We start from the raw sequence: 284,670 nt of genomic DNA, 5'->3' as shown, positions 1-284,670 counted from the left end.
TAGCATTTGTTTTATGGTGAACTTTGGTATGCTTAACCAAATAAGAGAACTGATCTAGAAAAACTCAGTGTCAACAGCCTTTACTTCACATGCAGCAAAAGGCAAGGTGCAGAGGTGACATTTTAAGGCTACAATTTGGCATTTGGTAAAATGTCAGTAGTTTTAAGTGAAAGTGCCACGTGGGGAACAGTTTCAACTGGGGGAGAAGGGAGGTGCACGCAGGAGGTCATCTCCTGTCGCCCGTCTTCTCAGGCACCGTGTGGGCTTTGCCGATCGGCATCGGCAGTGATGTTCAGTTTGGCCAAAGCTTCCAAACTTCAGATGCAACACCGAGGAGGCGGCAGAAATACAGTGACGATGGCAGACCAGTCTCTCCCAGTGGGTATGTGCTCGGAACCTCTGGAATGGAGCCGAATGGTGGTGATCGTTACAACGGGCGTCACAGCTGGCCCCGGGGCACACCGGCTTCCCTGTGTCCTGAGTGACAGCAGCAGCAGCAGCAGCGACTCCCAAGCACCACATGAGATGTCTCTGATGGGCTGGCAGAACAAGCGAACAGACAATGCCCCAGCAGGACGCAGCCTCCCGAGGGCAAGGCCGTGCCTGTGGTGTCACCGGCGTCCTCAGCACCTGTGACCCTTCCTAGCACACAGGGGCAACCAACAAATACTAGCTGAATGAATGAAATGAAAAAGAAATAATTTTCACAATAACCTGGCAGAGAAGGCATTATTTTATCATTTCACAGATGAGAAAATGAGAAAACTTTCATTTCTAGAAATGAAAAAAATGTGCTAGAGTCATACTGCTAGCAATTGAGCTGGAATTTGAACCCAGGTTTGCCCCAAACCCATGCTCAGCTGCGTCTGGGGTTCTGTCAAACAGCGCCAGAGGTTTCCTGAAACCATTTTTTAAGAATACGAGGGAAAACGAGAGAACAGGGTAAGAGCCACATGGACGAGACAGTCGTTAGCGCTGGGCTCACACTGACTGACGCACTTGGCCTGGTCTGCAGCCCCGAGGGCAGCATGGGCCCCGGCCCTGTGTGGAACGGGGGGGCTCTGCGAGGGGCTCGGATGGCCTTGGCGCACCGAGATGTCCCTCTCCTGCATCCGCACGGCCCCAGGGGCCCCTTCCTTCCCCACGAGAGCTTCTGTTTGCTTCTCCACTCCTCTGTCAGCGCCTCCCTGTCTCCCCTCACGAGCACTGTCTTCCCCAGCACTTTTGATTCTTGCCCCTGCAACTCGATTTTCCACAGGGTTTTGTCATCTTTCGTATCAGGATTGATTTAGTATGTCTGTCGTCTGCTCACACCCTCTGGCCTCCAGCCTCCACACGGGTAGAGGTTGTGATGCATTCAGCACAGGCATCTCGAACAGCCCGGCACACAAGAAGTGCTCAATAAACATCTGTTGAATGAATCAATGAATCAATGAATGAACGAACAAATAGACAGATGGACGGGGAGTGGGAGAAAATGGGGTTGGAGAGTGGGGCAGGGGCCAGAACACCAGGAGCCCTGGACACTAGGCCAGCAGTAGAGAAGGTGGCTGGCCCACGAGGCTCTCCGGCTGCTAGGCAGAAGAGTGGAAGGGAGAGGGCGGCCAAAGACAGCGGAGGCGAGCAGGATGAGACGGGCAGCGGACAGCAAGGCCCCGGAGGCAGACCCCACAGGCCTTGGTGAGCCGCTAGAAAAGGCAGGGCTCCCATCTCAGTGGCCAGGAGAACTGAGCCAGATTTGGCATAAAAGGACGAAATCACTGTGGCTTTTCTCTTGAGAGGCCCGAAGGGAAGCTGAATGGAGGGGAGGCTTGAGGACCGCGAGCACGTGGGTGGGAGCTGAAGGGGGCTCAGAACAGGAGGAGGAGCACCCCAGCTGCAGGGAGAGAGGAAGGGGAGTAAGCCTCCAGGTGGCAGATGCAACAGACAGGAGAGGGAGCCGAACACAGGAGGGCCATGCAAGCCAGGAGGAAGGCAGAGTGAGTCGGGCAGTGTGGGTAGAGTGGAGACGCCCAGCAGGTGCCCTCCCTGCCTGCTATTTGACCCTGGTGGCCCATTTAGCTGTGGGTCGTGATTCCTTAGGAGGTCGCAAAGCACTTTAAAGGATCAAACTGAATAAAATAAAAACACCCCGATGAGGTCCTAATAGTCTTGCTTGCTTTTGTTTCCTTTGCCCCTGTCAGCCTATCTAGTAACAAGTTGCTGTGGCTGAGGTCAAAGAGGTTGCTGCCTGTGTTCTCCTCTAGGACTGTGATAAGTTTATGGTCTTTCATGCATTTTGGGTTTGAGTTTATTTTTGTGTGTCTGGTGTGAGAAAATGGTCCAGGTTCATTCTTCTGCATCTCACTGTCCAGTTTTCCCAAACCATTTGCTGAAGAGACTGTCTTTTTTCCATTGGATATTCTCTCCTGCTTTGTCAAAGATTAGTTGGCCATATGTTGATGGGTTCATTTCTGAGTTTTCTATTATGTTCCCTTGATCTATGTGTCTGTTTTTGTGCCAGTACCATACTGCCTTGATGATACAGCTTTGTAATACAGCTTGAAGTCTGGAATCATGATACGTCCAGTTTTGTATTTCTTTTTGAGAACTGCTTTCTCTATTTGGGGTCTTTTGTGGTTCCATACAAATTTTAGGGTTGTTTGTTCTGCATAGTGAAGGAAACAATCAACAAAAGTTAAAGGCAGCGTAGCAATAGGAGAAGATTTTTGCAAATGACATTTCTGATAAAGGGATAGATTCCAAAATCTGTAAAGAACTCATCAAACTCAACACCCCCCAAAACCAAATAAACCAGTTAAGAAATGGGCGGAAGACATGAATTGACACTTTTCCAAAGAAGACATCCAGATGGTTAACAGACACATGAAAATATGCTCAACATCACTCAGAATCAGGGAAATACAAATTAGAACCACAATGAGATACCACCTCACACCTGTCAGAATGGCTAAAATGAACAGCCCAGGAAACAACAGATGTTGGTGAGGATGTGGAGAAAGGGGAACCCTCGTGCACAATTGGTGGAAATGTAAACTGGTGCAGCCACTCTGGAGAACAGTGTGGAGGGTCCTCAAAAAGTTAAAAACAGAGCTACCCTAAGATCTAGTAATCGCAATTGCACTATTGGATATTTACCCAAAGGATACAAAAATACAGATTTGAAGGGGCCCGTGCACTCTGATGGCTATGGCAGTGCTATCAGCAACAGCCAAACTATGGAAAGAGCCCAAATGTCCATCAACTGAGGTATGGATAAAGAAGGTGTGGTATATGTATACAATGGAATATTACTCAGCCAACAAAAAGAAGAAAATCTTGCCCTTTGCAGGGATGTAGATGGAGATAGAGGGTATCATGCTAAGTGAAGGAGGTTAATCAGAGAAAGACAAATACCACGACTTCACTCATCTGTGGAATTTAAGAAAGAAAACAGATGAACATACGGGAAGGGGGAAAACAAAGAGGAGAGAGGGAAACAGACCACAGGAGATTCTTTCTATCTTAGAGAAAAAGAGAGAGACTGTGCGAGCAGGGGAGGGGCAGAAGGAGAGAGACAGAATCTTTTTTTTTCAACGTTTATTTTTTTTTTATTTTTGGGACAGAGAGAGACAGAGCATGAACGGGGAAGGGGCAGAGAGAGAGGGAGACACAGAATCGGAAACAGGCTCCAGGCTCTGAGCTGTCTGCACAGAGCCCGACGCGGGGCTCGAACTCGCGGACCGCGAGATCGTGACCTGGCTGAAGTCGGACGCTTAACCGACTGCGCCACCCAGGTGCCCCGGAGAGAGACAGAATCTTAAGCAGGCTCCATGCTCAGCACAGAGAGCCTGACATGGGGCTCAGTCCCACAACCCTGGGATCATGACCTGACCTGAAATCAAGAGTCGAATGCTCAACCGACTGAGCCACCCAGACGCCCCAGAGACTCTTAATGATAGAGAACAAACTGAGGGTTGATGGAGGGAAGATGGGTGGGAGTGGGCTAGATGGGTGATGGGTACTAAGGAGGGCACTTGTATGAGCACCTGGTGTTGTATGTAACTGATAAGTCACTAAATTCTATTCCTGAAACCAATATTGCACTGCATATTAACTAATTGAAACTTAACTAAAAAGTGAAAAAAAAAAGGCGGGGGGTGGGGGGGAGGTGCTTGGGTGGCTCAGTTGGTGAAGTGTCTGACTCTTGACTTCGGTTCAGGTCACGATCTCATGGTTGGTGGGTTTGAGCCCTGCATTGGGCTCTTGTGCTGACAGCATGGAGCCTGGTTGGGATTCTCTCTCCTTCTCTCTCTGCCCCTCCCCTGCTTGCTCTCTCTCTCTCCAAAAAAACAAAACAAAACAAAACAAAACAGTAAAAAAAGAAGTGTCATGTTTTGCATACAGTGGTACCTGCCCTTAGTTTACTCTAATTGCTGATGTCCCAAAAAAAGGAGCTGCACAGAAAGTACCAGAATGCTCCATTTCCCACCGTGCAGTGATCCACGGAGAATGAGGGGACTGCTCCTTTTACGTCAATAGAAATGGGGAAATATTTAATCCCTAAAACAACAAACTATAGACATAAAAAAATTCTCATTTGGGTTTCAAAAAGTGTGCAGAGTTAGCAATAATTATGTGACTTATGAAAATCTTGCTAATAAATATTTTGATAGTTAAATGATATTATGTGGGAGAGATATTCATCAGGAGAGCAGAAAAATCACATGCCAACAGTATGAAGACCTTGAATAGAATTATTTCAAATTAGCTACTTTAATATTTATGTAGGTAATGATGAAACAGGGCTTAAATGTTGTATCGGGAAAGCAGTACTTTTTTTTAATGTTTATTTTTGACACAGAGAGAGAGAGAGAGAGAGAGAGAGAGAGCACATGCAAGTGAGCAGGGGAGGGGCAGACAGAAAGGGAGACAGAGAACCAAAGCAGGCTCCAGGCTCCAGGCTCTGAGCTGTCAGCACAGAGACAGATACAGGGCTCAAACTCACGAACCTTGAGATCATGACCTGAGCTGAAGTCAGATGCTTAACCAACTGAGCCACCCAGGTGCCCCGGGAAAGCAAGACTTTTCATTGGGTGGTGCAGTCTGAGCCGGACGACAGATTTCCTAAGAGTCTTTACCAAGTAACAACCTAAGAATGGCCAGTACGCTGGAAGACAGAATAGAACATTTCCTGTCAGAACAAAAAGATAAGAAATAAACAGTCCTTACCTTTTTGTTAGCTCATGCAAAGGGACATTGGTTAAAATAAACTTATCTCATGTGGTAGGTTTAAAATCTGTAATTGTTATTTGTGCTGATAGCTAAAAACAAACAAACAAACAAACAAACAAACACCCATAATCTTGTCACTTGTGGAGATACTGGCTATTTGGGCCACGAGTATTCTCTTTTCTTTTTCCTTAGAAAATGACACTCAGATTCTCATTAAGGCCCCCTCCTTTTAAGCCAGCCAACAGAGGCCATCTTGTGGCCACCGTGACTAGTTTAATTAGGATGGCTTGGGCTTCAGTGAGACGCAAGGAGATGCTTGCTAAGGGGATCTGTGAAAGATGCTTCCTCCTGCTTTCAATGGAGAGACACTGGTCATCCCCACTGGGGAGAAACGAAGCAGGTATCACCAAGACCTGCTGGGATGCTGAGGAAGAGAAGTTGGGACATGGGGGACAGAAGCTGGACCTGCCTGTGTAACTTAGGCTGACAGATCAAAACTTGCCTGAAGCTAGCGAGCCCTTCCTTGGACTTCAAGTCAGGTAAGCTGAGAAATACCCTGATAGTTTAGATCAGTTTGAGTTTGATTTTCTGTTGTTTGCCACTGCACATATTTGAATGAATACTTGGATTAGCGATATTTTAATCATCCAGTGTAGACACTTGGGGAAAAGCACTCAGTAAGCACTGTCCCTCTGTTCCTGCCCCTCCTTCTACAAGGTGGCACAGGAGGGGAGTAGCCTGCCTTCTCCAGCCAACAGACAGGAAGGGGATCGCCCAGCAAGACAGAATTTTTTTTTTTTTTTGAGAGACAGTGAGAGAGTGTGTGAGTACGAGCAGGAGGGGCAGAGGGAGAAGGAGAGAGACTCTTAAGCAGGGCAGGGGCCCAGCACAGAGTCAGACACAGGGCTCCATCTCACAACCGTGAGATCACGACCTGAGCCGAAATCAAGAGTCTGACGCTTAACCGACTGAGCCACCCAGGCGCCCTGACAGAAAACTTTTAGATAATATCCATGCTACTCCAGTCAAATACCACAGAAAAACACTGTGGCTGAGTTTAGCAAGTAACTTAGCGTGACTCCTCCCACCCTTCATACCTGGCCAAGTTCCTCTTAGTATTTTTTTACCCACTGACCCCATCCACATCCCCACTGGCTGTAAATCCCCAGGTGCTCTTGCTCTATTTGGAGTTGAGTTCAAGCTCCCTCCCCTATTGCAATAATCTTTTTTTTTAAACATTTATTTATCATCAAGAGACAGAGACAGACAAAGCATGAGCATGGGATGGGCAGAGAGAGGGGAGACAGAATCCGAAGCAGGCTCCAGGCTCTGAGCTATCAGCACAGAGCCCGACACGGGGCTTGAACTCACAAACCGCGAGATCATGACCTGAGCCGAAGTTGGACGCTTTACAGCTGAGACACCCAGGCACCGCCACCCCCCCCCCCACCATTGCAATAATAAGCTCTTCCTTGCCTGTTTAACTCTGCTGAGTTTTTCTTTGACAAAATACAACATATCAAAATTTGTGGGATACAGTTAGAACAGTGGGGGAGAGGGAAATTTTATAGCACAAAAGATGTACACATGAGAAAAAAGATAAAGTCTTAAAGCAGTAATCTAAAATTACATCTCAAGAGCCTAGCAAAAGAAAAGCAAAATAAACCCAAATTAAGCAGAAGAAAGGAAAGAATAAAGAACAGAGATCAATAAAACTGAAAACAGAGAAAAGCCAATGAAACAAATAGCTGGTTCACTGAAAATATCAATAACGCTCACAAAGCTCTATCTAGACCAAAAAGGGGCCACTACTGCAGACATTTAAAGGATAAGGGAATGCTATAAGCAAATGTATGCATGAGCAATTAAAAAAAATACAACCAACTAAAATTTACCCAGTATGAAACAAGATAATATCAATAACCCTATAAATATTGGGAAAATTGAACTCATAATTTTAACTCTCCAAAAGAAAACTCCAGACCCAAGTGATTTTATTAGCAAATTCTACCAAATATTTAGAGAATAATTTTTCTTTAGATTTTGTTCAAAATATTTTGTTTCTTTAGATTTTGAACTCCACTCCCAATGTGGAGTTCAAACTTCAACCCTGAAATCAAAAATCACATGCTCTACTGAGCCACAGCCACACATCCGTATTTGAAGAAGAATTAACACAAATTCCACATAATATCTTCCAGAAAATGCAAGAAGACGGAACATTTCCTACTTCATGAAACTAGTATTATTCTGATATCCAAACCACATAAAAACAGATCTGTATTTCTCATGAATATACACATAAAAATCCTTTAAAAATATTAGCACATATTGGCATTACACACAGACCAACAGGAAAGAACAGAAAGCCCAGAAATAAACCCATGATTATATGGTCAATTAATTTACAACAAAAGAGGCAAGAATATCCTATGGGGAGAAGACAGTCTCTTCAACAAATGGTGTTAGGAAAGATACATGCAAAAGAATGAATCTAGACCACTATCTTACATTGTGCAAAAAAATTAACTCAAAATGGATTAAAGACTTGAATGTAAGACCCAAAAACCATAAAACTCCTCAAAGAAAAGACAGGCAGTAAGCTCCTTGACATCAGTCTTAACATTGATCTGACTCCAAAAGCAAAAATAAATAAGTGGGAACACATCAAACTAAAAAGCTTCTGCACGGAAAAAAAAAAAAGGCAACCTACTGAATGGGAAAAAAAATTATAAATCATATATCCTATGAGGGGTTAATATCCAAAATAAATAAAGAACTCAAACAACTCAATATAAAACACCAAACAATCTGATTAAAAACGGGCAGAAGCCCTGAATAGACATTTTCCCAAAGAAGACACACAGGTGGCCAACAGACCCATGAAAAGATGCTCAACACCCCTGTCATCAGGGAAATGCAAATCAGAACCACAATGAGTCATCACCTCACCTGTCAGAATGTCTAAAATAAAAAAAAAAAGACAAGAAATAAGGTGTGTGGGCAAGGGTGTGGAGGAAAAAGGAACCCTTGTGCACTGCTGGTGGGAATGCAAACTGGTGCAGCCACTCAGGAAAGCAGTATGGAGGTTCCTCAAAAAGGTAGAAATAGAACCACCCTACGACCCAGCGATTGCACTACTGGGTGTTTGCTTGAAGAAAACAAAATCATGAATCTGAAAAGACACACACAGCCCTATGTTCCCTGCAGCATTATTTACAGCAGCCAAGATACGGAAGCAGCCTAAGTGTCCACTGATGGATGAGTGGATAAAGATGTGGTGTGTGCACACAGTGAAGCATTACTGAGCCACAAAGAGAAGGAAATCCTGCCATTTGTGACCACATGGATGGACCCTGAGGGTATTATGGTAAGTGAAATAAGTCAGGGGAAGACAAATACTGCATGATTTCACTTCTATGTGGAATCTAAAAAACAAAACAAATGAGCAAACAAACCAAAACAAAATAAAACTCACAGATACAGAGAACAGACTGGTGATTATCAGTGGGGAGGAGGCCGGGGAGGGGATAAAGTGGGTAAAGGGGGTCAAGCATATGGTGACGGGATGTGATCAGACTCCCTCCGTGGATCACTTCGTAGGGCGTACAAAAACCGAATTATTATGTCGTACACCTGAAACTGATAGAACGTTGTATGACGCTTTTACCTCAATAAAAAACATATTAGCACTCAGAATTCAGCCATTGCATTCCTAGGCACTTATCCCAGAGAAAGGGAGACTTCAGCTCACACAAAAATCTATACATTAATGTTTATGGCAGCTCTATTTATAATAGCCCCAAACTGGAAACAACCCAGATGTCCTTCAAACTTGAGTTGCCACTCACATCTAGGAGCTTCAGGTGGTGATAAATTGCCCACAGGGAACTTAGTATCTTTTTTCAAAATATCAGATATTTTAAATATATTCTTTTGAAAAAATAATAGTTTTCAAAAAATTATAAAAAGGATCTCCTATAAAATATATAGTTACTATTAAAAATATTCTTTTTTCAATAAACATGTTTTAATGTTTATTTATTTTGAGAGAGAGAGCATGCACGAGCAGGGGAGGGGCAGAAAGAGAGAGAGAATCCCAAGCAGGCTCCACACTGTCAGTGCAGAGCTTGACTCGGGGCTCAAACCCACAAACCGTGAGATCGTGACATGAGCCGAAATCAAGTCAGATGCTCAACCGGCCTAGCCACCCAGGCGTGCCTATATTCACTATTAAAAATATTCTTAAGAAGACTCTCTTGACTAGAAGAATTCATTTATTATATTCATCAAAATTCTACAGTATTATGAAAATTACTAGTTTATCAAACACAACCTCCACGTAATTAATATTTACATAATATATAAAGTATTGGAGATTCGTTTACCTAATGAATACAAGTTGTAAGAACTAATGCTACATATTTTTACTTAAAATGTTCTTCCCCCAATAACACATGGGCTATATTTAGCGCTCAATGACTAAGATTTCAGTGGCGAATCTTACTCATTACTTCAAAGACATTTAGTGACCACCCATCATCTGGTGGACACTGAGCTCAATTCTGGGATAAAATGTTGAAACATCTCAAAGAGCACACAGTAGAAGGAAGTCAATCACCATAGCAAGAGAATGAGTGATACTACAGCTTAAGCTGAGAATATCTGGGAACGCACATCTCTAATGAAACTACCTTCAATTAAGACGTGAGAATAGACAAACAGACCAAGGGCACAGAACTGAGAGCCCAGAAGCAGATCCACACATCTGTCAAAATTCCTGTATGAAAAAGGCACTGCAAATTACCAAAAGTTATTCCAACAGTTTATAGTAACAACAGTTGTAACCAGCAGTTTCCCAGATGGAGAGTAATCGATCTCTACCTAACACCAACATAACCACAAGATTCCAGGGGTGTTGCAGACCCAACATGAAAAAGCAAAACCCTAACACTATTCAGAGAATTAGAGTATCGTTAGGATCTCCATGTAGAAAAAGTTTCCTTAAACAAGACACAAAGCGTAAAATGATAAAGAAGAGACTACAAAGTTAATGACACTAACACAGAAAATACCTGTGAATCAAATTCGTTGACTACAACATAAAACACCAAACACACACTGAGAGAAGATACTTATGTAAGTGAACAAAGCACCAGTATCTGTAATATATATAGAAAATTTACAAATTAGTAAGAAAAGACAAACCACTCCACTGAAAATGGGCAAAAGAGGTAAGCAGGCAAGTCACTGAAGAAACCAAAAAGAAACGCAAATATTAAACCATAATCAGATACCAATTCACACACATCAGCCTGGTGGAGAGTAAGATGTGTGGGAGCCCCAGGAGCAGTGGGCACCGTGGAGCAGCGAGCACTCTCCCAGGCTGCAGGTGAGGGTGTGGGCTCGCCCCCCGCCCCACCCGAGAGGACTTGGTGATGTCAGGAGAGCGGCAGCCAGCACCCCTGCGGCCAGGCAACAGGACTGAGGTGCGGGAGAAATCTTTGCACGTGTTCAGAACATGCATCACAGCACTGCTTTTTTTTTTTTTTTTTTTTTTTTTTTTTTTTTTTTTTTAGCATTGTTTCTAACTGCAGAAAAGTGATCCAGTACACTTATATGAGAAATACTATATAGTAGCCAAGGTAAATGGACAGGTGCTACTTCTGCCAATGTGGATAGATCTCAAAAATGTGTTGAATGGAAACAGCAAGCTATGTAAGTATAACACGATCGCATTTATATAAAGCTTATATTATTTAAGGATACTTACACACAGACACATACATGTACGTATACATACACGTATTATTTAAGTGTGTGTGTATGCGTGTGTGTGCCGTGCAGACGTTACACTGGACGGAAAAAACACTAACTTAGGGGTAGAAAAGGAAATGGACTTGAGAAAAGGGCAGGCAGGAGCTTTAAACGTTCCCAGTAACATTTAAGCTCTTAGGCTGAACAACGGACACACAAGATGTTCCTTATATTGGCTCCACACCTTTTTCATAGGGACAGGGGCATCTAACTGAGCTTCGGGAGTGGGAGGGTGTCAAAGAAGGCTTCGTGATGACATGTCCCCTGAGTTGCAGCCAGAGGGGCAGGCAGTGACCAGGCAAAGAAGGTCGGGCTGGAGGCAGACGTGTTCAGGGACCGAGGGGCAGAAAAGGGGTCTCAACAGAGGTAAAAGTAGCCTGAAGGCAAGGGAAAGCAAGAGGGGTCAAGGAGTCACAAATTATTTAAAGCATTAACCATAACACAACAAAAGCTTAATCTGTCTCCAACTCGGTTCCATACGGAAAAGCTAGCACAAGCATGCTAACACAGTATCGGGCACACAGTGAGAAAAATAAAGAAACTAAGGGGGAGAGACTGACAAAGGGACCCGAGCTAAATGATACCTGGTTCTAACATTTCCAAACAAGACATTTTAAAACCATAAATTCAAACAACTTTTAACAGCTGACCTGGAAGAAGACGGAGGACTCAGGGTACAAAAGAATTCACAAAAATACAACGTATGAGGTCAGATAGTTTGAATTACAAAAGGCTGATAAATTCTGAGCCAGTACACGGGTGGCACAGCAGTGAACTGAGGACGCTGACAAAAACTGGCCTTGTGGGCACAGAAATGTTAGAAGGGACGTCCGAAGCCACGACTGATAGGAGGTCTGGGAAGATGGAGAAATGCTAAGATGTGGCTCCTGACAAGTGCAGCAAGAACAAAGGTCCTCAGCACCTTCCCAGGAGGAGGCCTTTGTAAAAAACACGATAGGTCCGAGAGAGACACACAAAACCCTAGAGCAGCGGAGGCAAAGGAAGGCGAGAATTAAGACAAAATGCCGCCTGACCGGCCCACGGCCAGGGCGGAGAGCACAGCAGCGCAGTGTGGGGAAGAGGCCGGCCTACCCTGTTAGCACGTGGCAATCCTGATGATGATCCCGACACACATAACTGTAGACGCTGGGAGACAGCTCAAGACTGGGTCACACCCCCAGTGGTTCACTCAGCAAGTACTTGGTATCCACCACATTCCAGGTACGGAGCCAGGCGTGGGGCATGGCAGCAAAAGAGGCAGAAAAAGCTCCTGTTGCCATGGAACCTACCGTCTAACGGGTAAACCGTCTAACGGGGTAAACAGAAGCACCGAAATCCCCTAATGAGCATGACGACAAGTGCAAGGACTGTCCGGGAGAACACGAGACTGAGCTTCCGGTAAAGCAAGGCCTGAGGAGCGAACTGCTCAGTGCCAAGAGAGCACAAGAATGAGGGTTTGAGGTGGATGAAAGTTACCAGATGGGGCTTGTCCTTCCACTAAGGATGCACACAGTTGTAAGGAAAGTGCTCCCACCTAACAAGAAAGCTGAGAAACATAATCCATAAGTCATGCCTTTCCTGACCCAGGAGAGAGCTGAATATTCAGCAGAGAACTGATCACTGTGTACATGTGACGAAACTACCAAAGGCTAGGAAATGTCATGCAGGGGGAGTAGACAACAGCACAGGGCCAGAATAGCTGCTGCCTCCACCAGCCTTTCTCAGAAAACTCAGAATTCATGGGCAAATAGGTAGGATGCTCAGGAATGTCCTTCCTCAGGAGTGGGGAATAATTAGCTGCTAGATGCCTAACAAATCATAAAAGCAAGACCAGAAAGGATCAAACTTTTTGCAGGTAGCTTAACTTGTCCACAACAAAGCTCAGGAATATTTACAAGAATACAAAAAGGTCCATCACCCAACAATGAAAAATCTAGGCAAAGATTACCAGGCATACAAAAAAAGCAGAAAAAAATGAACTCACAATGAGAATAATCATCTATTGAAACTAACATCTAATGGACACAGATGTTGAAATTACAGACAAGGACATTAAAAATATATAAAATATAAAAAATATATTTTCCAATATATTGAAAAAACCAAGCAGAGATATGGATGGCATAAAAAATATCCAAACTGAATTTCTAGAAATGAAAACTATGATGTTTAGTATAAAAAATATACTCATTGAGATTAACAACATATTCGGCATGACAAAAGAAAAGATTAGTGAATTACAGGACACAGTAAAAGAAACTTCCCAAATTTAAACAGGAAAAAAATTTAAAAAAAAGAAGAAGAAAAATGAGTTTCAGTGAGCTGTGGGGCAAATTCAAGTGATCTAAGATATGTAATTACATCTGGAGTTTCAAAAAAAGAAGAGAAGGGACATAAAAAGTATGTGAGTATGTAATACCAATGATATTCCAATTTGATTTAAAAAAACACTATAGGGGCGCCTGGGTGGTTCAGTTGGTTAAGCACTCAACTTCCACTCAGGTCATGATCTCACGGTTCATGGGTTCGAGCCCCGCGTTGGGCTCTGTGCTGACAGCTCAAAGCCTGGAGCCTGCTTCTGATTCTGTGTTTCCCTCTCTCTCTGCCCCTTCCTTGCTCACACTCTGTCTTTCTCTTTCAAAAATAAATAAACATTAAAAAAATTAAAAAAAAAAACACTATAAATCCACAGATCCAAGAAACTCAACTGAATCCCAGAGAAACATGAAACAATTACACCAAGGTACACCATAATTAAATTTCTCAAAACTAGTGATTAAGAGAAAAAGCTAAACACAACCACAAAACAAGGCACATTATGTGTAGAGAAACAAAGACAGTGATGACACACATTTCTTAGAAACAACGTGAGAAGAGAGTAAAGGAACATCTTCAAAACACTGAAAGAAACTATTTTCAACTGAGAACTTTATACCCCCCACACACATACCTTCAAAAACAAAGGTGAAGTAAAGGCATTTTCAGACCTACAAGTGCTGAAAGGGTTCATCAACAGCTGACCCAACTATAAGAAATGCAAATACATTTCTTATTCACATGACACAATGAGTCATATATCTAAATGTGAAACCAGAAACTAAAACTTCTAGAAGGAAATGGGGTAAAATCTTGATCTTGGTTTAGGCAAAGATTTATGAGATGCAACGGTGAACACATGATCCATACAAAAATACACTGAAAAATCAGAGTTTGTTAAAATGTAAAACTTCTGTTCTTCAAAAGACAGTGTCCAAAGAATGAAAAGACAAAGCACAGACTGAAAATAATTTGCAAAGTATGTATCGGAGAATGGCTTCATATCTGGAATATATAAAGAACCTTCAAAACTCAATGATAAGAAAGTCACAATCCCTAAAAGACATGCAGAGGATTTCACTAGATGCTTCTCGAACAAGAAAAATAAATGCCAAATAAACACATGGGAGACTGGTTAACATCCAGTCATTAGGGCCAGGTGATTAAAATCACATTGACACACCACCATTTGAGAATGGCTGAAATCAAGCAGACTGACCGTGCCGAGTCCTGGAGGGACATGAAGGAAACAGAACTCTCACATGGCTGGCAGGAACGGGAAATGGTGCCACCACTTTGGAAAGCATTCTGGCAGGCAATTTATTACAAAGTAAATCAGACACCTACCATATGACCCAGCTGTTCCACCCCTCTAAGAGAAAAGAAACTCTATGTCCACACAAGGACTATACACGACTGTGCATAGTAATAACCCAAACTAGATAAGAACTTAAAACTGGAAACAGCTCGAATCTCGATCAACAGGTGAATGTACAAACTAGTGCTCAGATTCGATGAACTACTACTTGGCAAGAAAAAGGGATGAGCTATTGAAATACAGAATAACATGGCTGATCTCAAAATAACGCAGAGTCAAAGAAGCCACCAGACGAAAAAGAATATAGACCGTGTGACTCCACTTATATAAATGTCTAGAAAATGCAAACTAATCTATAGTAACAAAAAGCAAGCCAGCAGTTGCCTGAGGACATGGGTGAAGGTCGGGATGGGAGGAGGGGAAATTACAAAGGGACAAGAGGGTACTTTTGGGGGTCATGGATATGGTCATTGGATGTGTTGATCGTGATGGTGCTTTCACGGTCATATACATGCATCAAAACTTATCAAATTGTTTGCAATATGTGAAATTTGTTGTACGCCAACTACACCTAAGTAAACCTGTTAAAAGATGGAGGTCTATTCCTGGTAAGATACCGTAAGCACACTGTTACTGAATACAGCTGCAGAGCTTGGACAGGATGCATAGGGCAGCAATTTGAAGGTTTGATAAATTAATAGCTGCAGGCAGACTGGAGAAGCAGATCAGAATTTGAAGCCCTACCCAATAGGCAATAAAGTCATCATTTCTTCTTCTTGGTCTCAGTCATAGGGCCAGTGGCATGAAGTGAGCAGCAGAATAAGATTATAACAGCCTCCGGTTTTGGCTGAAGGGAGTGCCAAAGAACCAGAAATTAACTAGGGAGACCATGGAGAAGGAGGACTGTGGGAAAAGGACACCACAGCATTACTTATAAACCACTGGGTTCAGCCTCAAGCTGCACACGTGTAGATATCATCCTCAACAGTATATCAAAGACTTTGAGAACTGAACCAACAGATAAACCATGGCTTGATCCCCAGGCTGGCCCCTGCATGGCCGTTATCGGGACTATGTGAATAGCACTGCAAAGGTCTTGGAAACTGAACACACACTGATATCACAGCTCATGGAAAGCAGGTCACAACTCTCAGCCTGAACCTAGCCAGGGTGAATGCCTGCGAAACAAAAATATGAACCTTTCAGTGGGATTTCTAAACAAGACCAAGACTCATCAGACAGCCTTCAAAATGTCTGGGATACAACCAAAAATTACCGGACATGAAGAAGCAGGAAAATCTCAGATCACGTGTGAAAGGACCATCAAAACACACCAATAACAAGATGATGCAGATGTTGGCATTACCTGACAAGGACTTCAAAGCAGCTATTACAAAAAAGTTCTAACATATTTATCATATATATTACTGATACTGAAGGCAATCAATTCAATCAACCCTTCTCAAACAGTTCTTAAATAAACCATAACCTATAATGCTTCACGAAACGTTAAGGCGTGGGAAAGACAAAAACATTTTACGTTCTCCTATTATCAGAAAGAACATGAAGCAGAACACAAAATGGGTTGAGGCATTTCAGCGGGCAGTTGGTAACAAGGACTCTCTCACAGGAGCTGTGTGTGGTGAGAAACTCACTCTCTGGAAATGGTAAAAAATAGTTATAATCTGATTTATTACTCTTTTTTCCCCCCAAGATTTTACCTTTACGTAATCTCTATACCCAACATGGGGTTCAAACTCACATCCCTGAGATCAAGAGTCACATGCTCCACCGACTGAGCCAGCTGGGCACCCGAATCTGATTTGTAAAAAATATTAAGTGTACTCTGTGCACTTTAAACCAAAGAATGTAATTCAAGCTCTCGCCATTTTGGGGCACCATCATGTAGGTTACGTGGTGTCTGGTTAAATAATACACAGCTGGGTTCAGATCTATACGTGGAAAAAAGGAAAGCACAGAGGTTCCATAAGAAAACAGGTGAGTCTTTCAATAACCGTGCAGCTGACGAAAGCCCTTCTAAGAGGACCCTTCAGTACAGAGAAGAGTCACCACAGAAGATCCTGGTTGGGATTCTCTGTCTCCCTCTCTCTGCCTCTTCCCCCTGCTTCTCTGTCTGTCTCTCTCTCAAAATAAATGAACCAACACTAAAAAAAATAAAAACGTAATATCCTTTGACCCAGTAATTCTATACCCGATGATCTACCCCACAAGAATACAAGTAGCAACACACCAGGACATGTGTGCCCAATGCTAACTGCAGCTTTACTTCTAGAAGGCGAGAATGGGACGCGAGGCGCATGTCCACCAGCACAGCAGCGGCAGGACGCATACTAGCCACAGCGAAGCAGGAATTTGTCAGATGACCTGCTGGGCTTCCACCAGCTACTGGTGGGAGAAAATCAAGAGGTAGCAAAAAGGGAATTCTAATTCTGTAAAATAAGCAATGACAGAGTCACTGCACGCGTCTGCACATACGTGTATAGCTACACATGAGTCTGTATGAGATTTTACTAGAAGTCTAGGGGGAAATAAGGATGTGCACCAGCTAGGTTGCTAGCACAGGCTACTACGGGCATAGGGATGAAGGCAGTGCTGGGCTTGGGTGTGGCGAGGGAGTGTCTATGACAAACACAGCCAGACGGTGTAATCTGAGGTAACCCCGTATGTGTAAGTATGTGTGCCTGTGGGCATGAAGACACAAATACCAAACGCCGATGGTGGCTGGCGGGGCTGTGGAGCTTCGGGTGACGTTTACTTCATTATTCGTGTTTTCATTTGTTTGAATTCTTTAGAATTATCAATGTGTTGTTTGCACACTAAAAAGCCATTTTAAGTATGGCAAACAGTATATATTTAAGAAGAAATAAAGGGCAAAAGAAAATGGAGAAAAATAACTCAGCATTTTAAAAAGGTTTGATTTTTATTCTATAAAGAAAGTTTCTATACCTCTGGGAAAATATACAACCTCCAGACACATGGGCAAATGGTGTGAGCAGACAATTCAGAGAAGAATAATCACTTTAGATCATGAGCCTCACTTACATGTTAAAGGACTAGGAATCCAAAAATCAAGTCAGGAAGTAGTAACCATAATGAAACTCCTTGTGTTGGCAAGGATGTAGGAGACCAAGCATTTCGCCTGTTGTTTGATGGGAACGTAAAACAACTTTTTCCAGAGGACAACTTAGCAAAGTAAAGCCCTAAAAACGAGCACGTACTTGGACTCAGGGGTTCCACCTCTAGGAGTGTATGCGATGGAAAATCATCAGAAAAATGTGCCCAAAACACAGACGCAAGTGTGCTCGTGGCATCTCTGTATGAAGTAATTACAACTGAAAACAATCTGAACCGGCCCCGGGGACAGCCAGGAAGGGGAGCGCCAGGCGGCTGCTACAATGGCAATGTGGATTCCAGTTAAAGGTAGGGGCCTAATGCACACGTTATGTTGATAGCTTCTCTTTCCAAAAATTCAGCTGAAATAGCGGAAAGCAAATAGGTAAAACAGGAGCGTCACGGAAAGCCTGGGTGGAGTGCTGCCCACAAACCAGAGACACCGGAGATTTCTGGAAGACAATGGAGCACCGAAACGGATTAATCTGCAGATGCAATAGAAAATCGGAACTTACAAGCTTGTGCAGGCAAAGCCAACGCCCCCCGCAGGCAGCGCGCTTTCCTCCATCACTCTTGGATCAGCAGCGGCAGCGAAGAGAAAGGGTGCGGCGGGCGCCTGCTCTCAGAGGAGACTCTAGTGCCGGCCGGGCGAAGACCACAGCAGAGGTCTCTAAAGTGGAGGGTCCAGGGGCGCCTGGGTGGCGCAGTCGGTTGGGCGTCCGACTTCAGCCGGGTCACGATCTCGCGGTCCGGGAGTTCGAGCCCCGCGTCGGGCTCCGGGCTGACGGCTCGGAGCCCGGAGCCCGCTTCCGGTTCTGCGTCTCCCTCTCTCTCTGCCCCTCCCCCGTTCGTGCTCCGTCTCTCTCTGTCCCCCCCAAAAATAAATAAACGTTAGGGGCGCCTGGGTGGCGCAGTCGGTTGGGCGTCCGACTTCAGCCGGGTCACGATCTCGCGGTCCGGGAGTTCGAGCCCCACGTCGGGCTCCGGGCTGACGGCTCGGAGCCTGGAGCCCGTTTCCGATTCTGTGTCTCCCTCTCTCTCTGCCCCTCCCCCGTTTGTGCTCTGTCTCCCTCTGTCCCCCCCAAAAATAAATAAACGTTGGGGCGCCTGGGTGGCGCAGTCGGTTGGGCGTCCGACTTCAGCCGGGTCACGATCTCGCGGTCCGGGAGTTCGAGCCCCGCGTCGGGCTCCGGGCTGACGGCTCGGAGCCCGGAGCCCGCTTCCGGTTCTGCGTCTCCCTCTCTCTCTGCCCCTCCCCCGTTCGTGCTCCGTCTCTCTCTGACTCAAAAATAAATAAACGTTAGGGGCGCCTGGGTGGCGCAGTCGGTTGGGCGTCCGACTTCAGCCGGGTCACGATCTCGCGGTCCGGGAGTTCGAGCCCCGCGTCGGGCTCCGGGCTGACGGCTCGGAGCCCGGAGCCCGCTTCCGGTTCTGCGTCTCCCTCTCTCTCTGCCCCTCCCCCGTTCGTGCTCCGTCTCTCTCTGTCTCAAAAATAAATAAACGTTAGGGGCGCCTGGGTGGCGCAGTCGGTTGGGCGTCCGACTTCAGCCGGGTCACGATCTCGCGGTCCGGGAGTTCGAGCCCCGCGTCGGGCTCCGGGCTGACGGCTCGGAGCCCGGAGCCCGCTTCCGGTTCTGCGTCTCCCTCTCTCTCTGCCCCTCCCCCGTTCGTGCTCCGTCTCTCTCTGTCTCAAAAATAAATAAACGTTAGGGGCGCCTGGGTGGCGCAGTCGGTTGGGCGTCCGACTTCAGCCGGGTCACGATCTCGCGGTCCGGGAGTTCGAGCCCCGCGTCGGGCTCCGGGCTGACGGCTCGGAGCCTGGAGCCCGCTTCCGGTTCTGCGTCTCCCTCTCTCTCTGCCCCTCCCCCGTTCGTGCTCCGTCTCTCTCTGTCTCAAAAATAAATAAACGTTAGGGGCGCCTGGGTGGCGCAGTCGGTTGGGCGTCCGACTTCAGCCGGGTCACGATCTCGCGGTCCGGGAGTTCGAGCCCCGCGTCGGGCTCCGGGCTGACGGCTCGGAGCCCGGAGCCCGCTTCCGGTTCTGCGTCTCCCTCTCTCTCTGCCCCTCCCCCGTTCGTGCTCCGTCTCTCTCTGACTCAAAAATAAATAAACGTTAGGGGCGCCTGGGTGGCGCAGTCGGTTGGGCGTCCGACTTCAGCCGGGTCACGATCTCGCGGTCCGGGAGTTCGAGCCCCGCGTCGGGCTCCGGGCTGACGGCTCGGAGCCCGGAGCCTGTTTCCGGTTCTGCGTCTCCCTCTCTCTCTGCCCCTCCCCCGTTCGTGCTCCGTCTCTCTCTGTCCCAAAAATAAATAAACGTTAGGGGCGCCTGGGTGGCGCAGTCGGTTGAGCGTCCGACTTCAGCCGGGTCACGATCTCGCGGTCCGGGAGTTCGAGCCCCGCGTCGGGCTCCGGGCTGACGGCTCGGAGCCCGGAGCCCGCTTCCGGTTCTGTGTCTCCCTCTCTCTCTGCCCCTCCCCCGTTCGTGCTCTGTCTCTCTCTGTCCCAAAAATAAATAAAAAACGTTGAAAAAAAAAAATTAAAAAAAAAAAATAAAATAAAGTGGAGGGTCCAAAGAAAGACCCTCCTAGGTGGGTGTGAAGCCCAGCGAGCAGAGGGTCCCGAGCCGGGCCTCAGCTCCTCTGGGGTGTGAGCCCGCCCAGCCCCGCATGGCCACCCGCCGCGAGCGCTGCATGCATGTCATGAGGGGAAAGGGAAGTGCTGAGATGTCCACACTGTTTGAATGCCTTTATCACGGACATACATTTAGATGTATATATATTTCATAATGCCCATTTAAATAATTAATGTATTTAATTCGTATATCTAAATAATTCAGGTGTTTAAATCTAAATATAGATTCAGGTCAGTGTTAGTGTATGATACCAAGACATCGTAAATAAAATTAAAAAGTATAAAAGAACAGTGCGGTTTTATTTCGGTAGAAAAAGAGTATTTTATAAACATGTCTATTTAGCAAAAAGTCAGTAAGGATAGACACCAAAATGTTAAGCACCATTCATTCTGTATGGTGGAGTAATAGGTGACTTTAGTTTTTTGTTTTTGTTTTTTACACTTCTGTACTTTAGGAACTGTTCTGCAATGACAAATTAGTAATAAATCATCTTTAATTCAAAAATGTAAAGCCATTTAAAAAGCTAACTGCTTTGAGTGTTATTAAAGCTCCGTCATAAATTCAAGGGCATTTATAGCTTTTTCATCAGAGACAGTCTTCAACAACAACAAAGAAATGGAGGAGGCCATCAGAGCATCAGATCTTTCAACACACTTCTGGACATGAGAAGCCACCATCCCATATAAATCCGAAAACAAGGAAGGGGGCGGTGGGAACCAGGTGTCCTTTTGCCCTCAGCACCCACACGCATGGCTCTCTGGATGGAAAGGACTCCTCACCGACTCAACACTTCGTGACAGTGGGGACCATGTGTTCCCAAAACATAGTAGGTGCTAAGTATCAGCCGAGTGAATAAAGAGAGTAACACACACCTATCGACACCAGATCCCCTGTTAGAAAGGGAAAGTACACAGGCAAACACTCGTATAGGCACAAACTCAGCTCCGAGGTCCGAGGCACGGAGACTGGTGTCTAAGAAGGAAAGCTCACTTACCGAGCGCCTCGCTGAAAGTCTTCCAGTCACAGTTCCTGTCTGATTCCACGTACAGGAAATGGAGCCCTTTATCAGTCAAGAAGAATCAGTTTCAGCTCTGACAATACCACGTGAAGTCAAGAACACACTGACCCTTCAGTCTGTCTGCCTACAGCACACAACACTCACTGCTCTCCTCCAGGAGTCCACAGGCCACTGGCCCCAAACCTCCAACTCGGAACGGGCCCTTGATGTCAGCAAACTGTGGACAAACAGGAGGTTCCCCCTAACCCTTGCAGAAACTGCACCAGGGCATGTGGGTCTCTGTGTCCCTGAAAGCTCTGTGCACGGGGAGAGGAGGGCCATGTACCACGGGGACTCAGCGTGGATCAAGGAGGGCCGTGCGGCCCAGACGGGGGCTGACACTTGCTGAGCAGCCTTGGACCGTCACAGAGCGCCTCCGCCCGCGGGCTGCTCAGGGTGAACGAGAACAACGGTGTCTCCCCGAAGTGAGCCCAGGACAGAGGTGCAGTGTCCGGTGGGAACATGGTGGTCAGCCCTACAGCTTCCGCATAAATGCGGCTCGTGAGCTGAAGGCATGTCAACTTGGGCGATAAAGAGACCTGAGTGATAACAAAACCATGGTTCACAGTTCAAGAATATTTGGTTATTTATTGCTAACTAAAATTTCAAGGAGTCTGTGTGTGTCCGAACCCATGCGGAAACCGTATTCCTAATCACAGTATCCCTTTCGGCTTCAGTTACCTTTTTCATGCGAGCTGGTAATCCATCCACGAAGGCTGACTTGGTCTTGTGAACCTGGGTCACAAAAGACAAAAGTAATCATGTTCTCGCTGAAGTACCCGAATAGGACCGAGCATCAGAGCAGTGTTTCCCAGGGTGCTGCGCATGTGCCGCTCGTGTGTCGGCACTCGTGACTCCGGGAGACCCTGCAGAGGCCTGATGTGGTGCCAGAATTAAAGGACAGTGACCCACAGAGAAAGACGACACCCTACTCCTTTTCCGGAATCATTCTTTTCACAGAAATGTCGCAGACATAAGTGGAGCGTTCTGAGTACCCACCCTCCCGCGTCCCTTATGGTACCCTTAGTTCTCTTCCAATAGTTCCTTCCCTCTGGTGCTGTGACCAAATGAATGACAGACTGCGGTGGCCAAAGTTACGGATGTGGGTCACGCACACTACAGAATACAGGGCAGGGGACGTGCAGGCAGCTGAGGAGGAAGGGGGCGCATCAGTGAACAAGGCGGCCAAGGTGCTCAGACTGCTGTGAACCGCGCCAGGCCCTGGAGAGAGCCTCCCGCACCCCACACTGGCAGAGTCCAGTCCACCAGGAAACCCCCTGAGGACAACACACGTCCCCTTCCTGTCCGCACGCTCTTCTTCCAGCAGGCTGGCCGTGGGCTCGACCAGGCCTGTGCGGGCACAGTCGGGCTCAAACAAGCCCTGTTCCTTGCAGAGCTCTGCCAGGGCCACTTCTGTGACTTTGGGTTTCTCTTATCAGACACAGGGCCCTCTGTCCCCTCCATCACCAACTCACTTCCGTAGAAAGGTAACTTACCCGCCTATATTCCAAAATTATCTTGGGTAACAGATGAAGATCTTGCAGGGCATTTAACTGAAAAAGGAGAAGAAATGTCACCAATGTAATTCCCTCATTTAATTTCAACATCTTGAACACATTTTCAGCTGGAGAAAGTCCTAATAATAAAGGGTCTGCATTGACTATATTTTCCAAAATGAAGATTCATAATAAACTCAGTTTTATCAAATGTCTAAATCTAAATCCCTTACAAAATCATTGTTGTCCATATGGGAGCTGAAGGCACTTCACACAAGCTTGGAAATAAGATTTCTCCTGAGATTTAAATTCACGAAATCTAAATCTAGGGTATGTAAAATACCACATAGGAAAGTAAATTAAGAAAATGCCTACAAACTTGTAACTCAATAGTTTAGGAGCACCCAACATTTCCATCACAGTTATCTGGGCATAATGTCAGGGAGGTAACACCAGAAGAGGATTATGGATTTTAAAACTAATTTTAAAAGGTCAAAATATTACACACAGGACAATACAAGATCATAAGAATATGGTTTGTTCAGTTTCACAAAGCGAACACACTTGGGTGCTACTACCCAGATGAAACACTCGAGATTCACCCCAGGCTCCTGCCCCTCCCCCACAGGTAACCAGCATCCTGACCTCCATGATCAAGGCCACTTTTCCCAGTTTTTGAACATCATATCAATGGAATAGAATGGGCACTCTTTGTGTGTGGCTTTTGTTTTAAGGTTCATCTATACATTGTCTGAAGCAGCATTTCATTTACTTATACTCCTGTATTCAATTGTTTTGAGTGGAGGACAATCATATTTTATCCTTGATGGACATCAGCGGGTTGTTCATGGGCTATGACGAACAGTGCTGCTGTGAACATTCTGGTGATGGGTTTTGGTTACCACATGTCCACAGCTGTGTTGCATATAAACACAGAGAGGAATGGAATTGAAGGGCCAACTGTAGCAGAGGGAACACCAGCCGGTTCTCCAAAGTCAAGGCACCAATTTTTACCTCATCAGCAACATGTAAACATTCCAACTGCTCCACATCTTTGCCAACACATGTTGCCCTAGGCCTTAATTTTGGCCATTCTGGTAAATGTGAAGTGATATCACACAGTAGTTCTAATGTATATTTCCCCAATGACTAATAAAGCTGGACAGTATTCACATATTTATTGACTAATTATGTATCTTCTTTCATTAAACCCCTGTTCATGTCTTTTGCCCATTTAAAAAATCGGTTTGTGTGTCCTTTTTTTTTTTTTTTTTTTTTTTTTTAGGAATTTGTTATTCTGGATAGGGTTTTCTTTAGCCAGTTATATTTATTGGAAATATCTTCTATCCCTCTGCGACTTGCTTTTTTTTTTACTTGTTTAATGACATCTCTTCATAAACAGAGGTTTACTATTGTGCAATTTATCAATCTTTTCCTTTATGGTTGATACATTTTGTGTCCTGTTTAAGAACATTTACCAGGGCGCCTGGGTGGCGCAGTCGGTTAAGCGTCCGACTTCAGCCAGGTCACGATCTCGCGGTCCGTGAGTTCGAGCCCCGCGTCGGGCTCTGGGCTGATGGCTCAGAGCCTGGAGCCTGTTTCCCATTCTGTGTCTCCCTCTCTCTCTGCCCCTCCCCCGTTCATGCTCTGTCTCTCTCTGTCCCAAAAATAAATAAATAAATAAATAAAAAAAAAAAAAAAAAGAACATTTACCTACCTCAAGGTCTGAGGATATTCCCTTATGGTATCTTCTATAGTGTTGATTGTCTTGCTTTTTATATTTATATATACAATTCACTTGGAATTTATTTTTGTGGGATGTAGTGAGCTGTCCTTACTCATTGCTTTGCAGAGCCATCCTCTCGGACACTGTGTGTTTCATACCCACGTCTGGTCTCCCCCCATCCTGGGTCCATTGGTCTATTTGTTTATGTTCGAATCAACAGGACACTGTCCTACTTAGACCCCAGTAATCCCTATTGATTTAGGATTAATCTTTTATTATTTTTTTAAATGTTTATTTTTGAGAGAGAGACAGAGAGAGAGGGAGACAGAATCCAAAGTAGTGTCCAGGCTCTGAGCTGTCAGCACAGAGAGTCCGACGCTGGGCTTAAACTCATGAACCATGAGATGATGACCTTAGTCAAAGCTAGATGCTTAACTGACTGAGCCATCCAGGCACCCCGATTTAGGATTAGTCTTGATGTCCAACAAACTTAAGATCCTCCAGATCTTCTCAAGATCACATTGGCTCTTAGTGTTTTGCATTTCCATGTAAATTTGGGAATCAGTTTGCCAGTTTCTACAAAAAAACTCTTGGTAGCGTTTTAATTAAGGTTGTTCTGAATCTATAAATCAGGTGTGCGGGGGAACTGATGATATAACTCTAACGTAATAGTCTAAGGCACAGAGTTGCATCACTGTCTGTTTGAATAAAGACTAAGGACACAGGAGCCTTGGTTAACCACAGAATCAGAAACTGGAGAGCCAGCACTGGGGTTGTGGGAGTAGGCACTGCCCAGGCGGAGGCACCCTACCTCAGTATAATCCAGAATTATTGTTTTCTTAGAAAAGCTATCCCTTGGGGGATGAAAGTATTATGAAAACACTTAGCCAAGAAAATTGCTTAAGATCAACTGACTCTCCTTATCCTGATACCTTACCCACAAAATATCTTTCTAACCACAGTCTCCCTGTATATCTCTACTTGAGCTGTCTGAGAACACTTGAAAAGAATTAAGTATTTGATCTCCTAAAACTTTGGACAAAGCGCCACCAGCGTTGGTTGGAGATCAGAGGCAGTGCCGCAGCCACCCGCCACCCCGGGAGCTTTATCACACACTCCCTGTGTTGGCTCCTGACAGCACATTCTTCTCAGCTCCCTTCTCTCTGCAGCCACCCCGTAGCCTCTTGTTGGCACCTCCTCTTTCCCTGACCTCTAAACATCAGTTCCCAGCGTTCGGTTCTGTGGTTATCAATGTTGGCTGGCTCTTGAGAATCAGTCAGGGGGCTTCAAAGACATGGCTGGCCCTGGGCCGTCCAGCCCACGACAAGATTCTGTGGGTCAGTCATCAACCTGGGCATGACGGTTTTTCCAAAGCTCCGACCAGGGCAGGGGACCACCATCCCAGGGTAACTTCAATAAATATCAGCTGAGCACTTCCAAGTATGCATCTCCAGCATGAGACTACACCCACCCAACTGCTCACATGGTATCTCTGTCTCAAGTGTCTTGTGAACAACTCTGTCTTAACACATCAGAGGGTGAATGCTGGACTCCCCCAGTAAGCTGTTCCTCTCCCGGTTTTCTCCGAGTAGTGGCCATCTCTATCTGCTCATGGGCACAACTAAGGAAACCAGGAGCTACGCCCACAGTCTTCTGTTGACACTCACATGAATGCACATCACAGAGTTCCTTTCTGCTCTAAAAAAGCTCGGAAAATTCGTCTGCTTTGCTCCATCTTCACAGATGTCACTTAGACCGCCGAGACTTCAGTCCCCGCCACATCCCACAGTGACAGCCTATTAATGAGATTCTTCCCTTCTCCAACCAGCTAGGAGAGTAGACTTTTTAGAACATAGCTAAGACCTGTTAGAATGGACAGACTCCAAAGCACTGACCCCACCACACGCTGGTGAGGAAGCAGGAACCGCTGTTCACGGCGGTGGGAACGCAAAATGGTGCAGCCACCTTGGAAGACAGTTTGGCAGTTTCTTACAAAACAATATACTCTCACCATATGATCCAGCAATCACGCTTAGCGTTAAGCCAAAGGAGCTGAAAATTTACGTCCACACGAAAACCTGTACGTAGATGTTTATAGCAGCTCATCGCCAAAACTAAGAAGCAACCAAGATGTCCTTCAGTAGGTGAATGAGTAATAAACTGTGGTCCATCTAGATGGCGGAATATCATTCAGCACTAAAAAGAAACAAGCCATCAAGCCAGGAAGAGACCTGGAGGAAGTGTGGACCCACATGACTGAGGGCAAGAAGCCAGTCTGAAAAGGCTGCACACCGTGTGATCATCTATGGGGCATTCTGGAAAAGGCAAAACTATGAAGATAGTGAAAATATTGGGATGAAAGGAGGAAAGGGAGGGAGGTACAGGAGGAGCACAGAAGATTTTCTAGGGCAGTGAAACCATTCTGCATGAGACCATAATAATGGACACCTGTCATTACACATTTGTCCAAACCCACGGAATGTACACCACCAAGGGTGACCGCTGAGATCAACCGTGGACTCTGGGTGACAATAATGTGTCAATGAAGGCTCGCTGATTATAACAAACGGTCCCACTGGTAGGGGCGCTGACAGTGGGGGAGGTGGTGCGCATGGGAGGCAGGTGGTATATGAAACTCCTCTGTACCTTCTTTCACAGTAAGATTGTGAAATAAAATATTAAGTCTAATAAAACCATATCTAAGATCACAGTTGTGCCCTTCCTTGAACTGTTCTGGGCTATACTTTTTACCTGAAGTCCACATCTCTTTCCACAAGGAGGGGAACAGGGTGAAGGAAAGCAGAGATTTGTCTTAATTTTGAATTCAGAACTGTCTACATGTGCTCTCTAGTTCAGGTTAGTTTTTTTTTTAATGCACAGAATAGTAAGACTTGCTCAGTTAAATAAGAGAGTAAGGCTAACAATATGATTTACATGGATCATGTCTTTGTGAAAAGTCATACGGGTTGTGGTGTTAATTCCGTCAACAGGAAGTCCATCCGCACCAGAAGAGAGTTCCGTCTCCGTTCTCGTCGTCGCGTCGCTGGTTGTCTGGAAGCTCCCGGGAGCCACAGAGGGAAGGGCAGCACTGCCAGCTGGTGTCAGGACAGAGAGTAGATCCGCCTGGGACCCTCGGCTCTACACAAGGGGAAGGGTGTGGCTTTTCCAGGTTCCGCCACTGCTCCAACTTGAGGGCACGGTGCCCCCTTCTGCCCTGCGGGGGTGAAGTCCATGCTGGGGCCTCTCCCATAGGATGGGTCCGACCCTTGCTGTGCCGGGTCCCCGTGAACAAACGACAGATATTTGGTGCGGCCCCACCAGGTGCCGCTTCTGGCCACTCGGCTCTGGGGACGTGAACAAGTCAATGCAGAGCTGTCACTTGTGCAGCCTACATCCTAGAATGATAAGCAAACCAGTAACTAAGACAAGTTGAGGTGCAGAGAAGAATCTGGGTGAAGACACTGTTGCGCCGGGGGCCTTACTGCTGTCTGTGTGGCCAGGGGAGGCCTCTCTGAAAGCAATACTTAGGCCAACAATCAGAAGCCACTGTGCAAAATCCAGAAGAGTCTCTAGACCAAGAAAGAGCCTGGGCAGAAACCTGTGAAGAGCGAGGGTGCTCACGGGGTGCAGGGGGTCAGGGTAGGGGGCGTAGGAGGCCAGACAAGGGGCAGGGCCAGATCCGTGGGCCTGGGGACACACCAGAGGGCTTGAATTTTAATCTAAGTGTCACGGGAAGCCCCTGGAATCACGTGATTTTTCTAATGCTGCAAAAGATTGCTCTGCCTGGACGTGAGGGCTAACTCACCAGCAGAGTAAGAGCAGAAGCCCTTGGGGGCTGTGCAAGAGCATCAGTGGGAGAGGACCAGGCGGTGAGAGTGAAGATGAGGGAAGCAGACAGACTCAAGACCTATGTTTGCGGGTAGAGATTGTAAGGCTCGCTGTGGGGAAGAAGGTCAAAGAAGGCTCGTAGGTTTCTGGATGAAGTAGCTAAGAATTACAGGCAGTACTTGTTAGCTTTTGAGAGCTCATGTGTCAGGCATGGTCCTAAATACTGTTTTACCTTGAACGCCCACAAGATCGTTGTAGGGAAAGGACTATTACTGTCCTTTTACACATCAGGAAACTGAGGCACAGAGTGGTCAAGTGATCTGCCCCAGCTGTGCGGGTCGGTGTGGTGGCTGCCTGCACTGGCCCCGCCCCACCCACCGCTGGCTCACAAGGACACGGGGAGGGCAGGCGTCCGCCAAGGTGGAAGAGGGCAGGTTCCGGTCACCGCAGGCGGCCGTGATTCCCTCGAGCACTGCCGCCTGAGCTACTGAGGGCCGCAGGTGGGGATGCTCTAAAGGTGCAGAACGTGCAGTGCTGGGGTGGTAGCGTGCATGGGCGGGGGGGTGGCGCACAGGAAGCATAAACAGCCCCCACGGCTGTCCTCACCACAGCAACACGAGTCCACCTCCTATGGACCCGACAGCACTAACCGGACGCTGAGCATCCACTTACACTCGGCGCTCTGATAAAGCAGAATGTCACTCTTCCCTGTCCTTTGACAAACAGGCTCCTGGGGGTGAGGGGGCGGGCAGGGGACGGCGGCTCAAACTTTCTAAAATAAATCTAGGGAAGAAGACCGATGACCTTTCCGTTTCTAGCTTCTGGCAGGGCCGTGAAACAAAGAGGCTGCGACTGGATTGTCAACAATTTGTTTTTAGAACAAAACTCCACCAAATTGTCCTTTGCAGAAAATGAAGCCACTTCATAGCTTCTGGAAAACCATACCATCTGCCTCTTTCTCCGCGGCTCGTATGAGGAGGGCAGCCTTGTGGGGGGCACCTCGTGGGGGTCACTGCCGCTTGGCCCGCTGCAGGGGGCGCAGGAGGCCCGAGGGTGATTCACGCGCGGTGTAGCACGCTATCGTTTCCGAAAGAAAGGGGACAATTTTGGAACCTCACCACGGCCTCTGAGGTGGACGGGAGCCCCCGCGGCCCTGTTCTGGGAAGAGGGTCCCTGGGACTCAGCAGGTCTTTAACAAAAGCAGGGACACGTGGTGAGCGAGCGGGTCTCGGATGTGGGAGAAAGAACATGGCTGCCACAGCCCGGAAGACACACGCGCGCGAATGCCACAGGCCTCCAGTCTGCCCTCCTGCTTTCCTTGAATTTACAGGAGTTTGAAGGAATGCATCTCAGCGTGAGAAAACACAGACAGCTCACCTACTGTCCAGATAATCAACATAAAATAGTCGTCTCCCTTTAACTCCTAAGAAGTATATTTTATTAAAAAAAATTAGCTTTACCTCTCGAAGCTGATTATTACTCGTTTTAAGAAACCGTTCTCCTGCCACAAAATGAGCTTCCTGCTCCGATTCCTTGAGACGAGACTGTGAATGTGATAAACAATCTCATTAATATTTTCACAATTTAAGATTTATTTTGTTCATCAAGCAATTCCCAACAAAAGCTCTTATAAAAATAAAAACTAACCTACAACTTACCAAAATGGACATTAAAAGTACATATTTTGACTCATGGTGGAAACTCAGGCTCTCAGAATCATTCTCTCCCAAAGCTCAGGAAGCAAAGTGAAAGAAACACAATAGGAAACAAGACACCAAAGTAGGGGCGGGGAAGACTGCGTTCTCCAGGAGTGTTACTACCGGAAGAGGGATCTAGCATCGTACCGTAAACTTCGGAACATCCAAAATATCCCAAGGCAGAAGAGGCAGGACCAAACTGCCTGGTGACCAGAGTGAGGACATGATAGGGCCCTCTCTCCTGGCAGGGCAGCCACAAGGACACCACTGAGCTCCTCGGAACAACCACACCCAGCCATGCGGGACACAGCCCGGCTTGAGGGGCAGGAGGCATGGGCCGTCCAAGCGAAGAAAGTCTAACCATGTCCTACGACACGGTGATACAGTGCTGAGTGCTGAGATTATAAACGGCTTGCCCCCTTCCCATCCCATTTTGGTCAGAAGAAAAGTAGAAGGCAGCCAGGACTTCAACATTTTTTTTTTTTTTTCAATGTTTATTTATTTTTGGGACAGAGAGAGACAGAGCATGAATGGGGGAGGGGCAGAGAGAGGGAGACACAGAATCAGAAACAGGCTCCAGGCCCTGAGCCATCAGCCCAAAGCCTGACGCGGGGCTCGAACTCACGGACCGCGAGATCGTGACCTGGCTGAAGTCGGACGCTTAACCGACTGCGCCACCCAGGCGCCCCAACATTTTTAATTATTAAAAAAACAGAGGGCACCTGGGTAGCTCAGTGGGTTAAGCATCTGACTCTTGGCTTCAGGTCAGCTCAAAATCCCAGGGTCATGGGATCGGGCCCTGCATCATGCTCTGTGCTGAACATGGAGCCTGATTAAGATTCTCTCCCTCTCCCTCTGCCCCTCACCCTCACTGAGAGGTCTCTCTCTCAAAAATAAATAAATAAATAAAATTGGCAATCCTTAAAAAAAAGAGAGAGAAAAGAAAGCAAAGAGTGGAGGCTAAACCAACCAGTCCCGGTGAAATGTTGTCTGCATTCTACTCTTTATCGACAAGGGTGGGCTGTAGACTGGAATTCTGAAAGGAGCTCACAAACAGGGTCCAGAGAAGTTAGGAGTAGGACATGCATATACAAAACAACAGTATCTAAGCAAAAAGAAGCCACAGGCACTTGTTTCAGTTAAAGTATGCCCAAACTCAGTGGTCAAAGAAACAAATGATAAAAAGAAAAACCAGGAGCAGAGCATTAAAAGACAGATAATTGATCCCTTTAGGAATAAGCCACACCTTAGGAAAGAAAAACTCCAGTAACAAATTGTTTGATCTCGAGAATTAAGAGCCACCAGGAGCTTCCAGTTAAACCAGCACAGATAACCGGCACGTCGGTGCACTCCTTGTTCAGTTAGGCACACTCTTGTTCAGTTAGGCACAAGAAGTAACGAATAGACATGAACGGAGAAAAACAGACAGACAGCTTCTTAAAAGAAACAAAACCAAACGTACACATTTCTTCGGAGCAGAAATAGATAAACTACAAAGCGGCAGGCAGAACTGAGCCCAGAGCCCAGCTGGGCTCTGGGCAGGCAAAACAGCAGCTGAAAGTGCCCGGTTCGTGAGAGGAAGCTGGGCCAGCTCGGATCAGTCACCTGCTGCCACAGAACAAACCACCCCAAAGCAAACGTGCTCTGTCCACCACTTCTGTGGGCGGAGCTCAGCTAGACACCTGTGCTGGCTGCGTGGCCTTGGGGGTAGGGGTGCACACATCTTTCATTATTTCAAATTTTAGCCCATTTAAAAATGATGTCACCTGGCTTTTTCTCATTGATAGGAGTTCTCTGTTAGAGTCTGCGTATGAGTCCTTTGTCATACGCGTGAGAATACAATCAAAATCCCAGCAGGGTGTTTATTTTTTTTTTTATTTTTAATTTTTTTTTTTTCAACGTTTATTTATTTTTGGGACAGAGAGAGACAGAGCATGAACGGGGGAGGGGCAGAGAGAGAGGGAGACACAGAATCGGAAACAGGCTCCAGGCTCCGAGCCATCAGCCCAGAGCCTGATGCGGGGCTCGAACTCACGGACCGCGAGATCGTGACCTGGCTGAAGTCAGACGCTCAACCGACTGCGCCACCCAGGCGCCCCCCCAGCAGGGTGTTTAAAAAGGCAGATGATAGAATTTTATATGGCAAGACAGACCGGATATCAAAGCTAAAGTAACTAAGGCAGGGGAGTATTCGCACAAGGATAGACAAATAAACCTGTGGAACAGAACAGAGTCCAGAAAAAGATCCACGTTACACAGTGCTAAAATCAAATACAAGTGGAGACCAGACCTGAAAATTCCCTGAGCAGACAAAACCAGTTTAGTCATACAGGCAAAGCTTAATTTAATTGATTTTGCAAGATGAGTAAGGCCAACTTGATCTGCGATGCTTCTTGCTTGTGCCTCTGGAAATCATAAGCGAATCTCAAATTGGGCCCCCAAATTGATATGAAGTAACTACTAATGAATTCCCTTTCACTTAAGAAATTCTGACGCTGTAATCAATGAGTGTGAAGAATAAGCAGTCACGGCCTCCACGCCATATAATCTGTTTTATGACAATTTGCATCTACGCCTCATTCCACTTCTCAGTTTGAGTGATCCTGGTTTGTAAACTGTCTCTTTGGTGTGTGCACAATACAGTTTTATTAATTACTACTTCAGCATTCCGTTGGTTTTACTTTTGTTTTTTTCTGAACTTTTGACAACAGTGATCTGATTTATGACACAGACATTACTGTAATTCAGTAAGGAAACAATGGCACTTTTAATAAGTTATGCTGAAGTAAATGGAAATCAACTTGGGAAGAAATCTTTTTTTTTTTTTAATTTTTTTTATGTTTATTTTTGAGAGAGACAGAGAGAGAGCGTGAGTGGGGGAGGGGCAGAGAGAGAGGGAGACACAGAATCCAAAGCAGGCTCCAGGTTCTGTCAGCACAGAGCCCGATGCGGGGCTCAAACTCATGAGCCATGAGATCATGACCTGAGCCGAGGTCAGACACTCAACCGACTGAGCCACCCAGGCGCCCCTAACTTGGGAAGAAATCTTAACCGTGCTTAATATCAGATAGAAAAATTAACATGAAATGAATGGTAGCTTAAAATAATACAGCCTACAGGGCGCCTGGGTGGCTCAGTCAGTTAAGCATCCGACTTTGGCTCTGGTCATCATCTCGCAGTTCATGAGTTTGAGCCCTGCTTCATGTTCTTGGCTCTTGGTTGTCAGCATGGAGCCTGCTTGCGATCCTCTGCCCTGCCCTCTTGCTGCCCCTCCTCCACTTGTGCACATGTTCTCTCTCTCAAAAATAAATAAACATTAAAAAATAATAATACAGCTTATATCAGAAAACACAGAAGAATATCTTTCTTTACGAGAAGGCAGACAAAAGATACTAGCACATAAAAATTCTTAAACATTTAAAAAAAAAAAGGTTCACTGGACTTCACTAAAATAAAGAGATTCTGTTTACCAAAAGATGCCACTATTAAGAGTGAAAACAAAACAAAAACCAAAAACCAAAAACAAAAAAGAGTGAAAAGACAAGCCATGGACACAGACTGGGCTGGGAAGTATTTTAGATTCTTTGGGCCACATATGGCCTCTGTCACATATCCTCCTTCATTTTTGTTTAGGTGTCTTTTTTTCAAAGAGAGAGACTGCACCCATGCAAGCAGGGGAAGGGCAAAGAGAGAGAGGGAGAGAGAGAATCTCAAGCAGGTTCCACACTGTCAGTGCAGTGCAGGGCTCAGTCTCACAACCCTGGGATCACGACCTGAGCCGAAATCAAGAGTCTGACGCTTAACCAACTAAGCCACCCAGACGCCCCTAGGTGTTTGTCTTTTAAAACCTGGAACAACCACTCTTAACTTGTAGGCCATATGAAAGTGGGCCACAGGATGGATTTGGCCCACAGAGTATTGTTTGCCAAACCCAGGATGGGAAGAAAGAATTTTCAATATATATTACAAAGGACTTGCGTACAGAATTTATTACAAAGGACTCACATGCAAAATATATAAAGAATTCCTACAAATCAACATGAAAAGGTCGATTAGCATAAATTTTTAAAAATTTATTCATTTTATTTTGAGAAATGAGAGAGAGAGAGAGAGAGAGAGAGAGGACACGAACAAGTGGGGGAGGGGTGGGGGTGGGGGAGAGAATCCCAAGCAAGATCCACACTCAGTGAGGAGCCCATTGTAGGACTCAATCCCATGACTGTGAAATCATGACCTGAGCTGACACAAAGAGTCAGATGCTTAACCAACTGAGCCACCCAGGTGCCCCTAGCATAAATTTTACAACGGGTGAATTCTTGGCAAAATTGGATCACTAGAGTATATCCAAAATGCCATCGAGCACATGATAAGGTCCTCAATATGATTAATCATCAGGGAAATGCAAACTAAATCCACAGTGATACACAACCTCAGAGCCACCGGAATGGCTGATGTGAGAAAGACTGGCAGCACCACACTAGTGAGCACCATGTAGCACATGGGACCAGACAAGGTCACAACCAAGTCCAGGAGCTACTTGGGGGCACCTACTACCCTCATGTACACCCTGTGACCCAGCAGTTTCACTTTTTAGACATAAAACCAAGAGGCAGGAGCACTGACATCCACCACAGTTTACGCACAGGAATAATCACAGCCGCTGTGATCACAGCAAGTTGTCCTGGAAGCCACTTCTGCTAAACTCAACCAAACAAGCAAGTCCCATAGGTGGATTGTGAGCCAAAAAAAAGCCAGAACCAAAGAGCCAATGCTGTGCGGTTCCATCTACATGAAGCTCAAAATCACTGAATGCAGAGTCAGATTAATGGCTGTCTCTAGGGGTACAGACTAGGAGGGGACAGAAAGGAGCCTTCTTGGTGCTGGAAATATTCCATGTCTTGTTCTGGCTGGAGTCACACGGGTGTGTACATACAGAAAAATGCGTCAGGCTGTGCACTTATGATTTACATCAAGGAGATTCTGGGAAGGTGGCAGAGTAGGAAGCACCTGTAAGTGAGAACCTGTCTCCCCCTTGGACAGAAGTTGCAGGGGCAGAAGCTGTCTGGTGCAACAACCATTTTGGACTCAGGAGTCTGCTGGCAGCTCGCCACTTCCAGGGGGAGGTTTGGATGGTAAACCGTGGCTACTTTTGGTCAATGTTGGCTCTTAGCGCAGTAGCAGCTACCCATCCCCCATCTCCCACCGCAGCCACATGGCAGGCAATCCTCTGGTTCTGGAGCAGTGTGCAGCAGCCAGGGTGGGCAAAAGGACCCTGTCCTCCAAATATCAGGAATCTGTACTCTGATTACTGATTGCCGCTTCTGATAACAGAGGTGCAGACATATAGGCGGGCAGCCAGCCACTGTTGTTGCCCATCCTGGACTGTTGTAAGACCCTCTCCCTCCAGCTGAACAGACTTCCAGGGGATTTAAAGGGCCAGCACCCTTCTATATCCCCCTTCATTTTTCACTTTTCCTCCTTTTGGGAGCCAGGTATCAAAGACAGGGGTATTTGAAAACTACTACTGAAAAGTACACTAACTGAAATAGCAAATTCCTTACGGGGCTTGAAGGTCAGATTTGAGCAGGCCGAAGAAATAATCAGTGAACTTGAAGACAGGACAATGGAACTTACCGACACAGAAGAACAAGACAGAAAACAAATTGAGGAAAGGTGAACAGAGCCCAAGGGACTTGTGGCACACCATCAAGCAGACCAACATGTACACTGTGGGTGTCTCAGAAGGAGGAGAGAGGGAAAAGGGCAGCAAAAATATTTGAAAAAACAATGGCTAAAACTTCTCCAACTTGATGAAATACATGAATATAACATCCAAGAAGTTCCACAAACCTCATGTAAGAGGAACTCAAAGAGATTAACACCAAGGCACATTATAATCAAAGTTACAAAAAACAAAAACAAAGAATCTTGAAATTAGCAAGAGACAGAAGTATCACAAACAAGTATCCTCAATAAGATTAATGAGAAGATTTCTCATCAGAAACTGGAGGCCAGAGGACAGTGGGCCAATATTTTCAAAGTACTAAAAGAAACACCTGTCAACCAAGAATCCTGCATCTGGAAAAACTGTCCTTGAAGCATGAGGGAGAGATGAAGACCTCCCCAGACAAAGAAAGGCCGAAGGAGATGTGATCACCTCACCTGCCCAGGAAGAAATGCTAAAGGGATCCTCCAGGTGAGACAAAAGGACACTAGACAGTGTCTCAAAGCCACATGGAAAAATAAAGATCTCGAGAAAGGTAAACATGTGGGCAATTATATAAGCTAGTACTATATAACAATTTGTCACTGTGCTTTTCATATTTGTCGCTGTGCTTTTCGTTTTCTCCATACTTAAAAAATAAACAGTTATAAGTATAAAAGCTAGTATTACTGTAACTTCAGTTTATAACTCCAGATCTTGTTTTCCATATAATTTAAGAGACTAATGCACTTTAAAAAAACTATTGGCTTATGTTTGGGGCACACAATGTATCAAGATGTAATTATGTGGCGTCAACAACTGAAAGAGGTGGGGACAGAGCTGTAAAGGAGCAGAGTTTTTGCATGTTATTCAAGTTAAGCTGTTATAAACTCAAATTATACTGTTATAATGTTAGGATGTTAAATGTCATCCCCATGGAAACCACAAAGAAAATAGCTATAGAATATACACAAAAGAAAATGAGAAAGGAATTTAAAATGTTCACTACAAAAAAATCAACCAAACACAAAGAACACAGTAATGCAGGAGAGACAAAAAAAAATCTGTAACACACACAGAAAACAGCACAATGACAGAAGTAAGTCCCTTCTTATCAGTATTTACTTAAATGTAAATGGATTAAACTCTCCAAAAGACAGAGACTGGCAGAATAGACAAAAACGTATGAACCAACTACACACTGTCCACAAGAGACAAACTTTAAAATCAAAGATACAGACAGGTTGAAAGTACAAGGATAGAAAGATGCATGCAAATAGTGACCAAATAGTGACCAAAGTAGAGCTGGGGTGGTAATATTAATATCAGAAAAAATAGACTTTAAATAAAAAATGGTTACAAGAGACAAAGGATGACATATATCTGATACACCAAGATGATATAACAATTATAAACATTTACATGCCCCATGACAGACCATCAAAATATATGAAGAAAAAACTGACAGAATTGAAGGCAGAAGTAGACAATTCTACAACAATAGTTGGTATACTTGATTACTCCATTCATAATAACGAGTAGAACAACCATAGAGGATAAGGAAACAGAGGACTTAATACAATAAACCAGCTCGATGCAACAGACATACAGGGCACCCGCCCAGCAACAGCCGCACACACCTTCTCCTCACACACACACAGGACACTATTTAGGACAATATGTCAGGCCACAAATTAAGGCACAAGAGATTAAAAGAAAATAGATATCATACAAAGCATCTTCTCTGACCACAACTGGATGAAGTTAGAAATCAGTAACAAAAAGAAAACTGGAAGACCCACAAAATTGTGGAAATATAAACAAATCTTTTTTTTTTGTTTTGTTTTAAAGAGAGTGCAAGTGGTGGAGAAGGGCAGAAGGAGAGGGAGAGAGAGAGAGAGAGAAAGAGAGAACCTTTAAGCAGGCTCCACATTCAGCGCAGAGCCCAATGCAGGGCTTAATCCCATGACCCTGGGATCATGACCTGAGCCAAAATCAAGAGTCAGATGCTCAACTAACTGAGCTACCCAGGTACTCCTAAACAAATCATTTTTAAACAACCAAAGGATCAAAGAATAAATCAAAAAGGAATTTAGAAATTACTTAGAAATGGATGAAAATGAAAACACAAATGTACCAAAATTTACAGAATGCAGCAAAAGCAGTGATAACGGGAAATGTATAGCTATAAATATTAAGAAACAAGAAATATATAAAATCAATAACCTAACTTTACAACTTAACAAACTAGAAAAAGAACAGACTAAACCCAAAGCTAGCAAAGGAAGGAGACAATACATATATATCAGCGTAGAGATAAATGAATAATAGGGAAACAACAGAGAAAGCCAATGAAACCAAAAGTTCATCAAAAAAAAATTTAACAAATCTTCGCTAGATGGACTAAGAAAATAAGAAAACTCAAATTACTAAAATCAGAAATGAAAGTGGGGACATTACTATCAATTCTACAAAAACAAAAAGTACTATGAATGACTGTACACCAACAAATTGGATAACCTAGATGAAATGAATAAATTGCTAAAGTCACAAAACCTACCAAGACTAAATCACCAAGAAATAGAAAAACTGAATTGTCCTACAACTATTAAGGAAGTTGAATCAATAATCAATCTCCCAAAAAAGAAAAGCACCACATCATTAGCTACACAGGTGAAGTCTACCAAACATTTAAAGAAGAACCAATACCAATCCTTCCCGAACTTTTCCAAAATAATGGAGAGGAGGGAAGACTACTTCCTCACTCATTCTATGAGGCCAGCATCACCCTGATACCAAAGCCAGACAGAGACACAAGAAAACTATAGACCAACATCCCTTATGAATATTGATGCAAAAATCCTCAACAAAACACTAGCAATATATTCAGCAATATATTAAAAGGATTATACACCAGGAAAAAGTGGGATTTGTTCCTAGAATGCAGGTATGAGTCAATACATGCATGAATGTAACAACATAAATGTAATACACCAATGTAACATGCCATATCAACAGAATGGGGAGGAGAAAAAACACAAGATCATCTGAATCGATGTACAAAAATCATTTGATAATATTTAACACCCGGTCTTTGCAAAAACACTCAACAAACTAGAACAGAAGGGAACTAACTCCACATTCTAAAGACCATATATGAAAAACCCACAGGAACCATCATACTCAACGGTAAAAGACTGAAAGCATATCCTCTAAGATGAGGAACAAGGCAAGGTTGTTTGGTTTTGTCACTTCTATTCAACATGTAGTGGAAATTCTGATTAGAGCAATTAGGCAGGGAAAATAAATAAAAGGTATCCAAATTGAGATGGAAGAAATAAAATTATCTGTGTTTGTAGATGATATTATTTTATGTGTACAAAACTCTAAAGAGTCCACACCAAAAAACAAAATAAAACAAAACAAACAAAAACAAAAACAACCAAACAAAATCAAAACAAAAAGCAAAAAAAAACATTAGAAATTTGGAATTCAGCAAAGTAGCAGGATGCAACATCAACACACAAAAATCACTTGTTGCATTTCTACATATGAACTACCTGAAAAAGTAATTACAAAAACAATTCCATTCACAGTAACACCAAAAAGAGTAAAATACTTAGGAATTAACAAGCATGCCAAGAACATTCAATGGAGAAAGTACAATCTATTCAACAAATGGTGCTGGGAAAACTGGACATTCACATGCAGAACTGGACCCCTACCTCACACCATATACAAACATTTACTCAAAATGCACCAAGGACCTAAACCTAAGACCTGAAACAAAACACTTAGGAGGAAACACAGTACAAAAGCTTCACAACACTAGATTTGGCAGTGATTTCTTGGATATGACAATGGCATAGGTAACAAAAGAAAAAAAATTATTTTTTAAGAAAAAAATGTTTAAATTGGACTTTATGAAAATTTTTAAAACTGTGCATCAAAATACACTATCAACAGAGTAAAAAGGCATCCCACAAAATGGGAAAAAACATTTAAAAATCACTTATATGATAAACTATTACTATCCAGAATATATAGAGAACTCCTAAAACTCAACAAGAAAATTCCTAAAACTCAACAAGAAAACTCCTAACACTCAGCAAGAGAAAAAACAAACAACCCGATTCAAAACTGGGCAAAGGACTTGAATAGACATTTTTCCAAAAAAAGATACACAGATGGCCAATAAGCACATGAAAAGATAAATCAGTATTACTAATCAATAGGGGAATGCAAATCAAAAGTACAATGAGATACCACCTCACACACATTGAATGGCTATTTTAAAAACAAAACAAAACAGAAAACAAGAGGTGTTGGTGAGGATGTGGAGAAAGTGCACTTGTGAGCTATTAGTGGGAGCGGAGAATGGTACAGCCACTGTGGAAAAAGGATAGTGGTTCCTCAAAACATTAAAAATTACCATAAGATCTAGCAATTCACTCTGAGGTATGTACTCAAAAGAATTAAAAGCAGGGTCTCAAAGAGATATTTATTTTTACACCCATTTTTATAGCAGCATTATTCACAATGGCCAAAAAATAGAAGTGACCCAAGCTGCTTACATCCATTGACAGAAGAATGGTAAACAAAATGTGGTATATACATATAATGGAGTAGTATTCAGCCTCGAAAAGGAAGAAAATTCTGACACCTGCTACAACAGGGATGAATGTTGAGGACATCATGCCAAGTGGAATAAGGCAGTGACAAAACGACAGGTTCTGTATGATTCCACTTACATGAAGTACTTGGAGTAGTCAAATCATAGACAGGAAGTATAACCGTGCCTGCCAAGAGCTGGGGGAGGGCAGAATGGGAAGTTACTGCTTAAGGGATACAATTTCAGTCTTACAGGTACGGAGTAGATGGTGATGATGGTTGTACAATCATGTGGATGTATTTACTACCCCTATACTCTCTAACTAGAAATGGTTAAGATGGTAAGTTTTATGTTAAATGCATTTTATCACAATAATTAAAAACAGTTAGACCACTCACTGTATGCAATTTCTTTCTCAATTAAAAAGTACATGAAAAGAAGGGCGCCTGGGTGGCGCAGTCGGTTAAGCGTCCGACTTCAGCCAGGTCACGATCTCACGGTCCGTGAGTTCGAGCCCCGCGTCGGGCTCTGGGCTGATGGCTCAGAGCCTTGGAGCCTGTTTCCGATTCTGTGTCTCCCTCTCTCTCTGCCCCTCCCCTGTTCATGCTCTGTCTCTCTCTGTCCCAAAAAAAAAAAAAAAAAAAGTACATGAAAAGAAAAAAACCAGTTCCAGGTGGATTATAAACCTAAATGCAAAGGCTAATGAAGGCAGCTTTTATTTTTATTTTTATTTATTTATTTTTATTAATGTTTATTTATTTTTGAGACAGACAAAGTGTGAGTGGGGGAGGGGCACGGAGCGAGGGGGACAGAGAATCCGAAGCAGGCTCCAGGCTCTGAGCTGTCAGCACAGACACCGACACGGGACTCGAACTCACGAACTGTGAGATCATGACCTGAGCCAAAGTCAGACACCCAACCGACCGAGCCACCCAGGCGCCCCTAATGAAGACAGCTTTTAAATACAATACACGAGAATACTTCATGAGCCTGACATAGGGAATGCTTTCCTGAACAGCATACAAAAGGCACTAACCATACAGACAAAGATTGGTAAATTACATTAAAAATTAAGAACTTCTGGGGTGCCCGGGTGGCTCAGTGGGTTAAGCATCCACCTTAGGCTCAGGTCATGATCTCGTGGTTTGTGAGATAGAGCCTCACATCAGCTCTGTGTTCCAAGTGTGGAGCCTGCTTGGAATTCTCTTTCTCCTCTCTCTCTGCCCCTCCTCTGCTCATGCGCTCTTTTTCTCAAAATAAATAATCTTTTTTTTTTTTTTTTTTTACTGTTTATTTTTTTATTTTTGAGACAGAGACAGAGCACGAACAGGGGAGGGACAGAGAGAGAGAGGGAGACGCAGAATCTGAAACAGGCTCCAGGCTCTGAGCCGTCAGAACAGAGCCCGATGTGGGGCTCGAACCCACAAACTGTGAGATCATGACCTGAGCCAAAGTAGGACGCTTAACCGACTGAGCCACCCAGGCGCCCCAAAATAAATAACCTTTTAAAAAATAAGTAAATAAAAATAAAAATAATTAGGAACTTCTGTTCATCAAAAGACACCATTAGGAGGGTAAAAAGGTACGACAGAATGACAGAAGGTATATGTAACGGGCTTGTAACCAGATTATGTCAAGATGTTCTATAAATTAGCAAGAAAAACATAAAACCCGCCATATAAAAATGGGTAAAAAACTTGAACAGATCTTTTACCAAAGAGAAACTCCTAATAGCCAATGATGATATGAAAAGCTATTCAATCTCATGAGCAATCAGGAAAATAGAAACCCAAATCATAATGAGATACCATTATGTCCTCATCAGAATGACTCCTACTGAACGTCTGTTGTCCCCCATGCAGATAAGGATGGGTAATGGCAGGACCGTGTGCACTTCTGGAGGTGTCACTTCAGAAAGCAATTCGGTGTTACTTAATAAAGCTGAGCGGGCCCATCCTGGGGCCCCAGCAGCCCACCTGCCTTGTGCCCCAGGGAGACACGTTTAAGGGTGCAGTGTGGCTTGTAAAGGCTGCAAGCTGGCAACAACCCAGATGCCTATCAACAGTGGGACGGAAGGTATGATGGAAGACCAAGCAGGCACCAAGTGACAGAGGACATCAGTGAAGCTGGGACACGGAGGCCGAGGGACAGACGTCAGCCACCACCATGAACGTACAGTTCCAAAGAAAAGCTCAACTATAGTTTAGGCATTGAGGTGGAAAAGTGCTAAGAAAAGCAACGACGTAATGACCCCCAAAGTCAGGATAGAGCAGCAGGAAGGGGCTCTGACAGGGAGGGGCACACGGGGCTTCTGGGAACTCTACACTCCGACCTAGGTAATGGTTATACCAGAGTTTCCTATAAAATAACTTCAGTAAAATATTTTAATGCATCTGTATGCATCTCTCTGTATTTTTTATTTTTGACAGAAAGTTTTGTTCTTGCTTTTTAATTTTTTTTTAACGTTTATTTTTGAGACAGAGAGAGACAGAGCATGGACGGGGGAGGGGCAGAGAGAGAAGGAGACACAGAACCGGAAACAGGCTCCAGGCTCTGAGCCGTCAGCCCAGAGCCCGACGCGGGGCTCGAACTCACGGACCGCGAGATCGTGACCCGGCTGAAGTCGGACACTTAACCGACTGCGCCACCCAGGCGCCCCTGTTCTTGCTTTTCTTAAAGAATCCAAGAAACCCGGGGCGCCTGGGTGGCGCAGTCGGTTAAGCGTCCGACTTCAGCCGGGTCACGATCTCGCGGTCCGTGAGTTCGAGCCCCGCGTCGGGCTCTGGGCTGATGGCTCGGAGCCTGGAGCCTGTTTCCGATTCTGTGTCTCCCTCTCTCTCTGCCCCTCCCCCGTTCATGCTCTGTCTCTCTCTGTCCCAAAAATAAATAAATGTTGAAAAAAAAATTTAAAAAAAAAAAAAAAAAAAAGAATCCAAGAAACCCATGAATTCCCCTCACCACACTACAGGGGGATGTCCTTGTGAGAAGAACTTGACTTTTGAGAAGGCCAGAAGGTCCACGAAACCACACACACACCCCATGGGGGAGCACCCAGCTGTCCGGCTTGTCTGAACCCCTTCGGTGGGCGATGCTCCCCTGCAGGGGTCAGAGACAGGAGGCATCCACAGTGCTGCCTGAATGAGGAAGGGAGGAAGGGGGAGGAAGGGAGGAAGGGGGAGGAAGGGAGGAAGCGGGAGGAAGGACTCACGGGCAGAATAAGGCGGAAGGCACCAGGGCTCTGAAATAACAGACCCCAAGAAGTGCTGAAGTCCTCTCCATTTCTTCTCCGTTCACCCGAATACTGTGGCTTTCCATCACTGTGATTCAAAAACCAGAGCAGATAAAATTTGCCCTGTATCTATCAATCAGCCAATCATCTCTGTGAAAGACTCAAGAATGAGGAGCAAGCCTCACTCCCTGACGGGGACACAACGGCAGCACCTGCCACGTCCGACCTTGACAAACTGTCCACTGGGGCCAGTGTTCGAGCCCAGGACTGGAGCCAGTAGGTATGGGGACGCACACTGGCTGGCCACACTGAACGGAGCCGCCACTGGCCAGGCCAGCTGCAGAGTGCTGGGTGGGGCTCGGCTCTCCTAGTGCCCAGAAGGACCTGGGTGCCCAGAGGGCTACAAGGCAAAGGCAGAGGAGAGCCCCGCAGCCCTTCTAGGGGCTCTCTCCAAGGGGTGGGCCCAAACACCCGCAGTCTTGCGGAACAGGCTGAAGGCCGCCTCCCACACTGCTGCTCTCAAGAGCACACACTGCCCCTCGCCCAGGCACTCAGCAAAGCCAGACAGCACGAAAGGAATCCCCTGTGACTGAAATGTCAGAACCTTCTAGATCAAGAGGTGATGCAGTCCAACCCCTCTCGTTACAGAAAGGGAAAATAAAGGGCTTGTTCCCTCTCAGCGCCCACACGACACCCTGCCCACCCCTAAATAAGACAGAAAGAGTTGCTCTCAAACAAGGTAAAGAACTCTCTAGAAAGATGACTGGCCATCATGTTTATGGTACCTTACCTGCCAAAACCGGTATCAGAGGAAGCTCCAAAGTACAAAATAGTTGCCACAAACCGTAAACCTGTTGCACAGGAAGAAATTATCATCAATTTAACTTTTAAATTACTGGCACCTGCATTCTGCTCAACAGCCTACTTGATCTCATGGAGGCGGAATTCCGGCACCTCTCGAGTGAACACGGGCCCCTACCCAACAACCGCCCTCCCCCCGCTTCCTAGTAAAACTCCTATTTCCTGCAAGTACCCTATTTTATTACCAAGACCTCGTAGAGATATTTAGAAATATCAGGTAGGACAAACCTCACTCCCAATTTTCTTTAATCCTTCTCATTTTTAAGTGTGATTTAGGTATTTTTAGACTTTTAGCCTTCCATTTTCATTTCCGAATAGGTTTACTGAATTCACAAAAGCGTAACTAGAATTTTCATTGGATTTTGCATCGGCTTTGTAGATTAACGTGGACAGAGGTGAAATCTTTGTATTAGGTCACGACGTCCTCCAAGAGTATGAAACATCTCTGCATTTGTTCAGACCACCTTCATGCCCCCATCAGAGCTTCTGCCTTGTTCATCCCTTCCTGCTGCTATCTGAGAGGCCCCGGCCTTGTCCGCCCCTCTGCCGCCTGTACCTCCAGGCCCAGCGCTCTGTGCTTTGCCCTCGAGGAGCGGCTGATGTCCTCCGGGCCAGCAACTGGCTCCTCCTTGGCTCTCGGGCTGGTTCTGCCCATCTGGGGCGGCAGGGGAGAGAGGTGGGCTTCTTCTCTCCCACTGGACCCGACCCACCAGCCCACAGTCCTTGGCCTGCAGCCACAGCTTCTGGGGCCTGGCTCCCCCACCGGCAGCCCCTGCAAGGCCACTGCCCTCCCAGGGTCCCGTTGGCAGCTCACCCTCCAAGCCCGGGGGTGGAAATGCTTCCAGCCAGTGCCTGCCCCGGAGGCTTCTGTGTCTCTTGCTGGTCCCCTCACCCCTGGCCTTGCCTCAGTACACAGTCCCTTCCTTCAACTCTTCTAGATCATTCCCTCGAATGCCCTCTGCTTCCCAATGAGACCTTGAGTAGAGCGGTCTCCATCTCACTATTAACTAAAATAAACTCTCAGCTTTGATGTTAACTGCAGCACCAGAAATGTTCCAATTGAATTGGTGGCTTTTAAAACTCCTACAATTGTTAACCCACAGAAAACATTTTGAAAACTTCAGGTCTAGGGTCACCTGGGTGGCTCAGTCAGTTGAGCGTCTGACTTCAGTTCAGGTCATGATCTCACTGTTCATGAGTTCGAGCCCCACGTTGGGCCCTGCACTGTCAGCACAGAGCCTGCTTTGGATCCTCTGTCCCCTTCTCTCTGCCCCTCCCCCACTTGCGCTCTCTCAAAAATAAATAAACGTTTTAAAAAAACCACTTCAGGGGCGCCTGGGTGGCGCAGTCGGTTAAGCGTCCGACTGCGGCCAGGTCACGATCTCGCGGTCCGTGAGTTCGAGCCCCGCGTCCGGCTCTGGGCTGATGGCTCGGAGCCTGGAGCCTGTTTCCGATTCTGTGTCTCCCTCTCTCTCTGCCCCTCCCCCGTTCATGCTCTGTCTCTCTCTGTCCCAAAAATAAATAAACGTTGAAAAAAAAAATTAAAAAAAAAAACAAAAAACAAACCACTACTTCAGGTCTTATCATCTGACTATCCTTCTATGAATGAGGTGCAGCTTAACTTGGCCTTAGAGCTCAATGTCCCATTTCTTACGCACTCGAAGATGCTGTGAGTGTGGATGGGAATGAATGATGCTGTTGGGGGACAGTGAGCAAGAGTGGCCCGCCGACCCCAAGTTATGATAAAATGCCTTGCCTTCAACTGAGAACAAAGGCCCATCGTGAGTCTGTAGAGTATCTTCAGGTTCACACGTACATTCTGGTTATTTTTTTTTTTTATTTTTTAAATTATTTATTTATTTATTTATTTTTGAGACAGAGAGAGACAGAGCATGAGCAGAGGAGGGGCAGAGAGAGAGGGAGACACCGAATCATAAGCAGGTTCCAGGCTCTGAGCTGCCAGCACAGAGCCCGACGTGGGGCTCGAACTCACAGACCGGGAGATCATGACCTGAGCTGAAGTCAGACGGTTAGCCGACTGAGCCACCCAGGCACCCCCATTCTGGTTCTTTAAAAGATCACGAGAATTGAAGATGAGGCAAACTCGGCAGCAATGTTCGCCGCGATCCAGAAAGTGACAAAATAGACGCAAGTGGGTCCTGGCCGGTAGCGTGAGTCTTTCCACGGCAGACGTGACACCGTGGCATCACCAACACCTCAAGCACATGAGCTCCCATGCAAATGCAAGACGCTACCTGGAGCCTCACACCTTCTCCCTTACCCGGTGTTTCCTCATTTTACAGGAACCGTGGAGAAGCTAAGTGCCCGAGGGGCACAGATCATAGGGGGGGGGGGGGAGACAGGAGCGTGCCCTCCACACGGCCGCCTCACCACCCGTCCTGGCCCGGACGACACCCACAGACACCCTGGGAGGGGACAGATGGGGCGGGGGACAAGCTGCAGCCCCCCCCCCCCCCCCGCACTCAGTCTGACTCTCCTCCTGAACACCTCATTCTGCCAGACGACTCCCCACACTCTGCGCTGGGCTCAAGGCCCCAAGCCGGAGAAAACTCAGGACCATGAGCTGACAGTAGGTCGCTGTAGGCTGGCATTTGCTGTCCAGTCATCCCGGGCCTTGGTGCTCCTGCAGCCTGACCAAGGGCACCAGGCACCGTGAGCAGACTGTCCACTCCTGCCCGAAGAGCCTTCCACAGGATAGAGCTGACCCCGCAGCCTCCACTTTGAGCGGTTCTCCAGTTGGGCCTCCTCAGGACAAGGCTGAGCTCTGTACTTTCCTGACAGAGCCCCTGACACAGCTCGCCCTCTTCCACACCTTCTGCCTCATTCTCCCGGTCCCCTCCTGCACCCCTGCTGCTTCCTCCCTCTGCTCCAACTCCCCCTGCATTCTGACAGCTCACAGCACCTCCTCAGTCAGCTTGCTCCTCCCTCCACACTGCAAAGGACACATTTAGCCAAGGAGGCTGCTGCTTTTCTTCCTGGAGCGTGACGAGGGCCTGGGGGTGAAGCTCCCCGTGCCCACCCCTCACCCGGCTGAGCCCACAGCCCCCTGGGTAGCCGCTCCAGCCCGGGTGCAACGCCCTCTGCAGCCGGTCCTTTGTTCCCTGCAGCCGCTCCCATCCCAGATGCACACTGGGAAGAAATTAGACTTCAGAGTCAGAAAGCACCCTTTGAACCACAGCCTCAGCTTAACTTTGGGCAAGGTGCCTGCACACTGGCCTCTCTGACCTTGGTCTTCTCATCTGTAAAGTGGGGCTGGTAATACCGAGGTGAGCACATCCCTGTTTCAGTGACAGTGTCTCAGCTTCTGCTTGGGAAAGCTTCCTCTTCGTCCTCGTAGGACGGACCAGTAGAACTCACCTCCGTGCCGTGTCCCCGCCAAGGGGCACACGTGGGGCACAGTGAGGGAAACGAGGCACTCCTAGTGCTGAAACTGAGTCTTGGACAAAAGCGACATGTGGATGCGAAGTCACGGCTCCCTGCCGGCCCCCGGGCCTCAGGGCCTTCCCTTCCCAAGGCCTGGTCCTGCTGTTCCTCTGATCTGGGGGCGCCCCCGTATCCCTCTGGCAGATCTCTTTTCAAATTAAGGGCAAGTGAGTTTCTGCATTGTTAACCCCAAGTCCCTACCTGACTGTCTCCCTCCCTCCCTAGAGCGCCCAGGACGAGGTGCAAACCCCAGCAAACCCCACCCCCAGCCTCAGCGCCGGCACATCGCCAGCCTCATGGCCCCAAAGGTTCCCAGCCGAGGCCAGCGTCGTGCTCCCTGAGCACCCTGCACGCTCTCCCAGCTGTGTTTCCAGCAGGAAGCCTGAACAGAGTGGCCCTCCCGTGGCACTGCCTCCTGTGGGGCCTGCTGTGGGGCCGTGGGAGGCTCTGGGCCAGGCTCCAGGGCCATGAGCACCATGGCTCCCACAGACGCGGTTCCTAACACCTGGGTGCCTCCCCAGGAAGGGCTGGGACGCTCCTGAGCACACAGGCGGAGGTGAGGCCACAGCCTCTGCCACAGAGGCTGGGTCAGCAGCACAAGGAGTTTATGAATTAGCAGCCCTCGGGTCACAGCAGGTGGCTGTCCGACACCAGAGGGGCCGTTTGGAAGAATCGCGCTGTGAAGAGGGCCTCCCGGGAACAGTTTCCCGAAAGAATCAAGTCGCCCGTCCCTACTCGGTATCTTCCACCAAAAATGTCAGGGTAGAAAGCATTTGTGCAAAATAAGTGAAAACGAATGTCAGCAATGTTCTTTCTGCTACTAGATTGTCTGTGAAGTGGAAAAAGTTTCTAGGAAAAAATTCGGGGAAAGCCTTATCTTTTTTTTTTTTTTTTTTTTTAATTTTTTTTTTCAACGTTTATTTATTTTTGGGACAGAGAGAGACAGAGCACGAACGGGGGAGGGGCAGAGAGAGAGGGAGACGCAGAACCGGAAGCGGGCTCCAGGCTCCGAGCCGTCAGCCCAGAGCCCGACGCGGGGCTCGAACTCACGGACCGCGAGATCGTGACCTGGCTGAAGTCGGACGCTTAACCGACTGCGCCACCCAGGCGCCCCGGGTAAAGCCTTATCTTAACGCAACTCACCACCACATTTCTTTTTTTAAAAAAATTTTTTTTTTTCAACGTTTATTTATTTTTGGGACAGAGAGAGACAGAGCACGAACGGGGGAGGGGCAGAGAGAGAGGGAGACGCAGAATCGGAAGCGGGCTCCAGGCTCCGAGCCGTCAGCCCGGAGCCCGACGCGGGGCTCGAACTCACGGACCGCGAGATCGTGACCTGTGCTGAAGTCGGACGCTTAACCGACTGCGCCACCCAGGCGCCCCGGGTAAAGCCTTATCTTAACGCAACTCACCACCACATTTCTTGAGGAATTCCCGTACGTGCTGCTCACGGGGACAGATACGGCGCTTTCGAGGTATTTTGCCACTAAATCTTCAAAAGAAGGTGTGGCATCCTCAGGATCTATGAGCCGTGCGGCAATTCTGGGGTCCAGCCCTACGAAATGCACAACTACAGAGAAAAAGGGCATTTAGTACTGTACGGAAAAGAAGGGCTGTCCTTGCCCTGCCCTTACGAGGTCCTCAAGGCTCGAATCAATACCAGCACCGCCATCCCCTCAAGTCCCAGCGGTGAGAGCCAAGGGATGCTCCGCCACTCCTAGGGAAGTCTGAACCTTTGGGAAGAGTGGCCTCCACAGCCCAGGTCCCGCACAGGCAATCTCCGTGGGGGACAGACCCTGGGCAGCTGCAACACTCTGAATAAACGTGGAACAGGAAGCTCTCAAAAATGTTGAGAGACACGGCGGTGAGGATCCTCGGGCACTCTTCCTGCCCCTCTGCCCCTGCTCCCCAGCTTTCTGACACACGCCCTCACCGGGCTGCCTTCCCAGGCATCCCTGACCCCGCTTCAAGGTGTCCAGGAACCCAAGCGTCTTGAGTAGAAGGAAAAGCGTACACGGCTCATCGCCGAGTTCTGGGTGGGGGTGGATGGGCAGTGCATGTGAGGGCGCGGACGCCTGGCATTCAGGGTCCCCCGACATGCGGAAAACTCCTAGAGACCCACAGACCTCTGCTGCACGGGATGTGTAAGAAGAACCGGGCGCTAGGCCACCCCTGGCAGTCAATGCCCCCACCTTGTGGCTTTCTCATCTGGAGACCCTGGAAAGAGGTTCCTGTGAGCATCTGTGAGACGTGTGGGAAGATGTTTTGTGAAAAATAAAAATGGCATTTGCTAAATAAGTTTCAGTACCAGAGTATTTTAGACACGGACAGGGGAGCCATAAAGGTTGGGGGGTGCTGATCAACAGAGATAAATCTGAGTCCTAAGTGATTGCTTTTCAAGTTACTTTAACACTTTGAATAACGTTACACAAAAATAAGTTTGCTTTCAAGCAAATCTGTGGTCTTAGATCACAATACACTAAATATTATTTTTCTGGCATCTTTAAATTATGCCAGTCTAGGAGAGTCACGTTTGCCAACGCACCAAGTATCATGACTTTTTTGTTTCATGTCTTTGTCTCACCTGGCACCTTGGACGGAGAACGGTGGCAGGCGCTCTGGACGCCTGCACCTGCCGCGGCCATACGTGGCCCCGCCCCACACTGCCCGGCAATGCTAACTGACCCCATTGGGCTAGTTGACTCTACGTGCCTTTTCAAGGCTCAGCCAACATATATTTTTGAAAGCTCTTGGGGAAGATGTGACAGCACCGAAGGGTCGCGGGGGCTGGTTGCTGTAAGCTCACAACCAACACATCAAAGCCCACCGGGCAAACCCCACGATGGGGAGAAAACGCCAGTAGTGGACAAAGAAAGGCCAGCGAAACAGATTTGAAACGAGCTAAGAAAAGTTGAGAAAAATGATAAAAGTTATGAAAAATAACTAAATTAGAATTAGAAATACTTAGAAAAATAAAAATTGAACAAAGAAAGGAAGGGGTTTGGGAAAGGGAAATAAAACAAACAACTGTTTCAGAAACAAAACGGAACCTGCAGTACACAAAAGCCAGGACACAAGGCTGCACACGAAAAAGACGATGAAAGAGAGGAATTTCCTTAATAAAAGGCAACTGAGATGGAAAATAGATTCTAGATAAACACGCATCAATGTACACAATAAGAGTTCAAACATCGCAGAGAAGATAAAAAACCAGGCATCATGTACCTCCTGACAGGAGGACACGCCTAGGGTCAGGGGTCAGGGTCAGGGTCAGGACATAGTCTTGCCTTCCCCAAATCAGGCCTGAAATCGGACCAAGCCTCCAGATCTAAGTGTCAATTTACAGAATAGAAGAGCGAGAAGAACACCCTAAGTGGCAAGAAGGGGGCACGTTCCCAAAAATCTAGACTCTGGGCCATCGTACGTGACAACCTGGTTCTATCCACAAGGACGAAGTAATTTCAGGAAGACAAAACAAGGAGAGAGAATATACAGATGAAAAGAAAGGAAACTTAAGAAAAATATCACACCTATCCCAGCTTCGGGATAACCTAACCCTTGTTTGGATCTCAAGTCATGCAAAGTGTAAACACCCAAACCAAGCAAACAAAATATTTAAAGACAACTGGGGCAGTGCAGACATGGACTGGATATCTAATAACACTGAAAGATCACTACGAATTTTGGGGGGAGATGATGAGCATCATCTTAAAATGAAACTCTCGTGTCTCATCATGTAACTGAAATATTTACAGATTAATCACATGATGCTTGGAATTTGCTACAAAATAATGGGGGGGGGGGGCGGTTTGGAAATGTGAGGCGTGACAGAGGAGAGAAGATTGGACAGGGTGATGGGTACTGTGTTGTGTTCTCCAATACCACCTCCGACAACCGGTGTGTGGGTCTGTCCCCCCCACAGCTGTCAGCTCTCTGCACCCGCTGCGCTTAGCGCAGATGCCAGAGGCTGAGGGCTCCGCCTCACGAGACCCCCCCCTCCTCAGATGCCTCCTACGCCTCCTACCGACCAGCTGCAAATCGGGGTTCCCGTTACCCCCTCCCCGGGCCCCGTGGTCGGCCAGCGTGGCTCGCGGGACTCGGGAAAGCACCTCTCTTACTAATACCTGTTTATTAGGAACGACACAACTCAGGATCATCCAGAAGGAAGAGACACGCAGGGCAAGGGACAGGGCAGGGGGAGCGCCAGCACCCAGATGTGCTCACCAACCTGGGAGCTCTCCGGATCCCCCCCCCCCAACCCCGTGCAGGGCATCTATGGAGGTCCCATTGCACAGGTGTGACTGATGAGATCGCCAGCCCCCGAGACTGACTGCCTCCCCATCCCCTCTCCCTCCCTGGAGTGGGGGTGGTGGCGGGGCGGGGCGGGGGTGGGGTTTGCAGTCCCACCCACCGAGCAGGGCGTGTTTGTGGTTTTCGTGGTCCCAGCTAGAAGCGGATGGGGGCCTCAGCTCTGAATACTCTCATTAGCACACAAAAGACAGACTTAGCACTCTGAGGATTGCAAGGGTCTTAGGAACTATGTGCCAGGAAACAGGGTCAAAGACTAAATACATAGTTCTTACTGTATAACAGGTACTTTTGTACATGTTGGAAATTTCTGTACAATCAAAAGTTTTTTTCCAACATCGTATTACGAATATTTTCAAACATGCAGACAATTTAAAAAGAATTATACAGTGAACATTCATACATCTACTACCTAGATCCTATGATGTGCATGCCTATTCATCTAGTGAAAAAACTTAACAATATTTTTACTATATTAAATGAAAGATAAAAACGTGTTCTGTATTGTTTTGATGTTAATTACTCTGGACTTCATTATTTTTAATCTAATTTAGTCTAATTTTCATTCCAGTTAGTGAACACACATTTAATTAATGTCAGGTGCACAACACAGTGGTTCAACAGCTGCATAGAATGGCCAGTGCTCGTCACCACAAGTGCCCTCCTTAGTCCCCGTCGCCTATTTCCGCCAGCCCCAGCTCCCCTCTGGTAGCCAGCAGTGTGTTCTCTGTAGTTAGGAGTCCGTTTCTTGATTTGCTCTGTTTTCTCCTTTGCTCATCTGTTTCTGAAATTGCACGTATGAGTGAAATCGTATGGTATCTGTCTTCCTCTGACTGACTTATTTCACTTGGCAAAATGCTCCATCCACATCACTGCAAACGGCAAGATTTCACGGTTTCCGATGGCCGAGTGACATTCCATTGTACACACACAGCACACCTCCTTTACCCATTCCTCGGCCGACGGACACAAGGCTGCCTCCGTAGCTTGGCTATTGTTCTGCTGCTATGAATACTGGGGTGCGTGCGTCCCTTTGAACTAGTGTTGCTGTATTCTGTGGGTAAATACCCCGTAGTATGATTACCGGAACGTAGGGCAATTCTATTTTTCATTTTGGGGGAACCTCCATACTGTTCTCCAGAGCAGCTGCACCAGTTTGCATTCCCACGAGCAGGGCACGAAGGTTCCCCTTTCTCCATGTCCTTGCCGACACTTGTTATTTCTTCTGATTTTGATTTCAGCCACCCTGACAGGTGTGAGGTGCCATGTTACTGTGGTTTTGATCTGTATTTCCCTCATACTGAGCGATGTTGAGCATCTTCTCATGTGTCTGGACTTTAGTTTAATTCTCAGGGAGTTTAAAGCTATTTGTGGTAACAACAAATGCCATCTGAACACACTGCATAACTCGCTTTTCTTATTTTAAACTACAGAAGGAATATACACACTTGCAAAAAAACAAAAAACAAAAACAAAAACGAACAATCTAAAGCACGGAGGGAAGGTGTCCCCTCACCCTTGGGACACACGGCCCAGCTGCCTGGTGCTGCCTCCCGCTGTCAGGAGGGGTCACTGCTGGAGACTCAGATTTCAGAGATCGTGAAAACGAAAACTTACCGTGCTTTCAACCGCCATCATTACCAAAAAACTGCAGCACTGTCCTCACAAAATCCTTGGCATTAAAACAAATGACAGGACATTTACATTTCACAGTATGAAACAGCACTTTCCTGGGAGATGAAAACCAATTTACTGATTTTCTGACTTCTGACCTTGGAAAAAACGCTCCTATTGTATAGCCACCGCTTACATAGTACTATGTGCAGACGTTCTTACGCTAAGAGCTGTACACGGATTAATCCAAACCCTGCAAGGTGGGTGTCACTCACCTGCACTTTATGGTGATGACGACGAGGCACAGAGAGGCTGGGAGGTGAACCCAAGGCCCCACGGCATCAATCGGGAGCTAACCCCCGAGGGAGGGCCCATTCCCAGCAGACTAAGACGCGCCTTTCTGACCAGAGCACACGCTCTGGGCCCCTCACGGGCTCCCCGCACCACGCTCCAGCCTGTTCTCCCAGTCCCAGCACGTGCTCCAGACACTGCCCTCTGCTCACACAGAGCTCTCTCGCTGGCACCACCGTATGGTGTCACGTCCTCTCGCACTCTGGGGCCACAGCACGTGTGCATTTGGTCTACAGATCTCCCCCCGCCGTGATTTCTGCAAACTGCCCACCTGTTGTTTTCAGGAGGGTTGGCCCCTTTCCCCAGGCAGGGAGTTGCCCCTCCTATACTCTTGTCCACGCACAGGCTGCAGCAGGACCACATCTGCTGTGCTGTCATTCACCTTGAAAGTCTGCTTGCCCCCTTGCATCATGAGCTCTTGGGCACGGGACTGATAAGAGTTGGCATTTCCTGAACACTTCCCATGAGCAGACGTTATGCTAAACACCTCAAAGGACTGTTACACCGAAATCTCACCACAACCCTGTTGGGCAGGCACCAGATCCACCTTACAGATATGGAAACTGAGGCTCAGGGTGGCTAACCAATTTTCCCAGCATGCCCCAACTGGCGAGTGGCAAAGCGAAGGTCTGAGACCCTATCTGCTGCATCCAGGGCCCACACTGTAAGTCTCCCTTTATAGTAACTGTCTCTCCATACATGAATGAGGGTCTGTCTTGCAGAGGCTGAGGGAGAAAGAAATCAGGGGTCCACTCAGCTCTGCGCACATCAACAGTCAGATTTCGCTCAGCTTGCTCCATAAACAGATGTTTTCAGTCCTGTCACGTCTTCCTGCGTGATTTCGCCTAGGATTCCCTTGAAGGGGGGCCAGGAAGGGAGGGAGCACAGAGCGCCAGTAGCACAGCCTCCCGGCTTGGCACTGCGGACTCGGGAGGGTGCACAGAGGAGAGCAGGGGGGAGGGGCTGGGGCTCACACAGGAGAAGAGCTGGGCTTCCTCTCTGATGCTCCCACTTGCCGAGACCCGAAGTCTCCACTAAGGCCATCTAAGAACGGCAGGGTCTCCTACTAGTGAGAGATGCAGGTGTGGGTTTCCATCTTCAGATAAGACAACAGAAAGAGCATCTTGTAAGACAAAGTGGCTGAAACACAATGTGTACTCTAAGTCAGTTATATAAGCCCATCGTGTCACATTTGCAAACAAAAAGGCAGCTAGAATATAAAAGAGCGAGACTTGAGTCTAAAAAGAGGAGGCCTGAGTTGAAATCTCAAGACTGACTTACGATTATTTCTCTGAGCCTGTTTCCTCATCTATAAAATGGAAAATAATAAGACCAAACACGTAGAGTTAATGTGAAGATGGAGAAGGAGCAGGTAAGAAGAACTCGCACCCTTGCACAGGTGTCTAATAAACGCTATTCAGTATGCCTTGTGCAAGAAAGTTACTTATGTGTGCTTTAATTGAAATGTGATTTATTCAGGGGTGCCTGGGTGGCTCAGTTGGTAAGTGTCTGACTTCAGCTCAGGTCATGATCTCTCAGTTCACGAGTTTGAGCCCCGCGTCGGGCTCTGTGCCAACAGCTCGGAGCCTGGAGCCCGCTTCGGGTTCTGTGTCTCCCTCTCTCTGCCCCTCCCCCACTCACACACTCTCTCTCTCAAAAATAAATAAACATTAAAAAAAAATTTAGGGGTACCTGGGTGGCGGCTCAGTCGGTTGAGCGTCTGACTTCGGCTCAGGTCATGATCTTGTGGTTTGTGAGTTCGAGCCCCGCGTTGGGCTCTGTGCTGATGGCTCAGAGCCTGGAGCCTGCTTTGGATTCTGTGTCTCCCTCTCTCTCTGCCCCCCCTAACCCACTCGCATTCTGTCTCTGTCTCTCTCCAAAATAAATAAACATTTAAAAAAAATTTTTAATGTGATTTATTCAAATTCATTTTATTTTTATTTTTAAAAAAAAATTTTTTTTTCTTTTCAACATTTATTTATTTTTGGGACAGAGAGAGACAGAGCCTGAACGGGGAAGGGGCAGAGAGAGAGGGAGACACAGAATCGGAAACAGGCTCCAGGCTCTGAGCCATCAGCCCAGAGCCCGACGCGGGGCTCGAACTCACGGACCGCGAGATCGTGACCTGGCTGAAGTCGGACGCTTAACCGACTGCGCCACCCAGGCGCCCCTCAAATTCATTTTAAATCTCAAACAGGGATGCCTGGGTGCCTCAGTCAGTTAAGTGTGCGACTTTGGCTCAGGTCACGATCTCACGGCTCATGAGTTCTAGCTCTGTGTGGGGCTCTGCGCTGACAGCCTGGAGCCTGGAGCTGCTTCAGATTCTGTGTCTCCCTCTCTCTCTGTTCCTCCCCTGCTGGTGCTCTGTCTCTCTCACTCTCTCTCTCTCTCTCTCTCTCAAAAATAAATAGACATTTAAAACAAGTTTAAATCTCAAACATACTATCATAGAATTGGATTATTACTTCCACATTTTTTGGTATGTGAAGCTATGTCTTCATAGAATTGTCTTGGAACTTACAAAATTAAACCTCGATATTCACTTATTCAAGACTAATTCTGAACAAACACTTGCTCAGCACAAGCTCTGTCACACTGTCCGTGGCCTGTGGAGATACAGGAATGAACAAAACACAAAAATGCTGCTTCAGAGAGCTTGGGGGCAGATCCAAAGGGAACAAAGGGGTCAGACGCACACAGAGGGGGCGGTGTCCTACACGCCGTGCAGCTGCACTTGGGGGTGTGCGCGGGGGTGTGGGTACTGCTGCATATGGTGGGTAGGAAGCCGCCCAACCCCCGCTGACCCTGCTGTAACACCTCAGGGACCTGAGGGATCGAGCGAACAAAACACCCAGTTGAAGACGGAAAGTTCTCTACGGAAAATCTTACCCAACACACGTGGAAGGAACGATAGACACAGAAAAATCACCATTTTCCAGACATAACTAAAAAGTGATTCCGGTGACCCTCGCTGGCACATGAAGCCACTAAGGGGACAAGAGGGGGGCTGTGCTGATGTCACCTAACCCCCGGTTCCAGCTGAGCATCATGGATGCGAGGAAATGTAGCTGCATCACAGACGGTGGCCGGAGGGAACACAGACTACGGAGCTAGACTCGAAATTCAGGAAAAGTGGATAATTTGTGTCTGAGAAAATATACATGATTTTTAGAGATGTATGTGCCTTGCAACATATGGGACATAGGTTATACTAAAAAATTATTTATCTGGAATTCAAACTTAGCATCCTGCATTTTTATTTGCTAAATCCGACCAGCCAACTGCAGCACGGATGGGGTGTGAGGCAGCACCACCCAGGGAGGTGCTCTCGTGAAACAAGCGGGAGCTGGAAAACGGACTTGTAGAGCCAAGCTCCGGTTTTCAGAAAGCACGGAGGAAAGGGGAACGAGTTGAAGGACCCCACGGTGACAAAACAGGTGAGTCCAGGACATGGGACCTTTTGCAAGACGGGGTCAGGGGTCGGAGGATGAGCTTATTAGAAGAGGCAGAAGAGACAAGAAATGTCACGGATGACCTTGCCCGTCCTGATCCCAATAGATCAAGTGTAGAAGGACGTTTAAAAACAATCAGGTAACTAATTTGGACTGAGTATTAAATCTGCCAGGTTTGGGAATGGCATTGCAGCCACGTGAAGAAAAGCCCAGGTGTTTTAGACCTGCATCCTGAGCCCTGTGAGCTAAGATGGCATGTCTGGATTTTCCTTAATCCCTGCTCCCTACCCCTCCCCTCATAAAGGGGCAGATGAAGGAAGGACAGAAAAACCTTGGTAACTGTTTGGTCTGGGTGGGTGTGTATATGGGGCTCATTATACTCTCATCTTTTCATGATTTGCTGCGCGCGCGCGCGCGCGTGTGTGTGTGTGTGGTTTACAGGAATGGGGCAGCAAGTCACGCCGACAGCTGGGAGCACACTGCAGGAGAGGGAAGAACCAAGACCCTCACGCAGAGCAGGAGGCGGCGGTGCAGTGAGAGCAGGGAGAGAGGAGACGAGCTCCTGCCCAGTGAGGGGCAGGTGCAGACCTGCAGGCATGTGGGGAGCTGCTGGAGGGTTCGGGACAGGGAGTGTGTAGGACCTCTCTGGGAGCCGTGCAGAGAGCAGGTGGAGGGGCCGGTGGAGGCAGGAGGCCACCGAGGAAGCTCGTGCCCAGTTCTGTCAGGAGGTAAAGGCTGAAACAAATGGCAGCAGCAGAGAGGAAGAAAGTCAGTTTCTAGCTGTATTTTGAAGGCAGGGCCAATAGGATTTGCTAAGAGCTTGAACGTAGTATATGCAAAGAAGAGGGAAGTTAAAGATGACCTAAGACTCACGGAGAGCAAGTGCGGACACTGGCTAGGACAACACAGACCCCAGGAGGCAGGTCTCAGGCAGGGCAGGGGCTCAGTTTGACACATGTTAAGGCTGAAGTGACTACCACGTGTCCAAGTAAACAGCACTGAGTAGGATATATAAACCCAGAATTCAGCAAAGGCTGTCCAAGTATTAGGGCTCTGCTCTCAAACGGGCCTTCCACGCAACAGACCTGCCGAACTGTTCTTTCCGAAGACAATTATGTAAAAATAGGGCTCTGGGTTTCTTGTGAGCAGAGCGCTATGTTTGTCAAAAGTTGTCCCGTTTGCACCAAAAATTACTGTGGTGCAAGTGTGGGCATCGGGCTTTTGATTGCCGAGGCAACCACTTCGAAAGAACATCCATGTCGCCAGCTGTACGACAAGCTGCTAGCAAAACAACCAGAAAAGGAACAAGGCCGCCCCCACCCGTGAAGGTCCCTCCAGAAAAGCCAGGGTGACCTGGATAACTGACCTGTGAGTGAGCCTGCTTTTCCCTTCCTGCACCCTAATTCCCACCTTTATGACTTATATTAGCCAATAAGGAGTGAGCCCTTGAAACCCCAAGCCCCACATCCTTAGACCCTCATAAAGGCAGAGCCTCAGACCTGCTCCCCCTCTTGCTCTACATGCGACTTTGCTGTGCACCCCAGTGTGCTGCATACCCTCCGGGACCTGTGAGGAATAAATCTCGTCCCTCAGAGCTCCCCAGTGGTTTTGCTGAACAGTGTCCTGTCATCATAAAAGTGAACACTGGCCCCCGGCACTCCTCGCCGAGACAACACAGACACAACTGCCTATAAGTCCCCCACAGCCCAGTGAGACTGGATGAGGCTGAAAGGGCCAGGCCCAAGTGCCACCTTCTCACTGCCCCCCACCCCACCCTGTGAGCCCCTCTTCAGGACCGGACAGCCCCTTCTAGGAGCTCCTGCCAGGCAGCTAGGGGGCTGGAACTCCAAGGGCAGGGAGGATAGGAAGTGGATGTCCCCACCCAAGGCACCAGCAGCTGTGGCGAGGCACAGGCTAGAGCCCACAGCAGGACTTTTCAGGACCGGGACAAGCATCCCTGCTCGTTCTAAGTTGTAAGACTCTCAAAGGGCAGGTCCAAGTGGGCTACGTCTTATAACTATTCTCACAGAGTGAAGCTTTGAAATTAGGATGAAATTAGGTGGTACTGAGGACAATTTAGTCTTTGAATAGAGGGATAACTTAATTTTCTAACGCTGTGAGTGAGTGAATGAATGCATGTGATGAGGAAAATAGTCTGGGAGTCTGGCCATGGCTGGATTTTCAGGCCTTGGAACCATGCTTTCCTCCCCAACTTCTCACTGAGCTCTCAGTTCAAGTCCTAGAGGGGCTCCCATGGAAGGATGGAACCCCCATTCCAGAAACTCTCTGGGGAAAAGCAGGCTGGTGTTTGCAGAGGTTTCTGTCATTTAGATCTTTTTCTTTTCACATTTATTTTCACATGCCCAAACAAAACTTCTAAAAGTTTAAATAATTAAAACTGGAGCTTGGGAGACTTTACAATGGACTGAAGCAGGCATGTAAGTAGGATTTAAGGCAGTGAATGGAGATGTCTGACCTGGAAAACTGATTATATGCCTCATGCTCTTGGCCCCCATCGGAGGAGGCTCCATTTCTATGTAGTTACACTGTGCACTGGGTGTGGAGACTTCCCCCGGGGGCGCCGTCAGAAGCTGGGATGTCCAGGGGACCACTGCCAACTGCACGGCTCTGCAGTGACACCACGATGCCTTTAACAGGGGAAATAAGAGCCTGTGAACACAAATAAAGTCTCAAAATTAAACATAAACAATGCATGTATTCAAGACAGATAGGTTTTATAATTAAGCAGAAAGAAAAGGCCTAAAATTAATTTGTAAATAAAGAGCTCTTTCAGCCAAAAGCTAACCCCATGATCATACTCTCCGAATCTGGTCTCCTCTCTATTCAACATCACAGCAGAAATCTTAGCCAGTGTAATACAACAGGAAAAAGAAATAAAAGTCATATAAATCAGAAAGGAAGAATACGGTCCCTATTTATAGATGACACAAGTGTCTGTGTAGCAAACCCGAAGGAATTTACAAAAGGGTCTCCTGGGTGGCTCAGTCGGTTGAGCGTCTGACTTCGGCTCAGGTCATGATCTTGCGATTTGTGAGTTCAAGCCCCGCGTCAGGCTCTGTGCTGACAGTTCAGAGCTTGGAGCCTGCTTCGGATTCTGTGTCTCCCTCTCTCTCTGCCCGTCCCCTGCTCATGCTCTGTCTCTCTCTCTCTCCCTCTCAATAATAAATAAACATTTAAAAAAAACCAAAAAACTTCCCGGAACTAACGTGTCAGGATAGCAAGGCTGCAGGATACAAGATCAAAACACAAAATCACCTGTATTTCTATGCACTCTCAACGAACATGTAAAAATGATCTTTTTAAAAAAAATGTATTACTATTTATAATAACCATTCCAAAAAATGAAATACTTAAATGGAAATCAACAAAACATGCACAGGATCTGCATGGTGAAACTATGAAATACTGGTGAAAGAAATCAAAGAACACCTCACAGACAGAGAAACACCATGCTTCAGGGCCACAAAACTCCCAATGGGAATGAGAGTTCTCCCCCATTTAACCTGTAGAACCAAGATCTACAAGCCCCAAGTATGACAAACATGAAAACACCACACTGGGCCACATTATCATCACACTGCTTAAAACCAAGGATGAATAAAAACCTTAAAAGAGGCAGGGTAGGGGCGGGCAGGTGGGGTAGGGGTGTCACCTGGATAGAACTAAAGAGAAGCGTGACAGCCGGTCTCCTGTGGGAAACAAAGCAAGCTATAAGACAGTGGGGTCACATCTCTAAACTGGTGAAAGGAAAAAAAATGATCAACTTACGATTCTTTTGCTGGCAAAACTCTTTCAAAAATGACAGGTGGAGCAAGATTTGGACACGAAACGCACTGCTGGAAGAGACTGAAGGCTTAAATGCATGAAAGGTCACCCCTGTTCATGGATCAGAAAATTCAATACTGTCAAGACAGCAAAACTCCCAAAATTCCTTCATAGACTCAACACAATTTATACCAAAATCTCAGCTGGGCGCCTGAAGGAACTGACAAGCTGATCCTAAGATTTATATGGAGATGCAAAAGAACCAGAATACCCAAGGCACTCTGGAAAAAGACAAAGTTGGAAGACACAATTCTTACTTTCAAAACTTACCACAAAGCTGAAGTACCCTAGACAGTGTGGTAATGGCATTAGGACAGACATATAGATCCGGTGGAAAGAACTGAATGTCTAGAAATAAACCCTTATATTTATAGTCAATTGAGTTCCAATAAAGGTGCCAAAAAAATTCAACAGGGAAAGAAGAGTCTTATCAGCAGTTCTGGGGAAGCTGGATATCAACATGCAGGCAGCCAGGTGGGTCTGTGCCCTTATGTCACATTAGACATGAAAATTAACTCGAAATCAGACACAGATTCAAATGTAAGACCTAAAATCATAAATTCATATATATATATATATATATGCAATATATATACATACACACACACATATATATATATATATATGTTATTTATTCTGAGAGAGAGAGAGAGTGAGCGAGCACACAGGAGGGGCAGAGGGAGAGAGAGAATCCCAAGCAGGCTCCACACTGGCAACACAGAGCCTGATGCAGGGCTCAAACTCAAGAACCAGGAGATCATGACCTGAGCCAAAATGGAGTCAAACACTTAACCAACTGAGCCACCCAGGTGGCCCTAAAACCATAAATTCTTAGAAGAAAATAGAAGTAAACCTTCAAGACCTGGGATAGGCAAAGCATTCTTGAATATGACAACAAAAGTGTAAGTAATAAAAGAAAATAATTGATAAACTGGAGTTCATCGGATTAAAAAATGTTGTGCTTCAAAAGACACCAGCAAGAAACTGAAGACAAATAAACCACAGCTGTGGAGAACTGCCAAGTATAGATCCGACAAGGGACTTGTATCAGAATACAGAAAGAATGCTTACAGATGCAAAATCAGGCACAAGTAACCTCATTAAAAAAGGAGCAAAAGATCTGAGCAGACGTTTCCCCCGAGAAGATACACAAACGGCGATAAGCACAGAGAAGATGCTCCATGCAATTAGTTAGGAGGGATACGCAGTTTCAAGCCGCAGCGAGACCCCGCTTCACACCCCGGGAACGGCTGACAGCAGGAGACGGTACCGGCAAGGAGGCTGAGGGTCTGCCCTCCCCGTCCAGTGCTGCTGGAGCACAGAGCAGTGTGCCTGCTCTGGAAAACACTGGCGGTTTCTTGAACACCTGATGAGTGTACGTTCTCAGTCACTCACCACTGGGGGCGGGGGGAGGGGGGGCCTCAAATCTTCTCCCCGGCTCTCCTACCCAAATCAGACACTAAGAGAAGGGGGGTTGCAGTGGCAGAGAAACAGAACTGACCAGCAGACCCGACGCTGCTGACTCACCTGGGCCACTCTCAGCTGGGTCCAGCCATCCTCATACATCGGCGTCACCACCAGGGCCTCAGCCTCTTGGAGCATTTCAATCACTTGGCTTTTTGCTCCAAATCATCCAAATACCTACTATCACAAAAACGGTTTTCGCATCATGCTCTGGGGTTCCCACAATTTAGGTAGGCTTTGACCTCAGCAGCGTCTTCTTCCGATGCCACGCGTTTGCTTGTTCTCCCTGAAAAATCACGTGGGCTATGTTTTCCTTTAAGATTCATGCTTTCTCTTTTTTCGTTACCTATATCTTCCTTTAGGAATTGTTTTCTTTTCCATCCCATTTTCTGCAGAACCGAAGCCTCCTGCTTCCACGGTGGAGGTAGACACCTGGGAGGCAGCGGTGAGCTGCTGCTCTTCCGTCTGGGCCAGCAGACGGCTGGTCCGTGAGTCTGACACCGGAGGGCGGAAGACAGAGCTTGATGGAACCTCATGACGTCTGGCTTGTAAAAGAATTTAGGTTCTGTAGAAAAACATTAAGTATTTCACTAGAATATGGATTCCTAAGACAGATCTATAAAGCAAACTGATTCCTGGTAAAACTCGTCCAAGGTAAAGTGGGGACACAGCATCACATTATCTGTGAGCAAACTTTCTGATGAAACCATATGGTATCTTCCAGGGCCGTGACTCTTCACCCAGGCAGGAGCGCGTATCTGCATCACGGGCTGGAACAGGCAGGACTTGAGTCTCCGACCGCTGCCTGTGAGCGTGACGAGAGGCGCCGTGGACAGGAGGCCCCTGCAGACGTGCGTAAGACTGAAGATTCATAATTTACGGCTTCCAGGGAAAGGCCAATTAACAGAAAGTAAAATCACCACAATGATTTGAGAACATGTTCATCTAGCTACTAAGTTTTGTTTGAACACAGCTCAGCAGCAACCCCCTTCTTGTCTCTGTCTAGCACCGCATCACCTGCATTCACAAATTCACAGACTGAGGGGAAAAAAGAATCTCTACCTATCTCAGTACCAGACTCATTCAGAATAACATTTATTTTTCGTGTTTATTTTTCACATTTTGTGATATATTTATGTTGTTTTGAACATATATTAATAGTACTTTAAAAATAATTTTGAAGGAAAATGTTTCAATATTTGGTATATGGTCACAGAAAATGTAAAGTTGAAGTTTATACTCACATGTTTATTGCAGAGAAATATCACATGGTTTTAAGAAAAGACTTCCAAGCATGAAATTATATTACATTAACAATTTTGCAGAGGAGTATACAAGAAAAGGAATCTGAGGGGTGCCTGGGTGGCTCAGTCTGTTAAGTGGCCGATTCTTGATCTTGGCTCAGGTCATAATCTCATGGTTTGTGAATTCGAGCCCTGTGTCAGGGTCTGTGTTGACAGCAAAGAGTATGTTTGGGATCTTCTCTCTCTCTGCCTCTCCCTCTCTCTCAAAATAAATAAACATTAACAAATTAAAGAAAAAAGAAAAGGCATTTGAGGAGCAAAGGGGAAATACAAAAATTCATTTTGCTGAAGAATATCTTTCTCATGTCACTTTTAAAGCAATACTTATGGGGGCTCCTGGGTGGCTCAGTCAGTTGAGTGTTTGACTTTGACTCAGGTCATGATCTTGTGGTTTGTGGGCTCGAGCCCCGTGTCAGGCTCTGTGCTGACAGCTCAGAGCCTGGAGACTGCTTCGGATTCTGTGTCTCCCTCTCTCTCTGCCCCTCCCCAACTCGCACTCTATCTCTCTTTTTCTCAAAAATAAACAAACAGTTAAAAAAAAAAAAAAAAGCGATACTTGTGGATATTAAGTTACCAGAGTACAGTACTTAGATTTTAGTAGATATATTTTAAGCAATGATGTAATCTTTTTTAAAATGTCAATATTATCAATACGCTAGAAATCGTGTCCTATGAAACATTTTAAACTCATTATGGATGTTTTTTTTAAATTTTTTTTTTTCAACGTTTATTTATTTTTGGGACAGAGAGAGACAGAGCATGAACGGGGGAGGGGCAGAGAGAGAGGGAGACACAGAATCGGAAACAGGTTCCAGGCTCCGAGCCATCAGCCCAAAGCCTGACGCGGGGCTCGAACTCACGGACCGCGAGATCGTGACCTGGCTGAAGTCGGACGCTTAACCGACTGCGCCACCCAGGCGCCCCTCATTATGGATGTTTTAAATGTTAACTTAAAAACACATCATCAGGTATATGGCTTTTCAAAATTCTTCTGCAAGAAAAGAAGCAAAATTGTTAAGGGTAAGCTGGCTTTCTATCTGAGGGACAGGAGGGGCACCAGGAAGCAGGGCTGAGAGGGAACCTCCGAATCTCCAAAGGCAGGGCTGCCGCCCCCCCCACCCCATCAGAAGTCAGCAGGCTCTCCCTCCACCTGAAGGACGACAATGAGCCTGACAACCCCTGGGCAGGTCCCACTGTCCCCATTGTACTACAGGGAGTCTAAGTTAGACGGAGTTAGGCTGGGCCTTGAACACAGGGAGTTTGCCCCCGGGTCTATTCTCCCGGCCACTGTGTCTCCTGTCCCAGGTCTTGGTGATAGGATCTCTTGTTACCCCCGCCCTGGGTCCCACACCACACAGAGCACCCCTGAGACAGGGGTTCCCCCTGCTTCCAGAACCCCCCTGTATTCCAGCTGCCCCGGAGCCCCAGCTCCTTCCCTAACCTAAACACTTTGGCCAAGTCCTCCCCCAATCTCCAAAGATGGGGCTCCAGACCGACCGGCTCCTAACCACCCTCTAGATGTCAACTCAGGCATAATTCTCACACTTCAGACTACTTTCCCCACCACCCAGAAAAAAACTAAACAAGATAGGGCAGAAATGGGCCAGCTGTCCCTCCTGCTGTTCTCGGGACTGTCTCTCCTACCATGGCACCTGACACACGTCTCTGTCTTCCCGTCCCCCATCCCCCACCAAGCAGGCTCAACTATAAGCTCCTGGAGAACAAGCACTCAGTTCTTTATTCTCTGAAGTGTGGAAACTGCAGGGTCTAGCACACAGCAGACACTTGAAAAGCCTGTGTTGGACAAGTGAAAGTTATCTATTTAGAATTAATCACATTTGCAATGATTTACCCTTTTTTCCAGTGATTGATTCTTCCCATCTTCAAGAAGTACTGAACACTTAATACAGGATTTATTCACCACTTCTACAGCTTTTAAAAACACAAACAGGAAACATGAAAGCAGCATTGAAATCTAAGTCCTCTGATTAGCTAAACACAGATGGCCTCGTGACAGGAGCATGCTACTTACTATTTACTTATGTAAAACAATGTAATCAAACTGATGCCCAAAATGCATACTATCACAATAAACATTTATGTAATATATCTTCAAATTCATTGCAGACAGATCCACGTAACCACGCAATGTTTATTAGAAATTATTATTTGGCATTTCCACTGAATACTTGAGCCTGAAAACCCAAGTTCAACATTTTGCAGAAACCTTTAAAGTATTAAATGTTTGAGGAATTTTTTTCTTTTTTGAGAGAGAGAGAGAGAGAGAGAGAGAGAGAGAGAGAGAGAGCATGTGGGAGAAGTGGAGGGACAGAAGAAGAGGGAGAGAGAATCTTAAGCAGGCTTTGCACTAAGCAGGAGCCCGACACGGTGCTCGATCTCACGACTGACCGTGAGATCATGACCTGAGCTGAAATCAAGATCAAAGGCTTAACCGACTGAGCCACCCAGGCGCCCTGAGGAAATTCTTATAACAAATAATATTGCAATGGAACAATTAGAGGTTCAGCAAAACATCGTGAATACAAACTTGTTTTAAATTTTGTTTTAATTTTAATAAGCCTGGGCTGAACGGTAAGTGAAGGAGCCCACACTGAACCCGAGGCAACATGACTCAGGTGTTCGTGCTCATAACCACTGTGGTTTATGACCCTCCACAGCAACAGCGACAACCAAGAAATGCAAACAGGGGAAATCTTTACAAAAGAAAGAACTCGGGATAAATTTAACAAAAAGGCATGATGCATTCAATGGTGAAAACTTAAAATCTTATAAAATGGCACAAAAGAAGATTTATACAAGTGGAAAGACACGGCATCCAGATATGCACAAAATATTCAATTCTTCCAAAAATAAAGGCACCGCATTTCCAATTAGAGAGCCTACCGAGCTCTTTTAATTGAAAAAATAACATCAAAGTGTAGATGAAATACTAAAGATCTGAAAGCAGACAAAAGGTAAGTGAAAAAATAAAATAAAGGCTCGCCGTGCTACATTATCAGAACATGCTAGAAAGCCACTGCAATCAACTCCACATGGCATTTGAATAGGAATGGTCAAAAAGATTTCTGGAACAGAATGGACATTCCAGAAACTGACCCCAGGATTTATGAGCCTTTACTACAGAACAAAGATGGCATCTCAGTTCAGTAGGAAAAAACAGATCGATAGGGAGAAGCAGCACCACTTCTGAAAGAATACATTGGGAAAACCATTCGGAACAAAAATCATAAAGGGTTAATATCCGTGTTATACAACGGTTCTTATATACTGCAAAAAAAAGACAATTCAATTTAAAAAATGAGGGGGCGCCTGGGTGGCTCAGTTGGTTAAGCGTCTGACTTCAGATCAGGTCATGATCTCACGGTTCATGGGCTTGAGCCCCGCGTCGGGCTCTGTGCTGACAGCTCACAGCCTGGAGCCTGCTTCAGATTCTGTGTCTCCCTCTCTCTCTACCCCTCCCCTGCTCACTCTTGTCTCTCTCAAAAATAAACATAAAAATTTTTTAGTAGAAAAAATAAAAAATGAGGAAAAGATAGGAAGAAGCAATGCACAAATGAGCAAATCCAAAGAGCAAATAAACATGATATAATACCCAAACTCACTCGTAGTCAGGGAAATTTAAACAAATATAACTGGAAATGGAAGAGGTAGTTTCAGGCATCAGTGGTAAAAATGTGAATAGTTAGCATCTTGTTGGAAAACAAGCTGTCAATACCTACGGAAATTAAAAATACATGCATCACCCTTGAGAGTTGGGAAGAAAAGGACAGGCCCACAGGTAGCAAAGATGGTCCTCCGGGGTGTTACCGATGTTCTGTTTCTTGATCTGGGTGAAGGCTACAGGGGTGTTAAACTTGTGGAATGTTGAGTTATAAATTAGGAATATGGTTTGTGTGTAGGACGTGTGTGTGTGCGCGTGAGTGTATACCCTCAATAAAAACAGAGGGTTTATATATATAAACATTTTATATATAAAATGTATGAACCATCTAACTAAACCACCTCACTATTGGCTGTTTCATAGAAACGTATGCAACAGTAAATAGGTTTAAACCAAAACATCTATGGCAAAAGACTGAAAACAAAGTGGATACCAATCAAGAGGGAAATCAATGAATAAATTAAGTACCATCCATACCAGGAAGCACACACCCCCTTTGAAAAGAATGACTTAGGGCTTTATTAGTGGCCTTGAAGATGCATACAGGAATCTGTGAAAATATGATCCCATTTTTGAAACCAGTGACCAAACCTCCTCATTTATGTGCACAAGTGTGTTATAGACACCCACTGGCACAGGTCTGGTCCCTGGGAGCCGACTCAGAGATGAAGGTTTGCATTTGGAAAGGTTACTGGGGAGTGCCCTCAGGTTCAACACGTACGGAAGCATGACTGGAGGAGAACCCAGATGCAGTCACTACAAAGGCCTGCTTGGGACCTGGATGGCTATAGAGTTATCCCCCATTGGGTTAAGGGAGCTGGGCCTTTAAATCCCAGCACCAACCAGTCATTGGACTGGTCCGTCCTGGGAAAGGGGTGTGCAGCTGAGGCGGCCACCAGGAGAGGCTGTGTCGTAAGTAGCCAGTCGGCAGCACTCCCAGCAGCTGGGGCGATGACTGGCTTAGTGCTGGGGTAGGGGTCTGGGCACCTGCAGGGCTCACGGCGGTCCTACACTGCCAGGCGCTCCTGTGCACTGGTCACAGCCACTCGCTGCAGATGCACTCTGAAAGCAGCTCCATCAAGGTTCCAGTGCGCCTCTTCCTGGAGAATCTTTTATTGTTAATTTTAGTTTTTTATTGTTTAAAAAATGTTCTTATTTGAGAGAGAGAGAGAGAGAGCGCGCGCGCATGTGCATACAAGCAGGGAGGGCAGAAAGAGAGGGAGAGAGAGAATCCCAAGCTGGGCTCAAACCCACGAACCCAGAGATCATGACCTGAGCCGAAACTGAGTCAGATGCGCAACCGAGTGAAACACCCAGGCGCCCCTTTTTTAAAACTTTTTTAAAAGTTTGTTTGTTTATTGAGAGAGAGAGAGGGAGAGAAGGAGAGAGAGAGAGCAAACTGGGGAGGGGCAGAAAGAGAGAAAGAGACAGAATCCCAAGCAGGCCCTGCACCATCAACACAGAGCCCATTTTAGAGCTCGAACTCACGAACAAGGAGATCATGACCTGAGCTGAGATCAAGAGTCGAATCGGACACTTAACCGACTACATCACCCAGGAGCCCCCTTGGGGGAAACTTTTTTATTTTATTTTATTTTATTTTTTTAGTTTATTAATTTTGAGAGAGAAAGAGAGCGAGCACAGCAGGGAGGGGCAGAGAGGAGAGACAGAATCCCAAGCAGGCTCTGCGCTGTCAGCACAGAGCCCGATGTGGGGCTTGAACTCAAGAACCTTGAGATCATGACCTGAGCTGAGATCAAGAGTCGAGTCGGACACTTAACTAACTACATCACCCAGGAGTCCCCTTGGGGGGAACTTTTTTATTTTTTTTTAGTTTATTTATTAATTTTGAGAGAGAAAGAGAGCGAGCACAGCAGGGAGGGGCAGTGAGGAGAGACAGAATCCCAAGCAGGCTCTGCGCTGTCAGCACAGAGCCCGATGTGGGGCTTGAACTCACGAACCTTAAGATCGTGACCTGAGCTGAGATCAAGAGCTGGACGCTTAACCAAATGAGCCACCTAAGCACCCCTGGGGGGAAACTTCCAAAAGGAAGGTTAATGGGATGGACCGCCTCCCTTGGTCAATGCGGCTGGTCTCAAAGCCGCAAATATTTGTGTCCCTCCTCTCGTACACACTCTAGAGTCCCCTCACCCTGGCTTAGCACCTCTGCCGGTGTACGTAGACTACCCAATAGAGTTTCCTAAACCCTCATCCCTGAGAGGTATAAGCCCCTGGTGACCATACCCTCCTCAGGCCATGGTCACTGAATCGGATTTAGAAAGGAGACAGAGAGGTGACTAGAGCTATCACCGGGGTACCAAGGGTAAGCTTCCCTGCCCCATCAGGTAACGGCAGCCCTGACTTCTGATGACCACGGAGCACCGAGGCGGGTGCAAATTCCATTCCTTGCCTGCCAGTCTCTTGGCATGAGGATACTGAAGTGACCGGGCAGCAGCTGTAGCTGCAAATTGAATGGCATTCTTGTGCACCCTAGTGGGCTCCCTCTCTGACCGTCAAGACTGAATCTGCAGGAGCCAGAGGTGCTGAGGGCCAGACACAAATTTACTGACTAGAGCACTGGAAATGATGGTAAGGAGGACCACTCCCACGTCTACCTTTTGGTTTGGAGACCCCCGAATTATACGTACTGGGGACACTGCCCCTGGAACGCTCACTGCGGTACAGCGTGCACTTAACTGTACACACCAGGGACACTGCGCCCTGGAGCTTGCTGCTCCGTGCCGGGGCCCAAGCTGTGCCTGTCACTGGCCATCCCACCCTCTGTCGGGGTGGTGTTTCTGGGTGTGTGGCTGCGGGGACACGTGGGTCCCACAGCCACGTGCCCACGGCAGCTCCCTGACTGCACGGCGGGTCTCCACGTCCAGCGAGATGCTTGCGGGACTATCAGTGGATCAAACGCTCCGAGCCGTGGGTAGCGGAGCTCACTGAGGCCCTACGCGACAGTAAAGGGAAACCCGTGCCTGGAACGCGTCGATAAATCACTGCACCTTTGGGGGCACAAAGGGTTCAGTGTTGTCAACCCGGCACCAAGCGACCGTTCCCTCAAAGGATGGTATTACTGGGGACTCAGCAGAGCCAGTACCTGGACCAGCCGCAGCGAGTGGGAGCACAGGCACCTGGGTCCACGCACGACCTCCACCCCAGCCTGCAGCCACGCCACTAAAGGGCCCCAGGTGCTTGTGCTGGGACAGCGGGTGGCAGGCCAGCGTGTGTCAGCTGGTCAAGTCATTCCACCCCTTTCTCCAACACTCAGTCTCAGGGGGCTGCTCCGCGTCTGCCTTGACTGGGTCCTTTACAGGGCTTTACTCCTCAGTAGCCAATCCCATTACTAGTTAACATGCTGCGTCTTTCCCTGGCCACACTACCCACTGGTTGTCTCATCTGACCACCTGGCTGGCGCAGGTCTTATACACTCGCCCAACAGGTCCAGTGCCTCTTGGCTAGGTTGTTGACTTAATGGTCAAGGGGGAGGCAGGCAGCAGCTCCTCAGGGAGCACGTATTTTCCCAGATGCATCCTGCATTGTCTTCAGCAATGGCGGGGTGACGGGACACTAGCCTTTAACAGAGGAGCAGCCATTTCTGCAGTTCCCGGAAGCATCTGGGACTCAATCCGGATGTCCCCGTCCCGTACCTCAGGGCCTGGTCCCTCTTCCTCATCAAGGCCCTGACCTTGAGGTGGCACACCTCCCTGGGCAGAGAATCCAGCCTTTTCTAGAGCTCTACAAGTGCTAGGACTAAGCAATGGTCTCGTGGCTGTGAGTGATCTTTTTTAGACTACCGGGGAAGCCCTCTGCTTACCACGGTTAGCCTCCAACTGCTGAATTAATCACCCTCAGCCTCCGTGTTTTTCCAAAGGATGTGTTATTCCTAGCCACAGCCACCACTTCCATTGTCTGCCGCTGCCTCGTACCGCAGCGTCCGGCCCTCACTGCCATCACCCCTCGTCCAGCTACAACTCGATGGGAGTCACCGGTGCCGATCTGAGGATGATCGAAGTCCTAAATGCCAGGTCTGCTTTCTCAGACCATTCCTAGCACCGACTGCAGCAGGTCAGGGTCCCAGGAACCACACTGAGCTTTGCCCACAGGGAGCTTATGGGGGGAGGGAAGGACTGAGAGGAGGGGGGCAAAAGCGATACACGGGCAAGCAAGGCCTCAGGCGATCCCGTTGGAAGAAGCGGGGAGAGGGCCCGCACAGCACAGCACAGCACAGCACAGCCACACACGCAAGCTGCAATTAAAATCACAGAAAGAGACGGGCACGGATATAAAAGGGATATACGAAGTTATCAGCATGGGTTAGCAACGAAAGGAGAGCCACAAACAAAAACCTGAACTAAGAAAACAATGTACAGATGTATGCCACATGCCTGTGTGTATAAGCATGTAAAAAAATTTTTTTAATGTGGAATTACAGACTTTGTTTTGGTTTTGTTTTTAAAAAATTTCCTAGGGGCACCTGGGCGGCTCAGTCGGTTAAGCATCTGACTTCAGCACGGGTCATGATCTCACGGTTCGTAACTTCGAGCCCTACATCGGGCTCTGTGCTGACAGTTCAGAGCCTGGAGCCTGCTTCGGATTCTGTGTCTCCCCCTCTCTCTGCCCCTCCCCTGCTCATGCTCTGTCTCTCTCTGTCTCAAAAATAAATAAAAACATTAAAAAAATTATTTTTTAATTTCCTAGAGTACTACAAACAAGAGACCTCCCAAAAATATTGAGGAAAACATTTACAACATATATAACAGAAGAGTCCTCCACATACACATATTGTCTGTAGAAAGCTCTTCCAAATCACTGAGAGATGAATTCACAGCTGAGCCCCCTGGGGGGCAGCATTCGGAGGCGAGGACACCTTGCTCTGTCTCAAAGAGCAAAAAGCACCCTACGGATAAGCCAGGAACCTCACAGTATGTTCTCTCAGCCGAGCTGTGAAGGACTGCAAGGCAGCTTACTTCTAAAAAGAATTTTTTTTTAATGTTTAGTTTTTGAGAGCGAGAGACAGAGATGAGCAGGGGAAGGGCAGAGAGAGAGAGGGAGACACAGAATCCGAAGCAGGCTCCAATCTCCGAGCTGTCAGCACATAGCCAGATGTGGGGCTTGAACTTACAAGCTGTGAGATCATGACCTGAGCCACAGTCAGACACTTCACTGACTGAGCCACCCAGGTGCCCCAAGGCAGCTTACTTCTAAGAAGGCTTCCTGGGAGCAGAAGTATTTGGGGCAGAACTCGTAAAATGCTTTCACCAGTTGAATGAAGGAGAGAAAAGGGTTAAGTAGAGTATGGTGTTGGAAAATGTCACCTTTGGAAGTTACAGTCCCATCTGAGTGGGGGGGGGGGTAAAGTGAGAGGGACGGTGGTGGGACACAAGACTACAAAGGGCCACTACAAAGGGACGGCAGGGGCCCCTATGGCACATGGCGTATTTCCACAGAGGAGCTCTGCAGAGGGTGAGGACAAGGGCTGAGCTAGTTCGAGCAAAGGCATGAAGGCAAGTCCAGGGTGGCAGTAAAGAAGGCCAACAGCAAGTAGGACACCACTGCATATGTCCCCAGTGAGGAGCAGTGGAGGCTGGCATGGGGGCGGTGGGGACGGAAATCCCACACCTGGCAGGGCTTGCTAAGTGACTGGATATAAGGATTTTATGTTTATTTAATAGAAATAAAATACAAAATGTTTATCCATTATACTCTTGACCAGAATGAATACAATCAAAATAGATCTATTTGGTCATTTAGTTTTATGTTATCTGTCCTTGAAATCACAGACATTTCTACAGATGGGAGCAATACAGACACAGTTCAAATTAATGAACTGGATTTTCACAAATATTTACCTTTTGAGTCTCAAATTGTAATTAATTTAGAATGTCTGTCAAAGTTTTTGTTTTTTTTTTTTTTTTACTGGAAGATACCACATTCACATCTAAGCTGTTAGAATGAAAAATAATTTGGACAAATGTGTACTAGAACGTGTATCTGATTTCTATAGGTCCTTAGACAAAAGAGAGATATCTTCTAATAAACATGCTTAATCATATGCATAACCCTACACATAGCAGCAGCAGGTCAGCCGCCAGCCCTGAAATCACCCTGCAAACTCTTCCCCCAGTATTTACCAAAGACTTTCAACGGCATTATTGAACCACCAAATGACTGTGAAAATTTAAGTCAGATGAACCCAATTTTCAATCTAGTTTAAATGCATATGGGTTGGGGCACCTGGGTGGCTGTCAGTTGAACGTCTGACTCTTGATTTCGGCTCAGGTCATTATCTCAGGGTCATGGAATTGAGCTCTGCATCGGGCTCCGTGCTAAGCATGGAGCCGCTTAAGATATTTCTCTCTCTCTCTCTCTCTCTCTCTGCCCTCCTCCCCCACTTGTGCACTCTCTGGGGAAAAAAAAAAGGTATATGAGTTAAGGTACAAAGCTAAGCTACAGTCACAAAAGACTCAACAATACAATGGCTTAAAGAATAAAGTTTATTTCCCTTTCATGTTCTGAGTGAGTGTACTCAGCTGGTTACACATCTTTTGTGAAGTCCCTCCAGGACTGCAGTTTCCAACATGTTCCACAATCCTCTAGGACACCGTTAGCATTTGCAGAGTTTGAAAGGAGTCGTTTGGGGTTCCTACTGGGTGGAAGGAAAGAGGCCAGCTGGGAAGCAAGCTGAATGTCTTTGGGCCTACCCTGGAAATGGCACACACCACCTGGGCACACGTCCCACAGACAGGAACCCGGGTCACACCTGACTGCAAGGAGACTGAGCCATGCAGCCTGCTCCTGCTCCCCAGGACACACTGGTGTTGCGTACACATAATCTCTGCCAAAAAAGCCTCTGGAGAAAATGCCCATCATCAGGAAGTGGAGGTGACTGCCAGTCAGGATGATGGTTACCTCTGAGCAGGAGACAGTTTTAATTGAGAAGGAAATGTTGAGGTTTTGAAGATGCAATTACAAGGATGTCCTCTTCATATTAATTCATTAGACTGTAGTTTAAGTTTTTGCGTATTTTGTTTCTCACAGCAAAGGGTTTTTAAATAATGATCAATCTTGCAGCAAGAAGATATATGTAACCGAACCCTTACTGCATGTGTATCGCGAGATCCCTCAGTGTAGCGCATCAGAAATGCAGACCCTGAAGTGACGTGTAATGGTAATGCTGTTCGGTGTTACTTGTTTGTAGTAACAAATATTTGTAGTTATTCTCACCGATTTATGAGTTCAATTTTTATACTTATTTGGTATGAAATGGGTTTTAGAAATGGGACACCGAATACAGTATTTTACTTGTAAGAGGTAAGGGTCAGATGCAGTAACAACTCAGCATGTGACAAGGGTCCAGGAATTAACTAGGTCTTAGGTCCAGCATCATTCATCAATAACCCACCAGCAACCAATTTAATCCAATCCATACGAAATAAGAAACTGGTGAGACTCTGTGGCAGACAAACTCCAGGGTGGTCCCAAGACCCCTCCTTCCTAGTACTCACACCCTTGAGTGTGGGTGGGACTTACTGGCTCACTTCTAACCCACAGAGTACAGCAACGGTGACAAGATGTTCCCAATTACTCTGCCGACAACTATGACGACACTCTAGTTAGGGAAAAAGCAAGCTGCTATCACGTAAAGCTAGGCCTAAAGAGAACCACGTGAAAAGGAACTGAAGGTGTCTTAGAGCCAACAGCCAACCGAAGCCCTCAGTCCAAAAGCCTACAAGGAACTGAATCTGCCAACAACCATGTGCACTGGAAGCAAATGCTTCCCCATTCGGGCCTCAGATGAGACCGTAGCCCCGGCTCACACCTCTGCACTGTAGCCCAGCAGAGGATGAAGCTAAATTGTGCCCCAGCTCCTGACCCACAGACACTGGGAGATAACAAATGTGGGTTGTTTTAAGTTGCTAAGTTGGTAGCAAGGGTGTTATGTAGCAACAGACAATACAGAATCCATATGAAAATTCCACTATTTTTCCAAATCTAGTAACATTTGACAGAAAAATACCTTTATCTTTTCCTACTACCTCTCAATAAATGTATGAAAACTAGAATTTTATAGGGTATAAGAACATGACAAGAGTTCACAAGATCGACTGATGGCCATAAATCTTTCTCAACAGACTCACACTGAAGCTACCAGAGACATTTTACTATTTCTATCATTTTTTATTCCTATCGTTTTTTTTTTTTTTTTTTAACGTTTATTTACTTTTGAGACAGAGAGAGACAGAGCATGAACGGGGGGGGGGGGGGTCAGAGAGAGGGAGACACAGAATCTGAAGCAGGCTCCAGGCTCTGAGCTGTCAGCACAGAGCCCGACGCGGGGCTCGAACTCGTGAACCACGAGATCATGACCTGAGCCGAAGTCGGACACTTAACCAACTGAGCCACCCAGGCGCCCCGATTCCTATCGGTTTTTAAAGGGAAGTACATTTCTACCTGTCAAGTACACACTGCTTTTTTATTTTAGAAACTATACAGGAGAAAGAAGAAAGCTCTTTGATATTTAAGTATTTATCTTCCTTACTATATGCCCCCCCACCACTCCCCAAAACACTATCAAAATTTCTAGGTAGGTAGTCCATACCCAAAAATTCTTACCAGTTCATTTATTAATGACTTCTACTCTAACGAGGCTCATGAGCAACAGAGGCCTGAATATGAACAAATCTAAATGTTAAGTGCTACCTATATCTTCGAGAAACTGCACATATATAGCTTTTGCATAATTTTTCAATACTCTCAATTATTTCATCACAATTACTCAATTATATCTCATTCACATATAACTTACTCTGTGGAAAAGAAACAACAAATTGGCCGACTTAAATATTAAAAAACAAGACAACTTTGCTAGTAAAAAAAATAACTGGTGCTCCAAATATTTCAGTCATACTTGTGAGCGTATGTCACTGCTGTTATATATGATGCCATAAATGCATATACACGTATCTGTCGATCTTTGCCACCTAGGAATTTATTCATTTCTCTGGCAGCATAATACACACACTGTCAAAAACACCTCTCTGGTCTGCCACACATAGTAAGCAAATATTATGTCAATGTACGTTCAATGACCCAAGAGCTAAGGCTGAAGCCAGGGGCACCGTGAAACAGCCCATCTCTTCTGAGGTCACTTACACAGCCAGTGCAGATTCTCAGGAAATGTTTGGCATAAATGCCTGGAACAAGGAAGAGAGTGCTACATTTTAAAGCATTAAGGGCTGGAGCGCCTGGTGGCTCAGTCAGTTAAGCGTCTGACTTGATCTCAGGTCACGATCTCATGGTTCGTGAGTTTGAGCCCTGCATCAGTCTCTGTGCTGACAGCTCAGAGCCTGAAGCCTGCTTTGGATTCTGTGTCTGCGCCTCCCCTGCTCATGCTCTGTCTCTCTCTCTCAAAAATAAATTTTGAAAAGAAATTTTAAAGGGTTCAGGGTTAAGAGAATGTGAAGTCTAGCGAGCAGCAGGTCAGTTATCACTGAATGAGAGGAAACCAAGGGGAGCAGGACTCCATTTGTTTGTAGCAAAGCTTCTCTACACAATATAAAGTTCCTTAGAATAATTCTGCTGGCTCATTTTCAAACCTTAGTTAAGGTAACTAAAGACAGATTCATAAAAATTACTCACTCTTTTCACCCCTCTCCAATGCTTAGACTCCACTAAGTCACCTGAGTACACAGCAGACATAATCTTCTGAGCAACACTGGAAAGCGGTATCTTACAGGGATCAAAGCCTACAAATGCCTCATAATTTTCCATTTTCATAAATCCTAAATGTAAGATAAACATAATATCCATATATTAATTGTACTTCAAAATAAGAAGTTATTTGAAAAATGTTACATACAGAGACATTCATAAAAATCACTCTCTGTAATGACCACGTAAAATAGGAATCAATTATCTCCATAGTTACCGATACAATAGAATAGCAAGAAGGAGGCAAAATGGTTAGAGACTCAACTGGAATATTATGGTAAACAGGTAACAAAGCATACAATTTCTAGTTAACCAATTTTGAAGCAAGCAATCTATTCATATACTTCCTGAGGTTTGAAACAAATGGCTGTTATAATCTTCAACTGTACAAATCTAGTAACATAAACATTTTTAATGGACTTGGGTAATTATGATAGACACACAACCTGACATCATTCCATGCACACCTCTCAGCTGTACTCGCCCCTGGGCTGAGTGGGCGAAGGTGTGGAAGGGACAGTACAAATCATCAAGTAGCTGGTCATACACCTAACACACATGGCACTAATCTAAACAGAATGTGCTGTTCCATGAGCCAGGAAACTGGGTGACATATTTTCGCACATTACTGGAGAAAAGAAAAATTTTAAGTAAATTCTCTATTCCACTGTAGAATAGAGAAAGAAAAAAAAGGAATAAAAGTCACCCATGAGGAGCTAAGAGAAAAATCTTAGACAAGATTGTTAGAAATTTCAAGCATATTTAGATCTACTTAATAAATATACATTTTTAAATAATGTACAAATATAATAACTGGCAAAATAATTTTGTTCAACAGATTATAAAAATTATGAGGGCTTATCTGTCACCTAAGCATACCCATTTTCTGATGGTTATAGCTAAAAAATTCCACAAAAGTGTAGTTTTTAGACTAGCATTCCATATTAAAAAGTAATATATTCTGGAGCAGGAATATTCTTGAATAAGGAATATTCCTTGAATATCTAGATCCTCCTTTTCCTCTGCAGAGCTTACATAGTACGTAACAGGCCACTTATAAATCAAGCACTCAAGAAACACTTGATGTCATGACTGATAAATAAGCTATTTCAAATTATTTTATCCCACTCAAAATAATTTCTAATGGTCCAAATAATACACTTGTACCCCAACTGATACAATCTAACTTTTAAGTATTCTCCCTCCAGAAAAACAGGTAAAATAGACTATACATCCTTTGAGCAGCCACTTCTATGGCATTTTCAAATTTCATTTAAAAATCATTCATAATGTGTCATACTGAAGTCAAAGCACTAAGATGTCTTGCAGAAATTCTAAGTCCCCAGGACCCAGATGCTAAAATGAACAATGGCCAATGGATACCCAACATTCTTTGTGGAACAAATAGGAACATTCAGAGTCTCAAAGTCTACAGCAGGGAATTACGGGGGGATACAGTTTGAGTATTTTACTTTATAGAATTTTACTGTATAGTCAAATACGAGGGTACTTGGCTATTCCATATTAAGGTGTTTAACACCTTAGGGTTTAACAATGCTGATTCAAAGTTCTACAAAGGTTTAAAATGTTTCACAGTAGAAATTTTCTATTTCTAAAAAAAAAAAAAAAAGTAAAAGCGACTGAACTAATTCTATTAAGAAATATTTGCATTACGTAATAATGCTTTTTCCCTGTAAGTAAAAAGTTATCAGAACTAGGTCCCACCAAGCAAATGTTCAAGTCATAGAAAGCACTGGTACTTTGAATAAATATACTATATGAGGGAAAAAACCAAACCGATACAATACTTGAATTAATTAAATGAAATGTTCCATTGACCTCAAATTTAAAATTTTAGTAGTGTTTATTAGCTATGTTTTCCCCCTAATATAGAAAACATTAAAACATAGCATATGTAGTAAAGATTTCGTTTTTAATAATCTTCAATCTTCCAGACCAACAACTTTAATCTTTGATTGGTTTTCTAAGTTCTCCACAATATCTTTCAGATAATCTTCGTCTTTTAAAAAATATACATATAATTCTCTTTCCATTCGATGCAGTTTATTAGATGCCAAAATTTTTCTTTTTGTCTTCACATCAGCAAGAACATCAGTAAGAAGATGATTCAACTTATTCAGCTGGGATTCAACTTGATGAAACTGCTCTGTTAACTCCTAAATGAAAAATAAAAATGCTTTTAATACAAAAGCTCTATTTGTAATAGCAATTATAAAAACTTAAAATGTAATTTACATGGAAAGAATCCGATATAGTTATTCACACGATTTTAATGACAAACCTCAATTAAAAATCCATAGTAGGTTTAATACAAATTCTATGTTAGACTCAACTGCAACAACTTTGGACAGATAACTAAGAGATTCAGAACAAACTGTTACTCCCTGAAGAGTACTTGACATGTAAACTGTTATGCATATTCATACACTCAACAAATATTACTAAATGCCTACTACATGCCAAGTACTGTTTTAGAGACTACAGGTATAAGAATGAACATCACCTCTTTCATGAAGTTAACAATCCACTTAACTGATCAAACCTTTTTTAGCCTAATCTCAGTCTATGCTAAAGAAAAGAGGTACTGAGAAAGCCTTGAAATGAAGCAATTACCAATAAAAAAGAATCATCTCAACAAAACCTCCATTTTTCTCTTTTCACATTGTTAAAGACAGAATTACATGTAACATTCAACAGTCCAGATTTACCATGTAGTTCTCCTGCTCAAGAACCTAGACATGCCAGACCCTTCACATTTAATACACTGAAATGCCTCACCTCCTAAATTAAAAACTATTTATTAACAAGTTTCCATGGCTTTCTAATCAAGTATTCTACCTCTAGAAATTTCCAGCCAGTATCCCCAAAGAGAAAATCCACAGCTCTGTCTCAATCTTCTGCACCTTCTCAACATGGTCCATGAGCATGGTAATCACCTGGGGTGCCTGTGACAAATACAGATTCCTACACCTCACTCCACACTGCATTACTCAAACTCTAACAGGCTCCCCGGTGATTCTTATAAACAAGTTCAAGAATGACTGCTTAATACATGTCATAAATGCCAGTTCCAGAGAGCAGTACTTTTTCAATTACATTTTAACAAAATCAAGTAATATCTACATTACATGGTCTCCCTTTGAGGAAAAACTTGGTAAACTTGAAGGAGAAACTATAATCTCACCTTTAATTTCAATATGAAAGATCTTAACAATTACTAAAATAATATTCCTACAACACTGAAAAATATCCACCTTGATTAACAACAAAAATGCAAGTTAAAATTTGTATGCGTGGCATTTTTAGATTTCACTGGGTTAAGGAAAAACATTAAATGACAGTAAGATTATAGTGAAGTGAAATCATCATACTTTCGTGATTCTAGAATGAAACCTTTCACATTTTAAGATATCTGACATCCGGGGCGCCTGGGTGGCTTGGTCGGTTGGGCATCTGACTTTGGCTCAGGTCATGATCTCTCAGTCCGTGAGTTCGAGCCCCGCGTCGGGCTTTGTGCGGACAGCTCAGAGCCTGGAGCCTGTTTCAGATTCTGTGTCTCCCTCTCTCTCTGCCCCTCCCCTGTTCATGCTCTGTCTCTCTCTGTCTCAAAAATAAATAAACGTTAAAAAAAATTAAAATAAATAAAAATAAAAATAAAAAAAGATATCTGACATCCGTATCATTTTAAAATTCAGAGCATCTTGTGATTACTATTAACCACTCATAAGAAACACTCTATCACCAACATTCAGGAAAAAAAGTTTTTTACTGTGATGAGAACACTTAACATGAGATCTCCCCTCTTCACAGATTTTTAAGAGTATAATGCAGTATTGTTAACTCAGGCACAATGCTGCACAGCATTATCTCCAAAACTTATATATCTTACTTAACTGAAACTTTTTATCTGCTGATTAATAATTCATTTACCCTCTCCAATTCCTGGTAACCACCATTCTACTCCCTGCCTCTATGAGTTTGACTATTTTAGATATCTTTGTGAGTGGAATCATACATTACTTGTCCTTGTGACTGGTTTATTTCACTTAGCATAATTTCCTCCAAGTTCATCCATGTTGTTACATATTACGGGATTTCTATGTATTTATTTTTCAAAAAAAATTAATGTTTTTGAGACAGAGACAGAATGCGAGTGGGTTAGGGCCAGAGAGAGAGGGAGACACAGAATCCAAAGCAGGCTCCAGGCTCTGAGCCGTCAGCACAGAGCCCGACGTGGGGTTCGAACCCACAAGCTGTGAAATCATGACCTGAGCCGAAGTTGGACACTCAACGTCAGGCGCCCCACGGGATTTCTTTTTCTTAAGGCTAAATAATACCTTGTACGTACATACCACATTCTCTTTATCCATTCCTCCACAGATAGACATTTAAGTTGTTTCCATACCTGGCTATTATGAATAGTGCTACAATGAATGTGTAAGTGCTTCTTCCAGATCCCGATTTCAATTCTGTTTCAATACTCAGAAGTGGAATTACTGGATCATATGGATCATTAAGTTTTTGAGGAACCTCCATAGTGTTTTCCACAGCAGCTGCCCCAGTTTGCACTCCTAGTAACAGTGTACAAGGGTTCCAATTTCTCAGCATTCGCCAACACTTTTTGATACTAGTCATTCTAACAGGTGTAAGGTAATCGTTCATTGTGGGTTTTTTTTTTTAATGTTTATTTTTGAGAGAGAGAGAGAGCGAGTGCACACACGAACGGGGAGAGGCAGAGAGGGAGGGAGACACAGAATCCAAAGCAGGCTCCAGGCTCTGAGCTGTCAACACAGAGCCTGATATGGGGTGGGGCTCGAACCCATGAACCTATGAACATCGTGAGATCATGACCTGAGCCGAAGTTGGACACTTAACCGACTGAGCCACCCAGGCACTCCCGTTCATTGTGGTTTTGATCTGCATTTCCCTGATGATGAGTGACACTGAGCACTATCCACATACCTGCTGGCCCTTTGTACATCTTCTTCGGAGAAATCTCTATTCAAGTCTTCAGCCCATTTTTTAATTGGGTTATTAAGGTTTTTTGCCATCACCAACATTCTTAATGTATAGTGTAGAAAAATAAAGACAACAACTTTGAGCCAAAAAATAACATAGAAAGGGCACTTAGTCGGTTAAGCGTCTGACTTTGGCTAAGGTCATGATTTCACAGTTCATGAGTTTGAGCCCCGCATCAGTCTCTACATGGACAGTGGGAAGCCTGCTTGGGATTCTTTGTCTTCCTCTCTCTCTCTGCCCCTCCCTGCTCTCTCTCTAATAAATAAGTTGAAAAAACAAAAATAACATAGAAGAACTGCACGTCAAGTGTAAAGCTTTGAAATACCCTAAACATTTTAATTGGCTTATTTTTTCCTTCTAACATGTATATTCAAGAGTGATATGACATTAAAAAGAAAAAAGTGATATAAAAATCCATGTCTACCTGCACCGAGAAGATATCTTCTAGAAAGTATTCAATAAAAATTCAAAATAAAAAAGTATTGTGTCAGTTAACAGAAAGTTTTTCTTTTTCAGCAATTCATAAAATGATGGTGTACCTTATGATCAATGGTGTCTAGCAGACATTTAAATAGTGCTGGTGGCATGAAAAACAGGTGCGACTCCTCAGAAAAGCAATATGGCGGCATCAAAGGTCCCCCCCTCCCCCGCAAAAAAATGTATATACCTAAGAAAGCCAATAATCCTATTTCCAAGAATTCATCCAAATGAAGAGTATCCAACAACAAAAAACTATATACACAAGATATACATGATGTCATTCAAGAGCAAACAAAATTAAAAAAATGAAGACTACCAAAAAAATATTCAACAACAGTGGATTGATTGCAGAAATTACTGTAACATTAAAAATTAAGAAAATTATTCAGAGTGAAAATGTTTATTTCATAATGCTAGGTAAAAAGGAATAAAAAGATGTGTAAAGAAAGGTGAAAAGTATATATTTTGAAAATACTAACCAAAAGAAAGATGGCATAGAAAAATTAATATCAAACCAAAAAAAAAAAAATGTTAAGTCAGGAAGCACATAAGAATAGAGAAAGTAATTATGTAAATACTAAATGGTTCAATTCACTGCAATTCAAATCCACCATGATAATAATTCATCACAATTTTAAACTTGGCAATACAGTTGACCCTTGAATATTGCAGGGGGGTTTAGGCACGGACTCCCCGTACAGTCAAAAATTCGCATATAAATCTGGATTCCCCCAAAACTTAACTACTGAGAGCCTACTGTTGACATACAGCTGATTAACATATATTTTGTACATTATGTGTATTATATACTATAATCTTACAATACAGTAAGCTAGAAAAAAATGTGATTAAGAAAATCATGAAAAAATACATTTACAGTACTACACTATATTTATTTATTGAAGAAAATCTGAATATAAGTGGACCCATGCAGTTCAAACCCATGTTGGTCAAGGGTCAAATGTAACTTATAAAATAGACTCAAATATAAAGAAAACACTGCGAGAACTACAACAAATTTTCAAATCTACCATCATAGGAGGTTTTTACTAAATTAATACAACTAAAAGACAAAATCAGTAATAATCACAGTTATCACTTCACGCATATTAGGATGACTATTATATACATTTTTAAAATTTTTTTTTTATTTGAGGGAGGACACAGTATGAGCAGGGGAGGGGTAGAGACAGAGAGAAGAGAGAGAGGAAAGAGAGGAGAGAGAGAACCCCAGGCAGGCTCCACGCTGCCAGCACAGAGCCCAACGTGGGGCTCAAACTCATGCAACCATGAGATTATGACCTGAACCAAGATCAAGAGCCAGGCACTCAACCGACTGAGTCACCCAGGCACCCCTATATATTTTTTAAAAAAGGAAAATAAGTGTAGGTGAGGACGCGGAGAAACTGGAACCCTGTGCACTGCTGGTGAGAATATAAAATGGTACAGTTACTAAATCAACAAGGAAACAATGGCTTTGAATGACACACTGGACCGGATGGACTTAACAGATATATTCAGAACATTTCATCCTAAAGCAGCAGAATACACATTCTTCTCCAGTGCACGTGGAATGTTCTCCAGAACAGATCACATACTGGGACACAAATCATCACTCAACAAGTACAAAAAGATCAAGATCATACTGTGCATATTTTCAAACCACAAAGCTATGAAACTCGAAATGAACCACAAGAAAAAATGTGGAAAGATAATAAATACTTGGAGACTAAAGACCATCCTACTAAAGAATGAATGGGATAACCAAGAAATTAAAGAGGAAATTAAAAAGTACATGGAAGCCAATAAAAATGATAACACCACAGCCCAAAACCTCTGGGATGAAGCAAAGGTGGTCGTAAGAAGAAAGTATATAGAAAGTATATAGCAATCCAGGCCTTCCTAAAGAAGGAAGAAAGATCTCAGATACACAACCTAACCTTACATCTTAATGAGCTGTAAAACGAACAGCAAATAAAACCCAAAACAAGCAGAAGACAAGAAATAATAAAGATTAGAGCAGAAATCAATGCTATCGAAACCAAAAAAAACAGTAGAACAGATCAATGAAACCAGAAGCTGGTTCTTTGAAAGAATTAACAACATTGATAAAGCCCTAGCCAGTTTGATCAAAAAGAAAAAGGAAAGGACCCAAATAAATAAAATCAAGAATGAAAGAGAAGAGATCACAACGAACACAACAGAAATACAAACAATAATAAGAGAATATTATGAGCAATTATACACCAATAAAATGGGCAATCTGGAAGAAATGGACAAATTCCTAGAAACATAAACTACCAAAACTGAAACAGGAAAAAATAGAAAACTTGAACAGTAAAGAAATCAAATTAGTAATCAAAAATCTCCCAAAAAACAAGAGTCCAGGGCCAGATGGCTTTCCAGAAGAATTCTACCAAATATTTAAAGGAGAGTTAACACTTATTGTCTTGAAGCTCTTCCAAAAACCAGAAATGGAAGGAAAACTTCCAAACTCTTTCTATGAAGCCGGCATTACCTTGATTCCAAAACCAGACAAAGACCCCACTAAAAAGGAGAACTATAGACCAATTTCCCTGATGAACATGGATGCAAAAATCCTCAACAAAATACTAGCCAACCAGATCCAACAACACATTAAAAAAATTACTCACCACGACCAAGTGGGATTTATACCTGGGATGCAGGGCTGGTTCAACATTCGCAAAACAATCAATGTGATACATCACATCAATAAAAGAAAGGACAAGAACCACATGATCTTCTCAATAGATGCAGAGAAAGCATTTGACAAAATACAGCATCCTTTCTTGATAAAAACCCTCAAGAAAGTAGAGACAGAAGGATCATACCTTGAGATCATAAAAGCCATATATGAAAGACCCAATGCTAACATCATCCTCAATGGGGAAAAACTGAGAGCTTTCCCCCTAAGGTCAGGAACAGGACAGGGATGTCTACTCTCGCCACTGTTATTCAACATAATATTTGAAGTCTTAGCCTCAGCAATCAATCAACACAAAGAAATAAAAAGCATCCAAAGCGGCCAGGAGGAGGTCAAACTTTCACTCTTCACAGATGACATGATACTCTATATGGAAAACCCAAAACGTTCCACCAAAAAATTGCTAGAACTGATCTGTGAATTCAGCAAAGTCGCAGGATATAAAATCAATGCACAGAAATCGGTTGCATTCCTATACACCAATAATGAAGCAACAGAAAGAGAAATCAAGGAATTGATCCCATCTACAATTAATTGCACCAAAAACCATAAAATACCTAGGAATAAATCTAACCAAAGAGGTAAAAAAAAATCGAAAACTATAGAAAGCTTATGAAAGAAATTGGAGACACAAAGAAATGGAAAAATATTTCATGCTGTTGGATAGGAAGAACAAAATTGCTAAAATGACAATACTACCCAAAGCAATCCACATATTCAATGTAATACCTATCAAAATAACACCAGCATTCTTCACAAAGCTAAAACGAACAATCCTAAAATTTGTATGGAACCAGAAAAGACTCTGAATAGTCAAAGCCATCTTGAAGAAGAAAACCAAAGCTGGAGGCATCACAATCCTGGACTTCAAGCTGTATTACAAAGCTGTAATCATCAAGACAGTATGGTACTGACACAAAGACAGACAGATTAATGGAACAGAATAGAGAACCCAGAAATGGACCCACAAACGTATGGCCAACTAATCCCTGACAAAGCAGGAAAGAACATCCAATAGGATAAAGACAGTCTCTTCAGTAAATGGTGTTAGGAAAACTGGACAGCGACATGCAGAAAAATGGACTTGGACCACTTTCTTACACCATACGCAAAAATAAACTCAAAATGGATGAAAGACCTAAATGTAAGACAAGAAGCCATCAAAATCCTCAAGGAGAAAGCAGGCAAAAACCTCTCTGACCTCGGCCGCAGCAACTTCTAAAATTTTTTTTTTTCAACATTTATTTATTTTTGGGACAGAGAGAGACAGAGCATGCACGGGGGAGGGGCAGAGAGAGAGGGAGACACAGAATCGGAAGCAGGCTCCAGGCTCTGAGCCATCAGCCCAGAGCCTGACGCGGGGCTCGAACTCACAGACCGCGAGATCGTGACCTGGCTGTAGTCGGACGCTTAACCGACTGCGCCACCCAGGCGCCCATCAACTTCTTACTCAACACATCTCACATCTCCAAAGAAGGGAAACAAAAGCAAACATGAACTGTTGGGACCTCATCAAGATAAAAAGCTTCTGCACAGCGAAGGAAACAATCAGCAAAACTAAAAAGCAACCAACAGAATGTGAGAAGATATTTGCAAACGACGTACCAGATAAAGGGTTAGTATCCAAAATCTATAAACAACTTATGAAACACAACACCCAAAAAACAAATAACCCAGTGAAGAAATGGGCCAAAGACATGAACAGACACTTCTCCAAAGAAGACATCCAGATGGCCAACAGACACATGAAAAGATGCTCAACATCACCCATCACCAGGGAACTACAAATCAAAGCCACAATGAGATACGACCTGTCAGAATGGCTAACATTCACAACTCAGGCAACAACAGATGTTGGCAAGGATGCGGAGAAAGAGGATCTCTTTTGCACTGCCGGTGGGAATGCAAACTGGTGCAGCTACTCTGGAAAACAGTATGGAGGTTCCTCAAAAAATTAAAAATAGAACTACCCTACGACCCAGCAATTGCACTGCTAGGTATTTATCCATGGGATACAGGTATGCCGTTTCGAAGGGACACATGCACTCCAACGTTTATAGCAGCGCTACTGACAATAGGCAAAGTATGGAAAGATCCCAAATGTCCGTCAATGGATGAATGGATAAAGAAGATGTGGCATATATATACAATCGAGTATTACTCGACAATCAAAAAGAATGAAATCTTGCCATTTGCAACTACGTGGATGGAACTAGAAGGTATTATGCTAACCGAAATTGGTCAGAGAAAGACAAACATCACATGACTTCACTCATATGAGGAATTTAAGATACAAAACCGATAAACATAAGGGAAGGGAAGTAAAAATAATGTAAAAACAGGGAGGCGGACAAAACATAAGAGACTCTTAAATACAGAGAACAAAGGGTTGCTGGAGGGGCTCCAGGGGTTGCTGGAGGGGGGATGGGCTAAATGGGGAAGGGGCGTTAAGGAATCTACTCCTGAAATCATCATTGCACTATATGCTAACTAACTTGGATGTAAATTAAAAAATAGTAATAAATGATTTTAAAAACTGGTACAGTTACTATGCAAAAGTTAGGCGGTTCTTCACAAAGTTAAACACAAAACTGCTACATGATCCAGCAATCCAACTTCTAGGCATACACCCCAAAGAAACGAAAGCAGGGACTCAGATATCTATACACAATGTTCACAGCAGCAAGATTCACAACAGCCAAAGGGCGGAAGCAACCCACGTGACCATCGACAGATAAACAGAATGTACTATATACATCCAATGGGATATTACTCAGCCATGAAAAGTAGTAAAATTCTAACATATGCTGCAATACGGACAAAACAGTAATAAATAAGTAAATAAATAATAAAATAAAATAAATAATGAATAAAATAAAATAAATTAAAAATAATAAATAAAACAGTCATCATACAAATTATTTCACATGAAATCATACATATGATTTCACTTATATCAGGTAACAGAGTAGGCAAATTCATGGAGACAGAAAGTGGAACAGAAGTTACCACAGGCTAAGGAAGAAGGGGCTAAAGTTACTGTTTAACGGGTACATAGTTTCTATTTGAGATGATGAAAAAGTTCTGGAAATGTATAGTGGTCATGGTTGCACAATATGTGAATGTATTTTTGTCCTTAATGTTGCTGAATTGTACACTTAAAAATGGTTAAAACTGTAAATTTTACATTTTGTATATTTCACAATAAAAAAATTATTAAAAAAAATAATCACAAGCATTCCTGTTCAAGGAAAGGTAGGTTATTCAAATCAATCCTCCCATAAGAAAAAAATGTAAAAGGCTAAACGAAATATTTTTAAAAGTCAAGCAAAACAAAAACTTCCTAAAAGCAATGAAGAGATAACAAGACGTTAAAAGGAACTAGAAGTCCATAAAACACCCCAGACTGGTAAGACGGCCCAGCGGCAGCTTTACCTAGGACAACCGCCAATCTTAGAAAACTAGAACCTATGATTCTTGAGACTCACAAGATGAGTGAGAGAAAAATTGAAGTCCAAGGTCCACAGAAAGTAGGAAGTCAAATGGGAGACCCTCTTCATGATAAGCCAAGGATCACAGGACACCAATAATCTTTTTTTTTTTAATGTTTATTTTTGAGAGATGGAGAGAGACAGAGCACGAGCAGGGGAGGGGCAGAGAGAGGGAGACACAGAATCCGAAGCAGGCTCCAAGCCCTGACCTGTCAGCACAGAGCCCGACACAGGGCTCAAACTCATGAACTATGAAATGGTGACCCGAGTCAAAGTGAGACACTTAACTGACTGAACTACACAGGTGCCCAGGACACCAACAATCTTAAGATCAGAATGGTCCAGAAGTGGAAGAGCCCCTGGATAGAATTACAGCCCAGACAGAAATCACCTGGATCCTCCAAAGACTCTTAGACTTAACCCAGTTTAAGGTTCAGAACTGGTCGGGCCCACAGTATCTAACAAAAGAAACATGAAGGCAAAAAGCACTTAAGGATCATTTATTTCATAATGATAAGAGGCTCCCTTCACCAGAAAGAGTGATTTTATTTTTATTGTATGCCTCAATATGGTGATGGGACAATTTGTTTATAGAAGAAAAAAAGAACTAATAAAATTAGAACTCTACCTCATAATCATACATAAAAATAAACTCCTGGTGGAGAACTAAAAGTGAGTACTATAAGGTAAAGTAAAAAGGACTATCATTATGATGTTAAGAGCAAACCTTAACAAGATATGAAAAACAAAATATAAAAAATGGCAAACCAAAGAGTAATAAAAATAAAATAAAATAAAAATACATAAAAATTAAAATGCTAAAAAAAAAAAGCAAAAAACAAAGTAAGAAAGACAAGCCACAAATAGGAAGTGAATACATATAACACATGTAACAGAAAAAGGATTGGCACTTGAAATATATAAACTCCTACAAGTGATTTAAAAAAAAAAAAAAAACCCGAAAGGGGCAGCGGGTGGCTCAGTCGGTTGAGCATCTGACTTCGGCTCAGGTCACGATCTCACGGTTTGTGAGTCTGAGCCCCTCTTCGGGCTCACTGCTACCAGCACGGAGCCCGCTTTGGATCTTCTGTCCCCCTCTCTCTCTCCCTTCCTCTACTCATACTCTATTTCAAAAATAAACATTTAAAAAAAATGGACAAAGGAGATGAACACAGAATTCTCAGGAAAAGATGAATAGCCAGTAAATAACTAAAAGAGGCCTCAACCTCCTTAATAATTAGGGAAATGCAAATTACGACCTATATGGGATGCACCGATTAAGAGAATTTACAAATCAGATAGTGCTATGTGAGGAAAAGGATGTGGATCAATATCATCTCTTTGAACCCATGTAATATGGTACAACCACTCTGGAAAACAATTTGACGTACCCTGAATCTGAACCCGTGATACAGCAACTCCACTGCTGAGTGTGCACATGTGTGTACACGCGCACAGCTGTGAGACATATGACCAGACTGTCCACAGCAGTATAACCTACAATAGCAAAAACTGGAAATAACTGAAATGTCTGTCAACGTAACACATAACTGTGGAATTTCATATAATGGAACACTAACTACATGAAAGAGAAAACCTTACATATGTCGACATGGAAGAAGGTCAAAATCTTAATATTAATCAAGAAGTTACTAAAGAGTATACATAACATAATTACACCCCATACGTAAATTTCAAAAACATACAAAACTAAACAATATACTGTCTAGGAATATCTATGTGTAATAGAAGTACACAAAAAAGCAAGCAAATGATAAAATCAAGCGAAGTAGTTCTCCTTGATGAAGAAAGGGAAATGCTACTTGGAGAAGCATGCCATCACAGAGGACTTCAAATATAATAATTCTCTATTTGCTAATAAGACAGGTGAAATAATAACAGGGGTAGTTTTTTTTTCTTTAAATACTTAGTATAAACATTACATATCCTTTTATGGATAAAATATTTTGTAAGTTTTTAAAATTCTATGTACATCAATCAAAACCATCTGAAAAATATTATTTATGTGTGACTAAAGCTAGGATATAAAATGATAAATTTTATATTAGGGCAATAGAATTTGGGGTAATATTTTCCTCATGTTAACTCTTTCTTCAGTATCTTTTACAACAAACAATTTTTACAGCATCTTCAGTTACTATGGCATGTACCCACCTGGTCACTAAGCAAAAGCTGATTTCCTCCTTGATACAAAGTATCACAAAGCTCGTCCACATCATTATTCAGTTTGGACAGAAAGAAAGAATGTTCTCGAGTAGATACTGCCAACTGATCTTGTACTAAAGAAACATCCTGTTTTAATTTCTCAGCCACCTCCTCCAGGTTTCCATGGGTTATAAACAATTCTTTTTTCTTATTCTCTCCTTCTAAAAGTTGATAAAGCCTAAAATGTAAAAATAAAGTTATAAGAAAAATTCTCAATCAGTCTTATATATCACTATATAAAAATTCTCAATACAGTCTTCAAAATTATGATCCACTATATTGAGCATCTTTGGGGATAAGTAACAACTTAAAAATATTAACCTGGAAAAAAAATTAACCTATCTGCTGCTACATCAAGCAACCGAAAACATTCCAGCTAAAATACCATCTTACTACAGAAATACATATTGTAATTACTACATCTGATTCCCATTTTCTCATCTCCCAAGTTTTAAATATAAAATACTTTTTGACTTTTAACTGTCATTAGCCTACTTCAAACAAAGCATGTTTCAGAAATACCTCCCAAGAAAACATCTCTTCCACAGAATACAACTATGATGTAGTGGAAATAACAAGGAACTTGAAACAGAAGACCTAGGTTGGAGTTGTGGCCGTCTTTTCAGACCCAGGTCAAGTCAACCTCTGAGACTTAACTTTCACATCACATACCTATTTTTATAGGATGGTGGTGGGTTTAAAAGCGGAAAGTTAAAAATATAAAATGTAAAATAAAGTGAATAAAGAACTACAGAAATAGTAAACTTGCTACTCCAGTCTTCTACATGTTTAATTGTCGAATTAAATTCCTAATGGACCATGAGGCCATTTAACGCTTCAAACATTAATAGCAGAAAAATCCTTTGGAACAGATGGAAAAATGTGAGGTAGCACTTTCTACACATTTCTGACAAAAAGCGTTTGCTCTTTTTCTTCAAATTAAAAAACACAGATTTTTAAAATTATTTTATTATTTTAGCAAGTTGCAACAGACCTCATAAAACTGGTTCAAGTCCAAGGCTGCCAATTTTTTTCTTGTGGGATGTGACTACACAATTTAAGGGGGGAAGCATTCTTAGCTCATGTCAATGCCACCCTCTGAAACTGCAATGGAGCAGCCCTTTCCATGCCCATCATCTGATTAATAAGAAAACAAAAGGATTAGATCACTTTCCCCTAGTCCTAGAGAAAAATTAGGAGTAGGATCCAGACTTTTGAGGCCCTTAACTACTTTAGCCCTCCAATTTTAGTATCCCTATATCATCAATTGCCTAGACATCCAAAAAAGGTTGGGAGCTAGCATTCCTTTTTGCCGATTCACCTGACTAGACACGGAAATGAAGTCAGTCTTCTCTCTCTACTGACACCTCCAAATGCAATCAATTCTCTACCTAGCAAAACTTACTACACCCCAAGCTGTACTCAAACTCCCTGTAGTTAAACTCTGCCCCAACCTCAAATAAGGCATCTAAACAATGGTGCTTAAAGGTGCATATGACCTTGTATACATTCACTCCTCCAGCCCACCCACCCCAGCTCTAACACAGCTGCTTCCAGATTGAACGAGAATGGAAAAGGGAGCAAAATATTCAAAAGGAAAAGAGTCACATACAAGAATGAAGGAAGAGAACAGAGAGCCAGAACAGAAAGAAAAAATGTTTTAAACTTCCACAGCTTAGTTAAAACTCTCTATGGTATTTTACAACAAAAAGAATTACTGAAGAAATACAGAAGCATACCTATGAGTAGAGTAGTCCTTGGTATCAATGGTATTCCTTGGATTTATCTGCTGACATACTGACGGGTCTGTCAGCATTTCTAATCGCTGGCGGAGCATCGCATTACTTTGACTAAGTTCTTGAACCAAATTTTCAAGTTGACGATGTATGTCCCAATGCTTTCTCAATTCAATTTCATATGATAACTGTAGAAGTTCAAATGATGCCTTTTGCTTTATCAACTGATTTAAAACTAACTCTTGTCTTGCTGTATAATAGTCTTGTTTAGCAATCTGTAGATCAAAATCTCCCTTTACAACTGGCATATTCAATAACTGGGCATTCTCTTTTACCACAGCAGGCAAGCTTTTATCTTTTATATAAGTGATTTGTTCTTCAAGTTTCAGAATCTCACTGTTCAAGCTAGAAATTTTAGCGTCCAAATTATCTTTGCCAAGAGCCTACACAGAGAAAACAATTGCATTTAAACCAGTCAGTATGAAGTTGAAATCATTTTAAAATTCTTTTTACTTTCCCTTTTAGATTAGCAGATTAACATGCTCACTAATAAAAACTAATTTCATACTAACAAAAGCCAAAATCACAGTTTAAAAAAAGGAAAAGTGTGGACTAAGCCAAAGGTAAATCACTAAATTTTAATGCTATTACTACCACATATGTACAGTAATGGCTACCAAAACAGAGAGCTTTTCATGTTTGTCTTACTTAAAAAAAATCATTAATTACCACACTACTCACTGAAAGCAAATGTACGCTATTTAGGTTTTCCTTAAAACTAAAATAATCCCAGTAGCTATTCTTCTAGTCTGTCACCTGATTTTAACCCTTGCAAAGAGTGACAGAACTCCAGATGTTATTCCGAAGTTTATGGCAGTTACAGAAAGTAACTTGGTACTGGTATTCAGTTTCAGTCCTGTTTTCACGCAATTATCTAGTGGTTACATTACCCAGAAAGCAAGCTTTCCAAGAGTACAGATATGTGCACTACACCTGTACATTCTCAACAAAAAGTCAGCGTTTCAGTCCACTGAACTGCATCCCTGACTTCATTAGCACCAAACAAGGAGCAGACAAGGCAGAACACCCAGACAGAAAAATAAAAAGGAATTTCAGTGTTCTCTGAATCCGAACCCACACAAATTTCAAATTCAGAAAAAGTACTTTTGCTGAAAATTAGTTAATGTGATTGCATTATAATCTGTTCCTGCCTTTTACTAATGTGAAGATCTACTTGTATGAAATGCTGACACATTGGGACACCTGGGTGGCTTAGTCGGTTAAGCCTCTCTGACTTTGACTCAGGTCATGATCTCATGATTTGGGAGTTGAAGCCCCATGTTGGGCTACCTGCTGTCAGCACAGAGCCTGCTTCCGATCCTCTGTACCCCTCTCTCTCTCTGCCCCTCCCCTGGTCACATTTTCTCTCTCAAAAATAAATAAACGTTAAAAAAAAAAAAAAGAAAAGAAACAATGACACATCAAACTAAGCACTGAACAAACAGAAAATTAAAAAATGTATTTATTTTATCTCCCTTTCTAAAATACTAACATACCCTCCATTACTAACAATTACAATATGACACTAGTCTCATTTCTCATGTTTACCTTGCTAGTGAGGCTATGAAGATTCTCCTCTGCCCACTGTATACTTGACTTCATGCTCAAATTACTTGCTTTCAAGTGAATTAACTCATGTTGAGCACAAATGTATGCTAGCTGCAGCCTAACCATCTCCAGCCGTCTCTCCTCAAGGATTTCTTGATTATCACAAATAGATGGTGCTTGTATATCTAAAAGTTGAAAATTTTCTTCATTTGAACTTTCAACTACTTCATGTATACCTTGAAAGAACTGTTTTTTGGTATACAAAGTTAATGCTGCTGTGCTTTGCTCTTCTTGGCTTAGATATTTTTCCAAGGAAAACTGAGATAAAAACACCAGTGGATTTGCCCCTTGATCCAAATTAGAATGTCTGAAAAACATCATCAATTTAGCAACGCCATCAGTAAGACCTTGAAGTTCATTATTTATCTTGGTGTTCATCGCATTTAGAATTCCTTGACTCTGCTTCAGCCTTTTAGTGGCTTCTTCTTCTTTAGCACTTAACCTCAGAGATTTGTGGCTTGTTACCGAAGCCATCAACTGGCATTTATTACGTCGCTGAATTTTTAGGTTCTTCAATTTCTGCAGAGCTTGAACTTCAACTTCCAATTTCTCTAGCTCTTTGTCATCCAGGGTAGAGGTTTTCAAATCAGAAGTTTTACAGGTTTTAAGAACTTCATCCAGTGCTGCTCCTTCTAGGATGGGCTTGCCTGATTTTTGAAGAATGCTAAAAGCTTCCAATTCTTCTTTGGACAATACATTCTGTTCATTCACATTCCCACAAAACCACTTCAAAAATGCTTCATCTTCAACAGTCTCAAACAACCAGTCAAAATCTTCCCCATTAAGACTATCAGCTTTGGGATAATCAATTTTTTTTAATGTTTCCACAAACTCTTTTCCACAACTCATGGTTTAACTGCACAACTTTTTTGTAACTGATATGGGTTTATGGTGTGGATATTTAGAAGATAAACCCAAATACAAACAAACTAAATTTATGTTAAGTTCAGAAGAAGGACAAAATTTTTTTAGAATCTGTGACTTCTCCTGGGGGGGGAAAAACAAACATTAGACCACAAATAAGACAACTAATAAGACAACTCTATTTGTAAAAGAACAATATAGATAAATACCACAGATATCTGGGAGGGAAGCATCGAACCTGAGGTAGTTGTAGCTGAAATGTTTGACAGAGATAAAGAGAAAATAAACAACTAGGGTATTACTTAGAACACCGAAAAAATAATGAAAACCTAATTATCAAGAAAATCTTATTTTTTCCAAAGATACATCATATCGCATGAGTTCAGTTTTGAATTCAAAATAAATATATCTAAACAAGTCCAAGCCAGCCTGTGGCTAAGCAGCCTCTTTTCCTGCTTTTTCTAAGCAAACAGAAATAAATACGATAATGTCCTTGAGGAAGAGTCAACAAAATATTTACCTCGACGACTGAATCAGCACCCGCCATTCACACAAGAATCAATGCCCAGTCACGATGAACCTAGTGCAGAGAAAATCAGGCTTAAGATTTAAGAACCATCCTCAAACTGACCTTAAAAGTGCTCATCAACAGAAAAACAAATGTAACTTGGTAGGGTGGCGGGTGGTAAAAGGACTTAATGCGGCAACCATTTCGCAGTGCACAGAAATGTGGTCATCATGGTGCACACCTAAAACTAATACAACATATCCCAATTAGGCTTAAAAAAAAAAAAAACAAAACAACAACACCTACGGCAAAAACCCCACCAAAACCCCAAAACCAAGTGCCCTCAAATTTCAGATCAGAAGCACCAAAGAACTAGGCGGACATGAAGTAAAAATGATTTCGGCATTTGCTACTTTGCCACAAACGCGCCACCGAACCACCCCGCTGACTTCACCAAAAGAATTTCTCGGGGACGGAGACGAGCCGCACGGATTAATGATCTGCGTGACACGTGCGAAAAAGCCTCCGCTTTTGTTTTCTGTGTAATTCAGTCACGACACGGATGCACGTCAATAAAATACACAACCACAAAAGCCACCGAATTGGCGTGAAAGGCAAACTGCACAAACCCCAGACCCGCGCGGCCGGCTGGTGGCGTTCCGGAGCGACCTCCCACGTCCCAACAGTCTTGCACCTGCCAGGGACCATGCTCCCGCCTGAGCCCCGCCCCCTCCCGCCTGAGGCCACGCCCTCCCGCCCTCGGCCCCACCCGCCCTCGCTCTCCCGCCAGAGCCCCGCCCCGGAGCCCCGCCCCCACCCGGAGGCCCCCCCTCACTCTCACCGGCGCCGCACTCTCCACCCACGCCCACTTCCCGCTTCCACTCACGCTCCCCGCCCTCGCCCCTCAGCCCTTGCCCTCGCACCCGCGCCCTGCGGACCGCGACTGCGTCGCGCTGACAGCTACTTGCGCGCCTGAAGAGAATTCCCAGGGGTGCCTGTAAAGAAGAGGCAGCTGTGGGATCGGCGCCGCTCCCACAGCCCCACGCCCCGCGACGCCCAGAACAGTGAGGCCGGGGCCATTCACCTCTGGGAGCTCCGCTCGCGCCCCTCAGAAGCCCGCCGCCGCGCTCCGCGCCCGCACTGCCTCACGGGAGCTCTGCCACGGCGCGCGCGCACACCCGGCAGAAGCCGAACCGGGGGGCGTGACCGTCTGGGCAGGCGTGGCATCGGAAGAGGCGGGCCTGGCTGGGAGGGACTTTGCGGCAGAGCCTAGCGGAGTGCCGGCCCGCCGTCACGGCCTGGCGTCCACCGGTAGGGAGCGAGCTGATTGGCTCTCCGCCTCGGGGGCGGGGCCGGGGAGGCGAGTGGATGGAGTAGAGGAGGGTCTTGGGTGCGGGCCGGCCTGGTCCCGCTGCGCCCGGCTTTCTGCGGTGGTGCGTTTTCACCGCGGCGGACTCCATGGCTGAGGCCACCTTTCGGGTCTATTTTGCCGGACCCCAGCGCCCCATCGTCTATAGAGGCGTTTTCCCGGAAAGCCTGGTTGCGGTCCGGAGCTCGCCGGCGCGGGGCCCGGGCCGCCAGGCCGGGTTCCGGGGCGCGCGCCGCCTGCAGAAGTCGGTCGGGGGAGTGGAGGAGCAGCGTCTGGCGAGTCTTTAGGCTCCGCTGTCCTTACTCGCTTTACGGGCTTTTGCGTTGAACGTTGTTTTGCGAAGCACGCATCCCCCAAGCCCTCACCTGACCACTAAGCAGAAGCAGACTTCCTCCACGATCCCGTTTTCAAAACAGATCTTTTAAAAGGTTGAAAATATCTGCATGGAGTGGATATGTGTCAAAGACGTAGTTAAGTCTAGACGGAACACTTTCCAAGGAGGGTGCGAGACGCAGGACGTGGGTCGTCTCTGAGCGATAGAGCTGGCGGAACACTGCAGGGTCCGCGCACCCCTGCCGATGCGGGCGGACCTGCGGGGTTACTGTTGGGGCCTGGCAGCGTTCACGCGCCTCTCTCTTACTAGTCTTCCACAGATGAACGTCTAAAAGTAGTGACTACGTAGTACTCTCTCCAGCCCCCGCATCAGGTGACCCGAAGGTGGTTGGTTAGAGATGTCCTAGGCTAGTGGGACAGTAGAAGGGCAGAAGTCTTTCTGGATAACTTTTAATATTTTTAAGGGGAGAAAAAAGAATGGTCTAAGACATATCATGAATTAATCTCGGGTTGAAGATACTTTTTTTTTTTTTCAAAAAAAATGTTAATGTTTATTTTTGAGAGACAGAGCATGAGCGGGGGAGGGGCAGAGTTGAAGATACTGCTTATGAATCCTTCATTTGTTTCACTTTTTACTTTTCCTCTTCCAAAAGACAGTAAAGGCTAAAATGATCTCAAAAGCAGATATTACAGGGGAAGAAAGTTCACAGATTGGTACCCCGCCTGAAACAAGGTGATGCTGGACTAGGGAGGAGACAGTCGAGTTGGTGAGTCGGAGGACAGGGTTAGAGACCCTGGACCAGGAGGACTCCCTTTGCCACCGACCCCGGGGGTTGGGGGGGGGGGGGGGCGGGGCGGGGATGGGAACTCATGGAGGGGGCGGGGGAGGGGTCCCCCTGAACAGAAGCTGAGAGGCTTGGAGGGAGGAAGTGGAGGCTGTGCAGACAGGGCCTTCAGGACATTTTGCTGAGGAGGCAAAGATTGAGGGAGGGAGAGGAGCAGACGGACACGAGATGAGGGGGGTGGGAATGTAGGGTAGGGTGGGGGAGGGTTTGGGTTTGTTTTGTTTCAAGATGAGAGGAACTTGGGATGTTTATAGACTGTGAGGAGGAACTCAGAGGAGAAAAGAGGAGAAAAAAGAAAAGGGACTTTTTTTTTTTTTAATGTTTATTTATTTTTGAGAGAGAGACAGACAGACAGAGCACCAGCAGGGGAGGGGCAGAGAGAGAAGGAGAGACAGAATCGGAAGAAGGCTCCAGGCTCAGAGCTGTCAGCACAGAGCCGGATGCGGGGCTCCAACCCACCCACTGTGAGCTGAAGTCGGACACTTAACTGGCTGAGGCACCCAGGCGCCCCAAGGGACTGCGTTTTTGAAAGATGCTCCAAGGGACAGGAGGGTGAGGGACTGGAGATGAGGCCTGTGAAGCTGTTCTAGAAGCCCATTTTTCCTCGTGACTCCTGGGTCAATTCCTGGGCCACAAATTCTCCATATGATTTTGAATTGCCGTCCATAGTTATTTGTTTGAAAGATGTTTATGGGGCCAAAAAAAAAAAAAAGCCGTAAAAATATACAGTAGAAATCACAATGTTATCAGCTCCCAGAATACAAACCACGCACACATCAGGTTTAATTATGCACTCAGGAAGCTTTTAAAAACATGACTTTCTAGGGGCACTTCTGCATTTGAGGCTGCATTTGGGATTCAGGAAAGCAAGTGTATTACACTTATTTCCAAGACAAAGTTTCTTTCCTCCAATAAAACTCATTTGGGGTTTTAGTGGGGCCCTTGCAGAGTCAGAAGATGAAGGGAACCCCTGAAGGAGGCTTCCCCAAGGAAACGGGGGGGGGGGCAGCACAGGGGACTAAGCAGCCTCGACACACAACTGCAAGCAGCAAGGGGGTTCACCGACGGCTGTGTCTCCTTTTCTCCTTCCTGTAGGAATCTTTTTCTCCTGCTGATACTAAAAAGTATTTAAGGGGACGCCCGGGTGGTCCAGTCGGTTGAGCATCAGACTCTTGATTTCCACTCAGGTCGTGATCCCATGAGATGGAGCCCCAAATAGGGTTCCATGCTGACCGAATGGGGCTCCGTGTTGACCGTGGACCCTACCTAAGATCGTCTCTCTCTTTGCCTTTCTCCCACTTGGACACGCATGTGTGCACACACGTGTACTCTCTCTCTCTCTTTCAAAGTTAATAAACTTTAAAAATTTCTTAGGGGAGCCTGGTGACTCAGTCAGTTAAGTGTCCGACTTTGGCTCAGGTCATGATCTCATGGTTCGTGAGTTCGAGCCCCGCGTCAGGCTGTCTGCTGTCAGCATGGAACCTGCCTCAGATTCTCTGTCCCCCACTCTCTCTCTCTGCCCCCCCCCCCCGCTCTCTCAGAAATAAACATTAAAAAAAATTTTTTTTAAGTATTTTAGGTTTTGGACAATATGTTTTTATATATGTTTAAGCTGCAGTCTGATGCTAACGATCATGTGTTCCTAGATGTAGTTTTCAGTAGTAATGGGACTCCATTCTTCAAGCAGTGAGGGGTGGGGGCCAGGCAGGTGAGTGACATTCTCAGACATGTGTTAGAAGTCTGACTCTGCAGTAACAAAAGTGACAAAAAGGTGGCAAAAGACAGATGCAGGGAGCCTCCCGTGCACTGGGGAGAGGAGGAGTAAAGGTTCGGCTGGGTTCATGCAAGGGCAGAACCCTGGGGCCTGAGGGCCAGAGTTTGGATGACCCTCAGTTTCCAGCTGAGCAAGAAGGTGGTACTTCTTTCTGTTCTCCCTATTAATCCTTCCCGCTCAGAAGAAAGCAGAGGAGGAGGGTGGGCGGGAGGAAAGTGGTTTTGTCTTCCATCACGTTGATATCACGTAACGGAGGTAAAAACTCAGTCCTCACACTCAGGAGCAAGTTGGGGCCAGGAGCTCGCCAAGATAGTTCCTTCAACTGGGGATGGGAAGGGTTTGGGTGTAAGAGGGCACAGAGGAAGGGGGCAGTGAGGAGCCTGGGAGGGGGGTTGGGGTCTCATGAAGGGCCTGAAGACAGGCTGAGGAGGCAGAAGGCAATGCGGAGGCAGTTGAGAGCCACTGCGAGCTGAATGGACAAGTGGCATAACATTTACATTCTGGAAAGATCCTTGTGGGGCTAGCCTGCACTAGAGGCCTGACCTGGCTAGGGACTGGGAACAGAGGAAAGGAAACAGCATGCATGGGGCCTTGCCTCCAGACGGGCCCAGATTAGACCAACGCCCAATTTGGGCGGCCACAATCCTGGCCGAAGTGTGCGGGAAGGGGCACAGGAGCAGGTCCCAGAGTGGCGCTGGGGGCTGGGGGCGCTGGTGAGTGCAGACTTCTGGCCAGGGGGAAGCCAGCGTAGGAGTGCCAGGAGCCCATGGGGAGAAGGCAGGCACCTGGGGTTAATTCTGGAGGCTGTGGGAGGAGCAAGACCACCGGGGGTCAAGCTGGCTGCCGAGGAGACTTTGGGAGGGGGGGCTGGGATGGAGGGGGTCGTCTCCCTGGAGGGGCGCTGACGTGGAATCTGGGGGGGGGGGGAGGGGTTCCCCAGAGGACCAGGGTCAGATCCCAGGCCCACCCCGCTCCAGCGGGTGACTTGGGGAAGGTGGGTACCTTCTCTGAGCCTCGGTTTCCTGTGTGAGATGGGCCCAGCGTGAGGACATCAAGCTCTAATTTCTGGGGCCCTCATGCAGTCAGTAAAAGGTGGTAGTGATTTTAAGTCCTGGCAATATTTGGAATGTACATCCGGACCCAAAGCCCCAGCTGCATTCCTAGGAGGGATTCCCTTGTTTTCCAAAGGTGCCCTCAGGCGGACTCACCCAGGTCGAGAGGCCAGAGTGCTGCTGCCTGTTGCAGGAGGGAGGAGGAACCCACATTCCTTCCTGAGGTCCCCGCAGGTCCTCTCCCAGACACCCCCAAACCTGCTGGGGGGTCTCACTGAGCCATCCCCAACGTGTGCGGCTGCATGTCCGCTGCAGGCACCCCAAGCTCTCCGGGAAGTCCTGTTCCGGCTAGCTGGCTACGCAGCTCCCCGCTGCCAGCATTTCATCCCCCAGCTGCCCGTGCTGGGGTCACACCACTTCACACCCTCACCCTGCACAGCAGGTCCTGAGAACAGCAGGCAAGGGCCCCGCCGGAGATATTCTGGGGACAATGAGGGCAGATCCAAGGAAGGTTTATCAAGGTGCATCCCTGGCAGCCGACGGCGGCTGCGTGGAAAGGGCATCTGGATGCGAACACCCGGTATCCACCCTAAGGCTGACCATCCCAAGGTCCCCGCACCAGGGCCGGGAGCAAAACCTGAATGCCAGCAGTAAGAGCACCTGGTTGGCCGATGGTGTGTGTGTGTGTGTGTGTGTGTCCGCTTGGGGGAGGGGAAGGGGGTCCACCTTCATTCAGCTGCAGGTGTGACTGCCCAGGGAGGCAGCTGTGAGGGTGGAGTCTCAGTGGTGGCCAGTTGCAGCGGGGAAGGATCATGGTCTGTCGGGACTCCCTGAAAACAAGCTGTGGGCAGGGCAGCAAAGGCTGCCAAGGTCACCAGTGGGCTTGGGCTCCCTAAGGAGGCCGAGAGGAGGGGAGACAAATATGGTGATGGAAAGAACTGGAAGCCACAGGGGTGAGGTATAAAAATCTGTATTTATATTACAAAGACAGAATGGTACAGCACAGTCCCTCCCGGTGAACAGGCTGGTGGGTGGCCCAATTCTCTCCAGTGAGGATCTTGTAACACGCTATCCTGGCCAGTGCCAGGCCCCCCGGGAAGCCCCAGACTCTGGCACAGAACCTGCCCTAGATGTGGCCCGGGGTCAGAGTTCTGTGTGCCCAGCTATGGGGAGGGGTCCCCAGGTTAGCTGATCCAGAGAGGCAGGGGGTGGGAGAGTGGGGGAAGCCTGCCTCGCTCAGCAGATGGGGATTGTCTGGGGCAGACAGGAGGGCACGGGTCCTCAGGGCCTTCGTTGGGCACACAGCCCCATCAGCCCAAGAGAGCTGGCTCGGGCCCCGGGCCTCCCAGACCCAAAATGCAAAGGTGGACCCAGAGCTCCAAGGAAGAGAAGCCTTCTTGCAGTCTTCCCAGCCAGCTGGGCCCGCACTGGGCAGTAGTGGCCTGGTGTACAGGGGCCACCTCCCAGTGAGGGTGGGGACCCAAACATGAGCCTGGGACTCCAGGATCCTGGCCACCCAGTGCCACAATGGCCCACAGAGGTGTGGGAGGGCACACGGATAGAGAGTGCAGGCACCCCTGCAACCCCGTTCTGGTCCCATCTGCTTCTATAGACTCAACAGTGCTCAGTTATCCGACGCGGCCTCAGCAGGGCCCCCTCTGGGTCTCTGTGGCCACCAGCAACAGCTAACCTGTGCAAAAGGCCAGAGGGAGGAGAGAATGGATGTGTAACTCCTAGCACCACACCCTGGCCCCGAGGACCACCCCCAACGTGTCTGCTGGTGGCAGGGAGGGGCCTCTGGGAGCACAGGCCCCTAGGTGGCCAGGGAGGTCAACTCCCTGGCCCAGGTAGGAACCACAGCCTGAGAAGCCACAGGCTGAGCCGCCAGAAGGTCAGCTGAGGGAGGGCCACAGTTGGTCACCTGGAGATGACCCTGCTGGCTGGGGTACTGGGGGAGCTGGTACTTTATGAATTCTGCACACAGACCGCCCCAGGGGCCTGGACTTGTGCCCCCCACAGCAGGATCTTCAACTCGCGCACTCCTGCCTCGGAGTGCGCCAGATGCTCACAAGAAGCTCTCTGTGGACGTGCTCGGGCAGACGGGAGCCACCCTAGGCACTCTAGACCCCCAGTGACACTGGAAGGAGACAGGATAGAACAGGTTCCCTCGCAACCACCAGCAAGATGTCTGGACAGTCTCCCCAGTCCCTGCGCTGTCTCCCATGAGCCTGCTCTTCACTCGCCATCCTGAGCCTCTGCAGGACAGGTTCTGTGCCAGAGCCGTTTCCAGGAACCCCCTTCTGCCTCAGTAGGCTACTCACCCTGGCGCGTCTACCAGCGTGACCGAAAATAAACACCAGCTTCCCCCCGCCCCCCCCCCAGTCTGGAAATTGGTTACAACGCACCAGAGAGGGAAGCAGACACTGCGGCGGGGCGGCCCCACAGCACGCCACCCAAATATTGCTGTGTGGACAAGGGCTTCGGGAACAAAAGGCCAGGAGAAGCCTCCTAAGGCCCCGGCCTGGCTACCAGGGTGAAGGGCTGTCCTCATCAGCTGCCTATTTCTGAAATCAGGGGCCCTCACCCCAGGCCAGGGGAGCAGGGACGGTTCAAGCTGGGTACAGCTGAGAACCTATTTCTCTGGTTAGCCGGCTCTTCACCAGGCCCCGGGCACAGCGATACTGGGGTGCTGGGTCACCAGGGGGCCAGGTGACAGAAAGCTGCGCACGATCCCCCCCCCTCCCCACCTGGCCCGGCAGGAAGCCAGCCGAGGCTGCTGGGAGGGGCTGCTGCCGGGGGAGGAAGCTAGGAGGGCACGTGCTGGGCAGGCCAGGGGCGCCCCTTGAGCCACAAGGGAGATGCTGGTGGTGGTGGGCGGGGCGGGGCCAGACACGGGACACAAGGCACACTTGGACGAAGGTGACATACAAGACGAGTCCCTGAGACGCTGGGTCACTCCCACCCCTCAGCAAACAAGGACACAGCAACGGCTAGGAAAATAGAGTACAAAAATCTCGTACAGGAAATTGAGGCGGCACACGCTGATGTCACTTGGCGGGGAGTCTTTAGAGCTTTTTTCTCTTTTAAAAATGTTTCTCTTTTGTTTTTGGGAAAAAGCCTTTTTCCTGGGAGCCCTGTTCTGGGCTGCTGGGCAGTGCAGCAATTTTTTTTTTTTTTTTTTTTTTTTTTTGCTTTTTTTCTTTCAAAGGTAGATGAGAAAGCCTCCTGAGGCCTCAGTGGCTTCAGCCTGCCGTCCCCAGCGCACTCCAGCCCCGGCCAGGAGGAGAAGCCCTCTGCCCAGTGCAAACAGGGCCAGTGAGCCAGGGGGGGGAGGGGGAGCCAGGCACAGGCACAGGCACACCAGAGCTTGCCCAGATGACCCTTGAAGGCCTACCTCCCCATGATGTGTATCCTCTGGGTCCAGTGACGATGTGTGTCTGCGTGTGTGTGTGTGTGTGTGTGTGTATGCGCGTGTGGGTGTGTGTGCCTAGGCATGTGCGTGTGTACATCTGAGGGACCTAACAGAGCAGAAGCTTGGAAGGGGGGGGCCTGGCCTGCCCCCAGGAGCCCAGCGCTTGCTCGACACCTGTGGGGTGCAAAGGCCCCTCTCCGCCCACTTGCCCCAGGGTGCTCACCCGAGTCCCGCCCTTCATGGGTCCCTCCATCCAGGCCTCAGGAGCCTACGTGGACTGACACACAGACGGACAGACGGACGGAGAGCCACGCCTTCCTTCCTTCCTCGGTCCACTCCTTCCTTTCTCCTGGGATCCAGGGTCGGGGTCTGAGCTCCCCGCAGTGGTCATTAAGCCCCTCACACGGTGCCCGCCGGGATTTGCAGCAATGATATTTAATACTTCTGGAATGATTAGGAATCTGAGAACAGACCGTGGGCGGCTACGCTGGGCTCCGGGATGTGGGAGCTGGGCCCCGCCTCCCTGCAGGGGTCCCTGCCCAGCTGGGAGGGGTGGGCAGCACAGTGGGCCCTGACCGGCAGGCGGCGGAGGCGGGCAGCCCAGGCGGCAGCTGGAGCTTCCAGAATGGCACAGCAGCGGGCCCGCGGAGAGGCTTTCGAGGACTGGAGGGCTGGCACGCTTGGCCGGGCAGGCAGGCGGGCCAAGGAGCTGAGGGCGCTGGGCCTACGAGAGGCCGGGGCGGCCAGGCCGCCGGCAGGGGGGCCCGTAGCCCCCGTCGCTGCAGCCGCCCCTCTGCAGGCTGTAGTGGCCCTCCACGTCACTGCTGCTGCCAACACTGTCCAGCTCACCAGGGCCAAACTCCATGCCCTCTACGTCCACTTCTGGGGAGAACAGAGACGGCAGGATCAGAAACCGAGGCGCCGGCCGGGGGCCCCCTTCAGAGTTAGGGCCGATCTCCACCCTTCCTGGAGGACGCAGAGGCTCCGGGGGCGGGGCGTGGGGGAGGGATGGGGCTCCCGGCCTCCGTGCCTCTCCCTCCACATGGCACCACTTCCGCTACCACACTCGGAGCGCTCGGACAGCGCCGGGGACACACAGCGGCCATCGTCCCCACCCAGGGGCCGCTCCCACGCCCCCACCTTGCTCCGAGTCGTCGGTGGAGACGGCGGAGCCTGTGCTGTCTGTGCGCACGCGCTCCAGGCTCTGCACCGACAGCTGCTCCAGGCGCCGCTTTAGGAAGCGGTGTTCCCGCTGCAGCTGCTCCTTGATGCTCAGCGCCCGGCGGTCCTGCTCCTCCAGTTTCTGGGGGCGGGGGGGGGGGGGCGAGGGGAGCTGTGAGCTGCGGGGATGGGGGGACCCGGGGACCATCCCCTACCAGGAACTGGGGTGCAGGGGCGGGTTCTCATCCCGCACACCCCCCCCCAACGGCCAGGGGCCACAGGGTGCCCAGTGCCCGTGGGGCCCAAAGTCCCGATGAGCCCCCTCCTCACCCCTCCAGGCCCGTTCTCTGTGTGTGCTGACTGGCCCCAGACGACCCACAGCCACTAGACACCTTGGCCGAGCCAAGTAACGCGTGGGCCCTGGGCTAGCACCACCTCCTGGAGGACAGCCGCCCTCAGCAGTCTTGCCCCCGCTGTCCCCCATACTCCTGACATCCGCTCACCCCCTGCCTGCCCTCTTCCCTCTCCATACCTTCCCTGCTGGAGCTGTTGCTGCTCTGTGAGGCCCCAGGGCACTGACTCTACCTCTCTCAAAGCTCCAGCCCCCCTGCCTGTGCTGGCCTGGGAGCTTTGAGGATCTCTTGAGGACACTGAGACCCACCCTGGTTTGCCCAAGTGTCCCAAGATCCCCCCCCCCCCCCCAAACCAGCAGGTCTGTCTCGAGGCCTTGGGGGCCTACCCCAGGAGACCAACCCCACCTTCTATCCAGAACCTCTCAACCCCTGGGCTGCCGGCTTCCTATCCTGCCCTTCCTGGCCCCACGTCTCCGTCTAGCTGCTGCCCCTTCACAGCCCAGGGCCCCCGAGGACCACACCTCCCCCAGCCTGGCATGGCTACCTCCTACCCACCCCCCACCTCCCAATAAAACCCAGCACGTGCCCGTGACCACCTCAACCTTCAGCATCCCCCGTGGCCAAGCACCGCCCACCTACCACCAGACACCCCCAGGGGTCCCCGATGTGCACCTGCTAGGCGGCTCCCCTCAGGCCCCCTGGTCACTCCCCCAGGGTGCACGGGACGGGATGGGGTCAGACCAGGGGCAGCAGCGGGGGCACCGTCCTACTTACCTTGATGTGCATCTTGGCACGCTTCAGGAGGCTCAGCGTGGTGTGGCGGGTGCTGTCAGGGCCCAGGGGCACCAGCTGCTTGAGCTGCTCCAGATAGAGCCTGAGCTTGGCTCGTCTGAAAGAGGAGACACAGAACCGTCAGGCCAGAGTGGCACAGCCGACGGGGACAATGGCAATGGCAGCAGAGAGGCCTGGGAGGTCTGAGGGCACAAGAGGCAGCCAGCCAGACTCCTGCACGGACCTGCTGAGGGTCCAGGGCTCCCCTCCCAGCCTGGCTGGCAGCTTCCCCGGAGCAGCCAGGCACCTGCCTTCTGGGTGCCCCAACAGAGGAGGAGAGCCTATGGCCAGGGCCCGCGCAGCCAGCCCACCACGGCCCCCAGGGCCTCAGAAAGCCACCGCCAGGCACCGCCTTCAGAGCCCTGGCTCACCCTGCTGCCACTATCCTCCACAGTGGATCCAGGAGGTCAGGGGACGACCGGGGACAGCAGGGTTAGGGTCCTGGTCAGACTGCTCCCAGAGGTCCAAGGGGGCCCGAGACAAGATTGGCATTCCACCTTGCCAAGTTCAGGGTGGTCTCTGGTCACGTCACCACAGAAACACAAGTCTATTGGGGTCATGGAGGGCTGAGGACCAGACCCTCCACCCCAAATTTGGTTTCCCTTAGAAGAAACAGCTTCATTCCAGATTTCGTCCCTGTGTTCGGGCAGACGAAGGCAGAGTTTCACAAAACTGCACTCCTAAGAGCCAGTGGCACTGTTGACGTAGGGGTCTCAGGTTGGGGGCGGGGGCGGGGCGGTTGGCCTGGATCCACCCTTGCAGAGACACGGCCTTCCTGGCTCATCTCATCCGGGGAGGGCAGGCTGGCAGAGACTAAGGTGACCACGGTGCATCCTAAAGGACGCTGTGGCCACCGCGATGGCCTGGGGCCATTGCCCCATCCACGTGACGGCCCCTCCTCAGTACGTGCAAGGCGCCAGAGCCCCAACACGCTGTCCAGCCGCGATGCTCTGCTGGGGCTCCGCTCTGAAAGGAGGACCCTTGAGGGCGAGGGGTAGGAGTTCTTTGTGAGACAGCCTGTCGCCCGAGTGCCCAATCACCACAGCCAGCACATGCCCCTTCCCTCAAAGTGCCAACCGTGGCCGTCTCTTATTTTCACCTCTATCCCCTATGTGCCACAGCCTTGCTTAGCCTTAGAGAGCCCGGGAGGAGAGTGGGCAGCGATGGCCACTTCTGAGGGGCATCCAAGGCCTGGGGAGAGAGGGGGCAGCTGGGTGCAGGGCAGGACCCCCTCTGTAGAACAGCAACTAACAGCCCCGCCCTGTAGGAGGAAGGCTGGCTGTACACGGACCCCCTGGCCCTACGTCTGCCACCCCTGTCCACACAGCACCCCCACTGAGAGGGCACCTCCCCACCCCACACCCCAGCACCTAGGGTGGGCCAGGTGGGCCTGAGTCAGGAAGAACTTCCAGGACACAGGACTGACGCCGTGCTCTGCCACGAGGCCACACGGGGCCAGGACCTGAGCAGCCCAGGCACCAGGGACCTACGTACGGAGCAGCCCATGCTCTGCCTGGAGGCTGGAGGACCTTCAGAGATAAGCGCCCGCCTCCATGCAGACACAGGGCTAGGGAAGGGGGCATGCATGACCCCCTGGAGTCCGGGAACCTCCGCTCCCTCACCTCCAAGTGGGTGGAGCATCCCCTCTGCCCTGCTGAAAACGGGGCCAGGAACACAGGGGCAGGCTGCACACCACACTCTGTGCTCAAGGAGGGGTCGGCAATGAGAGCGTCACCCTCTCCCCCGGGGGCCCTCCTGTCCTGCCGTCCGTGCTAAGTTCACAAGTGGGGTCCCCTTGTCCACCTACTCTAGAGCAAATGTCAATTCTTACAATCTGCTGCTTAATTACGTAAGCAGCACGTGATCTTTGTGCAAAATCAGAAACTGCCGATCAGCAGAAAAGTAGCCCAGATTCCACCACCCAGAGACAACCATACCATCCTCTCAGTGTGCTCTACATTCCTGCGTCACAAACGCTCAGTGACAACATCAGCGTACGGAACCACGTGTGTGACAGGTCACCCAGCATTGTTTAAAAAAATAAAACAGCAGACGCACACAAGAGACTCAACAGGACACAATGAAGAGCAGGAGGCATGCGTCTCCAGGTGATGCGGTTGGCAACGTTTATTTCTTTGGCTTTACGGTTTGTGTCTTTTAGTTATTTGTTTTTATATTTTCCAAGTTTTCTACGCTAAAAAAAAAAACCAAAAAACACCACATATTACTTTTACAATCAGAAAGAGACATTTGTACAAGAAAGAAAAAAACACAGCCGAAAGACGAACAACAGTGGAAAAGTATCTGTGATACACATAAAAGACAAATGGTTAGTATCCGTGACATTTTGAGCTCATACACATCAAAAACAAAGAGAGGAGTATCTTAATGTGGAAAACGGGCAAAGGACGCAAACAGGCAAGTTGCAGAGCACAGACTGCTAAGCTAGCACAAAACCGAGTCGGTCTCCCAGCACTCTAGGAACTGAGGACCAAGCAGGGCGGGCGGGCGGGCGGGCGTCTGGGCCAGACTGGAAAGGACCGGCCGGCTCTCAGGCGGCGCACGGGCCCGTCTGCGCTTTGTTCAGGGAGAGCGAACAGGGACGACAGCGCTGAGGGCCGCCGCGGCGACCCAAACCCTTGACCAGCACCTGCACTTGTAGGATCCGGGTCCCACCGGACTGCCCCCCACGGATGCAAAGGTGCACGTTTACCGACACTCGCTGTGGCCCGGCCTGCGTCAACCAGAGGGCCGCCCCTAACAGTGCAGGCAGCACGCGTGCCCGTGCGGGCGCTGGGACCAGGAGGCGGAGAGGAACGCACGACACAGGTGGACACTCACGTGGTGTCCGGTGAAAGGTCAGGTTAGAAAGAGCAGATGACAAGGTCCCATTCTTATCCAAGTTAGTATCCGTGCGGAGGAGGAGGGAGCAGGTGCGGCCTCCCAGCCGCCTGGGATGGCTGACTCTGAGGGGGGAGCCGGGAGGCCCACGGGCGTCAGCGAGGAACGAACGTGGACGGACTGCTTTAGAAATCCCAAAGCAGAGGCTTCTCAAGAGACAAGGAGAGCCCGCTGGACCACAGCCGTGCAACGTTTACCACTGGACAGCGCGCCCACCCAGCTCCAGAGGAGCGCTGGGCCAGGAGGGCAGCCTCGGCGGGGTGGGAACCAGCGCCGGCTGTGGGGCCCGGGGAAGGAACCCCATGCCCCACCCCTGCGGGGAGCGGGCTGCCCCATGACCTCTCTGCAGCTGGAAGGGGTGCCGGGGCCCTGCAGCCCGCCTCTGGGGCTGCCACAGCGCCGCAGGCCCTCTGCCAGTGCCCCGTGGCTGTCCCCGGCATTCCTGGGAGCTTTGAAAATTCACCACTTCCTGAAGGAACCCTGTGTGGATTCTGGGGCCAGAACCCGCCTCTGGGAATCACTGCAGTCTGTTAAGAGCAGCTCTGTCTCTGGCAGCCGGCCACGGCCTGGCTCTTGACCCAGGCCTTGCCCGCTTCCCACCACAAGACCCTGCTCCTCAGAGGAAGACCCAGGGCTCCCATGCCGCATCCCCCGGCACCCGAGGGGCAGGGGCCCAGCTCCACAGGGCCACGCTCCGGGCCACCCCGGGCCCGGCAGTCCGAGAAGAGGCAGCACGGAGAGGCACCAAACTGTGGCTCCCTCAGCAGGTGTGACGAGAAGCAAGGGTGCCCCATTCTCCCCTCATGTGCTCCCGCACCTTCCAGTTGTGGGGTTTCTAGAGACGGTGAGCCACTGTGTCAGGCAGACGTGGCATGGCAGCCCCTGCAGGGGGCCCCCCACCCCTCCACACACAAAACCTAAATCCTGGAGCTGAGCTGGTGCGGGGGGGGGGGGGGTGGGGGGGGTCATCCTGCCAAGAAACATCTGACTTCCACGACCCCCAGGCCTGGGGTCAGGAGCAGAGCACTAGAGCAGCGTTCCACAAGAGAAGAAGGGACGACGGGGAAGGAACGGGCAGGGCGGGCCTCAGCTTGACCGGGCTGGCTCGGAGAACACGCCGGGGGATGCCCCACAGGCCCGACGCAGGCACGCCTCCAGGGAGGGCAACGTGCGGAGCCGGTGACCCAGCCAGCTGCTCCGTTCCTGCCCGTGGCCAGCGGCCAGGAGCATCCAGCACCGGCACAGGCACAGCTGTGACCCGGGGCCTGACCAGGTCCCAAGCTCCAAGACTGTGGGCCCCTCATGGCCAGCCAGGAGCACACGCCCCGCATCGGGATGGGGGAGTGTACACGGACCTCAGGCCACCTGTCTGTCCTGCTCCGGTGTCTGGAAAGAGCCCCCCGAGGCCCAGCCTAGGGGCACGCTTTGGGAGAAGGTGACTGAGGCCAAGGCCAAGGGGCAGCTGTAGGGGTCAAGGCTAGCAACGTGTCCCCCTCCATAGGCAGCCATGCCCTTGCCACCCATACTCCCTTCGTGTCATCCCCTCTGTCTGAACTGAGGGGCTGTTTTTCCAGACACCACCCCCAGGAAGCCTTTTCTAGAGCGTCCCCACATGCCTGTCCAGGCTCCTGGGTCCCAGTGAGGCTGGCCATGTCTTCCAGCCTGGGAGGAACCCCAGGGCCCCCCCACCTGCCCCACCTCCACGGTCTCTTGGGAACCCCTCAATCACACAGGACCAGTCCAGGAAGTACGGTTCCTCCAAAGAACACAGCGTCCTGTCCCCACCCAGCGCCCACCCAGCCGAGGGCTGGATCCCAGGGGAGAGGAAGCTGGCGCTGCTGTGGGCGTCCCCGGAGGGGGAGGGGGAGGGGGGCACAGAAAACTGGCTATGCTCCAAGCTTTCCCAGGGCAGGCTGGAGTTTTTACCTTGCACACCCCCACTACCGCCCAATACGGACCCAAGAAGGAAGGAAAGAACTGGCCCACTTCACAGATGGGAGCGAGGGTCAGGAAGAAGCTACCACAAGGCATCCCAGGACCCACCCACAGCTGCACCACCCTGCTAAGGCCAGCTGCAAGGCCACCTGTCGGCAGGGCCTAGCCTGCCTGGGTCTCGTCCCTTCGTCAGAGAAGGTGCAGGGTCGTGGAGCCCCCGAGGGCACGACAAGGCCTGTAGCACCCAGGCTAGGGGCACCTGGGAGGGCTCTGGGGCCGACCTGGGCCGGCCCTACTGCCCCTTCCCCACTTCTCACCCCAAGCCCTCCCACTCCTCGGAGAACCCAGAGCAGACCGGGCCCTGCAGCTGGCAGGTGGGTGTCCCGGGATCCAGCCTGGGCCCGGAGCTTTCCCTCAGGCCCACATGGCCAGAGCCCGGCTGCCCTTCCCACTGCCCCCAGATAAGACCAGTGGGAGCTCCTTGGAAGGCACACCCCACAGTGCAAGGGACCCTAAACTAAGGAACCCCAGACTGAGAGGGCTGAACCCTCCTGGCTGGAGACCAGTGTCCTGAGAGCTCAAAAGCTGCTCCCAAAGGCAGCAAATGCCCCGAATTAGATGGATCTTCTCCTCCAGGGAGCTGGCCCTGACTGCCACATAGCACAGGGGGCCCGTCCCTAGCCGCTCACCCCCACCTGAGCTCTCATGAGCAGGGCACAGGCCCCGGTCTCTGCCTGCTGGCACGGCAGTGCCTGAGACCGGAGCCTGACTCCTCCTTCAAGACTGACCCTTCCCAAGCAAGGGCACGGCCTGGCAGTGCAGGTGGCCACACCCAGGGCACAGCAGGTGGATGCGAGTGCGGCCACAGCATCCCTTCAGCAGGAGGATAGGTAGGACACGTCAGGTGGCCAACGTGGGGCCTGGGGGGCAGGGACAGGGGATCACTTACCTGTGCTTTTCTAGTTCATTGTGTGAGGACCTGTTTAGAGAGACAGAAAGACAGAGCTCACTCTGCTGACCACCAAAGCACAAGAATGACAGCTCTACTCAGGGACTCAGGAACCTGCAAGATGGTGGCAGGGAGGGTGTGGGTCCCAGGACGGCTCGGGATGGGGAGTGCTGGGCAGGTGAGCACTGCTGACCAAAGGCTGGGGGAACCTCGCACTGAGTGACAAGGACAGGAGACACAGAAGTGCAGTCATGTCCAGGGGTGTCCAGGACTGCCTGACTTACTTAGTGAGACATGTGGGGACTCTTGCCAGCAGGAAGGTCCAGGACCCCTTCCAGAAGGTTCTAGGACTGACCCACCCTGTGTTCCCAAGGTCTACCAGGCACTAAGCCACCAGCCTTCTCCACCCCACACTCCCGGAGGCCAGCAGTGTCTCTGGAGCCACAGGGACCCAGCTGCAGGTGAGCACAGAGGCCAGGACTTCAGGACGCAGGGTGGTGCTGTCCTGACAACCCCAGCCATACATAGCAACATCCTCACCGTGTTGGGCTCTCCCACCTGCAAGATCACAGCTCACACCAGCGGGGACATCGGGGGACAGAGCAGACCCAGCCCAAGAGCCCTCAGCCCAGGGCTCTGATACCTGGATGCTTCCTGGCCCAGTGGGCAGGAGGGACACTGAGGCTGGCCCTTCTGCTTCCCTCTGGGGCCACGGTCTTGGCCTCCCTGGGAACGGTGGCCCCATCTGCTGCTCAAGCCTTGCCCATCTGGCCCATTCAGACAGGGGTACAGAGTCCTGAGCACTCCAGTGGGCAGTGCCACCACATCTGCCCTGCAGAGCAGCAACGCAGCAGGGCCAATCTCCCCGTTCTAGATCATTCTCCCAGTCCAGGCGGGGACCCCCACGGACAGCCAGGACTCCGAGGCCTGCCAGGCTCCCTCCCATGTGAGCAGAGGGCTCCGGCCACCTCGGGGCACACCCAGATTGGATGCCGTGTCCCCCACCCCTCACTCCTTCCTGGAGCTTCTGCTGACCTCTGCCTGCCCGCCCTCACTCTCCCGCTCCAGGAACTCTGGATTAGGTGTCTCCCGTCCCCACCCCACGAGCCGGAGCGCCTGCCCAGCCTTCGTGCCTCTGCTATCCACCATGGTTCATGGCCCCATCAGAGCCAACTGGGGCCTCCCCTCTGCAGCTTGAGGAGAGCCTCCAGACCTGGGTTCTGGGGGGCTCAAGGGCCTGCTGGTCACAAGGGTTGGGCAAGGAGCTTTGGAACCCCTGTCAGGGCTGGCCAGGACCAGGAGGGAGCAGAGCTGTCAGGCTCCTCGAGGCCTGAACAACAGCCCGCCAGCGTGGGTCTGCCCACGTGTGAAGGATATAAGGGTCAGGGAGTGTCCTTCAGTGTAGAGCAACCGGCCTGGCCACCCCCTCACAGTCTGGGCTGGACCCCATCCTGGAGAGAGAGGAACACTCCTTGGCTAGCCGGGAGTAGGGAGAGAGGCCCAGAGCCCCGCCTGGGACTCCTCCCAGACACCTGTGCTAGCCTCCTGGGGGGTTTGTAACATGGGTCCAGGAATGCCCTGTCTTACGCATGCTTCGTACTGGGGCTAGGGGTGGGGGTGGACCCACGGCTGGAGCTTTACTAAGCACATTCCTGGCATCACCGGTTCACACCCCACATCAACGCCTCCAGGTAGATACTCCTCTACCCATGTCCTTGTAAGACCTGAGCCCCAGCAGGCTGGCTCTAGGCCTCTCTTGCTGAACCATTGTTCCCAAGAGCCCTTCCTGGAGCTCTGGCAATTGTGAGGCCTCCCCACACATGTCACCCTCCTGCCCCACTATTCACGCCTCACCCCGGTCCCAGCCGTGCCCATCCTTTTCCCTCATCTTGGTGGGACACAGAAGCCTTGCAGGCTGGGACTGCCCTGCCAAGTCAGGGTCCCGAACCCTCTGGGCCCTGCTCTGCCTTAGGCCCTGGTCTGGGTTGGCTGAGGCCCAGCTGGGCCAGGACAGCCTGGAGGGACCATCACTGTGAGCCGTAGGGGCCTGAGACACTGGGAGCGGCAGGCTCTGCCCAGAGGAGCAGCAGGGAGGTGCAACGCAGCCCAGTAGACCTCTCATTCCCTTCCCAGTGAGCTCAAGATCTCCATCCTGCAGAATGTAGAAGGCCAGGACCCCACTGCAGAACGGGAGTCCCAGAGACGGGACAGGGGGCCAGGCAAGTAATTCAACTGGTCTATGCCTCAGTTTCCTCAGCCTTAAAATGGGGATAAAAATAACACCTCCTTCCCGGGTTGGGTGAATATTAGCACCTACGTGAACCACTCCGTGCATAAGGGGCCCTCTTCAGAGAATCTTAGAGAGAATTCTGGTGATCGCTTTTGGGTACCCCATGGGAGTCCAAGGTCACGTCACGGAGTTCTCCAGGGGTGCCATGGCACTGGGGGCAATGAGAGCCAACAGCACGGGCCTGGCTAGCTCCCTGAGGAGGCCTGAGGCAGTGGTGCTCCCCCCCCTTCCTTCACGTATCCCTTCCCAAACTGCCCTCAGCAGGGGACCAGGGGCTGGGACTCAGAGGCTCGTCCAGCCAGGGCAGATGGAGACTCCACCGATTCCTTGCCAGGCCCGGGGCGCCAGGACGTCACAGGAGATGGGTCCCTGTGCCAGCCTTTCTGTTTCCCAAGAAGAGGCAGGCCACAGGAATGAGCCGCACCCTCTGCCAAGGGGCCCCGAAGCCCCCTGCAAGAGCAGCTCCCAGCGTGGTGACATGGTCCAGAGCCAAAGTGGGCCCCCAGACAGTGCCAGGTGTGCTGTGGTCCTCATGGCAGCGGGGAGAGGGGAACCCCGTGGGAGCCCTAGCTCAGGGTCCCCATGCCCCTGCAGGGATGTGTACCCCGGCTTTGCGTTCCACAGCCTGGGAACGAGGCCAGGGGAGGGGGTGGGGATCGCTGGCACCCGGAGGGCTGCTGCACGGCGGCCCGCACCTCTTCCAGCTCCCCTTAAAAAAGGCCTCCTGTCCCAAAGAAAGGAACCCTACACTTGTCGCTGCACTTTCACTTGTGTCAGGAGAGGGGCAGGAGCGGTGGGACGGGTGGCGGCCCAGGCAAGGCCTCCGGGCGCCCTCTTTGTCCAGGCCCCTGGGGGTAGGGGTCCTCAGCCCAGCCGCAGGAGAGGTGCGGCCCACCCACCCGCGGCAAGCAGAGGTCAGGGCGAGCGGTCCCACGCTGCTCTGCACCGAGCCTCAGTTTCCCTGGACTCACGGGGGCACCGGCCAGCGCCCAATGACAACTTTTTTCCTGCCCGGAAAAGTCCAGAACAACTTGGGAGCGGGGAGCGGCTGCGGGAGGAGACCCCGAGCGGCTGGCGCTGTACGCGTGGCACTGTTTACGCGAGAGGCCGAGGAGGCGCGGCCCGCGGGAAGATGGCGACGGCGCGGGCGGGGCCGGCCGGGCGGGGCCGCGGCCGCGGCCCCGGCGCGCCTCCTCCTCCAGGCTGGCCGCCGGGGCGCGCGGCCGCGGCCGGGCTGCGGACCGGGGGTCGGGGCCGCGGGAGGGCGCTCGGGGGGGGGGGGGCGACCCCGGGCGCCGGGCCGGGCGGGGGGCGGCCGCGCGGGGGCTGGGGGGGCGGTACCTGTTGTTCGGGGCCTTGCGCACCAGGCCGGCCGCCTTTGTCTTCTTCCTGGCGAAGTCGCCGTCGAAGGGCAGCACCGAGGCGTAGCCGTGCTCGGCCTCTGCGGACAGACGGCGCGGTCAGCGGGCCCCCGCCCCGGCCCCGGCCCCGCCGCCGCCGCCCGCCCGCCCGCGGCCCGACGCACAAAGGGGCGCGGGCGCTACCTCGGTCCCTGCGCTCCAGGTACTCGGCCGCCTCCAGCAGGATCAGCAGGGAATTTAGCTCCATCCTCCTGCCCGCCCGCGCGCTCCGGGACGGCGGCGGCCGCTGCCCGGCCCTCTCCGGCCGGCTCCGCTAGCCGCCCGCCCCGCGCGCCCGGCGGCCCCACTTCCCCGACTCCCGCGGACTCCCAGCGCGCTCGGCCGCCACCCTCCGCCTCGGGCCCTCAAATTGACACATAAGGCGAGCGGCGGCCGACGCAGCCAATGGGGGCCGGCGCTCCGGGTCCGGGGGCGGGCGCTAGGCCGGGCCGGGGCCAATGGGAGCTGGCCGAACGCCTCGGGCCGGGCCGAGAATGTTGACAGATGCGAAGCTCGGTTCCGATAGGCCCGCCGCGGTAGTAACAATTTAGAAGCCCAAGCTTAGCAACAGCACGTGGTGGCCCGGCCCCCGCGCTCGCTGACTGGCGGCCGGCGTGCATGATAAGTAGGCGCCGTGCGCCGATTGGCCCAGAACGGTCTATGTAAAATAGGGACCGCGGACCAATGGCCGGCTGCGGGGCGCGCGGCCAATGAGGGCGCCGCGGCCGGACGCGTTGCCGGGAGGAAGCGGAGCGCGGTGGCACCGCAAGCCACCGGACCGGCGCCCCTGGACTGGTCAGGGTGCGGGAGGTGTCGCGTGCGCCTGGCCTGTCCGCCGGGTCTGCACGTCGTGTGCAGGAACCTGTCGCCCTGGAACAGCCACAGCACTGGCTCCGCGGGAGCACGGGACCTCGTGCTCTCTTCGGGGGTGTCTTATGGGCTGCAAAGCGACACAGAGTGACCCCAGGAAAGACCGGAGCTTGGAGGAGGGACGTAGAGGGTCAGAGCCCAAGAGTCAGATCTTGAGCCACATCTCAACGGGCAGAGACCCAGAGAGGGAGGGCCCCTCAGAGCTGCCCAGTGGACCCCAGGCCTGAAGGAAGGGGCAGAGATCTGCTGCCACGGTCCCGAGGGTTTCCCAAGAGTGGAGGGCTGCGTGCTCGTGTCTGGTCCGAAGAGTGGAGACATTCCAAGACTTTCCAAGGAAGCGCTTTCTAGGGAAGAGAGTTGCCCTCCTTGGGAGAGGAGCGAGCCCCTCATCAAACTCCTTGCACTTGGGTGGCCCTAGTGGCCCCTGACCCTAAACTGATTCCGTAGGAGCAGGGACTGGCAGCCTGGAGGCATCCCCAGACTGGCCTCAGTTCCCTTTGGTCTTCCTTCTCACTGGTTGTTGAGACTCGTGGCCTGGCAACTCCTGAGGAGGGGCCCAGCAGGCTGGAGAGTGTGGGGATAAGGTGGCTGGACCCCTGCCCTGACCCTGCCCAAACCTCTAAAGGGGGCATTGCTACTGCCAACGAAACAGAACAAAAACTATAAAAATCTCTACTTTCCATCCTAGGATCTATTGGATGTTTTATACACCATTTCCTTGTGCATTTCTGAATTCCCGATTTATGGTTAAGGGATCCTGAGGTTTAGGGACTGCCTGGTGTCTCCTGGAAATCCCAGTAGCATTGATATTGGTGCTCCCACAAATGTGACCCAGGCCTGGTGACACAGGAGCAGGAAGACCAAGCCACCTCCTGACCTAACGCTATTTGCTGGGGGTGGGAGCCCAGCTGTGTGATCTGAGAAATGGGGTTAGGGGTGTGTTGTCCTCCCTACAAGACCCCAGCAGAGCTCAGCAGGACCCAGCCAGGCACTCGGAACCTGCCATTAGACAGCCCTGCGTGGGCTGTCTTGATGTTAACCCCAGCCTTTCCTGCTCATGCCCCACAATTACCCCAGAACCAGGGCACAGCCCCTAAGAGCTGTGCAGGATAAAGGAGAGTGCCCAACTCTGGGGAGGGGCAGATGCATTCAGAGTTGGGGGGCCTAGGAGGTAGAACCCCAGGCTTACCACCTGGTGGCTGGTATTTTGCAGAGTCCCTTCATCCCTGCTATGTGCTGGCCCCAGTCCTAAAGCCGGCACCTTGCCTAGGGTGAGTGCTCCTGCTGGATGCCCACCCTACTAACTGCCGTGGGGCACGAGGGCTGCTCTGTTCCACGGCCGGCTGGGCAAAGGGCCAGGTGTGACTGTGGGAACCATGTGCATACGGCATCCCGGTCTGAGAGGAGAGGGGTGGCCCCACCTTGCCGCTGAGCTGTTTCAGGGACCCCTCTCCTAGCAACACCCAGGACCAGGCACTTCCCAGTGGCTCCACACTGCCTGTGATGGTGGGTGGCACCTCAGTGCACATAGGGTGGGGGAGTGAGGGGAGAAGTGGCCCATGAACTAGGGGCAGGAGGGCTAGGACCTGGCATGGGCAGAGGTATCACAATCCAGGCCTAGGGGCCAACCAGCTCACACGCCCTCTGCTCCAGATCTGCAGGCCCCAAGGGCAGGAGAGATCCAGAATGTCTGTGCGCCCATCTTTGCCCAGGTCGGGTGCAGGATCCAGCCCTGAGCTACCCTGAGCGCACAGCAGAACGCACAGCCTTGCCTGCGTGTTTAAGTCTTGGGTGTGACATTAACTTTGAGTGACTGCTCAGTGCTGGAATCTGCCCCTCTCCCAAGTCTCAGAGGCAGGAGAGGCTCTAGAGTTTTGTTGACTCCTGCAAGGAGACCCCAGACTCTGCCCTGAGAATGTGGGGTGGGGGGGGGGGGAGGATGCTGCAGGCTAGGAAGGTTGCCTGGAGGAGGCGGCTTTGGCTCGGCCTCTGAGGAGATTAGTGCCTCCAGGACACTGGGTCATGGGGGTGGCACGGGGCAGGCGCCTTGGGTCCTGCCCACCTTCCCCCAGCTCCCACTGCGGAGTCCAGGGAACAGAAAGAGCCAGGAACGGCTGAGAAGCCGCCCCCCTCCATGGTGCAATCAGCACCCCCCAGCCCCAACCCCGGTGGTTTGAGATGTCCAGCTCTAAGTAGGACGCCTGTTTCCCCATCCCAGACCTAGCTGGGATGTGGTTTGCCTTGCTTGCAGTCCCTGCTGAGCTGGGACCCTCCCTGGCCCCTCCTCACCCCCGCAGGCAGCAATGCGGTCGCCCCCCTGCCCTGGCAGCCCAACCTCACTGGGAGCGCAGGTGGTGGGATGGGTCGCCCTCTGGTGGCCACCGGGGTCTGCAGCAGGGACCCCGGAGGGGGCGCAGTCCTGGGCCCCAGAAGGGGAGCACACCTCCAACCCTACTCCTCCCATTTGGCCTCCTGGGATTATATTGTTCATCACCTTCCCCAGCAGCCGGAACACCAAGGCCACACAGCTGGTGCGGGGGGCTGCCCGCCTGCATGTCCGGGGGAGGAGGGCCAGGCCTGAGGGCAGGCTGGCTGTCCCTGGGCACGTTGCGGGGACGGATGAGCCACAGTGGGGGCAAGCAGCAGGGCACCTCCAGAGGCCAGGGGTGGGTGTAGGGGTGGGAGGTGGGAGCACTGGATGAGCTGAGCCCACTGTGGGAGGGGCAGGACCAGGTGGGGTGCATCCCTCGTCCCCACCCCCGTGCCACCTCCCAGAGTGAGTACAGAGAGCTTTGGGTGCTCCACCCCGGGCCGTCCATCCTCTGCCTTGGTGGCCTGCAGGCTGCAGGCCCTGAGTACCTGTGGGGCCCAGCCAGACCTAGGACCCCCACCTGTTACCAGAAGCATGGGGTGGAGGCGTTGGGGCACACGGAAGGCCTTCTCCCCAGGGCCTGTGCATGGCCAGAGAGGGGGGATGGGCAAGCAGACCCAGGTGCACCAGCTCCCCAGCCTTCCCTGATGGCACACAGGGGTGTGCCGTGGGCGTTCAGATGCCGGTGGAGCCCTGTCTCCACACCTGCCTCAGAAGGGGCTCTCCAGGCAGAGCCAGCTGGGACTGTCACGGCACCCTCTGCTTCCGCCTCTCGTGTGACCCTCCTAAAAGCTAAGAGCGTCCGCCAACTTCTGTAAGCCTCGGTTTCTCCATCTATGACACCGGGATCCTGCCCCCTCGGGGGATTGTCAAGGGGAGTAGAGGGGACAGCGCTCGGAAAACGGTAACAGGAAGGACATGATGATGGTGACACAGGGGAACTGGGGGGCTCAGGAAGGCTAGCCTGCTCCAGGCCCAAGCCCGCTTGCAAGGGCTGCCTCCCAATCTGGAGCTCGTGTCTCTCTCTCTCTACCTGTCCCTGTCCCCAAGGTCTCCCAGTCTTGAGCCCCTACTGTGGGTGGGCAGCAGACTATTCCTTCTAGAACCTTCCTGAGTGGGAAACTCGGTGTTGGACTAATCCACTTCCCATCCCCAGGTCTTGGCTCTGCCCTTGGGGTGTGGATAGCTCTGTCGAAGGGTAGGGTGACCCCACGTCCCCGGTTTGGCACGGAAAGTCTCATGACTCAGGACTCTCATTCCTGAACAAACGGTACAAGTAGTCACTCTTACTGGAGGCTCCCATGGCCCCAGAACCTTCCTCCAGGGCAGCTCAGGGTAGGGATGCACAAGGGCAGGCCAAATCTGGCTTGGCGGGCTTCCTGACTCCAGGCCACACCCAGAGCTCTCCCTGTCTCCCTGGGACCCAGGCCTCTCCCTCAGAAGCGCAGCTCTGTCTGTGCCAAGGGTGGGCAGACCCTCTTTCCTGGGTCTCCATGCCTCCCAGCCTGACCTGGTGGATAAGGAGGGCCACCATGTTTTAGTCTGGAAGGTGACAACTGTGGGCCTGTTGAGGAGAGGAAGAGGGACCCTGCGGTGTCTCCTCAAAGCAGCTTCTCCTGTGAGGGGCTGACCTCCTGGTCTGACAGCAGGGGCTGTCTTCCTTCCCCGGGCAGCTGACCTTCCAGAAGCCTCCACTGTCCAGCCATTGGAGCTGCAGCCACCCACAGGGGTGGGAGGGGCTCTGTCCAGGGCAGGAGGATGAGGCCCAGACTTGGGCAGCCAGAGACACCAGGTCCCCCTGCAAATCCCTTCTCTTCTACTCCTGAAGGACTCAGGAGTGCCCCTAGGGAGTCCCCCAATTCTAAACTCTTTCACCTCTCAGGAAGAAAGTGGGCCTGGTGGCCACCAATTGGGTGGTTTCTCACAACCATCCCTCCATTCTCTGGGGTCCCAGTGTCCACCTCCAAGGGACTAGACACCCAAGTGATCAGCCTCCAAGAGCAGAGGAAGGCCCCATTGCCATGGCAACCCCAGGGTGCAGCCTACTCACCTGCATTCTCTCCAGGGCACTCCAGAAGGCAGCCCCCGGGTGGGTGGGTGGTCCTGACCAGGACCAGGTGGGGAGGGCTCCAAGGGGGAGTGTCCAAGAGTACCCACCCGCCAACACACACACAGGCCAGGATTCTGAGCTGAAGACCATGAGAAAAGGGGCTGGGCAAGTGGGCAGGCAGTAGAGACCCTGGAACCCTCGTAGGGCATGGGATGGGGCTTTCGGGGGGGCGGGCTGGCTACCGCTCTCCTACGGGCTCATGGGAACCCCTCAATTTCCCTAAGAGCGCAGAAGCCCGGAGCTTTCTAGGGAAGAATGCAAGAACACCGCTTCCCAGACGCAGAAAAAGAAGTCCACGTTCACACCAGAAACAAGTGTCTGCAATCCTTAAATAGATTTATGGAAATGGCTTCGAATTACAGCATTTAGAAAATAAAAATAATCTCAATACATAATATTCCCTCCATTATATACTCCCCCTCCCCCAGAAGCCATTTCTGTGCATGTGTACCCACTGTTCAGCAGTAGTTGGATTTTCTTATAAAAGAAGCAGTAGTTAGCGTCTCTCTAAAAATAAAGCTGCAATCCTCACTGCAATGTGAAGCCTGAGATTTAAGCCTGAGGTGTCCGTGCTGGGGCCCCCTGGCGGCCTCCGCCTGGGTGCCGGGCCACTCTGGGGTCTGAGGAGGTGGGCCAGGGTCCCTGGGGGGAGGGGGTCAGAGGGAAGGGGGCAGTGGCAGCAGGTGGGTGACATCTGGTGGTCCTCGGACCCGGGGGCCCTGGCCTAAGAACCTGGGGAACTGGGTCTCAGTGCTGTGCAGACAGCTGCCTGGCCCCCCATCTCGTCAGCAGCCGGGCACACACCGGCAGGGGCACGCCTGCGGCCCAGAGGACCTGGCCGTGTGTCTGAATCTCCCCCTCCGAGAATACACAAGATGCCTGCTGTCTGGCCAAGGGAGGGGCAGCGCTGGAGAATGAGATGGCAGCTGCGGGCTCGGGGCAGGGACAGAGAATGGGCAGCGCATGGGAAAGCCCTGTGGGGACGCCGAGGCCTGCCCTTCTCCTGGACCTGTCCACCATCAGCCCAGGTGCAGTCCCACTCGGCTGGTCAAGAGCCGGCTCTGAGTAGGCCTTCTAGTGTGGCTGAGCAGCTCAGCAGGCCAGGGGCCGGGGGCAGAGGGCAGGGGACAGGGGCCGGGGGGCAGAGGGCAGGGGCAGGGGGCAGGTGGGAGGAAAGCCCACCCCTGCCCAGGCAGCCACCTGGCAGCCCTGGGTATCCCCACTGCCTGAAGCTGACCTCCCGTTGGCCCCTGCAGCTGGCCGGGGGTCCCCACAGGTGGGGAGTCCAGGGTAGGAGGGACGGAGGAGCTGGACGTGCTGGAAGCCTGGGCGGCCCGCAGCCTCCTGCAGTGGTGGCGGCCGCTCAATGAAATGCAGTGGAGACCCTCCTGCAGCCAGCAGCACCGCCCCCGGGAGTCCTCTGGGGCCCTGGCAGGCTTGGGGAGTGCCGGCGCCCTGTCAGATGCCCGCCTTGTCGCTGTAGAAGGGTGTGACGTGGAACATGTAGCAGTGCGTGCACACGCGCACGGGCTTCACCTGCCCGTAGCGGGGCAGCGGGGCCGAGTGCGAGGAGCAGCGGGAGCAGAAGATCTGGAAGTTGAGGGGCGGGCAGGGGACCCAGTGAGCCAGGGTGCCAAACGAGCCACCGCCACCCTCCCCCCCATGCCGTGCCTCATCCCTCCCGACCTCGGCGGTTCCCACATCCCCCCTCCTCCAGCATGCAGGGCACCACAGGCGGGGCTCTGTGGGCAGGGAGGGGACCTTCGGAAAAGCCTGGGGTGGGTCATGGCCTCGGGAGGCCAGGCTCACGAGGAGGGTCCCAGCCCTACTCCAAGGCTGCTGCAGGCCTCCTGTTCAGACCCTCCTTCCCTCCACGTCCCCAGCTCTGAAGCGGCTGGGGGCTGGGCACCACACCATCGGGACCCAGTGGGCAGAGTGCCTGGAGTCCACACACAGTGCCAAGTCAAAGCGGGGCCCAGGGCTCAGGGACAGGGACCCCAAAGGCCTTACCAGTGCCCCGGGGTGTCGGTCCTGACTCCCAGATCCTGCGGACGGGCCCCGGGGATGCCCCTGGCCACAGTCTCTGGGTCTGCGGGCACAACCTCTGGCCACCGTGCCCCTCTTACCTTCCCGCAGCTTCGGCAGTGGTGCTTCCGGCGGATAACAGTGAAGGGTGCTTTGCATGCCGTGCAGAAGCCGCAAGCCTCATCGGGGACCCACTCTGGTGGATCTGGGACGAGAAGGGGGGTACGCGTCAGCCAGAGGGGGCCGCGAAGCGGTGACAGTGGCAGCCGGTGGGCTGGGGTGGGAGGCCGACCCCGGCGGGTGGGTGTACCGGTGCCTTCCGCTGGATGGGCCCCAGCAGCTCCGGCTCTCCTCCCCTCCCATCCTCCCCTGGACTCCAGGTGCTGGTTACGGTCTCGGGAAACTGCTGGCATCCCATGGACAGGACCTTTGCAGCTGTTGTCAGTGCCTGTCTGCCAGGCCACCTGGATTCGGGACGTGGGCAGGGAGTGTTCACCCGGATGACCCTCTCCTGAGCCTCTCTCTGTCAGCACCCAGCCTGGCAGGGCCCTCGGGCAGAGGTGGCAGCTGAGAAGTGAAGAAATCAGCCACCAGCTCGGCACACTCTGTGGGGATCCCCGGGGGCCCCAGCCTTGCCCACCCCTAGCTCCACAGCAGTTATGGGGTCCTCGTGGTCCTGGAAACCCAGGCAGATGTCCGGCCGGCCCCTCCCTGATACAGGTGCAGGCCAGGCTGGGGCCTGGGCCCCCCTTCCAGGTGGGTGTGGGACCCATCCTGTCTCACTTCTAGAGGTGCTTGGAAGCCTCTATGGAGGTTTGCTCTGGGATTCAGAGACTCATCAGTGCAGGGGAGGAGAGAGCTCCCACACAGCAAGACAGGCACTTTCCTCCCATTCAGGCCCCAAGGCCAGAGCCAATAGCCGGGCGGGGTGGGGGAGAACATCTGGCATCCATCCCTCAGACCACAGTGTGCTCAGAGGTGGTCTGTCCAGACTCACACGACCCCCAGTGCTCAGGTGGACACTGGCCTGCACCCCTGGCCCCAACCTCAGCACCTCCAAACGGAACTCGGCAAGGCTGCTGTCCAAGAAGGGCCTGGGGTCTCCTGGCCTCCCTCCTGGCCTGGAGGGTCTGCCCCTCCTCCTGCCTGCACAGACCCAAAACTGCCTCCCGCCCACCTCTCCCACCTTCCCTCTGGGCCCCGTGAGCTCACCTCAGTGCAGGGAGGTCATTTCTCCCACTTGCCACCCCTCCCCTGTGTAAAAATCCCAGGCTGACCCCAGGGAAATCCCAGGTGGCAATGTTAGCCCCTAAGGGCCATGCTAGGCCACAGACACCAGCTCAGACAGAAAAGGCCAAACCCTCTCCTGTGAGGACCGTGAGGGTCCGGGGGACTTCCTGGAACCGCTCCTCTGACCAGCATCCAGGCCCTGTCAGCAGGTGCCACTTCCAGGAGCAAGGCTGGGTCAGCAGTCGGCAGGGAGGGTGCGGCTCCCGCCTGTGCACTGGGCAAGCCGGACCTCACAGCTTTTCACTTCCGCTCCTCCTGAGCAGAGGGGCTCCGAGTTCCTGCTACAGGTGCTTTGTACCATCGTGTATGGTTTTCCAGAAAGAGTCGGGAGATTGTGCCTGCTCCGGACACCCCATCCCCGCAGCCCCCTCTGGACACCCGCATCCCCATCACCCCCAGAGCACTGGAGCGCCAGGGAGGCCCTGAGACGGACACAGGCAGGGCCAGCCCAGCTGGCCAGGCACACCAGGAGTGCCGTGGCCTCTGGCCCATCATGGGGTGAACTTTCAACTCCTTCTCAGCTCCACGCACATCCGACACCTGGTTGGGCCTATCTGCCACCATCCATCTCAGCACCTTTCCCAGGTCCCCAGCCCCTCCCCACAGACACGATGCCAGGGCCCCAACCTACCCTGGATGCTCCCTCCCTGACTGGGACACCAGCAGGCCTGGCCTCCAGGCTAACAGGGTAGCAGGGGCTCGGGGCTCCCACATAAGCAGAGAGTGCAGCCGGCAGCCTCCTGTGGAGAGGGTGCCAGAAGCTGCCATTGAGGCCCTTCCTGTGGGGCAGGTGAACGCAGGTGGGGACAGGTGTGTGCCTGTGCCGAGCCCAGCCGCCTCCAGCCAGGGGCCCGTGTGCCCACCCTGGGGGCCGAAGAGGGGATGCCAGAGTGGGAAGTTGCCTCCCCAGGGGCAGCTACGTGCCCAGAGGGCCTCTGGGGAGGGACCCCCAGTTGGAGAAGCGGTGCCTTCATGGATTCCATATCCAGGGCAGAAAGGGGGACAGTCCAGACAGGGCCTTTGCTCCCTGCCCAGCACGCAGCACCGTGGGCGCTGGCCCAGACTCCACACGTACCTTCCAAGTCCCCATCTCGGGTCTTGGCTGCCAGTTCAGAGGATGACAGGGTCTCTTGGCACAGGGCACAATCCTCTAAGGCTGCACTCCGCAGGCTCTGGGTGACTGGAAGAGAAGGGAGGGGTGGGGTGGGCACAGAAACACCCGTTCCTGGTAGCCCCACCTCTGCATCACTGGCAGGGGTCCCCCAAACCCAGCTGCGGTCCCACGGCCGTGGGGTCACCACAGCCCCAGCAGGCCGGGTGCTGACCCCGGCAGGGGCCTTCAGTGCCCAGAGGCATGCGGCCTCCCTGGGGGCCCCCAGCCCCAGAGCCCCTGCACGGTCTGTGCAGAAAGGTCTCCCTGGGCTGTGATCCCTAAGCCCACCATCCTTGCTTGCAGAAGCGGTCCATGTCACCTGCCTTTTCTGAACCGTGATGTCTCAGGAGGCAATCCCGCCCAGGAACCCCCGGCAAATGGGGGCAGCGCAGCCTGGCACGGTGCTACCAGGAGTCAGAGCTTGGTGGACACACAGAACTAACTCTGCTCCTGCTCCCCACTAGCAAGGAGGGGCTCTGGTGGGCTGGGGCGGGCTGCCCTGTGTGCCCAAATGCCCTGTGATGAGGGGCAGCTGGCCCAGAACAGGTATCTCGGCCCAGCACGGGGGAGAGGGGGTAAGCCAAGGGTCAGGCTCTCTCCCCACCCCAGGCACGTGACAATATGAGAACGTGTGTGTGTGTGTGTGTGTGTGCGCGCGCGCGCACAAGTATGCATGTGGGTGTGAGGGCATGTGTCTACACCCGTGATGTGTTGAGCATGTGTAAGTATGTGAGGCAGGTCCCAGGTGGCCACAGGATATGAACAGCCACTTTCCCCAGGGAGAGATGGGGCCTATGTCCCCTCCTTGACTCTGGGCTGGCCTCGGACTGCTTTGGCAGCCAGAATTTGCTAGAAGTGACTCTGCCACATCTGGGTCTTGTCTTTAGGAGGAAGGGCACTGTCCCTCCCAGCCTGTTAGCCCCAAGAAGTTGGGTGACCTCGCAGGAGCATACGCAGAGGGAGAGTGGGAGGTTCTGCGGGCACAGGCCGGTGCGTGTGAGGTTGTAAGCCAGCTGCAAAGCCAGCGGTGGGGACACTGCCCCAGGCAGGTGGCCTCTCGGGCACTTCTGGGGCCTGTGATGTGTGCCCCTTGGTCCCCTAGCGGAGAGCCTGGCAGTGCTGGGTGCTTCTTGTTTGGAATGTGGCAGGTTGTGCAGAAGCTGGGTGGCCCTACAGGGTGAGGAGATGCTGATCCCCGGGGTGGGGACACGCCCTGAGCGGGACTCACCCTTCTTTAGCTTTTCCTTGTCGTCTGCTTCTGGTTTGGTGGCCATGACCTCAAAAAGGGTCTTGAGAATACTTCTCAGATCGCTGGCATAGTTGGTCTGCAGCTGGTCAGCCACACCTGGGAGGGGAGGAGGGCCGTCAGGCTCCGGGGACTCCAGCCGCTGGCTGTGTCCTCAGGTTGGTGGGGGCAGGAAGAGGCCACCAGCCCCTGGGAGCTGGCTTTGTTGGCAGGCGTGAAAGCTCAGGAGTCCAGGGGAGGCCGGTGGAGGGGTGCCTACACGGCCAGCCCCCCGCTGGCCCCCGCTCACTCTCACTCCCACGGTTTATCCTTGGGGTCGCAGCCACTACTCCTGAGTGGTCCTAGCCTCTCACTGACAGGCGACCCCAGGGCCCTGAACCGTGCCCACTGCCCACAGCAGCGCCTTCACCGACACAGCCACGTGTGTGTCCGGTCGTGCCCTCTTCCCCTGGCAGACGCTGCTGCCCCAAGTCCCCCTGACTGCAGGGCCCCTTCGGGGCGTGTGGCTGGGAGCCAAGGTGGGCCCTGCCCTCTGCCGGACTCCCTGCCATTCCCTGCTTCCCCCATTCTCACCGCAGAGCCCTCCCCCTCCCTGAGTGAGGCTCCCCCTCCCTGCGTGGGGGGGTCCCCCTCCCTGAGGGAGGGCCATTTCTCAGCGAGAATCGGGGCCCGTTAGCTCCTTCCGCGCAGACACCGCTGCTACTTATGGGGAAAGCCTCGGGCGTCCGGCCAGAACGGGAAGCCCAGTGACCCGCCCCAGGGACTGCAGTCAGCGCTTCCGGAGGATTCTTTGTGCACCGCGACGGTACTGAGCGCCTGCCAGACTCCATATCCCTAAACCTCGACCAAAGCTGTGTGGCAGCTGTGTGAAGCCAAGCTCAGGGTCACCGGGGTCCTCCTGGTCCCACCTGGCCTGGCTTGGCAGTGCCTGGGGGGCCCCGGGGCAGTATGGGACACCCCCCATCGTGACCGGGATTCTGCAGGGATCCCGCCCACCCCCCCCCCCCACCCCCCGCCCCAGGCCCCAGGCTGCAGTCCTGCCAAGCAGGCCGGGAGGAGCGGGTAGCGCGGGCTGCGGGGGAAGCCCCGTCAGCAAGCACCCCTAAACCGGGAGGGTGGGGGTGGGAAGGGCACGCAGGAGGCCGGGGAGGGGGCCTTCAGTGCATACTTTTATACTGTTGAATCACATGGATGTGTTAGTAATTTTAACACACGAACCAAAGAGCAGCATTAAAAAGACACCTTTTGGCTCACGGCCCTCTGAATTCCCCGGGGAGACAAAACAGGCGTCTCCCTCCTGTTCCCCCACTCGGGGGAAACAAAACTAGGCAGGATGAACGCCACAATCGGAACCACGAACTGAACAGACCTTCGCTGTGTGGGTGGCCAAGGCCCCCACGGGAGCCGGATGGGTTCCCCAGTCACAGATGGGGGCCCTAGTGAGGAATTAAGCCTTCTTCCCTCCTGGGCTTGGGGATGATGAAATGGCACTGTGGGGGGATCCCCAGATGGCAGGGAGGGGATGCTCCCGTGGCCCGGCACAACCTGCATCCTGCCCAGCAGGGCCCCCTGCGGCCCACCCTCAGCCCTGCCCCGCCCACACTCGAGGCCCCGCCCAACCTGCAGCCCACCCTCTGCCAGGCCCTCCCCACCCTGAGGCCCCACCCACTCCCAACAAGGCCTGTCCCCACCCTGCAGCCCACCGTCAGCTAGGCCCCGCCCACCCCCTGAGGCCCCGCCCCACGCGGGCCCAGCCGGCACCTGAAATGCAGACAAACAGGCGGTGGATCAGGTCGTGGCTGCCGTGGAACCTGGACCGGATCTTCTCTCTTGTGGCCAAGGGGACCGTCTCCAGCCCGGCCTTGTCTGAGGAACCTGAACCGGCCGTGGGGCCACTGCACAGAGAAGGAGATACAGGGTGTGGGGGGCACGGGCACCGCCAGGGGCTCCTGGAGCCTGAAAGCCAGGAGCGAGAACCAAACTCTTTTTGCCCTGGAGGCTCCCACTGCACCACAGCCGAGCTGCCGGGAGGTACTGGTAGCTTCAGAGTGTCATCAAGGTCACAGGCACCACCTAACAAGCCAGCTGGCACAGCAGGGCTCCTGGCCTGGCCCTGCCCTGTCTGCTGTCCTCACTTTGCTGTAGCCACTCTCAACTCCTTTCTCTCTGCTGGTGTAGACCACCTGGTGTGGACTCACATGCTCAGGCCCCCCCCTCCTTCTCCCTCCGACTGACATCATCTACTGACTTCCTCCTAGAACTCGCCCACCTACACCCTGCGCAAACGGGACTAATTTGGATAAAGGGTCTTTGCAGCTGAGATCAAGGTACAGACCCGGAGAGGAGAAAGTCATCTTGGATTATCGGGTGGCCCTAACCCCGTGACAAGTGTCCTTATGAGAGGAGGCGCAGACAGACAGGGCCTCGCAGCTGTGAAGGATGAATTTCTGCTGTTTTAACTCCCTGCGTGTGGGGCTTTGTTACGAACACAGGGTTCTGCCCCCACCATGCACGTCCCTGCTCCTCCCCACGGGGGGGGGGGGGCGTCTGCCCCACTTCAGGTGCCTCCAATTCTTACACGACTCCTCTCCTTTCCTCTCTATCCCTCTGTCCTACAATCTGGCAGTTTCTCCAGTTTCCCTTTCAGCTTTCCCCTTGACGTTTTAATTGATGCTCTCCCTGCGGCTCCATAGACGCAAGCCTTTTAAACGTGGCCAACGGCTGCCTGCACTACCTCCTTCTCCTTTCCGGGAGGTAGTGGCTCTGCTTTCCATGCCAGAGGCCTGGTCCTTGGTTGTCCGTCCCGTTTCAGAGGGAGGCACTGAAGGCCATGTGGTGTAGGTGGAACAAAGGCAGCCTCGCACTGCTGGGGCCACAGCTTCAGAGAGAGAACTTGGCACCAGCTGCCCAAGCTCCCACCCCGGGGGCTGCCACTGGCACGCACGTGGAACTCTGCCCTTGTGGCCTGCAGACGTGGCAGGATCTTCACTGTGGCACTGGTTGCTCAGTGATGGGGCGATCTAGTCTTGCAGGGGCAGAGTCGACAGAGGCAGAGGGGGGCGGGTCACAGACCTTCACACACTGTGTGGGTCCCTCACACGGCGCAGAAACACGCAGGACCGCCCTAGGTCTTGTGTGGGGGTACGTCCAGGGAGGAAAGACCATTAAGAAGTACAAAGATGTGACACGCCTGAGGTTTGGGGCCATTGTCCGCCCCCCCCCCCCCAGCCCCCATCCAGTACAGAGGGAGGCTGGGCTGCACGGGCTCCCTTCCTTTCGTCAAGGGCAGTGTGAGAGTGCACGCGTTACTGGCACACTCTACAATAATGAATATCCACTAAGAGTATTTAATGCTTCCCTGGGCCACGGAGAGGTGAGGGCAGGCTGGCAGTGTGAGGCTGGGTGCACCTGTGCCAAGCTGGCACCCTCGGGCAGGTCTACACCCTCTCCTCCTGAGCCGCGGAGTTTCCCGGACAGGCCCCGGACTTTCAGCCTGAGCGTGGGGGGCCTGGCTGCCCTCCACCTGCTGTCCCCGCCCTGGGAGCTGAGTGAGGAAAGGGGGAGGGGACTTCACTGTTCACAACGTCAGCTACCACTCAGCGTCCCCAGTGTCAGGTGACAGCTTTGCCCAAAAGATTTGGGAGCAGGGGCTCAAATAAATACCACACACCCGTGTTCACAGAAGCTTGCTCTCCAACCCCACCAACAGATAGTGGATAAACAGTGTGGTCCCCACGGTGGGACGTTATTCGACCGTAAAAGGAAGTTCTGCACACACTACAAGGACAAACCTGGAAGACACCAGGCTGACTGAGACAGGCCGGTCACAGAAGGTCCCGTAGGGTGTGATTCCATTTATGCGAAGCATCTAGAAGAGGCAAGCCTACAGACACACAAGGCAGAGGAGGGCTGTGGGGCCAGGGGCGAGAGATGGGGAATGACCGATTGATAACAGGTACAGGGTTTCTTTACGGGGTGGTGAAAATGTTTGCCAAACTGTGAATATAAAATAAAGGAACGTTTTCTTGCAATCATCTAGTGAACTCACATTCGGGAAATAGTTCATAAGTTAAATGTCTGTCATCAGTGGGCCGGCTCAACAAATCATCAGGTCACATCCATACAATTTCCATTTTGTAGAAGGGACAGATGCTAGAAATGTTAAAATATTAAATGAAAAGGCAGCATTTTAAAAATTAGGGACATCGGGGCGCCTGGGTGGCTCAGTCAGTTAAGCGTCCGACTTCGGCTCAGGTCACGATCTCGCGGTCCGTGAGTTCGAGCCCCGCGTCGGGCTCTGTGCTGACCGCTCAGAGCCTGGAGCCTGTTTCAGATTCTGTGTCTCCCTCTCTCTCTGCCCCTCCCCCGTTCATGCTCTCTCTCTCTCTGTCTCAAAAATAAATAAACGTTAAAAAAAAATTAAAAATTAGGGACATCATATGTGCATAATGAGAGACGGGGAAACGCAATAAAAGCAAAGCATTAATATCACGTATATTTGAGCGGTGGGACCATGGATAAACTATGCTTTTCCAAAGTGTCTTCTAGGAGCAAGTATTACCTTTGTGGTCAGAGTGAACGCGATTTCCAGGAGAGAGGAAGCGCCCGTCGGCAGCAGGTGGCACCACAGCCCTGCCTGCGGCGGGAGCTCGTCCCAAGCCGAGACAGAAGCGGCTCGGGGCGCCCCCTGGGGGTCAGCCCTGCAGCCCCAGCCCCGCAGATCCGTGCTCCAGAGGCCCTGGACGATGTGGGGCGGCCAGCACACAGAAACCAGGGGAAGGGCCCTGACCCCACGGAGAGTTGAGGCCCCGAAGGCTCCCCGAGGCTCTGGTTGAGCAGGGTAGGGGGGCCGGTGGAGCGAGAGGGAGAGGGACAAGGACTCCACAAAGACACTGATCCTCGGCAGAAAATCGGCTTCGAGGGGCTCGGGGAACAAAAGACCAGACTGCTGCAGGAAGAACTTGACCTGGGACCTGAGCCCGGGTCTAGTCGGGGCCACAGGGATGGCCACTGTCTGGGCCCAGGGGCAGTTGCTAGACTGCTGGCCAGTGGCAAGCACTGGACCCTTGGTGGACACCACACAGCCTGCAAGCAGGGGGCCACTCGCATCTACAGGACACACCCCGTCTCCGCACACACCCCGTCTGCCAGGGTCTGCCCCTTCCGCTTCACTGCCCAGGCAGCAGGCTGACAAGGACTGGTGGGGCCCCGGTCGGCCGCGGCCTGGACCCAGGACTCCTGCAGAGCCCCCCGCCTCGCTCGGCATGACCACAGGGCCGCCCCCGGCGGACTCACTGAGGGGAATCACCTTAGGCCTCAGAGGAGCCCAGCACCTGCCAGGACTTGCCAGGCAGGAACTCCCCTGACCATGCCAGGGGCCGCCCCAAGGAACTGCAGCTCCTACCAAGATCACGGAAGGCCCAGGACAGTGAATCTTTTCTAGCAAGTCAGAACATGCCTTTCCTCTGCTGAGACCTTCTACCCCTGCCTCTCAATTAGTCCAAGTAAAAGCAAAAAGCCTCATCGGGCGAGGCTTACGGTGCCTGGCCTAGTCTGGACCCCTCCCTGTCACCCTCCCCTCCCACACCCTCCACTCGCTCAAGCTTCTCATACTTGGTCCTTGTTGTCACAGACAAGCCAAACATGCCATGGCCACAGGGCCTTTGCAGATATCAGTGGGCCCAGAATGCTCCTTTTCTGGATACCCCCAGATGCCTCTATTTGGTATGCTCTATTGCAAGGGCCTTCCTTGACCACAAACAGGACCCCCCCACCCCCACCCCAGCTCTCTTCCTGACCTCACCCTGCATTCTGCTCACGGGGACACTCAGCATCCTGACATAGCGCGTGTGTGCCGACTGTGTGTCTTACTCTGGGAGAAGGCAAGGTTGGCTCGGCAGCAACTTCCGTTCACTGCTGTACCCCAGCATCAAAGACAGCCCCCACCCCACACTAGCCTCCCAATCTGTATCTGCTGAACAAAGAATACGAATCCATTAGATATGGAGGAGAGCCGGAAGCGGGTTCCCTGGGAATAAACGCTTTCTCCACAGTTGTAATGCCACATGGGGCTCAGGAAAAAAAACAGCCAGCAGGGCCTCCTCACCCTTCTGGTGTCACAACTCCTCCGGTAAGAATGGGGGAGCCCCCACAAAGATGTGTTCATGTCAAACCTCCAGAACCTGTGACTGGGGCCTTATTTGGAAAAAGGATCTTTGGGGATGTAAGTAAGCAGAGGATCTCGAGAGGAGCTCATCCTGGACTGTCCGGGCAGGCTCTGAATCTGATGACAAGGTCTTTCTAAGAGGAGGAGGGGAGACACCCAGACAGGAGGCTGAGTGTGGACAGAGGGGGACAGAGGACGCGGCCATAAGCCCAGGAGCAGCTGGAGCCCCGGGAGCCAGGACAGGCAGGGAGGACCCTCCCTGGGGGGAGGGGGGGGGGCCTCCCGAGGGAGGGTGGCCCTGGATTTTGGACTCCGGCCTCCAGGACTGTGACAAGGGAGGTCTCTGTCGTCCGAAGCCCCCGATGTGTGGCAGTACGCCTCTGCTGCCCCGGGAAGCCGGTCCGGACACAGCCGGAAACGCGATCCCACCTCCGTCGCTCACCTGCTGGGCCCAGAAACTGCTCCCTTAGGCACAGAATGGGCACTAGGATAGCCACCGATGGGCCCAGCGAGGACAAGCCCGATCACGAGCACGTGTGGCCGCGAGAGGTGGGGCCGTTGTGGCAGGGAGGACACAGCCGGCTCCTACCGATAAGGCCTGCTCGTGCTCGCCAAGCCTTCAAAAGAGGCGGTCTCATTACACACATAATTATGGCTGGAATCGTTTAAGGGACGCTAAGCTCATAATCAGTGTTTAAACCTCTAGGGAAATTGCTTTGCTGGGAGGCGTGTGTTTGCTACGTTCGTTCCACAGATTTGCAGCGGGAGAGGGGGCGCCGAGGAGTGGAGGGAGAAGGGGCTCCGTGAGGGTCCTGCCTAGCACCTGCTGTCCAGGGCGGCGGTGAGGCAGGGCTGGAAGAGATGCGGAAGGCAGAGGGGCGCGGGGCTGCCTGGCACCTTGAGCTTGCGGGTGACGCTTCTGACGCAAGTGCCCGGGCCCAGGGCAGAGTCTCGCTCCCCCTCAGCATCCCGGGGCCGCCCACAGCCCCACCGGCGGGGAGACGGGGGGGGTCCCCAACCATGCTAGGGTGGTGGAGCTGATACACACCTTCCCCACCCACCGGGATGTCCTGGGTGGGTCTGAGTGCACGTGTGTCTACGTACGTGTGAATGCGCGTGACAGCGTGCGTGTGTGAGAACATCAGTGTGTGTGTGTGCGCGCGTACGTGGGATGTGTGTGCACAGTGTGAGTATGCACACTCAGAACGGTGGCACACCCAGGACAGTGGCTGCACAGGGGTGCCAGAGGCTGGCCACTCTCCCAAGTACTGGGCAGGGACAGAGGGACAGGAGAGCGACAGGACCAAGGGTCCACTCTGACTGGCAGCAACCTCACCTGACTCCGCAGCAGTTTTCAAACAAACTCCTTTCCAGAAGATGTCATGTTACAGGCTTGTATTACTTAAAAGACGTAACTCGGGGCGCCTGGGTGGCTCAGTCGGTTAAGCGGCCGACTTCGGCCCAGGTCATGATCTCGCGGTCCGTGAGTTCGAGCCCCGCGTCAGGCTCTGTGCTGGCCGCTCAGAGCCTGGAGCCTGCTTCTGATTCTGCGTCTCCCTCTCTCTCTGACCCTCCCCCTTCATGCTTTGTCTCTCTCTGTCTCAAAAATAAATAAACGTTAAAAAAAAATAAAAGACATAACTCATTTGCCTGTGACCTGTGCATGAATCCTGTCATGTTTTAATTTTAATGGAAAGATTTTAAAAGCGAGATCCTGGGTGTGTACATGTTGAAGAGAGACCATCATTCAGGAGCCGCTATGGTTCACCAGGTGGGAACCAGCTCACTCCCCACATCCTGGCTGCAGCGCACTGGCACCAGGATGGAACTCACGCCCCCAGCCGCACCCTCCCCACCGCCCGCTGTGGCCTCCTGAGCGCCGCCGTCAGTTCTGAGGAGGTGAGAGGCTGCCCTGGGCCTGCACCCCAACTCTACACCACCAGAAGGCGCCTGGGCCTCACTGGCCGGGGATGGGGCCGGGACTCAGAGACGAGCCCTCCAAGGCCAGGGCAGCCCCTAAGAGAGGGGGGGGCCGTCACCGCCGGTGGGAGTGGATGGGGCTGGAGATGGGGTGACACCAGAGTCCACGCGCACGGGCTCCTGTGACCACAAAAACAACAGTGGTCTCTGCGTGCCGCACGCGAGCGTGGGTTCACACCGCCATCCCTCACAGGACGTGGAAGGCTCCCTGTGCACCTGTGTCCAGCCTCGTGACTGTGGGCGAATCGCTCCGTCCCCGAACCTCACTGTTCTCTTCCGTAAACGGCAATAGTTAGCAGGGACAGAGGTGATGCTTTGAGAGGGGGCCACTCCCGCCTCTGATGAAGGCTCCGTAAGCCGCAGGGCCTCCCGGTAGAAGCCCAGACACGAGGCAGTGATTTCCGGTGATGTTTGAACAAACACCACAGTACACAGATCCGTGGGCCGTGGGGGTCCCGCGGGCGCTCCGGGTGCCGCCCACCCCTCTGCCCTCCCGCCCGTGCGGTCTACCCTCGCTGGCTCCCATGGCTGTCGGAGAAGCAGCGGCCTGTTCCCACTCCAGAGTCACAGGACCCCCACGGGACCCTGGGGCCGATCGCTGAGGGACTGTAAAAACTGGCAGTTTGGTCCAAGCAGCAAATGTAAACAATATACTGAAAATTAGCTGATGTCTCCATTTCCTCTGATTAAGGAGCATTACCACTGATGTCCTAAGAGATGAGCAAGCACCTTTACGTCTCTCTCCCTTTCCTACCTCAGTGAGTCCATGGACCCCTGCCCTGCCCAGGCCGGTCAGGCATGGCGGGTCCTGCCCTTGGCTCCCATCTGGGAGGCAGAAGCAAGAAATCAGAATCCCATTGATACCTGTGTCAGTTACGGATAGTCACCATACAGCAGGGAGGGCTTCCTGGAGGAGGCGGCATGGCATGAGAAGAGTCTATGAATCCACGGAGACCCCCAGTCTCCCCATACCTGGGGCCCACAGCACCCTAGGACACCCCCCGACCTCGGGCAGCCCTGCCTGGCCCCTGCTGCCTGCAGAGTTCTGATGTGGTTCTGCTGCTGTGAACTCTGTGGAGACAGGACCTTCTTGGCCTCCCTGTCTCCCCATCTTCCCACCACCTTTCTGCTGCAGCTGCTCCCCAGGTCCACACTTCCCCAGGGCTCAGTATGTCCCTGTGAGGGGCATTTTCTGCCAGACGCTGGCCTCGGGCCCACTGCCCTGGAGAGCTGCCAATGGATCTCCGCATCTGAGAAGGGCCTACCTCTCTCCCACTCCAGCCCTGGTCACTGGGCAGGGGTCTCCACCTCCCAGGAAAACCAGCAGAGAGACTGGTAGGTGGCTCAGCTCTGACAGGATCAGGCCCTAGTCTGAGAAGTCAGGCACGGTTGGAATCGGGGTCATGAGGCCCTGAGCTGGGTCCTAGGGCCACAGTGGACCAGCGGCACCTGCCCTTGAGGGGCTCTGGGGTGGTGACAAGGAGGAGGGGACCCCCGAGGGGACCCTGCACATGGCCACTGCCCCAGGGGGAGGCCTGCCATGGGCAAGAGTCCCAGGGCCGGGCTGGGAGTCCCTGGAAATTAGCACAGGCTGAAGGCTTCTGACATCATCACCTCTGCCATCTGGGCAGAGGAAGGTGATCTCCCGGAGCCTCAGTTTCCTGGTCTGTAAACTGGGAAAACAATGCCACCCGTGCAGGGTCCTCCGAAGAAGGACATCCAGGCACATACGGTGGAGGGTGGGGCTGGGGGTGCGTGTGATTCCCCCCTTTGCTGTGTGGCCCTCGGCCTGTAACACGGGGAGAATGCACAACTTCCCCAAGGGCAAGGGGGCCGTGAGGCTGGGGCCAGGCTCCCACACTACCACCGTTGAGGAGGTCGGCCGTCCGGAGGCTTAGGCAGGGGATGGACATCAAGCAGGGCCCGGCCCAGAGGCGGCCGACGGTCTGCCCCACACTGTTTGTGGGCACATCACCCCCCAGCGGAATCCCACTGTGAAGCAGCAGCCCCGAGACCACCCGGGCCGTGTGCCAGGCTCCCAGACGCCCTGCAAATACCACCTGGTCAGCCTGGTGGGTGATGTTCATCCAGAAGGAACACAGGGGCACAACTGTCCCCCTACAACACTGGGGGACAGCCAGGAAGCCTCAGTGAGCCCCCTTGTCACCAAAGGATGCTCTGCAGGGCCCCCAAAGGCTTAGGAAGTTCTGGGGACCTGTGACTTCCCCGGACAGGGAGGACAGACAGCAGATGTCCTGCCCAGTGCCCACGGTCCTTGCTGAGCCATCCCTGCCTGATAACAGACAGATGGGGTGGCCAGCAGGGCCCGTCAGAGCTCTTCCCCAGACAGGAAGACCACACAGGCCGCTCCCCCTGGAGCCCAGAGGGAAAGCCTGGTGGCTCTCAGGTCCATCTTGCCTCGAGTGACCCCAAGCCTGCTGGTACCCGAGGAGGGTCCACAAAACAGGGGGGACCCCTCCAGGGTTGAGGAGGGCCTGATGCCCTGGTGCCTCCCATGTTGCCATGATGACCCTCCATTCATCCCACAGCTATCCCGACAGGTCCCGTGTGTCCCCAGGCCCTGGCACACCCACCCTGCCCAGCCTTGCCCACTCATGAGACTACAGCCCTGTCACCGACAGCCCCCGGGAGACACTGTCCAGAGCTGGGGCTGCAGAGCCAGGCAGGGCCCCGAAGCAGCCGCTGACGCAGGCAGCTCCTCCCAGCCTGCCTCCCCGCTCCCTCTGGGCTCGCTGCCCGCCCCGGGCACTGCCTGGCCCTTCGCCACCCTGAGGTCAGGTGCACACGCGGCTCCCTCTGCGGAGAGGGGTGGGAGCCGCGGTCCCACTCCTCTGGTGGCATGGCACAGCCCAGCTCTGGAGAAGGTCCCATGGTTGGGTTATGGGAACCTGATCCTCACGCTCTACTCTAGAAAAGCCAGGAAACACAGATGAGGAAAAAGCACACGTCCGTGTGTATTTTATAAACACGTGTGGTTGTCGCATGAGCAGAGGGGACTTGTGTTACCTTCCGCTGTCGTAACTCACACACTCTTCCTGCACTTTTGCTGCTTTCAAAAGCTCTCAGAACATAAGGCACCAGGGCTGATGAACAAAGCAGCGGGTGAACCTGACTGTGGACACCGCCTGGTGTCCCTGTTGGACCACACTCAGCAATTTAAACCTGCTTTCTCTGGTTTCTGCCTCCGTGAAGGTGGGAGGAAGTGTCGTGCAGGGGAGGTGGCCTTGCAGACAGGGATTTACCCGGCCCCATGGGGTGGAGCATGCGACCCCACGACCCTCGAGGGTGCTGCTGGGGCTGCACCCCGTGCCCTCCCCTCCATCCCGCATCCCGAGGAGAAGGGGTCAGTGCTTACCAAGCACACTGCACCCCTGCTCAGAGCCCTCCACCCTGCCCCGTGGAGCCCTGCATACAGAAGGAGTGGGCAGGCCTGGGGCTGCAGGGAGGGCTATGGGAGGGTTGTGCCTGGAGACCCAGAACTGCGGGCCAGTCCCCTTCCCCTGGAGCTGCCCCTGCAGCACGCCCCCCCCCCCCCACCGAAGCCACGAACACCCACACACCGAACACCCTGGCTGGGATGAGGGCACAGACCCTGCCTGGGAAGCAGGGCTGCACTGAGTGGAAGGCCAGCGGCCCAGAAGAGGTCCGCTGCAGGGGCAGGAGTTTGAGGGAAAGATCTCAGGATGTGAGAGACCAGACGTGAGCCCTGAGGTCCCCCTCCAAATCCCAGGGCATCCTCCTGAGGCCAGCTGCCTTCCAACCCTTGGTGGCCCCTCATTTTCACTTGATCTAGGGCAAGGATGTTCCCCCAACCAAGCACCCTAAGTCATACCCTCCAGCCTAAGGGACGTGGCGTGGGGGCTGGCAGGATGGGTGAGAAGACATGAGACTCGAGGCTGGGCTCTGGGGATGGGCCCAGGGGTCCTGCAGGGGCCCCCAAACTGGAGTCAGACAGATTAGAGGGTCTCTGAGGCTCCTGCTTCCAATCTGTGAAGCAGGGACACCAATGAAATGTTGCTATGGGACTCAGTGAGGCCACAGGGGCAAATTTTCTCATGGGTTTCATCAAAGGCACATGGTGACTTGGTATAACAGGGAGGGATGTCATGGCAGAGAGGGAGGGGACAGTGACCCAAGGAGCAAACAAGGACCAGAGGCACAAGAGTGCAGAGAGCACCTGGAAAGCTGACACTAGGAGGGTACAAGGGGGCAGTGGCGGAGCAGTTGCCCAGGGTCCAAGAGACCAGGAGAGTAGGGAGCCCTGGGGACTTCCAAGCAGGGGACCATCACCCAGCTATTTGGTATCAGCCTGTCTGAGGGGATATCAAGAGGACAGGGTAGGGACCGAGGACAATGCAAGTAAACTCCTCCACTCACTGAGGAAGAAACGGGTAACTGAGCAAACCTACATCCAGTAAAAACATTGAAGCCAAAAAACCTTCCCATGAAAACGCTAGGCCCAGACAGCTTCACTGGTGAATTCAAACTAACATCTAACTAGTATCTAATTCAAACTAATATCTAAGGCAGAAAGAATACCCGCTCTACCAAACTCTTCCGGAAGACTGAAGAAGTGAAAGGGCTCCCCAACTCATCCTAGGTCTCAGCTTTGCCCTGATACCCAATTCTGAAAAGGAAATTACGAGAATAGAAAACTATTGCCCAGCATTCCTCACAATCAGATGCAAAATTCTTAATAAAATTTTAGCAAACCAAAACCAACAATACATAAAAAGGATAATACCTAATGGCCAAGTAAAGTTCATCCCAGGAAGGTAAGATTCACTTAACATCTGAAAATCAATCAATGTAATTTATCACATTAATAGACTAAAAAAAATAAATACTATATGATCATCCCAAAAGATACAGAAGAAGCATTTGAGAAAATCCATCTTTTCTTGGTAAAAACTCTCAGCAAGCTGGGGATAAAAGAGAACTTACTGGACCTGATAAAGGGCGCCTATGAAAATCCTGCAGCCAACAACAGACACTAAATGCTTTCCCTCTGAGATCAGGAATACGGCAAAAATATCCTGTGTCAAATCTATTCAACATTGTACTAGAGGTCCTTGCCACGGCAAAAATGCAAGAAACAGAAGTAAACAACATCCGACTGAAAAGGAAATATAAAATTGGCTTTTTTTTTCACAGATGACATCATCATCTACAGGAAACATGATGAATCTTCATAAAAACTATAATGAATAAAGCGAGTTTAGTAAAGTTGTAGGAAATAAGATCAATATATAAAACTCAACTGCACCTCCCATATTAGCAATGAACAATTGGAAATTGAAATCATAAAACAATATAATATCATCAAAAATATAAAATACTTAGGGATAAATCTGGTCTGACAAAAGATGTGCAAGACTTCTACAATAAAAACTATGAAAGTTTGCTGAGAGAATTAAGAGCCTAAGTAAATGGAGAGATATACTATGTTCATGAACTGGAAGACTTGATCTTATTAAGGGGTTAATTCTTCCCAAGTTGATCTACAGATTCAACAAAATTCCAGTCAAAATCCTAGCAGGCATTGTGTTTTGTTTTTGTTTCATATAAATTGACAACTGGTCCTAAAATTCATAGAGGACCCGGGATAACCAAAACAACTTTGAAAAAGAAGGAAGTTGTAGATTTACACTACCTGACGTTAAGCTACATTTTAGGAGCACCTGGTTGGCTCGGTCGGTTAAGAGTCCGGCTTCAGCTCAGGTCATGATCTCGCGGTCCATGAGTTTGAGCCCTGCATTGGGCTCTGTGCTGACAGCTCCGAGCTTGGACCCTGCTTCAGATTCTGTGTCTCCCTCTCTCTCTGCCCCTCCCCCACTCACGCTCTGTCTCTCTCCCTCTCTCTCTTTTTCAAGATAAAACATTAAACAACAAAAAAAAATTTTTTTGAAGGCCAGCTGCCCATACATCACAGTGTGATATTGGTATTAATATAGACAGACCAATGAAACAGACTAGTGAGTCCAGAAACAAACCCACACATATACACTTGACTGATTTTTGATGAAGGTGCAAAGGCAATTCAGTAGAGAAGGGATGGTCTTTTTCAACAAATGGTGCTGGAGTAATTGGTTTTCCTCACGCAAAACAGAGTAAAATTTTGATCCATACCTCACACCATATACTAAGTTAATCCTAAATTGATCATAGACCTAAATATAAAAACCAAAAATATAAAACTTCCAGAACAGAAGAAAAACCTCTGTGACTTTGGGTTATAAAAATAATCCTTAGATCTGATACCAAAACTACAATCCAGGGAAGAAAGAAAGTTGATAAATAGGACTTCACTGAAATAAGAACTTCTACTCTTCAAAAGATACTCAGAATGAGAAGATAAGCCACAGGCTGGGAGAAAATATTTGCAAACTATATTTCTGATAAAGGGCTCCTGAGTGAATGAAGAACTCTCAAAACTCAGTAAGGAAACCACCCAGTTGAAAGAAACAGCAAAAGATTTGAATACAGTAGAGGCTTCCCCCAGTTAGATAGGCTGATGGCACTCGAGTGCGTAAGATGCCGAACGTCAGCAGCCCTTAAGGAAATGCAGGTTGAAACCACCATCACGATACCACTTCAGGCCATCAGAACAGCTCAAGTTACAAAGCCTGACCACACCACGGTTTGGGGATGTGTGGAGGAGCTGTACCCTCACTCAGCATGGCTTACTCTATGCCGGTTACCTTTCACTAAAGCTGGTGAAACCGGTTAGAAATACCAGACTGGGCATCCGCACTGTGCTCACGTGTTACTGCCTCTAATGCTGTGCCTTCCTCTTGGACCAACATTACTGCCCCCCTTGTCTGACTAACCTCGCTGGGCTTTGCCATGCCTGCCCTCCCCTTCTGCTTCCCCCCGCGTCCCCTCTGTCCTTCTGGCACCTTGGCCTTTGTTGGACCTGCTGCCTGGGACACATCTCCTCCCTCCCCACCTTCCATTCAGGTCTCAGAGGATGTCACCACCCCAGGAGGCCCACCCTGATTGCTCTGACTGCTGGAGCTGCCCCAGAGCCCACCCATCACTCTCCACCTTACGCATGGATTTTATCTTCTTCCTGGCACTGGCCGATGGACAGTGGACAGTGTGGGGAGGGCGAGGAAAAGAGGAGAATGGGACCCAGGGGCGCAGCTGACAGTGGTGAAGGCGGCGGGGGCGGCAGGGTGGGAGAACGTGAGATGTCTGGGGTGCAGGGAGGCAGCCAGGCTGCAGGGAGAAGCTGTCTGGAATGAGAGGACCTTTGCGGGCCTGCTGGGTCAGCAGGGGGTGGAGGCCAGGACGGAGCTGTCCCGGGTGCTGATGCAGCGGTCACCATGCAGTCACTGCCTGGAGCACAGCCAGGCTGGATGTGCTCTCTCCAGCTCCACACCCTGCTGTGAGTTTGTAAGACAGACTGCGACAGCAGTGAGGCCCCGCAACGAGAAGGGCATGCCCCTCCCAGGACCCCGAGGTCCCAAGTGCCTCCTGTGTGCAGGCACTCCACCGCCCTCCAGGGGTTCTAGCAGCTTGGGCCTTAGTCACTGTGCATGCTGCAGGTTGCATGGCGGTGCCGGTGAGGGGCTCAGGGGACTCAGGGAGAACCCAGCCCTGACCTGCCCTCTGACCTCATGCCAGTGCTCGGCTCCTGTCCCACCCCGTGTCAGCAGAGCAGCCCCGTCGTGTAACAATTGACTTGATGACAGTCATTACGCCTAATCTGTTTTTTGAGAGTCTAATTAATTCCAAGTCCTTCTCTATTTTTAAACCACTCAATCATTCCTGTTTTTCCTTCCAGGGACAGGACGTGGTGGGAGGCCTCCATGTTCTTTGCACAGTGGTGGGGACACCGGCCGCAGGGACGGATGGCAGTAGCAGCAAGGCCTGCGCCCAGTGTCCAGCCCTAGAATGGCTCTGGCAGAACCAGCAGTGATGTGTGTGTCCCGATGGGGACGAAACAAGGCCTCATGGGGCAGGACCTACTGCCCAGGGTCCCACAGCTGCCAGAGAGAGGTTAGGGTCAGGCCCAGGCTCGCCCTGTCACCCCATTCCAGAGCTGGTGTTCTGCTGAGCCCCGCAGAGAGCCCAGCAATGGGGTGGGTGGGGCCCAGCCAGGAAACATCTCCTCCAAGTCTCCGCTCACTGAGAGGCCAGTCAGCCCAGGCAGTGCACAGTCCTTACTGCCCCCATGCCTTGACTGGCATCCCCTTACCTTTGAAGGTGCTGGCTCAGGACTGGTTCCCGAGAGCACCCCCAACCACCCCGACTACCTGCACCAGAATCCGAGGCTGTTGATATTACACGGGAAAGGGAAGCACGCCCTTCCAAGTCATGCAGGCCGGAAGACAGCAGTAGACCTTGGACACTGATGAGGCCCCACCCAGGGCAAGGGGCTGACCTCAGGCCTGGAACGGCCGACCCGACTCCATCTGCTGGAGGGAAAACTGATTCGGTGATGTGTGCACAAAGCACATCAGAAGAGCCAGTCCCACACCTCTGGGGAAGGTTTCCACATGATGGAGGACTCACCACTCACCACATACCCTGGGGGAGGTTTACCCTGTGCAGCCCCTGGGCTGGGCACTGGGGCAGGACCGAGGTCTGCAGGCATCTCAAACAGTTCCCACTGTATGGGGAAGAGGGTCAGTGGGGCCCTCGGGGGAAGCTGGAGCCGGCCTTCTCTCTGCAGCCACAGGCATCCCCAGGGCCCCGATGCCTCTGAGCCTGCGTCCCGACCCTGGCAAAGGGCAGAGGAGCTCAGGTGGAACCACGACAGGGCCACAGCACAGAGGAAGGCAAGGCGTTCACTGGAAAAGGAGCCAGGCAGGCAAGACTCAGGTTCAGTGAGGAGGTGATGCTGGAGGCCGGCCTCCTCCAGAGTCTGTCAGCACGGGACAGAGTCCCACCGCGGTGCCCGAGATAACCCTGCCCGGTGGTCACACCACCAGTGAAGAGCGGGAATCAGACCCAGAAACAGTGAAATCCAGTGACGTGATGGGGAGGTAAAGTCAAGACTGGAAATAGGAACAGTCAGTAACAATCCTGCACCAAGGCGGTGAGTAACAGTGGGTGAGTCACAGCGTCAGATAACAACAGCGAGTAACGAAGACACGTAACAATGACAAGTAAGACGTGGACTCACATGAAGGAACAACGTTCCGTGGCCTCTCAGCTCCTCCTCCAGATGCCATCTGAGCTGGAGACTATTGTTAGCCCATTTTGCAGATGACAAAACCAAGGCTTGAGGAGGTCAAGGTCAAGCATCCAGCCCACAGGTCCCCCCCCCCCTCCTGGACCCACTCACCCACGGAATTTGCAGGTGCAGGGGAACACATCCTCCAATACTGCCACCCAAACAGGGGAGGAGGTGCCACAGGCGAGGTGTGCCAGCAGCTCCCCTCTGCAAGAAGGAGCACATGGTCCGAGCACATGTCACCTGTTTAGAGCAGGAGCTCAGAAGCCCATGCAAAGGACAGCCTTCCAGATTCTTATCTTTCTACCCAAAATGACAGCCAGGGAGGCCCACTAAGTGCATGATGGAGAGGCGGGGGGCACCACCAGCCAGACTCAAATGTGGCCAAAGAACTGAATGACGCAGAGCGACCCTGCAGGGCGGGGCCGGCGACGATGGGTGCTGAGGTCCCCCTGAGCCAGAGACTGGAGTAGCCCTGCCTGTGTGTCAGGATGGCCCCGGGCCCTGACAGTCACACTCCCTCTGATGGTTAGAGACGGTCTCAGAAGACAGAACAACGGGACTTCTAAGACTGGGGTGCAGAGTTGATGGTGAAAGAGGGGATGACCACAGGACACTAGCAGGAGACGAGGACAGTGCTCCCTGACCTTGCAGGTGAGGGGGGTAGCAGGTGCACAATCAGCCAGAGGAAAAACTAACAACAAACGTGAGAACCAAAAGTTGTCTCTAGAATTTTTGTAAATTTAATAACGCAAAGCAAAATGGACGCCATCAACAAATAAAGTCAAAGGGCGAGTAGCACGTTGGGTAAATCTATCCACAGCAGACACACCAGAAGGAATGTTTTCAAGTCGGTAAAAAAGACACGAAAACCCAATTGGAAAATAAGCAAGACACGTGAACGGCCACTTTGTGCACAGACAGAGGAACCACACAACAGGTAGAAGTATGTGGGGTACCGACCACCAGAGAAAAGCCACCTCCAACAGCACAGAGGGTCCCACTTCTGCTCCTCAAGGTGGGAAAACTGGGCCTGCAGCTGTGTGGGCGGGGGCAGCCCCCCACCCAGGCAGTACATCGCTGGCTTCTGGGAGGTGAACTGATGTAAGTGATGGTAAGGCCTTTATACCTTTGCTGTGCTGACTCTACTAACAGTCGATTCTCAAGAAATAATCCAACTGGGGTGCCTGGGGGGCTCAGTCGGCTAAGCCTCTGACTCCTGATTTTGGCTCAGGTCATGATCTTACGGTTTGTGAGTTTGAGCCCTGTGTCAGGCTCTGTGCTGACAGTGTGGAGCCCACTTGGGATTCTCTCTCTCCCTCTCTCTCAAAATAAATAAACATTAAAAAAACAATCCAAGAGGCAGATGCAGAGCCGTAAGGGAGCATGACCACAAAGCTAATTTAACATAGAAAAAATATATGGAAGTGGGAAAACATAGAATAAATTAGGTATGTTCTTGGGATACAGTAAAGTTCAACAGAAATAGTGTTTTTCAAGAGCTTTACAGAGCAATGATCACAAGATAAGATTTAGTGAGAAAAATAAAACTGCCCATGGGATTTGGGATGATTTTTATTTCCTTCTGTTTCCAAAGTTTCTACAATGAACGGGGCCATGTTTATAATAAGAAAAAAGAGAGCTCGTGTTATTTTTTAAACAAGGCAGCAGGATGGAAACGCTCTAGTCTAATGTCCGCAGAAAGGACAAAAACAGACTTGAAGCAGGATGAGCTTCCATGTTGTAGACAAGTGACTTATTCAGGCTTCCACAGCATGGAAGGTTCTGGAACAGTGAGGTGAGTCTAGACAGGGACCAAGCTTTTAAAAAATGTTAACTTTTCCTTTAAAAAGCTCCTAACTTTTCCTGAAAAGGTAGGAGAGAAGAAGCCAGGAAAAAGAGAAAAGCTGAAGGACCCATGATTCTGGAACATTCTGCCCAGGATTCTGCTGAGGGCCATGTCCCACCATCCTGGCAACAGTGCTGGTGGAACGGGCCGTGGTGCGGCGGGCTGAATGTAGGGCCTGGGGAGCTGCTGCGGGGGCTTCTCCAGCTGAGACCCCAGTGCCCTGCCTTCCACCTGTCTTCTGCTTAAGCACGAAAATCCGCTCCAGGTGTCCTCGGGGCAGGCGGACCCTCCGTCACAACTCCGTGCGCCTGGGCCAACCCTGTGTGGCTCGAAGAGGTGTGAGGCTGCACCTGTGTGACTCCCCCTCAGGACTGGGAGCTCATGAGCACAGTGCCACGCCTGCCGCTCACTCCTCCAGCCACCGGTCACCTGCAGGTCAGGACAGGCAGGAGGCTGCAGGCCACCCACATCTTCCAGGCACTCGGAGCGGAGGCAAACTCCAGCCTGTCCATCTGCAGAATGGGAGGGGTAGTCACCTGCCCCTGCATGCAAGGCCCACAGTCTCCATCGTGAAGCCTCATGAATTTTGGTGAACTTCCTGCCTGCGTGAGGCTGGTCCTTTGTGTCTGTTCATTTTAATTGTACCCTGCTCTGTCACCTCTGTATTAGTGTTTGAGCACGCCCATGAGGTCAGCTTGTGACATGAGCGAAAGGCGCTCCTGATGTGTGCACTGCGGGTGGATTCCCCGCTACAGGGGCTTGGGGCGGGGGGGGGGTGGGGGGGGGGGGGGCGGGGGGGGGGGGGGGGGGGGGGGGGGGGGGCATCGCTGTCCAAGGTCCTGGCCAAGACAGGGGATTCCTGCTGTGGGGGCATGGGGGCGGGGCATCGCTGTCCAAGGTCCAGTCCCACACGCATGTCTGTCCCGATCATCCCACCACCTGCCACATTCTTCCCTCCTCAGACCCTCTGCAGCTTCCCTGCAAGATGGGACTGTCTCTCAAGGCCACCGTGGGGCTTCTCTTCCCTTTCCTCAGCTCAGCCTCAGCGTTTGTGCTATGGTGAGTGAGGCCTTGGGAAGCTGTCTGTGAGGCAAACAAGCCGTGTCCACTGTGGGACACGTCAGGAAACCAGGAGACAGAGCGGGTGTCCGCTGGCTGGACCCAGAAAGGGGGGCAGGTCAAAAGCTGAAAAATTCACGTATCCTGTCAAAGAATTCCTGATGATTTCCTATCATCCTTGCAAAAAAGTTATCCGCTTACCAATCAGCTCTGTGCCGCAGGGTCAGAGGCCCTGATGAAGAAAGCCACCCACCGGGTTGTGACAATAACTCATTCCCTCTGGACACGGCTGAGGAAGCTGGACTTGCACCTCAAAAACAGATGTTTGCACCGTCTGTAACAGCAGGGTCTGGTGCAGCCACACGGGGGGCCACGCGGCTGGAAGGGAAAGTGGGCACATCTCCAGAAATAAATGCAAATGACCATCTCTATGCATCTCACGTTGAATGAAATAAAATAACCTGCCGTGAGTAACACCGGGGGCACAGTCTCAAAGAAAGGAACGGTCTCGGTCTCGAGGGGGTTGGGAGCAGTCCACGCTGTGTGTGCTCCCTAAGGACAAACGCACTGTTGGTAAAAGTCTCAGGTGATAATGAGCGCTGGTGAGGATGTCCAGAAGGTGGGGCCTCACGCACGACCCGGCGGGCACAGAACTGCAGACCCTCTGGAAACCAGTCGACAGCACCTCAAAAAGCTGACCACAGAGTCAGCATATGGTGCAGCGATCCTACTCCTGCATACACACCCAAGAGAAATGAAAACCTCTGACTGTACAAAAACGTGTTCACGAATCTGCAGAGCAGCGAAAAGGATCAACAACGCACATGCACATCGACGGCGACCAACAAAACGGCAGAATACTACTCGGCCACAAAAAGGAAGGCGGCACTGGCATTTGCTACGACGCTGATGAGCCAAAGGAGACACGCTCAGCGAAAGGAGACAGGCTCACGTATTGTGTGATTCTGGTTCTCTGAACTGTCCAGAAGGGGCAGATCCATGGAGACACAAAGTAAATCGGTGGCTGCTTGGGGCTGGGGGAGGGGTGAGGAGTGACTGCAGACCCCACACGGAAAAGCCCACCACCACTGGGCAGACACAGCCAAAGCAGGCAGGGCCCCGGTGGGAGGACCAAGGGTGGTGACGACACAACGGCCACGTGTGAACCCAGCACCTCTCTTCTGATGCTGAGGACGCAGCAGGCACATGGGGGGTGCTGGGGCAATGCTCACTGAATCTGCTTTGTTCCAGATAAGTCCAGGGTGTGGGGAGCAAGGGAGGGGACAGCGGCCTGGAGTCGAAAGAGGTGGGCAGGTGTCAGGGTCCCGCAGACCCCCACCGGGCCTGCCTTTCCTGGTCCCCTGGCTCTACGGGGGAGCCCGGGAGGAGCCCTGGAGGCACGGCCTGAGAATATGCCCAGGGAGTCCCCAGGATCCCACCAGAGCCCCAGGGGCTGCACTTCCAAGGCCAGGACAGTGAGCAAAGAGAGACGGAAAGCATACTCAGAGGCGGCCACGGCCCAGTTCTCCCCAGCGCGGCTCACCCAGGGCCAGGAGGGGCCACGACGACGCAAGGGGGTGGGCTGAGGCAGTCAGGCCCAGGAGGACCTCGTACCATCTGCTTAACTGCCTGCCGTGTTGGTGTCCGACACCGGCCACCTCCCACCTCCCCTGGCACGCCTGAGAAGCTGAGGGAAGCGGGTCAGCACTTAGGGAATGAGCCCTGAGGCAGACAGAGGAACCCGGCTGTGGCCAGAGATGGCTCTTACCTGGAGCCCGACAGGCGCTGAGGCTCCTGCTCGGCCTCCTCTCCCTGCTGACTTTCCAGCCTGGCCGTCGAGGGCTGCCCTGCCTCCTGCGGTCCGGCCTCAGGCTCCCTTTTCGGGCTGGCGGTGGCGCCCGCTCCAGGTGACCTGTCTGCTGCATCGAGCTGAGGACCTGAGGTGTGTGTCAGGCACTTGTTGGAAGTAGGGGCGTCCTCTGGGGGCAGGGGGCACGGGGCGTCCGTGGGCAACGCCTCTGGCGCAGGTCGGGCCTCCTCCTGTCTCTCGGCAGGGCCCTTGGCGCCGGCCTTGGCGGAGCCCATGTAGGAGGCGCTGATGACGCTTCCCGGGCCGCACTTGTCCCGCAGACTCTGGGCAGCGGCGTCCTCCCTGCCGCCCCCACAGCCCCCGCAGCACACGCAGGAGTTCAGGAGGCAGCTGGTGGCCGCAGCACTGAGTTTGTGGGAGCCACCGTCCATCCCCTCGGCCGCAGGCTCCGACGGGGAGACGCCCTCTCCAGAGGCTTCCGGGGCGGTGCCGGCCACGCCCACGGCCGGGGTCGACTTGGGATTGAAGATGACGGTGGCCGAGAGCTTCATGCCCCCTGTCCGGTGGGCGATCATCTCCGCCGTCCCCGCGGCGTCCACCCCCGCCTCCCAGCCCTCCAGGTGTGGCTGGGAGTCCAGGCAGCTGCAGGAGTTGGGGCCCAGCGCCCACAGCTTGTCGTCCTGGACGTTGTTGTTAGTGCTCAGGTCCCCCTCCTCTGCCTCGGCGGGCCTGCTGGCCCCTGCCTCCCCACGCCCCCTGCCCTGTCCTCTCTCCTGGGGGCCAGCACTGGCGCTGCCCGCCCACCCAGCCGGGCTGCCCGGGGCCTCTGCAGCCCCTTCCACGTCATCCATGAAGAACACCCTTCCTTCCTCCTCGTCGCCGCCCGGCCGCAGCCCTGCGCTGCCTGGGGAGGCCTCCCCGCGGGGGCTGCCCTCCGCCCCCGGCCTGTGCGCGGGGGACTGGCAGGCGCTGGGCGGGGAGAGGAGGGACGACATCTCGTCCCCGGCCCTGTGGACCATGCGGTTGAGTTGCTCTAGCTCCTGGTCGTCATACTGCATGGAGCAGGCCAGCTCCCCCTCCTGGCTTTTGGCCTTGGCTGAGAGCATTTCCTCGGCGGGGAGGGGTGAGGGAAAGGCGGGCGCCAGGGCTGGGGGCGCCTGGGCGTCTGCCCGGATGGGAAACTCCACGTCTTGGGAAATGCAGAGATTCCTTTCCAGCGTGTGAAGCTCCTCCTCCGTCAGGGTCTGCAGCAAATCCCTAAAGGGTCAAGATAAGAACCAGGGGTGAGACTCCCAGAGGCCACACCAGCCCGGTGGCCAGGAGTGGACACAGCATCCTCGACGTCTGCATCAGCAGAGAAGCAAGGTGTCAAGGCCTTGCAACGAAATGCGCGTGGCGCACACCTCCCCCGCTACAGGACGAGGCACAGGCGTGCGGGGACCGCTCCGTGCCACGGGTCTGGACAACAGCTGTCCGCATGGATGCCTGGGATGGTTTCTTTCTTGGAAGTGAGACTGGAAACAAGAGGGCCCTGGTTCTTGGGGATGTGATCATCACATTAAGAAAACCTTCTAGGAGTGAAAAAAAAAGTTGGTTTACGCATAGACTTTCATCCAGCACACGTTCTTGACAGTGGTCTCTGTGCTGGGCCCCGGGGAGACGCAGGAAGGCCCAGGCAGGTCCCTGCCCTTGGGGCTGCGCTGGAAGAGCCGGTAAGAGACAGATTTCCACGAACGATGGCTGAGTTACATTAACAGCAACTACGACAAAGGAAAATGCCTGCTCTCTCGAGGGTAACAGCAGGGCACCGGGCTCAGTCTAGGGAGACTTCCTGGGGGAAGGGGCACTGAACCGGAGACCCGAAAGGGGCTAATGTAGTGGCGCTGGGGCGTGTCTAGCATAGGCCTGCGCCTTGCTCTCTGCCAGCAGGTCTGAGTCCAGGTCACACATTCCTGTCGGTCATGGAAACAGGCAGAAAAGTGTACTTCCCAGAACCGCACAGCTGTGGCGCCTCATGCACTGAGCACGCCCGTGCAGACAGCATCAGATCAAACGACGGAACACGAACCAGGCTCCCAGGCCCCCACGTGCCTTTCCAGTCACCCCCTGCCATCGCCAGCAGCCTGACTTCTAAAGACTGACGTGGTCTCGCCTGTTTTCATTCCGCACGTAAGCGGGAATCGCAGCCCACGCTCTTCAGAGGCGGGCTTCGTTTGGCAATACCGTATTTGAGCAGAGCCTCCAGACGACATGCAGGTAAATTTGAATTTCAGATAAACGACAAACACTCCTAGACATGTGAATATTTCTTCGGGTACGTATTCCCAAATGGGGAGCATACGGGACATTGTTGCACTAAGAAAGTGCTCACAGTTTATCTGAAATTCGAATTCAGTTGAGGGTTCTGCTGGTTTTGTCTCGCTGGATCTGGCAACCCCACCTGGTGAGGTTCTGTGTGGCCGATGGTCTCGTCTCGTGGCCTGTAGCCTTTCGGGCTGGAAACCACCACCGTTCACCCGGGGAGCTGTTCCTGGTGGGCTCCACTCCTGGTGGGCTCTGACTGCCCTGACTCACCCTCTTGGCGAGCCTCTCTGGGGCACGCACGTGCGCATCCCTGCAGGTGCACACGACGGGGGGCATGCCTGGAGAACGCACGTGCACATCCCTGCAGGTGCACATGGGGGGGGGGCGCGTGCCCAGGGAACGCACATGCGCATCCCTGCAGGTGCACATGGGGGGGCGCGTGCCCAGGGAACGCATGTACGCATCCCTGCAGGTGCACACGACGGGGGGCATGCCTGGAGAACGCACGTGCACATCCCTGCAGGTGCACATGGGGGGGGCGCGTGCCCAGGGAACGCACGTGCGCATCCCTGCAGGTGCACATGGGGGGGCGCGTGCCCAGGGAACGCATGTACGCATCCCTGCAGGTGCACACGACGGGGGGCATGCCTGGAGAACGCACGTGCACATCCCTGCAGGTGCACATGGGGGGGTGCGTGCCCAGGGAACGCACGTGCGCATCCCTGCAGGTGCACATGGCCGTGGGGGCGGGGAAGCGTGCCCAGGGAATGCACGTGTGTGTCCCGGCAGGTGCAGACGGGGGCGGGGGGGGTGAGCGTGCACACTGGACAGCCCCCATGCCGCTCTCTGGCCTGCTCCCTGGCACTGCCATGCACTCCTGGCAATTTTTCACTTTAAAGTGCTCAGCCTGCTGACGAATGAAGGAAACACCGGGGTACATGCTTGTCAGCCCTTACATATGAATGCTGTGAATGCTTTCAGGCCTTCTGCCCATTTTTACTTGGCTTCGCGGTCTCGTTCTTACTCCTTGACAGGAGTTCTTTACTTGTTTTGGATTTGAGTTCTTTGTTGGATATATTCTCCAACTCTGGGGCCTTCCTTTTCACTCTTAATGGTGCCTCCTGATGAACTACAGTTTTTAATTTCAATAAAGTTCAATAAATCACTTTTTCCTTTATGTTTAGTGCTTTTCTGTCCTGTTTAAGAAATCTGCCTACTCCAAGGTCATAAAGATGTTCCTGCTCTTTTCCTCTGCGATCTTCACTGCTTTCCTTTCCACGTGTGTATCTCCCATCTATCCGGAGTTGATTCTTGTAGATGGTTGTGGTAAGGTTCCAGACACGTTTTTCCTCATATGGATATCTGCTGAGTCAGCCCATGTACTGGAAAAAAGCAAGCATTCCCCACTGTTCGGCAACGTCTCCTCTGTCATAAATCCGGGAAACCTGTCTGTGTTGGTCTGTTTCTAGGCTCCATTCTGTTGATGGGGCCAGAAGCCGCTCCTGGGTCTGCACCTCCGTGAGCTTCACTAGAGCGCCATGCCAGGGAGTGTCCTTTTTTACGAAGCACACTCAGCAGAAATGCACACACATTCACAAGCATGGTCACACCAGCATTACTTGTGGAAACAACCCAAAGCCCAGCAGGAGTAGGATAGATAAATAATGTTCTTTTTCTCCAGGCATCTTCTTCTTTTTAGCTATTCTGGGCACACTGCATTTCTACCTGAATTTTAGAATTAGTTTGTCAATTTTGTGCCAAAAAAGAAGAGACAAACACCTCCGGAGATTTTGATGGAGACTTGCACTGAATTCATCTGAGAATAATGGGATACTTTCTCAATGTTAAGTTTTCCACTCCTTGAACATGGATAGCTCTCTATTTACATCTTTAACATTTTATGTAACATTTCATTAACTTTCAATGGAAGACTTAGACACCTTCAGACTTATGCTTAACTAGCTGATATTTAGTAATGTTATTGTAGGTGATATTTAAATTTTTTTTTTTTAAATTTTTTTTTCAACGTTTATTTTATTTTTGGGACAGAGAGAGACAGAGCATGAACAGGGGAGGGGCAGAGAGAGAGGGAGACACAGAATCGGAAACAGGCTCCAGGCTCTGAGCCATCAGCCCAGAGCCTGACGCGGGGCTCAAACTCACAGACCGCGAGATCGTGACCTGGCTGAAGTCGGACGCTTAACCGACTGCGCCACCCAGGCGCCCCGTAAATTTTTATTGTGATCAAATACATATGACATGACATTTACCATCATAACCATTTTTAAGTGACAATTCAGTGGCATCGAATACATTCACATCATAGTGCAAACATCACTACCATCCACCCCTAGAACTCACTCATCTTGTAAAACTGAAACTCTGTCCCCATGAAACACTAACCACACGCTCTCCTCCCTGGCTCTCACTATCCTACTCTCCATCCCTCTGATTCTGACTAGTTCAGGCCCCTCATATAATTGGAATCATACACGGTCTATCTTTTTGTTACTGGCTTACTTCACCAGGCACGCCTTCAAGGTTCATCTGTGTGGTGGCAGACGTCAGGATTTCCTTCCTTTTAGGGCTGAATGATATTCCATTGTGTGGCTGGACTACATTTCGCTTATCCACTCATCCATCAATGGACACCTAGGTTGCTTCCACTTCTTAGCTATTGTGAATAACGCCTCTGGGAACACAGGCGTATAAATGTGTCTTTGAGACACTACTTTCAATTCTCTTGGGTATATACCAGATGTGGAATTGCTGGATCAGGTGGTAATTCTATTTTTCATTTTTTGAGGAACCTCCACACCGTTTTGCACAGCACCTGCAGCATGTTACACTCCCACCAATAGCATACAGGGTTCTAATTTCTCCGCATCCTCATCCACACGGTTATTTTGTTTTGTTGTTGTTATTTGTTTTGAGGGTAGCCAGCCTAATGGGTAGGATCTTGTTGTGGTTTTGATTTGCACGTGCTCTGACAATGATGTCGAGCATCTATTCATGTGCTTGTTGGCCATTCATAAATCTTCTTTGGAGAAATGTTTAATTAAATCCCTTGCCCTTTTGAATTGGGTTGTTTGGTTTTTGTTGGTGGGTTTTAGGAGTTCTCTATATAATCTGTGTATTGATCCCTTTATATCCCAGATACAAAATAGGAGAGTATTTTCTCCAGCCTGTGGGTTGCCTCTTTATTCTGTTGAGAGCATCTTTTGATGCACAAATTTTTAAACTTTTCAAGTCCAATTTGTTTATTTTTTCTTTGTTGCCTATGTCTTGGTATCCTATCCAAGAAATCATTTCCAAATGCAATGTGGTAGAGCATTTGTCCAGTGTGGTCTTCTAAGAGTTTTATTGTTTCCGGCCTTGCATTTATGTCCTGGATCCATTTTGAGTTCACTTTTGTATATGGTGTTACATAAGGATTCAACTTCATATGGTGTGTATGCATATCTCTCTCTTGTATCAGACTAAGGAAATCCCCATTTATTCCTAATTTGCTAAGAAATGTTTTCATCATAAAATACGTACTGACTTTTTCAAATTCTTATTCTGTAACTTTTGAAATTTTACAAATTAATGTAGCAAAATGCTGATTTTTCAAATGTTGACAATGCTATGTATACTTTGAACTCCACAAGACATTACAATGAGTTTTTTGTATATCCACATTTATTTATATTAATTCACAGAAAGTTCTTCAATCTCTCTTGCATTTCCACATTTCCACCTGAAACTTCTCCTTTGGGGGCGCCTGGGTGGCGCAGTCGGTTAAGCGTCCAACTTCAGCCAGGTCACGATCTCGCGGTCCGGGAGTTCGAGCCCCGCGTCGGGCTCTGGGCTGATGGCTCAGAGCCTGGAGCCTGTTTCCGATTCTGTGTCTCCCTCTCTCTCTGCCCCTCCCCCGTTCATGCTCTGTCTCTCTCTGTCCCAAAATAAATAAACGTTGAAACTTCTCCTTTGCCTAAAGAACTCCAATTAGCATTTCTCTGTGGACAGGCTGCTGATACATTTCTGCAGCACTCTGCTTTTGAATAACACCATTTCACCTTCATTGTGGAAGGATACTTCTGCTGGGTATAAAATCCTGGTTGGCAGCTAGTTTCTTTCAGCACTTTTAATACGTATCATTTCATTGCCTTCAGGTTCCCATTGTTTGTTTGTTTCTTAGGAGACAGCTGTCAATCTTACATTCTTTTCCAAGAAATATGTGCTTTTTCTCTGGCTGTGTTTAACATTTCTTCTTTGTTTTCAGCAATTTTACTATGATACACCTAAGTATGTTTTGTATTTATCTTCCTTGTAGTTTTCTTGAGCCTCCTAAGTGTGTGGGCAGAGATTTCTCTTCAGTTTGGGAAAATTCTTGGCCATTTTTTTCTTTGAATATTGTTTCTGCTCATTTTGCTCTATTCTTTCCTTCTTGTTTTTTTTTTTTTTTTTTTTTTTTTTAGCTTTTATTTTTTTAAGTAATCTCTATACCCAATGTGGGGCTTCAACTTACGACCCTGAGATGAAGAGTCATGTGCTCCCCCGACTGAGCCAGCCAGGCTCCCATGTTCCTTCCTTCTGATTCCAATTATGTGCATTAGAATTTTGAGCATGTTGCACATGTCTCTGATGCTCTGGACATGCCCATACCCGGTGCCTCCCCCCCCCCCATCTCCATGCACTGGCCCTTCCTCCATAAGACCCCCAGTCTGATCTAAGCACTCTACTCTTTCCTTCCCAGCCTCAGCATCATCCACCACCTCGCCTCCTTCTTTGTCTCTTCTCCCAGTCAGACAGCCAGGGAGGGCAGCAGCCGTGCCCTGGGCCAGGGTCACATTCCGCCCAGAGTGCTCAAGACTGGGCTGGGCACAAGGGAAGCAACAGCAGGCCATCTATCAGATGAGCTACAGCCTGGACCAAGCACCCTATCACAGGCTGTGCTTCACCCACCCCCAGGGCCAATGACTCTCCGAGGACCATCCTGCTGGGTCATTCCCCACCGTCCGGATTCACAGCACTTTTGGCTCCTCATGGGGGAAAGGGAAGCTTGGCACCAGTAAAGGAAAGCCAGCCCCAGGCCACCCTGGGCTAAACAGTCCTGCCAGACCCAGGAAGGCTGCTGCAGGAGCCCATAGGGTCATCAGCTCCACCAAAGGCACGGAAGGGGGCCTCCAGGGACTGGAGCCATAAGACTCCAGTAAGAAAGACCTCAGAGTCCAAGACCGCAGGGCTAGGGAGGTGATCAGAGGCCACATGCTCACTGCCATCCCTCAAGGAGGCCACAGCTGGGTGCTTCAGCTCAGAGGGGCCACCCCAGGGAGGGCTCCCCACCCACGTGAAGTTTGGGTTTGAGGGGGTGTCTCCCAAGATGGAGGGGGCTGGCTTGAGGCTTGTTGCTGCTGAAGGCTAAGGGGAGCCCCTTACAGCAGAGAACAGTCACCCACCCCAAGTGCCACCAAGCCCACAGGACAGCACGCATGGGGCCAAGGGCACCAACACCACCTGGGCCTGTTGCCTGGGACCACTGTGCCAGATAAGCCACAGCAGGGGAGGGGCACGGGGTGCTCAAGCGAGCTGGGCCCTTCACCCCTACACTGTGGAAGAAACAAAGGAGAGCCCTCGGACAAGCACCATTCTCCACCTGGGCCCGAGCCTCAGCCTGGAGGCTGGCCTGGGGGACAGCCCTCCCCTGCAGGTTGTGTGGCCCTGGGGGCACCCGCACCACCTCAGTTTCCCCGGGCTCTCCATCTCTCAAGGCCCAGTGCCAGAGCCCCGAGCCAGGGCGGCTGCTGTCATGTTATTGGCATTTTTTACCAAAGGTCATAGTGTTACTGGCCAGGAACAAAGAGCCTGGTTGTGTGGGTAGAGAAAGGTATGGGGTTGTGCGAGGGGACTGTAAACATTATAAACCACCAACTCAAGACAAAGACCAAGGTTCTGGCACCTCTGACTTCGCAGAAGAGGACTTCCATCCCCGAGGAAAGGAGGGCTCAGGGGCAACCATGGACTCCCCTCCCCCACTGCCCCTCCCCCACCCTCCCGAAGCACCTCCCCCCCTCCACCTTATTTTCCGCAGCAACGTGTGGAAGGGCCGGAACAGCTCAGACATGTCTTCTGCCTTGCGGTCCAAGTTCAGGGGTCCGTCCGCGTAGACCACGAGGCCACTGCATTCAAGACAAAAGCCAGCATGGCGTGAGGCCCTGTAGCCCCCTCAGTCAGCCCCCTGGGTGAGCCCAGACCACAGCCAGGGGCTCTGAAACCACACGTTTCTCTTGTGACTGAATCTTCAATAAGTTTAGAAAAAAAGCAATGAAGATTACTCAGACTTTATCATGTTCAGAAACTGATTAGCTGATGTTCACTTGAGGGATCATAAAAGAATCATAGAAACATATCTGTTCACATCACTGCTGCAATCAGACAAATCAGCGTCAAGATTTGTTACTAAAACTACCTCCTTGAAAATGGAAACATTGGATTTGTGTTTATATTGAGCACAAATGCAAGGGTTATGAGAATCACAGATAAACCATCCACCCACAGCCCCGGCCAGAGCAAGCAGACCCCTGAGCCTCAGGGGGGGCCTGTCAGGGGTCCCTGGGGGGCAGGATGCTCATCTCAAGGACCCTTGGCACAAAGGGGGTGAGACATCTCACAAATGTGGCATCCAGGCTGCCCACCCAGCCTCCCACGGGTCTCCCAGACTCTGACCTCACTCTCCCCCATCCATACTCTGAAGTGCAGGAGCGCCCCGACTGAGTCTTTCCAACTCACTGACCACAGCTGTCCGGCCTCCCGGACCCACACCCGCTGGGACAATCCAATCCTGGCCACTACCTGCCCTGCCCGACCCGAACCCTGTGAGCCCCCTCCCCCCACAGTGATCTGTGTGCTTTGTGGCTCCCCCAACTACACCCACGCTGTCCCCAAGCCCACCTTTCCCTTCGAGGTCTGATTCACACTCCATTGCCTGCCAAGACCAGAGACAGCCTCCTGTCACCCCCAGGCAGGACGGACCCTCTCTCCCCGCCACCAGCGGCCCGTTTGCCATCTGACTCTGCACAGATGCCCCTCCAGGTAGCCCCCTTTCCACAGGCGGCACCACACCCATCTCGTCATAGGCTGCACGGCCCTGCCCAGCTCCCAGCGTGCCCTATTGCCCTTGTCCAAGGGCAGACCCGTCTCTGGAGGACCCTCCTCTCGGTGCCTCCTCTCGGGGCTCCCGGGACCAGCCAGCTCAGGCCTCGGCACATGGCGGGTGCCCAGGGAGCGAGCACCCACAACCCCAGCAGCTGCTCCTTGCTTTCTCGTCAGAGCACAGGTGAGGGAGGATTTGTCTGCATAAACAGAGAACTGTCTGCATGTTTCTGCAAATGAACAGAATCTCATCGCTGCATCGGGGTCAGGTCATCAGCACCCAACACAAGGTCCTCATTAGCTCAGGAACGCTTCCAATTCGGTGAGAAAGACTGATGAAACTGAATGGACTATTCTTCCCTTAGAAAGGTTAGACTCCTGTGCAAAAAGAAAGATTCGAAAGTCACAGGAAAACATGGGCTGTGCCTCTCCCTAGGTCAGCAGGAGGGTCAGGGCTGCCAGAAGCGTGAGGGCGGGCGGCAGAGGATGCCCCATCCAGGCTTCTGTTCCTTCCGGTATGTTCTATGGGTCTTAACACGAGCTGACAGTGTTCAGGGGACATCTTCCCCACACAGAACCTTGACTTCATGGGTGAATCGGTGATCTCAGCACAAAGGCAGGAAAGGGGCAGAAAGGGGTGGGTTTGGTGAATCCCCGTCCAGGCTTCCTGGCCACCTGGTCTTTCAGAAAGCAGTGAAAGGGGCCGGGAGGGACTCTGACTCCCCTCCTAGGTTCCAGGGAGGACACTGGCTGCCCCATCAGTCCGTGAGAACCAGGCCCATGGCTGACCACGGTTGGTCTGGAGCCTCAGAAATGAACTCGTTACGTAGGAGGGCTCCAGGTGCCGTGCCATCACAGTCCACGCAGGCCCATGCTGCGCCACCACCTAGGGGCAGGGCAGCCCCCACAGCTGAGCCTGGCAAAGGTGGAGGGGAGGGGCCCGCTGAGCGCCGCGAGGGGCTGAGTCAGTGAGCAGGGGAGGACACCCAGCATAAGAGGAAAGCTGGGCTCTTTCCTTAGGCCACCTTTACCTGTCTTCATAATGTCCTTTGATGCACAAAAGATTTTAGCTTTGATGGAGATCAACTTACTACTTTTTTCATTTGCCACTTCTTTTCATGTCAAATCTAAGATTGGCCAAACCTGGAAATATGAAGATTTACCTCCTGTATTAGAGTTCTCCAGAGAAACAGACACAGTAGGGTGTGTGTGTGTGTGTGTGTGTGTGTGTGTGTACGGAGGGAGAGTTTGGTTAGTTGGCTTTTTTTTTTTTTTTAATTTTTTTTTTCAACGTTTATTTATTTTTGGGACAGAGAGAGACAGAGCATGAACGGGGGAGGGGCAGAGAGAGAGGGAGACACAGAATCGGAAACCAGGCTCCAGGCTCTGAGCCACCAGCCCAGAGCCCGACGCGGGGCTCGAACTCACGGACCGCAAGATCGTGACCTGGCTGAAGTCGGACGCTTAACCGACTGCGCCACCCAGGCGCCCCTTTTTTTTTTTTCTTGAGAGAGTTATTTTAAGTAACTGGTTCACACAATTGTGGATGGTGGCCACATCCAAAATCTGCAGAGTGAGTGCACAGGCTAGAGACCCAGAGACTCAGGGAAGAGTTGATACTGAGGTTTGAATCTGAACACAGTCTGGAGGTAGAATTCCCTCTCACTTGGGGAACTAGGTCTGTTTTCTCTTAAGGCCCTCAACTGACTGGATGAGGCCCACCCACATTATGAAGGGTAAACCCCATTACTCTGGATCCACTGATTTGTTAATCTCATCTTAAAAATACCTTCCAGCAACATCCAAACTGCCACTTGACCAAATATCTGGGTACTGTGGCCTAGGCAAGTTGACACACAAAATTAATCATCACAGGGTCCAACTTTGTTCTTATGTGTGTGGCTATCCAGTTATCCCAGCATCATTTGTTGAAGATACTAACAAATTCCTTCCTCACTGAATGGTCTTGGCACCTTTGTCAAAAACCAGTTGGCTATAGATATTTGGGTTATTTTGTTATCTTGGTTTTATTCCATTGGTCTATCCTTATGACAGTACCACACTTGTGATTAATATGACTTTGTAGTAAGTTCTGAAGTCAAGACATATGAACTCTCCAACTTTGTTTTTTCTTTTTCAATATTGTTTGGACTATTCACGAGCCATTGTGGTTCCATATGAATTTGAGGTTCTTTTCTATGTCCACTAAAAAAAAAAAAAAAAAAAAAAAAAAAAAAAAAAAAGGCCAATGTTGTCTTTATAGGAAATGTATTGAATCTATATACAACTTTGGGGAGCACCGCCATCTTAACCGTAGTAAGTGCTCAATCCATGAACATGGGCTATCTTTTCATTTAATTAGGTCTTTAATTTTTTTCACAAAAAATTGTGTTTTGTAGTTTTCAGTGTACATGTTTTCCACTTCCTTGGTTAAATTTATTCCTGGGTATTTTTCTCTTTTGGATGTTACTGGAAATCTCTCCTTTAAAATACTATTTAATTACATGCGATGAAATATTATTCAGTCTTAAAAAGGCATGAAGTTCCCACCTGCCACACGGATGAACCATGAAAATATTATGCTAAGTAAAATAAGCCAGACACAAAATAAAAAATACTGCATGATTCTATTTATATGAAGTCCTTAGAATAGTCAAATTCACAGAGGAAGAAGGTAGAATAGAGGTTACCAGGGGCTGGGGGAGGGGCTGGGGAGCTAGTGTTTAATGGAAACAGTCTCAGATGAGGAGAAGGAGAGGACAGTGGCAAGACAGTGTGAATGTACTTAATGCCACTGAGGGTTAAAGTGGGGGCACCTGCGGGGCTCAGTCGGTTAGGTGTCTGACTCTTGATTTTGGCTCAGGTCACCATCTCGTGGTTTGTGGGTTCGAGCCCTGTGTTGGGCTCTGTGTTGATGGTAGGAAGCCTGCTTGGGATCCTCTTTCTCTCTGCCCCTCCCCGGCTTGTGCACGTATGCATGTGCTCTCTCTTTCTTAGAATAAATAAATAAACATTAAAACAAAGATTTAAGTGGTAAATCTTATATTATGCATATTTTACCACGATAAAAAAATTAACATTTATTGCTTTGATTTCTGTTTACAAAAGTTATACCTATCATGCTAAGAAATTTTGTTAAGTAGAGACATAATATTTGGTACAATTTTTTTGTACTCAGCACACTGGGGATGTTTTTCCATGGCTTTTGGAATTTTTCACTAACGTTACTTAAGTGGCTGGAGTATAGTTTTTAAACAATCCCTTAATTCTACATACCCACGCACTCGAATTTTCACGATTAAAAATAACCTTCAGTAAAAATCCTTGTAAACACATATTGTGCCCTGTTGGGTCAATGCAACAAAATTCGGAGAAAGTTCTACTGCCACATGCCAAGCACTAGGGACTCTGAGTGGAAAGGCAGTGAGCACTCCTCACGTACAGCTGCCAGGCTGGTGGGGAGGCACAGACCCCATTTACATGAGATACCCCAGATGGGCAAATCTACAGACACAGGAACAGATCTGTGGTTTCCTGGGGCTGGAGGGGGGGTGGGGCGTAGGGGGTGGAGGGGACAGCTAAGGGGTAAGGGGTATGTATCTGTTTGGGGTGATGAATATGTTCTGGAATTAATGGTGACGGTTGCCCAATTCTGTACGTTTACTAAAAACCATTGAATTGTACACTTAAAGTGGGTGAACTGTGTGGTATGTGCATTATATCTAACGTATTTTAAAAATAAGCGATCTAGGGTAAATATGCAACCTTGCCGGAGGCATTGAACACCTGTATGAGGAAGGGCTGCAGGTGAGGCAGGTTGTGTGGAGACTGGGAAGGGGCTGGGTAGGGGGCTGTCACTGGTGGGGAAGCAGGCAGGCAAAGGGACCAAAGGAAGGGAGGCCAGAGCCTCCCAGGGCAGGGGCTTCTGGTGGTAGGACCACAGGATGGAATGTGGGTGGGAGGGGTGGTAAAATGAGAGAGGGGAAGGGATGGGGCTGCCTATAGCTGAGGGGGGGAGGGTGGGGAGGAGGGGAAGGGGAAAGAGGGGAGGGGAGTGGTAGAGAAGAGGGGAAAGGGAGGAGGAAAAAGGGAGGGGAGGGGGAGGGGGAAAAGGAGAGGAGAGTGGAGGGGATAGAAAAGAGGGAAGGGAGGGGGAGAGGGAGAGGGGAAAGGGGAGGGGAGGGGGAAGAGAGGGGGAGAGGGAGAGGGGGAAAAGGGGAAGGGAGGGGGAAGAGGAGAGGGGAGACAGAGGGGAAAAGGGGAGGGGAAGAGGAGGGGGGAGGGAGAGGGGAAAAGGGGAGGGGAGGGGGAAGGGGAGGGGGAGGGGGAAGAGAGAGGGGAAAAGGGGAGGGGAGAGGGAAAAAGGGAAAAGAGGAGGAGAGGGGGAAGAGGAGAGGGGGAGGGAGAGGGGAAAAGGGGAGGGGAGTGGAAGAGGGGAGGGAGGCACAGAACTGGCCCCATTGCAGGAGGGGGAGTGTGAGGCAGGACGGGGAGTGGGTTGCAGGGGTGGAGGCCTGGGCTCTGGGTTCTGGGCAGTTCAGCCTGGGATGCAGCTTCGGGAGAGGGCGGCCCACTCGGAGTGGGGGCAACTGCAGAGGCTGGAGCTGAGGCCAGGCCGGGCCAGCAGCCGAGACCGGGAGGTGAAGCGGGCCTCGCAGGCAGTCCTAGTAAGCAGGTCCGCCCTGATGGGGCCAGTCACCCGGGCACAGAACCTGGAGACTGTTAGTTTCTTTATTCGTGTAAACCAACTCCAACTGTTTTCAGATAAACCGTCAGGAGTGAAACTAGTCTGTCACAGTCAGAACCACGTGGAGACTCACTTTCCCCCGGGACGTGTAGCTGAGTGAGGGAGGACTAGGTCCGGGGTGCCAGGGAAATGGGGGAGCCTGGGCCCAGGGTCCAGGGCTGGTACCCGAACTGGCCGTGGACACCCTCTACCTGGGCCGGACTGGCCTCCTCCTGAACCTCCAGGCCCCCACACAGCCCTCTCTCAGACCTCAGTTTACCGCCCCTGCCTCAGGCACCTGCCCAGCGTTCACAAGGCAGAGGGCCGGGCTGGCTTGGGTTGTGCCTCTGACCTGTGACGGGCCAGAGAGACCACCTCAGAGGATGTGTTGCTCCTGGGAGAGCTCAGAGCAGGGCGTCTTCTCAACCTGGTGGGAAGGGGCTGGACGTAGGGCGAGGGGGACAGAGTGGCAGAGAGGCTACACTCCCAGATCCCCCTCTGTCCTCAGGGGATCCCACCAACCCACATCACAGACGTGACCCTAGAAGGCTGTCATTCCAGGAGTGTTGGCTTTACTGCCAACCAAGTGTCTACGGGTCACCCTTCTCCCTTCAGCCAGAGGTCTTCCTGCCTCTGGCCCTTTGCACATGCTGCCTGCCCGCAGTCCACCACCTGCCAGGCTCCCATCCTGACTCCCGGAGCTCTGCTCCAGAACCCAGGGAGCCTCTCCCCCATGCTACCAGCTCTTGTCCACTCCAGAGGGTCCTGCTCCAAGCCCCCTACCCCACCCCAGCATCCAGAACACTCCACAGCAACTGCTCGTTTCACCTACCCGTGCACTCCCCACGGGCATAATAGTGTCCCTGGGGACAAGCACAGGGTCAGGTACACAGCAGGTGCTCCACACGTGCTTGCTGGGCAAGTACAGACAGAGCAAGGCCCAGGCCCCACCCCGTGCAGCTGTGATGCTGCCTGTCTGGCCCAGAGCAGCCACCAAGGACAGTGAGGAAGGAGAGAGGCAGCATCAGGCACCTGGGGAGGTGACCCTGAAGGGGGCAGCTCTGGGAACAGCTTCCTCCAGGAAGGAAGGAGGATTTCGGCCACGGCCAGGCAGCCTGGCTCTGAGGCTGTAACCCCTGCCTCTGCTCGAGGGCTGGCGATGTTCTGAGGTGGACGGGGGTGGCTGTAGTGAGGCCACCCTCCTGGCCAAGCCGAGCCGAGCCCCTCTGCTCCCCATGCTCTGCGCTTGGGGCCCCTGCATCTGCTCCCACTTCTGACCGGCCTGGCCTGCACCTGCTCTCCGTTCAATCCAACTACAAAGCTGCCTCCCTTCGCTGTGACTTGGAGCCCCCTCATTTCTGGGGACTTCCGAGGGAACTCCACACGGGGCTGCCAGGGGGGACGACAGGGCAAGGGCCCAGCCCACGGGGCCCTCACTCTCCCTCCCAGGACGAGGGACAGAGAAGGAACAGAAGCTCAGATGTGTGCGGGGCAGCCGTGGTCTGCAAACAGGGTGCAGTGATGCCAGTCAGGGAGAGGTGGCCTCAGGTGGCCGCTCAGTGACAATAGAAAGGCCTGAGACCATGGTCCTGTGGTCACCGGGCCTGGGCCAATGCTGATAGGTAGGCTGGTAAAGGGCTGAACAGACCCACTCGGCAGGCTTCAGGGTGAGAACCTGGAAGCCATGCGCTCAGGCTGTCTGATGCCTCACCTTATCCTAAACCGGGGTTTATTTTAAAACCGCCTAAGAGCGTCTGGTGCTCCCATGAGGCTTAGAACAGGCAAGTCCGTCCTGACCCGAGATGCAGGGTGCTGCCCGGCCCCCTGGGTGCTGTGCGGGGCTCCTCCCCGCGGGGCAGCTCGTCAGAGCAGGCCGGTCAGTGCGCACCTGCGCCGGCCTTTGTGCGCTGTGAGGCAGCTCCGAAGGAAAGGCAGCCTGGGAACCCCATCGGGCGGCCACAGACCCCACGAGGGGGCTCCGTGGCGGGGGCACCTGATCCTGAACTTCCAGGCACTCACCAAGGAATTTAGGAAAGAACCAGGGCCAGGCCAGGGGCTGGGCGCTTCCCGCAAAGCGGCGTGTGAACCGCAGAGGAAGGGCAAAGCCGGCTCTCACGGGAAGGGCTGCAGACCCTAGCGCCCCCACCCCATAAACATTAAGGCCCCAGCTCGAAGCAGCGTTTTCTTCTACACGTTTGGCCACAGAGAACCATTGCCTAGAAAGCAAACGATGTAACAAAATCACATGGCCCCGTCCGAGGGGACGCTCCAGGACATGTCAGGCCAGACCACGTGAGTTGTCCCACTGGGGACGTCTGTCCTCTGCCTCCTCCAGCTTCGGGTGGAGGGAGAGTCCCGGAGCCCAGCAATTGAGGCGACTGTGACATGTTGCCCCTCTGGTGTGATGGGACCCACTCCTGTTTTCCCTGATTAGGACACCGTCTCTTGGGGACAAGGAAAACAGAAGGAGGCACCAGGCCCAAGGGGTTCTGGCAAACTGAGACCCCCAGGGAAGCCGGCTCTGAGGACACAGCCAGGCCAGGGAGACTGAGGCCAGGCGGCCGCCCCCTTGCCCCACCCGGGAAAGTGAGGTGTCCAGAGGGCGCTGCTCAGGGTTCCCTGGGGTCCTGGGAAGTGACAGCCGCTCGCCCTGGCCCGTCTCCCAGCCCTTCCTCAGCTGAGCCTCTGCTCATCTCTGGGGTCTCAGGGCAGCGGCAGGTGCTTCTGGGCCAGCCCAGGGCGGGGTCTGCCCGCAGCTCCCACACTTCCGCACGGCACACCGAGTCCCGCCCCCTGTGGGCGAGGGAAGCCCCTGTGGCCCAGAAGCTGGCCCCATCCTGCAGCACCGCCACTGCCCCCGACTGCTCCCGCCACCGCACCCCCATTTCCCAAGGAGAGGATTCTGTGCCTGGACCAGTCCTGGCCTCCGCGTCACCCCACACTCCCCCAGGGCGGCTTTCGCTGACGATCACATCCACAATCGGCATCTGCCCCGAGGACTCCCGTCCTCTCTGCCCAGCCGCACGCCTGCACACCAGCTGCCCACCGGGCCCCTCCCTAACTTCCAGGCCCACAGACACCCCCGTGGCCCATTGCCCTCCTCCTCCCTCTGTGACCGCCCTCCCCCTGCCCCCTCACCTGGCAGGAGAGAAGGGCAGTCCCTGTGTGGGAGTCAGGGTGTGGCTGAACAGCAGTGGACCAAGCCCACAACACCTGGGCTCTGACCTTGGCTCGGGGAAGCTCTGGGCACCCAGCAAGTGATCGGGCACTTCCTGCCTTGGCATACTTAGGGCCCAACCGTGTGCTGCCCGGCGTCTCTGAGCCCACGAGACCCCAAAGGCCCAAGCCTGAGCTCCCCTGCTGTCGCCACTCATCTCCCCCCGCACCCTCCGCCCAGCAGAAAAGGCTCCCGCCCAGGCACGCCCCCCGCCCCGTGGCCAGACCAGCTGCTCCCACCTCCTCTTCACCTGACAGCTTTCATTTCACCTCCACGCCAGCCTTGAATGGTTCAGGTAACCCCGTCACACCCGCCCACGGGAGCCAGGGGCGTCCCACCCTCTCGTTACACGCAGCCTCCCCCCACGGCCCGAGCTGGGCGCTCTGCCTCTGCGTGCACCCCACGTGGCTCCATGCGGCGTGCGGGGTGCTCCTCCCCTGGGCTGTGAGTCCAGCGACTGTCCACGTCACCTGTCCAGCCGGCTGTTGGGTGTCCAGCCATCTCGCACTGTCTAGGGTGGGGGGTCCCCCCTCGGCCTCAGAACACTGGTGAGGGGCGCCAGCAGGCCTGCGTGGTGCTGTGCAGGCGGCTGACAGCCAGCGTTGGGGGTGTCAGTGCCAGAAGGGGCCCGGTCCTCCACAGTCCTGCCCGGCTTCTGCACGGCGGCTGCCCCGGGCCCGGGAGCACTCACCACACGATGGCCAACCTGGGGATGGTGAACATGAGGGCCGGTTCATAGTCGTCAATCATGTCCTGGGTCAGGTACCCGAAGTCCAGGGCCCTGGCCGAGGGGCAGAGAGCAAGAAAGCAAGAAGGGTGAGGCCTGCCCGCCCACACCCACCGCGGCCCAGGCCACCCTCACCTGCGTCTGTGCTCGGCAGACAGCCGGGAAGGTGACACTGGACACCGTGGGCCCTCACACGCACACGGGGCCACTGCTGGCAACCGCTGCACTCCAGAAGGCCCGAGCAGGCCTGGTGCTTCCCTCTCCCCACTTTTCTCCTGCCTGACGCGCCTCCGGGACAGAGGGTGCTGGGAGGGGAAGGGGCGCTTGCTGAGGGGGGCCCACGGGCAGCGACGGCGTCCAGCCAACCAAATGGCTCGAGCGGCAAGAATAAACAGGGAACAAAAACACTGCCCCAGATGACCTGACGCTTCCCCGAGGAAACCGTCCCCCCCGGATTTATCCCCACTCCCCAGGCCAACGCAGCGGCTCTCGCTCTATGCTCAGTGAGCTGGCGCCTGCTGGCACCACGGAGGGAGGCTCCGAGTAAAAGGAACTTTACGCCATCGTGTTTTTCAGCCGCTTGAAGTGTCTTTCACATACATCAACGGCGAATAACGCGTCTTTAATTATGATGTGACATTAGGCAATTTCAAAACTTACCTAATACCACACAGCACTAGCTAAACAGGAGAAACACTCTAGACTAAACTTTAGTCTCAAAGTCTGACTTCAATTACTGCCCAAAGCACGACAAGACTGTTGATGATTCGCTCCACAGAGCCTTGTTTGGGAGCTGCATCCTGGCCTGTGGAGATGAGGAAATGAGAAGGGAAGAGGAGGGAGGGGGCGAGGCCGTGAGGAGGTGAGATGAAGACTGAGCAGGAGAGGAAGGTGAAGAGGTGAGGAGGTGAGGAGGGTAGGGAGGTGAGGGAGGGAGGTGGGGAGTGAGGAGGGTGAGGAGGCTTGGAGGCTGGAGGTGAGGAAGGGAGGAAGGTGAGAAAGGCATGGAGGTGAGGCTGGAGGAGGTGAGGAAGATGGGAAGGTAAGCAGGTGTGGAGGGTAAGGAGATGAGGAAGGTATGGAGGTGAGGAGGTTTAGAGGCATGGAAATGAGGAGATGAGGAAGGCAGAGAGGTGAGGTGGGTATGGAGGTGAGGAAGACGGGGAGGTGAGGAGGTGAGGTGGGGGGAGGTGAGGCAGGGGGGAGAGAGGAGATGAGGCAGGGGAGGGTAAGGAGGTGAGGCAGGGGGAGTGAGGTGAGGCAGGGGTAGGGGTAGTGATGAGGTGGGGGGGAGGGAGTGAGGAGGTGAGGCAGGGGGGAGAGAGGAGGTGAGGCAGGGGAGGGTAAGGAGGTGAGGCAGGGGGGAGTGAGGTGAGGCAGGGGTAGGGGTAGTGATGAGGTGGGGGGAGGGAGTGAGGAGGTGAGAGGTAGGGGAGAGTGAGAAGGTGAGACGGGGGGGGGGGGGGGAGTGAGGAGGTGAGACAGTGGGGAGTGAGGTGAGGCAGGGGGGAGGTGAGGAGGTGAGGCAGGGTGGGGGGAGTGAGGAGCTGAGGTGGGGGAGTGAGGAGGTGAGGCAGGAGGGAGCAAGGAGGTGAGGTGGGGGGGCAGTGAGAAGGTGCGGTGGGGTGGGGGGGAGCGAGGAGGTGAGACAATGGGGAGCAAGGAGGTGAGGTGGGGGGGGGGGTGAGAAGGTGAGGTGGGGTGGGGGGAGTGAGGAGGTGAGACAATGGGGAGCAAGGAGGTGAGGTGGGGGGGAGTGAGAAGGTGAGGTGGGGTGGGGGGAGCGAGGAGGTGAGATGGGTGGGAGGGAGAGAGTGAGGAGGTGAGACAGTGGGGAGTGAGTAGGTGAGGCGGGGTGGGGGGAGTGAGGAGGTGAGGCGGGGTGGGGGGAGTGGGGAGCTGAGGTGGGGGAGTGAGGAGGTGAGGCAGAGAAGAATAAGAAGGTGAGGCAGGGGGGAGTGAGGAGGTGAGACAGTGGGGAGTGAGGAGGTGAGGCGGGTGGGGAGTGAGGAGGTGAGGCGGGGTGGGGGGAGTGAGGAGGTGAGGCGGGGTGGGGGGAGTGAGGAGGTGAGGCGGGTGGGGAGTGAGGAGGTGAGGCGGGGGGCGGGGAGCGAGGAGGTGAGGCAGGAGGGAGCAAGGAGGTGAGGTGGGGGGGAGGTGAGGACCCCAGCTCTCCGTGCTGCCTGCCACAGCTCTGCTCCTCTACGGGGTGGGGGTGGGGGGAACTTCCCTGCAGGATGTGTGCTCTGGGCGCGGAGGAGAGCGGAGGAAAGTGACGGTGGAGCTGAGGAAGGAGGCTCTGGGTCTGCCCGCTGCTTGCTGGGGGAAGGTGACTTGGTGGCAGAAGGGGGCTGGAGCCTTCCCCCCCCCCCCCCCACTGCAGGCGCCCCGTCCCTGCCTTGCCCGGGCTCCCAGCCGGCCTCTTTCCTCTTTCCAGGGAGGAGAGGGGCCCTGTGGCGGCCAGGGGGCGGGGGGTGGCCCTCACCTCTCCACGGTCTCGCAGAACAGCACAATGACCTCCTGCTGCACGTAGTACTCCCTGGGCGACTTCACCGGCACCATGGCAGAGACGTAGCTGCAAACACAGCCGGCGAGTGAGGGCTGCCCGCCGGCCACGCGTCCCCCCGCCGCCTCTCCCAGCAGGGCCGTGTCCATTTTAAAGCAGGGTCAGCCTGGTCCAGTGCCTCCTGGCCCCCCCGGCCCTGCCCCGTCTGGGCCCCGACCGCCCACTTCTGCGACGCCCCTGCCCGGGCACCCACCCTGGTGAGCGCGTGAGAATCAGTGCAAGAATGAACGCGCGTGTGGGTGGGTGAACCACGGGGTGGGGGTGGGGGGTGGGGGCGGCCAGGACTGGGCGGTGTGAGCATGGGGGCCTCACGGGCAAGTGACACTTTGTCCAAATGTCCCCCGGGGTGAGAACGTGTTTCTTTCCTTCTGAGTCAGTAGCTCTAACTTTTCCTCGTTATAAAAGCTTATCTGGAAGAGGACACAGAAAACAACTGTCCGCGCTCCCACCTCCTAGAGAGAACCGCCTTTAACATCCAGGCTGGGTTCCTTCCCTAGGTCATCGGGTCACACGATGGACGGCTTTTACCAACTGGGATCACCGTGGTGTGGATTTGGGGTCCCACTGTTTCTCGCCTACTGCGAGCGTCTCCGCGCGTGTGGGAGCTGGTGGCGTGCCTGACTCCCGGTCCTGCGCTTTTCCAAAGCCCTGCGAGGAGGCCCCCAGGCCCCACCTGTGTCCTCCGAGGAAGGAGCAGGTGACGGCAGCCCATGGGGAGTGGGGGGGGAGGCACTGGCTGGACAGCAGGCAGGAGGGGACGGGTGGAGCTCACGGCAGGTGGTGGTGCTGGGGGAAGGGGGAGAGGGCACCCTGTGATCCTCACAGACCCCCCCTAACCTGGGGAGGTGCCCTCGCCCTCATCCCAGGCAGCTGGAGCCACGGCCACCTCTCCCTTGCTCTGCCGCGCCCCAGATCTGAGAGCATGGAAGTGATGCTCGGGCGTTTGTGGGGTGAGTGGGTGAACAGGTGGGATCAGGGGGCAGCTGGCGACCAACAAGCCCCATACGGTGAGCCCAGTCACCAGGGGAGGCGAGGCAGGAGGTCAGAGGTGAGAGGTCAGAGGCAGGAAGCGAGGCAGGTGGCCAGAGGGGGGAGGTCAGAGTCAGGAAGCGAGGTGGGAAGCAGAGGGTAGAGGTCAGAGGTGGGAAGTGAGGCAGGAGGTCGGAGGTGGGGGGTGGGTCAGAGGCGGAGGCGAGGCAGGAGGCAGAGGGGAGCCGCAGAGCCTTTGGCGGGCGGCACGTCCACTCTGGGTGACGGCTGCTTGCAGGAAGCTCCCGGGTCTTTAGCGCCGGGGTGCATCAGGGAGAGGCAGAGGGGGTGGGCCAGACCCCCGGGAAGGTCACCCAGCCTGACCCCCCAGCGGCCCCGCGTTGGGCCTCCGGGGTTAACTACGCAGACTGATGGCCCTGAACCGCCATCAGTGGGCGTGCGCAGCTTGAATACCGGGACCCGGGACGCGCTGCAGGGCTGGGGCCTCCCCCTCAGGGTCACCTCAGCTCGAACTCAGCAAACAGGACGTCGAAGTGCCTCAGCGCCTCCCTCATCTTCTCCGTGTAGGTGCTGAGGTCCCGCAGCGCCTGATCGCGGAGGGCGCCCCGCACGTCCTCCAGGCTGCGCGTCAGCTCCTTGGCCAGCGGGCGCATGGCCATGCTCTCCAGCTCGCGGTTCATGATGATGGAGCCGGCGGCCAGGCACTGTGAGCAGAGAACGCGGGGCAGGTCACTCAGAGCCTCCTGGAGCCCGACGGCCCGGGGTCCTTCCTCCCCCCGCCCGGCTCTGCGGAGCCCGAGCTCAAGAGCCGCCACGGAGGGCTGTGGTGCCACAGCCGCGGGGACCGTGATGCAGGACAGGAAGCCACAAGAGCGGTGGCTGGGCCCCGCTGTGACCCTCCTCCCCTGGGCCCCGCTCCCAGGAGCACCCTCGCCTCCTACTGTCTCCTCGCTCTGGGGCCAGCAGTCTCTCCTAACCCAGAGTAGCCACGGCCGCGACAACACATACTCCCCCTGTGGCTGATAGGGTCCCCCACACAGACCCAGACGTGGGCAGAAAGGGAAGGCCGACCCACCGAGGCTCTTGGGTCTGGGGGCTCCGTGCAGGGGCCCCGCTCAGGTGACTCCTGCCCCCTCCACGCCCAGCCCACAGACTGGGGGTGGGTGCCTGGGAGTCCCTGACACCACGTTGGGGTGGCACTCGGGGCCTACCGGGCTCCCTGACACCACTGCCCTTTCTAGGCAGTAAAGACGCCCCGCTGCCAGAAATGCTCACAGACCTTCCTCTGAGCCAAGACTCATCAGTGCGGGACGCCCGGCTTCTGGGCGATAAGGAGGGTCCCTCCGTGCCCGCAAGTCTGCCCACACCTGTCCTGGGCTGTGGGAGGCAGGTCACAGGCCTGTGCGGGCTGCGTGCACCTCCCCAGCTTCTTCCACTCGTCCAGTGACCTGGGGTACTCGTCAGACCCGGGTCCCGGCCAAGGGGCGGCCACGCAATCCCCGCGTGGGGCTGTGGTGTTGTGGGACTCCCCTGCCCACCTTGGGCCAGCACCCATCAATGTCTTATCCTGTCAACAGTGACCCAGAGGGGAGCTGGGACTACAAGCACTTTCCCGGGGGGCGGAGTGTGGTGTCGCTGATTTCCCACCCACCCTGGAGGGGAGCGTGGAGCTGGCTGGCACCGGGACCACACGGGAGAGACGGCGCCCAGTGCCACGGGGCCCAGGACCTACATCATGTCATGGCTCCACAGCTCCCTGCCCCTGGGACCCGCTCGACAGCAGTGAGAACTGAGACCAGAGACAGGGCTAGCCTGCCTGGGGCCACCCACACCAACTGGGGCCTTGGCGAGGACACCCTCCCATCAGGCGGCTCGGGCTAGCGGGGTGAGAGGGGTCAGGTGGGGGACACACAGGGCCAGGCCGTGCCCGAGGAAGACAGGGCATTCCCGAGATTCACTGGGAGGGAGGCAGAGACAGGCTGAGAACCCCAGCACGGCCAAGGGAGGGGTCGCAAGGTGCGGGTACGGGAAACAGCTGGCTGGGGCGAGGCTGGTCCGGCCACCACGGGTCAGGCACCCTCCCCTCAGGCTGCAGTCTCCTCGCTGGGAGATGAAGGTCAAGGTCTGAGGGGTGGAGAGGGTGGTGGCTCCACTGAGGCACCCGAACACAGCTCCCAACCCCCTGGGCAAGAATGACCCCTCCTGTCAGAGGGCGAGGGAAACACTGCTCCTAATTTAGGATTGTTGCTGGTAAGAACCACCTGGAGACCCTTCACATCTGGGGGCCTGAGAACCTCACAGAAATTGCACGTGAAGCTTCGTGTCCATATTGGCTTATGTAGATCTGGAGGGAGCAGGTTCATGGCTTTCCCACACCTCCAAAGGGGCGTGCGGCCTGATCAGAACGCGCCGTCCGTCCGTAACCCATGGCGGGTGGGGCTCTTGAAGGGGGAGGGAGACACCAGGTCCCTGCCCCCGCAGGTGCACACAGGTGCGGCCCAACGCCCCACACCGTGACCCTGGACCCAGCTGGCTGCCCGCTACCTCGGCCCCAAACCACAGCTGGCCCGCCAGGCTGTCATGCCGGATCTCCTCGGGGAACTTGACGCAGAAATCCCGTGGGGCTCGGTCCTGGGGGATGCACACATCCATGATCTGGTTAATGATGTTTAACACGTTGTCCTGAATCAGAAACAGAGAAAGGGCGCTAAGACACAGCCCCAGCTGGTGGCCGTCAGGTACTGCTTGAAAAATATGAAAAACACATACAGTGCGTTTTCCTGTTCTTTGAGATCATGAGGGTGATATGGCAACGGATCCCTGCTTGCTCTGCAATTGCTCCAAAAAGTTCGCACGGTCCGGAAGCACCCAGAGTGAAGTCCCGCTCCCCCTTGCCCACGCCCCTTCCTCACACTCATGTAGCCAGAGCGCGGGCAGTGCTGTGCCTATTACTCTGATCTCCTCTGCTCACCGCGGGCCTGGGGGGGGCCTCCCACGTCACCACGTAGATTTTTCCTCGCCCTTTGTACCGGCCGCTGGCCGTATGCCTTTGTCTTCCCCTGCTGACCCACGCCCACTCCCTGCAGCCGAGGCCACGAGGACTGTCCCTGAACACCTCTCTCGCAACACCTGTACATGAATTTCCTACGACAGAGCCGGAGAAATGGCACTGCTAGGTGGACAGGTACACAAAAAGTTCACTTTGAACCGCCACAAGCCTGTGTCATCCTGGGTCTGTTCACAATACAGACAAGCTCTGCTGTCCGGGAGTAAGGCCACCGAGGGACAGTATGTAAAACCAGGCTTCTCAAACCCTCCACAGAGGACTCCAAGGCCTGTCCTGTGTGAGGGCCTCCCCCCGCACCAGTGACCACAGGGGCCGGGGCATCTGGCAGACTCAGCAACCAGGGCCGGGGGCAAAGCCACTGTCCTCTCTGAACCTCAGTTTTGTAGACAGAGCAGGCCGAGCATCCCCTCAGACTCTTCTCGAACCAGCAGATCAATCACGGCAACATGTCAGTCAGCCAGCGTGGAAGAAGTGCCCCCTTCCTTCCAGGAGGTGGAGACCCTGACTCCGCCCCTCACGGCTGTGCAACCTGGGACGGGCCGGGCCGCTTAACTTCTCTGATCGTCCAGGAGGCCTGGAAAAGGAGACCAGCCCTTCAGGAGGGCTGTGTGAGCTGGAGGCTGTAAGACTCTTGGCTCCGTTTGGCCCACAGCAAGTCTTAATACATGGTAACTTTTGTTCTAAAGACTCCTGAGAATTATTTTACTTAATTTCCTCATGTTCAAAACACAAAGGATAAGAAACTGTTTTGAACTCTTTGTACATATAAGGGAAACATGCTCATTTTATTGCTTCTTAAATCACATTCATTCTTTTCTTAAAATCATCCTGTTCTTTACACATTTACCATTCGCTGTCTAGAATTATAGGAACATTGAAAGTTTAGTTTTTTTCTTTAATTTGTTAAAGATAAAATTAAGGCACATTTACCACAGGAAAATTGGAAACAGTGGGAAACACAGAAGCAGGGAAAGTGTCGCCGGAGGAAAGACCACACGTTGGGCACGGTTCCTTTTCAGTCTTGTATTCTGCCGCTGTCACGGTCGCACGCCTGACCGTCTCCACAGGCCCCACCTGTGATGGACAGCTATGTACGGTCCCGGCACACAGGCTGTCCCAGCACTGTCTCTCTCTCTCAAAAATAAATAAACATTTAAAAAAAAGGAAGCAGATATGGAAGATCACTACAGGTGGGAAGCATGACTTTCTAATGCAAAAGTCAATGCATTAAACCCTGAAGGAAATTCTGCCTCACAACACAAAAACTAAAAATGAAATTCAACCAACGTCAAGTGGTACTGCTGGGAGTTCCTTTTTAAAGGCTTTCTGGGTAGGAAAGCCCCTTTCTGGTGATTCAACAAGCTAACGAACAAATAGGGGCAGTCACAATAGTTAGCACTAGGTGTTTGTCTGCTATTGGGGGAGCCAGGGCTCTGACCTCCTGTGAGCTGCTTGGACCCACTCCCCACCCTGCCTGGCCCGCCAGGACATCAGCTGCCCGAGGGTGAGGGCAGGGTCTCCTTCTAGTCTCCTTCTAGTCTCCTTCTAGCTGGGCCCCCAGTGCCCAGAAAGAACCGTGCTGAACACAGAGTGTGTCTCAGCAAGCAGTTGCAGGGCCTCCAATTCCGGCCAATGTGCAAGTGACAGGAACCGAATTTGCCTCCCTCAAGCAACAACAACAGTAACGGGAAAAGCGAGACTATGGTTCCCAAGACACTAGCCACCAGGCAGAAGAGAGATGGGCAGGACAGCCCTGATTGCCTGGCTTGCGGCCCAGAGCAACCGTTCAGGGCCCAGCCCAGAGGGAGGGCCCCCAGGCGGGACCCAGCGGACTCCCCAGTGAAGAGCAGAGCTGAGAGTCCAGAGGACTGGGACAGTAGAAGAAGAGGCCCTGAGCCAGAGGACAGAGAGCTGCCCAGGGAAAACCACGCGGATCCGGGAGGGCCCTGCGAGGACACATGCCCGCGAGACCAGCAAGGAGGCAACGCACGCAGTGGAGGCAGCGGCGGCCAGAGCTCAGTTCTGTTCACGGGGCAGAAGGCAGAGCACCCAGAAGTGTCGCGGCTGTGGTGATGAGGGTGGTTGGCACCAGATTAAACTCAGCTCTGACCCCCCCCCTAACTTTTTTTTTTAATGTTTATTTATTTTTGAGAGAGAGAGAGACAGAGCATGAGCAGGGAAGGAGCAGAGAGAGAGGGAGACACAGAACCCGAAACAGGCTCCAGGCTCTGAGCTGTCAGCACAGAGCCTGATGCGGGGCTCGGACTCACAAACCGCAAGATCATGACCTGAGCCAAAGCCAGACGCTCAACTGACTGAGCCACCCAGGCGCAAGCCCCCCCCCCCCCACTCCGCCAACATCTTTAAAAAATAGGATCCAAAAGGATCAGACGGTTTCTGAGTAACCAAACCGCATTACAAAACAAAGCTCAAAAAGACTGGTAGGAATACAAAATTATTCAGCTCCCAGAAAGGCGAGATTCGTAATGTCAGACGTTTAATAAAAAATCACCAGGCTTGCAAAGGATTAAGAAAAGATGACACATGATAAAAAGAAAACTCAGGGGCGCCTGGGTGGCACAGTCGGTTAAGCATCCGACTTCAGCCAGGTCACGATCTCGCGGTCCGTGAGTTCGAGCCCGCGTCAGGCTCTGGACTGATGGCTCGGAGCCTGGAGCCTGTTTCCGATACTGTGTCTCCCTCTCTCTCTGCCCCTCCCCCATTCATGCTCTGTCTCTCTCTGTCCCAAAAATAAATAAAAAACGTTGAAAAAAAAATTTAAAAAAGAAAACTCAGGCCGACCTGATGCAGGTGGTGCAGTGGCCACCGGGGGACATGGTGGAGGAGGAGCTGAGCCTTACAACAGACTCCCACGTGTCCCAAAAGTTCGCTGAGACCACAAAGAAAAAGGGCCCACGCGGATCTAGGAGGAAAAAGACACTATCTGAGAGGAAAACAAATCCACTGGATGAGGTTAAGCCCAGATGAGACATTTCATTAGAAAAGAACAACAAACTTGAAGACAAAGCAACTCTCCAGTGAGTCTGAGAACAAAACACATAACAAAACACATAACAACTCATCGCTGAGTGTCAGACTTCAACATGTCAAAGAGGGCGCCTGCGGGGCTCAGGTGGTTAAGCGTCAGACTTCGGCTCAGGTCCTGATCTCACAGCTGGTGGTTTCGAGCCCCATATAGGGCTCTGCCCTCTCAGCACGAAGTCTGCTTTGGATCCTCTCTCTCCCTCTCTCTGCCCCTCCCTTGCTTGCTCTCTCTCTCTCTCTCTCAAAAAATAAATAAGTATAAAAAGAAAAGATGTCAAAGGGGCTTATCACTCAAGACCTGAAAGAAGGAAGGGGACAGAAAAAATCTTTGAAGGAATTACGACCAACTTTTGTCCAATTTAATGACCAACAATAAACTCAAGGTCCAAGAAGTTCAATGAACCCAAAGCACAGGGAGCACAAAGAAAGCTGCACCAAATCACAGCATGATAAAACTGATAGAAACCAGTGAAAAGAGAAAACTTCACACGTAGTAAGAGGAAAAGATACTACACACACAGAACAAAGCCTCGGGTGACTCTGGATTCCTCACTGGGAACAGGGCAAGTGAGAAGTCACCAGAACGCTGTCTCCCAGGCACTGAAGAGCCAGGAATCCCAAGATCCCTGTCCCTCCTGCCAGCGGTGCCCATGGGAGGCGGCGATAGCCAGCACCGTGCTCAGTGGCGAAACCGCACGCTTTCCCCAACACTGATGTGCAGATCCAGTGTGGTCCCGTTTGGCCCCTCGGCGGGCGGTTTCGTAGACTTTTATGCGCAGCTGCTCTATTTCACACAGAAACGCGAAGGACCGAGAGCAGCCCCAACGACTTCAAAACAGAAGAACAAAGTTGGAGATCTGACACTACGTGATTTCACACCAAGGATAAATCTGCTGCCCTAATCAGGACAGTGTGGAATTGGCCCAAAGTCGGGCAGACCAAGGGAACAGAACAGACAGCCCAGAACTAGGCCCACACGTATCTGGGTACTGATTGTCAATAAAGGTGTCATTTAGTACAGAAAGTGCGGTCTGTTGAGTGGAGAAAGGACAGTCTTTTCAGCATGATGTGCAGGCACAACTGAAAATTCATTTGCAAAAATAAATAAAAAACGTCGGTGCAGTCCTCACACTGTGTCCTGACGTTATGTCAACATGGATCATAGTTCTGAAACCACAGAACTTCTAGAGGAAAACACGGGGGGCAATCTGATGACCCCGGGTCAGGCCAAGACTTCTTAGAGAGCACGTCAAAGGCACGACCTACAAGGGGGAAAGTGGGTAACTGACCTTTCTCAAAATCTAAAACTTACGTCCTTCACAAAACTGGGCAGAGAATGAGAGAACAAGCCAAGACGGGGAGAAAATAATTGGACTTCATAACGTGATGCAGGCTGCTGTCCAGAGTATGTAAGGAACGCCCAATGGTCAGTACGGAAACGATGCAGTCATTCAAAGGGAGGGTGCTGTGAGGAGCTCCCCAGCCTCGCCGCGGAGCTGGTCAGCCTTGCTGGGACTCCCCCCGCCCCGGTCCTCCCCGGGCACAGCTCCTGTGACAGCAAGTCCAGACATCTGGCCACGCGTGCACCCAGGTGCAGCGCACAGTGGGCAGGAGGCTGGGGTCTGCAGTGAGGGCACTCCAGGGACCCCCCTCTCCCCGAGAACCCACCTCTGCCACGGTGGGCACCAGCACCTTCCGGCACGGGGAGGTTCGGGAGTGCCCCTCGCCAGGTCACGCACGCGGGGGAGACCTCAAACCGTCACACCACAGAGCTACAGCAAGGCTCACGCGCTCCCACCATGACCCATTAACCAGCTACACTTGGGTACTAGGTCTGTTAGCACATTTTGCCATTTAATTTTCTTCACCGAAGCATCCAAAATTATACTCCCTTGACGCCCAAACGTTACGGTGTGACTTAGGGAAAACAGGTCGATGACAGAATCCAGCCCAGAGCAACTTCAAGCCCGTTTGCACCATGGATCCCAACCCAACTGTACTAGTGTCCTGGGGCCACCATAACACAGCCCTGCCGCTGGCGGCCCAGACAACAGACATTTGCTCCTCTCGGTCCTGGAGGCTGGGAGTCTGAGATCCACGCACGGGCAGGTTGGCTTCTGAGGCCTCACTCCTGGGCGTGCAGACGGCTGTCCTCTCCCCGTGTCCTGACACGGTCGTCCCTCTTCTCTTCTTACAAGGACACTGGTCAGACCCACCCATGACGATTTCATGTTCCCTTAATTATGTCTTTAAAGATTGGGGGTTAGGACTTGAACATATGAATGGGGGGGGGGGCCCAACTTGGCCATCGCAACAATCCGGGATTTACTTCATCCTTCGGAGCTATGGTTTTTAATCCTTTATGGTTTCTGAAGCAAGAGAACACACACAAACTGTACACTCACGTGTGCCCCGGTCCATAATTTTCATGAGCTAGAAGGTCATTTCGATGAAAACAAATGACTCAGCCTCCTTCTACAGTCAGAGCCAGCAAGGCGGAGCCACCAATGGGGTCCTGGGCCTTCTCCACCGCACCGGCTCTCAGCCCCCCGCTGACTCACCCCCACGGCCCCCCACGGGCAGCCCATGGAGAGCAGGACTCACCAACACAGCCCATGTGCTTCTCACAGTATCATTCTTGTAAGAAGACGAAAGGAGGCTATTGGGTTTTTTTTTAAGTATTTTTAAAAATATTTTTAACATTTATTGATTTTTGAGAGGGAAACAGAATATAAGCAGGGGAGGGGCAGAGAGCGAGGGAGACTCAGAATCCGAAGCAGGCTCCAGGCTCTGAGGGGTCAGCACAGAGCCTGACGTGGGGCCTGAACTCACAAACCGTGAGATCATGACCTGAGCCCAAGTCGGACCCTCAACCAGCTGAGCCCCCAGGCACCCCGACTGAGCCCCCTGCAGGTGCCCTGAGGCTCCTGGTTTTTGAGCATCTACTCTGCACCTAGCATCTGCCTGGAGACTTTATGTAACAGACGCCATTATGGGGCGGAAAGGTTCAAGATACTACACACCCCAGGGGTAGGGCCTGCAACACAGCTTCATTTAAGAGAAGTCCGCACACCGCGGATGAGTATTGATGGGACTTCCCTGTGTTCTGGGCCCCAGCAAGCCCCCGCCCCCACCAGAGCTGGTTGAGCAAGCAGCACGGGACAGAGGAGGTCGCAGACAAGCACCAGCTGCCCTTCACCTGCCCTTCACCGCCGGTGAGCAGACAGCATGTGCTGTGGCTCTCGTGGACCACCGCAGCCGCCAGGCTCCCACCTGCACTCCCAAGGGCCGACCAGCCGGATGCCAAGCACCTTTCGACGGTCAGCTGAGCAAGCAGATGGTCGTGGAGCACTGGCCCCGGCTCTGGCTGGAATCGGGGTGCATGAAGCCCCCAGGACTCACTGGTGAGAGAAGTCAGACTTCCCAGCAGGCGTTAAATGGCGAGGCCATCACCCAGAGGGCCTCTGTGGGGGCCCTCCCCGCCCTGAGGAAGACTGAGTGTACCCTCTCACTGGAGCCACAGAACTGAATGGTGCCCAGTCAGAGACCCACACGTGGACGCCTCCAGGGGCCCCTGGAGAACTAAGCCAGGCCAGGCTGATGCCACCATGCATGCCCCACACAGATGCCATGCTCAGCAGAGGGCTGTGCTGGGGTTCAGGGGGCCTAGGGGCCCCGAGATGCCCCAGACGGGAAGGCTCGGGGACCCCACCAAGGTCAGGGTCAGACGGCAGGGGGACAAGGAGAGCTCCCATGGCCAGTGCCGAGCCACCAGCCTCAAAGCGGAGAAAGTCACGGCCTCCAGGTGTTTGGCTGTGGTGGCCACATCCTTCCCGGGGCTGACTCATGGGGGCTGAGAATGCCAGGGGCCTGGGGCCCCGGAACCTGGCCTCCAGTGACCTGCATAACATGACAGTGCTCTCAAATCAAGGCCACCAAGCGGCCCTGCAGAGTGGGCTGCAGTCCCATGTTAACTGCGGTTCCCCAGAGTCTGCGTTGCAAAGGCGGGCACATCACCCTGTGCACATGGGTCCTGTACAAGCAGCCCTCCCTGATTGCCGTGACCCGGCAAATGCCTGCCCCCTCTCAGCCTGCCTCCCTTCTGTGATACCGTCCACCCCTCCAACCAGAGGCAGACCCTCTTCCAGTGACTGCTGCTGAATGAATGAGCGAGTGAATGAATGAACGGACAAACGAACAAACCAGCATCATGACAGTCGAGTGGAATGGGAAACAGCAGTCAAATCAGAAAAGACAATGTCCTAATTTAAGACAGATGTTAGAAATGACAGACACTTTCGGGGCGCCTGGGTGGCTCAGTCGGTTAAGCGGCCGACTTCGGCTCAGGTCATGATCTCGCGGTCCGTGAGTTCGAGCCCCGCGTCGGGCTCTGTGCCGACAGCTTGGAGCCTGGAGCCTGTTTCAGATTCTGTGTCTCCTTCTCTCTCTGACCCTCCCCCATTCATGCTCTGTCTCTCTCTGTCCCAAAAATAAATAAACTTTAAAAAAAAAAAAAAAGAAATGACAGACACTTTCAGCCTAAATGCCTGAGCTTTGCTGAAATCCGCTCTGGCGGGAGTCCTTACACAGCCCACGGGGCCCCAGTAAGTGGCCAGTTAAATATGTTACCACGATGAGCCTTCATAAAATCAGAGCACGTACACGAAGGCATCCCTGGGGGGCACCGCTAACCCTCCTTCTTGGGAGGGGGGCAGAGTACGCAGCCGGGACCCACGACTTCTCACTGTGCCAGTCTGGGTGCAGGAGCTCCGGCAGCAGGCCCCCCAGAGGCCCCTGAGCGGGCATCCGGGCGCCCGGCTGGCGGGGGCGTCCGGGCGCCCGGCTGGCGGGAGCGTCCCCGGCTCCCCCGCTGACCAGAGCAGCCCCTGTGGCTCACCCGGTCACGCCAACGCCGTGTCTGTGGCGACACCTTCCTCCCGGGGGCCTGCGGTTTGGGCCACGCCAGGGAGAGTGGCCCTAGCCGGCGGGAGCCCTGCTCTGTGTCTCTAATGCGCTCCCCTGGCGGCCGAGACCCCACACGTGTTGTCACAACGCGCCCCACCTGACGCCCCGGGAGAGGATGCTGGCAGCTGGCGCCTGCTTCCTCGGGACCTGCCCCCCTGCGCCCCCTCCCCCGCCTTTACCCTGTGTCGATTGTGCTTCGATTTCACCGGGGCAAATCCCAGCCGTGAGCATGACTGTGCCGCGTCCTGTGTGTCCTCCTTGTGGGGCACCAGGTCTGGGCTGGGCCTGGGACCCTGACGCAGGAGTCTTAGAGGAGGGAGGAGTTAAAGATGCTCGTAGGAGTGCGAGACCCTTTTAGCTTTCTGTGACTTCTTTCTCCAAGAACGTTGCCTTGCCCACGCCTAATTCTAGAGAGTTGTCCTTTCTGCTGTCACCCTGTCAAGGCTCCGCAAAGCACCTGATGTAGCTGCCACCCCATCTGGTCAATGTGTGTAACTTGCAACTACAGCAGCCAGTGGACGGGCCAGAGCAGGTCAGGGACAAACTGACTGCGGGGGCGGGGGGGGGGGCCCAGGCAGGCGGGGCAGGAGAGAGAGACCTCCTAGCTGCAAGGTCCACGTGCTGAGGGCACAAGGAAGGACATTCTTTGGAGGGAGAGGGGGAGTGTCAACGGCCCAGCAAGTCCAGAGGCCCCCCTGGGCCCTCCGGTCCCCTAGGAGAGGGGAGGGGCTCCTGGTCATTCCAGGGCCGGCCAGGACCTGCCTGTAAGAACCAAAACCCTTACCTAACTGTCCTGATGCTTAAAAGACACAGTGGGACGCTGGCTTCCTCGAAACCCCCCACCCCGTCCTGCCCCCCCGGGATCTGGGAAGCACACCCCAGCCCCCTTCCCAGGGCAGACGGAATCCGGTAAGACTTGTGGGCAGAATGCACCAAGAACATTCTGGAACTTTGTGAAAGACCCTGCCTGTCACTCGACAAAACTGAACCACGTCTCATGTGTTCACACTGGTCGTTGGCTAAGTTGCAGGACATTTCTGGTGTCGCTTCCCCAGCTGGCTCTGAACCGTGCAACACGGCCAGAGTCTGAGCGCCCCCACCCCACAGCCTGGCCCCTCTGCCCTGCTAGCTGCTCCCTGGCCAAGACCCTGCCGGCTCCTGCTCATCCCGCCTCCCCCTACCTCTGCTCGGCAAGAGTGCCCTGGGCGGCCTGAGCCTGCACTTCTCTCCCGGCTCTCTTCCCCCACGCTGTCCCGCTAGGGGTCGAGTGTCCTCCAGGCCCGGTGCACGGCCGGACCAGGGGGCGCCCAGCACGTCGGCCAGGCCAGCCTGAGACGTGCTCAGCAGGTGACAAGGCCTCGGGTTCCCCCACAACAGGCCCCTCGGCCCCACGCCCGCTCACCTGGCAGGAGCGAAACTGGCTGACGAGCAGCGTGCACCGTTGCGGGTCCTTCCGCCCGTCCAGACTGTCCAGCTCGGCGGCCACCTGGTTCAGCTCCTCGTCCGCATAGTAGAACTGGGCGAGCAGCTGTGGGTCCGACCTCTGCGGGGGAGAGAGGCGCCGGCGTGAGCGGGAGCATCACTGTTCCCGGGCCCCACACCCCTCACGGAACCTGGCACCTGTCCTACACCCTCTACATCTCAGCCCACTTCTCAGGAGGCCTTCCCGGCAGCAGGGGTTCAGGGAGGGTGGGGTGTAGGGATCAGAGGCAGAGTAGAATCGGCTCTTCACAAGGGACTTGCTCCTAAAACGAGACTACAATGGCAGCCGGTGAAGGACGCAGGTCCGACCAACACCCCACAATTTCCTCAAATGAAGCCTGACGGGCCGTGGCGCCATAAGTGGTTGCCATCCGCGAATCTGTTCTCTAGAATCTTCTCAGCCCTCAGCCCGGCTTCCATCCCCCAGAAAATGCCAGTGGTCTGTGGCAGGAGGCCCCTCACCCCCACCCCTGCTCTCCTGACGGGCTGCCAACCGCCCCGAGCGCCCTGGCCGCCCCCCTCCCCCCCACCTCTGCCCCGGCCTGCGACCTTCTCCTTCCACACACCGTCCTCAGGGCCTCTGCACTGCAGCCGCTCTGGCCTGAGGCAGGAAGGATCTGAGTTTCCAGGATCAGGAGGAACCCAGAGCAAAAGCGATGACGCCCTTGGAGATACTTTCATAAGTGGTGGTGTCCACGATCGTGCGGAGAAAGAAAGGAGAGGGCGAGACCACAAACCAGGCAGGCGTTCAAAGGTGCCGGGGGACTACACGCACACACACTCACAGCACAGTCAGCACAACCCACTCTTCATCCTCACGGAGTTAGCACACGGTTGCTTGTCCCCTGATGCTGTTAAATGCAGGCAACCTACTGTCCCAATCTTTGGTGTCCCTTTTTCTCCCATCTCGGGGGTCCTCTTGGCTCTGGCGTTCCATCCCCTCCCCTGTGCGGCCCGCCGGGTGGCTTTTCTTCGGCTCAGGGGTCCGGGCCCTTCAGTGCCTGACTCGGTCAGCTCTCGAGCTGGCCCGGGGGGAGACCCCAAATGAGGCAGAGCAGACCCGCGGGCGGGGGCGCCCAGCTGTGGTGCCTGCCTGGGGGCGGGGGGGCATGCGCCCCTGGCTAGGCCAGGGCGGCCTTCCCGGGGCTTTTCCAGGAGAGTCGAGGAGACGAGAATCTGTTCTGTCACCCATTCACCCAGCAAACGCTGCCTGAACACCCACTCTGCCCGGGGTGCGGGGGCCCGGGGGTACGACCCGGGATGGGGTGGACTCAGACCCCCGCCCTACTGGCGACCCAGTGCCTCACACCCTCTCTGGTCCCGGGAGCCAGTGTGTACCCTCAGTGGGCTCAGCTGACTTGCTGGGTTCCTGTCACTCCAGGGAGGGTGACCAGTGTCCCCTCTGTGACAAAACAGGAACAGGATTGGGGTCAGGGGCTAGGCAGTACTTTTGTGCCTCTTTCCTGTTCCACTGACTGGTGGAGTGGAAAGTGATGCTCAGAAGGCATCTCGAGGCCCTTCCCCTACAGGCCTGGAGTCCCAGGGAGGGGTGACGTGGCGGGCAGGGGCTGGAGGCACCCTCCGTGGCCTTGGGGCTACGGATTTTCAGGGAGGCCCTGAGGCCTTGCTCTTTGCTTCTCAAAGTCCCAGAATTGTGACCCGGCTCCCCTGGTGGCTGCCAGCTTCCCCTCCCGAGGTCCTGGATCCCACAAGCCGTGTCCCAAGAAGGAGAGGAGTGCCTCAAACAGCACCCTGTTACCAGTTACACAGGGGTCGTCCCTTCCTGAGAGGAGGTTGCAGCAAGGGGCTGAGGCCACCGCCGGCCAATGACATGTTCCAGACTCTGCTGGCACCGAGCCTGGGCACCTGACAGCCTGCTCGGGAGCTGGCCTCAGTCACCAGAGGCCACTAGCTTCCTTCTGGCCCCAAACCCACCGGCTCCCCTCACAGCAGTGGGGTGGGAGGGCAGGGAGAGCAGGGGGCACGGTGGAGACAGTCCCACAGCAGATGCCTCGCTGTGGCCCGGTGCCTCCCACGGAGCTGGCCTGGAGCTGTCGTGGTCACAACGCACCAGGGCAGGCAATGCAGAGCCTCCCTGCACCTGTTCCTGCAGCTGCCACCACTGCTCACAACACGACGGCCGCTGGCACAGCAGACAGGCTGGGGACTGAATTTAGGGCACCGGATAATGACACCTCCAGGAAGCCAGGTCTCTGTTCTGAGAAAGAGGGCACGATGCAGGGGGCCGTGCCCAAACGTGTCCAGAAAATAACTCAGAAGCATCCTTTGCCCTGGCATTAAAAACCTCACCATATATAAGCAGACCTCAAATCCAAATATTCACACTGACGGCCCGGGTGAACACGGCCCCCTCTGCTATTGGCGGTGAGTGACCACAGAAGGTCCCGGAACGCCTGACGGTGGCCGTGGTGCCAGCTGTCAGGAAGACAAGGCTCTGCCCCTCACATGGTCCCATTGACCCCGCCGGCCATTCCCCTCCCTGCACCCAGGAGGGGACCGAGCCTCAAGAGCGTCTTCCGAGTGGCCCTCAGCTTGTGCACATGCACACACACACCTTCCTCCACGTTCTGGAGAGAGTGACAAAGAAGCACCATGTGTTCAAGCGGAACTGTGGTGTGTGTGTGTGCACGTGTGTGTAGGGGTGTGTCTGTGGTTTGGTGTGGGTGTGTGTGGTGTGTGTGTGTCTCCGTGTGTGTGCGGGGTGTGCACGTGTCTGTGTGGGTGCGTGGGTGGCACAGGGAAGGAGACAGCAGCACCCAGAACTGGGTGCCCGCCCAGAGCTGCGTGGGCTCTAAACCTCTTCACAACCATGCCCCCCAGCGACGAGCACCTAGCAGGTGTGGCAGGATCCGGTCTTGGAAATGATGCACAGAGACGAGGCTCTTGGTCCCACTTCACTTTGACGTCGGTGAACTACAGACCTTAAAACCAGACCTACAGACGTGCTGTGCATCAGCAGAAAGAGAGCCGCAAACACACATACACACACACACACGCGTGCAGCAGAGTGAGAGAATTCAGAAAACTTTTTAAAGCTAGTGATTATCCTATATTACTGAAACTCAAAGGGCCTATGCTATTTGAAAACTTTATTCGTACCCTGAGCCAGCTTTCCACCCCCTCAGGACTGGCATTGTCCACAGAGGAAGCGGACGTCCACTGTGTGTGTCCCGGGAAGCAATCCGTGCTGGCCGCGTCGGTCAGACCTGCCTGCGGACCCAGGCGCTGCGAGGGACAAAACCTCCAGGCAGGGGTTCCAGGAAATGAATGAACACAACCTACCAAGTTCCATTTGTGCTGACGAACAAAATCCAAGGGAGAATGATGACACTCCATTTTCGTGTCGGAGTCTGCAGGGTCCGGAGCAACACGGGCCAGCTCAGCCCCGCCCACCACGGATGTGCAGCTCAGCCAGCGGGCGGGGTCACCACAAGTCTGCTCCAAGTGGGGGACCCATGGATGTTCAGGGACATGAGAAGTTGTCTTTCTCTCTTGGATTTAAAGCATCTAGCCTTATTCTATAACATGCTAAATTAAATTTTATTAAGTTTATTTATTTTCAAAGAGACAGAGAGAGCAAGCAGGAGAGCAGCAGAGAGAGAGAGAGAATCCCAAGCAGGCTCCGCACCATCAGCTCAGACCCCGATGTGGGGCTTGGAGCCTGATGTGGGGCTCGAACTCACGAACCATGAGATCACCGCCTGAGCAGAAACTAAGACTCAGAGGCTTAACCGGCTGAGCCACCCAGGCGCCCCTAAAATTAAATTTTAAATTACACTTTTAAATATCCCTAAGGAAAATGTTCACAACAAAGAGAACCAATTGGTATATACAAGAAGGACTCAAAAAATAACAACAACAACAACAAAAAGAACTCACCCTATTTTGAAATAAAAATTGTAAGAGAATAATTTAGAAGTCAGTAGGAATGTCTTTTCTGCCACACTGTGTCGATATTTTCTCACCATCAGTTCAGGGCAGCGTAAGTTTTCGCGGTCGCAAGAAGACAAAACAGAAGCTCACGGAAGAAAGCGTCTGGCCTGGGAGGCTCCATGACTCTACGAACAGGCAGCATCAGAGGTGGCGGGAAAACCAGGAAACCACAAGGAAGCACTAAGTCGAAGTGCAAACACAAACTGATTCAGCACTAATTTTGTCAAGTTGATGAAATCATTCCTTCATTCGAAAGCTGCTCTGCGGTGTGGGAGAGGGCGCCGGCCACGGTGGGAGGGGGCTCAGGCCCTGCTGCAGGCCCCGGGCTGAGCCGGCCGGCTGGGCTGGGGCGGAAGGTGGCAGGAGCAGGCCCGCCCAGCCCTGTGCAGAGCACCCGGATGAAGTTCACAGGGAAAGGGAAGGCCCAAGGCCGCATGGCGGGACAGGATGGAGCCCAGAGTCGGCCTGGGGCTCACACCAAGGACCCTCGGGCATCCTCGTGGGAAAGATGAAGGGGTGAGTGTGACGAGGCTTCCCATCCCTTTCACACCCTTGCTTCCCAAGTAAGAAGTGAGCACTGCAGTGGGAGGGCCTCACGAGGACACCCCTGTTCGCTCCAGGCCGCAGCCGCACGGCCCCAGCCAAGCTGCACGACGGGGAGAAGGGGTGGAGGCAGATGGCCAGACAGGTGGGCAGGACAGATGGCGGGACAGGAGGCCTGGCCAGACCAGAAAGGACCAGTCCCCCGCACTGCCCGGTGATGGAGCACAGCCCAGGTGGCATGTGGGGAGCCCCAGCCCCCTGCCCACCCCCCTCCCCTCAGCACCCGCCCCAGGATGTGAGCTGGGCTCCCAACGCTCACTCGTTCCCCAGACAGGCCACCCCATATGCCTCCCGCCATCCCAACACTCAGCAGGAGCCAGCCTTCCAGATCTCAGTGGACCCCAGGTAGGCATCAGCTGGACAGAGTCCAGGCTGCTCAGGGGTGAGGGCTGGGCGCCCAAGGTGCCAGTCCACCAGCCTTGAGCCTCTCCCAGACCAGCTTTCCAGTAAAGCCTCAGATTCCCCACTGCGACACCAGAAATCCAAGAATGTTGCCAAAAACAAACAAACAAACAAACAAACCAAACAGAAAAGCCTCAAGTCGTGGCACCTTGAATGTGACTGCTCCCCCTACCACCAGTGGTGCCCCCACCCAGCCAGCTGGTCTCCAGTCCCTGGGCCTGGGAGAATCAGCCCAGACCACACTAGGGTCTTAAGGAAGCCCACTGACCACTCGTCCCATGGCTGGAAGCCCTCACTGCCTCCAAACACCGACCCAGGCCCTCCTGAAGGTCTGCACCACCCTCTGTCCCCACCAACGTCTGGCATATTTGGGGAGCCATGACTCATGCCCCAAAGTTGGCTTGTCTACATCAGTATACCCCGGGGCCGCCTGGCCCCAGACACCAGCCACCCTTCAGCAGATCTGGTGCCCCAAATAGGCACAGGCTCCTGTTGTCACAAGGCAGCAGCCCTGCCATCTGGCCCATCAGTGACTGGACTGGTGGCTGGTTACTCCTGTGCCCACCCACCCCCCCCACTCCGACCCAACTGCCTGCTATCTCTACCCAGGGGCTGCAGAGAGCCCGCCCAGTCACAAGGAGCGACAGTCAGGGGCTTTGTCCCACACCCCCTCCCCAACTGCTGGTTGGCTCTTGCTGCCTGCCCCCCCCCCCCCCCGGCAACTGGCTCCCTCTCAGAACTCAGGTGCCTGCCCTCCCTGAGGCCTCAGGTTCAGGCGTGGAGCTGGGCCTGGGCACATCACCACCCCTGTGGCCCCCTGCACCTGGCCGGCACACCTGGCCGGGGAGACCCTGAGGTGGCCAGCTGCTTCCCCCCAGGGTTTGAGGAGGCTGGCCAGGCTCCAGAGGTTTTAGGTCCTGGCAGCCAGGGCTTGGTGCAGACTAATCACAGAGAAAACCATCAAGAGCTGTGTCTAAATCATGCAACCTCCATAATCCAACACCCCCTCAGAGGAGGTGACAGCCACTCCCCGGTCTGCACAGGGGAGAACCTAGGCTTGGATCCCATGTCCAAAAAGTAGCCCCACCTGTCACTTCGCCCCCCTAACAAAGGATGGCCTTTTTCTGCAACTCACTTTCCCTTCTGGTCCCTGCTGGGTGTTAAGGGCAAGGCAGCACAGGGCTCCCGTCCGGGCTGGCACCACGTGTCCCTGATAGAAAGCTGGAGGGTCCCACTGGGGTCGGGCTCAGTGGCTCAGGGTCCCGGCACACGCACCCACGTGGGCCAACTTGCACGGACACCACGTGTTTCCACAGGTCTCCTCTGAATGCCCAGGGAGCATCCATCCACCCTAGGAGGCTGGCCCCATCCTGGGCCGCAGCCAGAAAATCGCCGCTGAAGCCCAGGAACCGCCCCACCCAGGGCAGGCACCAGCGGACGGTCAGCTGGCCCCGCCCGCACCTCCAGCCTGACTGCAGCCACAGATGGCCTGTCCTCCCTTGCGTGGGGCCCGGCCGGGCCGCTGTGAGCGGTCTGCCTCAAGGGCAAAGCACTTCGCGGCTACAGAGCCGAATGCTTGCCCAAGAGAGACTGACGACGTTACACTCAGTTCACATCGATAAATATTTTATGTCTATGGTACAGCAACAGAGACGGCCATCCTGAAAATGTGTCCGGAGGAGCCAAGGGCCCGCGACAGCATGGGGAAGAGCCTGTGCCCCGATGGCAGGATGAACCAGCTTCAGAATTTATAAAGATGGGTGCTGGGCTTAGGTCCAGGATGCGCTGAGCTTCAAATCCCGCTCAGTCACTTACTGGACGGTGACCGTGGGCACGGCACTTACCCACGTCTCCATCTATCATTTGCAAAATGGGCTTAACACACTCAGAGTACCTGGCAAGCACCCGGGGCACAGCAGACGCTCAGTATAGTCTGTCACTAAGGGAGTCATCACTACCAATAAAAGCGTCCCTGGTGCAAGCAGTCAAAGGTGATAGAAAACAAGCCAAGATGATCTCACTTCTGAGAGCATCATTCCCTGAAAGTGGCCACACGACAGCACCACCCCCAAACGGCAGATCACAACCACACCCCGTGCCAACCAACAGAGCCATGTGGGGAACCTCAACCCCCAGGAGGCAGTGAGGACAGACAGCAGGGGCGGGCGAGACCTCCCCCCACGACCGCACCGGTCCCGGAAGTGCCCAAATCCGGGAGTCTTTCTGAGCCTTCCCCAGGATATCAGGGGGTGGGGCACGGGGACAAGGGGCGGCGCATCCAGGGCTGGGGTGCGGGGCAATGGGGCGCAGGGTCGGGGCATCGGGGGCTGGGACGCGGGGCACTGGGGTTCAGGGACGGGGCATCAGGGGCTGAGACGCGGGGCACTGGGGTGTGGGTGCCGGGCATCGGGGGCTGGGGTGTGGGGCACTGGGGGTGCGGCACTGCGCGCACGGCGCGGGCCATTGGGGGCGCAAGTGGCGGAGCCCTAGGGACGAGGGGGCGGGGCGCAGGTGTCCAGGTGAGGTCCGGAAGGGCGGGCTGCGGCGGCCCCACGTAAAGGAGGAAGAGGCCAAGCCGGCGGGGTCGCGGGAAGCGTGGGCTGGGGTTGCGCGGCGAGTAGAGCCTCCGCGGGCGCCATGGAGGCCGGAAGGTCGGTGGTGTCCCAGAAGGAGCGACGTGGGAGGGAGGAGAGGCCTCGGGACGAGCGAGCTAACGTTGCCGCTGGAGAAACTGGCTGGAGAAACGCGGGAGTCTCTCGGGCTCAGAGTGGTCGCTGAGCCCCTGGCCGCTCAGCCTGACCCGCCCCTTCCCGCTCAGCAGGTGTCTGGGCCTGGCCCCGTAGCCCTGGCCCATCCCCGCTCCAGGTCCCTCCCCTAATCTCTGACGCTTCAGAGCCCCAACCCTGAGCCGGACCTGACACAAGTGGCAGCGCCAGCAGCCCCTGGCCTGGGTGACGCCCCTTCTGGCTCAAAGATGCAGATAGATGGACTCTCCCAAGCCCTCCGACTCCCGGCCTGGGCTGGGGAATGGGTTAGCGAGCCGCGCCAGTCCCCCCAATACCGGGAGACCTTCACTGCACCTGCTGCGGAATGAAGTCTCCATGGACGTGCGGTGGGGGCCTCCCCTCTACAGGAGGGGTGCAGGGAGAGAAAGCACCCCTCTGGCAGGGCCAGGCCAAGACTTAAACACAGTATGACTCACTCGGGAAGCTGAGGTGGGCAGACTACACAGCCCAACTTCGCGGTCAACTCACAGATGGTTCTAGAACAGCTGCCCAACACATCGACCTAAAAGATGTGTCCTGAGGCTGAATCTGGACCCCCACAAAGGAGAACATCCTCTTATAGTGATGGGGGGGCATGAAATTAAATCTAGGGTTATTCCAGCAAAAAATAGTCCTGAAATCTTACCCACAGCCAAGAGGCTCACACATAAGATTTTTTTTTTTTCAACGTTTATTTATTTTTGGGACAGAGAGAGACAGAGCATGAACGGGGGAGGGGCAGAGAGAGAGGGAGACACAGAATCGGAAACAGGCTCCAGGCTCTGAGCCATCAGCCCAGAGCCTGACGCGGGGCTCGAACTCACGGACCGCGAGATCGTGACCTGGCTGAAGTCGGACGCTTAACCGACTGCGCCACCCAGGCACCCCTCACAGTTAAGTTCTGAGACAGAGTTTTGAACTCACTAAATTTTTAAGACACTGTTATCACCATAACCAGCTTTGCCCCAAATGAGGTTTTATAAGAGCTTCTTAAGCAGAGCGGACTGTGGGCCTCCCTGAGGGAAGGCCAGCACTCTGCAGCTCCCCAGATGATCTGCTAAATTAGTGCCCCACAAGCTCTGGAGCGTAGGACCCATTTAGACACCCAGGAGACGAGTTCCCTGTACCAGCTATGGCTCCCACTTGGAGGGCCAGCTTCCCCGCTGTTGGCGACTCTGGAAAGTAACCCAGGAAGGGGCCCCGGAGAAACCCCTCCAGCTGCAGGGGGTCCCTGCCTTGGGAGCCATGGCGAGGGGCCCCTTTATAAACATACTCTGGTCCCATCTGGAGACAGACCCCCACTGTTGGGGGAGATGCTCCTGAGAAGCAGGGCCCCAGCCCTGGGAGGAGGCTCGGTCACCCCCTGTTGGGCTGGGACATCCCCCTTCCACGGGGAGCAGCCTGGCACGGGACCCTGCCACACCCCAGGTGACCACACTGGCCTTGGCTGCAGTATTTGGGCTTCAGGCCAAACCAGATGCAACGCCTACACATAACACACTGTCCAGTGAATGGTTTCCAGAAGGAAATGATTTCCCCAAACTCCCCATCCAGCGCCGTGCACACAGATGACTCACCAAGCACAGGGACCATGGGGAGTTCAAGCCGGGCAGCTGCGGCGGGTCACGGAGAAGCCCCTTGCGTAACTTCTCAGAAAAGTGGCACGGGCACCCACACATCTGGAGAGGGAGTGTGCTTCGCACCCCCAGACGCCCGGCCCCAGGCAGGCCCTGCCTGACCGCAGGTGTCTGAACTACAGGAGGTCTGTTTAGAATTTGAATGGGTTTGAGGTTCTTTCAAATGCGAGTTATTTTCAAAGCTATTAAGTAGTAAGCTTGGTGGCCTGCTATTTACTCTATTCCCACACGGTTCCCACACTGCTGGCAGCCACGGGACACAGTCCACCGGGGGCCCCAGGCCCGAGCTCCCATTGTTGGGACAGCGTCCTGGGCTCGGGCTGCAGCCCAGGAAACAGGCGAGGTAGCCGGGCTGGGAAGTCTTCTCAGCTTCTGGGACGGTGGGAATCTACACAAGGGAAACGGAAATTTAAATTGCTTCTTTGTGGGGGCGCCTGGCTGGCTTAGTCAGTTGAGCGTCCGACTTCGCCTCAGGTCATGATCTCCTGGTCCGTGAGTTGGTGAGTCCATGAGTTGGTGAGTTCGAGCCCTGCATCGGGCTCTGTGCTGACAGCTCGGAGCCTGGAGCCTGTTCAGATTCTGTGTCTCCCTCTCTCTCTGCCCCCGCCCTCCCCCCACTTGTGCTTTGTCTGTCTCTCTCTCTCTCTCAAAAATAAATAAACATTAAAAATTTTATTAATTACTTCTTTATGAATTGTCCTCTCCTTCAGGAAGAATTTGAGGTGATCACCAAATCAGAGCACACGTGAACTGAGTCTGTTTGTTTAATCAGAGGAGCAATTAAAGGGCCCAAACAGGGGTCCCTCTGGGGCCAAGTGGATCACTGCAGGTACATGACAACAGCCAGCTGGCCTACCCTGATCTCTGTTTTGCTGGCACAGGCCCAGGGCCCACGAGTGTCACCCAGTCCTGGGCATATCAGTGCCACAGGGCGGGGATGAAGTGGATTGGGAGAGTCCAGCCCCACACCTGTAGGGAGCCCTAATCCCGGGCCAGCCTCACCTGCGGTCTGGGAACATGCTGGGGTCAGGGCGCAACACGCAATTCCTCCCACTGGGAGGACCTAAGAGACGGGACATCACCGGGAGGGAAGCCAGCACCTGGGGAGGCCTTGCTGGCTGAGCAGGTGGGGTTAACACACACTTGAGGGACCCAAGGACTTAGAAACGCAGGTGGGCAATCCCTATCAAAATAACACCAGCATTCTTCACAGAGCTAGAACAAACAATCCTAAAATTTGTATGCAACCAGAAAAGACCCTGAATAGCCAAAACAATCTTGAAAAAGAAAACCAAAGCAGGAGGCACCACAATCCCAGACTTCAAGCTATACTACAAAGCTGTAATCATCAAGACACTATGGTACTGGCACAAGAACAGACACTCAGATCAGTGGAACAGAATAGAGACCCCAGAAACGGACCCACAAACGTATGGCCAACTAATCTTTGACAAAGCAGGAAAGAATATCCAACGGAATAAAGACAGTCTCTTCAGCAAGTGGTGCTGGGAAAACTGGACGGTGACATGCAGAAGAATGAACCTGGACCGCTTTCTTACACCAGACACAAAAATAAACTCAAAATGGATGAAAGACCTAAATGTAAGACAGGAAGCCATCAAAACCCTCGAGGAGAAAGCAGGAAAAAGCCTCTTTGATCTTGGCTGTAGCAACTTCTTACTCAACACGTCTCCAGAGGCAAGGGAAACAAAAGCAAACATGAACTGTTGGGACCTCATCAAGATAAAAAGCTTCTGCACAGCGAAGGAAGCAATCAGCAAACAAGGCAACCGACAGAATGGGAGAAGATATTTGCAAACAACATATCAGACAAAGGGTTAATATCCAAAATCTATAAACAACTTATGAAACTCAACACCCAAAAAACCAATAACCCAGTGAAGAAATGGGCCAAAGACATGAACAGACACTTCTCCAAAGAAGACATCCAGATGGCCAACAGACACATGAAAAAATGCTCAACATCATCCATCATCAGGGAACTACAAATCAAAGCCACAATGAGATACCACCTCACACCTGTCAGAATGGCTAACATTCACAACTCAGGCAACAACAGATGTTGCTGAGGATGCGGAGAAAGAGTGTCTCCTTTGCACTGCTGGTGGGAATGCAAACTGGTGCAGCTGCTCTGGAAAACGGTATGAAGGTTCCTCAAAAAATTAACAATAGAACTACCTTATGACCCAGCAATTGCACTACTAGGTATTTATCCAAGGGGTACAGGGATGCTGTTTCGAAGGGACACATGTACTCCAATGTTTATAGCAGTGCTACTGACAATAGGCAAAGCATGGGAAGAGCCCAAATGTCCATCGATGGATGAATGGATAAAGAAGATGTGTGTACACACACACACACACACACACACACACACAATGGAGTATTACTCAGCAATCAAAAAGAATGAAATCTTTCCATTTGCAACTATGTGGATGGAACTAGAAGGTATTATGCTCAGTGAAATTAGTCAGAGAAAGACAAATATATAACTTCACTCATATGAGGACTTTAAGATACAAAAGAGATGAACATAAGGGAAGGGAAGCAAAAATAATATAAAAACAGGGAGGGGACAAAACAGAAGAGACTCTTAAATACAGAGAACAGGGGTGCCTGGGTGGCGCAGTCAGTTAAGCGTCCGACTTCAGCCAGGTCACAATCTCGCGGTCCGTGAGTTCGAGCCCCGCGTCAGGCTCTGGGCTGATGGCTCAGAGCCTGGAGCCTGCTTCCGATTCTGTGTCTCCCTCTCTCTCTGCCCCTTCCCCGTTCATGCTCTGTCTCTCTCTGTCCCAAAAATAAACGTTGAAAAAAAAATTCTAAAAAAATACAGAGAACAAATGGAGGGTTGCTGGAGGGGTTGTGGGTGGGGGGATGGGCTAAATGGGTGAGGGGCATTAGGGAGGATACTTGTTGGGATGAGCACTGGGTGTTATATGTAGGGGATGAATCACTGAATTCTACTCCTGAAATCATTGTTGCACTACATACTGACTAACTTGAATGTAAATTAAAATAAAGGAAGGAGGGAAGGAAGAAGGTGGGTTGGTTGGTTGCTGCAGCCTTGGACCCAGACCCTCTGACCACACCTCACCCAGGTGGGTGGCGCTGCTCCCGGAAGGTCTGTGGACACACACCTCCAGCAGGTCAGGACGACATACCCAGCCCCCTTCCCAGAAGAGGGTAATCCGGGCTTTTAGAAACAGCTTTACTAACACAGATCTCATGTCCCATAACATCCTCCCGGTTAAAGTCCTCAACTCAGGGGTTTTAGTACATTCACGGGGTTGTGCAACCATCACCACGAACTAATTTCAGATCACCTCCACCCCGCAATGGGAAGCTTGCACCCATTCCCAGTCATCCCTCTACGGGCCCTGATCTACTGTCTTTACGGATTTGCCTGCTCTGGACGTTTCATGCAAATGGATCACAGGAGATGTGACCTTTTGCATCCGGCTCCTTTCCTTCTGCATGTTTGCAAAGATCGTCCACGTTGTGGGGCATGTCAGTGCGTTTTTTAGGGCCGAATAGTTCCTACTGTGGGGATGGACATTTTGTTGGTGGAGCCCCTCCCCAGTTGGTGGACAGGCGGACTGTGTCCACTTTGGGGCGATGCTGCTATGAACGAGTATTCGTGTGGACGTCAGCTTTCCGCCTCTCTTGGGCGTAAATCTGGAAGGGGTCCCAATCCGGGGTCACTGCGTGTGAAACTGCCGGGGCCACCGCCAGGTGGCTTTCCAGAGGGGCGGCACCATTTGGTGACCGTACAGCCACAGTGTTTGGGGGTCCCCGTCAGCACCTGCGCGTCTCAGACTTCGATTCCCACCATCCTGGGGGCGGTGAGGCGCCACCTCTGTGCCCTGTGACCCGCACCTCCCTGGTCAGTAAGGATGCTGAGCTCCTTTCTTGTGCCTGTTGGCCCTTTGTCGGTCTTCTCTGTGGCTGTCCTTCCTCACAGTGACCTCTTTCCACATGCGCGTCAAAGGAGCTGAGGCGGTCACGTGCTCTGGTCTGACCATATCTGCCTCCCACGGCCACTTAGGTGCAGTCCAGACTGGGCCTCTGTCTGCTGGGACGAGGGTCCCTCTGCCACAGCCAAAGCCACAGGAGGGTGCAGACTATGCAACACAGACACGCTCACTTGCCATAAAGGGAGTCCTTGGAGCGAGGCAAAGGTTCTCCCATCACCTGCCCTGGCACCCCGGAAATGTCTCCTACCCACCTGCAGCACGTTGAGTAGGTGGCCGTCACAGTCCACTCAGAACCCAAGAATGTGACTATCTTTGGAAAAGGGTCTTTGCAGATGGAAGAAAGGTGTGCTCTTGGGATGAGATCATGCTGGAATATCAGGGTGGAGCCTACCTCCAGGGACAAGCGTCCCTGGAGGAGAAGGGGAAGCGTACACTGGGGACAAGCCAGGGGAAGTGAGGTCAAGACTGGAGCAAAGTGTCTACAAGGCCAGCAATGTATGGAGCCCCGAGAGTCCGGATTCTCTCTCAGAGCCTCCTGAGAACCAATCCTGTTTTCAGACTGTGTCTCCTGAACCACGAAAGAAACTCCTTTTCTTTTAAGCCAGCTACTTGGTTACCCCAGGCGGGAGAAAGGAATGCACCCTCCCTGCACCCCATCCCTGTGTCCGTACCCCAGTGCCCGCACCCCACCCCTGTGCTCTGCGCTGTCAGCGTAGAGGCCGACATGGGGCTCGAACCCACGAACCATGAGATCATGACCTGAGTCGAAATCAAGAGTCGGGACGCTTAACCGACTAAGCCCCCCAACTGCCCCTTCTTTATGATCTTCTTAGTAACATTTTCTTTTCTCCAGCCTACTTTATTGTAAGATTACAGCATACAATATATGTAACATACAAAATATGTTAACTTACTGTTTATGTTATCTGAAAGGCTTCCAGTCAATAATAGACTATAGTGGTTAAGTTCTAGGGGAGTCAAAAGTTACACAGAGATTTTCAACTGTGTGGGGGGTTAGCACCCCTAACCCCTGTATTGTCCAAAGGTCAACTGTACTTGGCTTCAAAGCATTTTTAGAGGAAAAACCATAGATGGGTATTGCAGAGGCTCAACATGCGGCAGAAGAGAACCAAATGGGTGTCTGCTCAGAAAAAACAGGGACGGGGTCTGCAGAAAAATAACCCAGACGCAGATTCTCAAGCCAGGGCAAAAACAAACAAAGCAAAGCAAAAAATAAAAAGACTCCCTTCAACAACAGTGGGCAAATAAACTCTTCACATGAATCCCCATAATAGCAGCGAAAGCTGAACCCCTAGAGGGCTCTCACCCTGGATGTGCGCCCACTGAGGCTCCCTGGAGGTGACCGATGCCAGCTCAGCCGCTGACATGGGGGACCCTGCATGGTGCCTGCAAACAGGCTGCCTGCCTCCTGAAGGGACCCCAAGCGCCAGGCTGTCCCAGAGGCAGACAAGACAAAGCACCCGCCCATATCCACGAGGAGCCCAGCTTAGGGGCCCAGGGGACCTGGGGGCAGAGTAGAGGAGAAAGGGCAAGCAGGGCCGCCCAAAGCAGAACCATCAACACACAAGGACTGGTTTTTTATACTGAACACAAAACGATTTTTTAAATATTATTTTTGATTGTAAAAAGTACAGAAATTCGGAAAACTGTAAACAGGAAAATGATCATCTCCAAGAACCCAAACCCAAACCCAAACCCAACCTCTTGGTCTTCTGCCCACGTGAACCCGGGAACACAAGGAGCCCTCTGTGCCCCCGCTACCGGCCCCCAAGCAGGGCTTCTCAAACCTGCGCGGCAGTAAACGCACTCTTGCACGTGTTGGTGGGACGCCGGGGTCCCCACAGGGCCCCTCAGCACCACGGATGTGTTCAATTCATGCTCCGAACCAGAGCGGCTCCAACACCAGCACCTGGGCCCCTCCCACCCACAGGTCTCCAAGAGCACTGACTGCAAATAGCAAAAAACAGCGTGTTTACTCTAAAATTATGACCTTGCCCGTAGACTCAGCCCCCCCACTCTGGAAACAGCCGTGGGGACAACCGAGTGCGAGATCACTCCAAAAAGCGCGTCTTCGGTTATCTGTGCTTTTCAGCAGGTCCCCGTGTGCTCATAGGGAAACGTGCCCCAAGTATCTATGGAACAAACTTAAACTTTAAAACACATCCACATAAACCCAGACGGCAGACACAGCGGCCTGGAGAGGCCTTCCGACAGGGGAGTGGGCACAGAGAGGCCCCAATTCTCCCCTGGAAGATTCTGAGCTTCCAGAGCAGCATTCTCCAGGGAAGTGTTTGTCTTTCTCTCTTGTCTACGAAATGCAATTCCAAGTGCCTCGACTGCTTGTCGGCCCATAGGAGGCTCTGCAGGAGCGTCAGCCATGAGCTGGGTGCCGCCCGCCACACCCAGGGTCCTGTCCCAAGTCCCCTTCCCCACGCCCTGCGGCGGCAGGCCGAGGGGCCGTCGTGGCTCTCCTGAAGCTTTGAGGAAGAGGGCTTTCTCTTGTCCCAACCACCCATTTTATAGGAAAATGTTAAACTAAGTCATTCCTACTCATTTCAAGCAACTTTGCATCAAATAGGTGGCAAATGCTAAGAAGGCCCAAATCACGTGGGTGGGTCAACCCTGGTGGCTCCCAGGGGACCCGCCTGGCTCTCCCCCAAGCTGGAGAGCATATGCCCCACCCTCTGAACCCCACATGAAGTCACGACTCGGTGGCCATACAGACTGATCTGCCCCGTGGGGTGAGACACCACGCCAGGCTGGGCGCGGGCGGCCATCCCAACACCGAACCTTCAAATCTTCCACAAAACAAAATGAGTATAAAATTACACAGCGTGAGCCCCTGGGCACAGGACTGTGCCACCATCACCTGCTGTCCCAAGCAGAGGACAGCCCAGAGCCCCTGTCTCTGCTCCTGCTGTCCAGGTCCCTGCCGCCCACAGAGGCTGCCACTGACACGCGGGGCTGGTGAGTACCTAAACGGGGCCATCGGAGTTGAGACGTGCTGTCAGTGTGATCAATAAACGTGCCACCTTCACAGACATTAGCGTGAACGTACAGGTCCCCTGGTCCATATGCTGATTACGTGTTGAAATAGTAGCATTTTAGATCTGTTTGTTTAAGTAAAATGTATTATTAAAACTAAGCCTGCCTGTTTATCTTTACTACATATATTTTTTAATATTTATTCATTTTTGAGAGACAGACAGAGTGCGAGCGGGGAAGGGGCAGATCATGCCCTGTGAGATCATGACCCGAGCCGAAGTCGGACACTTAACCGACTGAGCCACCCAGGTACCCCGCTATATATTTCATGTGGTTCCTTGAAAAGTTTAAATTACATACAAGCTTGTGTGTGAGGCTCGCATCATTTCTCTGTAGGACAGCACATAATTTCTTACACGATCAATACCTAATTACACTTGTCGACATTTTGCCCATTTCCAGCCTCAGTGCTGATTCTTCTCTCCCCCTGGCTTCCCTGTGAGCTCTTTTCTTCTCGCTGACGTGCGTGCGACGATAACAAATCTTACAATAAGGGTCCACGGATGGTTGACGGTGTGGCTATCGGTGAGCCTGGACACAGGCTGTGTCGGCCCCCTGTGGGCGTCCGTCTGGGGGTGAAGTTCTGGGCTACGGCTGGCCTCTGTCTCGGCTCCAGGGGCCGTTGAGAGACACCCGCCAGGCTTTCCCCTTTCTTTACAGCTACACTGTCTTTTCTTTGTTAACTTACTTTTCACCTCCACGTCCTGCACTTTCGCCTTGTGTCTCAGGGATGTAGTTTCGTTTACGCTACTCTGAACTCCGTCTCCCTTCATCGGAGGACCCTCGTCTTTCTTCCACTCGGGGAAATTCCCAGCTGGTGTCTTTCCAGATGTGGCTTTTCCGTCATTCTCTCTCTTCCCCGCTCTTCCCCCGACTCCTAGGAGACCCTTACTGGACCCTCTCAGGGAGCACTCCCCACTCCCGCACGGCGGAGCCCGATACGCGTCCTCGGGAAGCACTGTGCAACACCCCACTGTCCCGCTTTCCCGGACGGACGCTACACACTGATCTGTGCAACTGACGGCTGGCGTGTGCCATCACCTGTAAGGTCCGAGAAGGCAGGCCTGCGTCCACGCACCCCTCACTCTACCCCCAGCGCCCAGCACCTGGGCAAATCCCCGCAGCACCCACCCAAGCTCCCACAGCCACCTGGCCGCCCGGCCTCATGCCCTCCTTCACCCCGTGCCCTGAGGCCAGCCAAAACAGCTGCCTTTTGAGAGGCTCACACTCTACACCCGTCTATACCCAGAGCTTCCATTCAAGCCGTAGATCCCGGTTCTTCCAAAAGAAATAGCAGAGGCAAGCTGAAGCAGGCCAATTAACTGTAGGGTTTGCACCCGCTTCCCCACATCACCCTGACCCCAAGGGTGGGAACCGGGAGCCGGTGCTAGGGTCTCTGAGCAGAGGGCTCTCCCTCCGTGGGGCAGGTGTGCACCTGGTTAGCAGCGGGCCCTGGGGCTTCCCGGGACGGTGCCCGTGGTGGCAGATGGTCACCCCGACCCGATGGGGCCCCCTGCCTGGCTGCCGGGCCATCCCAGGAGGAGAGGCGCGGGATGAGGGCTGGTTAGGTGGCCGACGCCCAGAAGCTCGCAGTTCTGCTGCAGAGCCGTGTGCCGGAGGACAGGGAGCACCTCTGTGCGAGGACTGCTCCAGGCACAGACAGGAGCCGCGAAGACCCAGGAGCGGCCACCGCGGGGCTCAGGGTGTCCTCACCGACCACAAAAAGGAAATCTCAGAAACCCAGGTTCTGTCCAGATTGGTCTCCGCCGCTGAGGTGCCCACCCCCATGCCTCTCCTCTTACCCGAACCAGGAAAACCCAGGCTGACGGACACACTGTGGAGCTAAAGTTGACACAATTCCAGAGGCTGGACCGCCAGCACCCTACAACTGCGACAGGCAGCAGCCGCGGACTCCACGAAGCCCCGACTTGACTGCCCTCGTCAGTAGGCACAGAGCACTTAGACACACAGCGGACACGGCTCCTTAGCCTCCTGAATCTCCATCCCATTTTCTTCATGCAGTTTTATCTGCATGGAATATATTTTTATGCTCCAAAGTCTCTTTTGATCACCTATCACACCCCTCTGTAATAATAAGTATATAAGCAGAATTTTATTTATTTTTTTTAACGTTTATTTTTATTTTTGAGAGAGAGACTGCAAGCAGAGGAGCGGCAGAAAGAGAGAGAATCCCAAGCAGACTCTGAGGTGACAGCAGAGAGTCAGACGTTGGGCTCGACTCATGAACTGTGAGATCCTGACCTGGGCTGAAGTCGGATGCTTAATCGGTTCAGCCACCCAAGCGCCCCTATAAACACAATTTTAAAACCTTTCCTGGGGGCACCTGGGGGGCTCAGTCGGTTGAGCATCTTCAGTTCATGTCATGATCTCACAGTCTGTGGGTTGGAGCCCCACATTGGGCTCTGTGCCGACAGCTCAAAGCCTGGAGCCTGCTTCAGATTCTGTGTCTCCCTCTCTCTCTGCCCCTCCCCCACTTGCATGTGCGCTCTCTTCTCTCTCTGTCTCTTAAAAGTAAGTCAACATTTAAAATATTTTTAAATAGGGGCGCCTGGGTGGCGCAGTCGGTTAAGCGTCCGACTTCGGCCAGGTCACGATCTCGCGGTCCGTGAGTTCGAGCCCCGCGTCGGGCTCTGGGCTGATGGCTCAGAGCCTGGAGCCTGTTTCCGATTCTGTGTCTCCCTCTCTCTCTGCCCCTCCCCCGTTCATGCTCTGTCTCTCTCTGTCCCAAAAATAAATAAACGTTGAAAAAAAAATTTTAAAAATAAAATAAAATAAAATAAAATAAAATATTTTTAAATAAATAAGCAAATAAAACCTTTCCTGTGACTGTAAGGCTGAGTGCTAGAAGCTTCTTACAGACTGAGTTACCACCGCAACAGCACTGGCACACAATTGGTCCACGCGGCACAAGCGTGGGACGGTCTTGGTGAACAACCGTCCCACAGCCAAGTTCCATGAGGAAGACATCGGGCTCCCCCCCCTGGCGAATGTCTCTGCGGTGGGTCACTTGGGGCCACGGCAGACTGGCCCCCCTGTGAGGCCGCTCCCCGTCTCTGATTTTGCGTGAGCCCAGAACACCCGCTCTCACGCTGAGTCCACAGGGGAGGCAGGGGGGCGACTTGGAGGGACAGGCCGAGAATAGCCTCGCGACCGAGATGGCCCTTCACGCAGTCAGCCGCAAGTCAGTTAAGCCGCCCCTCAGCCTTACTAGCACCAACGAAGCGGAAACCCCTGGCCTGGGGGATTTGTCACCCGGACAAATCTGGCCAGAAGGATCTCCGCTTCTGACGTCACCGGGAAGTGGAGCACACAGATCCCCGGGAAGGAGCGAAGGACGGTCCCCCCTTCCACACAGGGGATGGACAGGGTGAGGCCTGGACAGGGCGAGGTCACATGGAGAGCCATCCCTCTCTGTCCCTCTCGGAATCTGTATCCAGAGCTCCTCACCAGACGCCAGAACGCCCCGCTTCTGTCCCCACGGGGCCGGCACACAGGCGCGCTGGGCAGTGAGTGGCCGCCCGCACGCGTGCTTGGGCGGAGCAAGAGCGGTCTCTCCACGGGGGCCATGGGAGTGGAGGTCACAGCGGGGGGAGGGGCCACCGGCACCTGAAAACAGGTCAACTGCTCGGAGTCCTCGGAGACTCTGAGGGGCTGCCACAAGGAACTTTCTGGAAGGAATCCCCTTTCTCAGGGAAGAGGAAGCTGGTTTGTAGAAAATGGTTTTGAGAGCTTTCGGACCCTACGGATGAAGAGTCAGCCGAGATGGGTCGGCGGCAAATGCCCGCCTCACCGAGAGCGTGAATGGTGCCAAGTGCGTGCCACTCAGGGTCACCCCATGCCGGGGGCACTCCCGGCACTGGGCAGCAAATGCAGTTCGAGGCCAGGGGTGGGGCCAAGCAAGAGCGGGAGGAGGGCAGGGAGCAGAGGTGGCGTGGCCCCATGGCGGCCTAGGAGCAGAGGGCGGTCCAGGCCTGGACCCTAGCGGGACAGCAGCTGTGGCGGGAACGGCCCACCTGAGAGGGACACAGGGAAGCACGGACAAACAAGGTCAAGGATTTGTGAGAATAGCTAAATACACTTTGGGGGAAAAAATTAATTCAACAGACACAAAGGAGACAGAGACCTCTCACTCACCTGGAGTTTTTAGAGTGAGACACCTGCCAGGCAGAACCTACTCCATGCCAAGAGCCAACGGTAACCTGGCTTCCCAGATGCGGCGGGGAGGGTCCTGGACCGCTGACTGCTCGGGGGTCTGTCCTGTGCACATTTGGAACGCTGGCGGTCAGCCTCACAGCCTCGCCAAAGCCGTCAGGCCCGGCTGCCACCCTCCCCAGGACAGAGGGACCCACAGATGCACCCCATCACAGCTGCAGGGGACACATGCCAGGCGGCCCCCACACACACACACAGCAGCTCTGAGATGATGCCAGCAAACAGGTGACCCTGGCCTCTGGGGGCAGCTGGTGGTGAGGACGTGGGCTGGGACAAGAAGCCGAGGAGAGCAAGGCCCACCCTAAGGAGGTGTGAGCCCAGACCCCTGAGCACCGCTGCCCACAGGTGGGTGTCTCTGGAAAGGGGCCCAGCCTTTCTCTTGGTGGAACCTGGCTGTGCCTTGTTGCTACAACAGCCCCTGATCGGTTCTGAGGAGAGTGATGGACAACCAGAAAAATCCCTGAAATCCCTCTGTTACTTTCTCTAGTTTCCACATATGGGACACACGATTGGTATAACGTTATCTTCAAAAAACACAGGAAACGACAGGGGCGCCTGGGTGGCTCAGTCGCTTGAGCATCCCGCTTCGGCTCAGGTCATGATATCACAGCTCGTGAGTTCAATAAATGTTTTAGCATTTATTTATTTTTGAAAGAGAGAGACAGAGTGCAGGATGGAAAGGGGCAGAGAGAGAGGGAGACACACAATCCAAAGAAGGCTCCAGGCTCTGAGCCGTCAGCACAGAGCTCGACGTGGGGCTCGAACTCACAAATTGCGAGATCATGACCTGAGCCGAAGTCAGACGCTTAACTAACCGACTGAGCCACACAGGCACCCCTAATTTTTTTTTAATGTTTACTTATTTTTGAGAGAGAGAGAGAGAGACAGACAGACAGAGTGTAAGCAGGGGAGGGGCAGAGAGAGAGAGAGACACGGAATCTGCAGCAGGCTCTAGGCTCAGCTGTCAGCACAGAGCCCAGTGTGGGGCTCCAACTCATGGACTGCGAGATCGTGAGATTGCGAGATCATGACCGGAACCGAAGCTGGACGCTCAACCGACCGAGCCACCCAGACGCCCCTGTTTTAATTTTTTTTAATGTTTATTTATTTTTGATAGAGACAGAGCGTGAGCAGGGGAGGAGCAGAGAGAGAGGGAGACACAGAATCCGAAGCAGGCTCCAGGCTCCGAGCTGTCAGCACAGAGCCCGACGCGGGGCTCGAACTCATGAGCTGTGAAATCATGACCTGAACTGAAGTCAGACGCTTAATCGACTGAGCCACCCAGGTGTCCCAGGACAGATCTGACTTTTAATGCTCTCCTGCCAACAAAAGCTGGAGTGTTTGGGGTCAGTACAGCAGACCTAGACAGGAATCCCTGATGTGCCCACCACGTGGCATGACACCAGATCTCCCCCTGACTCCACCGACCACCGGAGCAGCAACGTCAGGGCCCAGGGGCCAGGCCAGGCCCGACAGGCTGCAGGCTCCCCGGGTCCAGCAGCAATCTGGTGCCCTGCGGTGCTGGGATCACCCGCCAGATCCAGCCCACCGTTACAAGGGGACAGGGCACCCACCAGCTGCAGCTGAGCCCTCAGGGACATGGCCTCTGACCTCCTGCCTCCCTGAGGACACCCTGCTCCCCCTCTTCCTCTCACAAACAAAAGCCAGGCTTGTGAAAGGGGGTACCCTCCCTGAGTCCCCAGCTCCTTGCTCACGGAGGACCCACCTGGCTGTGCGGGAAGGAGGGGTCATGACTGGGCCGTCGGAAGGTCTCGAGCTTGCAAAGGAGGCTTTGAGGTCTCCCGCAACATATGCGTGATGCACCTGCCATAAACACTGTGCGGTGGGCATTCTCACCCTGGGCGGAGCCAGCAATGAGTGGCTGTCCACTTGCTGCTGACACCCCACGTCTATTTCTGCCCCCTCAACCGTCTCCAAGAGGCCACGCCCATCTAACCTTGGGCTCCCAGCCCAGCGCACTGCCCTGCGACGACCCTGGAGAACCTGTCTGTCCCCCAGAGCCGTCACCCAGGGTCCAGTACCATTGGATAGAAACTGCAGCCACAGGCCTCTGGGGAGTTCACGAGTCCTTGGCCCGGCCGCCGGCCAGCTCTCCGTGCATCTGGCGGACACAGCCACCGTCCACTAGAGGGAAAGGCTGGTCTACACAGAATGCAGGAGCCCAGGGAAGGTCTCTGATGAAGGGCACCTGGGCCTCTGCAGCGTGAACAGGAGGAAAGCACACGTCTGCTGGCCTGCAGGAAAGGGCTGGCCTCACCTCCGTGAACCTTCCCCCAGCCTGTCCTGCGACCCCCACCTCACACATGCACTGACCCTCCCCCATTACCCCTGAGGCTGCCCTCCCCACAAAGCCTCCCACCTTGGCTCTTCCAATTGTGTTGGCCTCCTCCCCGGTCTGCCCTCCTGGGCCCACCCCTCCTCCATGGCCCTCCTCTTTCCCCCTCCCCAGCCTTGGGTCTCCCCCCACCACTCCTACCTGCTTTTCTTTCCTAATGCCTGCCTGCCCCCAGGCTCATGGGGGAGGGGCACGCTAGGTCTGGGTATTGGCCAGGGTAGGCCGGTCACCTTCAGAAGAACCCCTAGACTCAGGGAGCGTAGTGAGCCCTGGGTTCTAGCTGCTGTGCAAGAGTCCTGGGGCCAGAGGCTGCACTCTCGGGTGGACTGGCCCCCGAGGCCCCGCTGACAGGGCTGCCACGGCCATAAGAACGTTCGTGGCACACTCTCACATCACCTGGGCCTCAGAACTGCCCAGGAGACGAGCTGGGGGCTCTGGCTTCCCAGAGGCTCAGGACAGCACAGCCAATGAGCCCAGAGGAAGGAGGTCCCTCGGCCACCTTCAGGGGCACAGCCAATCTCCCTGGGCCCAAGCTGTCCCCAGCAAGGTCCCATCCTCGGGGCACAGCTGAGACAGGATGTGTGAAGGTGAGGCCTGAAGGCCCGCGGCCTCTGGGCAAGCCCCACTTGCTCCACGGCACAGGGCCATTCCCGCAAATTCTCTTCAAAGCCTGAGGATAAATTTAAGACATCAAGACGTAAAAACTGGCAATTACGACCATATTAAACATGGATCCCATCAGGAGAGGCAAATTAGAAGCTTTTAAAACGTACATTTGCCAATTAGCTCCTGAAGGTCACTCCTAACGTCCACCCTGAGCACAATTACCCCGTGGGGAAGCTCCTGCAGGCCAGGGACTCAAATGTCAACAGGGCGGCCCTCAAGGCTGTCGGAGACCTGCGGTCCCAGGCCACCGAGACTAGAAGAGCAACAGGGACCTAGCCCCAAGCCCTGAGACCCATCCCGTGGCCTCCTTCCCACTCACGTGACGATTTGAGTTTATTTAGAGAAAGAAACATGCTTCGGGAAATACGCAGTGCAGCTGAGGCGAGACTGCGTTTATCTGAAGGTCTCAGAGCTCCAGGCCCAGGGGTCCCACGGAGAGCAGGCCTCAGGGACAGGGACCAGACCACCCAGACCTCCCCCCCCCCCACACACACACACCCTGGTGGGAAGCAGAAAGCAGGGAGCTTGACACTTTGAACTCAAAACAGGAAGAGTGACCTATCTTGTGAAAATACGCACTGAAGGCAAAGAAGGGGTCCTGCCAAGTGGGGGGGCGGGGCAAGCACACTCAACGCCCCACCCCCACTTCTGGTACCTGTGCTACAGTCTACTGCTGGGGGTGAAGACCCCAGGAGGCCAGTGAGTCCCTCCTCTGGGGGCTCCGGTGCTCTCACACTGGCCCTGTCCCCTCCCTCAGACCATGGCTCCTGCCCCCTGGATCTACCCCGGCCCCCCAAGGTCTCAGTGGCCAGAGCCAGCCTCCACTCACACTCACAGCTAGACGGGCCAGTCTGGCCGGGGGCTGCCCACATCCAGCCAGAGGCCTGGCCTCCATGGGTCTGGAGCACCCAGGGTCCACCTATCTGGCGTCTTACACCTACCTGGCTGGGCCAGGGAGGACCAGCCTCTGTGCAAGGACAGGCCAGCCTGTCTGAGGCCCCCCTGTCCCCATAGGCCCTCAGGCACACGGCCTGACCTTTTCCAGGCCCTTGGTGTCCACTCACACGGGGAACCTCGGCCTCTAGGGCTCCAAGGTCTCCCACAACCCCAAAGAAACCGCAGGCTGCTTCCTGTGACCCTCACGGGGCAGAGAGCAGACCCAGGTGCCTTCCGACAGATCGGAGGCAGCTGCCAAAGGCTTTGTGCCCTGGGTGCCCTGGGGGCACCGGGCACGGGCAGCCCCGTGACGGACACGTCTGGATTGCTCTGTGTTTCTCAGGGCGTGAGTGCAGCTGGGAGCCTTCCTGGCATACGTCTGGGGGTGGGGGGGGGTGGTGCTCCAGAAGCCTGAACCACAGGTGACAAAGCCCTAAAGCGTGAGGGGACATTGCAAGTGCCAACCTGACAGGTTACCCGAGGCGACTCCGCTCTGGCCCGGGAGCAGCAGGGACACCCAGGTGCACTCTCCCCATGGACTGACGGGGGCCACCTGCTGGGCGCCCAGCACCTCTGGCCTCCGATCTGCACCCACCACACTCAGCAGACCTTCTCCCCTCCCACACACAATGGTGGCTGTGGTCGGCTGGACGTGGCCCCCACCAGAGGACGGGCCCACCTGGAACCTGCCACCATGACCTTACTTGGCAAAAGGTCTTTGCAGATGTGACAGTAATGAGATCCTGGGTTATCTGGGCAGGCCCCAAATCCAATGGCACATGCCCCTAAAGAGGCAGAAAAAGAGGTGCCTGGGGTGGGGGTGGGGGGCTCAGTCAGTTAAGTGTCCGACTCTTGATTTCTGCTCAGGTCATGATCTCATAGTTCGTGGGTTCGAACCCCGTGTCGGGCCCTGTGCTGACAACACGAAGGCAGCTTGGGATTCTCACTCTCCCTCTCTCTCTCTGCCCCTCTCCTGCCCATTCTCTCTCTCTCTCACTCAAAATAAACGCACTTTAAAAATTAAAGAGGAGAAGAAGTGGAGGCCACGTGGTGGCAGAGGCAGACAGAGTGACAAGGCCACGAGACCAGGCTGGCTGCAGCTTCCAGAGGCTCAGGACACACGGGCCTCCAGACGGTGAGACAGTAAACGCCCCAGGCGTGCGGGGCTGTGTGCACGAGAGCCCAGCACGCACACCTAGGCCACCTCGGGCCCCACGTCAGCCGCGCCTCAGCCCATCCGGGGGACGAGGGAGGAGGCGCGGAGAAGCCGGAGGCTCACGTCTCCGGGAACTGAGGGAAGCTGGAAAAGCCGTGCAGCAGGGAACACGCGTACAAAGTACACGTGATACACGCGCGCGCGGGTGAGCAGAGAGAGTGGGAGGAGCCGAGCGCCGACACCGCTGCCCCTTTCCCGCTCTGGCTACCTCAAGTCTGAGCCTGGTTTACTTTCCAGAAACTTTACTACAACCAGAAAAAGCTTTTTTTTTTTAACTTTTTGTAAGAAAACAAGGCCTGTCGCTGGCCGGGCAGCAGAGCGGGTGCCCCCAGCTGAGGAATGCGTAATGCATGTTCACACGGGGTCAGGTACACAGGATCCTCATCAGTGACACGTCATAGCGGACAGCAACCCCAAGGACAAAGGCAGAGGCTTCCCTCTGAAGAGCAGGGAAGGCCGTGGGCTTGAGAGGACACAGGGGGACCAGCCACCCTGTCCTCAGAGAAATTTCCAGAAGTCCAGACAGAGCCTGGACAGCCCGGTGCACAGAGCCGAAGCCACAGTGCCTGGCCCACGTCAGGTGCCCCGGGTCAGCTAGCCCCCCTCTTCGGGCCATACAGAGTGACCGGATTCCTGAGGACAGAGCTGTGGGGCCTGAGAAAGTGTACCTGTCTGTGGCTGTGAGGCCATTTGGAGGCTCCGGCGGCCATGAGAAACCTTGGCCCAGACCAGTTCACGGCCAACGGGGACCCTCCTCCACCCGGGAGGGGGCTCTTCTCAGACCTGCCCCTCTGCCCTGCTCACCCCTCGGCCCAGGACAGGGCCCCGTGGGGTAAATGCCATCTGCTGTCCTCACCCCTCCCTCCAGATCTGAATGGCAAGAGAGACCCCATGCTCCTGCCTGTGAGCCAATCAGGGCCGAGAAAGGCTGTCCGGCACAGTAGACTGACCATGAGGACAGCCTCTGTCTCCACCCTGCGTAAGGTGCTCTGACCTCCTGGAGCCTGGCGAAGTGGAAGGCAGGGAGCCACCATGTTGTTTCCATGGTCCCTGAAGCGGACAGTGTGTCCCAGCACCCCTGTGCTGACGGGGTGACCACCCCGTGATGCGGGCCGTTCACCGTCAGAGGCCACCCGAGATGGGTCCTCCCTACCCCAGGGGCGCGGAAGCAGACACCAGGGCCGTCAGTGGGTGCCGTGGGACGTGCTGTGACCAGCCCTGGCCACCCCCCCTCACTGAACAGAGCACCCTCGTGGGTAGGCCCCCGCGGGGCTGCTTCCCACTGGTCCCAGGAGCCTCTGTCCCCTTCCTCCCTCCCGCCTCCTTCCACGCGGAGTGCATGCCTGCCTTTCCCATCTCAGCCCCCACGACGGCTCCCTAGCTAGTTCCACGTCTTAGTGGCTGCTCAGGGGTTACAACACGCCTGACGCCTGGGTTCTGCAGCCCACGTCCACACGTGTCAGACGCATCCATGTGGTGCGAGACCCCCACCCCGTGGACATCTGGCTGTGGGCCTTGGCTATCATCCCTCTGCTTATATATGTGTTACCATCCCCAAAACACACGGTGCGATTTCAGGTCAATTCCACCTTAGGAGGTCCAATTATCACTTCTTTATTGTGGTAAAATAGATAAAAAATTCACCATCTTAACCACGCTTCCGTGCACGCTCAGTGGCATCGGGCACATTCACACCGTCGAGTAAGCATCCCCAGCCTCCAGCCTCTATCTCCAGAATTTTCTGATCCTCCCGAACTGTCCCCATTAAGCACCTCCTCCTGCCATGTTCCGCCAAAGGGGAAGCGGTCCCTGAGTCCTGCCTCTCCCCGGACGGCTGGTCTCAAGAATTCAGTCCACCTGTTGCCCCGCATATTAATTCTCAGTGCCGTGAGACACCGCCACGAGCCTATTAGCGGCTCAGATGGAAAACCCGTTCGGCAGCTCTCAGCTCTGCGGCCAGACGTCTGCTCGGCTGGCAGGGAGGACCCTCCGCTCGGGGTCTCCGGAGGCTGGACTCCAGGCGGTGGCCCTGGCTGGGTCTCTGCCTGGAGGTCGAGGGAGCTTGGCCTCCCGGCTCACCAGGATGGGCAGAACCCGTTCCTGTGGTTACAGGGCTGGAGCTCCCGAGGCCACCCCCATTCCCTTGCCTGTGGCCCCTCCAGCTTTGAGTGGTGACAGCACGTGAAATCACCCTCGTGGTTCACATCTCCCACACCCATCTCCCAGCCAGAGAACGCTCCTGCTTCTAGGGGCTGCTACGACTCGGGCAGGCCCACCCAGCATCAAGGGACGGAAACCCACCATCTTCACGGGGCCCACGACCCGCAGGGGTGTTCAGAACCAGGCTGCCATCCCCGTGACCTCAGCTCTCTAGTGAGCTAAGCACATTGCACTGTTTTGTAGCTTATCGGTCCTCACATGGTTACAGTGGGCATGACGTCCCCGTGGCTCATCCACGTCCGCCCGCTGAATTCCCCGGGCACCTGCAGAGGGCCGGGCTCCATGCCGCTCCATGGGCATCCTCTCATCTCCCCCCGCCACAGCCCTGTGAGGAGTGCTATCACCAGCCTCTTCCAGCAGGCAGAAAACCAAGGCACGGAGAGGCCAAGCCACCGGTCAAGGTCACACAGCCAGAGTGTGGCAATGCAGGATCAGGTGCAGGCCCCAGCATGCAGCCCCTGCCAAGCGGCACACCTTCACCCCTCTTAAATATGCTGGGAGTCATGAGTCATCACAAAACTCAGTTTAATCACTCAGGTGGCTCCCTGCACACTTACTCCTTGGCAGATGGGAGGCTGGCTGCCAGGCGCTGGAGTGAGGGGAGCGGGGGAATGGCCGCTTCCTGGCATGGGGGTCTCCTTTTCAGGTGATGGAAGCGTCTGGAACCAGAGAGAGGTGGTGTGGACGCACAACGTTGTGGACGCACGAATGCCACTGAACTGTTTGCCTTAACACGGCTGATTGTACGTTACCTGAGTTTCGCCTTAACTTAAAACTAATAATAACAATCCCCTGGGGGTAAACAGCAGCTCCCCGGGGCTGACGCATCCCAAGGACAAGCCCCTGACCAGCTGGCCTGGCCGCACACACTCAAAGGCACCACGAGGAACCTGACCGTCGTCCCTAAGGAAGCAGCACCAAGTAATCACCTTCTGACCGGATCAAGAATCTAACACCTAAGTAAATTCTACAGTAGAAACAAAATGACCCTGAAAAATGGGCCAGAAATTATAAAATAGACGGGACTCTCAAGAAAAGTATATCGACACCACCTCATTTTCTTTCCTCGAAGTTTCCCGTGTGTCAGCTTGGAAAAGAGGATAAAGCCAGTGTTTATCAGCAAATCAGGAACATATTTATCCTGTACAGGGGCCACAAAACAACACTGGGCCTTAACGAGAACCTCCCACCTTGCTGACCCCGCCCCTTACGATATTATCCAAGTACAACTAAACTTCACGGCTCACAACATGGCTCACAATCCTTGTACCCTTCCCCCACACCCGTAACTCTTCACGTAACTCAAAGGAAATGTTCTCAAGGGAAACATTATGTTCTCTGAATTCCCTGTCCACACCCCGCCCCCGCCACGTCCTCCCAGACCCAACGTCTGAGCTGACACCACGTCCAGAAGCTCAGCTTTGCCTGTGTGAGCTCAGCGGGAATCAGGCGTCACACACCTTGGCTGTAAGGAATTTGCAGAAATCCAGATAAACTTGTCCATGTGGGATGAATCCTGGAGTTCCAAGAAAAGAGAAGGCTCCTATTCCTTTCCAGATCCAAGCAAGACTCATGGGATCTTTTGCTCCTACCTTGGAAGGAAGCAAATTCGCAAAGCTCCTCTGAAGGGACCAAAGGCTGTGTCCTCACCGCCCAAGGACATCTCATTAAGCACACGAGCAGATCTGTTCTCACGAGCAGAGCCGCTGAATGAAGGCAGGCTGTCAGAAGGCAGCCCAGACCTTCCAGCCCCACCGCACACACCACCCCTAACTCCCCCCGCCCCCGTCTGCATGCAGCACCTGCCTTCCCCTTGCTAATGACAGAACAATCTGACTGAAGGCAAAGCTTGCCCGTGTCACACATGACGCTATTCGCAACACTAATCGAAAACTCCTGGACTGAGAATTCTCTGGAGGGAGGCAGGCCCGGGAGATGGCCATCTCTCACCTGTGTGAACAAGTCAAATGGCTCGGTAGTTTTTTGTTTTTTTTTTTTTAATTTTTTTTTTCAACGTTTATTTATTTTTTTTTTTGGGACAGAGAGAGACAGAGCATGAACGGGGTAGGGGCAGAGAGAGAGGGAGACACAGAATCGGAAACAGGCTCCAGGCTCCGAGCCATCTGCCCAGAGCCCGACGCGGGGCTCGAACTCACGGACCGCGAGATCGTGACCTGGCTGAAGTCGGACGCTTAACCGACTGCGCCACCCAGGCGCCCCTCAGTAGTTATTTTAAATGGGGCTATGAGCACCCACGAGCCCACCACCCGACACGAAGGGAGAGCCCGGCCATAACCCACGTCCACTCCCCGTGGCCCCCAACCACTCCCGGGGCCCCCATCCACTCCCCACCTCCCCATGAAGCTACCTGGACCCTGGACCCTGACTCATACGGCCCCTTTAATGCAGCTTGGTTGCCATATGTGGTCCTAAATGTATTTTTGGTTGCTTTTAACTCTATAAAAAGGACATCATGCATATGTGATATTTTGAGATTGGCTCCTCATTTGTCACATCCTGTGTGCTCTGCCCTTCACCAAGCTGATATTCTGCAACTACCCTTGTGTGGAGCCCCACGGCGCATCCAGCCACGCCCCACAAGAGGCACCCGATTCTTCCAGGGTTTTGCTGTGTAGGCAGACCTTCGTGAACGCCCTCGCGTGTCCCCTGGCCGCGTGGGCATGTCCCCAGGAGGCAGGTATTGCCTTCCCGTGGCTGCTGCAACAAATCATCACAAACTCAGTGGCTCAGACAACAAAATTCATGACTTTGCAGTTCTGGAAGATCCCAGCATGGGTCTCACTGGCTAAAGTCAAGGGGTCAACAGGGCTGTTCCTCCAGGAGGGTCCAGGAGAGAATCCATTTCCTCGCCCTTCCCAGCTTCCAGAGGCCACCCTTTCCTTGGTCCACGGTCCCCGTCTGCACCTTCAGAGCCAGCGGCGGCGCGTCTGCTGTGTTCACAGCTCTCTCTGACCCTCTGTGGCCCCGTCTTCCACCATGAAGGACCCCCATGGTTACCTTGGGCTTCCCGACAAATAATCCAGAACCGTCTTGCTACTGTAAAACCAGCCCCACCTGCAACTTGCACCGCGCTTTGCCACATGACCTAAGATCCTCACCAGCTCCAGGGACCGCGATTTGCCACACGTCGGGCCACACCATGCCACGCCCCAGCAGCCCACCTTCTCCTGCACCTGGACCGGACGACATCTTCCTGTTCCCAGCTCAACGGGAGAAGGTGGCAGCTTGTTGTGACTTGAGTCACACCCCCAGCACCCTCCGACCACTGGGCTTCTCTTCACAAGGTGCTGACCACACGAGAAGGGTCATGACCGTGCGTGGGTTACGATGGCTCCAGCTCCGTGGGCAGGAGTCCTGGACACACAGACACAGTCTTTCTCGCAAAGGGAATTTTTCCAGCTGACAGTCCCGGGACAGAGGGGCCTGTGTGTCCCACAGGGTCTGCGGTCCTAGGGACAGTCACGCCGGAGCCACAGAGGTGGCCACGCTTTGCCTGCACTGCTTCAGGCCAGAGGTGTCCCGGCTCTGCCATCAATGTGGTACCAGCAGGCGGTGTCGTCCTACACGCTCCAGCGGACCCAGCACAGGAGCAACGGCAGCACTGAGTAGGCGCCCTGCAGATAACCGGCCGGCGGAAGGTCAGGAAATCTCTTCCACGCCCTGGGCAAGGCCGCCCTTCGTGACCTCTCTGACCTTCCCACTGCAAAGCCAACCTCTCTCCGCTGGAGACGCTCCTATCTCCGTCCACGACTGGAGCGAAAGGAGGTGGGACCCGGCACGAAGCCCCGTGCTCACGCACTGAGGGGCGCCGCGCCCAGCACGGTGACTCCGGGCTCTCCAACCAGCCCGAAACCCCCAGCTTCGCGGCGGCCGGTCCTGGCGAAGGCACCCCCTGCAGGCGCCTGTCACTCTGCTCCCGGAGCGCACGGCGGGCACACCCCCAGTCAGGAGGGAGCCACAACATCAGGGTTTTCTTCCGTCCAGATGTGAAAGACCAAGAGGAGGAATTCACACAGCGCCTGACGTTTCATGAAAACTGCTCAACTAACCACACTGCGTCCTTTCCGAGGGCAGGCGACGACGCACACGGAAGCCTGCTCTAGCTGCTTGATCCCCGGCTCCCCGCCTCCATCACCCCCATCCAGGGTGAGCACGCTCCGCAGGCCGCCCCCACAGGCCTCCTGGGGGGTCTGAACCACCTCCTGCGAGCGCTCAGCCCTCCGGCCGGGAAGGAGAGTGAGGGCACACGGCTCTGGGGGGGGGCATTCACTCTCGGGCCGCTGCCCACTAACCCAAGGCTCCTGAGGCTCCCATCCCATCGCACCGGGCTGGAATCGAGACCGCCTCGTTGTCGCTTGGGGGCCGGGAAACAGAGGAGTTTCCTGAAATTACTTCCTACCCCAGTTCATCTGCAGCCAAGGTCACCAAGAACACGGGGCCAGGAGAGATGGCCAGACCCAACACCTCAGGGATGGGCTCTGACCACACTGCTGCCCCAGGCGGTGAACACACACCTCAGGTAATAACCGGTGACCAGGAACAGGTAGCAGGATGTGGGGAAGGACGCACAGCACCGGGAGGACAGGGCGGGGTTTCTCAACCCCGGCAGTGTTGGCATTTGGGGCCAGTAATTCCTTGTCGGAGGGGTTGTACTGTTGCATCGTGCGACATTGTTGCATTGTGGGCTGGTGACGGGCACACTAGCAGCTACCCACGAGCTGCCAGAGGGACTTCCCCCCCCAAGTTGTGACAACCAAAAATGTCCTCAGGCATTGCCAAATGTCCCCTAAAGGCACAGCGGTTTGAGAACCGCTGGATCAGAGGGAAGACAGGTGTCTCCCATAAGATGGAATTTAAAGGGAAAGCTGAGGGGGAGAGACACCTGGCACACGGTCCCAAGGTGTGTTTAAGAAGCAGCAAGGAGCCCAGTGGGCTGGAGCAGAAGGGGTCAGGGGGAGTGGGAAGGAGGCCAGAGGGGGCACCTGACCCTGGAAAGCCCCAGGCTTTACTCTGAGATGGGGGTCCCAGGGGGTTCTGGGCAGAGAGGCAACCTAGAATTGTATATTTGAAACCTGGTTCCAGCTGTTGTGTTGAGAACAGCCCGGACTGGGGTGGGGGGGGGCAAGGACACAGCGGGGAGACGGGTTAGGGGCTCCAGCAATAACCCAGAGAGGGGCGAAGGCGGCCGGGACTGAGGGAGGCATCAGAAACACTTTTTTCTTTCCTCATTCTTGTAAATTGTAGTAAGACCTGCACGTCACAGGCTCCACCACATTGGCCATCAACACCGAGCGCACAGGTCGGCGGCACCGCCTCCGCCATCTGTCCCAGAACATTCTTGTGAACCCGGACCTCCGTGCCCATTAAACACGAACCCCCATTCCTGCCCCTGGCGCCCACCGTCTGTCTCTATGATTTTGGCTACTCTGAGTACCTCATGTAGGTGGCACCATGCAGGGATTTGTCCCCTCGTGACTGGCTCATCTCACCGGGCATGGCGTCCCGAAGGCTGACCGCGTCCTAGCAGGTGTCAGAATATCCTTCCTTCTTCAGGCTGAATAACATTCAGCTGTCTGGATGGGCGCATGGTGTCTATCCACAGTCTGCAGGTAGACGCTGGGCTGCTCCCACCTTGAGCAAAGGGGGAGTGATGCTGCCGTGAACACGGGTGTGCCCTGGGAACACACTGACGGCAGGGACGCCGCGTCGGAGACCAGAACCGGGCTGATTTCCGGGTGTGGCCCCAGCACGTGCCTGAGCGGAGGCGGGAAGGCCGGGAGGCGAAGTGGTGGGTGAAGGTCTGAGTGAGCGGCGTGGTCAGGGAGGCCAGCGCCCTGGGCAGAGGTCAGGGCACGCGGGGCTCAGGGCTGGGGAACCAGTGGAACGGGCGTGATGCGGCGGAGAAGGGCTGCGTGCAGGGACGCAACCCTATGTGGAGGGCGGTAAAGGAGCCAGGGAAGGACCCCAGAAGACTGGATGGAAGCCAGGACGTGGTGTCACGGCCACCTACGGAAGGAAGCGGTCATACAGATGAGGACAGCAACCAGACACAGGATGTGGCCCCCAGTGTGGTCTGGGTGGGCTGCGGGGGAAGCAGGCGGGAGAGGGGGTAGTGGGAGAGGCACCACAGAGGGCACAGAGACAGCTCCTTCAGGACTTCTGTGGGGGGGGAGGTCAAGAGGGTTGGTGACCTGGCTGCTGTTTTAGACACAGGGGAGTTTACAGCATGTTTTACCTCCAGAGGAACGATACAGAAGATGGAGAGACCAATATAGGAGTACGGAATAGGCAAAGGTGGTGAGGTCCGAAGCATGGGGGAGGGGGAGGCCGAGTGCACAAGGTGGGGGTGAGATCCAGTGCACAGGGGGAGGGGAGACCCAGTGTGCAAGGGGGGGGGGAGATCCAGTACACCGGGGGAAGGAGAGATCCAGTGCATAAGGGGGCAAGGGCGATCCACTACACAAGGGGGGAGGGGAGATCCAGTGCATAAGGGGGAGGGGAGATCCAGTGCACGGGGGGGAGGGGAGATCCAGTGCATAAGGGGGAGGGGAGATCCAGTGCACGGGGGGGAGGGGAGATCCAGTACACAAGGGAGAGGGGAGATCCAGTGCATAAGGGGGAAGGGGAGATCCAGTGCACAAGGGGGAGGGGAGATCCAGTGCACGGGGGGGGAGGGGAGATCCAGTGCATAAGGGGGAGGGGAGATCCAGTGTGCAAGCGGGAGGGGAGATCCAGTGCACAGGGGGGAGGGGAGATCCATTGCACAAGGGGGAGGAGAGATCCATTGCACAGGGGGGAGGGGAGATCCAGTGTGCAAGGGGGAGGGGAGATCCAGTGCACAGGGGGGAGGGGAGATCCAGTGCACAGGGGGGAGGGGAGATCCAGTGCATAAGGGGGCAGGGGAGATCCACTACACAAGGGGGGAGGGGAGATCCAGTGCACGGGGGGGAGGGGAGATCCAGTACACAAGGGAGGGGGAGATCCAATGCACAAGGGGGAAGGGGAGATCCAGTGCATGGGGGGGAGATCCAGTGCACGGCGGGGAGATCCAGTGCACAGGGGGGAGGGGAGATCCAGTGCACAAGGGAGAAGGAAGATCCAGTGTGCAGGGTTGGGAGGGGAGATCCAGTGCAAAAGGGGGAAGGGGAGACCCAGTGCATAAGGGGGAAGGGGAGATCCAGTGCACGGGGGGGAGGGGAGATCCAGTGCATAAGGGGGAAGGGGAGATCCAGTGCACAAGCAGGGAGGGGAGATCCAGTGCACAGGGGGGGAGGGAGATCCAGTGCACAGGGGGGAGGAGAGATCCAGTGCATAAGGGGGCAAGGGCGATCCACTACACAAGGGGGGAGGGGAGATCCAGTGTGCAAGGGGGAAGGGAGATCCAGTGCACAAGGGGGAGGGGAGATCCAGCGCACAGGGGCAGGGGAGATCCATTGCACAGGGGAGAGGGGAGATCCAGTGCGCAAGGGGGAGGAGAGATCCATTGCACGGGGGGAGGGGAGATCCAGTGCACAAGGGGGAGGGGAGATCCAGTGCACGGGGGCAGGGGAGATCCATTGCACAGGGGAGAGGGGAGATCCAGTGCGCAAGGGGGAGGAGAGATCCATTGCACGGGGGGAGGGGAGATCCAGTGCACGGGGGGGAGGGGAGATCCAGTGTGCAAGGGGGAGAGGAGATCCAGTGCATGGGGGGGAAGGGATATCCAGTGCATGGGGGGGAGGGGAGATCCAGTGCACAGGGGGGAGGAGAGATCCAGTGCATAAGGGGGCAAGGGCGATCCACTACACAAGGGGGGAGGAGAGATCCAGTGCATAAGGGGGCAAGGGCGATCCACTACACAAGGGGGGAGGGGAGATCCAGTGTGCAAGGGGGAGGGGAGATCCAGTGCGCAAGGGGGAGGGGAGATCCAGTGCACGGGGGCAGGGGAGATCCATTGCACGGGGGAGAGGGGAGATCCAGTGCGCAAGGGGGAGGAGAGATCCATCGCATGGGGGGAGGGGAGATCCAGTGCACGGGGGGGAGGGGAGATCCAGTGCATAAAGAGGCAGGGGAGATCCAGTGTGCAAGCGGGAGGGGAGACCCAGTGCACAGGGGGGAGGGGAGATCCAGTGCCCAAGAGGGAGGGGAGATCCAGTGCATGGGGGGAGGGGAAATCCAGTGTACAAGGGGAGGGGAGATCCAGTGCATGGGGGAGGGGAGATCCAGTGTGAAAGGGTGAGGGGCGATCCAGTACGCAAGGGGGAGGGGAGATCCAGTGCACGGAGGGGGGGAGATCCAGTGCACAAGGGGGAGGGGAGATCCAGAGCACAGGGGGCAGGGGAGATCCAGTGCACAAGGGGGAGGAGAGATCCATTGCACAGGGGGGAAGGGAGATCCAGTGTGCAAGGCGGAGAGGAGATCCAGTGCACAGGGGGAAGGGCAGATCCAGTGCACAAGGGAGGAGGGGAGACCCAGGGCACAAGCGGGGAGGGGAGATCCAGTGCACAGGGTTGGGAGGTAGGCTGCCTGCATTAATGCACCTGCAGCCCCCTCCACCCTATGCTTCAGGCCTCTCCTCCCATCTGGAGGTGGAGTCTCTCCCCAGTCTAGGATCTGGGCTGGACTGTGACTTGCTATGACCGAGAGAATGTAGCCAACATTCCCTGTGACTTCTGGGCTCGGACTCGCCATTCCCTCGGACCACCATCCCTCTGTCATGCCCTCACACCACCACAGAAAAGAGCCGAATGCAGTCTGCTGAAAGGAAGGAGGCCCAGCCGTCCCAGAGCAGGGGACTCAGAAAATCCAGCTGTTGGAGGAAACCATCAAGAGGACAAGATGTGACCTCCGGTTGACCTGGGACCTGGACCCAGGCACTCAGAGGCTCCACGCCCCTCCCGGGGCCTTGGCATGTGCACTGTGCTCGCCCCGCCCTCTCCCGTGCTGCCCCCAGGACACAGCCTTGAGAGAGTGAATGTGCTGAGACCACCTGGACGGCACAGGGACTGAGCCTACGTAAGGCCTCTCCGCAAACTTTAAGATTGGGCGTGTGGGCACAGAGACCTCCCTGTCTTGTGGCGTCCGAAACAAGCCTGGGAGGAAGTTCCCTTGCTTATTAAGCCTGCCACCTGACAACCTGGAGTGGCGGCCTGTCCTCAGTTTCTCCCTGCGCTCCGCGGAGGGTGGTGGCTTTGCGAACCAACACCTGCCAAGGCCAGGACTTGGGACTCTCTCCCCAGAGGGAGCCTGGAGTGAAACAGCCAACAACGGTCACATCCACACCACCCTCTGTCTTTGGTCGGCTCGGGCTGCCGAACTGGAACACCACAGACCGGGGACAACAGGCATTTATTTCCCACAGGTAGGGGCCAGAAGCCCGGGGTCAAGGTGCCAACACAGTCGGTTCCTGGAGAGACCCGCTTCCTGGCTTGCACATGGCCGCCTCTCACGGCACCCGCGCGTGGCAGAGAGAGTACGGGGCCTTCTCATAAGGACGCTAGTCTTACGGTAACAGGACCCCACTTTCATGACCTCATTTAACTGAGTCTCTGCCCAGAGGCCCCTACCTCCAAATGCAGCCACACTGGGTGTTAGGACCCAATGTAGGAATTGGGGAGGGCACGACTCCGTGCACAGCACCCTGCTAAAGCATCATCTGGCTGCTGACAGGACTTTCTAGAAGCTCCCATTGTTGCGCTTTGCGAGACTCAGCAAGTCTGGGCGTTTGGCCTTCCCCAGGGCAGGACTAGGGGTCCTCACAGCCATCCTTGGTTTCGTGCCCTTCCTTTTTTAATAGAAAGTTTAAACTGATCTGTAATGACAGAAAGCAGACCAGCATTAGTGTGGGGATGGGGGGGGCAGGGGAGAGGCTGGGAGGGAACGAGGAGGGGAGAGCACAGAGGGGCCGAGGAAATGTTTGGGGATGGCAGTTCTGTTCACTACCTTGATTGGGTGGCTGCCTCACTGGGTACACAAATGTCAGAACTTATCAGACTATCCACATTAAATATGTGCAGCTTATCATATGTCAGTTATACCTCAATAAAGCTGTTCAAAAAGTTGTTTTAGTTACAAACCATAAGAGACTGCTAAATACAGAGAACAAACTGAGGTTGCTGGGGGGTGTTGGATGGGGGATGGGCTAAATGGGGGATGGGCATCAAGGAGGACACTTGCTGGGAGGAGTAGTGGGTGTTGTGCGAGTGATGAACCACTGGGCTCTGTTCCTGAAATCATTATTATGTTATTTGTCAACTAACTTGGGTTTAAATTCAGAAAGATAAACAAATGAATGAATAAAAAAACATTGTTTTCATTAAACTTTTAATTTTGACATAACTGTGATTCACACGTGGTCATTGAAACAGGGAGGGATCCGTGTACCCTTCACCCTGCTTCCCTCGATGGTCACATTTTACAAAACTGCGGAAAGATACTGTAAACCAGGACATCAACAGGGACGCAATCCACCCGGCTCGGATTCTCTGCCTCACACACTTGTGCGATAAGCATGGGCGATTCGTGCCACACAATCTTACCACATGGGTAGGGTCACAATCGACCACCACAGTCCAGACACAGAGCTGTCCATTCCCCAAGGATCCCTCACGTTGCCCTTTTCTTTAAAAAATGGGTTTTTAAACAAATTTTTAATGTTCCATTTATTTTTGAAAGAGAGGGAGAGACAGAGTGTGAGCGGGGGAAGGACAGAGAGAGACGGAGACACAGAATCCGAAGCAGGCCCCAGGCTCCGAGCTGTCAGCACAGGGTCCGACAAGGGGCTCGAACCCACAAACCCTAAGACCCTGACCTGAGCCGAAGTTGGACGCTTAACCAACTGAGCCACCCAGGCGCCCCCTCCCACACACACAAAAAATTTAATTGTGGTGAAATACACATAACACAAAATCTTCCACTGTAAGATTTTCTGAGTGCGCAGTTTAACAGTAGTATGTGTATGCGCCTCGTTAAAGCTTTTAAAAGTGTGAGCAGATGCAAACTCCACCTCTAAGCGTCCTGAGTCACCACCCCTTTCCGGTTCCCTGTAGGAATGAGGAGAGTACTGACTCCTGACCGGTCAACCACCCCCCCCCCACACACACACACACACCAAGGCCCCCATGGGTCACCACCTGGTCCAGAAAGATAGCTTCCAGGGTCTGTGTTCCCTTAAGGGTGAACCTAGAACATCACACTGGCAGGGCATCCGCACGGGGTCATGTACAGAGGGGTCTGCGGTCGCTGCATCCAGATACGCTGAGGTCCCTCAGCCTGTGCCCCCACCTTCCGCTCCTCAGGACAGCGGGCCTCCCGGTCTGACCACCTTGTTCATGTGTGTCCTGAAAGCCTGGGGAGCCATTTGGCACTCTGGGGGCACACTCTTGACAATTTCCAACCCCTGGGAGATGAAGCTGTCCAGATGGCACACTGGGACCCCAGCAGGTGCTCCAGGGGGGGAATGTACAGCTTTCGGGTCACTCGTATCCCTGCCCCCACCTCCCCTGACCACGCTGCCCTCTGAAACCACTGCTCTGGCCGCTCCCCCACTGGGCACCCAGCTTTAATCCTGAGACAAAGTCCCAGCTGAGGCTGGGGCCTCTACTGTCTCCTTCTCTGCCAAGTGCAAGTCCAACGCCCAGCACCCAGTCACACCCAATTAATGTCTGTTAAATTAATAAACGATGGTCTTAACTCTGTGCCGTTCTGAGATGGTCAGGAGGGGCCCACCACTTCCTTTAATCATGTCAGATGCTAGCAGGGAAAGCCCACAAAGAAACCCCCTGCCTCCCCCCACCCCCCACCCCCCGCCAGCTCTCTCCGCAGCGAGACTCAGGTCCCAAGTGCACGTCCACACAGGAGATGGACAGGGAGGGTCCTGACACAAAGCATCCCACGGTATCCGCCCCCGCTGGATAGCTGGTGCTGTGGAGGGAACGGCGGAGGCTCCCTACAGGACAGAGCTCAGAGCGGGACCCAGGCTGTTGTCTGGCCCACACTCAGCTGGGCGTGAGCCGCACCAGCTAGCTGACTAGTCGCCGGGCCACACCCAGCTGGGCTCTGTCACTCACATCCAAGCTTCTTCAGCACGGGGCAGAAGGAAGAGGCCAGTGGTGGCCCAGTAAGGCACACCTTCTCCCTAGACAGGAGCCCGTGGGGAGCCCTCACAAGTACCCTGGTCAAGGGCACAGGGGCATACACGCACCCCAGTACACGGGGCTGGGACAGCCCTCTGCTTTCCAGTTCAGTGCTAATAGTCTATGCACAGCGTCCTTCTCCAGGGAGGTCTCGGGAGCCTTTGGGGCTTTTTGGCCACTCCAAGCAAGCACGATAGGCCCGGCTGCCTCCTCCATGCATGCACACAGCCCTGACCCTCCGTGCTACTGCACGGCCCTGACCCTCCTTGATATCAAGAACCATCAAAAGGCCCCTGAGAATGACGGGTTAGGGTGAGCACAGCCACACTTACCTCTCTACGTGAAAGGCACGGTGGCTTAGTATTTTATACGTTGTTGGTGCATCGCAGAACACTTGGAAATATCAAAAGACTTCCAATAACTGTGTGATAAGACATCCACAAAAAGCTAATCTCTTCACCCATTACCAGGCTGGCTGTTAAAAGGCAGGCCCTGCGAAGCAGGGACTCTAACAGCACCCAGGTGACCCAGAGCACCTTAGGAGCGAGCGTCGCGGAGGTCACCGCCAGCCCCCAGCTCTGCTGGAATGAGCGGGTCCAGAGCCAAGTATCAAAGCCACGGATCTTGATTGATGCCCTGCCGTATTCACAGAGGAGCCAGGTGGCTGCCATCACACGCGCCCTGGGAACGTGAGCAATGGCAATACAGCGGGCATAGAACCGGAGGTGGCACCGAGGGGACGCAGCCAGGCCCAACTCCAGTGTGACGGCCCAGGAGGCCAGTGTGCGGTCACACGACCCCTCCCCTGAGCTCCAAATCTAACAGGGACTTCTCAGTGGGATTTAGTGGGGCACCCAGCAGGGGACAGGCCACGGGTTAATGAAGACATCAGCCACTCTATGGGGGCACTGCCTCAGTGGGCCTGACTGTGGGGTCCACAAGAGCACATGTGGGTGCAGGCCAGATGGCACACCCACGATGCCAGCCCAGGGCTCAGCTGATGCCAGGACCTCACCTGCAGAGCTCACCCAGGTATGCTCCTGGCTCTAGGTTTGGGCAGATGCTGCTACTGTGGCCATAGGCGGGCCAGCAGCAGTGGGGGGGAGGGGGGCGGGGAGGGGGGGGGGACTGTGGACCCCAGCAGGCTTTCTTCCCTGAGTCCCCAGGCTTGAGACACAGGGTGGGGGTGGGGGTGCCCACACCTGCTACAGGGTCAAATCTCCTGCCTGAGGAGGGCGCCCACTTGGCCAGAACCCAGATGGAGAGTGAGGCGTCTGCCCTCAGCCGAGGTCCAAGTCAGTCCAGTGTCCAAGAACCCTCAGAGGCAGCCACGGCCTGCAAAAACGTTGGCGGGGGGCGGGGGAGGGGGCAGCAACCCAGCAACCCGCTCCCACCACCCAGCATGTGTCCTGCATCCCAGCGACACACCCTCACAGCAGGTGCCGGGAGTGGAGCCCACAAGCCCCAGGTCATAGCCTCCCAGTGACACACCCTCACACTGCCACAGGCACCCACAGCTCGGGGCAATGTGTGCAGAACCTTCTAAGCAGTACAGGTGGTTTCCAGGTTTCCACTAAATGCAGCCTCATCCAGCGTCCCTTTCGAGAGGCTCTGTGAGCTCAAGGCCAAGGAGTAGAGCTGGGGGGGGGGGGGCGGGCAGGGGAGTCATCAGAGGGAGCTTTGCCCAGGGGTTGCGTTTGGGCCACAGTAGCTAGAAACCTAGAATTAAAGTGAGCGAGCACCTCGGCTGATGTCCCCCTTCCACCCTCTCCCCCCACTCACAGCCCCTGCCCCTCCGAGGCCCAAACTGTAAAGCTCTAAGGTCCCATGGGAACAGGGTCAGAGTTCAGTCCCAGCTTCCATGGGGCCTCTTCCTAAGCCAGCTCCAGAGCCCACATGAGTCCTGGGGTGGGTCCTGGCCCTCCCCTTGCCCCCACCTAATGAGAAAGTCCTTTCAAGCCCAGCGACCTGAAGTCCAGCTGTGAGGTCCCAGCCAGCCCCTGTGGCCTCCCAGGGCTGTCTGTTCTCCCAAAAGATACATACAAATGCATCAAGGTCACACAGGCCACTGCGGGGGAAACACCACCAGCTTTTGAAGTCCCGTCTCCGACACCGGAGGAGGGACTTGCTCAGCTCACACGTGTGACCAGTGACGCTGGAATCCCCGGTGCTGGTGGCAGGGGTGGGGGGTAACAGGCGTCAGGCGCCCTGACGTTGACGACAAGCCTCCTGAGGGGAGGACGGACAGACAACCAGCCACGGGGCCCCAGGCAGAGCAGGTGTCTACATCCAGGAGCGCTTCACGCTGGGGGCAGCCCTGCAGGGGCGGGGGCGGGGGGGGGGGGCTGCCGCCCACCTCCTCCCTGTCTACAGCGAGGCTTCAAGGCGACAGCTGCTTCGGGGGCTGGAGCTGGAAGGTCAGCCTGGAGCCTGCAGGGCCAGGGCCTCCCCACTGCAGGGCACTGCCCTCACTCCCACCCCTCCCTTTCCAGGAGCAGGGAGAGGGAGGGCTCCCAAAGCCCTCTGTGCAGCCGCCACCTGGCTACAGTCACCAAAACTCCTGACGGTCAGCAAGCCTCACGTGATGACACGTTGCAGCCACGACGGCAACGACGTTCTCCAGCCGAAGCAATTCTCCAGCCAGGCCACTCGGCTGACGCGATTTCCTAGTCCTGCAAAGCCTGCTAGAAAGCAGCCCGCAGGAAGACAGCTACGGAGCCACACGGGAAATGGGGCGAGCAGGTGGAAACGCATTAACAAACGTCAGTGAGAAGGGTCACGAGGAATATTAAATTTCCATCTCTGTTCACCGATATCTGCTGTGTCCATAATTTGCACTCACTTTACTTTCCATCAGCCTCCCATAAAGAAATCGAGTGGCCGCTCAGGTGGCCACGCCGGTGGCCAGGCCTGCACCCTCCACAGTCAGCTAACACCCATGTGAGTCCTCCCACCCCAGGAACGGGACCCCACTCGGAGGCCCCTGCAGCTGGCATGTCGCAGCGTGTATGAGGAGAGGCCACGGGCATCACACGCCTTTCAGACTCCTCACAACACTGGACAGAGCGTGTCCTCTCCGTGTGACCACCTTGGATGCCGGAGCCCAGCTCCCGACAGGGGCCCAGGAGGGATCGCGGCTCCCATCCAGGGGACCTTGCCCCTGCCCCGAGAGTGGGGCGTGGAAACAAGAGCCTGTGAGAAAGACACCGCCATGCTGCTTCTCACAGGATTCACAGAGCGCGGCTCCCAGTGAGCCCCGGGGGTGGGGTCTGGGGCCACCTTGGAAGACCCACCCAGGCCTCCGATCTCGAGGAGTTTCGGTTCACAAGCAGGGACACCGCTGGGACACCCTGCTCACCAGGACTGGGGCGGCCCCAAGGCCAGGGCACACAGGTTGGGCAGCCATAGGTCCCCCATCTGGGCACCTCATGGCTCACACAGGCCCCACTCTCCCCCATGAACCACCCTCCATTCGTCAAGAACCACAACAGGAAAAACAGTTCAGTGGTCCCCCAAAAAGTTAGACCTAAAGTTCCCATGTGACCCAGAAATTCTGTTCCTGTGTATCTACCCAACAGAATGAAAACACGGGAAAATGTGTACATGGATGTTTATCGCAGCTTATTCACAGCAGCCCAGAAGAGGACCCAGCCCAGAAGTCCACAGATGGATGAAGTGTAGACAGAAGGTAGGCTATCCATACGATGCCATTCATCCTTCCAAAGGAAATTCCAACACCTGCTGCAAGGTTGATGAAACCAGACACTGAAGACCCCACGTCGTATGATCCCCTTTCTGTGAAATGCCCAGAACAGAAATGCACAGAGACAGAACGCAGGCCAGAGGTCTCTGGGGGCAGGAGGGGGAGAGTGGACACAGCCCCCCACACGCATGCTGGGTACACGAATGCCACTGAGGCAAACAGTAAACTGCGTGTGATGTGAATGCCACCTAATTTTTTAAGAAATGACACATATAAAGGAGTCTAGGTGGCACAGCTGGTTAAGCATCCAACTCTTAACCTCTGCTCAGGTCGCGATCTCACAGTTTGTGGGATCGAGCCCCATGTTGCATGGGCTCTGCACTGACAGCACCGTGCCAGCTTGGGAGTCTCTCCCTGTCTCTCTCTCTCTCTCTCTCTCTCTCTCTCTCTCTCTCTCTCTCTGCTCCTTTCCTGCTTGTTGTGCTCACACACTTTCTACAAGTAAATAAATAAGCTTTTAAAAAAAGAAAAATATGTACAACAACAACAACAACAACAAAGCTATAATGGGCCTTGTCAACAAGCTGGGTTGGTGCCCAAAAGCACATCCTTGGGAAAGGCCCAAGGCAAGCGGCAGACCGCAGGGCTGGGCCCCGGGCACTGGGTCTGAGTCTGGGGGAGAAGCCACGTGCCCCCCGCCCCCGCATGCCACGCTGTGCACAGAACACAAGTGACAGGTCACGTCTGACACTGCCACTTGCCTTTTCGGTTTTGTCCACGTGGTGAGGCGGGCTTCCAACCCCACAGCCCCTATTCTAGAATAATCTGCAGCACGACAACTGGAGTGTCAGCAGACCAATCGTCTCCCTCAGAGTTCAGACACCTGTTAGAGGCTGCACATCCACCGCGATCAGAATACGGATGGGGCACCGAGCGCAGTGGGGCACGGCCACGCCGGCCTCTCTGGGACTGAGCTGGACTGCTGGGCAGCAGGTCAGGCCTGACCCTGTGGGCGTGGTCAGAGGGCAGAGGCCAGCAGGCCAAGAGGGTCATTCCTGAGACTCACCGGTGCTTGAAGAGGAGGGGGAAGCTCGGCACTGCTCTGCCTGTCGCCTGCCCTCCATTTGGCCCCTCGGGTCCTCCCCCACAGTCTCAAGACACATCCGCTAAATAGGGCCGCACAGTTCTTGGGTCCAGCCACGACCCAAGTGGGGGCTCGGTGGGGGGACAGAGGCTGCCAGGGAAACACTGCCCCCAAAAGCCTTTCTGGTTCCATGCACCCCTCCTCCAGATCCTTCCCGGTCTGTGACAAGTGAGTTTGCAGCCGGACCCTTCGGCAGCCCCTCCTCAGCCTGGCAAATGCCTCCCTGGGGGTCCACATGCTTTCTTGCTGGCCCTGAGGCAGCTCAGAGACCCTGGTCTCCCCCAGCCTTTACCAGAGCCCTGTCCCTGGGGCCAAATGACAGAGGTCTGGACTCAGGCTCTCTGTGGGGCACTTGGGGCCAGAGATTCTCAGGGGTGTCAGTTCCCAGTCTGGGAGCATTCATCCCGGGGAAAACAACTCCGGCAAGTGTCCTCAGTCAGCGATGCAGGGGGAATGTATGAGGGGCCAGAGGCCATGGTCCTGGAGCTGGGTCCCTGCACGCCTGACAGCTGGGCTCTCTGGAGCTCGGCCAGTCTGTCCCACCCGGCCAGGTCCCAGGGCCCGGGGTAGCCGCCTGCCGGAGGGTCAGTGCTCAGCTGCAGGGCCAGGAAGGCAGCTCCTATGTCGTCCCATGGCCTCCCGTTCAGCTAACAGGTGAGGAGACCAGAGCTGGCCCCGGCTGCTGAGCCCAAGTCCTCGGCCCATCTGTACTCAATCCTGAGCCACTGCTGGGCTCTGGGTGGTGCAGACTTCTCCCAACAGCAGAGAGGCTCCTCGGAGGCTCATGGGCACAGTCGGCAGGGAGTCCAGCAAGGAGGGGCCACCGGGCACCATCTGTCCCAGGACGTGCGGCTCCCATCATTCCTTCCTCTCAAAGCTGAAACCAAGACCACAGAAGGTAACAGATACCCAATGGGGCGGCACGTCTCCGGCTGGGAAGTTTTTCACTCTGTAAGTAGCACGCGGGTGCTCCCCCTGGGCTCCTGCGTGTGCTTAACTCACGGTCTGACGTCACCCTCACCTCGCGCCTCCTCCAGAGCCACCAAGGACCCACCCCCACCGGGTGCTCCTGGCTAGTGTGTCCGACCCCCGCGTTTTGGGGTCACTCTGCCCAAACCCCCGCTTCTTGCCGCTCCACAGGGTAACTGCTGCACTGACGTGCCGCGAGCTCCTTGCCTCCCACACCCTCCTCTGACTCTTGATTTTCCTTCTGGAATACACTTCCCGGTCCTTGTGCAGCAAGGATTCGGGGGTGGCTACACTTTCGTCTTCATCTAAAACCGTCTTCCATTTCATCCCGGTGCTGACGCAGCCCGGCAAGTGCCGTGCTCCCCAGGGCCCTCCCCCAGCCCAGCCTGGAGTCTGGGCCGGCGCCTGGGAAGGCTCCCCTTGCTCCCTGCCCCCGCCCCAAGCCCCATCAGATGCACCTTGACCCTCATCCCACCTTCCCGGCCTGCCCATGAACTTCTGGAACCTCAGAGTGATCGCCTCACCCCTGCATGAGGTGGGTTGGTTTTTCATTTTTAATTCAACGACTCTCCCTCTCAGTCCTGGGAGTTCTACAGGCTCTCCGTTCCCACACCTCGTTCTCGTGAGTCTCTGTTCATGTTTTTACCACGCATTCCACATCAGAGGCCGGGCGGGAGGGCCCCCCTCCGGACGGGTGAGTTTTACTCTGCCAGGCACCCCAGTGACACAGTGTGGGATAGGGTTTTCCTAGCTGCCTGTCACCCACGCCTCAGCTTCCTGTGTGAACCCCTCTAACCCACCCCTGCCCTGGAGCCATGCTTCTCCGCTGCCACTACCCGTCCCCCCCCCCCCCCAGGCCCCGGCCACCACCAGAAGGCCATGCTTGCCCGCCCTGAACGCAGCTAACCCTCTAAAATGGTGCAAGAGACGCCTGTGACTTCAGGGCTGGGCCTCAGGAGACCCTGCCATTCCCGCTGGGGCACCAACACCATCGCGCGACCCCCCCCCACCGTCAGCCTCCTGGTGGACAGGAGGCCGTGCAGAGGGGGACCCAGCTGCCAGAGGGCATGGAAGGAGACAGGTGACAGCCGCTGAGCCCCACCCATGTGTGGCCCACAAAATGGGGTGACTGTTCTGGTTCTCAGGGCCACGCTCTCAGCCCTGGGGCCAGCTCGGTACAATTCTGCACTCCTGGGCACCCACCGTGGGGGCTCCGCCATCCACATGGACATTCCGTGGGCACCCCAAGCGCCACGGTTCCCACCTGGGCTCCCAGGCCCCTTGCCCCACCGGCCCTCCCCCACACCCTCACGTCCAGCTAACAGCACCCCTCAACCTCCCCGCCGGGCCTTTCCATCCCAGAGTCCTGGCTGCCATCCCCTTACCTGAGCCTCAGCCAGGTCTCCGTCAGAGCCCCAGCTTCCAGTTCTCCCCCTGAATCGACTCCCTCCCCCTGAAGGATCTGATCCCATCAAGACCGTCACCACAAGTGACCTGCACCTGGGTCCCTCCCCCTTCTGGCACCACACACACACACACACACACACACACACACACACCCTGGTGGGGCCGCCCTGCTCACTCTGCTGACTGCATCTGTCCCTCAAATCCCAGCTCCTCTGGGTCCTGGCCCCCTGGCCACCACACCTGACAGCCCTGAAGGTGCCCACCGGCCAGCACCCCTGCGCCCATGGTGAGGGCTGCACATGACCAGGACACGCTCTCCCTGGGCAGCCCCAGGAGCTGCGGTGTGGTTTCAGAAATCTGCACACAGAACCCCTCGCCGCTGTCCTCCGGAAACCCCAAAACCGAGGGCCTGGGAGGGGTGGTTTCAAAGGGCCTCAGGGCGCCAAGCCCCGCCGGAGATGCATCTCCTGACCTTCCAGGAAAAGTCCCTTGATTGTCTCAAAAACTGCTACGATTCTCAAAAAAAAACTCTCAAAAGCGGCTTAATTCCCTTTCTTATTGAGGTAAAATTCACCTAAGATACAATTAACCATCTTAAGTCACATTTCAGGGGTATTTAGTGCTGTGCCACCACCACCTGTCTCCAGTTTTAAAACCTGTTTATTGCCCCAAAAGGAACCTTGGACCCTCTGGCCGTCGCCCCCCTCTTCCCACCCCTGCCAGCCACCACGTGCGTTCTGTGTCTACAGACCTGCCCTCCGGACCCTCTGGCCGTCGCCCCCCTCTTCTCACCCCTGCCAGCCACCACGTGCGTTCTGTGTCTACAGACCTGCCCTCCGGGACAGTAGGGGAAGCAGAATCGTAAAGTTTGTGTCCCTTTGTGTCTGGCTTCTCCACATGTCACATAATGATTTGAAGACTCGTCCATATTATAACCTGAAGTTCCTTCCTTTTCCTGGTTGAATAATATTCCATCGTGTGGCTGGACCACACTTCATTTCCTCACTCACTGTTGGTGGACACTCGGGCCACTTCCGATTTCTGTTACGCATAATGTTGCTATAAACGCGGGGATACGATTCTTAAACGTATCTGACATTGGGGGCACCTGGGTGGCTCAGTCCGCTGAGCGTCCATCTTCGGCTCAGGTCATGCTCCAGGGGTTCATGAGTTCAAGCCCCTTGTCAGGCTCTATGCTGCCAGTGCAGAGCCGTCTTCAGATCCTCTGCCCCCCGCCCCTCCCCAGCTCACACTCCCTCTGTGTGTCTCAAAAAAATAATGCATCCAACACTGAAGTAGCTGATTCCGCTTTTAAACTTTTTTTGTAATTACAATATCCCTAAAAACAATAGGAAACATTCTCAAAAACTAAACACCCAACAAACGGCTGCCCCAAAGACACCACCCCCAGGGGTGGGTATGTGCTCCGTTTTCTCCAGGCACCCAGTGTATGACGGCCGCGGTCGTGGGGGAGCTTGGGGGGTCCCCGCGGGGCAGAGACTCACAGAGCCCCCGCGCAGAGCTCTAAGGAGCCCTCGGCCATGAAGGCAGCCCCACTTGAAGTGCCCCCAACATTCCCCTGCCCCCACCCTGCACAAAACAAGGAGAAATGGAAGAGCCTCAAAATACTTACTGTAAGAAAGAAAAAAACCTCCCATTCATCTCACCCAACTACTCTACATAAATTATCATAATATGAAACATTCTGTTCTACTTCTGCTTTATCTATTCAGATCAGTGAAAACAAAAAAGAATCCATTCATTTTTGTCCTCTTCCTTCAAACACTTAAACTGCCCATCAATACCTCGGTTTCTTTTCATTCCAACTGTGAAAAGTACAAAGCCAAATGCTTCATCAAACCGGACTCATGTAAACGCTGATGACGGCTTCAGCTCCTTCCTGCAGGAGACGCACGGCTCAGGGCAGCCGCACTTGCCAATTCCAGCTCCGGGGCCCAACAGACCGGAGTTCAAATCTAGCTTTCCCTCTTCCCGGCTGTCAAGGTCCCAACAAGTCAAGATCTCGTCCCTGACATCTCGTTTGTAAACCAGGTACATCAGATGTTCACAAGCGCCCCCACAACCTCAGCGCCAACAGAGATCTACCCCCCCCCCCCGGGCTGTCACTCACACCCAGCCCCTCTGCCTTGGCCACCCCATGGCTCTGGAGTCCTTTCCTGGATCACGAGCCTCCGGCTGAGGAGGGGGGATGGGGCGGGGACAGGACACAGGAGGATGGCCTGAGAGGTTGGGGGCCAGACCTGACACAGCAGAGCCCACTGACGCCCGCTCTGGCTGAAATTCAGCCCTGGGGCAGTGGGTCAGCACCCGGCCGCATCTCAGCCCAGGGAGGGCACAGGAGACGGCATCTGTAATGCCTGAAGTAGCCTGAGTCAGGTCCTGTTTCTAGCAACCCGGGACCGGACACGCCACAGAAAGGGAGGCAGGGTGCGCCTTCTAAGACACTCTCACTCTTGGGGCGCCTGGGTGGCTCAGTCGGTTGAGCGTCTGACTCTTTTTTTTTTTATTTTTTTTTTCAACGTTTATTTATTTTTGGGACAGAGAGAGACAGAGCACGAACGGGGGAGGGGCAGAGAGAGAGGGAGACGCAGAACCGGAAGCGGGCTCCAGGCTCCGAGCCGTCAGCCCAGAGCCCGACGCGGGGCTCGAACTCACGGACCGCGAGATCGTGACCTGGCTGAAGTCGGACGCTTAACCGACTGCGCCACCCAGGCGCCCCAAAATTTTTTTTTTTAATGTTTATTTTTGAGACAGAGAGAGACAGAGCACGAACGGGGGAGGGGCAGAGAGAGAGGGAGACACAGAACCGGAAGCGGGCTCCAGGCTCCGAGCCATCAGCCCAGAGCCCGACGCGGGGCTCGAACTCACGGACCGCGAGATCGTGACCCGGCTGAAGTCGGACGCTCAACCGACTGCGCCACCCAGGCGCCCCAACAACCCTGAACTTCATACTGCACTTGGAAGCAGAGGGTGTTGAACTGCAACAAACATTTCACTTCCTAGAATTTGATTTCATGCACCTAATTTTTTCAAATATACAGATTTCAGTTCTGGAATCTAGGGACCGGGTCCTTTAAAAAAAAATTTTTTTTTTCAACGTTTATTTATTTTTTTGGGGACAGAGAGAGACAGAGCACGAACGGGGGAGGGGCAGAGAGAGAGGGAGACGCAGAATCGGAAGCGGGCTCCAGGCTCCGAGCCGTCAGCCCGGAGCCCGACGCGGGGCTCGAACTCCCGGACCGCGAGATCGTGACCTGGCTGAAGTCGGACGCTCAACCGACTGCGCCACCCAGGCGCCCCTAGCGTCTGACTCTTGATCTTGGCTCAGGTCCTGACTTCACGGTTCGTGGGTTTGAGCCCCACATCATGCTCTGTGCTGAAAACATGGAGCCTGCTTGGGATTCTCTCTCCCTCTCTCTGCCCCTCCCTCGCACTCTCTCTGTCTCTCAGAAATGAATAAATGAACTTAAAAAAAAAAAAAGACACTTCACTCTCATAATAACCTGGAAGTCACTGGAAAGCCTCAGTGACCGCTCAGACCCCACGAAACGCTCCGCGGGCGGTCTTATATTAGTCCACACCCAAGAGAGCCGCTGACATTGACACCGGTCATTTGTTGAGCCGCTCCTATGAGCGTCCGACAGAGATGACCAAGTTCCACGCAGCAGGTCCCGTCACCCCACCTGACAAGCAGGGAAACTGAGGCACAGGGCCAGGCAGGGACGGGGGAGGATTCCCACCCAGGCCCCAGTGTCTGCTGCCCTGTCTGCAGCTTCGTGCTATTTATGCCAGAGCGGGCAGCGAGGTCAGCCCGGGGAGACAGGAGAGAAACACGGAGACCCGCAGCTTTCGGCGCATGCGTTTGTCTTCCAGCTGGGACCCGCTCACCGTGTTCCCCTTTGCTGGGCACAGGGCATGCCACGTAGGAGCCGTGGCTGTCCAGCGCTGTCACCCCAAACGAGACAAAACCACAGCTCTGCCATCAAGAACTGCAAATGACCGCTGAGTCACGTATACGCCCTCAGATGTGCATCTTACACAGTTAAAAGAAGCCTGTCTTCTGTTCTGGGGACTCCCGGCAGGGCAGCGTTAGGAGAGGCACCAAAGCATCCCGACGTTACCCATCCTTCTGAAGGTAGAAGGAGATTACCTAACAGGCCTCCCGTTCGGAGAGGGGGGCAGTCCGCTGACTCCGGCTCCCTCCCCGCCACGCCACTGCCCGCGGACTCCGAGACCAGAGATCAATCAGGCAGCACTCAAGACTCCCGGCCTGTGACTCGCCCATTTCACAGTCACCATCAGAACAGGAACGTTTCCCGTTACTGTGCTCCTCTGACTGTGAAGTGCAGACCCTGAGCGATGACATAAGAGCCGGCACAGAGACTGACACTCACCATCCGTCAGCCACTCAGCCCCTCCCTGGCCCTGCAAGTGCCAGGGGCACAGGGCTGGGCGTGTGAAGCCACACACAGAAACACAGCGAAGCCTCGGAAACGAGATGGGGACCTCCCCCTGAGTCACTCCCTACCCAAGCAGGTGGGCTCCATAAACCACCTTCAGGGACGGGCACCTCTCAGGCCCTCCCGTTTGCCCAGAGCCTCCAAGTGCTGAGGCATCCGAAGGAAAGCTCTCCGGAGGGGCGGCCAGATGGGGCAGCAGGGAGGAGGGCCCGTGCCTTCTGAATCCTGGGATGACAGAGATGGGTGTGTGGGCCAGCCCAGCCTGCTGTGACTCAGCACTGCCGAGCATCCTTCCCAGGACTCCGCGAGCCCCCTCTGTGCCAGGCACCTGCTGGCAGAGGGAGCTCAGCCCCGGCACAGCCTGCGTGGCCAGGCTTTCCGGAACACTGGCTTTCCAGTAGCTCACCTCAGGGAGGAATGTGTTCCTCCAAGGATGGCCTCAGCTGTAGCCGGGCACTCCGAGTTTATCAGCGGAAAATGCAGCCCGGCTGGAAGTTCACATTAAAACCCCAAGCTCCTGAAACAGTGTCTGTGCCTGGCACCAGGATCCAACGTGGCTCTGCGAGGTCGGCAGCTCGCTTCCCAGGCAGGCAGAGCAGGGACATCGAGGCACGTGCTGATACTGCCCTCCCAGACCCAAGGGCAGCAGGACCCAGGTGGAGGGAAGACTACCCATCTCACCAGCTTCCGCTGGAAGCCCTCCCACAGCCCTGGGGTCTGCCGATGCCCTGGCTGGATTTCTCCAGGTCTCTGTCGGGGAGTCCCGAAAGGATGATGGGCTTTGCAACGTCTCTGCACTTTGGGGGCCGTGCAGACACAAACCCAGGCCCTTCCCATGGCCCTGTGACCTGCTGGCTCAATACCTGAAGGACTCCTCCCTGCTACGGCATGTCCAGGGTCCTGCGCCCCGCCGGGTGGTCAAGGAACAGAGGGCCAGCTCCACGCCCATGACCAGGGGGCCTGGGACTCCGGAAACCAGGAGGGACCGTGCACAGGGCTCTAGACGCCCTGGTCCACTGAGGCTGGGTTAAGTTGCAAACACCCTATCTGGATGTACGCTCGGGCAGACTTCACAAAGCTCAAAGGGTCCTTCTTACAAAAAGCACACATGCCCATCACATTACCCGGGCTTCTGAGAAGGCTACGTCATCTCTGACCTGAACCCAGGGTACTGACCGTTCCCAGATAAACATCAGTCACTAAAGCACTGTATTCACAAGGAATGTTAATGACCCACATCCCAGGAGTCGTTTGGGGGTACGGACCAGAGAGCGCTTCATGGAGCGCAGGGCGGAGCATGGTAACCCCCATCCAGCTGGACGGTATCACCTACCCACCCATCAATTCTTCCTCAAAGATGGAAAACACGAATTTGACCTGTACCATCACTACGATGCTCTTTAATGACGGCTGAGCTATCCCGGCTGGGCCTGGTCTGGGGCCCCCTTCCGCTATGCCAGGATTTCACCCTTTAGCACAGTGACCAGGCGTCAACAAGAAAGCTATAACCCAGCAAGAAACACAAGTATTAACACTTTCGTTTCAAATGGAGATACCAATTGTTCCGAAAGGTTTCGCCTTCTTAAAGTTCACTCTTTCTTGGAAGGACTTTCCCTAAACAAAAGTCAAAAAAGCTTGTCACCAACATCACAAAGGGCAGGCTGATAAGCTTTCCCACACATTCCTTTCCTATCCAGCTTTCACAGTCCAGATAATACTGACAAATCCCGAACACTTCACATGAAGAGAAATTATAGTGTTTAAAAGATGGCCTTGAAGAAAATAAATGGAAACATGAGAGATAGGTAATGTCATTTTAATGTTAAACTACTATATTATACATCAAAGCTTTTTTTTTTTAAACCCAACTGAGGTAGTTATTAATGATTCAGATATCAAAAATTTTAAGTGTCAGAATGTTTTAAAGCACTTCTGAATCCTTTTTAGAACTGCGAGAACAATGAATATTTTTGGCTTCACAATATTTTCCACTGCACTGTAATGAACAAGAAGCTTGGTGTTCAGTTTTAGACCAAAGCAGGGATTAAATCAAGAATGCAGTTTGAATTGTGTATCTATCTAAATACAAAAGTGAAAAAAAAAAAAATCGTAACTGCAGGCAACAGTCTCCCCCAGACACATTCCCCCGCAGCTAACTCTCACACCTCTTGTCCTCCAGCCTGGAATCTTCCCAGCACTGACTCTGTGCTCACTTGTCCCCAATGGATTAAATTAGAAAGGTAAGGGAACCAGAAAATTCAATTCATAATCCAAGACAAAAGTCTGAGCTTTGGTTTGAAAAATGAAAAGCTACTGGGGTGACCTAATATGCTCCAACTCTTCAAACAATCAAGATATTTAACTCCAGAGACAGATCCCAAACAAGAGACCGCCGAAGTTCAAGCTGACTGCAGGGCACCACGCCAAGGCCAGACGCAAAGACCTCAGATGGACGTGTGTCTCAAGTCCAAGGCTCAGGGACAAATATCAGACGTGACCTGACACGAAGCACCAGCCCTCCCTTCTCCGCTGCACCTTTATGACTGGTTAACACCTGCCCTCCACCCAGCCCCCGTCGGCCCCTGGAGCTTGTCTTAGAAGGGCAGCTCCCTGCTGGAGAGGGAAACTTAGGGGTACCATTCTCCATTCCAGGGCACAACCTCAAGGGCAGTATTGTTTTCCACTTTTGAAGACTTTCCCCTCAGCTGAAACGGTGCAGCTATTAATGAAACAGAGAGTGCACCACTGCTCTTCCTCCCCTTCCAATGAGACAACACAGTTAGGTGATCCTGGAATCAAGGCCGACTCCGGAGCCACGGCTGGAACCTGGACTTCTGACAAAAGTGTTTTTGGAAACACCAGAATGTTACCTGACCTGTGATACATTTCCCTGCCAGCCTCTGCTGTCCACCCTAGATATGACCTTTTGACGAGAGGACTTGATTTTTCCTTAACCGGAGACAAAAGTCACACACACAAAAAGCCATTCCTTGTACAGATATCCTATGCAGTGGCTGTCACCTCCCCCTGACAACCCCCTCGCAGGACAGCAGGAGGGCTGAAACTGGCCTTAGGGGAGACTGCAGTGAGTGAGGAGCGGGTAGGTAGAAAATGACCGGGGAGGTCCCAAACCACAGGGAGCCAGGAAGCACCAGGGTCCCACCAAGCCACCACCACCCCCACCACCACGGATAAGGAGCTGCTACAGGGCAAGGTTGGGAGGCCAGTGGCTGTACCTGACGCGGAAGAACCGAATCCTCTCTGGGGAAGGCCAAGGCGGAGCAAGGAGCACCACAGGCATCCTAATCCTTCAGCCCAACACTCCGGAGAAATCTCCGACCCCAAACACCACGAAGCACAAGCTTCCAGGTCCCTGGGCTCGTCCCCTAGACCCCGGTCTCCCCAAACAGATCTGCTGCCTCCCCGGAACTGGCGCACCAGGAGGGCACGGATTTAAAGAAACCCCCACCCTGAGAGACCACCCACGTGGGGGAGGGAGGGCGGGGAAGCCCAATCCAGAAAAGCGGTCCAGCCTCGCGGGGAGCAGTGGGTTCCCTGGGTCGTCAGTGACACTGCGGCCACGATGTCCCCTGGTCGCCTCGGTGACCCCACCCCAGCGTCATCGCCCCCAGCCAAGACCCCAGCGCCTCCGCCTGCCCGCTGCGCCGGCCGGCAGCTTGTAGCCCCGGACCCCAAAGGCGCCCCCAGGACTCTGGGCCCCGCGCCCCGTACCGCGGCCCCCGGCCCCGCGCTGTCCACAGCGGACACGAGCCCGGGCCGCCGGCGGGACGCAGCGCCCGCAGTGCGACTGGCGCAGCCGCCAGCCGCCGACCCCACGGGCGAGGGGCGCACCCGTCCTGGATTGGGGAGCACGCGGGTGGGCGCGGGCCAAGGACCCGGCCGAGGTGCGGGTCAGTGCTGGTTCGGGAAGGCAGGGCCGGGGCCGTGCGATGGGGATCCGCTCTGCACACAGGGTAGGAGGGGTCAGCCCGGGACCCGGGGAGAGGAAAGTGGGGGTCCGCTCCAGAACCTGGTAGAGGTGGGGCGAGGGTCTCTTCCGGAGCGCAGGGCGAGGCTGGGGAGTACAGTCCGGGCACAGGATAACGGGGACGGGCAGAAGAGGAATGAGGGGGTCCCCCACCACCACCCCGGTTCAGGCAGCAGGGATGAAAAGGTCCTTCCGGGACGCAGGAGAAGTCGGAGGGGGTCGGCTTCGGGCTGCGGGTCGGGGACCCCGAGGTGCGAGCGCGGCGCCCAAGCAGGACGGGGATGAGCAGGGAGCGGGACGCGCCCTGGCCGCGGGCAGAGGAGGGAAAGCGCGCCCCGGCCGGAGCGCGGCGGCAGGAGGGTCAGTCTTGGACCTGGCTTAGGAAGGGGTGGGGGAGGCGGGACCCGCCGCAGGGGTCCCGGCACCGTGCGCGCGGGTCGCCGAGCGGAGCGGAGGTGTCGGCGGCCGGCGAGAGAGGGGTCTGCCTGGGCAGAGAGGGACGGGCGCTCACCTTGGGTTTGTACAGCCACTTTCGGAACCTGTTCATCATCGCCGCGCCGGCCCGGCCCCGCGGCCCTCGCCTCCGCAGCGCTGCGCCCGGCCCGGCTGCGGCGCGGGGCGGACGCGGGGGGCAGGGCCGGGCCGGGGCCCGCGCGGTCCCTGGGCGGCTGGCGTGAGCGGAGCCGGGCGCGGGGCGGGCGGAGGGCGGCGGACAGGTGCGCGGGGCAGGTGCGCGGCCGGAGCTGCTCCGCGAGCGGCGCGCAGGGCGGACCCGCAGCCCCGCTGCAGGCGGACGGGCGCACGGGCGGACGCGAGCACGCGGGCGCCGGCTCCTCGCGGCTCACTGACACCCCGCGCCTCGCCGGCCACCGCGCCGCGCGCCGCACATGCGCCGACGCGCCGCGAGCCCCCTGCCCGCCGCCAGCAGCCGAGGCCGCCCAATCCCGCGGCGCCGTGCCGCGCCCCACCCGAGGCGCGCTCCCCGCCGGAGGGCGACCCGGCGCTCCCGGTGAGGGCGAAAAACTACAAGTCCCGACGGGCATTGGGGGGAGGCGGGGCCCTGGGCGCGGCGTCCTTGGCCGCACAGCGGGCGCTGTGCATTCCGGAGCTTGTAGTCTTCCCGCCGGCGGCGCCGGTGCGTGGCTCCGGTTGCTAGGTGACGACGCCCAAACTGCACCCCGGCGCGAGCTCCCCCTGTCCGGGTGGTGGCAGAGGTCCCGGCTGAACAGAAGAAGTGAAGTGGGGGACCCGCTGCGATTCGCGAGACCCGCCGCACCCGCTGGCCCTGGCATCTGCTGTGGCGGCGGGTGGAGGTGGGACGGAAGGTTTGGCGGCAGGAGCTCCTGTGAAGCCAGCACACAGGTAGGAGGGGGAAGGGAGCAGGTGGAACCCGACAGGGAGGAGGGCGAGGCGCGTTTCCTCAGCATCAGCACCTCTCTCCAACAACTTCCCACGGTCAGTCCTCATCTCCTGCTTCCCATCTTCTTACTTTCGCTAATTTTGGTCTTCTTCCCAGCTCCTTGATTAAAGTGAACGGTGCTTTTTTTTTTTTTTTTTTTTTATCGCCACAATAAACGCTGCTTTTTAAAAAGATATTCACCCATATTCACTATTGCCCCCAATGGTGCCCTAATTTGGGTCCATTAAGATAATCACCAAAATCTGAGAACCTGTTTATGTGGCAAGCAGAGAGCTAAAAACATGTGTTGAGTACAAGACACTTTAAATTCCCACTGACAGCTGAAGAAACTGAGGCACAAAGAGGCTGCTGTGTTCCTACCAGATCACAGTTGGCGCTCCCGCAACGGCTTGGAGCTTTCCCTGTCCCCACCCACCACCGCTTCTCTGAGTGTTCTGAGATGTGCAGATTTGGGGTGCGGGGGGCAGAAGTAACTTCTCCCTTGGTAGAGAATTCATTCCCTGAGACTCGTTGGCCCAGGGTCTCAGGGCTCGGGTGGTTCTGGACTCGAGTGGTCCGCGGAAGTCTGTGTGAGTCTCCCCAGAGGCAGCTCCTGAGGTTTCCGTGTGTGCTGGTGGTGGGCCATGTTCTCTTCTGAGTGCCTGGCTAATCTTGCCCACTCCCCTCTAGCTGCCACCCACTCTGCTCCCTTAGGTTGCCAACACACAGACCCCACCCCGTCCCCATTGCCTCCTATCTCCAATTCCTTTCGCCTTTTCTCTCCTGAGCCCGCTCTGATCGGGCTTTCACCCAACTCCCTCTCCCAAGTTCTTCATCAAAGTCATCCTTGACCCTGATGTTGTTAAATCCAATGATTGGAGCTCAGCCCCATCTCTTCCTTGAACCGTTAGCAGCAGGCAAGTCGGCCGAGTGCTCTCCTCCCGGACTCGGCGTCCTCAGTTGGCTGGAACAGATCACACTCCCTGCCACCCCAGTGGTTGCTCCTTCTCAGTCTTCTGGGCAGGGGTCTCCTCTGCTTCCCAACCTCCTGACACTAAAGCCCCGGGACTCAGTCCTCAGAAATTCTCCTTCTTATTTTTTTTTTTAATGTTTATTTATGTTAGAGAGAGAGAGAGGGAGGGAGGCAAAGAGAGAGGAAAGACACAGAATCAGAAGCAGGCTCCAGGCTCTGAGCTGTAGGCACAGAGCCCAAGGCGGGGTTTAAACTCACAAGCCATGAGATCATGACTTGAGCCAAAGTTGGACGCTTAACCGGCTAAGCCACCCTGGTGCCCCAGACCTTGGAAACTCTTCTATCCACTCCTTCCTTGGGTGATTTCCTGCAGTCACATGGTCTGGTAAACACCCATTTTCTCCTGACGTTTCCAAAACTTGCATGTCCAGCCTGAACATCACCCTGGGACTGCAGACCCCTTTACCCATTCTTTGCCAATGGATGTCTAACAAATCCCCACAAACTCAATGTGTCCAAATGGACCTCAATCTTCTCACTGTAGACAGTGGACTATTCTCCACGGTTCTGTCCTTCATTGACTCCAAGGCTAGGGCTGTCGTTGCTTGTGCAGAGGCTTTCTTCCTATCCTCCCCAGTTTGAAACTGTGCACAGGAGGAAGGCTGACCTCGGAGAAGTGGGTGTATCAATTAAGATTAGGTTCAGCTATATGTAACGAAAAATCCAAAGACCAGAGAGGCCCAAGCAAGGTTATTTATGTTTCCATAAAGGAGGTCAATGGGAGGGGCGCCGGGGTGGTTCAGTCGGTTGGACGTCCGACTTCGGCTCAGGTCATGATCTCACGGTTCGTGGGTTCAAGCCCCGCATCGGGCTCTGTGCTGACAGCTCAGAGCCTGGAGCCTGCTTCAGATTCTGTGTCTCCCTCTCTCTCTGACCCTCCCCCGTTCATGCTCTGTCTCTCTCTGTCTCAAAAATAAATAAACATTAAAAAAATAATAATAATAAAAAAAGGAGGTCAATGGGGAGCCAGTCCTGGAAGGTATAACAGCCACAAAAAGTCATCGGGGACGTGGACTCTTCTAGCTTTCTTTTCTGCCACCTTTAACATGTTTCCTCACAGGCCAGGATGGCTGCCTAAGTTCCTGCCATCACTTCCTAAGTCTGGCCAGCAGGAAGGAAAAGAGAAGAAGAGTATAAGCCTCTCCCTTTCAGAGAGACTTTGCAGAAGTCTCACATCCTTGTACTTCAGGGTATATCTCGCTGTTGGGAGGCCAGGGAATGTCATCTTTCAGTTAGGCGGCAATAAACCCAAGTAAAACTCAGTGTTTTGTTATTCAGGAGGAAAGGGAGAGTGGAGATTAAAAAGCAACCAGCAAAACCTGCTGTGTGGGTCTATACTTTAAGCACAATCCGTCAGAGCATGACTTGGCAAAAATCCTTAGGAGGTTTTTACTCGGAATTAAAAGCCAAGAAAAGAATTTATGTTAATTAACACACATTTTGTATCTGTGTAAATGAAGCCTCTCTAGTGGTTGAGGGTGTTGAGCTGGTTTGTGTCTGATGGAATTTAGATCTCCTGTCATCTCATTTCTGTCTATAAAGGATTTGCTAAGAAAAGAGAAGCTTTGGTCCAGCCCACCTTTAAAGTTTCCTTAAATTTGAGACAGTCAGGTCTTGATTCGTGGAGTTAAACCTTGGGAATTAAATACCACTTCCCATGTATCTGGTTTTACCCCATTAGAACAAAGCTGAGGTGCCAAGATATCAGAATCAGAAGACTTTACCGCCTGCCTCCTACCCAAAAACGTCATTGCGTCCACTAAGCTCACAGGCTAATTTCAGTAAGAATGCAGGACTCAAGCGTCTCTTTTCCTGATTGCCACCCTCCTGGCGCCGCTGCTCTGTGTCTCCTCTGCCCCAGGGGCCCTCAGGCCTGGTAGTGAGCCAGACTGGCAGGGACTAATGGTTGCAGCCAGCTGGGCTCCCCAGGGACCCCCCTCCCCCGCACAGCCCCTCACAGACTCCCCCCTGCATCCTCCGCCTGGCTCAGCCATTTGTTGCCTCCAGTTCCGTCCAGGCCCGCTCTGCACTGGGGACAGGGCTTGGCTGCCTCTCTGGCTCTTCTTGGACTTTGAGCCATCACCACAGGGCCTCTTGGAGCATCCCTTCCTCCGAATGTTCCAGCTCCGGGACAGGAGGGAGGGCAGGGAAGTCATCCTGCCTGAGGAACCTCTCCCACTAAACACGTGCAGACCGCCCACGCTCACCACCCACAGCAGGTGCCGGAGGGAACCCTTTTCCTGCCGGTGTCTGGTTCCTCCAGGCAGAGCTGTGTTCAGAGCAGATGCAGAAAGGTGGGGCCAAGGGCCAAACCCCATCCCGGGGCAGTGCCCCCAAGCGCCTGTTGGGGGAGGGGTGAAAAGACTGCATCCTCAACGTTGTTTCTGTAAAAATAGACTTTTGACTAGTTGTGCTCATTTCCTTGTGAGCTCCAGAATGTGTAAATGCTATCTTGCTTTACTATGTTGACATGGTGTCTCTTCCCCCCAGTTATGGCTCATCCTGAGATGTTACCGGGAATCTGGCAGAGTGGGTGTTTGGAGGGCTTCGGAACCAGCCTGGGGCTCACTCAGGCTCCCACAGGCAGGAAGCGCTCCCTTGGGATGGGGAGCCTGACCCCCCCCCACCTCAACCCCCCAACTCAGCGTGGGGCTTGTTCTGTCCCACCTTTACTTGCTTAGTAAATATCTCGTGGGCATCCATTATTCTCCAATTAAACGAAACAATGAAACCGAACTTGTTGAACTATAGGATCTGTGGAAGCAAAGGCTTGAATTAAAAAAGATCACTAATGGGGCGCCTGGGTGGCGCAGTCGGTTAAGCGTCCGACTTCAGCCAGGTCACGATCTCGCGGTCCGTGAGTTCGAGCCCCGCGTCGGGCTCTGGGCTGACGGCTCGGAGCCTGGAGCCCGCTTCCGGTTCTGCGTCTCCCTCTCTCTCTGCCCCTCCCCCGTTCGTGCTCTGTCTCTCTCTGTCCCAAAAATAAATAAACGTTGAAAAAAAAAATAAAAAAAAAAAGAGTCAGACGCTCAACCGACTGAGCCACCCAGGCGCCCCAAGAGTGAGAGTGTCTTAGAAGGCGCACCCTGCCTCCCTTTCTGTGGCGTGTCCGGTCCCGGGTTGCTAGAAACAGGACCTGACTCAGGCTACTTCAGGCATTACAGATGCCGTCTCCTGTGCCCTCCCTGGAGCCTGGAGCCTGTTTCCGATTCTGTGTCTCCCCCTCTCTCTGCCCCTCCCCCGTTCATGCTCTGTCTCTCTCTGTCCCAAAAATAAATAAATGTTGGAAAAAAAAAAAAAAAAAAAAGGATCACTAATGCGGGGGCACCTGGGGGGCTCAATCGGTTGAGCTCAGGCTATGATCTCACGGTCCGTGGGTTCGAGCCCTGTGTCGGGCTCTGTGCTGACACTTTCAGCTTGACTGTTCTGCCGTTTGCATCCTGTCATTGACTCCGCAGACACCTCTGCGGCACTTGCTGGAGACCAGCGTGTGGACGCAGAAGTGGCACAGGAGGGTCCTGCGTCAGGTGCTCACGGTGCAGTGCGTCACATAGGTTTGGATGAGTTCAGAGGAGGCACGGAGAAGGGAAGAGCTAAGGGAGGAGGAAGCAGGCTCCACAGGTGCTGATATTTGCATCAGGTGTTAAGGGATGCGTAGGAGCTCACCGGAGAGAGGAGAGGCGTGTTCAAGGTTCAGGAGATCCACGTGAAGGGGCTTGAGAGCCAGTGAGAATCCTGGGAGGACAGAGCTGGGGTACAGGACGGGAAGCAGGAGGAGGACCCCAGGGACTGTGAGCCCAGGCTGCGAAGGGGTAGGACGTGCTGGGTACCCCAAGAGTTGGGGGGACTTGTTAATGATGGCTCTTAGTGGAAGGACACTCCCCTGACCTGAGGCCACTCTCCCCCAAACCTCCCTCGCCTCAGAGAGTGGCACTGCCATCTGTCCCACCTGCCAGATGCCAGGCCGAAAGGGTCCTCCCGCCTTTCCCCCACACTGGAACACCTGCCCGCGAGGACAGTGGCTGTGCCGGGGGGTGAGGCGGAGGGGCAGGCCTGGGAGACCTGGTGAGTGGGTCTGCGGCCACTTGGTGCAGCCGGACTGGGTGATCCTCACCTGCAAACGTCCCACAGCCTCTCGGACGTGGGGCCCAGGGCAAAGGGTGTGCATGAACACAAATAACCAAGTACAAGGGCTCATCCAGAGGGGCCGCAGGCAGCCTGTGGCCTCAAGACTTCCAAGCTCCATCCCCTGCAGCGAGGCCTCTAATGCCAGAGGAGGGGTGGTTAGTGTTGGGGGGGGGGTGGCCACCACTTTCTGCGGCCTTTAAAATGTCCCTTTGTCCATTAGCTGCATGAGGCTGAGAAAAGTCAAATCTCGCTAGGGAAAAGATTGCAAACTATGGAAATAGATCTTTTCCAGAACTTCTCCCAGAGCCAATATTTCCTCCAGGGACATTCACTCAGTCTGCAAGCCAGGCCCCAGGGAGGAGTTCCTAGCAATACAGACTCCCACAGCAAGAAAAAAAGAACTGATTGCACACCCCTCAATGCTACCTTTTGGCCCAGAGACACCTCGAGTGTCCCTCTGTGTGGTCAGCAATGCCATCGCCAGGGGTGGGACATCAGAGCAGGGCAACCCACCCAGAGGAGGCGGCCAGGTCAGGGCCCTGACTGTAGGGGTCATGACTTCCTGCCTTCGGATACGTTAAGTCACTTGTCCTCAGCTGCCCAGCAGACCTGGGACTCGGGCCAGGAGGACTGCACGGCATCCACAACCTCACGAGGCCTCGTCTATACCCCTCCTGCACCTCTGTCTCAGGCGCCGACCTCCTCGCTGCGGCCCTCACCTCGTCTTGCCTGTGTCCGAGGGTCAGGACCTGCTCCCACGGTCCAGCCGGCCTGCCCCTGGCAGATGAGAGAGGAGGGGCCAAGCCGGCCAGCCCCCTGCCCTCGAGCCACAGATGGGGACTGCTTCTGTTCCCAAAGGTGCTGTGTGGTCTGCTCTCCAGGTAGCCTGTCCCACTGCTGAGGGGCAGACCTGGAAGAAACGAGTAGCTCAGTGTGTGTTCACAGTCAGCGATGCCGCCACCTGGCCGCACGTCAAAAGGGGGTCACCTGGCACGCGCTGGCCCCACGTCACCACCCGTCCTTCCGACCCCTGCACCTGCAAAGGCCAAAGTTTGGGCTCGGTGTAGGTGGTCCTGGTGAAGATAGGGACAGATGGATGAGCACACTGTTTTCAGTGCCTGCGTGCAGGTCCCCAGCTCCTTTCTCCTGGGCCCGAGCCCACCTGACTCTAGGTGGCCCCTGGGGCAGTGACCGCAGCCAGGTCCTGCCAGCAGCTAGCTCACTCAGTACTGATGGTCATGCCCACTTTGGGGCAAGAACCGATGTAGAAATAGGGACTCAGCCCCCGCTATAGTCCTCTGTGGGTCTCAGCCATTGCCCCCTGCAGTGTGCTCTCGTTTCGTGGAACCACTGACTGGTCTCCAAACCCAGACTCTCCTGAGGCTTGGTCTTCAGGGCCGGCACCCGGCATCAGGGCTTCGAGCCGGTTTCAGTGCGTTTCCCGGTTCCAAGAGGTCCGTCTTCTGGTCGCATACGAGAGAGGCTCGTGCCGCTTCTGTCCCTGCACCGCTAGGGCTGGGCGCCTGAGCGACCCCGAGTCACCACCGCTAGGGCGGTGCGGGGGCCCAGGTGTGCAGCCAGCAGAGGAGGGCAGGAGTCAAAGCCTCTTTCCCAGAGCGCTCAGCTCAAACCCGCTCGGGATGCTGCGCCAGGTGAGGCCTCCCCTGTTCTGGTGCCCCTGGCCTGCCTCCTGCTGTCACCTTCCTGGAAATGCCCCTGCTTCCCAGTCCCTTGTCTGCCCCTTTCTGGGCTCCCGCCGCAGGGCGGGGTGCAGGGCCTAGTCTTTCTGCTCGCGCTGTCCTCCAGGTTGGAGATGGATTCCCTGCTGGGGGAGGAGGCTGGTCCGCACCCCTGTCCCCTCCTATGCCACCTGCTGTCTCCCTCGGTGACAAAAGCATTCAAGGCACTCAAGAGCCCCGTCCACAGGGAGACCCACCCGTCCTTCAGCCCTGGGCCATTCTCTTCCGTGACTCCTCTCTTCTCTTTGCTCGTGGGCATTTGGGCCTTTTGGAGTGGTTCCCTGGTTTTCTGGGTATTTTTCTCCTACTTTGTGTTTTCATCTTTTTATGCTCTCTTGGGAGATTTTCTCAACTATACCTTCCACCTCTCCTATTTGTATTTTTAGTCCTGCTGCCATATTTTCATTTCCAAGACTCTGTCTTCCTCCACTGTTCTTGTTCCTTGGATACCACATCTCTCTTATCTCTCGGAGGTGATAGAGGCACGTTTTCTGGGTTTTAACCGCTGCCTGCTTCGGCTTCTCCTCTTGCCTCTGCTTCACAGTTGTGTGTCAGAGGCTCTCTGAAGCATCTGGTGGCATTTGGCCCTCACGCTCTTGAAGGCAGTGGGGGGACTCAACCAATGGGCTGGACTGGCTGGGACAGCCCATCTTGCTGGGGACCCCAGTGACACAGCTTTTATCTTTTTCACTCAGTCTCCATTCTGGGGGGGTCTAGGTCTGGGGACTGCTATCTGGATCCATTCCAACTTGTTGGGGGTTCAGGAGAGGTGCTCGCAGTATCCCCAGGATGCTAGCAGCCTGGCTTTGCCAACAGCTGGTGCCCAAGAAGACCAGCAGTGGGGTGGCCCAGAGACACCCCTCGAGTAGCATGGAACAAGACGGGGGCATGGGGAGGGAGCCTCTGATGGGCCTGGCCACCCCCCTCTAAGCAATTTGGGGCTTACCTATTAGAACCGGTTCCCAGGGTCCCAGCCCCAACCCAAGCAGCTCTTCCAAGGTCTCCCAGAGAGAGGCTCTGGGCAAGCTGGTCTCCTGGAGCTAGTATGTTTCTGGAAAGTTCAGTGCCCGTACAAGATCTGGCCACTTACCAACTGTGCATTCTTTCTGGGTGTTGGGTCCCCCACCTTTAAAATGGGGGCATTGAGGGACACCTGAGTGGCTCAGTCAGTCGAGCGTCCAACTCTTGGTTTCAGCTTGGGTTGTGGTCTCACGGTTCGTGAGTTCAAGCCCCATGTCGAGCTCTGTGCTGACAGTGCAGAGCCTGCTTGGGATTCTCTCTCTCTCTCTCTCTCTCTCTCTCTCTCTCTCTCTCTCTCTCTCAGACCCTCCCTTGCTCACACTCTTTCTCTCTCTCTCAAAATAAATAAACATTTTTTTTTTTAAATAAATAAATAAAATGGGAGTGTTGAACCTGGTGACCTGAGGATTCTTCTTGCCCCAACCATTTGGGATTAGGTCACCTACCCCTCTGGGCAAGACCTTCTGTATAAACAGTCACTGAACCCCAGCTAGGCTGAGATATGCTCAGAGGCCTACCCCTCCCACGCGTCCTCCCCAGCCATGCACAGTTGTGGGGCTGGGGGCCACGTGGGGAAGCCTGGGAGCCTCCAGGATCTGTGGGTGGGTGGGGGCCTGGGGTGGGCTCCTCAGGGCCAGCCTGGGCCCATGGACGGCAGAGTCCTGCAAGGACACGGTCCAGGAAGTGGGCCCGGGTTTCCCCAGCTGGGGTCCCTGTCTCCCTCTAACATGCCTCACTGTGAGAGGTCCCAGGCTCCCAGGGGACGTCCCGTCTATTGATAAAGCCTCTGTGGCTGCCTTTGCCACCTGCCGAGCTGACAGCCCAGAGGTCATGGAGGGTGTGACCTGTAGTGGTTTGCTTCTAGAGTCCTGCCCTGGGAAGATGGCCTACTACGGAAAATGCATTGAAACTGTGATTGGGCAACTGGACAAATTTAAGGCTAAGAAGGGCAGTGCTGAGCAGTTCCTGGAGGCCGCGTCCACCGCCCTGCAGGTAGGATCAGTGGCGGCTCGGGGCTCGCTGGGAGGCATGCTGGTGACACCTGTCATGTAGCTAGTTACTTTCTAGGAAGACAGCTGCTTTCCGTCCTCCCTGGGGAGAGGCCCTGGGCACGGCCCCGTGCCATTCGAAGGCTGGATGTCCTCAGCTTCACTCTAGGTCACAATAGTGGCTGCAGTGTTTCTAGGGGCCTTCAGGGACCCTCTCTGTGCCCCGAGAGGCATCCCTGGCATCTGGAACGTGCATCAGACCACTCTTGTGAAAGGGAATATTGGCACCGTGCCTCAGGACGTGCCTGCACGGTACCATCCAAAACTGAACATAGAGAAGAGTGAGCTTGGATTGACCTCCGCTCTGGAGGGTGGCCTCCTCCCAGGGCGGCTACGCACGAGCAGTCAGCGAGCTGACCGGCTTCCGACAGAGAGGCCCACAGGAGCCCCCACCTCCTTCTTCTCGTGGCCCACAGCTGGCAGAAATAAGGGACCTTCCCCCCCACCCGCCGCCCCCCTGCTACTCACCTCTTGTCCCCGTGCCCCTGGATGGTCCTTGTTCTTTTCTCCCCCGACTACAGCCCACCCCATTTCAAGCACATACAGAGAGTCCGCTTGGCTGACGTCCTGGGACGGCTCGGGGCCGCTGGAGCACCACCTGTCAGCTCGGCCGCCCTCGGAAGCCTCTCTGTGCGTCTGTCAGTCCGTCCACCGGGGGTGGGTAGGTGCCCAGGGAGCGGGAGCATGCATTGCAGGGGCCCAGCCCCCCTGGGGCTGTTGTAGCAAATGCGTTAATTACAGGATGCGTGTCCTTAATTGCCAGGTGGAATTGCTTTTCCTAAACAGGCGCGTGTGAGCTATTCACTGCGCCCACCCCCGGGGAGGCGGGCTAGCCCCCATGACCTGCTCAGGCGTGGGCTCTGCTGGGCCCCCGGCCACAGAGGGACTCCCTTTCCCTTGCGGTGTGGTAGGGAACGCTCTTCCTTCGTCAGCTGCCCTGTGGTCCAGCGGCCCGAAAACCTGAAGTGGTCGCTGCCTTGCAGAAGGGGCTGGGGCCCTGGGCTGTGCACACAAAGGCTAGAGGGGTCCAGAAACCAGAGACTCTCCCACGAGAGAAAGCTTGGGACCGCTGACCCAACCCCTTCTCCCCAGCTTCATTCAGGAACCGATGTCTCTGGCAGCAGGGGCCGGGCAGCAGCCTGTACCCCTCTCTCAAGCTCGTCCCTGAGACCCTAGCATTTGGGGAAATGATGAAAACAGCCAAGGCCAGGCCCTACCACAATGACCTTCCCCAAGCGGAAACGCCCTGCACAGCTCAGCGCCCCCTCCCCCCCACCCCGCTTGGGCCCAGGGCGTGGCGGGGCAGCTGCCTCTGTCCCACCCTCCTCGGGTCTCTCGCGTCAGCCACGACTGCTGTTGTTGGTGTCACCCTAAAAGAAAGACCTCGCCCGAGCTTCTCTCATCTTCCACTTGCAAGGAGGCCCCTTGGCGTCTCTGCTCTGCCCTCAGCTCCCCTGCACCCGCCCTGCAAAGCTTTCCCCCACCGCCCAGCAAAAACAGCAAGGCCAGCATCTTTATGTCTCAGTAATAACCGTTACAGAAAGGTGGGTCTGTGACAACACATTATTGCCGGCAGTTGTCGCTTAGCGAGCCGTGGCATCATGCCCCTATGTGTGCGTTTCCGTGGGGAGGGAGGCCAGCACGCCTCTGCCCCCAGACCCACCGCACCGAGTCCCAGGGATCCGGCCAGCGTCGCCGGGGTGTGCACGGATGCTCGCGTCAGATGGAGAGGCCGGCAACTGCGTTTTCTGACACGCTGGTCTTCCCAGATCCTTTCCAATGCCCGCCTCAAGTCTGACCCAGTGGGGACAACACACTCTTGTGTCCAGAAAATTGAAGGAACCCACTGCTTTTGTTAGACTCAAGGCTCAAGGCTGCCGCCTGGCAGAAAACAACGCAGCACACGAGCCCATCGGGCAGGGGTCCTGGCTGGAAAAAGATACCTTCAAGTGCTGGCTGCCGGTTACCTGTGAATGTGACCTTATTTACAAATGCCACCTCTGCAGATATGGTTAGGAATCTCGAGATAAGAGCATCCTTGACTTAGGGTGAGCCCCAAATCCAGTGACTAGCATCCTTATAAGGAGAGGGAAATCTCAACACAGAGACCAGGGAAGAAAGCCACGTGACCACAGATATATCCATGAGATGTGGACGCCAGGATCCCGCAACCACCTGCGGCTGGGGAGAAGCACGGTGTGGACCCTCCCTGTGACCTGACCTGGCGACACCTCAATTTCAGAATTCGGTCCTCCAGAACTCGAAAGCCTACATCCCTGTTGTCTTCAGCGGCCAAGTTTGTGGTAATTTGTTAGGGTAGCCCCAGGACATTTGTATAGACAGGGAACCTCCTGGGAGAGGCCAAGGATGGAGGGGCCACGTTGGCACACTCAGGGTTGCTGCCGAAATGCTGGACTCTGGGGACTAGGTGCAGAGGAGGGCGCCTGAGGTGTTCAGATGAAGCCTGGCCGAAGGGTGGGGAAGGTACAAGGACTTGTGGATTGGGGCACAGTGTGCTGACTTTCTCTCTGCAGATTATCTGTAGATCAGAAAGGGATCCATCATCACCACTGGGTGTGTAGGTGCTGAGACGTGGGCGTCAAGCCTCTGCAGATGCCAGTCTCCAAAACGACCTGACAGTGGCACTGAGGGCCTGGCTGGGGCTGGAGAGAGGAGGGAGGGATCAGGGGGGTGAGGGTGATGGAACCAGCAAGCACCTGGGCTGGCCTGAAAGCCTGGGCTTTCAGGGAGCCATGTGCTCCCTGGCCAGGCCCTCGGGAGGGACAGGAATCCTCGCCTCCCCCGTGCTCCAAGCTCTGCCCCCCGTAGTTAATGTCACTTTGGAACAAGTGTCATTTCATTAGAGCACGACGACGGCAGACTGGAGAGTTTCCTGTAGGGGAGAGGGCTGCTGCTGGGCGTCCCTCCCTGGGTGTTGCCTTTGGCCACCCCTTCCCCCACCTGCGCTCCCAGAGACCCACGTGGCCAGCCAGCATGACAGCTGGGCGCCAGGCTGAACAGGTGGGGCATAGGGACTCCCAGAGAGTCAGCTTGGGCCTGCAGGACCAGGGCGGGGGCGTACTGGGCACAGCAGGCAGCTTGGGGCATCCACAAAGTCCATGAGGTCTCAGCAGACTTCAGAGAAGACTCTGGCTTTGAGACTGAGATAGAACCAGAGGGGTGGGAGGTCTGGGAGAACAGGGATTCCGCAAACCCCCCCCCCCCAACCTCAGGCAGAGGGACCTGAATGAGGCAGGACGGCAGAGTCCTGACCTGTGACAGGCGCTGTGTGGGCGGGGAGGCCAAGTGGGACCCGAGTGCGCAGAACCTTGGGCCCCGGGCCAAACCATGGGCAAGGGCGGGCAGGGGAATGGAAAGGTCAGCACTGGGCTGGCAGGAGTGGTGCTGGGCAGCTGGGCAGTCAGCACAAGGGTGAAGCGGGGGTGAGGAGAGGCCCAGCTGAGCACCCAGCCCGCCCCACCCCCTGCCAGAGGGACAGGGGGAAAGCAGGAACTGGGGGGCTGGGGGCCTGGATCACCACCCATGTCCTCGCCTGGAAGGCGGCAGTGTGGCCAAGGGCCAGAACGCCTTGAACTTGCTGTCCTAGTCAGTAGCTTCCTGGGCTCAGGAAACGTTTTTTATTTTAATATGTTTAAGTGCCTGGTTTATGACATCAAAGATCCAAAACCCAAAAGGCTCAAGATGGTATCCAGTGGGGTCTACCCCCCATACTGGCCCTCCCAGGAGACAAGCAGAGAGCAGTGTCCTGTGGTCCCTTCCAGAGACTGCCCAGGCCTCTCTTGCATGGGTATTGGATGTAGCAAAAATTACATCTAAACTATATGTTTTATATATGAAAACAGTATCATTTGTGCATACAATTTTTTAAACTTCTACAAAATGGTAGTACATTATAACATAAATGTGCATAAGTGCACATAACACTTAAAGTACCATGAGGACTCTTCCACGTTCTGTCCTTAGAGCTGAAAGCATCCTGTTGCCTGGCTGTGACATAACCGTCATGACCATCGCCTGTCGATGGGCTTGTAGGCCGTTTCCAGTCTTTCAGTATCAGAACCACCGTGAGACGGACCCGTCCGCTTGTCCCTCTGCACCTGGGAAGGCACACCTCGGGCCAAGTCCCAGAAAATGCAGCTTCTCCACGGTGGGGGAGCTGGCCCCCATGGTTTCCGTAGATCTTGCCAGTTGAGGGGTCTACGTGCTCGCACTCTCGTTGGCGGGCAGGGTGTGTTTGTTCCCCCAAAGCCTTTTGCTTACATATTGTGCTAGCAAGTGTTTTCATCTCTGCCGATGAAATAGGTGGGGAAAGGCAGTCGGTGCACATAATCAACATTCATTTTACCTCCTGAGTTTTGAAGCGATATGTATTTCTATCTCTGAACGATCTGATCTTCTCGGACCTGTATCTGTTAGGAAATAGTGTTTGGCTGTGAGAAAATCCAGAAAAGCAATGGCTTAAAGAAATTGGAGGTATCTTCGCTCACATAAGAAGCAGTCTGCGTACGTACAGGCAGTCCAGGGTGGGCTCAGGGGCTCCGTGGTGCCATTAGGAATGTATTTTCCCTCCTCTCTGCTCGGCCATGCTTGCAATGTACCTTTGTTTTGTAGTCACAAAATGGCTGCCCTGCCTCCAGCATTGCATCCATATCCCAGGAGAGAAGAGGAGAAAGGCAAACAGCATAAAGGCACGTGCCGGGTGAATCTGCCTCACTTTCTAAGAGCTTCCTTGGAGGCTGCACCCGGCAGTTTGCCATTAGATCTCATTGATTAAAGCCATCTGCTACATGGCTCCGTGAGCAGGGGCCTGGAAAAAGTTTTAGCTGAGCAAACCACCATCCGCAATGAGATAGCATTTTTCTGTTGGGCAGGAAAAAAGGGAGAAGGGATTAGACACCGGGCAGCCTGTTTCCTTTGTCTGCTCTTCTTTTTTTGTTTTTTAATATAATTTATTGTCAGATTAATTTCCATACAACCCCCAGTGCTCACCCCAACAGGTGCCCTCCTCGATGCCCATCACCCACCCTCCCCTCCCTCCCACCCCCCATCAACCCTCAGTTTGTTCTCAGCATTTAGGAGTCTCTTATGGTTTGCCTCCCTCCCTCTCTGTAACTTTTTTTTCTTTTTCCCCTTCCCCTCCCCCATGGTCTTCTGTTAAGTTTCTCAAGATCCACATATGAGTGAAAACATGGTATCTGCCTTTCTCTGGCTGACTTGTTTCACTTAGCATAATACCCACCTCAGCCAACACGTCACTGATTAGCAGGAGCCTCTAGGTGTTGTGACACAACTTACACGTTCTGTGTTCTGATTAAATCCACAACCAGGCCCCTTTCCTGCCCCAGGCCCCAGTCTAGCTCTGCCCTAACTCTGGCAAACTGGGTCTGGGGGCTCCGGCCAGAGGCAGCCAGTGATGGTGGAAAGTCGGCAGGCTCGCAGTCCCGGCCACCTCCCAGACTATCCGCGAAACTGTTATCCAGGGCCTTGCTGCCCTCCCTGGGGGCTGGCCAGGGGCTGTGGACTCCAGAGTCCTGAACTTGACCAAGGCCCAAAACGGTATCCACACTCAGAGGCCCTTGGGCGGCCACAGCCCTCTGTGGTCTGTGGCTGAGGTGGGTTTGGAATTAAGGGTCAGCTCTGGTACCGGGGCCCCCTCGGTGCAATTCAGCTCTCTCCCTACCTCCTCCTGGAGACAGCCTGGCCAGCCCAGCCCCAGCAGCCCTCTGCTGGCCTGGCCAGAAGGACTTGGTCACTGCCCCAGGCCTCAGTCTCCCCACCATGACCAGCTGGGTTGACCTTCCCTGGTGGCAAAGACCTGGCCCTGGGCCCAGCCTGGCCCACGGGCCAGGGTGTCATTTACTGCTTAGCTCTGTGTCCTCCGGGACCCCTTGGCCCCATGCAGCCCCGCCTGACCTCCGTGCCCGGGGATAGATGGCATCAGGGCTTAGAGCCGCAGGCTCCACGCTCTGACCTTATTAATACAGACTCACACTTCCCAAACGCAGACGTAATTAATGAGCAGCGGAGTCACTGTTGTCTGAGCCTCAGAAGTGCGGGAGCCTGTCAGCAGGCGTCCTGCAAACTCATGCAGCCTCAGCTCCAGGCTCGCTGACTCATTGCTTTCTGCCCTGCCCGCACGGGCGCCCGGCCTTCCTCTGACAGAACGCGCCGGCTGTGCGCACAGCCCGGGGGTCAGAGGACCGTGAGACCAGAGCTGCCCCTGGAAGGAGATGCTGCTCTGTGCCTCGCCTGCACTGGGGGGATGTCCCTGGGTCCCCACAACTGCCCAGGAAGGCAGGACATTCTGTTCCCTGTCTGGAGCACCACCGTAACATTGTAGCAGGGAAGGGAATCGGCTGCCTGCGTGTGCAGCTCGGCGAGAGCGCTATGGAAAGGCAGCGTCTGAACGGGGGGGGGGGGGGGGGGGGGGGGGGGGGGAGGCAGCATCTGATGGGGGGGCGGGGGGGGCGGTGTCAGGGACGCCTCCCGGGTCAGGTAGCGTCTGAGCAAAGACCTGGTGGGAGTGAAGGAGCAAGTGTACAGGGAAGAGTGTTGCAAACAGAGGGAACAGCTAGCACGGAGGCCGTGAGGGGACATCCTACAAGCTGGAGAAGCAGAGGGAGGCCAGTGTGGCTGGAGCGGAGACAGGGTTAGGTAAGGACCCCGAGGGAGCCAGACCAGTCCACACAGAGCCTCGCTGGCCATCGGAAGGACTTCTCCTGGCAGGCTCTGAAGAAGGACAGACATGATCCGATCCCCATTTTAAAAGAACTACTTGGTGGCCAGGCTGGAAACAGAGGAAGGTCGAGAGGAGAAGCCAGAGTGCAGAGGTTCCCCCGGCCCAGCCATGAGGCAGAGGGAGAGGGAGGCAACAAAGACTTTCTGGGGTTGTGCCGAGATGGGGAGGCCAGGGAGTTGGGGCAAAGCCCAGAGGCCAGACACCCGAGTCGGGGGAGGGTACAGGAGCAGACAGAACTTTCTGGAGTCCAGGGAGGGCGGGCCGGGGACCCACGGTTGGAAGGGCACGTTTTCAGCCTAGATGCCGGTTGCGGTGCCCCCCGGGGTGAGCACAGACCTTGAAGAGACTGGGCTGGAGGCCGGAGACCCTCCCACGTGAGGAGAGGAGGTGTCAGCAGGGGAGTATTGGCATCCGAATATTGCTGGAGCCCAGTCCCGGCACTGGAAGGAGCAAGGGATCTAGTGAAGCCAGGCTGTGCTCCAAGCCATGGGGAGGGTTTCAGAACCCAAGTCCAGGGCAGCCCCTGCTGCACAGTGGTCACCTCTGTGGGGGGCGGGGGGGGGAGGGAGGGGACGTCATCTCCCTTGACCTCCTGTCTCTCCTGTAAGGGCATCTCCTTAGCACAACCAAACTGTGCCAGAGCCACGGGGGCATAGCCCACTGAAGATCACGGTTTCAGGCTTCCAGCCTCTGGGGCTCAGGGGCACCTCGGGAAGGACGTGGGAATGACACGGTCTGCCAAGACAACATCCACACTCGCAGGTGTGGAGACAGAGGCTCTCCGAGGTCCTGTGGCTCGTCCAGGACCCCTCAGGTCGTTTTCTTCGCATGAAAATAAGAGGGGGGCACCTGGGTGGCTCAGAGGGCTGAGCATCTGACTTCCACTCAGGTCCTGATCTTTCGGTTTGTGAGTTTGAGCCCATCAGACTCTGCTGTCAGCTCAGAGCCCACGTCAGAGCCTCTGTCCCCGCTCTCTCTGCCCCTCCCCACTCACACTCTGTTTCTCTCTCTCTCTCTTAAAAATAAACGTTAAAAAAAAAGAAATACAAATGTCCAATAAACATATGAAAACTTCACTGATAATAAAACATCCAAAATAAAACAATGAGTTGCCAAAATTTATCTAATAGATGGGCAAAAAAAATTTTTTTTTGTTTTAATGACACTACTGGTGAGTATGTTTTGCAGTGTTTTGCATCTGTTTGGGTCGAGGTCTGCATTCTGGTTTCATGCTGCATTAACCGTCTTGTCCCCTCCTGGAGATCTCGCAGGACTGACTTCAATGGCTGCCTCGCTCCCTGTGACGGGAGAGAGCGTCTGACCTAGCGACTCCCCACCACTGACACTTAGGTCCTTACCATTTTCCTTCACCCTGAACTTCTTTCTTTTCCTTTTCAGAAAGAATTAAAACATTTTTTGGGCATAAATACATTACATATACACTACAGATACAGTTAGGGATTACATACAGTATCTTATTTGCAAAATCTATACACTAAATTTGATATGGCAGTGTTAATGTGATGTATATGAAATAGCCTAAAATTTACAACACACCATAGTCATGGAGCCTTCTTGGGATTCTCTCTCTCTCTCTCTCTCTCTCTCCCTCCCTCCCTCCCTCCCTCTCCCTCCCTCTCTCTCTCTCCTTTGCCCCTCTCTCTGCTCATGCTCGCTGTCTCTCTAAAATAAAAATTAAAATAAAAAATATAAAATGTACAATACAGGAAAACATACAATGATTTTTTTCCCCCTGAAGTTGAAAAGCTTGGAGTGTATGCTGAAAACCTCTTGCCTTTGGGTGTAGAGGACCGCACAGGGGTGACACTCAAAGACACTCGGGGCACTTCTCGGTTTTGCAGGACTGACTCCTGCGGCCAGCCAGACACAGCCAGAAACTGCCAACATTCCAAGCTGATTAAAAGCAAGGCAGACGATATGGAAAAAAAAAAAAAAAACATTAAGAAAATTTTGCTTCTTAAATGCCCTGAACTTCTTGTATGCGGCTGTTTCCTGTATTTTGGATGGTTTCCTCACATTCCCAGAAGTAATTACTGGATTAAAGGGTACGGGAAGCACAAGGTACTTGAAACACATTTCCAAATCGCTTTCAGGAAAGACCCAACGGCACCGGTCCCCGCCAGCCCCTCTCATGGCCGTGCTGGCAACACTAGATGTTCTTTTTCAGTCTTCTTGTTTTCAAAAGCTTAATCACTTTTTTGAATAAGTAACGTGTGACAACACAGTTGTCCAAGGGGTAAGTGGGGAAAAGTCAGTGTCCCCAGCAGAAGCCCGTGGGGAGAACACAGTCCCTCCAGTTACTGGTAATTCCTGTCTGACTTCGCAGGTTTTCTTACCATTTTTTTTTGGGGGGGGGGGGATTATTTTTTTAATAATTCACTTGAAAACCTTTATAGGAACGTGCTCTTTTTTTCTCTCATTGTGGTAAAACACACATGACATAACATTTATCATCTTAGCCACTGTTAAGTGCACGGCTCTGTGGCATTAAGAACATTCACACTGTCGTGCAGCCGTCCCCACCCTCCTTCCCAGAACTTTCTCATCCTCCACAACAGAAACCGTTCCCGTGAAACCCTAACTGGCCACCCCCACTCCGGCCCCCAGCTCCCACCATCCTCTCTCGGTCCTGGGGCCTCATACAAGTGAAATCACACATTTTTCATGCCTGTTTATTTCTGTCCCTGCCCCCAGCCCGTGGTCACTACCCAGGAGCACCCGAGGGACCACATCCTGGGGCGGACCCGCTGGGTCAGAGGGTCGGGGCGCCGGACTGCCGTGGACTCTGCCAACAGCTTGGGGAGGGGTGCACTGAGAGAACGCTTCCCCAGCACGGACCGGGTGCCTGGCCCTGGCCCACGGCCCCCTCCCCCCTCCCGGGCTGTTTCTTTCCTAGACCCTGAGCCCCCGGAAGCAGGCGTTCATTCTGGAGGTGCTGTCTGGGTGCCTCGAGTACCAGAAGCTGCTGGCCGTGGTGGTGGATGCCTTCTACGTGCGGGCCGGCTGTCTCTGCCCACGGGCCGACTACAGCCTCTTTGAGGGTAGGTGTCCCTGTGGGCCAGGCCCGCTGCCCTTGCCCCCTGCACAAGGCACAGACAACACTGGTGACGACCTGGAGAGGCGGCCACAGAGAGGAGCTCCTCGGGCTCGTGCTGGACGCCAGCCCCTGCTTCTGCAGCACGCTGCTTTCCGGGCTCTCTCCCTGCCCCTCACTCGTTGGGTCCTCACGGCTGCCTTGAGTGACTGGACCGGGTCTGCCTTACAGACGTGCGAACAGACTCCGGGCTCACTAATAGCCAGGCTGGGGTCCAGAGCCTCGGGTCCCTGAGGGAGGCACAGCCTGCTTCAGAGACAGTGCCCCCAGAAGGCCAGCCTGGGTGAAATGACAAGCCTTTATCATTGGCCAGGTTCCTGACCCCCTCAGCCCCGAGGACATAGGGCAGGGCCAGCCTTGTGGCCGCGACTGTCCAGCAGGGGATTAAATATGAATTGTCTCCGCCTGGTCTCCTGCAGGCCCCGCAGGGCCACCTGCTTCCGTGGCGTGGGGTGAACATTGCGGGCAGAGTGGTCAGTGCCTCCGGGTGGGGGCGTTGGTTCAGCCCCCAGACCCTGCACTAGGCCTCAGAGCCCCTGTTCAGAAGGAGAAGGCTTGGGGACAGCAGGGTGCTGGGAAGCTGAATTTAGTGACCCGATGCCAGGTCGGGAGCTGGCCCCTGAGCTCTGCCTGTGCCCCCGACGCTCAGCTCAGGTGTCACAGCCAGCGGCACGTCACTGGCCTGCCCAGCAGCCAGCGCAATGAACAGCCCCCGCCCGGGGACCCTCACCTGCCCGGGTGTTCACGTCCTGCTTGGCTTAAGGCTACTCCATCTCTCAAAATTAACAAACTGAAATCCAGAGTGATGTTCCTTTTACCCAGGGAACTTTTAGAATTTCTGAGAACATGCCAAGTCAGTGAGCGTGTGTGGGAGTGTTTTGACAGACGCTCCCCAAACGCTCACCCATGTGAGCCGTCGTCCGAACTCTCGCAGCATTTTGTCGTTTTCACACGGCGTCAGGTGGAGCTCCTGCCCGTGGTCACCTGCCCGGCTGGTGGCGGGCCTTCGGCTCGGGCTCCCTCGCACCTGCCGGGCACCGGTCAGGCCTCCGGCTGATTCCCCAGGACGGAATGCGAGGGGGCGCAGGGGAGGACACCCCAGGGGCGGCCTCACTCACCGGCCCTGTTTCCCCAGTGATCTGCTACCTGGCCACGTTCCAGCTGGAGGAACTCGGCTTCCAGCTCTTCTGTGACATCGTCAGGTCCCAGCCCGTGGACAAGATGCGCAAGGTGAGCTCTGCGGTTTCCTCCTAAACCCAAGGGCAAAGGTGTCCCAGCCAGCGCCGACCTCTCACTCTCTGGCTCGTTGTAACGGAAGAGACTCTGCTGGGTTTAGTGTACGTTTATGACAAACAGGTGCCCTCTCATTGCTGCAGACACCCTCGTTTTGTCCCTGGGGGACTCGACTCCCGTCCCTCAGGGTCCTGGTGGGTGGTGTGTCTGGGCCTCTCTCTGTGACCAAACTCCTCCCTCCGAGAGAGGCTGTGCCGCCTGGGGGCTGAGGGGCAGGCAAGGGGGTGGGTCCGAGTGGACCCTGAGGATTGGCGTCCATCGGGGGAGGCTGCGGACCAATCTCCTGTCCTGCCGTGGCCCCTCCTGTGGCCTGAGCCCGAGGCCCACCGTTCTTTAGTGGCCAGCCCCCGTGGAGCACTTGCTGTGGGCCAGGCTTCGTCCGTGACCATTTCTCGTTCCATCCTCACAATGACCCAGGGAGGTCGTCCTACGAGGCATCCATCCCACAGCTGAGGGAACTGAGGCACAGAGAGGTTGGGTGACTCACCCAATACCACTCAGCAAGTGAGTAGCAGAGCCCTTTCTTGGACCAGGCTTTTAACCACTGGCTTGCTCCTTCTTACTGGGCTTGGAGGGCCGTCACCAGACCAGGACAGCGACTCCTGGAGAAGAGCGGGGATATATCACAGGCCCCGGGAGTGCCCTGGGGCCTCTCCCAGAAGAAACAGCAGGCTCTGCGGTGACAGTTCGGTGGGAGTGGCGGGGGAAGGGACGCCCACTAGGACCACAGCCCCCAGAGATGTGGCACTGGAGACTCACAGGTACCTTGGCCACCTAACAAGGGAAAGAGAGAAAGTGCTGGCCCAAGGCCGTGATTTGTGTTTAATGATGGGATTTCCTACCTACATGTAAACAAGCAATTCACGGGGATAAACATTTGCATAGTTATCTTAAACACAGTCTTCATCTTTCTAAGAAAAAAACAAATTGTAGGCATTTTCTGAGAGGCGTCTGGAGGTGCCCAGGGCCGGCTCCCCAGGCTGAGCTGCCGATGCTCAGTTCACGCTCTGCTCTCAGAGGCCTCAGATTCTTGGTGATTGTTGAACAAGGGGGTCTATGTGTCATCTTGCACAGGGTCCCGCAGTGCAGGAGCTGGCCCTAGACCAACCTTGGCCTGAAGAACCCAGAGGGGGTGGCGCAGGACCCTCCTGGGGCTGCCCCACAACGCAGACCCAGGACAGGTACACAGAGAGCTGGCCACACACGGCGAGCCTAGGGCCCCCAGTGCAGGTGGCTGGGTGTTACCTCCCTGGAGATTTTCTGGAAGAGATTCATGGAAACTGCCCCCACAAACTCCGACAGGAGCTGGGGAGCTGCAGGGGTGGGGCGGCACCCTCTGCAGGGCCTTCTCTCCCCTGCCCACGCCCCCCCCCCCCCCCGTCCCATTGGGTCCACCCACCTCCAGCCTCTAGAGGAGAGGTCAGCCTGGGCCTTGAAGACAGGGTGCAAGCTGTTAGGGACAGGATGGCAGCCCTGGGGCCTCCCTGGGGAAGCCCCCCACAGCCCACCGTGGTCAGCAGTGACGAGGTGGTGGTGAGCTCAGCGTGCCCAGGCTGGTTCTCGGGCAGCCTTGGCCGTGGTCTCTGCCAGACACAGTGCTGGATGTGGCTGCAGCTGGCCTGTCACTCCGGGGGCAGTAGCAATCCTGCTGGCCCCAATGACCCCCGCTCACACGCTGGAATCCTCCAGAGGGCCGGAGAACTCACCCCAGGACCCTGCCCCCGCACCTGGTGAGAATGGGGGCCTCACTGTGGAGAGTTCTCCCCAGGGGTGTGAGCAGGCCATCCCTGGGTGGGGGCAGCACACCAGCTGAGATGCTGAGTGGGCCGGGGGATGGAGCTGCAAGGAGCACTGGCCAGGAGCAAGGGAGCAGAGACCCCAAGGCCGGATAGCGGGCCACTGACTGCCCCTTCCGGCAGGAAAGGGTAAAGGCTGAGAGACAGCCATGCGATGGGGAGAGCAGGAGACAGGCCGTGGCTGGGCGGCTGGCAGCTGGGCAGCGGGCAGTGGCCACCCTGGGGAGGCAGTGACAGCAGCCGGGGTCCCGTCCTTGTGCCTGGTGCCCCCACTGCTCAGCCACTCCATTCACAGCAGCTGCAAGGGCCCGGGCATCGTGCCCACCACGCACAGCACGCAGCAAACACCGACTCCAGACCCGGAAGCCCCGGGAGTAAGGCCCTCCCAGCCCTTGGCAGGCGTTGGGCCCAGATCCACGGGCGGTGCTGGGGTGGAGCCCAAAGGCCCACAGCGGGAACCCATCTGCTGACTCCCTCCCTCCCCAGTAAACTCCCTGTTCCCAAGGCTCACAGCTCAAGGGTGTGCTTTTAGGGACCAGATGGAGGCATCATGTTTCCTGTGTCCACACAAAGCTCTCCTGGGGGGCTCCAGCGTGTGGCCTCCCTGGTTTTCTGGGAGCCTGGTTTGAATGGTCTGTAGTGGTCCCCTTGACTAGACAAGGCCCTGCAAGCCCGGGTGTGGTTTCGTCTGGGTGGACGCCCTCCTGCAGAACAGTCCCCCAGCAGGCCCCGGGCGTGGCTGCCCCTCGGAGGAGGGCCAGCGGGGGGGGGGGGGGGGGGGGGGGGGGAGGGGGGGTTGCTGAGCTTCACCTCAGCTGTGCTGACAGCCACGTCCTGGGGCCACTGCCAGCCCCCTCTGCAGAAGCACACCTCCCTCTCCCCAAGGCAGCCAGCCTCCGTGAGAAGCTAAACTGGACTGCCTTCTAGAACCAGATCTGTTAGACTTGAGGGCCAGGACTGGAAAACAGCCTGCAGGGCCCACGGCCGCTAGAAGTTCCTGCTGTGGCGGGGTCCGGGCCGTCCCAGGGAGAACATCCTCAGTCCCTTCCAGGGGCCGGGTGGGCAGGTCACTCCTGGGGCCCACCCACTGGCACTGTCCTGGGCAAGCAGGGGCAGACTGTACCTCTATTCCTGGAATTCCGGAGCCCATAGGGGATGCAGGCCGCTGTCCATCTGTCCCCACCAAGAACTCTCCAGAAGTGGGGTGTGGGCCTTCCAGGTCCTGGGCAGGTAGCTCAGGCACAGGGTCCCCACCGGCAGGGACGTGCCCTGCTGGGCAGGGACACGCCCCAGGACCGGAGTGGGCTGCCCTGAACGCCCAGAGGCCGTGAGCAGAAGCCAGCGTGGCCAGGGGCAGCGCCCCAGCACAGGCACCCCAGCCCAGCATGGGGGCGGGCGAGCAGGGCTCGGGGAGGGAGGGTCTTTCCCGAGGGGCCTGCTGCCCTGACGTGGACAGTGGTTTCCTTGCCCCCTGCCCCCTGGGCACTGGCTTTCCTGTGAGGGGCACTGTGGGCTTCACCAGGTTGGGGAGGGGTTCTGGTCCCGAGGCCCCCCCCTCAATGGTTCCTACTTCTCCCTCAGTTCCTGGGGTTCTTCTTCAACCCCTTAAACCTGTGCTCATGGATCACAGACGAGTGGAGCCTCATCTACGAGACAGCCTATGTGCGAGAGAACTGGATCGGCCCCCTGATGAGGTGGGACAGGCCGCAGCCTCCCTGCACTCCACTCCCCGAAGCCACCCTCTTGTCCCTGCGCCCCATAACAGGCTCGGCCAAATCCCGGCTTCGCCTGCGCAGGCCGGAACCCACGGGCAGAAGGACCAGCACCGTGGCTTGGCCCTGCCCTTGGCCTCCACGAGAGGCTACTGGGGTCAGGGTGAAGCTGGCCCTGCGGTGTTTCCCTTCTCATAGGGCTGGGGGAGCCGCCTGGTTTTCCTGGGGACAGACAGACCGTTTGGGCACAAGCAGACCGCTTTAGGTACCAGCAGTGTGCTGGAGAGCCAGAGGCCCGGGGGGAGGAGCCCTTCTGTGGGAGAGAAAACCATGGCCCTGAGGTGGAGGGGTGGCCCTGGAGCTGCCGTTTCCCTGGAAGAAAGCCCTCAGTCCCAGCCAGGCTGGATTCACTGCCCATCCACAGGACTGCCACCAGGGCCCGGGCCCTCGGGGCCCAGAGAGCCACCTGTGGGGTCAGCCTTGGTCCAGGGTGCCCGCCACCCACCTCAGCACTGCCATATGCGGCCCCATCCCAGACCCGCCCTGCCCCTCCGGAAACCTCACTCCCCTCAGAAGTGCCCTTCCTTCCTCTGATGGCCGTGGCCCTCGAGCTGGGCCAGGAGCTGTACAAACCACGCTGTCTGTCCTCAGGGGAACCCCACCGGCCAGGCTGCTGATGGGAACTGGGCCCGCCTGCGGTGTAGGGCACAGACCCCTGCTCCAGGGCACCGGCACCCCAAGGCTCCACCCTGCTCCCGTAGCCCCTTCCCCACCTGTCACCAGCAGCACAGCTCCAGGAACATTCCAGACACCTCCAGCTTCTCTGGGCCTCCTTGCACTGGGCCTTCCGCTCAAGCCCAGATTAGTTCTGCGTCCCGCCCGCTGCTGCTCCTCAGGCCCCTGGATTCCTGCCGCTGGGCCTCTCTGTCCCTGTCCCCCCAACTCCCCACGCAGCAGCATGGCTTGTGACCACAGTGCTGCTGGCCTTGTTTCCTCACCTGTCTGCGTGACTCAGGGCGCGGCTGGTAGAGTGCCCGGGGCATAGCTGGCCCTCAGTGGAGTGGCTGTTGCTTCCATTGTCAGCCCGCACCCTGAGGTGGACCCAGGGTGTCTTGGGTCCTTTGGTTCCCCAGGGCCGTGCCCTCGTTGGCCTTCTCCCGAAGGCCGTGCCCTCGTTGGCCTGCTTCTCCTGAGGGCGGTGCCCTGGTTGGCCTTAGGAAGTGGCCCTAAGTGGCTGCCCTTGCCTTTGCCTTCAAGATGGCAGCCGGAAGTCCAGAAGCTGATCAACCAGCTAGAGGAAGTGTTGGCCAATCAGTCCGTTGTTTCCAAGACCAAGGCCAAGGTCACAGAGCCCAAGGAGTTCAACCTGACTGTCCCCAGACCCCGCTCCATTCCAGTGCCTGAGCCAGTCCCTGTCGTGGCCAAATCCAAACCAGTAAGTGCAGACGTTTGCGGTGAGCACGGCCCATCCAAGCCGGGAGAGTGCACTCTGGGAGCCAGGGGCAGGCTGGGCTCTTCCCAGGTGCACTGGACCAGACCAGGAGCGTTTGGTGACCCCACGTCTCTGTGGGGAAGCCCAGCTGACCTGGGGCCTGCCCAGTGAGTTCCTGTGCTCCACATCCTAAGGTCTGGTCAGCAGAGATGAAGTGAGGCTGTGGGGCCGCAGGGCTCAAACCTGTCCGGACGTGGCATCTAGACCATGCTTGTAACCTGTCGTGACATAGGTCTCCCTCTCTATTAAATAGCACATGTGTAGCTCATAGTATCCTCTTCAGTACTACTCAGGTCACGGGCAGGTGATAATGTCTGTCTGTGTGACCCCATCATGTGGACTTGTCCCCACCCCAGGGCCCTTGCACGCCTGTCCCATCTGCCTAGAGCCTCTTCCTCTCCTTCTCCCTCTCTCTCTCCCCACTTTGCTGACTTCTGCCAGTCAGGATGCTTTGTATTGTAGGTAACAGAAAAAGGCAGCTCAAGCTGGTGTAGACCACAGAGGACGGGCTGACTCTTGGCTGAGTAGGTTAGGCCTCAGGCAGAGTTTGATCAGAGTTCTAGCTGTGCTTCTGTGGGTCACCTTTATCTCTGGGCAAACTTCCTTCGTTGTAGCAAACCACCCAGGCCTTCCCCGTACTGTAAACCATCCAGGGCATGAGAGGCCATCTAGGGCCAAGAATTCTGTGAGAGTACGATTAGACCAGCTCAGGCCAGCTCAGGCCGCACGCCCCCCCTTGAGCTGATCACCATGATTGGGGATGCTGTGTTCTGACTGATCCAAGTCTCTACCCCACACACTTGTGGTGGAGTCAGTTTCCCAGACCCAATCTGGTTTCCTCACAGAATTAAGGACCACGTGGAGGGGGGGGGGGGGGGCTGGGGGTCCCAGCTCACCCCCACCACCTTCAGGTCTCATGGCAACCTCTCTGCCCAGAGAGGTTTTCCATGAGCCCTCGCCCGGGTCAGGTCCCTCAAGTATTCCAATGCTCCTTAGGCACACAGGGCAGAGGGCAAGGAGTCAGGGTCTGGAGCTCAGGGGTTTCCAGGCTGTCCCTGCCCCACCCCCACGGACACTGCTCCCTCCAGGCTGGCGAGGGTCCCTGTGACGGGACCCTGTGGATGGCTCTCAGGCCACCCTGGCCTCTGCAGTATTCATGCTATGGCCCCGCCCCCTCCCTGACCCTCATTTTCTGGGGTCCATGACACCTTCCTGGACTCGCTTTCCCCTCCACACCTCCCCTTCCATCCCCTGTCCACTCAGTGGTCCTCTGCCTGTTCCCCCAGTGTCTACTGGGCCTGGCCCCCGTGCTTGGCCACCTCCCTTCTTGCTGCTGGCCTGCCGTCCTTCCTTTCCCTCCCCCGGATGGCCACCAGCACCCGGGGGATCCCAGTCAGAGCCCAGCAGCCTCCCTCCCAGCCCTGCTTCTGCTGGGATGGGCACCACGGTCCACCGTCCTGTCCCCGGCACCGCCCTCTCTTCACCCATATCCCACTGGCCACCAGCCTGGCCCTTCTACACAGCCCGGACACCATAGCCGCTGACCGCAGGCTTTCCTCCGGCCACGCCACCAGGTCCCCAGGAGCACCTACCAGCCGCCCAAGAAGCAGCAGCTGCTGGAGACGACCAAGAGACACAATCGCTGGAAGGCAGAGGTGAGGACCCACCGGCGAGCCCTGCCTTCCTAGACCCTCTGGGGGGCGTTCTGTGAGGAGGCGGGGGACGGGGGAGGGGGGCGGAGGAAGAGCGGGAAGCTGGTCTGTGCCTTCGTCCCTCCCGAGGCCCAAGGGCGCTGGGGGGGGTGGCCAGAGCCAAGTGCTGCCTCTTGCAGGAGCTGCTGCGCAGGGCGAACGTGGAGGAGATGCGGTGCGCGGTGCCCAGGTCCCGCGGGGAGCCCCCGACGCAGGTAACACCCACCCTCCTCGCCCTGGGTCGGTCTTCACGGTGGCACTCTCCCACCACATGGAACCGTCCCTCCCTGCGCCCTTTGAGCGGTGACGCGATGAGCCCCTTCTTTAGCCTGTCCGGTCTCTGCTCCCCAAGCCCGGGCGGGGCGGCAGGTGCAGATGTACCTCCAGATCCGCACGGGCGATCCACGCATCCCTCTCTGGGTGTTCCCACATTTCCATGCTGAGCACTTACTGTTTCCGTAAGAAAAAAAAAAAAAAAAAGCCAAGGTAAGTTTGTCAATAAAGAAAAAGTAAAGGACGCAGGACAAGGAAGGCCTGTTCGTGGTGGGCGCTCTGTCCAGAGGAGTGGGCCTGCCCTGCCCTCCCCACTGTGGGCTCCCTCTACCGCCGGTGGCAGCAGGGCGAGGCAGCGGTGCCCTGGCCCCCACAAGCAGTTGGGGCAGGCGGGGCATGGCCCTGGGGGTGTGCTGGCTGAGTTCCAAGGGGGTGCTCGTCGACCCACCGCTCCGCACACCGGGGCTGTGGGGCCCCTCCTGGGAGCACCCCAGAGCAGCAGCAGGCAAGGAGCAACTTCCTAGCAGCCAGGAAGCCAGTCGTGGAAGCCAGTGCCAGGGAGCCACTCGGGGGACGGGCCCTGAACCCAGAGGTTCAAGCACCCCTGACCGGGAACTGTGGTCCCCAGGCCTGGCCGGCCCTACACCCAGGAAAGGCCGGGGAGGGCATGGGAGACAAGTGTTGTCGTGGGACCCGTGAGCAGGGCGTGGGCTGGGAACACTCGGGTGGGCAGCTGGAGTGAGGACAGGGGAGCGCGTTGGCCCTCCCGGGGGTGCTGGGCCCACCATTCCCCCAGGGTGCGTCCAAGGGCACCCAGTGGGCACAGGTGCTGGGCCTGATCCCCGCAGGACTCCCGGAAGACTCTGCAGCCCCGACTCCTGCCCCGAATCCTTAAGACTCCAAAGCTGACCTTCTACAAGGTGAGGGGTGTTCCTGACCGGCCAGGTTGGGCACGGGGTGCCTGGTCTAGTCCCCTCTCCCTGGACACTCACTTCCTGGCCAGGTCTGTGCCCAGGGGATCAGATGGCCAGAGCTGGAGGCCCTGAGGGAGGCCCCACCCTAGGGGCCGGGGGGCAAGTGTGGGGGGTAGGGGGACACTTGCTGGCCCGACTCTCCCCCACCAGCCACCAGACTGCAGCCGGCCCCTCCTGTCTCCTGCAGACCAACAACGTCCCTGTGAAGCTCAACACAGCTGCCATCCTGCGGGAAGGATCTCTATACCAGCGGCAGGTGGAGAAAGAGCTGGAGAGGTAGGCGGGCGGCTCCTCACCCTGTTCAGAGGAAGGGGTGCAGGGACGGCTCTCCCGGGAGAGGAGGAGGTTGCCAGCAGGGGGGGAAGGCGGGGCCTGGTGGCTGTGGTGCTTTGGGGGTGCCACAGGCAGGCCAGCCTTAGGGTCACGGCTGCATCTGAAGAAGATGACCCGCTCAGCGAGGGAAACTGGGCAGAAGGCGCCTTAGCAGAAAGCTGGCCCAGCCCCCACTTCTCTCAGGGTCACCTGCTCTTCAGAACCCCCTAAGGCCCCCCGCTGACCACCAGCACCCTGGTCCCCTGTGCTTACCCCATGAGTTGGGCTGTGGGTGGGGGTTTGGGTGGCTGACCAGGTGGATGAGAGGACGGACAGGTGGACGGATGGGTGAGCAGACGAACAGGTGGCCAAAAGGTGGTGGAGGCACAGGACGGGGACAGGCGGACGGTGGGTGGGGGACAGGTGCTATGGCCCGCGATGGGTGAACGGCTCCCCGTGCCTGCGAGGCCACCGCACCCCCAGGGAACCCGTGCACCCCCCCCCCCACGGCCAGCACAGGCCCCCACTCTTGTCCCCTCTCCCCAGGGTGGATAAGCTTGTGGACGGGGCCGGGGACTTTTCCGAGTTCCTCGAGTGGCAGAGGAAGGTGCAGGCGGAGGGCCGGGAGGAGCAGCTGGCCGCGAGCGAGTGCCACAGGCTGCAGGGGAAACTCAGCCACGAGGAGGCCATCCTGGCCCGGCAGCGCCTGGTGCAAGGGAACAAGGAGAAGGCTGACCAGAAGAAGGAGGAGGTGACGCAGCCTTGCGGGAGCAGCGGGAGTACCTGGGGGCCGGCTGGCGGGCTGTGGCAGCTCCCGTGGTCATGGCTTGTGGTCTGACCCCTAAGATCCACACGGTGGCTGTGGTTTCTCTTTCTGCACCTTCACGGGTTGGGGGCGGGGGTTGGAGGCTCTCTCAGTGGACAGCACTTCTGGCCCAGACTGCCCCCTGCCCCCACCAGGAGGGGCAGTGGGCCCACACATCCACACACGAAGGAGGATCTGAGGTTCTGGCGGAAACTTCTGGAAAGCCAACACATTTGCGTACGGCGTCCTCTCCCATGGGAGGGTCTGCAGGCATCTTCAGAAGCTTTAGACGTCTCAGTCCTGGCTCTGCCTCCTCCTAGGACGGGTGGCCTGGGTGGGGGACCCCAACCTGTGTTTCCCTGAAAGCCTGTTCTTTGCAGTGGCTCCCAAGTGGCCTGGGGTCCGCAGGCCTGACCTCGGTTCTGTCTGTCCCCAGATGTGTGCCCTTGGGGACTTGCATTGGGCAGGGGGAGGGGGCCATGCTGGAAGTTCACTCGAAAATGCCCTTTGGATAACTTGTTTGTGTCTGTTTGTATTTGATGTTAGGGTTTGCTTTTCCTGCCTTCTTAGTGTCCTTTTTCACAAATAGGAAGTCAAAGCGATCTGAAAAATAGACTCAGAGAAGCGTCATTTCTTGTAAGTCCCTTGCCACCTCCCCACCTCAATTCTTATTTTCATTAACCTCTGGATCCTCTTTCCTTAAAGCAAATACGTACACTTGTGTACAAACCCTTCCTTCCTCCCTTGTCCCTTACATAAAATGCCACGCCCTGCTTTGTCTGCGATGGGAAACACAGGGCCAGTTTTCCGTGTTTGTGGAGAGAGGTCTTCAAGGTAAGCTTCTAGAGGGGACATCACTAAGCCCCAAAGTAACTGAGAGCGGGGCTCGGTCCCCGCTGTTGGGCACGCAGTTTCCTCACCTTCCGCGGGCAGCGTGCGCAGACCCCGGCAGAGTGTGCCGTGCTGAACTCAGAAGTGTTCGCTCGTCTTGTAGGTGAGAAACAGTATCCCGGTACAGTTCTGATTTGCATTTCATTGATTATGTATGAATTTGAGCGTGTTGCCATATATCCAAGAGCCATCTCTGTATCTCTTTCTGTGAACGACCTCTTCGTGCCTTTTGTCCGTTTTCTCGCAGCTCTACTGCGGCACGATGGACGAGTGAAACTCGTGTCTGTTGAAGGTCTGTCACAGGACGTTCGGATACACGCCCCATCGCGACGTGATTGTCACAATCGAGCAAATTGCTGTATCCGTCCCCTCCCGCAGCCACCTCCTCCGCGTGTGGCAGGGACACTGGAGATCTCTCTTAGCAAATTTCATGTACACGTTCTTATGAACCACAGTCCCCACCCTGCACATTAGGTCTCTGGAACGTACCCATCTTCTAACAGACTTCGCGCACTTGGACCATGCCCACGGCTCTGGTCTCTGCAACCATGATGTGGACCTTGCTAGATTCCACACATAAGTGAGATCCTACAGCAACTGTCCTGTGCCAGGCTTATCTCACTTAACATAATATGTTCCCGGTTTACCCATGTTTTTGCAAATGGCAGGACTCCCTTCTTTTTTAAGGCTGCAGAGTGTTCTCATATTCGTTTCTGAAGGGACAATTAGGTTGTTGCCATGTCTTGGATATTGTGAATGATGCTGCAGTGGACATGGGGGATGCAGATGTCTCCTCAAAACAGTGGTTTTATTTCCTTTGAATCCATATCAGAAGTGATACTTCTGGGTTCTAATTTTATTTTTATTTATTTATTTACTTATTTTTTTTGTCCTTATTTTATTTTATTTTTATTTTTTATTTTTTAAAATTTACATACAAATTAGTTAGCATATAGTGCAACAATGGTTTCAGGAGTACAGTCCTTAGTGCCCCTCCCCCACTTAGCCCCTCCCCCCTCCCACAGCCCCTCCAGCAACCCTCAGTTTGTTCTCCATATTTATGAGTCTCTCCTGTTTTGTCCCTCTCCCTGTTTTTATATTATTTTTATTTCCCTTCCCTTATGGTCATCTGTTTTGTCTCTTAAAGTCCTCATATGAGTGAAGTCATAATGATTTTTATCTGTCTCTGACTGACTAATTTCACTTAGCATAATACCCTCCCGTTCCATCCACGTAGTTGCAAATGGCAAGATTTCATTCTTTTTGATTGCCCAGTAATACTCCATTGTATATATATATATATATATATATATACCACATGTTCTTTTTTTTTTTATTAAAATTTTTTTTTTCAACGTTTATTTTTATTCTTGGGACAGAGAGAGACAGAGCATGAACGGGGTAGGGGCAGAGAGAGAGGGAGACACAGAATCGGAAACAGGCTCCAGGCTCTGAGCCGTCAGCCCAGAGCCCGACGCGGGGCTCGAACTCCCGGACCGCGAGATCGTGACCTGGCTGAAGTCGGACGCTTAACCGACTGCGCCACCCAGGCGCCCCTATACCACATCTTCTTTATCCATTCATCCATCGATTGACATTTGGGCTCTTTCCATACTTTGGCTATTGTCAATAGTGCCGCTATAAACATGGGGGTGCATGTGTCCCTTCGAAACAGCACACCTGTATCCCTTGGATAAATGCCTAGTAGTGCAATTGCTGGGTTGTAGGGTAGTTCTATTTTTAGTTTTTTGAGGAACCTCCAGACTGCTTTCCAGAGTGGCTGCACCAGCTTGCATTCCCACCAGAAATGCAAAAGAGATCCTCTTTCTCCGCATCCTTGCCAACATCTGTTGTTGCCTGAGTTGTGAATGTTAGCCATTCTGACAGGTGTAAGGTGGTATCTCATTGTGGTTTTGATTTGTATTTCCCTGATGATGAGTGATGTTGAGCATTTTTTCATGTGTCGGTTGGCTCTGGGTTCTAATTTTAAAACTGGTAGTTCTGGGGGTACCTGGCTGGCTTAGCTCGTAGAGCATGTGACTCTTGATTTGAAGGTCCTGAGTTGGAACCCCACACTGGGTGCAGAGATTACTTTTTAAAAACTGGTAATTCTATTTTTAATTTTTTCAGAAAAAAAAATAAAATACTTTTTTCCACAACGGCTGCACCAATTTACATTCCCACCAACAGTGCACAGAATTTCCTTTTCTCCACATCCTCACCAGCACTTGCTATCTTTTGACTTTTTTATGATAGCCATCCCAACAGGGGTGAGGTGGTATCTCATTGTGGTTTTGATTTGCATTTCCCTGATGATGAGTGGTTATGAGCATCTTTTCATGTGTCTGTTGGCACATGGAAAATGTCTGTTTATCATCTTTGGAAAATGTCTGTTCAGGTCCTTTGCCCATTTTTTGGCAGGTTATTTGGCTTTTTTGTTGTTTGTTTTTTGTTTTGTTTTGTTTTGTTTTTTTGCTATTGAGTCGTAGGAGTACCTTATATGTTTTGGGTATTAACCCCTTATCAGATACATAGTTTGCAAATGATTTCTTCCATTCCATAGGTTGCCTTTTCATTTTGTTGGTTGTTTCCTTTGCTGTGCAGAAACCTTTTAGTTTGATGTGGTCCCAGTAGTTCATTTTTGTTCTTCTTGCCTGTGCTTTTGATGTCAAATCCAAAAAAAAAAAAAAGCTAAGACCAATATGAGGGAGTTTTCTCCTGTCTTCTTCGAGGAGTTTGTGATTTCAGGTCTTGTGTTTAGGTCTCTAATCCACTTTGAATTGATTTTTGTGTGTGGTGTAAAATAAGGGTCTAATTTCATTCTTGTGCGTGTGGATGTCTGGGTTTCCCAGCACCGTTTGTTGAAGACACAGTTCCTTCCCTGCTGAGTGGTCTCGGTGCCTTTGCCAAAGATCAGCTGAACATTTTCTAACAAGCTCTCAGCCTTCATTTCTTTGGTTTTTAAGAGTTCTTTACACAGTAGGGACAGTGACTTTTCATGATACAATGCAGATATTTCCTCCCAATCTGTCACTTGGCTTTGCTTGTGTGTTTTACCATGCAGACTAATCAATGTTTCCTTTTACTGTGCCTGGACTTTGAAGAGTGAGGAGAAAGGTTTTTCCCATACCGTGTTATAGAGCAATGCGCCTAGGTGTCCTCTAGTATTTATATTTCATTTTTACGTCTGGATCTCTAATCTGCACCAAGTTTATGCTCATACGTGGTCTGAGGTCTGGATCGACTTCCATGACCACCCAACTGGGGCTCCCAATCCATGAATGCAGCACGTCTCTCCATTTATTTCAATCCTTTATTTCTTTCATCTGTGTCGTATAGTGTTTCGTTTTTAGCATTCAAGTCCTGTTCGTGTTCTGTTAGATTTGTGCCTAAGTGTGTCTTCTATTATTTTTGAGTAATTGTAAGTGGTGTTATATTTTTAATTCTGATGTCCATGTATCCGATGCTAGTATATTAAAGCGTAATTGACTTTTGTGTGTTGATCATCTATCTCAGGACCTTGCTGAACCACCTTATAATTTTTCTAGGACAAACAAGGCATTTTGTCGTAGAGCCCTTGTAATTTTCTATGTAGACAATCATGTCATCTGTAAAGAACAGTTTATTTCTTAACTTCTGACCTACATTCCTGTCATTTGCTCCTCTAGCCTATTGCACTGGCTAGAACTTTCCAGTGCTGTGTTGAATAAGAAAGAGCCTACAGGGGTGCCTGGGTGGCTCAGGCGGTTAAGCGTCTGACTTTGGCTCAGGTCATGAGCTCACAGTTTGTGGGTTCGAGCCCCTTGTCGGGCTCTTTGCTAACAACTTCTGATCCTCTGTCCCATCCTGCCCCCCTGCCCTTTGCATGTCTTACGTGTGGGGGATGCTGAGGAGGTGGGTACCACAAAGACGTTGGCAAGGCCTCAGGTGGCAGAGCTGGTCTGGGCAGATGGCACTCACAGTGCAGCGTGTCCCCCCCAAGCCTAGGCCTTCTCCTTGGTCCTGTGCTGCCCTCACACCTGCCCCCCGCCCCGGTTCCGTGCACATTTATGGAGAGCCAGGAGACGCTGCCTCTTCCCCTCCTTCCCCGCTTCTCCACTGGCCCTGAGCTGTGTCTGTGCTGTCCCCGAGGTGCAGCTGGGCAGGGGCCCTGGGACCCAGCAGGGCAGGCCTCCTCGCCCACGGCGGTGGTTCATGGTTTGTTCTTTCTTTGCCCCTAGTCAGCTCACTTGAGATAAGACCCCTTGCAGATTTTGGCCGCCCACCTCTTTTCACCTGTATTTCCACATAAGTATCTTCCCACTTATTACCAAGTTTTCGAAGGTACTTTTAACAATAAACTTTTTGCTTCGGGACAGTTTAAAGGGTTACAGAAAAGTTGCAAAGACGGTGCAGAGAGTTCCCGTTTCCTACCACCCAGCCGCCTCTGCTGGTGACGCCTTACGTCCCCACGCTGGCTTTGGGCCGCCACAGGGAGGCACCGCGGGCCTGACCAAGTTGTGGAGGCCGCAGGTCCAAGGTCGAGGAGGGCGTGAGCTGGGCCATGCTCTCTGCTAAGCTCCCTGGGGAGGACCCTTCCTTGCCTCTTCCAGCTTCTGGAGACCCCAGAAACTCCTTGTCTGTGGCAGCCCCACCCCAGACTCTGTCTCCGTCCTCACACGGCCATGCGTCCGCATCTCTCTGCGTCCCTCTCTTCTTATGGACACTTGTCATTGGACTTAGGGCCCGCTCTAAACCCAGGGTGATCGCATCCTGAGATCCTCACTTAATTGGATGTGAGATCACATTCTGAGGTTCCAGGTAGACGTGAATTTGGGGGAGGTGCTACCCACTACACCGCAGTACATTTGTCACAGCCAAGAAGCCAACGCTGGTACGTGACTTACTCGAACTCCACACTTTGCTTAGATCTCATCACATTTTCTCCCTTCGAAGGCCCTTTTCCTGTCCCCGGACTCCACATCACATTTAACGGTCATGCCTCAGACTCTTCTTGGCTGTGGCAGTTTCTCAGACTTTCCTTTTTTTGGTGACCCTGACAGTTTCAAGGAGAGTGGGTCAGGTATCCTGTTGGATGCCCCTCAGCTGGGGCGTGTCCGATGTTCCTCTCATGGTTAGATTGGGGTTGGGGTTTGGGGAGGAGGACCATCACAGCCTGTCAAGGGCACCTGCTGTCAACCAGCTCTTCACTGTGATGTTGACCTTGACCCCTTGGCTGAGGTCGTGCCTGGCTTTCTCTGCTGCAGTTAGTGTCCCCTTTCCACATAGCACCGTGCAGAAGGGGATCTCTAGGCAAAGCCTGCAGCCGGGGACGGCGGGGGGGGGGGGGGGGGGGGGCGACTACTGAGAATTCTGCTGCACAGGGGACTTCTCTCTTCTCCCCCACTTTCTTGAATTCATTCCATCAATTCTTTCAGTGTGGACCCATGCATATTTTTTTTACACTTTGTGTTATCAAAAGTGTTACTCCGTTGCAAGCTTTGGCCTTTGGGAGCCCCTTCAGGTTGACCTCCTGCGTCCCTCTGACTGCCCTGTGTCCTTCCTTACTTTGGGACACTAGAAGATGCACCAGGCTCACCTGGTGGTTTCCCTGTCCCAGCCCTAAAATAAGCTATTTCTCTGAGAGCCCTGGTTCCCTTTCTTAGAACCTGGGGCAAAACTGGACAAATCAAAAAGGATGGGCGAGAGGCATTTTTGATATACGCCAGCAAATTGTTTTACAAAAGGATTACTTGGTGCCCAGTGTCTAAAGCTGAAGTCCAAGCGGCCTGGAAGCTGATTCTCCACTGACGGTGCAGCTGTAGATGAGCCCCCACTGCACAGACTGCCGGGGGCTGGGGGTCCCGGAGCCCCTGGCCACCCTGGGCCAGCGACAGAAGGCGTAAACCCCACACTGCGTTTTAGTATCTGGAGGACTGAAACCGTGATTCCGAATCGTTCACAATAGTGCCAAACTGGAAGCAACCTGAATGTCCCTCCACAGTAGAATGGATGAAAGCGTTGTGATATACCCCAAAACGTACAGCCACAAAAATAAGCCACCTACAGTCCAGGGGATACCGTGTACGAGGCTAATGAACGCAGCGCAGAGCCACAGAGGCAAGAGGCAACCAGACACACGGGAGGATTCCAGTCATGTGTGACAAAGCGGCAAAACCACACCCTGTCCTGTTGTTTAAGACTCTGACCTTCTAATAATAAAGATCACATTCACGTTTTAGAAAAAAAAGAAAAAAAAAAACCTCTGACCTTTTGAAACAGCACGAGAAAGAAGAGTGGGGTGACCAGCAGGACGTGCCTGGGGGCTCATGTGACAGGGACCCTGAGGCTGGCACATCCTGGGCTCCACATGGCTTCAAAGCATTGAGCGCCCTCCTCTCTCAGCTGGAGTCCGGGGGGCCGGGGAGAGGCTTCGGGGCAGACCCAGCGGCTCGGACTTGGTTTCCCCAGAACCACAGTGGAGGAAGGGGCGACACGAGGTGGAACTTCCCCAGTAGGCCTGACCTCCAGGGGACTTCCGGGAGCTGCTGAGCTCAGATCTGGGCTCCGGGGTGATGCAGGGTCACCTCATGCTGCTCCTGGGGCTGGGGGCAGCCCGGGGCAATGGGTCTGCTCCAGGGGGGACCCTGCGGCTCTGACCACGGTGGGTCGGTTGTGTGAGCAGACGGCGGAGCTGATGCAGCAGTGTGCTGAGAGGCGCCTCCAGGAGGAAAGGTCCATGAAGGAGCTGGTGCGGCGGGTGGCGGAGGTGCAGAGGAACGTGAAGGTGGCACAGACGAAGCTCCTGAGGGGCCGGCAGCAGATAGGTAGGGCGGGGGGGCCAGGAACCACGAGGCCGCGCCCAGCTTTGCTCCCCCCCACCCCGGCTCGCGCCCCCGGCTGGCCTCCTGCCCTAAGTGAGCTGCTGCGGTTGCCGAGAGCCCAGTGCCCTGGAGGGAGGGCCGGGGTTGGGCAGGGCACCCTGCGGCCCCTCAGCACCCCTTTGCCCCTCAAGTCCAGGAGGTGATAGAGGAGAGCCGGGAGCTGCTGCAGCGCAGCGCAGAGGCCGCGGGGGAGGAGCAGAAGCGGCGCCGTGAGCTTATCTCTCAGCTGCGAGCCCTGGAGACACAGCCGGTGCGCCAGGGCAAGCTCGTGGACCTGACCCAGGTGAGGACCCGGCCCCACTGGGGGAAGCCTCCCCACGTCTTGCTGTGCCTGGCGTGGCCACGGGAGACCACGTTCAGCATGCCCACCGGGACCAAGGGAGGTCTGGCACCACCCGGGATCCAGCCGGCACGAGTGGCGTGCCCGACCACGGACGCCGCACCTGCCCTGCCGGAGGCCCGGGACCGGCCCAAGAGTTCACAGTCAAGTCAGGGAGACCTCTGTGACCTCTGGGGACAGGAGGCCAGGGCTCCTGGGAGTGGGCCAGGTGGCCTTCATGTTGAAGGAGGTCCCGGGACCCCCCCCCCCCAGGCCCAGGTGGGAAGGGCAGTGTAGGGAGAGCGCAGGTGTGCGAAGGCCGGATGAGTGGAGGCTGAGAGGAGAGAGCAGGTGCCTGGAGCCCCGTGTGAGCGGCACCCTGAGAGGCCAGGCTGGCATCTGCTGAGGTGGGAGCAGGCCTGCAGGGCCCCGGGAGCTGGTGTGGGAGCCTGGCCTGATCCCAGGGGATGTGGGAAGTTCACAGGGCATTCTGCACAGGCCCCCCGGGTCCTGACTCAGGGAGACAGGGCTGAGTTCCATTTGGGCCCTACCTCAGTAGAGGGGCCTACAGGGCACCCAGCTGACATGTGCGGTCCCTGGAGGGAGGCCAAGGCTGGGGAGGCCCAATGGCAGGGATGCTGCACAGGTGCTACTGAGCAGGAAAGGCAGTCGCCCGGGCCCAGGGGCCAGACCGATGGAACTTGGGGGAGGGGCACCGGTGCTGGCGCAGAGGACAGCTCAGGGCATGGCAGGTGGCCGTGCGGGCTGGGTGTGGGCCTGACGCCCAGCTGCAGGCCTCCCCATCACCCTGCAGATCCCTGGGTATGGCCTGGAAGGGGAGATGTCTGTGGTGGAGCTTCGCGAGCGGCTGGCCCTGCTCAAGGAGACCCGGAGGCGCGAGGAGGAAGAGAAGCGAGACCAGATCATCCAGGGCAAGCGCGCCAGAAGCCAGGAACTGCAGAACGTGGTGGAACAGATCTCGCTGTGCCGCGCGGCCATGGGGAGGTCTGCAGCCTTGAGGTCAGTACCAGTGGCCCCAAGGGGCAGGTGACTGAGGCAGGAGCAAGGAGCGAGCCTGCCTTTGCGACCTCCCGGGTGGGTTCTACAACTACGTTCCACCCTTCTGCCCAGGCCATCCCCTTGCAGTAACTTCTCCCACCTCTACTATCTTATTAGCTAATCTTCAGACATACAAAAACGGCAGCAAAAATCATGCAACGATGGCCTGGATGCAGAATGATGGCATGTAGCTCATGAGCATGACCTTTGCCGTGTGTTTCATCTAGCTAGCTACTTACTCTGTCCCTGTAGAACCATCTGGAAGGAGCTGCAGGATTCAGACACTTCACTCCTAAACACTCCGGTGTGCATCTTCTGAAAAAAACACATTGTCCTGCATAACCACAGCATACTGACACATCATCTCAACATCCTGTCCGTATTCATGTTTCTCTAGCATCCCAAGACTGTTCACTATAACTTTTTAAAATTTTTTAAAAGTTTATTTTGAGAGAGAGAGTGTGTGCATGCACGCGTGCGAGTGAGGTGGAGGCAGAGAGGGGAGAGAGAATCCCAAGCAGCGCCTGACGTGGGGCTCGAACTCACAAACTGTGAGATCATTGACCAGAGCTAAACCCAAGAGTCGATACAGTCGATGGTCACAAAACTCATCACTATTGGGGTGCCTGGGTGGCTCACTCAATTGAGTGTCTGACTTGATTTTGGTTCGTGTTGTGATCCTTGGGGGTTGGGATCGAGCCCCGTGTCAGGTTCTAGGCTGAGCATGCAGCCTGTTTGGGATTCTCTCTCTCTCTCTCTCTCTCTCTCTCTCTCTCTGTCTCTCTCTCTCTCTCTCTCACCCTCTGCCCCTCTCCATGGCTCAAGCACTCTCTTTCTCTTAAAATAAAAAAAAAAAAAAATCCATCACTATCGATCCTGAGTGACTGCTGCTCTGGTTACAATTTGAGGAGGTCCTGTGACAGCTGTAGGGTAGGGGCTGCCCAGCTACAGCTGGCTGGCCACTCAGCAGGTCCCTAAGGTGGCATGTGCCGGGGACGTCTCACCACTTCCAGCTGCTAGACTCAGCCTGATAGACCACACACACAGTCTGGTTGGCGTTGGGGAGCCTCCAAGGGTCCAAACCCACTAACAAAGCTCCTGGAGCTCTCTGCGTGTAGCCAGACCTCCTGGCATGAATCCACCAGGACCATTTTAGTGCACAGTCTGACTGGAGCCAGCCAAGCAGGGATGGTGGCTGAGCATGTGAACAGCACCTCCACATGCCCTGATGCTGTGAAGTGCCCCTAAACCAAAGCCAACGGGGAACAATCTGTATAATGAGGTCTCATTTTGGAAGGAAGAATGACCTAGTATGATAGAGATTTGCAAAGATATTAGCGGCTACCTCTAGGCAAGAGAGTGGCAAGGAGGCACAAGATAAAAGAGGGTTTTCACTTTTTTGCTCCAAATACCTACGTAGCCAATATACATGAGATACATTTTTGAAGCGTCAAGTACAAAGGGCAAGAAGGTAGAGGCGCTGGGGGGACGTCACCCCAGAGGTCCTTGGAGAGCCTCTCCCCCCCGCACCTAAAACACCCCCATTGACCTGTGGTCGGGGCCCCTCCTAAGCCCGCCCTGTCCACCGTCCAGGTGGGAGGAGAGGAAAGCTCGGTCCGCGGCCCCGGCGGCGCCCTCCCAGGACGAGCGCGTGCTCGAGCTGCAGCGCAAGGTCGAGGAGAAGGCGGCCGAGCGCCGCAGGCAGGCGGCCCTGCTGCGGGTACCGGCGCCGCGGGCCGCGCATCGCAAGCCACGGGTGAGTCCCGGGAGCGGGCGGGGAGGCTGGGGGCGCGGCGTCCCGGGTCGGGGAGGGGCTTGGCGACGCGCGGGCGGGGGCGGGGGGGGGGCGGATCGGCGGGCGGCGGCCCCGTCCCGCGCAGACAGCCCCGGGCGCCCGCCCGCAGGCGCAGCTGGAGGCGCAGCACTGGCTGGAGCTGGAGCAGAGCCGGGAGCGCCGGCTGCGGGCGCTGCAGCGGAGCGGCTCGGTCTGCGGGCGCGCGCGCCGCCTGGAGGCCGCCTGAGCCCGGGAGGGCGCGCCCCCAGGAGCCCCGCGAATCCCGCCCGAATAAAGCGTGCGGCCGGCGGTGTGCGCCTCCTCTTCCTGCGCCGCGCGCCCCCTCCACTCCTTCTTCCTGCTCCGCGCCCTAACCTGCCCCGGAGTCCACTTGCCCCAGATCAGGGTTGCCAGATAAAATGCAAGACGCCCAGTTATTGCGTAGGACAAACTCTCAAAGTATCCGTCCTTTATCTGCAATTCAAATTTATCTGGCTGTCCTGTATTTTCTGTGCTAAATCTGACCACCCTTGCCTTAGATCCTAGCCCTTCCCTAGCGCCCAGGGCAAGCCCCTCCCCTTTGTGGAGCTCCCAGAGCCACCTCTGCAAGTGAAAACTTGGAATTCCCACTCTGCCTGGAGTCCGGTGGCTTAACTTGTGTGGTTGCACGTGTGCATTTGGTTGGAGAAGTGGCTGGAATGCTTGAGCCACTGGGAAACGGCCTGTCTCATAATTTGTCTCAAGCAAACCTCATTGCCGCCCTGGGGGGAGGGGACCCACGGGGATGCAGGAACTGTCCCCTACCTCCCATTCTGCTGATGAGGCCAGCAGTGCTCGAAGAGGTCAAGTAACCAGCCCCAAAAGCCTTGACCCACAGCTAAGTCTGTGTGACTTTAGAGCACCACCCAGCCTTCTCCAGCATCACCAAGGGGACGTGATTAGAGCCACTGACATCCGCCCACACCAGGACACATCCATTCTCTTGGTTCCTCTGGATCCGGTGCCAGACTGGAGAGGGCATGGCCTTGAGGACAGGCTGGCCGAGTGACAGCCTGCTGGTGAAATGCAGAATCATGAAAAAAGCACAATGTGCTGCGGCTCCCAGGAAGGACAGAGAATGGGGGGGGGGGGGTCAGGGAGGGGCTGGAAACAGCCAGGTAGATAGAGGTCCAAGAGAGAGATCTCCTCAAACCTGACATCCTCCCGGACCCCAGCACACATTCAGACCAGGAGGATGGGCACATTGAAGTGACAAGGACAGACACCAGAGTTCTCCCTGAATATTCTGAACTATCAGAACCCCAGGACTGACTTTCCCATGTTGGTAAAGAGAAATTTCCCACCTCCCTGTCAAAAAAGCTGAGGGGTGGGGGCGCCTGGGTGGCTCAGTCGGTTGAGCGTTCGACTTCAGCTCAGGTCGCAATCTCACTGTTGGTGAGTTCGAGCCCCGGGTCGGGCTCTGTGCTGACAGCTCGGGGCCTGGAGCCTGCTTTGGTTTCTGTGTCTTCCTCTCTGCTCCTCCCCTGCTCACACTCTGTCTCTCTCTCAAAAATAAATAAAGATTAAAAAAAAACTTTTTTTTAAAAAGCTGAGGGGCAGAATAAATTTCATTTAAAGAGATAAACACGACATTTCTCCTATCCTGTGTGATGTGTTACTCAAACCCATTTCTACGACCTGTCCAGAGAGTCCCTCAGGAGCTCCGAGAGTTTCAAAGGATGAATTAATTATTAGGTCTCATCTGGCAGGCCACAGGTAGGGTGGCCTTCAGGATGTGCCTGATGCAGGAGTTCTGTCTCCAGGCTGGGAGTGGCTCCAGCCTCACAACATCCAGAGGAAGAAGGGTCATCTCTCCCTGGTGGCCAGCTCAGGAGGGTTCTCTGTCCTTGAAGCCTTGTGCGAACATCTGCTCCAGTCTCACTGGCCTGAATCGAACATGCTCTGCCGACCCAGATCCCAGGGTGGCGGAAGGTCCGTATGGGTGCCCAGAGCAGGCACCGTGGCAGGAGGGGAGGATAGCCCTTCACACCTCTCAGATCGGCTCCTGGAGCAGAGGGAAGAGGTGCTAGCCCAACACATTTGTGGTGCTATTGGCAGCGATGCTGGTTGGCCGTCCACACCAAGGTCCTTACCTGCCCTCTTGGACCAGGCAGCAGCTCAGAGCTGCCTTGAGAGTACATGGGACTCCTGCCCCACACAAACCCAGGTGGGAACAGGCCTTGGGCCATCCCGAGTTTGTAGCCTGGGGGCAGGCCTCCTGTCATGGATTACTGGCAAAATGTCTCCAGTCTCCAGGTTCCTTGCCTTGTGACCTCCCATCAGGAGGCACTCTGCGTCCCTCAGCACCTGAGTCTGGGCTGACTCACTTTGGCCTGTAGGGTGCCAGCTTTGAGGCTGGGCCTCCTGTGGCGTCCGAGCTCCCTCCTGTTCTCTTGGAACCCTGCCCAGCCCCATTGTGAGCATGTCCGGGGTGGCCTGCTGGGATGAGACACTACATGAGGACAGCCACTTGTCCCAGCGGAAGCCCTCCCCACCCGTCCTACAAACCAGCAAACCAGCAGAACCCGACATGTGAGGCCAGCCAGAACCGGAACATTCCCCCTGCCCCCACTAACTTGTAGCTTCCTTGGCAACAATAGATGCCTATTTGTTCAAAGCACTGAGCTTTGAGGTTTGTTCAGAAACAACAGCTGTCTGGCCGACCCTCCAGAGCTGATGGCCTTCGTTTACCGAGGCCTCCCCTACCTGCGTGAGCTCTTTTGAGAGAGAACCAAACTG

General features: G+C 53.5%; 4 protein-coding genes across 6 annotated transcripts; 1 reads left to right on the top strand and 3 right to left on the bottom strand.

The window, feature by feature from the left end:
- Positions 1-74,589: 74,589 nt before the first annotated feature.
- Positions 74,590-97,738, bottom strand: HAUS3 (HAUS augmin like complex subunit 3). 2 transcript variants are annotated; one of them, XR_003968532.1, is made up of 7 exons: positions 97,643-97,738; positions 96,571-96,630; positions 95,127-96,173; positions 93,522-93,961; positions 91,732-91,960; positions 77,749-79,997; positions 74,590-75,020 (listed from the first exon to the last, which is right to left on the bottom strand). XR_003968532.1 is itself a non-coding variant. In XM_030314361.1 (4 exons), the coding sequence occupies exons 1-4, from the start codon at positions 96,033-96,035 to the stop codon at positions 79,764-79,766; spliced, it is 1,812 nt and encodes a 603-aa protein (XP_030170221.1). In that variant the 5' UTR covers positions 96,036-96,564; the 3' UTR covers positions 79,665-79,763. The 2 variants fall into 2 exon arrangements, 1 of the variants encoding a protein (XP_030170221.1); XM_030314361.1 differs by lacking the exons at positions 74,590-75,020; positions 96,571-96,630; positions 97,643-97,738 and having other exon boundaries at positions 79,665-79,997; positions 95,127-96,564.
- Positions 97,739-102,885: 5,147 nt separating this feature from the next.
- Positions 102,886-117,454, bottom strand: MXD4 (MAX dimerization protein 4). Of its 2 annotated transcripts, XM_030314359.1 has the most exons (6): positions 117,308-117,451; positions 117,105-117,204; positions 113,474-113,503; positions 107,632-107,746; positions 106,484-106,646; positions 102,886-106,225 (listed from the first exon to the last, which is right to left on the bottom strand). In XM_030314359.1, exons 1-6 carry the CDS (start codon positions 117,369-117,371, stop codon positions 106,068-106,070), a joined length of 630 nt encoding a protein of 209 aa, XP_030170219.1. In that variant the 5' UTR covers positions 117,372-117,451; the 3' UTR covers positions 102,886-106,067. The 2 variants fall into 2 exon arrangements, with proteins under 2 accessions (XP_030170219.1, XP_030170220.1); XM_030314360.1 differs by lacking the exon at positions 113,474-113,503 and having other exon boundaries at positions 117,308-117,454.
- Positions 117,455-122,826: 5,372 nt separating this feature from the next.
- Positions 122,827-240,951, bottom strand: ZFYVE28 (zinc finger FYVE-type containing 28). The gene is made up of 13 exons (XM_030314357.1): positions 240,907-240,951; positions 184,441-184,581; positions 174,506-174,643; positions 172,463-172,665; positions 170,891-170,980; positions 168,370-168,459; positions 158,661-158,762; positions 150,256-151,554; positions 129,990-130,123; positions 128,211-128,327; positions 126,905-127,009; positions 124,641-124,744; positions 122,827-124,104 (listed from the first exon to the last, which is right to left on the bottom strand). The coding sequence occupies exons 1-13, from the start codon at positions 240,943-240,945 to the stop codon at positions 123,973-123,975; spliced, it is 2,694 nt and encodes an 897-aa protein (XP_030170217.1). The 5' UTR covers positions 240,946-240,951; the 3' UTR covers positions 122,827-123,972.
- A 669-nt stretch (positions 240,952-241,620) lies between these two features.
- CFAP99 (cilia and flagella associated protein 99) lies at positions 241,621-282,139 on the top strand. The gene is made up of 16 exons (XM_030314520.1): positions 241,621-241,757; positions 250,580-250,707; positions 260,441-260,585; positions 261,774-261,868; positions 265,309-265,421; positions 266,697-266,874; positions 268,506-268,586; positions 268,763-268,837; positions 269,744-269,815; positions 270,057-270,145; positions 270,728-270,932; positions 278,542-278,683; positions 278,872-279,023; positions 279,874-280,079; positions 281,712-281,874; positions 281,999-282,139. Exons 2-16 carry the CDS (start codon positions 250,597-250,599, stop codon positions 282,137-282,139), a joined length of 1,968 nt encoding a protein of 655 aa, XP_030170380.1. The 5' UTR covers positions 241,621-241,757; positions 250,580-250,596.
- Positions 282,140-284,670: the final 2,531 nt, after the last annotated feature.

Source organism: Lynx canadensis, chromosome B1 (genome assembly GCF_007474595.2).
Source record: "Lynx canadensis isolate LIC74 chromosome B1, mLynCan4.pri.v2, whole genome shotgun sequence".
Taxonomy (NCBI): domain Eukaryota; kingdom Metazoa; phylum Chordata; class Mammalia; order Carnivora; family Felidae; genus Lynx; species Lynx canadensis.
Note: the sequence above shows the minus strand (reverse complement) of the source record. Positions and strands in the feature narration are given on the sequence as shown.

Bases quoted from the DNA above. Each gene is read 5' to 3' on its own strand.
- CFAP99 (XM_030314520.1), top strand. From the start codon at position 250,597: ATGGCCTACTACGGAAAATGCATTGAAACTGTGATTGGGCAACTGGAC. The intron at 266,875-268,505 runs GTAAGTGCAGAC...CCACGCCACCAG, and splicing joins TCGTGGCCAAATCCAAACCA to GTCCCCAGGAGCACCTACCA. The intron at 270,933-278,541 runs GTGACGCAGCCT...TTGTGTGAGCAG, and splicing joins CTGACCAGAAGAAGGAGGAG to ACGGCGGAGCTGATGCAGCA.
- MXD4 (XM_030314359.1), bottom strand. From the start codon at position 117,371: ATGGAGCTAAATTCCCTGCTGATCCTGCTGGAGGCGGCCGAGTACCTG. The intron at 107,747-113,473 runs GTAAGTGATCCC...CTCCTCTTTCAG, and splicing joins AATGAACTAGAAAAGCACAG to ACGAGCCAAGCTCAGGCTCT. The intron at 106,647-107,631 runs GTAAGTAGGACG...CCCCGCCCCCAG, and splicing joins GTGCCAAGATGCACATCAAG to AAACTGGAGGAGCAGGACCG.
- ZFYVE28 (XM_030314357.1), bottom strand. From the start codon at position 240,945: ATGATGAACAGGTTCCGAAAGTGGCTGTACAAACCCAAG. The intron at 170,981-172,462 runs GTGACCCTGAGG...CTGTGTTTGCAG, and splicing joins TTTGCTGAGTTCGAGCTGAG to CTACGTCTCTGCCATGGTGC. The intron at 130,124-150,255 runs GTAAGAGCCATC...TTCTCTGTGCAG, and splicing joins CAGCGCCTGTCGGGCTCCAG to TGGCCCCACGGCCGGTTCAG.
- HAUS3 (XM_030314361.1), bottom strand. From the start codon at position 96,035: ATGAGTTGTGGAAAAGAGTTTGTGGAAACATTAAAAAAAATTGATTAT. The intron at 93,962-95,126 runs GTAAACATGAGA...TTCTCTGTGTAG, and splicing joins TTCATAGCCTCACTAGCAAG to GCTCTTGGCAAAGATAATTT. The intron at 91,961-93,521 runs GTATGCTTCTGT...TTTACATTTTAG, and splicing joins AAGGACTACTCTACTCATAG to GCTTTATCAACTTTTAGAAG.